Source organism: Takifugu flavidus, chromosome 3 (genome assembly GCF_003711565.1).
Source record: "Takifugu flavidus isolate HTHZ2018 chromosome 3, ASM371156v2, whole genome shotgun sequence".
NCBI classification, from domain to species: domain Eukaryota; kingdom Metazoa; phylum Chordata; class Actinopteri; order Tetraodontiformes; family Tetraodontidae; genus Takifugu; species Takifugu flavidus.
This window is the reverse complement of record NC_079522.1, coordinates 9,384,893-9,663,191: the sequence shown is the minus strand read 5'-3', so window position 1 is coordinate 9,663,191 and position 278,299 is coordinate 9,384,893. Positions and strand designations below refer to the sequence as shown.

At 47.4% G+C, this 278,299-nt stretch overlaps 19 protein-coding genes and 7 long non-coding RNA genes across 57 annotated transcripts in view; 11 read left to right on the top strand and 15 right to left on the bottom strand.

Moving 5' to 3' along the window:
• Positions 1 to 3,309, bottom strand: part of mrps9 (mitochondrial ribosomal protein S9) — a 3,895-nt gene extending 586 nt beyond the window's left edge. Inside the window, exons 1-9 of the mRNA XM_057026455.1 lie at positions 3,157 to 3,309; positions 2,710 to 2,892; positions 1,699 to 1,761; positions 1,602 to 1,632; positions 1,451 to 1,530; positions 1,150 to 1,235; positions 707 to 782; positions 458 to 626; positions 1 to 93 (exon numbers count right to left, since the gene is read on the bottom strand). The exon at positions 1 to 93 is cut by the window's left edge and continues 16 nt beyond it. Of these exons, the coding sequence (XP_056882435.1) occupies positions 1 to 93; positions 458 to 626; positions 707 to 782; positions 1,150 to 1,235; positions 1,451 to 1,530; positions 1,602 to 1,632; positions 1,699 to 1,761; positions 2,710 to 2,892; positions 3,157 to 3,243 (868 nt within the window). The 5' untranslated portion in view covers positions 3,244 to 3,309. The remainder of the gene's footprint in view (positions 94 to 457; positions 627 to 706; positions 783 to 1,149; positions 1,236 to 1,450; positions 1,531 to 1,601; positions 1,633 to 1,698; positions 1,762 to 2,709; positions 2,893 to 3,156) is intronic.
• Positions 3,310 to 9,135: 5,826 nt separating this feature from the next.
• Positions 9,136 to 11,900, bottom strand: pou3f3b (POU class 3 homeobox 3b). Its single transcript, XM_057027791.1, has 2 exons — positions 10,217 to 11,900; positions 9,136 to 9,946 (listed from the first exon to the last, which is right to left on the bottom strand). The coding sequence occupies exons 1-2, from the start codon at positions 11,429 to 11,431 to the stop codon at positions 9,848 to 9,850; spliced, it is 1,314 nt and encodes a 437-aa protein (XP_056883771.1). The 5' UTR covers positions 11,432 to 11,900; the 3' UTR covers positions 9,136 to 9,847.
• An 846-nt stretch (positions 11,901 to 12,746) lies between these two features.
• LOC130522911 (uncharacterized) lies at positions 12,747 to 19,023 on the top strand. 3 transcript variants are annotated; one of them, XR_008949732.1, is made up of 3 exons: positions 12,747 to 13,263; positions 15,801 to 16,461; positions 18,826 to 19,023. It is a non-coding gene; the product is annotated as an uncharacterized LOC130522911 (long non-coding RNA). The 3 variants fall into 3 exon arrangements; XR_008949734.1 differs by having other exon boundaries at positions 12,752 to 13,263; positions 15,801 to 16,354; XR_008949733.1 differs by having other exon boundaries at positions 12,785 to 13,263; positions 15,801 to 15,967; positions 18,826 to 18,999.
• A 60,522-nt stretch (positions 19,024 to 79,545) lies between these two features.
• LOC130523205 (uncharacterized) lies at positions 79,546 to 93,146 on the bottom strand. Its single transcript, XR_008949827.1, has 4 exons — positions 93,016 to 93,146; positions 92,596 to 92,807; positions 84,762 to 84,919; positions 79,546 to 80,122 (listed from the first exon to the last, which is right to left on the bottom strand). It is a non-coding gene; the product is annotated as an uncharacterized LOC130523205 (long non-coding RNA).
• Positions 93,147 to 94,403: 1,257 nt separating this feature from the next.
• LOC130523173 (uncharacterized) lies at positions 94,404 to 99,045 on the bottom strand. The gene is made up of 2 exons (XR_008949814.1): positions 98,293 to 99,045; positions 94,404 to 98,152 (listed from the first exon to the last, which is right to left on the bottom strand). It is a non-coding gene; the product is annotated as an uncharacterized LOC130523173 (long non-coding RNA).
• A 5,802-nt stretch (positions 99,046 to 104,847) lies between these two features.
• LOC130523154 (uncharacterized) lies at positions 104,848 to 105,774 on the top strand. The gene is made up of 2 exons (XR_008949810.1): positions 104,848 to 105,072; positions 105,241 to 105,774. It is a non-coding gene; the product is annotated as an uncharacterized LOC130523154 (long non-coding RNA).
• A 9,888-nt stretch (positions 105,775 to 115,662) lies between these two features.
• On the bottom strand, positions 115,663 to 125,293 carry LOC130523176 (uncharacterized). 2 transcript variants are annotated; one of them, XR_008949816.1, is made up of 5 exons: positions 123,057 to 125,293; positions 119,847 to 122,921; positions 118,776 to 119,050; positions 116,176 to 116,589; positions 115,663 to 115,852 (listed from the first exon to the last, which is right to left on the bottom strand). It is a non-coding gene; the product is annotated as an uncharacterized LOC130523176 (long non-coding RNA). The 2 variants fall into 2 exon arrangements; XR_008949815.1 differs by lacking the exon at positions 115,663 to 115,852 and having other exon boundaries at positions 115,904 to 116,589.
• A 960-nt stretch (positions 125,294 to 126,253) lies between these two features.
• On the bottom strand, positions 126,254 to 128,746 carry tmem182b (transmembrane protein 182b). The gene is made up of 5 exons (XM_057027796.1): positions 128,285 to 128,746; positions 127,878 to 127,974; positions 127,681 to 127,800; positions 127,472 to 127,609; positions 126,254 to 126,949 (listed from the first exon to the last, which is right to left on the bottom strand). Exons 1-5 carry the CDS (start codon positions 128,558 to 128,560, stop codon positions 126,696 to 126,698), a joined length of 885 nt encoding a protein of 294 aa, XP_056883776.1. The 5' UTR covers positions 128,561 to 128,746; the 3' UTR covers positions 126,254 to 126,695.
• A 241-nt stretch (positions 128,747 to 128,987) lies between these two features.
• On the bottom strand, positions 128,988 to 132,742 carry LOC130522914 (actin-related protein 3). The gene is made up of 12 exons (XM_057027795.1): positions 132,540 to 132,742; positions 132,119 to 132,174; positions 131,655 to 131,779; positions 131,472 to 131,582; positions 131,288 to 131,383; positions 131,100 to 131,207; positions 130,880 to 131,023; positions 130,369 to 130,542; positions 130,184 to 130,276; positions 129,973 to 130,098; positions 129,669 to 129,752; positions 128,988 to 129,503 (listed from the first exon to the last, which is right to left on the bottom strand). The coding sequence occupies exons 1-12, from the start codon at positions 132,581 to 132,583 to the stop codon at positions 129,408 to 129,410; spliced, it is 1,257 nt and encodes a 418-aa protein (XP_056883775.1). The 5' UTR covers positions 132,584 to 132,742; the 3' UTR covers positions 128,988 to 129,407.
• Positions 132,743 to 132,852: 110 nt separating this feature from the next.
• LOC130522279 (ly6/PLAUR domain-containing protein 1-like) lies at positions 132,853 to 135,924 on the bottom strand. Of its 2 annotated transcripts, XM_057026440.1 has the most exons (4): positions 135,760 to 135,924; positions 134,952 to 135,083; positions 134,368 to 134,615; positions 132,853 to 134,194 (listed from the first exon to the last, which is right to left on the bottom strand). In XM_057026440.1, exons 1-3 carry the CDS (start codon positions 135,809 to 135,811, stop codon positions 134,371 to 134,373), a joined length of 429 nt encoding a protein of 142 aa, XP_056882420.1. In that variant the 5' UTR covers positions 135,812 to 135,924; the 3' UTR covers positions 132,853 to 134,194; positions 134,368 to 134,370. The 2 variants fall into 2 exon arrangements, with proteins under 2 accessions (XP_056882420.1, XP_056882419.1); XM_057026439.1 differs by having other exon boundaries at positions 132,853 to 134,615; positions 135,760 to 135,918.
• A 332-nt stretch (positions 135,925 to 136,256) lies between these two features.
• LOC130522274 (nck-associated protein 5-like) lies at positions 136,257 to 191,108 on the bottom strand. Of its 5 annotated transcripts, XM_057026431.1 has the most exons (22): positions 188,870 to 189,460; positions 186,021 to 186,176; positions 176,850 to 177,104; positions 175,112 to 175,228; positions 173,805 to 173,878; positions 159,440 to 159,503; positions 156,334 to 156,467; positions 152,707 to 152,788; positions 151,676 to 151,807; positions 150,596 to 150,664; positions 149,828 to 149,866; positions 149,618 to 149,737; positions 147,782 to 147,886; positions 147,052 to 147,234; positions 143,350 to 146,789; positions 143,177 to 143,261; positions 142,523 to 142,610; positions 141,238 to 141,549; positions 140,437 to 140,549; positions 140,255 to 140,354; positions 140,045 to 140,184; positions 136,257 to 137,797 (listed from the first exon to the last, which is right to left on the bottom strand). In XM_057026431.1, the coding sequence occupies exons 5-22, from the start codon at positions 173,870 to 173,872 to the stop codon at positions 137,567 to 137,569; spliced, it is 5,505 nt and encodes a 1,834-aa protein (XP_056882411.1). In that variant the 5' UTR covers positions 173,873 to 173,878; positions 175,112 to 175,228; positions 176,850 to 177,104; positions 186,021 to 186,176; positions 188,870 to 189,460; the 3' UTR covers positions 136,257 to 137,566. The 5 variants fall into 5 exon arrangements, with proteins under 5 accessions (XP_056882411.1, XP_056882412.1, XP_056882410.1 ...); XM_057026432.1 differs by lacking the exons at positions 176,850 to 177,104; positions 188,870 to 189,460 and adding an exon at positions 190,768 to 191,108; XM_057026430.1 differs by lacking the exon at positions 176,850 to 177,104.
• Positions 150,680 to 153,830, top strand: LOC130522281 (uncharacterized). Its single transcript, XR_008949586.1, has 2 exons — positions 150,680 to 152,806; positions 153,272 to 153,830. It is a non-coding gene; the product is annotated as an uncharacterized LOC130522281 (long non-coding RNA).
• A 137-nt stretch (positions 191,109 to 191,245) lies between the features above and the next one.
• Positions 191,246 to 195,122, top strand: LOC130522277 (glycerol-3-phosphate dehydrogenase 1-like protein). The gene is made up of 8 exons (XM_057026437.1): positions 191,246 to 191,554; positions 192,013 to 192,190; positions 192,390 to 192,530; positions 192,602 to 192,740; positions 192,818 to 192,930; positions 193,002 to 193,235; positions 193,422 to 193,528; positions 194,459 to 195,122. The coding sequence occupies exons 1-8, from the start codon at positions 191,337 to 191,339 to the stop codon at positions 194,508 to 194,510; spliced, it is 1,182 nt and encodes a 393-aa protein (XP_056882417.1). The 5' UTR covers positions 191,246 to 191,336; the 3' UTR covers positions 194,511 to 195,122.
• Positions 195,123 to 195,226: 104 nt separating this feature from the next.
• Positions 195,227 to 196,411, top strand: dph3 (diphthamide biosynthesis 3). The gene is made up of 3 exons (XM_057026441.1): positions 195,227 to 195,441; positions 195,937 to 196,011; positions 196,098 to 196,411. The coding sequence occupies exons 1-3, from the start codon at positions 195,334 to 195,336 to the stop codon at positions 196,173 to 196,175; spliced, it is 261 nt and encodes an 86-aa protein (XP_056882421.1). The 5' UTR covers positions 195,227 to 195,333; the 3' UTR covers positions 196,176 to 196,411.
• A 1,323-nt stretch (positions 196,412 to 197,734) lies between these two features.
• LOC130522278 (putative claudin-24) lies at positions 197,735 to 198,719 on the top strand. The gene has a single exon (XM_057026438.1). The coding sequence runs from the start codon at positions 197,783 to 197,785 to the stop codon at positions 198,428 to 198,430; it is 648 nt and encodes a 215-aa protein (XP_056882418.1). The 5' UTR covers positions 197,735 to 197,782; the 3' UTR covers positions 198,431 to 198,719.
• A 799-nt stretch (positions 198,720 to 199,518) lies between these two features.
• Positions 199,519 to 205,337, top strand: cdk15 (cyclin-dependent kinase 15). Its single transcript, XM_057026435.1, has 13 exons — positions 199,519 to 199,766; positions 199,976 to 200,104; positions 200,179 to 200,273; positions 201,071 to 201,150; positions 201,253 to 201,347; positions 201,511 to 201,573; positions 201,652 to 201,775; positions 203,485 to 203,605; positions 203,707 to 203,800; positions 203,867 to 203,930; positions 204,129 to 204,177; positions 204,299 to 204,441; positions 204,669 to 205,337. Exons 1-13 carry the CDS (start codon positions 199,611 to 199,613, stop codon positions 204,779 to 204,781), a joined length of 1,326 nt encoding a protein of 441 aa, XP_056882415.1. The 5' UTR covers positions 199,519 to 199,610; the 3' UTR covers positions 204,782 to 205,337.
• A 2,485-nt stretch (positions 205,338 to 207,822) lies between these two features.
• Positions 207,823 to 209,751, top strand: LOC130523290 (frizzled-7-A-like). Its single transcript, XM_057028419.1, has one exon. It carries the CDS (start codon positions 208,010 to 208,012, stop codon positions 209,714 to 209,716), a length of 1,707 nt encoding a protein of 568 aa, XP_056884399.1. The 5' UTR covers positions 207,823 to 208,009; the 3' UTR covers positions 209,717 to 209,751.
• A 238-nt stretch (positions 209,752 to 209,989) lies between these two features.
• zgc:113142 (uncharacterized protein LOC503524 homolog) lies at positions 209,990 to 215,998 on the bottom strand. 2 transcript variants are annotated; one of them, XM_057028423.1, is made up of 5 exons: positions 214,345 to 215,998; positions 214,098 to 214,250; positions 213,887 to 214,020; positions 213,478 to 213,602; positions 209,990 to 210,812 (listed from the first exon to the last, which is right to left on the bottom strand). In XM_057028423.1, the coding sequence occupies exons 1-5, from the start codon at positions 214,697 to 214,699 to the stop codon at positions 210,644 to 210,646; spliced, it is 936 nt and encodes a 311-aa protein (XP_056884403.1). In that variant the 5' UTR covers positions 214,700 to 215,998; the 3' UTR covers positions 209,990 to 210,643. The 2 variants fall into 2 exon arrangements, with proteins under 2 accessions (XP_056884403.1, XP_056884402.1); XM_057028422.1 differs by lacking the exon at positions 209,990 to 210,812 and having other exon boundaries at positions 211,798 to 213,602.
• A 142-nt stretch (positions 215,999 to 216,140) lies between these two features.
• Positions 216,141 to 233,245, bottom strand: inpp4ab (inositol polyphosphate-4-phosphatase type I Ab). 9 transcript variants are annotated; one of them, XM_057028409.1, is made up of 26 exons: positions 233,096 to 233,244; positions 228,304 to 228,517; positions 227,381 to 227,425; positions 227,183 to 227,301; positions 226,878 to 226,994; positions 226,727 to 226,806; positions 226,397 to 226,508; positions 226,221 to 226,311; positions 225,976 to 226,123; positions 225,687 to 225,817; positions 225,514 to 225,618; positions 225,333 to 225,441; positions 225,233 to 225,250; positions 224,594 to 224,777; positions 224,304 to 224,516; positions 224,094 to 224,235; positions 223,776 to 223,916; positions 223,512 to 223,544; positions 223,133 to 223,305; positions 222,538 to 222,661; positions 222,381 to 222,448; positions 221,921 to 222,120; positions 221,538 to 221,635; positions 221,320 to 221,432; positions 220,771 to 220,925; positions 216,141 to 216,431 (listed from the first exon to the last, which is right to left on the bottom strand). In XM_057028409.1, exons 2-26 carry the CDS (start codon positions 228,407 to 228,409, stop codon positions 216,299 to 216,301), a joined length of 2,958 nt encoding a protein of 985 aa, XP_056884389.1. In that variant the 5' UTR covers positions 228,410 to 228,517; positions 233,096 to 233,244; the 3' UTR covers positions 216,141 to 216,298. The 9 variants fall into 9 exon arrangements, with proteins under 9 accessions (XP_056884389.1, XP_056884392.1, XP_056884393.1 ...); XM_057028405.1 differs by lacking the exon at positions 216,141 to 216,431 and adding an exon at positions 216,906 to 219,965 and having other exon boundaries at positions 233,096 to 233,245; XM_057028408.1 differs by lacking the exons at positions 216,141 to 216,431; positions 223,512 to 223,544 and adding an exon at positions 216,906 to 219,965 and having other exon boundaries at positions 233,096 to 233,245.
• A 1,337-nt stretch (positions 233,246 to 234,582) lies between these two features.
• On the bottom strand, positions 234,583 to 235,620 carry LOC130523295 (tubulin alpha chain-like). Its single transcript, XM_057028429.1, is given in 2 exon segments — positions 234,583 to 234,907; positions 234,910 to 235,620. Coding segments are annotated over 2 exon segments (408 nt in total). The 5' UTR covers positions 235,196 to 235,620; the 3' UTR covers positions 234,583 to 234,785.
• A 1,139-nt stretch (positions 235,621 to 236,759) lies between these two features.
• LOC130523291 (tubulin alpha chain-like) lies at positions 236,760 to 240,262 on the top strand. Its single transcript, XM_057028421.1, has 4 exons — positions 236,760 to 236,941; positions 238,653 to 238,875; positions 238,966 to 239,114; positions 239,204 to 240,262. The coding sequence occupies exons 1-4, from the start codon at positions 236,939 to 236,941 to the stop codon at positions 240,176 to 240,178; spliced, it is 1,350 nt and encodes a 449-aa protein (XP_056884401.1). The 5' UTR covers positions 236,760 to 236,938; the 3' UTR covers positions 240,179 to 240,262.
• A 1,940-nt stretch (positions 240,263 to 242,202) lies between these two features.
• gpd2 (glycerol-3-phosphate dehydrogenase 2 (mitochondrial)) lies at positions 242,203 to 253,621 on the top strand. Of its 4 annotated transcripts, XM_057028417.1 has the most exons (19): positions 242,203 to 242,358; positions 243,541 to 243,650; positions 246,016 to 246,024; positions 247,533 to 247,704; positions 247,884 to 248,008; positions 248,087 to 248,184; positions 248,253 to 248,416; positions 248,899 to 249,063; positions 249,151 to 249,295; positions 249,440 to 249,633; positions 249,725 to 249,859; positions 249,943 to 250,118; positions 250,372 to 250,503; positions 250,566 to 250,724; positions 251,173 to 251,285; positions 251,395 to 251,473; positions 251,550 to 251,648; positions 252,060 to 252,072; positions 252,724 to 253,621. In XM_057028417.1, the coding sequence occupies exons 2-19, from the start codon at positions 243,549 to 243,551 to the stop codon at positions 252,804 to 252,806; spliced, it is 2,163 nt and encodes a 720-aa protein (XP_056884397.1). In that variant the 5' UTR covers positions 242,203 to 242,358; positions 243,541 to 243,548; the 3' UTR covers positions 252,807 to 253,621. The 4 variants fall into 4 exon arrangements, with proteins under 4 accessions (XP_056884397.1, XP_056884398.1, XP_056884395.1 ...); XM_057028415.1 differs by lacking the exon at positions 252,060 to 252,072 and having other exon boundaries at positions 242,204 to 242,358; XM_057028416.1 differs by lacking the exons at positions 246,016 to 246,024; positions 252,060 to 252,072 and having other exon boundaries at positions 242,204 to 242,358.
• LOC130523296 (uncharacterized) lies at positions 246,072 to 247,939 on the bottom strand. Its single transcript, XR_008949863.1, has 2 exons — positions 247,801 to 247,939; positions 246,072 to 247,722 (listed from the first exon to the last, which is right to left on the bottom strand). It is a non-coding gene; the product is annotated as an uncharacterized LOC130523296 (long non-coding RNA).
• Positions 253,622 to 254,281: 660 nt separating the features above from the next.
• LOC130523293 (fibronectin type III domain-containing protein 4-like) lies at positions 254,282 to 258,885 on the bottom strand. Of its 5 annotated transcripts, XM_057028428.1 has the most exons (7): positions 257,068 to 257,846; positions 256,091 to 256,206; positions 255,773 to 255,874; positions 255,481 to 255,580; positions 255,322 to 255,405; positions 255,060 to 255,229; positions 254,282 to 254,751 (listed from the first exon to the last, which is right to left on the bottom strand). In XM_057028428.1, the coding sequence occupies exons 1-7, from the start codon at positions 257,144 to 257,146 to the stop codon at positions 254,707 to 254,709; spliced, it is 696 nt and encodes a 231-aa protein (XP_056884408.1). In that variant the 5' UTR covers positions 257,147 to 257,846; the 3' UTR covers positions 254,282 to 254,706. The 5 variants fall into 5 exon arrangements, with proteins under 5 accessions (XP_056884408.1, XP_056884406.1, XP_056884407.1 ...); XM_057028426.1 differs by having other exon boundaries at positions 255,322 to 255,580; positions 257,068 to 257,888; XM_057028427.1 differs by having other exon boundaries at positions 254,282 to 255,229; positions 257,068 to 257,858.
• Positions 258,886 to 261,204: 2,319 nt separating this feature from the next.
• Positions 261,205 to 273,663, top strand: LOC130522474 (poly(rC)-binding protein 3-like). 7 transcript variants are annotated; one of them, XM_057026894.1, is made up of 13 exons: positions 261,208 to 261,570; positions 265,506 to 265,653; positions 265,731 to 265,754; positions 265,831 to 265,863; positions 265,949 to 266,065; positions 266,164 to 266,295; positions 266,394 to 266,522; positions 267,189 to 267,332; positions 268,200 to 268,241; positions 268,845 to 268,920; positions 270,548 to 270,603; positions 270,744 to 270,913; positions 271,181 to 273,663. In XM_057026894.1, exons 2-13 carry the CDS (start codon positions 265,579 to 265,581, stop codon positions 271,233 to 271,235), a joined length of 1,053 nt encoding a protein of 350 aa, XP_056882874.1. In that variant the 5' UTR covers positions 261,208 to 261,570; positions 265,506 to 265,578; the 3' UTR covers positions 271,236 to 273,663. The 7 variants fall into 7 exon arrangements, with proteins under 7 accessions (XP_056882878.1, XP_056882874.1, XP_056882873.1 ...); XM_057026893.1 differs by having other exon boundaries at positions 268,842 to 268,920; XM_057026892.1 differs by having other exon boundaries at positions 261,211 to 261,570; positions 270,545 to 270,603.
• A 1,019-nt stretch (positions 273,664 to 274,682) lies between these two features.
• The window catches only part of atp7b (ATPase copper transporting beta), an 11,586-nt gene continuing 7,969 nt past the window's right edge, over positions 274,683 to 278,299 (bottom strand). The window contains exons 16-21 of one of the 2 annotated variants that reach the window (XM_057026887.1): positions 277,998 to 278,138; positions 277,789 to 277,931; positions 277,513 to 277,716; positions 277,323 to 277,440; positions 277,149 to 277,251; positions 274,683 to 277,057 (exon numbers count right to left, since the gene is read on the bottom strand). In XM_057026887.1, the coding sequence (XP_056882867.1) occupies positions 276,808 to 277,057; positions 277,149 to 277,251; positions 277,323 to 277,440; positions 277,513 to 277,716; positions 277,789 to 277,931; positions 277,998 to 278,138 (959 nt within the window). In that variant the 3' untranslated portion in view covers positions 274,683 to 276,807. The remainder of the gene's footprint in view (positions 277,058 to 277,148; positions 277,252 to 277,322; positions 277,441 to 277,512; positions 277,717 to 277,788; positions 277,932 to 277,997; positions 278,139 to 278,299) is intronic. The other variant, XM_057026888.1, reaches the window with a different exon arrangement.

The following is a 278,299-nucleotide window of genomic DNA, read 5'->3' as shown; positions in this document are numbered from 1 at the left end:
GGAAATAGTGCAGGTAGTCCTGACCATTGATGATAACACGTCCGGAGCCACAGTCTTTGAGAGTCACAGACGACGTGGATGACTTCCTGCGACCTGACAGCAAAAGAAACAATCAAACACTCTGATTTATTAGTGTAGGACAGACAATCAGACATTAACAGAATTTCCAATCACCTGTTCTAATGTCATTTTACCTCCACACAACAGCCTGAATTCCTCCTTCACAGTGAGGACAGTGAGGGCCACCAACCGTGTTAATCACTACCCTCAATAAGCTCATACACTCACAGGTGGAGATATTTTCAAGAGCAGAAGCATATCTAACACCAGACCAACAGCTTTTCTTGGATCTTTTAATCATCAGGTTAGTCCTGAGGAGCAAACTGTGGGCACTACCAGCCACCTTCAGAGGAGTCGTGTTTGAATGGGGGCTGCGAGCAGCAGGAAGTGTGTGTACCTTCAGCTGTGGTGAAGGCCACGCCCCTGTCGTCCTGTTGCAGCGGTGGTACTGTCTGTTTCTTGGACTGAACCTCCAGCTGGCGGCGGTACTGCAGAACAAACTCCTCCTCGTTGGAGCTGTACGGTAGCGAGACCAGACGCTCCATCAGCTGCAGGAAGTGGGTGTACTGATCCGGAAGGACAGCGTTGTCAGGTTACTGCCTGGCTGACAGGTGAGGAGGAGGAGTGTGAAAGAGAGAGGTCTTACGTCATTGGGTGACATGGTCTCCACCAGCTGCAACTCCAGCTCCTCTTTCGTGAGCCACCGGCTGGTTCCCAGAGATCTGCAGAAACACGGGAGAGCCTGGGCTGAGCTCGGAGCGGCGCTTCAGTGTTAGCATGTAGCTAATCTTAAGTGAATATTTCTGTCACATTGTCTGTTCTTCCTGGACTATCACCATGGTAACAGAAGCTGTTGACGAAAATCATTTCAATACCAGCGGGACTCCGTGAATAGCTAGACATGTTATTACAGACCCATTTTAACAATATTTAATACGTGCGCATGGGGAAAACTCCGGAAGACTATTTCCATTTTAAAACTCGGAATTCACTTTCGGCAAAACATTTAAACCACGGCACTGTTGTCAGTACTGTGACATATTCCCCCTGACGGTGACGCCAACATTTCTGTTCCGCTTTCATACTCACAGGTTCTTTCCATGAGGGCTGAACAGTCCCTTCGCTCTCAGACGATCCTGAACTTTCTCCACATTCAGGATTTTACTGTAAATTTCCTACAAACAAGAACTGATCAAAACTGAGAGATTCACCCTGAAAGCGTCAATACTGGCTTTCTCATGTCCCTGCTTCATTTTGTCCAAAACTAAACATCTAAAGAAACTAAATTAATTTAAAATAAACTAAAACTCCCATTATTGTTAGAATTATTAAGCCAGAGATGCAGAAAACTTCTAATGGACTGATTATGTATGACTGCTCAGGGACTCACATGCATCAGCGAATAGTAGGACTGCTTCCCCGTATAAAACAGGAAATGGAACGGCCGCCTGTCCTCGCCCCACTGGACGGCTGCAGAAAACAAGCGTCAGATGGGAGCTTCACAAGAAGCACAACAGAGGATAAACAGGGGGGACACATACCTCGCTGCTTCGGAAAGATCTCATCTGGATGCTGAGAACAGGAAGAGACCGGTTATCTTCTTATCCTGTCTGAATGCAAAAAGGTTTATGGTCGTACCTTCATGACAGGACGGGCCTTCTTCTCAAACAGGCTAGAGGGAAACAGGTAGGCGATGCTGCGCTGTCGACCACAGAAGAAGACACCATTAGAAAGTCCAGTAAATAACATGACAGTGGCGCGTTGGTGGCTCCTGATAAAACGTCCAATCAAACTAGTTTCTCCTGCAGGAAACATGTCCGGGAGGAGCAGCAGCCCACATGATGCTGACATCATCACATCACTCAGGTAACATTACGCAATCTGATGTTGACAAAGATGATGACCAGAGTCTCCAAAGGTGACGTTTAAACAGGTGTAGCTCCTCACAGAGATCGGTTCTACGCCACAAGTCCTCAGTTCTTGCCGCTGGACGTCACATTGGTTTCACCGTCCGCTCTGATGTCTCTGTTTATTATGCGGGAGGGACACTTTGGGACGGACTACAGCCTCCCTAGAATTGAGGCTGATGTGTTGGAATTGGTTCAAGAGCGTGACGAATGTGGCAGCTGCAGCATATTGGGCCCAGGTGGTCACACCTGTCCGCTCATATGCTGCAGCTGACAGGTGACGCTAATGCTAACACCAATGCTAACACTGGAGCAAATCAGAGCTGCATCACAGAGCCAATTTAATTCATTTCATTTCTGATATAATTTGCTTCAGTATTCATTATTTCAGACATGTTCATTTGCTTTATTTTCAAATGATGACCATAATGATTGATTTATTGAGGCGACAGAGTCGATCCATCACAGGAGCGTCTAAGTTTGTGTTGTGTAAGGTGTGGGACTTTGGGGGCCCTGTCATTTAGACACCCACTTCAGCTTAAATTAATTTAGGACTAATTTTCACTGATCCGGCTCTTCAATCAGAATCAATGAGAATCACAACTAAAAATGCACAATGAAATTAAATGTTACTGAAACCCGTGAAACTTACACGATGAAGTCTGAATTAATGCACCTTCTAAATAATGGAAATAATCCATCTGTTTTAGTTTCGTGGAAGAAAATGAACGTGGGTTCTTACGTCTATGTCCTCCTGACTAAAGTTCTCCGGGTCTTCGTCCATCATGTTGGCCAGGTGTCGTTTCCCGATGTTAAATTCCTCCACCTGCTTCTGGATGAACTCCTGGCTGAACTTCTCTCGTCCCGGAGCCGGGATGTTCTTCCTGCGGGCGGCGGAGCTCAAACATATCCGCCTGTGGAGAACCTGGAGGGCATAAACCGGACCGTGAGCAGCACTGACCCAGAGCCGAACCAACCACGGGTTCTTGCGTTCAGTGACACTATAACAAATTTTGAACAACAGTACGTTTAGCGAAACAAACACGCTTCCTTTAACTTTAAAATAATGCACATGAGTTCGTAAACAGCAGCATTGACACTGAAGGACGTCAGTGTCTCCAGTTTGATAAACATTTCCAATTTCAACCTGTTCGAGAAAGTCGAATTAATAGTTTATCTGCAGACCAACCTGTGACACAACTATAGTCGAATTCGAGCTGCATTTTCCACATTTTAACAAAAATGAGCCAACAGATCGTGCACAGGGGGCCGCCATTTTGTCTGTCAGCAGTGACGTCAGAGCGGAAGTAGTTTTGATAACCGGAAGTTAATAGTATTTTGTTATTTTAGAATAGAGAAAAAATGTAAAATGATGGTCGAAGGACATTCAATTATCTAAATTTGCCATTGTTGTATACGTGAAAAAGTAACGGAAATTTGCAATAAAAAAAGAAAGGCAAAAGTTTCTGACTCATCTCATGAAGACATGACAAAGTAAATTGAAGCCAATAGTCAAAAGCTCATGACATCGAAACTCTGCTCTATTTAACAAGACAACAAAATAAAAAATAAAAATTGAATTCCAAATAAATAAAGATGCCGTTAAAGCTCAAATTGTCTGGAGGGAAACATTGAGAATTCAAGTATTTTGGAGAGTGAAAATTCAGTTAAAAGCGTAATGGAAGCCTAATTTTGTGACCCAAATCTGAAAAAATTTAAATATAACAATTGAATTGAATTAAAGTACGATGTTATTTCATAACCTGTGGCGCGTGTGCTGGTGTCATCATTGTGATGTCTGAGGAGCAGGAATGCTGGGCGATTAATAACATGACGCCCCTGGCTAGTAGCAGTCGATGTGTCTGTGCGCTTCATTTGTTGTCCACGTTGTGATTAACAGTAGTTGCTATGTGTTTTTTTTAGCCACAAGCGCTCTCCTGCTCACCAAGAAAAATCGTTTCGACTGTGCTATTTAATTTACAGTGGGCGGTGAGGGGCGGGAGATAAATCATTCACCTGACAGCCTAGACATCCAGCAGGGAGCGGGAGTTGGGTAAGTTCCCTGCTGACTTTCACTTCTGAAGAACATTGTGCTTGATGACTTCCACTATTTTGGCGCTAAAAATAAATAATAACTGATAACAAAATGTAAGATCAGTGAGCAACAAGAGTGCTGCGCTAACAGAAGGATTCCTGCTGGTGCGGATCCACTGGAGCGGTCAGTAACCATTAGGTCAAACAGGAAGTGGAGGAAATGACATCATCGAGGTGAACCAGCCTCCTGGTTCTGATCATCATCTACTCAGCTCCATCGTGGCAGTGTCTGAATCGGCCACGGAGGTGGCGTCACAGCAGGGGGACGTGATGACGAGTAAACAAGCTCAGCTGGGTTCAGAAGTTTGACCTCCTCTTTACAAATCTCACTGGTGTCTCATTTCACCACTCTGTCTCATCAAACACCTGAGTCTGTCTCTTCATTTTCCTCAGGTTTTCGCTCCTGTGTCCATATATCCCTGTCTGCCTCTGCTTCCGAAAGTTATTTTTACATTTCTCATTTCATTTTTTAACATTTTGCTGTTTCAAATTACACCAATGATTCATTTCAGTCGTGTTCAACATCCCCGTGTCCTCTCGGTCCCACACACCCTTGTACTGCTATCTTTGTGAGGATGTTCCTAGACTTAAAGCATTATCCACCTCCCTGCCTCAGAACCCTTGGTATCCCAACTAACCCCCTACCTCAAACAGTCCTTTGAAGTTGTGAGGGCACATTCAAAATGTCCTCACTTCCAAAAAATGTCCTCTCTTTACTGGAAAAATGAAGATACAAGAACACACACACACACACACACACACACACACACACACACACACACACACACACACACACACACACAATGCTGTGTTGATGTAAGCAAGTGGGTTAATTTAAAGTGTTCACAGATTAAAAATGAAAGCATGGACACAAAGACGGAAGAGGTAGAGGTAGGTGGAGGTGCTGATGGCGTGCACACTGGATCAAGTTCTGCTCTTCTTCCGTACTTTTACATTCAGTGGTTGAAGTGGTCAAAGCTAACAGCCTTAGCTTCCATGTGGCTTGTTTATTGTGAAGCTGATCTGGTAGCAAGAACGCAGCATTTAAAAAGCTTCTGTGGCTGCTGCTGCCTCTAACGCCGCCACTGCCGCTGCTGCTTCTGCGGCCTAAGAGCTTGATGAAATAAAAGTAATTAATTGGTGTTATACACAGAGGACATAATTATCTTTTCCAGTAACTGGCACATATTTAATTATCGGTAATTGTTGCCGAAGCCTCGTTGGAAAGTGTTGCACCCCAGACAATGCTGATGTTTTAAACGCTAATCCTGCACTTGATACCGAGTCAATTAGGAAATGTGTGTCAGAGAGCAACCACACACACACAAACATGCACACACTTCCTGGGGATAGTAATCCTGACCTATCCCCTCCCTCCGTGAGGTGTTAATGGCTGCCAGATTGGAGAAAAGTAATTTGAGATGATTTGCAACAAAAGGCTGCAGATACTGATTAACACGGCGGCTACTTTCTGGCCCTGCTCAAACAGCATCGGGAGGTAAATTTACGCCAGTGTGGCCCCGGGGCTGCAGGGGGCCCGAGGCTGCAGGGCCCTTCAACATGAGAACAGGGTTTAATAAGTAAACAGGGGAGCAGAGCACAGAGCTTCTGATCAGTCCTTGGATGCAATGCTAGCTGATTAGCTCTGCCGATTGTACCTTGTAATTGCGGTGTCTTGACCCCCTCCAGGCAAATATTAGATTCTAGTCGTTTAACCTTTCCAGGCAGCGCAGTCGAAGGAATCAGCCAGATGTTAGAAATCCAGCGGGAAGTCTTCTGATCAGGAGGGAAAAGTACTTTTCTGTCTCAGTTTCCTCCTGAAGCTTCATGATCTTCATCTGCCAGGAGGAATAAGCGCTAATCGGACTTATCCTGATCTGATCTAATCAAGGAAATCTGACTCAATAATGACGGAGTACATTCAAGTCTGATCGAGATGTGAAACAGCAAAGACTGGGACAAAAGAGACAAAGAAGAAGAAGAGACAAAACAACACGTTTAGAGTTTCAAGTTACTGTCGTCAGCTCAATATGCTAACAGCTGTTTACAGGTTGCTGCATCTGTGACGTCATAGTTCAACCACGAAAACATGCCACTTCTTATCAGGCGGAGCCAGAGACACCTCAGGAAATAAATCTGACAGTTTGAGGATCTGAGGATCTTGGACTGTGAGAAGTTTTGAGGAGCTCACACCTGGAAATTTTGGCTTTCTGCACATATTTCTGACACCACTAGAGCCGATGAGGATGTCACTTTTTCTTGGGTCATTCCCAACAGTTTCCAGGGGTATTATGTTTATGCGTGTCCATCGCCGGATCAGATCCTCTTTCTCTATTACAGGCCGGGCAGGACGGGCGGTTTCACCCCTGGGTAATAGTTTCCTTCCTCTCTGAGCCTCTCACCTGAAAAAAGAGTGGTAGGAGGAAAAGAGTCGTCGTTTTCTTTACAGAGGTGGACTGAAGTAACCTTCAGATGGAGGAGAAACCTAAAACCTGCCTCCAGCTCGCCATCGGGGGAAGGGGGGGCGGGGGGGGGGGGGGGGGGGGGGGCAAAGTGGTTCCATGTGAGGGGTGGAAGTCAAGCCTGGGAACGATGGGATTAGACCGCTGTTCTCTTCCCTCAGATCTAGACCAGTCTGGCGATCTGCTCATCTTAATTCTTCAGGGTTTTTTCCTGCAGGAATCAAAAGTTTAGATTTACGCTCCAAACATGTGTTTTTTTCTTAACATGTGAAGCTTTTGTTTAGGAGCAGATGAATGGCTGAATGGTGTCGGCATAGGCCTGTTAGCATGAATCGCAATAGGAGCCAGTTGGTTCCAGAGTAAAAGATAAGTTGCTAGAACTTCTTAGCAAGTTCTTGCTAAAAGTTCTCTAAAAGTTCTTAGTGTATGTGTATGTGTGTGTGTGTGTGTGTGTGTGTGTGTGTGTGTGTGTGTGCATGTTATGAGCCCAATTACCCGATCTAAACACAGCTGACAGGCCTATCAGTCAGTGATTTGTTGTTCATACACCTCGCTCCCCTTGTCCCCTCTGTGGCGTTCACATTCTGTCTCCTTGGTAACCGTTGTCAGGCTGACCAAGCTGACGATCAAACCGCAGAAGAAGATGTCACAGGACCCCAACCAGCAGACCACTGTTTCAATCTACTGCCAACACACACACACACACACACACACACACACACACACACACACACACGCCAATCCGACTGCAGGAAAGGGCTCTCATCCTGTATCCTAAAGAAGTTAACTTGCTAAACAGGAATTAGAATTTTAGGACTCGCTCTGAAAAGGTCACACATTTAAGATAAAATAAGATCGTAAACTCAGTGGTGTGTGACTGGTTGACTCTGAGTTTGGATTAGAGATTATTTGATTGATCAGCAGGTGGGAACCCTCATCTGACCTTGTAAAAGGAAATTAAATATGATTCCACTCCTGGACAGTCGCCTTTGCTGGAGTGGAATCAAGACTATCAATAATCAATAATGATATCGAAAATGACAAAAACAAATGGGGACGCGGAAACGATCCTCGGCGTGTGTAAATCGATCACATCACAGCTGACTGGGAGCTAGCGGAGGGTGAGTCGGCTGTCCATGAGGGGGCGCAAAAGGGTTGCAGAAATGACGTGCATGTGCGCGCACTTTGCAATTCTCACTTTTTTTGTTTAAAAACCCCCTATAACCTTTCACTTACATTATCTCTATTGAAACAAACTGATAAATCAGATAAAAAGTTCTATGATCTGATCGATTTTTACGTTTGTTAAGATGAATTTGATTCGTATTTCACCCTATTAAAAGATTCAAACATCGGGAGCTATAAATTAATTTACTCTGTAGATTATGTGCAGGTTAATGGACTAGCAGACTGACGTAATAACAATGAACATATAAATGTTGAATTAGATTGAAGATTTTTGTATGTCTTTATTTTGTCCACATTGTTCCCGTTATCTTAATTTTCCTCAAATATGAAGCAAGAAAGAGGTTAATATAATAATAATTAACACAATAATAATAATTATAATAATAATAAATGACATTAATTATATTAATGATAATAATGATAATAATTATAATAATAATAATCGATTATTGTTTTTCGGTCATCCAAACCTGATGGAAACGTTACATTTAAATTGGGCCAAACACACACGTTTTATAATCTAACAATATTGACATAATTTTTTGTTAACAAAGACAACAACAACAGCAATAATAATATTAGTAATATTAATCATTCTCTAATATATGTGCAATAAAATATTCTCATTAATAAAATTCTCTGAATTCCTCAACTAACGCAAATAAATACAATCAATTTAATCAAACCCGAATTTAATGTTTTATAACCTTCTGTTTAATGTTACCATGGTCCTGTTGTGGCGCCCTTCTTCAAGAACAAATAACTGAACAATATTGTTTTGCTCCATGTATAATTACTGTGACGTCTCTCTCTCTTTGTAATGAAGTTTAAACGAATTTGATGAGATTTTTGAAGATACTTTCTACAGAACACAAACAATTGTTCATTCAAAACTTTATTCCGCGCAGGTCAGAGGTGAAAAGAGGTTTTTAGGACTCCACATCCAAAAGCTGCCGCTCAACAATTGAACTTAATCGGAAGTTTTGAGGCGCGCGACAGGAGACTAACAAGAACAGATCACTCAATTCCGTTGCCTAGCAACCAACGTGTTAAACCATCCGCCAAGTTAGAATCTCTCAGTCACAGGACGTTAAGGTGAGGTGTTGAATAGTTAAAAAGTTTAAAATACGGAACCACGCGAGTGCACACACGCACACACCAAGTCCAACAACAACAACAACAACCGTTTCCACCTTCGAGCATCATCATCTTCATCATCATCATCATTAAATCGATTATAGCTCAGCAGGCCTCCACGATGGCGCGAGCCTGGACCTAAACAGTGTTGAGCGCGCGCAAAAGACGTGACGGATCTACACAGTCACGAGACCAGCGACGTTCAACCGTTTTTATTTTGCGCCCTAAAAGTTTAAATGTCACACGCACACGCACGCACGCACACACAGAAACACAAGGTAGCCGTGTTTCAGTCTAACAATTTATTGTGTGTCAATCATCTGGAATCACTACTGAAATTAAATTACAATCAAATGTTCACATCAAAATAAGCCAACAGCTGCTGGTTGGTTTGTGCTCCAGAAAATACAAAAAAAGACAGAAAAAAAACCCAAAAATGTAGAAACAAAACAATTCCTGCAGCAGGAGCGGGGAATAAATTATATGTATTCCGAATAAAATATTAAAAGAGGTCATTCTGATGAAAAATATAAGCAAAGATCAGGCTCTGATCTGGTGATCTATATGACAGTTTGTTTATTAAAATCTACCAAAGGTTGCAGCCGAGAAAAGCAGCGCTGACAGAACCTCCATCACAAAACTCACTGCTTTTCTCCAAATAAGTGCAGTCTGACTTCAAATGTCTCTGTTTGTAGAAGAAAGGCAGGAAAAATCCACAAAGTCCCTTAAATAATTACAATAATGCCAAACACAGAAGCCGGTAATTATCACCACCCGCACGAGTACTGTTGGCATTATTATTGGGGGGGAAAAAGATCTTTGAGATCACGTTCATGAAAAATAAAAATGAAACAAAATCCTCCGTGTAAGAAAGTGAAAAATTTGCTTCAGTCTCTGTCTTTGTTTCTTCATCCGGGAGGACGAGGAGGGTGGCGATAAAGAGTGAGGGAACGAAAAAAACAAACAAAAAAGCAACATGGATTTGTCCTCTGGTGTGTTTCAATGCGCCAAAATTACCTGGTGGAATGAACCTGTGGTTGTCACCCTCTGGTCTCCCACGTCACTCGCATCTTTTAAGTAATCTACTAAAAAATGGCCCTGAAAGAAAAAAGCAGAAGGAACCTTTTAGGTTAAAGACATTTGCGGGCCGGAAGTGCGTGTGTCTGCGGGAGGAAAAATGGGAGCAAAAGTTTGGTCTCGGTGGTGAAAAACAGATCAACACAATTTTTTTGCAGTCTCATTCCTCACACTCACAGTGGAAAACGTCTGCGTTGTTTAATTATCTCTATCAAAAAATTGTGCTGTTTTCTACGTTTCACTGAACATTCTTTTGCAGTCCATGGAGGGGGGCGGTGTTTCTGCACTCACATTGCCGACCTGAGAGTACACATCCTCCGGCGTCTGCGCCACTCCAGGCGGCGTCATCCGCTTCTCTTTCTGCCTCCTATTGCAAAACCAGACTCGCACCACCTCCTTCTCCAGCTGCAGATTGTCCGCCAGCGAGCTGATCTCCTGTGCCGACGGTTTGGGACACTTCAGGAAGTGACTTTCCAGGGCCCCCTTCACGCTCACCTCGATGGACGTGCGCTTCTTTCGCTTCCGGCCCTGCGCCGCGATTTTGTCGATGCTGGTGGGGCTGCCGGTGGACGAGTCGGCCTCCTCCAGCCACTTGTTCAGCAGCGGCTTCAGCTTGCACATGTTCTTAAAGCTGAGCTGCAGAGCCTCGAACCTGCAGATGGTGGTCTGGGAGAACACGTTCCCGTACAGGGTGCCCAGAGCCAGGCCCACGTCCGCCTGCGTGAAGCCCAGTTTGATCCGCCGCTGCTTGAACTGCTTGGCGAACTGTTCCAGGTCATCCGACGTCGGGGTGTCGTCGTCCGAATGCGGGTCGTGGCTCGCGACGCCTCCGTGGTGCTGGTGATGGGGGTGCTGGTGATGCTGGTGGTGGTGATGGTGGCTGCCGTGGTCCAGATCTGGGGTGCCCCCCCTCACCAAGCTGGGGTGCACCAGGCTCTGGCTGCCGGGACTCAGCATCCCGTTCACAGTGAAGCCGCCTGGCTGGGAGTATAGAAGCGACTGCTGCTGCTGCTGTCCCCCCGATATGGAGTTAATGTGAGCGGCAGTCGTGCTCCCCCAAGCCGCGGCGTGACTTTGGTGGGCGGTTATGTGGGGCGGCCTGTGGTGCAGCGCGGTGCCCGTGTGCAGGTCGTCTCTGGCGGAGTTTTTCACGTCTTGCTGCTGCGGGCTGCCCGTCATCCCGACGGGACTGGAGGACCAGGGCGAGCCGGCCTCCGCGGCGGCGACCGCGGCTGCCGCTGCGGCGGCTGCGGCGTGCGGCAGAGACGTCACCCACTGGTGCGCGTGGCTCAGCATGTGCCCCCCGTTGCTCGCCGCCATCGCACCTTGCATAAAGTCACTTTGCACCATCTTGACCGAAGGGTCGCCTCTATAGCCCCCGGACCCCGAGGTCACCGCAGCGCTTCCCGGCTGCATGCCGCCACCTGCGGAGTCAGAGTGCACGATGGAGCCGGACGATAAGATGCTATTGCTGGGCAGATAAGGATTGGAAGCCGCGGTGGCCATTCCGACAACCCTTATGAATATGCTCGTGGAAAGCCCCCCTCCCTTTACAGTCACTTCTGTGGAAAACTGTCTCTCATGAATTATTCAAACTTTACAAGCACACCAAGGTTTTCGGAAAACACCATCGAGGAAAAAAAAAAAACTTAAAAATGAGACGAAAATCCTCAGAATTCACCACATTCTACAAAAGTAAAGATCCAGCAGCTTTGGAGCAAGTCCAGTCCGCAAAACCTTCAAATTCACTTTAGTCCCAAAGTTGTGCTGGTGGCTGAAAACAAACCGCGCCAGGAAATAGTCCCGCGCAACGTCCTCACGCGCGGATGTCGTCGCCTCTTTTGTAATTTGTGCTCTTTATAGCGCGTGCAGACGCTCTTTGTTCTGTTTTGATGTGTATAAACGTGCCAAACCGCGAACTCCCGTTCAAGTACAATCCACGGGAAGAGTGCGCGGCGCGCGGAGACACACTCGCCTCTCATTCGCTTGTTCTCTCTCACCCTCTCTCTCTCTCTCTCCGCCGTGGACGCCTGGCCACGCCCACCCCGCGAGACACCTCACCCCCTCCTCACAAGGCGACGCGCGGTATCTTACCCCCGCGAGTTCACGCCGATTGGCTACCCGTAGTGTGATTGACAGGTCTGCTCCGCGAGCGCACGAGCCCTCCTTCCGGTTGTTTCCAATTGGATGATTATTAATTAGAGTCCAAACAAAAACTGAGCGCGCGAGAGCTTTCGTAAACAGAGGTTGGGCGCGTGCATACACGGAGAAATATTAATTTAAGTGTTGTCAAATGTATCGATCAATCCTGATCGCATATGTTGTTCATACATTTGTTATTTGTTGTTTATATTTTTTTACTTTCAGAAAAATAGATTTGATAATTTTGTAGCTGACGTCGAACTTCCCTGTGAATACATTTTAAATTTGGGGATTAAATGTTGACAAAACAAGAACGAAACATTTGAATCGATGGTGTCATATAAATTTATTGATTTTAATGTTGTCAGTGTTTACAAACTGTAACCAAATTAAGTTAAATTACATACATTTGACCTGTTATATCTGACTTTAGATGTCGATACTCAATTTATTTTAAATTTTAAACTTAATAATCATATAATATAGCAGAAGCAACGTAGTCCACGTTTATTCTTTCACTAGTCAATCAATTAATGTTCTACCTAATATAAAGGCTTCCAACAATACATGATCCTTGTAACTAAAAATTACACTAGTTGATTTATAAAAAAATAATTGATACCAGATATAACTGTGAACTGATTAAATCTGAAAACGCGCGTGCATCATGGCCATTTATGAGTTTTGCTCACACAGCACCGCTCCAGTTTTAGGCCCAACTGCTGTCACGCGCGGTTCCGAGCAGCAAGTGAAAAACGCAGAACCCTCTTTGATCCTAGTTGGTTTATTTTGGACCAGCTGTACAAATCCAGACCCATCGCCAAATCCAAAAACCAGAACGAGGCGAGTTAAATTCACCAGGCTGAGAATATTCTTTGATTCCCGTTTTATTTGATATTTGAACTTTTCTTTGGGGGAGTTCAGGAGGGAGGAAGGAAAGCAGGAAGGAAGGAGGAGAGGGAAAAAAATCATCCCCAACTCTAACAGAGACCAACAGTTAGTGCTGATTTTCATTTGCATAAATTTTCATATATTTTAGTGAAAATAATAGCGGAGAGGAGCAGAGCTGCGGCTCAGTCAGGACAGAAAAGCTGCAGCAGCAGCAGCAGCGAGGAGCAGCGAGGAGCAGGGGAGGAGAAGGAGAAGAAGAAGAGAAGAGACACAACCTGTGAGGACGACGGTTCCTGGGACACCAGGTGAGTCAACCGCATTTTCTCACCGCAAACAGCACAGCCCCGCAACGCTGACTCGCTTAACGAATGATTATTTACCGTTTTCAACCAGTCAGCAACAGGCGGACACACGCGCCCACAGAACATGCATGAAAGCTGAGGAGAAAGAGGGAGAGAGATAGAAAGAGAGAGAGAGAGAGAGGCAAAATGTGCTGGTTTATTTATTTTATTGGTGAGACGTTTACGGAACGACCACAAACGCAGCTCATAGACTCTGATCTGAAACTGAACCGACCACAGCTGTCCCTTAGAAGGTCTGTTTCGCCTCTTCGTCGCTCACACATTTCTGAGCTGGCGGCACCGTCTCCATGGTGACCCCGTGAAAAGGCGTGAACAGGGGCCACATTCAGGGTGTTTGTGCGCAGGCAGCTACAGCTACGTTTACGGCAACAAGAGGACGCGCGAGCGCAGGTTGAAGACAGTGGTGATGCGATTAGATGTCCAGCTCGCAAGCTTCCTGCTGCAGCTCTCACTGTTACCTGCACAGGTGTGCACAGATGCACGTTAATGACTATTAAGTCCGCCAGCAGGGGTCGCGCGCTCCCAGCATGCGAAAAGAAACCCTGAAAAAAATCAGACGCCACATTTTTTCCATTGGTTATTGCATATTTATTTTATAAGCAGTCTGGATTCATGTGTTTATTTACAGTTTCAAAACGTGGACAAACGCTTTAAACAAACGCCTATCTATCTATCTATCTATCTATCTATCTATCTATCTATCTATCTATCTATCTATCTATCTATCTATCTATCTATCTATCTATCTATCTATCTATCTATCTATCTATCTATCTATCTATCTATCTATCTATCTATCTATCTATCTTTTCTTAAATTAAAATAATCAATAATCGCACACATAATAAAAATAGGATTAAAATAACCAAATAAAACGTTTTTTTACGTCTTGAACAGCTTTAGCGTCGTTTAATGCGGTTTGATCACGTGACGGCTGCTCTCTAATTTAGTCCACGCAGAACCTCCACGCGCGGCCTTCAGCTTCACACGTGGTGCGATTATTAAACTGATAATTCGTCCTTGGATAATTGGAGTCTCTCGACATGCTGTCGCATTCGTGCCCATTTACATTAGAAACCGTTGCGACGTCTTTCACGCACCATGTTAAATAGATGTAGTTGTACATTTACGGAGGTTTCCGGATATTCAAATTTATCTAATGGAATTCATTTGATTTTGAGCTCAACTTCAACAATTTTTCAAAATCAAAATACTTGAGCGATATGACGCGCGCACGCACATACATGCAAGTGTAGAAGTTTTTGTTGGTTGTTTGTAGAAGACTGGCGCTCCCCAAGGACCCGGGGGGGGGGGGGGGGGGTGGAGGAGGAGGTGGCACCTCCAGGATTACATTAATCAAAAAGTATTTATTTCCCTCGGGGAGCCTCGCGCAAATCACTCCAAATCCCAGTAAAATTGGATAACAGGAATCGAGGGTAACCCTCTCTCACGGTGCTTTCTCTGCTTATTTCACCAAGTAAACGGATCGGGCTCTATTTATCTTCGTGCGTGTGTGTGTGTGTGTGTGTGTGTGTGTGTGTGTGTGTGTGTGTGGTGAGGGGTTAGTCCAGGTGGACCAACCGCGCGGGCATCCCAGCATGTCCGGGGTCTGGTCCGACCTCTGCAACACCGGAACCCGACGCAAACCCCTCAAATTAGTCAAAACGGCACGAGTTCTGGTCAGCCACGCGCCCCTAATACGGCAATAAATAACCAGAGTGACTCTCACCTGGTCCAGGCCCCCCGCTGAGGTGCTGCGTGTCTGATGCGCGCGTGTGTGTGTGTGTGTGTGTGGGGGGGGGGGGGGGGGGGGGGCTGTAGGGAGTTACTGATGAGGACGTGAAAGCAAAGTTTGATGTATGCTCTCTGTTTAACATCTATCAAGTTTCATTTAAAACACTAGGTAAAGTCTTTTTGCAGCTACATTCTATACATGAAAATATTAAAAAAGTTATATAAAAAAAACACAGTTGGAGTTGGAAAAGACTTCAGAATCTGAAAATACAATCATGTTAAAAGTTCAATATTTTCACCAAGAGTTAATTGAAATTTTAAAAAGTGCAAGATGTTGATTTCCATAATCTATATTTTTACCAGGTGATGTGTGTGTTGGTGTGTGTGTGTGTGTGTGGTGTGTGTGTGTGTGTGTGTGTGTGTGTGAGTGAAAGTCTTGGGTTCTCTGAACATTACGAACATTGGACACTGAAGATGAGTCATTTTATTGAAAACTGTTTTATTTTTTGTCTTCCCTGCAAATAATACACACACACACACACTCACACTCACACACACACACACACATACACACACACACACACACACACACACACGCAAGCGAATAATAACATAAAATAGACTTTAGGCAGCCCTAGGCAGCAATTTTGGATTACAAACATCAGATGGTCAGTCAAAATTCCAAAATTTGAATGAACTTGAACAACGATTTTAAAGTAAAGTCTCTAAAAATTTTGTGCACACAGATCTTTGGTTGTGGATGTGTTGAGGGGCAGCTGCTTCAGAAGACTTTCACACAACTTTTTGGCAAGTTTTTGTTCGAGCTTTTTCCTGGAGGCCTCACATGTGCCCCATGATGATGGTCTGTGAGACACCAATGCTGCTTCAAATAACAGGATCAGGCGATCAAAGGGTAGAACCAAAAATCTTGTTTTAGTTCATGCGATGCACCGACATCTATTTTAGTTTCATGACAGCAAAAAATGCCAAAAAAATCCGGGAACCCTGCAGAAACTTCCAGGCCGTGTCAGCAGATCCAGGAACAGTGATTATAAACCTTCACACATTGATTTGGTTCATTTTCACAACGCACTTCTAGAAGTGGACCAAATGAAGTGGACCAAATGAAGTGGACCAAATGAAGTGGACCAAATGAAGTGGACCAATGGAATATTTGGACCAGAGTTTTGCTGTTTGGTCACACATGCCGAGTGGAAGAGGACTATCTGAGGACTGTCTGCTTAATGAACTGGGAGGCAAACACACACACACACCATGAATGTCCCCTATCCTCCTCCTGGTGTGTATGTGTGTGTGTGTGTGTGTGTGTGTGTGTGTGTGATGTGATTTTCCTGCACACTGCTGCTGGAGTATTCATGCTTCAGGCTGTTTTCCTTGAGAGAGCAAGTACGTATAAAAATATGCAAATGCTATTGTTGAAGCGTGTGTGTGTGTGTGCGTGTGAGTGAGTGTGGTGGTGGTGGTGGTGGTGGTGGTGGTGGGGGGGGGTACCATAGCTACTGTCATCCGTGCATTTGGGGGGGTTCATGTCTGAGCGCTGGCAGCAGGGCAGGATATTAAAAATATATTGAAAGGCCACACACACATGCACGCACGCACACACACAAACAGTAGACAGTGAGCTCTAGTACCGTCACTAACCAACAGCATCTGTTCTTTACAGTAATTCCATTAAACCATCGTTGTCACAGCGGTTCTGTTCTCACATCACAGATCACTCTGATCACTGTCATTATCCTTAAACAGGAAATATCAGCGTGTAAATGAATGTGTTATCTTTAAGTACCAGCACAGAAATGAGCGAATGATGAACATACGGCTGAACAGATATTTTTGGTTTTGAGGCATTAAACACTGAGCATTTGGTCTGAACTAGCGAGGCTACAATGAGCATCTGGGAGGCTTTGTTCTTATCAACTGGACATGGTACAACTGTGTTGAAAACCAGTATAGATCAGAAAGAAAAGTCCAATTTGTAAAACTCGGGAACCTTTTCCCACATTCTGCTCAAGTGTTTTTTTCCATGGTGGGAATTTCACCACAGGCTACAAAAGGCCTCAAAGTCTCCAGGTGTCATCCTGCGTCCAGAGCGTTAATACTTTCCCCTGGACAGACTGGGACCAGTGGAATGGAGCGATAACCCTGATAAAACTGTTGCTCCCCTAAACTTTTTTTTTTTTTACATTTCCTGCCATCGCATCTGTCCAGACGTCACATTTGAGACAGGTTCCTGTCATGACTGTAAATAACCATCGTCCGAACGCCGCGTTCTTACAGACAACAGACAAAAGTGGGTTCGTGACAGCGTCGCTCCCAGACTAAGAACGTGTCCTGGTGCTGGCAGGAAGCCTGTCTGTAAGCCGCCGCGCTCTCACCAACACTCCTTCAAGTGATTATGAAGATGGTTCAGATCAAAGGATTTGAGGAGTCGGAAAGAAATGTGAGTCTGGGTAATCACACTCGGCGCACGGATCCACAGCGGTCCCCCCAGCTGCTCCACAAATGTGATGTGACACTTACGGATAAACAGATTATCAGGGAATGGGGGGGAGGAGGGGCTAAGGAAGGGAATGAAAGAGGGAATCACCAGAAATGAGATGTTCATTAAGCTATCAGAAGAAGTCTGCGGTGCGGATGCAGGTCTGAAGATCATTCGATGACCAGGAGATGATGAGGGTGTGTTTCCAGAGTAGACTTCAGGCATTTTCCGTCCTTTTTCTCTTCTTCACTGGTTATTATAGATTAATCCATAATCCTCAGCACCTAAAGTCATTTTTGTCAGTGCAGCTCAGGGATAGAGCTGCTGGAATTTCTTCTTCCTCCTCTTTAAATACATCGCTGCTCGTGCTCATTTCCCTCAGCTCCATGTCACATTGTCATGTCTGAAAATACTTAGCTGCTCTCACAGATTCAGTTTCAGAGGTATAGCTGAGGTGGGATTTATCATTTATGTAGCTGAAAACGTTCCTCATCCTTGATTTAACCTCACGTCATCTGAAAGGCTGATGCTCCGCCCTGGTAACGGGAGGATTGTGGCAGAAGGAGCGGGCGGATGATGTGCAGCAGCACACTTTTGTGCAGCTTTTTCATTGATTTTTCTCAGCAAAGGCTCCTTCTGACCTGTGATCAGGAACATGAATAACTGGACTCTTTCACGTGATGTGGCAGATTCAGCTGTTGTTCAAACAGACTCTGGCAGGACAAACGTCCCTTTCAGTGGACAGACGGACTTTCAGGAGCACTCAGTGACAGACACCGAGGACTGAGGCACCACTGTGGCCTCTCCACACGGCCTCAAAGGCCTTTCACCAGCTTCACTTCCTGTCCCTCTTTCCTCCCGTGGAACCACCTCCAGCACCATCGTTTCTGCTTCATTTAAGAGGGAAAAAAAGCCAAAAGCTGACAGCGGCAGAGAGACGGGAAGACAGAAGGCCTACAAAGACGATAAAAATATCTCACCCCAAACCCAAAAAGATGGAAGATTACCAAATGAGGAGTTTGGAGCCTGTCACACTGTTCGCTTCAGCATCGATATTAAGCATAAAATATCTCACACATATCTCATCAGTTCAGCATTGTGTTTGTCAATAAACTGTGCATGTTGCTGCCCTGATGTGATTGGTTAAGAGTGAGACAATTATGGACTGTTGGGTCATGATTGCCGCGGTCAGTGTGTGTATTTATGTGTGTGTGTCTGTGTGTTAAAAATGCATTTATTTATTTCACCTTTTTTCTTTGCTGTTCTTGCAGAGTGAAAGGGGCGGAGCTACAGTGAAACAGGAAGTCTACCAATCAGGACGCAGCGACGTTTGGAGTTGGAGGCATGTTAAGGGATGTTGTAATACATTATAGGTCTGCATTATTCTGTAATAAGACTGAAATAACCTGAATCATTGACACACAAATAAACAAATCCAAAACCAATGTCTCTGTTGGACTTGAAGAAAAGTGTTGTCCATGTTTTTGTTTGTGTGTGTGTTAAGCTGATGATGTCATACTCATTTAACATGACCAGGACGGGTCAGGGGAAGGTGATCGCCATCCCAGTGGCTGTAGATGTAGCATCACTGATTATTCTGACCTATGACCATGATTTTAAGCACGGACAGCAACACGACAGCTAGCTAACCTGTTAGCGTCAGTAGCTCAGCAGCACAGAAGACGGCGTTCTGTGTGCTGCCGCTCTTAATTCACACAGAAAAACGTGACGTCATCATGTCACTGGCAAAGACAGGAGCAAAAACACTGATATCGTGTAGGATGTCTTCAGAGCAGATGAAAAACACCTTCAAAACCAAACATCCAACAGTCAAAACCAAACATGAGTCAGCAGATTTGAAAAAAGCAGGAAAAGGTTGCTGACATTGACCATTTTTAAAGCTTTGAGTGGACAAAGACTGGAAATCAGCAGCAAAACCCTCAAACAACGCGATCATTCTATCTTCTGAGCCGAGTGTCTGTCCCCTCATCCCTCGCTGCCAGGAGCGCCGTCGCTTCATTAGACTTTCATCCCAGAAAAAAATGGCAGGCTGAGCCTTTAATTAAAGACAAGTGTGTCCATCAGACAGAGCGCTAACTTTCATCCTCCTCCTTCAAACGTTCCACTGAAAATGGCATTTTTAGGAGCTCCGGCTGGGGGACGGCCCACGGCGAGTGACGACTCCCCCCCGTGACGACTCGCCCCCTGCAGTGCCGGCGGGGAGTCAAAGAGAAGATGATCAGGAAGTGAGCTGCCGAGGAAGCTCCTGGAGAATCTTGCCACCTTTCATGTTCCAGCTCCACACATTTAAAGACGCTGTTACAGATGCGCCGCAATCAGACTCTGCAGCCGGCAAAGTCCTTCCTGTGTCGCAATCATCTACTTCCTGCTCCTCACAGCTCTCGGACAATCCGCCGAGCACCGGCTCCGACAGTTCCCTTCATAATTCTATCGTGATTTTCACACAGACAAAGAGTTGTCACTTCTAGAGGAGACATTTTAGGAGTCGTCAGCAAGTGGCAGTGAGGTAATCAATCCCCCAGTCCCCCGTGTACGAGCAGCGTTTACTCTACCTCACCACATCAATCACACGCTGGGGGGAGGGGTGGCGAGGGTGGGCGGTGAAGATGAAGATGAAGAAAGAGTCACGTAGAGTGAGAACAGTGGAGGTAGGAGAGAAGGAGAAGCTCATGCTTAAAACAAACTTCATCAGTATAGAAAGGAAACGGTGTCGCGCCACTGCCTACAGCAAAGATGGCGGTCCTCGACATCAGCAGGATGCTGAGTGACTCGACATGTGACCTGTCATACGACCTCTCTTCAAGTCCACTAAAGAAGCAAAGGCGGTTGTTGTAGCTGGAACAAAAACGTGGAACAGGTTCTCTGAGGAGTGCTACCCATGTGTCATAGGAAAAGAGGAAGGCCGCTGTTATTAAGCCATTTATTAAAACAAAATGAACATTTCCTGTTGGCAATGCTGAAATAATAAAGCTCCTGTCAGAGCACCCAGCAGGAATGGTGGGATCTGTGGTTTGGGATGAACAGCGAGCTCCACTGATGCAAAGCACGGCGACTGATCATCAGGACGGTGGCCTCATCCATTCTGGATAATTATGTGATGGAAAAACAGCTAATTAGAATGTGATTTATTGCTGTTTGAACACGCTACATATGGTACCGTTAATAAACACAAGAAGAGCGGAATAAAACCATCCTTCATCGTCAACAACGAGTGAACAGGACGAGAGTCAGCAGCTGTGTGTCCATCCTCCAAAAACAAGATCAACATCATGGGGAAGACTGAGACGCGGGGGCTGGGGGTCTCCACCTAACACTGAAAGTTACCTCTTATTTCCCTGGACTGTCCTCTGAACTGGAACTTCATCTTCACAGTCTCCGTACTCCACGTCAACTTGTACTACCGAGTAAACTGAATGTGTACCAGCCACAAACTCAATGAACATGTTCATTCATCACCGAGTGTCGCCATGGTGATGCTGAGCCTGCTTGCTTTTCTGTCACTCTTCCTCTCCCAGCAGTGTCTGCGGCATCCTCCGATGGCGAAGAGCAGCAAGAAAAAAAGGGAGAAGTTATTTTTCCTCTGCTGTGACGGTGGGTTGACTGCCTGAGGAGAGGGGCATTGTGGGACGCCGGTGCTCTGATGTTGTGTGGCCGCGCTGGCAGTGCTCAGATGCCCCAGAACTGATGGAATTACTAAAGATTACTGCAACACGCTTGGCAACAGTGTTGGTGCTTTCACGTTCTGTGTGTGTGTGTGTGTGTGTGTGTGCGTGTGTGTGTGTGTGTGTGTGTGTGTGTGTGTGTGTGTGTGTGTGTGTGTGTCCTCTGGACAGCTGGTGTGCCAAAGCCTGTTGAGCTGTTTGTCACACTTCTCACACTCAAGAGAGCTCAAACAACATGTAGAGACCTTTCACAGCTAATGTGGTACAGACTTTACACACACACACACACACACACACACACACACACACGCCAATATTAACTGATGCGCTTGATTTGCTGTTTGACTTAGAGGAACTAAAAACACTGGAGGAGAAATTGTTTTCCTCTTTAATTAAACTGTCAGCAGACCGGTGAGGAGAGTCACCATCATCAGAATACGTGGACCATCTCATCCTCTGAATTTGTTGGTACTCATTTTTAGATCCAGCCTCACATTTTGGAAACTCCTGAAGCCTGTAGTCAAACAAACAGGATTTTATACCAACCTGAACAAACTGACTCCTCGGAGTCTTAAACGTCCCCCAAATGCATGAGAATTCTGAGGTCAAAGACATGACAAAGAAACATCCATGAGAATAAAAGGCATGGAAGATGAGAAGATGAAGAGGAGATGGACAGATGAGAGGACGACAGGAAGGTGGAGGATTGAAATCAAGGGCAGCTGACAGGAAGGGGGGGTGACAGCAGAGACGAGCTCACAGCCGTAAATTTGCTGCCATTTCATGGTCATAAAATGCTGAGAAAAAAGACCCCGGGGGGCCGAGGTGAGCCTGAAGGACGAGCTGTCCCTCACACACACTTGCTCTTTTTCACCACACACTCTCTCCGTCTGTTCTCTTTGTCAGTCACTCTCTCTTTCGCTCTCTCACTCACCCCCACACACATATCTTGCTGTCCCAGTCACTTTCCATCCTCACTTCTTCTCTTTTGCTCTTTTACTTTCTTATATGCCACAATGAAGGGAGACCCCCCCCCCCCCCCCCGTGTTTTTTAGTCTGGAGGTGCCTACATATCCCAGAGAGCTTTGCTGCTGGGACTGTGGAAGGTCTTGGCCTTAGAGCCCAAAGTCCCATCATTCATTTTGTCTAATTTCAATCAGGAGAAGTTGAAAACTCTGAGGGAAAAGAGAAATGGATCACAGAAATGTGCAGTTGGCGTGTGTGCATGTGTGTGTGCGTGTGTTTGTATAAAGAGGAGATAAGTGTATTAAGGGTGTTTGAGAAGAAGGGTCTGACCTCTGAGGCAGTGTGGGCTTTCCTCAGGCTGGATTCATGAAGAAGCGTCCCAGTTTAGCTAACGCACACCGCAACCGTCCTGCTGTCGCCCTGATGACCAGTCAGTCAACACACATCGTGTGTTAAAATGTGGCACGTGCACGTTTGATAAATTGGGACAAAGAGTGTGACACCATTATGAGCAGAGCAGTTTGGACTGGTTTTACTGGTGGCTCGCGTAGACTGGCTCGCCGTCCGCATGCTGCTGCCAATCGACCCACACCTGGGTAATCTGGGGTTGGTAGTCCGACTACATTCAGACTACCCTGTGCCGATTCTGGTCGAACTATGGCAGGTCCCGCCTGGTGTAAAGACTACGGCCATCAAAATGACCCCGTATTTCAGAAGAATTCATTTCATTAAAAGCTGCAACGCACATTCACACCAAATTACACCTACGTTTTGGATTATTGTTGCTGTGATCTGGCTCAAGACAGAAATAATTTCCTTTTTCGTTCATTGTTTTATTTTGACAGTTGACTGGGGAAAAAAAACATTCCAGAGAGCAACACACATGCCCCCCCCCCCACAGACACGCACACACACATAGAGCATCCATCACATTTACATTTCAAACTGGTCCTGCTTTCACCAACACATCCATTATTTAACAGCCTCTGGCCAAAGAGAGGACAACTGTATTCACAGGTGTGAATGTGTGTGTGTGTGTGTGTGTGTGTGGTGTGTGTGTGTGTGTGTGTGTGTGTGTGTGTGTGTGTGGCTGATGAATGTTTTCGTCTAAAAATCTCCAGGCTCTCTGAGATTAGTTGTTTCTCTGGTCTTGAAAACAGTGATTTGTGGCATTATTATTTTTTTTTTTTACAGAACAGGAAGTTCATGCTAGGACGCTCTTTGTGTCGTTTCTGCCCTTTTTAATTTGTGGTGTATTGTTTCTGTTATTGGATCTAAAGGGTCTAAAAGAACACGATAGAACCCTTTGAAGACTCATGTGCTTATGTTTGTGTGTGTTGGGGGGGGGGGTAGTAACGGACTGTGGGAAACAATTGCTACTGTAATAACTGATCAGAAATTGCTAAAAATTGATGTAAATGAAAGAGTTGCCACCTAGTGGATAATCCAGTGGTCAGAATATCCTTTGATTGGCTGGTATTTCTACTCAGTGAGAGACACTGAGGCAAAATTAAAGCGATATATTTAAAGGGTGTTTTAATCTTCCTAATTCTTGAGAAAACAGGTCTTGAGAGAACCCGCGAGAAAAAAGATGGATGTTCACACCCTGTTACGTGCTGCTACGGTTGTATTTACATTAACAATGGTTGCCTTGACAAAATTAGACAAAAGAAGCCAACGGATGGGAGTTCATGATGCTGCGAGACAAAACCAAGAACAGAGTAAACAGAAGCATTCGTCTGTTTGTCGTATTAAACGCTAACCCTAATAAAATATTTGTCTCATACATAATTGCATACACCAAGTCCTGTGTCACATAAAGGCAAACACACTGGAGCTACAGCTACAAACATAGAGAGAGAAGAAGGAGAAAGAGTGAGAGAGAGAGAATCAGCAGATTTACAAACATCTAAAAATCTGAATTATTGCAATAGTACGACTGACGCTGGTGAATGTGAACACGTTAGCTTGACGAAAACCCACATACACACTGGGTTTCCATCATCCTAAGAAATGCACAAAACCTAAATATCGCAATAAAAATATAATAATACAAACACCAGAATTAAAAAAAAAAAACCTCCCAAATATCACTAAAAGGTTTCTAAACTTTGATGAGGAAGAATTTCAAACATTACAATATAACATAATAGTAACAATATAATAGTGCACAGGACTTGATGTCCACAGCCACATAACCAGTTATCTACAAGAAGAGAAGATTGAATATTTTACGAGCAATAACACAAATTAACACTGTCAATGTAACTACAACTACACCAACGCAAAACAGGTTTCAAACATCTATCTTTCCTCCAGCAAAGATTTCACAGGAATTATGAAGCTTGTGCCCAAAACACTCTTCAATGGAAACAGGTAAAAAAAAAAGCAAATTCACTTGGTAATGTTGCTTTTATTTTGCAGAAAACTGGAACGTAAACTCACTACAGACCATGTGACTGTACTCCTGCATGAATACGGACCAGTCAGGCTGGAACAGGACCAGATGTTCTGAGACAAATCCTGCCTCGAAGGTCAAACGGAGGCAAAAAGAGGAGTGTGAGCAGCGGACGCAGGGTGGACACGGAGAAGATAACAGACACCTGCTGGCTCAGTACTGACAACTGTTGTGGTTTGTGAGGTCGGAGGTCAACTGGAAATGGTCCAGTAGTGCCAAGCAGAAGGACCCCAAATGGCCACCTGTCATGGTGGAGGGGACCTGATTTCAACCATGAATGGATTCCATGTGCGTGCACGTGCACTGGGACCAGGCCCAGACACCAGTTAACTTTAAACTGACAGTGGATTAAAGCTGAACTGGTCATCAGATAGCTCCGATTTATTTGATAAAATCAAATGATCTCTCACCGGGATAACAGATTCAGATGGTTCCGTCATCACTGACACATAACAAAGGATTATGGGATTGCTGGCAAGTGTCCTGGCACGGGCTGGCCGGTTGGCTGCTGCCACGGCGATGAGGCGGTGTGATGTTCTCTCCAGCAGACACCACGATCACCGAGCCGGTAGACCACAAGCACACGCTCTGGCTGGCATTCCTGGCATTCCTCCTGCTGACATTCCTCTTTTCTACCTCCATCTCTCCATCCTTCCTCCTCTCGTTTCCGTCACTTTTTCTCACCTAGACAGATGAGTGAGAACTGAAGCGGCGTGTATTTAAACCAACACAGTGGCGCTGACGGCGAGCGTCAGACACCCGAAGAGCGTCTGGGTCCTCCAGCAGGCTGCTCGTTCACACCTCCGGAGGTGACAAACTGTCCTGCTGGTCATTTTACCTGTTAGCGTCCTCCTGACAGGTGGTGTTGCGTCACACACAGAAAACATCTCCTCACTGTTCAACAACTTCATCTTGAGTGGTTGTCCTCCATCACTTCCACATTCAGGAGGGTGGAAGCGTGCTGCGGCGGCGGGCGCACGCCTGGATCTCACTCGGGACAGCTCCAGACAGAGGTGTGCAAACACCAGGGCTCTGACAGGTTAGCACATTTAAATGTTCACCTCTACCGCTGTCCTACCGAACAATGATCAACAGGTTCATGGACAGAAGAAAGCTCTGGAGACAAATTAGTTATGACTGAAAGGACGCGAAGGAGTTCCGCATTTCGAATTCTGAGTGATTCCGGAGAGGAGTCAGGCCGGTCACACGAACAAAGTCGGCCTCCTCTGAACTCTGCGGATGAAAACGAACGTTTAGGATGCAGGAAATGGAGCCGGGAGTTTGCGCCGGAGGCCGGATCACAAACTTTCCCCAGTTCTGCTTGTAAACCGAGAAGTCTGCAGGTGTGATCTCATCTTTGCACCAGTTTAATCCCATTTCCCCAAATCTGGATGCGTGCCTCCCAGTCGCACAGCATTTGTCACATTAGTCAACAAGGCCCCCGCGACTAACAACACTGTTTACAGAGCTGAGTCGCCGCGCCGCAACCCGAGGGGGGAGCGCGCAATCAAAGCTAGCCAAGCAACACGTCACCCTTTCAGGGGGTCTTTGAAATCCGCCCCCCGTCCTCCTGCAGCAGCACATCACGCAGACAGTTTTTGGAATAAATATTTGACGGCCGGCAGACTCAGAGAGAAAGTGGGAGCTGGCAGCTGTTCTCCCGCTCTCCCCCGTCTCCCCCCTCAGCCCCGCCTGTCTGCTGCAGATGCCGAGCCGGTTTAAAGCTCAATTGTGCATTTTGCAGATAAAGCGGCAAAAACTACTAGAGGCGGCGTTGGGAGCACCCGTTGCCATCGCAACCCTGGTGCTGCGACCTGCTTCTCCATTACTACTTAATTTAGACGCTCTAATTGCATTCCACACAATCTGTGGCCACAATGTGTGTGTGTGTGTGTGTGGTGTGTGTGTGTGTGTGTGGGGGGGGGGGGTAAACCTTTGCCTGGAAGCTAATGCGAAGACTGAGCTTTGAAATACTCCCAATGCTGTTTGTGGCGTTAAAATCTTCTCCTTCAACTGTGGCGGATTCCCAGGAATCATCTTTGATTCTGATTCCCGTCAACGGTCGCTAGGGGCGTGGCCACCAGAGGCTCTCCAAACTCGTCCTGGGCCCTTCTGAAATGACCGGCAACTGTCGAGCTGCTGTGGACCTCCAGTATTGTCACAGGATGCGAGACAGCACCGGTTATCCTGGACCCGGCTCATCCCGAGCTGAAGGAGGCCCGTCCCAAACGGATGGCGAGCACATGGACATGCAGTCCCGCAGGTGAACATTACGCCAAAATGTGAAACCTTAAAGGTAAAAGAAGAAAACAGCAGTGAATCTGTGTTTGACTGTCACAAGAGGACGTGGGGACGTCCGCTGGGACGTTTTAAGGCGTTGACGGTTGAAAAGGGAGAGCAGAACCACCTTGTTGGGGTGGCTGAAGTGGGCGTGCCACTGAACCTTGGTGAAGGATGGTTCTAGTTTGACCCCTGCCACTCTCTTTGACCTGTCCTTTGTCCCAGCTCACACCCCCCCACACACACCTCCACCCACTATCCCTTCTGTCCCACCAACAAAAGCAGCTCTTGGACGATCATGGGGGGGTTCCCTCTTTTATGACTTCTTTGCCCCCCCCCATTGGTTTTCAGGCCCATTCGTTCCTGCCTCGTCCTCTCGAGTTGGTGAGGGGGGGGCGCCATTTATATCGTTGCCTGGGAATTAAGGCTCCGTGGCCCCTTTTGTTGAGAGGTGGGCTGGGTCAGCCGTGGCTGTGCAGGGGGTGAGGGGCCGGGGAGGGCTGCCCTTTGTTGCAGCTAGCAGAGTGGGATTCAGTTCCCACAGATTGGGGCACGGACAGGGGCCCCCCAAAGCACGACAGTGATGAGGTAATGTTTACAAGGGTCCTCACACATTGGGGCAGGGGGGTAATTCATACACAGGTGTGAAAGGTGATGGATCAAACTCAGTTTTGACGGGATGGTTTTGATGCTGCTGTTGATCTTTTGACAGATAATTTAGAATTCTTGTTTTTAAAATAATAGAACGCAGCCCAGGATTTTTGTTTCAGGAGAGGAACACCATGTGACCTTCATCTGAGGCTGGTGCCCCCCCCCATGTGAGGGGGTTGCCATCACTGCCCCTCAATTAACTGACAGCCAAAATATTTTTTGAAAAACATCACGTTTTAGCTGTAAAACAATCTTAAGCTAAAACTTGATGTTGTGTTCTTGTTTTTTTTAGTTTTTTTTTAGTTTTGAACTGATCTTTCATGAACTCATCATTGTTCCACAGTGGTCTGGGGTTCTAAACCTTGGGGGAAAAGTACATAAAACAATCAGAATGGAATGTTCCTCCTGATCATGATAATTTTTAGTTTTTTTTTCATTTTTAGGTTGATTCAGATTGATTTCTGAATTTTACAGAAAAGAACTAAACCGAACTCTTAGTCTGTATTGTGTGTGTGTGTGTGTGTGTGTGTGGTGTGTGTGTGTGTGTGTGTGTGTGTGTGTGTGTGAGAGAGTGAAATTAACATGCTAAACAAGTAGCTACCTGTCCTGTCTTTAACAAGCTATTTGATGCTACGCGACGATTTGTTGCGCGGTCATATTGGAATGATATGCTCTCATTCTCAACCCTAATTCAGAAGTAAGTTGATTGAGTCATGGGGTTGTTGAAGATCATTTGAAAGTGGGGACCACTGATACATCAGCTCGTGTTTTGTCTCACAGGTCAGTGAAGTGTGTCCTCACTGAACACCATAAAAACACCTGCCAGCAGCTTATTAGCAGCCTGACATGCTCACACTCACAAAAGGACAATTGTGGTAATTTCCCATTTGCCTTAATCATCTCTTGTTTCATGATAAGGATGAAACAAAGCACCGAGGTGACGTTCCGTTCTAATAAAGTCAGCTGGCTCATAGCGTAATCTTAAATGAGGCTGTAATTACGGCCTGTTAGTCACTGGGGGATGCTGGGTAATTCAATCACGGGCCTCCCTGATACTGTACAACAGGAGAGAAGGAGGAATGAACACTGCAGCTGGAATGACAGTGAGAACATATGTGACCTTCAGGGTATCCTAATGGAGAAACACGCAGAAGACGAGCGGGAATCACTCTTCCTCCCTTTCTTCTGCCTGTGGGCTCCATCATCAGGTGGCAGCAGTTTTTTCCCCAGGTTTCAGCCTGTAGACTCTGTGACTATCGCCTGCAGCTGGAGCTTGGCCCCCTGTGACAGGTTGTCAACCCAAACCATCATGCCAAAGTCCGATGAGAGAGATGTAGGTGGTGCTGTGGAGCCCGACAGAAACAGACCCGGCATAGGGACATACTGTATTTAGCCCATTTTAACCACCATCTGCTTTGAAAATGTGAGAGTTTGATGGTGAAGCGCACCAATCCCGACTGCACTCTGATGGTCCACAGACCACCTGCTGGCCGATGGTGGCAGCAACGGCCAGGACGCGCTCAGAGAACACAAATCAACCTTATTCTGTGCACGTTTTTGACCCCGACTACATTCACACCAATGGTGGGCGAGAAGCGGGAGGAGACAGAGGTAAAATAAAAATAAAAAGCTTTCTGTTTATGTATGTGTAACTGAGCACGTGCGTGTGTTGGCGGCAATTAGTCACCACCGTCCAGATTGAGGCGGCCGTCCCATCTAAACGCTTCGGCTTTATGAGCCATTAATCTTCAACTTAGGTCGTTTTCATTACCGCCAAAGCTCGCCAGCTGCACGAGACTGCATACTGGAAATTAATAACTCACCCATCCGACACAGGCCCCTCCCCCATCCGCCGCGCACACCACACAAGTTCGCACCTCTTTTCTGAAGTGGCGCCTGACAAATTCATCCCGAACATTTAAGATTCTTGTGAACCGCGAGAGAAGAATAAGAAAGGAGGAGGAAAAGGGAGAACTCCCAGAGATGGGGGGGGGGGAGGCAGGCTCGATTAATTCTTCCAGAGTGAAGTGACAGAGAGTGTGCACGAAGTGACCCCCTGGGAGCTCTAGGTGCTGCTCATGTGGCTGGTAAAAGCGTCTGAACATTTTAAACAGCGTACCTGATTCTCCACCCTGCAGGGAGGGAGATGACGGGGAGGAAGCCCCTCCAGCAGTGAGGACGGCCCTTCCATTACAACAAACAACAAAGTAGCAGCCTGGGCCACAACAGGAAGTGGAGGGAATCCACAGTTGGACTGAAGGACTCGGGAGCCACAAACAGAAAGTCAGAATTGTAATTTTTTTCAATTTAGGCTTTGGAGGTGACTTTTCTCATTTCCTGCTGCTTTCTGGTAGAAATATCTGCACCATGGTGTGGCTGTGCACTAGTCATCCATCACTGTACAGGACTGAGGAAAGTCAAGGCGTGTCCTCTGGAATGACCAAAGCTCTTCCGAAGCAATTTCTGTCTTTGAAACTCCACTGCTGCATCTATTTCCTCTCAGCAAACTCAGAGGCAGAAGAGCCGCTCGTCATTCCAGGGTGACGACCAGGCAAGGAGACATGGAGGGTGTTGGTCTGGGTACCGAAGGTCCGCTGTCCCCTCAGGCCAGCGACTGTTGGAGTTGAACCAACGACCTGAAGGGTGCTGTTCAGGGGCGTGTCCTGAGGATCCCGAGTCCTGCCCGGTTGGCTAAGCGAGGTACGGCTCTTGAGCCCAGTGGGTTTAAGGAAACTGTTCTTCCATCACAACTGGGCTGCCCGCCTTAGGGGGCGTTGCAAATGCTGACTCAGGGTCAGGCAGCCGCTGGCCCAGTATGGAGAAGATCTCTATGAAAAGTCATGTGAGCAAATTTAACTGCCATGCGTGTTTGTTTGTTTTGTTTGTTTTTTTAATCTTTGCTAGATCTTTGCTGGTGATCAGCGAGCAACAGGAAGAGAGAGAGAGAAACCCTGTAACATTGCATTAGCACACACGTGTCAAACTCAGTCCTCGAGGGCCACGATCCTGCCGGGTTTTCTGTCCTACCAGGCTGAAAATGCATTCAGTGGGTTTGACATGCCTGCATTAGCAGGTGAACGAAAGTTTTCTTTCTCCTGGGATCATTTATTTGCCAATGTTCACTTTACAAGCAACCAGGTTTTTCTATAGCAAACGATGGGCTGGGTCGTGTCCGACAAGAATGATCAAAATGGTGGATAATGCCCTGTTCACACGATTTAGCTCAATTGGCCAGTCGCTGACTGGTTTTTGGGATGATGCATTCATCTGCTCTGTGAGCCTAGGTCATTTACAGCTAAATTCCACTGGATGCGCAGCTCCAGAAACGTTTATATTCTAGCCAATGTCAGCCCACATCTGAACTACAGACGCAAACTGAGTATCTAACATGTTAACATCCAGTCGGGTCAGGAAACCGTAAAAAGAGCTACAGCCAATGAGACCAGACACTGAGGTTGCTGCGAAAGGCTAAAGTGACCAGCAGCGGGGGCAGAGCAGCACAACAACCACAATAACTTTGGTTCATGCACTTCCTGTGTCGCTTCTCGCATGAGTTTGAAGCACAAAATGTTTGGAGACCAGGTAGAGCAGTCGGCCACGCCCGTTGATGGAGAGTTGTGCAGTGTGGACAGCATGGCGACGTATGATGTGGCACCTTAAAAACGGGAACATTTGGTGGTATTGAAATGAAAAGATAAAATACAATAAATAAGAACTGTGGCCAGATTGTGACCTTCAATATGTCGTCCTCCCAATGCTTCGAATCCCAAAATGCAAATTCAACAAGGGTAGCAGGTTCCAGACCATTCAATAACCTCTACACATCTTTGAGCGTTCAGATATTCTCTGAGCAGGCGTCTCTCCCGACTAGCGAATCTTTACAGTATTAGAAGGTCAAAGGTTAACCTGACTCTTTTCAGACTCTTTCCTCAGCTGAATCCTCCAGCTTTCTTGTGTGCTTTGGAGATATTGTAATGTTTTTCCCTGCAGACCCACTCAGGGTCTCTGAGGTCTCTCCCACTTCTCCCTGGGAACCCTCAGAGGAGCAAATGTGTTTTGCTGGACTTCTCCAGATGTCTCAGAGCTTTGGAAGAAGTTCCCCTTACTTTGTGGTTCATTTTCAAGTATAGAAACATCTCAAATAAAGAGATGGAAGAGGGCTGAAGTTCAATTTGAATGCTGGTGTCAATGTAACATTTTAGGTTAATAATTGTTTGAGAGTTGTCTGTTAGAGACTCCTGCAGATGCTCAATGATGTTAGTGTAATGAAGCTGTTAATGCATCACTGCAGGGTTTCCACAGCTGCACCTGAGAATCTGAGGGACCTGGAGTCAAAGTTTCCCACGCAGATGTTTGTGAGGAAAACAGAGGTGGAGACACATTAATGGAGCTCCTGACTGAATGTTTCATTGGCGATGGTACAGCTGTGATGATCCTCCATGGCCTCAGCAGCACTTTCACCAATATCAGTATCATTCTGCACAAGCTCCATTGCATGAATCCCCATCACAACTTAGATGTCAGGTTCATCATCCCCAATCTGAAGCCAGTGTATATGTGTGTGTGTGTGTGTGTGTGTGTGAGAGAGAGAGAGAGGGTGGGGGGAAGGGCCCGAGACAGTACTGATTAAGTTCACTCTGTGAAGAGCAGGCCCCTTGGCTGAGAACATTGCACTTGTGTTTATTTAGCTCAAATTTTAGATCAATTTTATAAATTGAATAAGTTGAATGAGGAGGTAGTAGTTCAGTCTGTTGGGGACTGGGCTGGGAAGAGGAGGGTTCTTGATTCTAGCCCTGGTGCCAGAACACCTTCAGAACACCACCGATGTGCCGCTGAGCTCACATACGGCCCCGTGATGAGCTGGCGACTCATTCTCGGGTGTACCCTGCCTTCCCCATGCAGCCAGGATAAGACCCAGCACCCTCCCCGAGACCCCGACAGGGATAAAGCGGTCAAGAAAAAGAGGAAAAAGAAGCTGAATGAGAGGGACATTCTTTGTCCTGATGCCACACTCCAAACTCTGATTGTGACACATTGTGTGATTGTGCAGCAGCAACAAGCTGTTTCCTGGCAGTGAAAGAAAGACAGACCTGTTCCAAAGTCAGGCGGTATTTCCAACAACGGGAAGAGGGATAATCATACTGCTTTGTTCCTCTCCTACGTAATGCACTTTCTTGAATGTTTTTGTTCCGGGGTCATACGCCAGCGTGGGGGTTGCAAAGCATTTGCACATTATTTGTCTAGTTTAAGGGCATACATGCCAGAGAAAGTCGATTTCCAATCCCATTATCTTGTCTCAGATGGATAAGGAAAACTCCAATATTAGTTAGACCAACGCATTTACGTGCACTTCAGTTGTCCAGTTACAGTCAGATTGAGGCAATAATTTGTTTTTTACAAGTGTCATGTAAATATACTTCCAGAAGCAGAGCCCTCCCCACTCTTTCCCCCCCTTCCACTCATCTAACTCACACCCCCAGTAAAAGTGCAGGCTTCTACCCAAAACCCCTGCTGCTTGTTTAGAACAAGCCCAGTAGGATGACAGAGGAGGAGGATGGAGAGACAGTGGGAGAGAGAAGAGCAGTGTTTTAATGAGAAGGTCCAGGAAAATTAGCTCCAGGGTGGCCGAATCTTTGTGGACCAGCATAAGTGGATCCTTTGAAGGTCCGAGGGCGGCCCCGTGCCGGCAGCGGTGATTAATGCGTCACTGGTGCTTTCCCAGTCCAGTCATACACCTTCACCGAACCATTTTTCCCATTTTAGAGCGGCTTCTTTCCTTCGTTACAAGGTTTGATGAGAACGGTGAATTTCTCAAGTCAAGGTCAAGTTTGAATTTACTGTCCATGGTGGGTCATAGATTCCTCAGGGAGGCAGTTCAACAGCACCTCAAACCAGATGTTCCCAACCAAAACAGATGGTGGTGCTAATACAAACTACTGAAGCATCAACCACCTACCAGCCACAATTACAGAAGAAGAAGCAGCTGTGTTTCTTACGAGGACAGGTGAGAACGGATCCAATTTTGTTCATGCTAACAGAACTGCAAATGAAAACAAAGGTAGAGCGATGGGGGTTGAGAGTGTGTGAGTGTGTTGGGGGTCTTTGTGGTCACACATTCTCTGAGCAGCCAGACCAACAACTAAACAGGTGTTTGTGGTTCAGCCGACACAGGAAGTTAGGCTTTAAATGAGATTGTGGCTAAAATTAGGAATCTGTGGCAGATTAACTGATCCAAAAAATGAAGACGACTTCAACTTTTACCCAAGCTGAGTGTGTATGTGTGTGTGTGTGTGTGGGTGGGTGTGTGTGTGTGTGTGTGTGTGTGTGTGTGTGTGTGTGCTGACAGGCTGAAGCTGGGTGTGATTGGTAGCTGAAGCTCTTTGTTGGGGTGAAAGTGTGAGCAGGTGTGCAGCGGCTCACGAGTGTTTTTTCACCACTTCACCTACACCTGCGGTTAAAAACGAAGCGCTTCCTGTCTGGAGACAGTGAGGAGTGTTGAGTCCCTGAATTAATCATCTCTGCTATGAAGGAAGCTCTGACAGGAAAGTGTGCTTTTAGCCTCAGAGCGCGACCACGAGGAAGTGTCTCCAGACACTTCAGCAGGAGTGTGGAGTAGCCAGGCGTGCAGGAATCCACCAGAGGAGCTTGGCTAATGAAGGGCCTGGTACTTCACAGACTCACCACAGTGCGTCTTTATTTGACTTCCAGAGCAAACGCCATCTTTCCAGGCCACTCCCCTTTCAGACAGCAGTGCGGCCATTCTAAACCTGCTGCACTGTCGCTGTCACACGGTTCAGATGAAACATAAATGAGGCATTGGAGCTGAATTAACATTGGAAGAAGATGATGATGATAATCTGCTAAAGAGTGTCAGACATCAGTCTACCATTACACCATGACCTCCATTCTGCATGACTGTGTTTTATCTGTGGGAAATTAGGAATGCACTGATTCATCGGCTAAATATCGGTAGCGGCCAACGTTCGCCGTGTGGGCTGGCATTGCCATAGCGTAGCAGTATAAAAGTTGTTCAAGTTTACTCCAGGAATTTGTAGAGATTTTCACTGTGTTTCAAAGGTAATGTGGACTGAATAAGATATTTTTCAACAATGATTTCTTTGTCTCCCTGTGGGAGACAATCACAAAACAATGCAGTTATTAAAACACAATTGTAGCTATGGGCTATCGGCCAATTCCCCATTTTAAAAAGCAGCATCGTATTGACCCAGAAATTCACAATGGCCGCATCTCTGCTTGAAGTAGAGCTCATGTTAACTGTAACCTTTGACCCATGTGGAGGTCCCAGAGGGAAAACCACTACTGATTCTTAACATGACCATGATGTCAGTAAACTTGTGTTCGGCTCTGTCCTTCAGTGGTTTGTTTAGCCAGTCTGTTTTGGCCACAGGGAAGGAAACTGAATTTCCCGGCAGACCATGAAGGCAGCCATAAACGTCCTGCTGACCTGCTGATAGCATCTCTGTGGCTAATCATTACACCCCCTTTCCCCATCTTCACATCACATCTGGGTGTTTGGGACAACCTTACTTGACCTCTGGTGTCATGTGACCACTGGACAAACTATCACGGGGACGACATCCAAAGCTGAGTTACAGCGTCACCACCAGGCAGCTCACAGAGTCACACCATTACACGTTTGCTCGTTATTACGTTTGTTCCACAAACTAAAGATCTTCATGCTAAACTTTCTATAGTTTCAGTCACCTTCAAGTAACATGCCAACTTGACCTTAAAAAATACTAATAGAATAGCTTTGAAATCGCTAATTACAGTCAATAATTTCATTGTTGCTGCTCAATATAATTTACAATGTAATATTAATAATCTACTGTGAGCAGGTGTCAAGCTTAAGTAAATACATGTTTAGATTAGATTAGATTAGATTCAACTTTATTGTTATTGCACATGTACAGGTACAGAGCAACAAAATGCAGTTTAGCATCTAACCAGAAGTGCAAAAGAAGCAGCAAGTGAGGATAATAACTTAATAAATACAGTATGTGCGGTTATTTTTACAGTCGTTTACCAGATTGTGCTATAAACATATTTTACAGATGGTGTTTACATTAAATGCCTTAGACTATAAGTGCAGGAGCTATTTAGCTCCTATTTAGCTTGTATATACACATTTGCGCTCACACACACATGCACAAACATTTCTTTCATCAATCTTTGTAATAATTCATAAACATAATACATTCTAGTCTAACCTAGTTTAAACCCACAAACGCGCTGGACTGCAGCTGGCAGAGATGACACGTTTAGGACGTGTTAATTCACTTTCTTTATCATGTCTGCCGTTTGTTCATTAATAGTCCAGTTTTAATTAGCCATTACTGAAAACACTTCCCACATGTGTATGGGTGTGTGTGTATATGTGTGTGTGTGTGTGTGTGTGTGTGATGGGCCTCTGTCATCAAGCTGTTGCTCATTTGTGAGTCGCATCATTGTACTCATTGTTACATAGACACCCCCCTCCCCCCACCCCTCCTGGCCTGACATGATACTCACCCACGCCGTGGCTTCCTCCGCCCCAGCACCCAGCAGTAACGCTGTTTGTGATTGGCCAATCCAGGTCAAGAAAACTGGGGGATTAAGACTAATTAGCATGGAGGATAAAAACAAAGCAGCGAGGCGAGGTCAGATGTTCAATCCCGCCGTCTCTCTTCATTAGTGTTGTTTACTCAGTCACTTCTGGTTTCAGCTACATTTCTGTTTGTCTGGATGTCACTTTTTGTCAAAGATGATTAATTATTGACTGAAAATTCCTTTTGATCAAACACGGAACAACTGTTGCTGCAACACAACGATCCACCACTGTAAAAAATCTTTCCTGAACTGTCTGAAGTCAGTGGGACTTTGACAATTCTGCTGTGAATTTAACTGGTTCCCCATGCAGCAAAGCTAAGAGAACATAATGTTTTATCACGTTTTGTTGAACAAAACAAGCGTCCTTCCATCGCTTCTAAAGCTGACACTGATGTTTGCTTTTACATTAATTCAATTTGGTTCATTAGTTTCAAAGTGAATGAAGTTAAAGGTGCAACATCCAGGTTCTGGTCTCCTCACAGTCGTGGAGTACATTCATCTGAGCTCTGACCGTGTTGGACTTTGACTACCGGCAGTAATTTAAGTGGTGACATGATGTCGGTTGAGCAGATACTGGTGAACAACCACCAGGTAATGTCCTGTTCACATGACATGATTTTAGCCCAGTGGTTTTTGCTCTAATGGAGAGTCGTGTGGTGTGAATGGGGGATGAACATCAGTGATCAGATGATTGATGACAACGTTTCTAACTGTCTTTGGTGCAGGAGGAAAATTACATTTGTGCCTGTCGGTGATGCTGAAGGATCTCCTCTGGGGAGCCTGAAGCTGCCGTGGAGGTCAGTGAAAACCAGCCGATCAAAGCAATTAAGCGTCTGAAATCAATAAAGTCTTGATGTCAAGATTTACCTTCGGAGAGTCAGCAGAAACATAGAGGAAATATCACCAGATCCAACTGCTGAACACCACAGCATAGATCAGATCAGGTCTCCAAGGTCTGAGGAAGCCATCGTCTCTACCTTGATTCACCTGTGTCAAAGCTCCTGTGATTGGTCGTCAGTCCCCTCAGCAGCGAAGAACATGCATAGCATCCCAACAGGAGGAACCCTGTCAATGCTTCACAAATACACTCTTTCTGCTTTCTGGTGACAATTAGCCGAGGTCCTCTTGAAATGAATGTCTGCCCCCTCGTCTCCATGGTAACCACCCCCTCAGCTTGTGTTTGTCTCGGAGTAAATCTAAATTGGCGAGTGCAGTTAACCTCTCACCTCCTCCTCAACCGGCTCCCGAGTCTCCAGGACCTCAGGAGCAGACGACGACACGGAGTGACAACTGACGTGAGGAAAAAACAGGAGGGGAGAGGGAGAGCTGGATGGAGGGGAGGGGGTGTCAGGGTCAGAGGGAAGAAAGTAAAAGCTAAAAAATGTTCCCATCTTTTCAGGTTTGAGGAAGGGGATTTTTCTTTGATGTAATCTGTGACAGAAGCATTCTGAGGGAACCTTCAATCTGTTTACACCTCTGATTGGAATTACACAATCAATTACTGCCCCCCCGCCGCGGCCCAAATGAGTCGGCCCAAAAGACAGGGGAATTGGTTAAATGTTATTGTTGAAAGGCCATTATCCAACAATCGGGGTGGTTAATGCAAGAAAATGACATTCATTAAAAGCCTCAACGGGAGGCTCCCGGAGGCCAGGCTGCAGCTGACCCTCATTCACCACCAAGCCTTTGTGCGCCCCCGTCCTCCGTGGGGAGGGGGCATCACGTCAAAGACATCTCTTTTGTCGCCGTCTCTGAGCAGGCGTGCCAGGAGAAAATACCTGCAAATGATTTTGTGCTGGAGAGACTGAGTGTAAGGTGTCAGGAGAGAAGGAAAAAAAGGATAATTACATCACTCCGTTGAGTGGAGTGATTGAGCCCCCCCTTCCCCGTCGATGGAGGCACAAGTAATCCAGCAGTAATGAGGCAGCACCACAATCATACTCCACACACACTTACAGGCATAATGTACACCATCATCGCTGAAACTTCAGACAAAAACTGCGTTGATGACATCAGCTGTCAGAAGTCAGAAGAGCCGAGAGAAACAAGAATGATTATTTTTACAGCGGGATTCTTGCCTGAGGTTTGCCGATCCAAAGGACTCTCTGTGTTTGTGCGGTTCTATTTCAAGCGTTGGAGCTGGGATGGTAGGTCAGCGGGGGAAGAGAAGTGCGCTCTTCAAGTAGACCACCGCCACTGTCTGTAAACTGGCCAACTTCACTCTGCTGACATCTGGACGTCCCGGACCAGTCAGGCCTGTAAACATTAAACTGGACGTGCTGGAGAGTGCCCAGCCAATTAACCTCATTTAAATGGGTCAACCTTACCCTCACCTATGGTCATGAGCTTTGGGTAATGACCGAAAGAACATGATCACGGGTACAAGCGACTGAAATGAGCTTCCTCCGTAGGGTGGCTGGGCTCTCCCTTAGAGATAGGGTGAGAAGCTCTGCCATCAGGGAGGAGCTCGGAGTAGAGCCGCTGCTCCTCCGCGTTGAGAGGAGCCAGATGAGGTGGCTTGGGCATCTAGTTAGGATGCCCCCTGGGGGCCTCCCTGGTGAGGTGTTCAGGGAATGTCCCTCTGGTAGGAGACCCCCGGGAAGACCCAGGACACGTTGGAGAGACTATGTCTCTCGACTGGTCTGGGAACGCCTGGGGATCCCCCCGGACGAGCTAGAGGAAGTAGCTGGGGAGAGGGAAGTCTGGGCTTCTCTCCTTAGGCTGCTGCCCCCGCGACCCGACCCCGGATAAGCGGTAGAGAATGGATGGATGGAACCTTATAATCAAAAATGATGAACCTACACGTCCAGGACTGAAGAGGAGTTGCTGGATGTCCCATAGACCATAATCTGGATAAAAGGCCTCCTGAACATCTCAGGAGTTCCTTATATCACTGCTGTGGATCTCACCCTCATTGGTCTAGAAGACCATGTGACTGAGACTGTGCATCTTAAGCCACAGGGGCATAAGGCCGTCTGCTGAAGACTGCATCAATTATGCGCTGCTCTGACTTACAGAAGACCCAGACTGAGCCCTCTAATGTCAGCCGTTACCTCAGGTCCAAGCAGTGACCTCTGACACATCACCATCTGGGGAGGAGAGCTCTGATCCCGTGAAACTGCAAATATCCTCCCACAACAAGCATGTTTGTGCCGATGGAAGGATGGGAGCAGGGTCTGCTGTGACTAGGAGGCCAAGGTTGAAGGAAACCTTGTGATTGTGCCGTCAGAGAGCAGCAGCGTCACTATCACAGGTTTGGGCAGAAAAGGTGGAGGTGCAGCCGTGTTCACCCTCAGAGCCACAAGTGTGGACACACAGATCTCATCTTCGCGTGCGGTGCCACACGTGTGATTGAGAAACAAGCCGCAGTAGCAACAAGCTCGCCATTTCTCCCAGCATCTGTGGCGGGGGGCAAGAAGGAGGCGCCTCATCTTCTCGCTCTCCGGTTCTCTCTATGATGGGTGTGAGTCAGCAGGTCATCGGCTCAGCTGCAGCTCTGACCAGACCGGAGTCATTCATCTGTGATGTGTCATTGTTCAGCTCCCAGTCAGTCCAGTTCCACACACTCACTGGGATCTGAGGGATGCTGGGTGTCTGAGGGTAACCCATTACTGCTGGTCCGTCCATCCGTCTGTCCAGCCATCAACCAATGGAAACACAACCACGTAAGGCTATCAGCACCATGGAATCATGGGAGAATTCAGGGGGATGATCAGTTTTCGGGCCTTCATTACCTTCATCCTCATCCAGCTGGGATGCATCCCAACGGTAGACGCGTATGAATGTTGTAAAAGCACAAACCGTTGGATTCTGATTCTTTGATTCTTGTCTCAGACGTACCTGCTAACAAACTTGCTGCCAAACTGGAGAAGAATGTGTGAATTTGAAGGTCGTGGCCTCCTAAAGAAAGTTTTTCTGGCTGAGGAGTTGAGAGTGGTCAGAACGAACGTGCTTCACCCCGGGCTGAGGCTGGTGCTGCTGCGGCCGCTTTGGGACGCGGTTCAGCATCTCTTTGACACGACGGCTGCTGCTTCAGTATCTGATGCAAATTCATGTTTCTACTGTCAGAAAACAGAATTCTAATGTTTACTTGATACCCCTCTGCCCTCTGCAAAGCTGCCCCCCAAGGAGGGGGCTGAACCAGAGTCCATTACGCTCCTGTTAAATTACTGCGCAGAACTCCGCAGCATCACAGAACGAGCTGTCAGGCCAACGCTCGCCGGGCACGCGCACCACCGAGACCCTGAGCAGCACAGCCTCGGATTCGGTTTCGCTGAGTAACGTAAACGAATGCGAAAGTGTCGGCAGAAGGGTCAAGAGGTTCGTATGAGAGGGAGCGGAGTCCACGCCGGCGCCCGGGATGCACGCCACGGTTTGGATGCATACGATTAGCAGCAGAGCAGGAGCTGGAACAGCCAATCAGCAGCTGATCCCTCCGCTATCAACTGTGACATTTACACCAAAACGAGCAGCCCTCCCCCTCACTGCAGCGCCGGCCCAGTCAAAGCAGCACTAAAACAGCGAGTGTGGCGTTTCCGCAGAAGTCATCTGCGTCATGATCTTTTGGAGCGCCCCCCCCCCCCCCCCCCCCCTCCCCACAGGCCCTCATTAGCAGCAGTGTTAGAAGATAGTTTGATTAAAGTGGTCGAATCCAGCTGCAGCCCGTTCACAGCTGCCTCATCTCGCCAAAACCAAATACGAGCAAGACAATGGGCAACAAATGACAACGAACGGGAGGGGGCGGGAGCAAAGCCGACGCAAAACAAAAAGGGAAACCGGGGGTGAGAGGGAGGGGCAGATTACAGATCCGGAGAACGCTGCGTTTTGTGAAATGAGAGCTGGCGAGGTTGGTGAAGGTTGGGTGCAGGGGTGGCGGACGGAGACGTCCCCGTTCGCCACGACTACAAAGAGGACGATGATGGAGCCGCCGCAATCATCAGGAGAAGAGGAAGAATGAAACCACTCCTCAACGGTACAAATCATGGCGAGGAGCTCAGCGGGCCCACGCCAATCACAGTAATGACAACATGGCGAGACCTGATTGTTAACGCACTCCAGGAAAATCACCAGATGGATGGACGGATAGACTGTGTCTCAGCTTATCCAGAACAACCTGCTGCAGGATAAGATGCTGATGTGTCCACAAGCTGGTCCAGAACACCAAGATTGAACCAGCAGCAGAAGAACTGCTGTTCTGGAGCTGGTACAAGTCCTGCTGAGTCCAAAACAGCATTCTTGTTTTTGCTAGAACCAGTCTGAGGTCTTCTTCTCGTCCCTGATGTTCGACAGTAGAAACACACCGCTATCAGGGACGTTCATGACATGAAGAAGAACAACCCACCAGCATCACCTGCTGAAGAACGTCTGCGGTGCCCCAGCCTGACTTGGGGTCTCCACCTCGCTCTGCATCCTATGCAATCTTCTAAATTAGCTGCTATCAGAGCCGGGGCCGCCACACCGCTCTCAGGTCCTCTACATAATAACAGCTCATCACCCAAAATGCTCCCTTTGTTTGTCCAATCAGAGCAAAGCACCAGCTGCACTGGTCAACGTGGAGAAGTGTGGCGAGGAAAGGTGGGGGGAGACAAAGACGTGCAAACAGAAAGCAGTCATGGACGGTCGGGTCAGTCCGACCAGCTCATCATATGAGGTCACGGTATTTCCAGAGAAGATGACGACAGCAGAGGAGCAACACGTTCCTCCGTGAACTCCAAATCATGCACGCCTCACATGCATGCCCACAATGCTCCGTGTTCATCAGGACCAGTCTAGAACCAGCCACAAATGACAGCAAGACAAAAAAATGGGTAAAGAGTACATTATATACGAGCTGAACAAAGCTGTATGGTTCTTTATCTTCCGGTTATATCGCCACCTAGTGTTATATCGCCATTTAAACTGGGACAAGGAAGAAATTCCGAGGAGACGCAGCTGTCTAATTTTGAGCATAGCTCATTTAAGCTGTGCACCTAAACATACTGACTGAAGCTCCACTTGGCCTCTGGGCAGACGATCCAGCCTTTCTTGTGCTCCCGCTGTGTCACAGCGGCGCTCGTCTGAAGCGGCGTGCAGACAAACACACACTTTTCTTCACACCTTCTAGTTGGGCGTTATGGGAAGTCAGCGGCAGCCACTCAGCCTCATCTCTTTCCTCCTCACGAGGCCTCTCAGCATCCAGTGTCTGGCACAGACCTGCTCCTCTCTGGCTCCGCCTCCAGCCTCTCACATCATTTGACATCAAAGAATCCGCGACGCCTCTCGCTGTTTCCCCTCGCTGGCAGTCGCTCGTTACAAAAACATCTGAATAAGCTGTGCAGAGAGGCAGCCCGATTAATGATGCCCTCAGAATGGCACCACGCCATTTGACAGCGAACGAAGGTGCCGCAGATGTGGGGAGCTGCAGTAACTCCACGCGCCCCAGCCGCCGTGCCAGCGCCGCTAACCATCGTTCCATTAGTGTCAATTAGGCAGTCGTTGTGAGAGCCACGCTGTGACCATTAGAGAGGAGGACGAGGACCGCGGGCCAGGACCCCCCTCAGCTGACCATACGGCTGAACACGCGCCGGCTCGCCGCACCACATGGTTCCTCCTGCGTGTCATGTGTGGTTCTTATGTGGAAATTAATTCCTAATCTAATCTTTACAGCCTATTAATAACTGTTGTACAGCTCGGCCCAGTCACCCATTAATGAGGGACCAGCAATTAGTGGAAAACTTAAACCAGCATGGAGACTCTGGAACCAGGCGGAGCTGCCAAACCACCACCACACTAATTAGTTTGCAATTATGTTTAATAGGTTGTGCGAAGCGGATCATCTTACAGTCGGAGAGCCCAGTTCTCTGCACACACGTCTGCTGACGCATGCATCTTTACGTCCATCTGAGAGCTCTCTGAATTCCCGCAGCAACCAGCAGACAGCTGGGAAAGACAGAACTGGATATCTGCTGGATTTAATCAAGTTAATGCTGATGCTAACATTAGCTGCATGGAACATTTGATTCAGTAGTGGATTTATACATATTCTGTTTACTTCTGGTCATATTTGCTGCCTCCTTTAGCAACAAGCGCAATCTTAGTGAGGCCCCGCTCACATAAGCGGCTCCGCCCATCGAAGAGGCTCCGCCCATCGAAGAGGCTCCGCCCATCGAAGCATTTACAGGAAACACTCACAGGAAGTAAAAACATCCCTGTTATTGCTGATGACTCTTGATAAATCTGCTTTAGTTTAATTTATTTGTCCAAGCATTGTGGGCATAGTTCCTAATAAATAATCAAACCAATATAGTATCAATAAAGTATTTTATTACATTATTAATAATATCAAAATACATAGAGGGAAACATAATTTTTTAGCCAGCTCTTTGGATTTGTTAACAGAGTCGAAGACGTATTACAGTCCCCGATCGTACAGGGAGAAATATTCCACATGAAAGCACTCCTTGCCCACATGAGATACAAATTAACGGGATTATACAGTCCCCTCTTGTGGTGGTCCTGGTCGTTCAGCTGATGTTTTCTCTCTGCATAACATAACCCGACACTGGGCGGGGCTAAACCTAGAATTTTGTATATTGTGCAGACAAACTTGAAATTTGCAAACTTATCAAAATGAAGATGGCTGTATTCCTGGAGTGTGTGGCACTGGTCAGCTGATTCTGTTTCCTTTGTCTAATATTTTATATAGCTGTAGTAGTGAACGACCAGTGAGCAAAACCATATTCAGTGTGTGAGAAGATCATTGCAAGCAGACACACCCTGGCTGCCTGTTATGATAGAAAGAGGCTGTTTGATTTGAAATTAGAGAGATTAAATTTAATTGTTTGTGTGATCTTTTTAATATGCTTCTTGAAGGTGAGGGTTGAATCTAGGGTGACCCCCCTGGATACTTGAACTCATTTATGAGTTCAAGCTCCTCTCCTCCCAGGAAGGTGAAAGTTCCTTTGTGTTTTTGGGAAAACGCATGCAAACCGATTTTTTTTCTGCATTTAAAATTAAACCTGATTATTTTGAGCCATTCATGAATGTATGTGGGCAGCCTCTTCAGTAGTTTTTTTTAGTATAACTGTGTTATCTGCGTACATTTGTATGTGGTTATTTTTGCATACAAGTAGTGTATCATGAATGTAAAGCAAAAAAATAAAAAATAAAGAAATGGCCTGAGAATAGAACCTTGCAGGACTCCCACTGAACACATGGGATGAGAGGATTTAACCCCTTGACCACAACACACTGTTTCCCATCAATGAGATATGATTTGATCCACATGGTCGCTTGTTCTGAGAAGTCTAAAAGAGTTGTTTGTTTAACAGCGCTGCATGATCAACCGTATCAAGATCCCTCTTCAGAAAACGGCATCAACACATGCTGACTGTGTCGGGCGTCTCCTTTCTTTTCTCAAATTCGATTAATGTCTGCGTCTCTCAAGTGGTGCGCTAGGATTTATTTATTTTATTATCGGCGGGGGGGGGCAAGGTTAACATGCCCAGAAAGCTGTATTGGTACCCATCTCAGTTATTCTGGAAGTGACTTGGAGGAGATTAATTGGCATGTAGTGTTCATGTCTTTCCCGCCATTAAGGGCCTCAGAAACATGGCTGCTGTTAGCATGACTGCCACCTGCCACCACGCCGTGGACAGTCGCAGACTCACACCCAGTTCCAGAGGTCCTTTGATACTGGGACAGTCCACCTACTGTGGAAACATCATCACCAAGATCATCCACAGCCCCGTTTATACAGAAATAATCAGCATCGTGGGCGAAGGTGCCTCATTGATTAGCCCTTCTTTATTAGCCGTGTCAACAACACCAACACAAACGCGCAATCAGAGATGACGCGCAACATTACAAACGTAACAGTGACACAATTATTTAAGTGGCAGATGTTGGCAAGCTCTCACAGATGTTCACGCGTGGAAAGTTGTGGCACACCGTGGCAGGCTGTGGAAGGTGGCAGCCAGTTGTGGCAGCTAGTGCTCTGGCGGTGTCTGGCAGATGTTACCTAGTTGTTTGTGCGGTAATTTCAAGATGTAACCGCTCACTGAAATTATGTTGTCAGCTGGCAGCTGTACATTTTTGTGCGCCCAACATTTTGCATCCTCATCGCTCTCCGCGACGATGGAACACACACTTTGTGGTGGTTTCAGCAGGACAGCGGTGACTGAGAAGTGTGATTTCAGGGGCGGATCGATCAAAGGTGTCTGATTAAGAGGAACGAGGCCATTTACCTGAGAAGCGAGGACCGTCCCGCCTCATGTAGATTGTGTGTCATTCAGGCGGCACACGCGGACAAACACATTAATGTAATGACAGTAATATGGCCGGCGTGATGACAGAGCAGAGCAGAGAAGTGTGACAGAGCAGTAAAAGGCTTTTCTTTGAGGTGCTCATTTGCAGAGGTGACACCACCACAGAGGCCATAATTTTCTCCATCAACTGTGGATTTGATGTTTTCTATCAGCACACAGGAAAGCTACAATCCAGGTTAACAACTGAGCTCAGATCCAGCCGGGGAGCCCGAAAGTTTCCTCATCCGAGGTCAGAACTCACCCGCACAAAGGCGGCCGCTAGTTTACAAGCTGTCACATTCCTGCTGTGTTTCAGAAATTCAAACCTGCAAACTGCGGAGTTCAGCTTTGATGCGTTTCCATGGCCTCTATGCCGTTACACACAAATTATGTGGGAGATAATACACAAAGAAAACAACTGAAATGATTTCACGGATGTAATACAGACACACACTGCATCGCAGCTCAGATGACCTTGCATCAGATCTGTGTCCATCACGTCGGCTGGACACACTTTCTCAGCTAAGCAGATGCTTTTAAAACAAGCAAATCACCGTGATCTGCTGGCATTACTGATTTTTAGATGGAGCGCAGTGCTGTAGTTCTACTCAACAGTCTGAAACTGATTGATAGATGGAAAGATCAGAAAAACGTGTTTCAAATAGCTCTGCTTCTCAGGGGTCTCAGTGAATCCTCCTCCTCCATTTCCTTTGCACCCTCTTCTGTCACATCAGCTAGCATCCTTTCTAACTACATGGCATATTTCTCCTCTCAGGTCTTCCTCTGGACCTCTTGCCTGGCAGCTCCATCCTCAGCATCCTTCTCCCAAAATATTCAAAGTCCCTTCACTGGACATGTCCAACCCATCTCGGTCTTCCTTTACCACCAGTAATCTAACAAGTTCTATCCTTCTGGTGTTCTCTCTCTTATCTTCTCCTTCTTTGTTCCCCCCAAAAAGACCGTCTGTCTCACCTCCCTGCCTGCTGTCTTCTCATGGTAAATTTCCCTGCTTTCATTTAAATGGCAATTGTCATATCGCAGATACATGAGCTCCCGATTTCGATGTTACATCTAGAAGCAGCCTTCAGACTTAAATGGCAAAAACTGAAATTTTGCTAATGCAAACAGTTGTTACAGAATTTGTGCATGAATAGATGAGCTAACTAAATCTGTGTGTGTGTGTGTGTGTGTGTGTGTGTGTGTGTGTGTGTGTGTGTGTGTGCGTGTGGAGGTCAGCACTAGTGTCGGTGGACTCTAATTTGTTCCACCCTGGCAGAAGTCGGCTAATGCAGTGCAGCTGCTGGTGTTAGCATCATTAGCTGGCACACAACAGCGAAAAGGTCAAACAGAAATGGAGAACTGGCAGTGAGCGAGAGACAGAACTGCAGAGAGGTCGGGGTTAATGCGTGGATGATGAGTGGGCAGAGGCCGCTCAGGCGCGGAGTGATGCATGATGGGAACACTTCACACACCTCAGGTGGATGCCTCTGATCTTAGTAATCACGTAGGTGCAGCAACTGCGGCAGCACACCTGTACCTGCACAAACACATGCTGGTTTATGGGACTCTTGACACCAAACTCATCCCTTCATCAGTCTGCAACTTCCCATCTGAATGAAAAAAACTTTCACCGAGTTCTAAACGTTATTGACGCTGCCACACAACACACACGCACACACAGGCAGCGGTGTGCAGGCCTTTGGGTACGGTAGTTTATAAAGGATTACAAAGGATTTCAAGTTCAGATAAGTCATCCACCAGCTCGTATTATCTGATGCCACAAGTATTGAAAAGTTTGGCCGTTTCCTAGATTTTATACACAATGAGGTTAAACATGGCCCAGTTATAAGGGTTATCAGTAGGCTTACATTTAAACACAAAAATACAGAAGCAGACACGACAATCAGAGGATTTTGAGTCTGACTGAATATGATGGACAACATCTTGTCTACGTAGCATCACTGTGTTGTGGTGGTCAGCGTTGTCACCTCTCAAACTGGAGAGGTGGTATTTTGTGCAACTTTGGTGTCCCACTCAATTTTGGAACAAGATGTCCGCCCCGAGATAGGCTACCCCCATCGCATGCGTGCTGTATGCGATGGAGGGAACGTTAATATGGTCAGATCCGTATTACCGTATCTTACCTGGACACAGCCGTGCTATTTTCTGATTGGCTGATGGGTAGCTGATCATATTGAATGGGGCGTGGCAAGCTCCCATTGAGATCAATGACGTCTTTCTATACGTTCCACTGTGTATATCTGTATATATATATATAATGGTGGAATTCAGTGGATGTTTAATAATAAATTTTCATGCCTGGGAAATACCAGGTGTGGTGGGTGAGAGTGTAAAAAGGTTAAAATGCATGTGTCACACTCACCGAATGAGTGAGACTTGAGAGCCCCCTTGTACCCCCATGTAGCATCTGCTAACGTATGTTACACTGCAGCAGCAACGGTGGTAAGCTTGGACTTCGAAATACCGATGTTCAAGTATGAACACAAGTTCACAAGACTGCCTGCATCCAGATTTTGGCTATTTTGTTAATTCAACAGGACAAATCAACAATTCGAGTTTATAAGTTTGATTGGTCTTGTGTAGCTTTAAATCAACATAAATGACGACAGATCCAAGGTAGTTTTCTATGTCAACTGGACAGGGTTACTTCTCTTGAAGACATTTCGCCTTCAAGGCAGAAAGAAGGAACAGGACCACATTAAGACAGCTCTCAAAACATGCGGCTACCCAGACTGGGCCTTCACCAAAACCTCAAGAAAGCGAGACCCCAGCAAAGGAGAGGAGGAGAGAAACAAACGCCGCAGCGTTTCCATCCCCTACCTGTCCGGAGTCTCGGAGAAGTTTAGGAGGATCCTCAGAAACACGACATACCGGTTCATTTCAAACCCAGCAACACTCTCAGACAGAGGTTAGTACACCCAAAGGACAAGACACCAAGACCCAAACAAAGTAATGTTGTTTATGCTGTACAGTGCCAGGAGGAATGCAAGGAACTGTACATTGGGGAAACCAAACGACCTCTCCACAGAAGAATGGCACAACACAGACACGCCACCTCTTCGGGTCAGGATTCAGCAGTCCACATCATTAGCATGCAGATGGTCCACAGGGGCTATATTTTCAAGCTCTCTCCCCAGCGATTTCAGAACTGAAGAAGCCTTCTGGATAGAAGGCGAAACGTCTTCAAGAGAAGAAACCCAGTCCAGTTGACAGAGAAAACTACCTTGGATACAATGACCTGGATGACTGAGAATCTACACAGACAAATAACGACAGAGTTTTAATCACAAATTCTGATGACTAAAAAAATATTTCTGCTTTTTTATTGAATAAGCACAAGTGGATGAGCTGTCCCACTTTACACCCCTGTCTGAACACAGAGTGGTCCAGTCCGCTGGTCTGCGCTGACCTGTTGTCCACTTACTGAAATGGAGGGGAAGGTCGCCAGGTCCTTCATGAAGAAGCAACACTCCAAAAATCAACAGTTGCTCTCGTCAACACTGAAACCAGAACAAGTGGCTGGTTGACAAGTACAGACGAACGCATTAACGCCGACATGACAGAAGCATTTCAACGTGATCGACATCTGTCGCCGCTCGAGTGCAGACAACTTTACCAGCAACTGGACGAGTCAGGAAACAATGATGCAACACGGACAGCAGCAGGACAAAGACGAGCACAACACAAAAGACCAACCGGTTCCAGCAGACCAGTGTCCCATAGACCAGTGTCCCATAGACCAGTGTCCAACAGACCAGCATCCAACAGACCAGCGTCCCACAGACCAGCGTCCAACAGACCAGCATCCAACAGACCAGTGTCCCATAGACCAGCGTCCCATAGACCAGCGTCCCATAGACCAGCGTCCAACAGACCAGCATCCAACAGACCAGCATCCAACAGACCAGCGTCTCACAGACCAACGTCCCATAGACCAGCGTCCAACAGACCAGCATCCAACAGACCAGCGTCTCACAGACCAACGTCCCATAGACCAGCGTCCAACAGACCAGCATCCAACAGACCAGCGTCCCATAGACCAGTGTCCCATAGACCAGCGTCCAACAGACCAGCGTCCAACAGACCAGCGTCCCTGAGTTGGATGGAGGAACATCGTCATGACGTGACACATATTAAGCTTTTTAGCCTTAGTGGGAACCATTCAGCTCTAAACCAATCAAAAGGTACTATGTTTCTTCAGAGAACACACACACACACACACACACAGAAAGTCAGGCTGAAAGTCAGGTGTTTCTCACAGTGAAATCAGGTTGTGATAAATTGGCTCCGATTTTACAGATCAACGCTCCTCAGCTGATCCATCCCTCCTGTTTGAAATGTACACGATCCAGGTGGTGGAAACAGCGGGAACAGCCTCACTCACAGGTGAAAGTAGGGTGAACTGGACACGATGAACTGGGATAGGACCTGCAGGAGTGGGATTGTTTTCTGTCCCGTTTCCAGAAATTTCTCTGGAGGATCAAATGATAAAGAAGTTGAGGGTTAAATACCTGAAGAGTTGGTCCCAACCTCAGATAGGGGGCGGAGCCTGTTAAAGCTGAGATGGGGGTTTCTGAGGGTTTGAGGGGGACAAGAGTTTCCTGCCAATAACCCCACTATTTACTACCGGGAACACCATCCGGCCCCCCCTGCTGGCGAACCGCTGTCGTCATTAAGCAGCCAATCCCATCAGAGTACTGTCAGCTACACCTTTTTCTTCGCTCTGCATCTCATCAGCAGGAAGAAATGGAACGGCTGACAGATTAGTCTAATGCCGGCTCCTTTAATCCCCAGATTCTGTAATCTGAGAGCAGCAGATGGATGTCAGCAGACTGGGAACGATGCTCAGACACATCAGAATTTAGGCTCAGCCCTTTGACCTTTGACCCGGGTGTCACAGTTCTGACCTCTTATAAAGAGTTCCGACAATCCCAGAATCCCAATTTCCCAATATTCCAGAAATGTTCAGCGCTTCATTAGCGCTGCAGAAAGTGAGTCAGCAGATTTTTGTGAAACCCGATTGATCAGTGAAGGTGCACACACACACACACACACACACACACACGCTGTGATTGGACGCTGAGAGAAGTCTGCTGCAGGACGAAGGCTGATGCCGAGGAAGCAGGAGGCCGAGGGTAGGAAGTAACGGTGACGATGGTGGCGGCAGGCACAGAGGCGTCACCAGAGACGGGGCTGACAGGAAGTGCCTGTATGAAATCCTGGCACAATAAGGCGGACACGTGTTAATGTTCTGGGGTCATTAGAGTGACTGGAGAACCTTCATCACAGGAACATTAAAGATGTAGCTCATCCAGAGCTCGAAATGAGAAATCCTCATTAATCTGAAGATTCAAGATCATCTCTAATAATCAACATTTTTGTCATCAACAATTGACAAAGTTAATCTATGCAGAAAACAGAAGTTACGATTCTTTAAAAATGCAACTGCAGCACTTCCATTTCAGCCCAGTTCCAGTCCGGTACTGGAGGAGCTCAAGACTAGATCATCCTGTGTTCCATCCCTGATCCTGACTGGAGGAGCTCCCTGCATCGATCAAACTGATGATTTTGTTCAGAGGATTTATATTGTTTGATCTTAAATATTGTTGAAATTAAACTATAATCGGTACTTTGCTAACATGCGGGAAGGATGGGACCATGTCGCTTGTCAACCAGTACCTCGGCACCAGGGGGAGGGGCTTGAGTTAGCGTCACGGTGGCGAGGAAGAGACGAAGCAGCGGGATGATAAAAAAAAAACTAAAGATGGAAGAGGAATGCTGGATAGCCGGCGGCTGACGGTGTCCCATCCATCAATGAAAAACAGACCACCCCCCAAACACACACACACACACACACAAACACACACACACTTTGGGGGAGGGGCATGTATACCGGGGGGAAGCGGGAGGAGGAAAATGAGAGGTTAGGAGAAGAAGGCAGACAGGAAAGAGAAGAGCAGATGAGAAGAATGTCAGATGGAGAAAACATCTGGTTTGATCTTGAGAGACCCTGAGAGGAAATTAGAGATCGACTCAAGTCTTCTGTTTTGATTTATTTTAATATCTGATGTATCTCCTCCCCTGGCTGGACCTGCTGGTCCACATTAGCCTCAGCTGAGACAGACCAGGACATTGAGGAAGGTTATCAAACAGTGACCTCTTCTTCCTCTTCTCTTCTACATCAGGAACCACAACATGTGAGCTGGGGCCAGTTCTCCATGACAGATCCATGTCGGAAACAAACACATACCTGAGCCTGACCTTTGACCCCTGTCATAAACCCAAGTCTAACCTCAATGTCAGCCACCCCTTTGGATTGTGAGGTTCAGACAAAATGTCAGCACTATGATGGCTAAATGTGTTCCGTATTAGAAGACACGCATCAGGTCAGCTGTGCACGTGCATGTGCATGTTTGCTGCTCTTGATGCATCAGTGCTGGATGACCTCTGAACTGGTTAAAAGCACAGGTAGGTGGAAGTTGGACACCTGCTTCTTTACCACCTCCCAGCAACCATCATGGTGATTCTGCTTCCCTGGAGCGTCAACATCAGCACCAGCCACACTTTCACAAGAAGAAATGACCACTGGTTTATCTGGTTCGATCCCAGTCATCACTTTGAAGCTCACAGATGTTGGGATGTCTGTCATCCAACCGGAAATTCAGCTGAAACACGTGAACAAGCGTGACACTTGTCTTAGCGTGGCTAAAGCAAAGCTTGTGAGTGTTAACCAGGAACTGATGGACAGTTGTATTTCTTTGATTAACTGGGAGCAGAGTCAAAATCTAGCCTGAACCTTCAAGTAGGCCAGAACATTCATGAGCCAGGAAGAGGAAGAACAACAAGACAGACCAATTCCAAACGTCAGCGCCGGTGTAACACGAGTGTTAGCATCTTTATCAGAATCAGAAGAATCAGAAGAAGGTTTATTGCCATTGTACATGTAATACACAGTATTACACAAACTAGGAATTTGTCGTGGTGTGCCGCTGCGACATTCAACATAACATTAGACATCAACACCACACTAGAATAAGATAAATAAAATAAAATAAGACTTATATACAGTATTTACATAAATAGTGAGTGGTGAGAAATAGCGCAGGTCCATGAGGAGTAGTGTATTGTTCGTGAGTCCGGCTGGCTGCTGTTCATGGTGCTTAAGTGATAAGTCACTTGGTGTTCAGCAGCCTGATGGCAGAGGGGAAGAAGCTGTTAGTGTAGCGGGAGGTTCTGGTCCGAATGGACCGTAGTCTCCTGCCTGAGGGGAGGGGGGAAAACAGTCCGTGACCAGGGTGGGAAGGGTCGGCCGTGATCCGACCTGCACACCTCCGGGTCCTGGAGATATACAGGTCCTGGATGGATGGGCATGACTTAGCATGACTTTTCCTCTCGCTCCTGTCACACCAGCATTTTCACTCCTCATACGCCTGCCCTTGAAGCTCCAGACTGCACCTCTTCCTCTGGAGTCGTTCTCGGGATCAGGCTGGTTGTAGGCTGATGTCGCAACAGCTTCAGCAGTTTGTTACCTCAGAGAAGTTGATTATCTTTCCGCTGCTTCCTGCACACCAGTGCCTGGTTTAAACATGAGAGAGCAGAACGTCTAATCCATTAAACATGACGCTCACCAAGGTTGACTTTCTGGTTGACCTCCTCAGACAGTTCCCACTGGAGAATCCAGACCAGCAGGTCGTTTTGTGTCTCCATCTTTAATCTTTATTTTGGCCTTATCTCTGGCTCCTCCCATAAACGGGGCGACAGGCTGTCAGTGAGCATTCATGAGGACAGAGAAGATGGAGAGAAGTGCGACGATTCACAGCTCTGTGCAGCGCCACCTTCAGGAAATGTACCCTCCTACACTAGTGCAGGAAACCGGAGCAGCGCGATGCAACAGTGAGTTCAGCTGACAGATGGCGCCATAAAAAGACTGAGCTGAACAAAGGCGTGTTTGTGTGAACCGTCTGTGCAGTCACAATCAGACAGATCTCACTCATGACACCACCGCCGCCGTCCAACAAACTTTGACGTGTCTGAGCCTCACAGTTCGCCGACGTGCCACACAGACCATCGCGGCTGTCACACGTGCGTGGTCCGGCTGGCGAGAGGATTTGTGAGCTCACAGATTATCTTCCGTTTTCTAATTTTATAAAAGTCAGACCCAGGCGCTTCCCTCCCATGTAAATGGCTACACGTGGCCTTTTATTAAACTCTAAATTGCCATCAAAATCAAAATTCCTCTTGGAATCATTGATTTAAGAAACTTTCGCCCTCTCACATGTCGCTGTTGTCAACTGCAGACAGGAAGTGATACAGGATTACTTCCTGTCCAGAACTGCCAGTAAATATTGGTCACTCATGACCTTTCATTCCAGTTGCTGCTCAAGCAGGGGAAGATGAGCGTGATGCTGTGACCGGCCACCAGGGGCAGCACAGATGTGTCTCATTTACATCTAAAAGGACTTTTTTAGTTATCAGTAACAACAAAAACTCGAGTGAACACAAAAATCCTCTTAAGTTATTTCTGGTTTCAGCGGCTGCAGCAGCTTCTCCTCACCTCCATCCAGCTTTACAGCAGCACCGTGATCCCTGTCTAATGTGGCTGATCCTCCTCCCCCTCCTCACCCCTTCCTCCCCCCTGAGAAGGTGAGGAGGTGTCTTTAGCTGAGCTGGAGCTTAACTCGTACTGCTCAGATAGGACTTGTGCTCTTCTTTGTTAGCAATAACCTGCTTGTTTGGGCTGAGTTCTGTGTGTGTCTGTATTTGTGTGTGTGTGTGTGTGTCTGAGAGAGAGAGCGAGAGAGAGCGAGAGAGAGAGAGAGAAATGAGAAATCCCATTATGGAGCCAAGTTGGCTTCCACGGATTCTCCATAGACACTGAACTCGCTGTAATCTACTCTCTCTCTATCACACACACACACACACACACACACACACACCACACACACACACACACACACAACACACACACACACACACACACCTTTAAAGAACCCTATATCATTAAATGTCATGTTTCTCTGCAGGCAACACAACAGCAGATACACCACTCACTACTGAGGCTACACTATGTGTGGTGCGTGTGCGTGTGCATGTGCATGTGTACGTGCATTAGGCTCAAAAGGAAGTCGTGGAGTCACACAACGGGTTTAGTTTTGTGCTCAATGTGTTGGACTTCGTAGACTCTGAGCTGAAAGTGTTATATAAAGCTAATGTGGCGGTGAGATGAGCTTTTGGAGACCAGGTGTGCTACTCTGTGGTGCACCTCTGGACACGTGTTTATTTGTGTGCCAGCCATCTTTGATCAGCTGATCAGCAAACAAACATCCAGTCGCATTGTTTCCCTTTTGTTTTTGCGATGAGAAGAATTTCTATAAAATAGCATGTTGGAATCATGGAGTTCCGCTGTGCTGTAATTAGCGATAAAAGGAGGAAATAATTAACTCATTGAGTCACGTGAAAATGGGACTGATTGAGACCCTCAGGCCAAAGACATTTGTGTGGAGGAGATACAGAAACGGAGATTCCCTTTAATTAAAAAGTTATCCCTTCAGTATCAGTATCAGACCACTGGGAGAGTTCAGCCCAGCTAGAGATTTTCCATCAGACTTCCCTCCGAAAATCTGAAGGACTCACAGACTCCAGGTTCCATCTCTGGGATCTGCTGACTTTTCAGATTCATCTCCTTCTATTCTCCCTCTTTGCCTTTCGGAGGGAACGTTAGCGAGCTCGGCAGCGATGGAACAGTGTTGTGCTGTCTGCGAGAGCGAAGCAGCCAAATTAAACAGCAGGAAAAGCTAAGTCAAACATGCCGGATCACGAATGCAGCGTTTCCTCCTGCAGCCGCTCCTGCAGGACTACTGAGGTCTGTTTGTGCTGCTCCCACTTTGCTCCACGTCGACTCACTCTAATTCCATCGCTCACACGGAACCGGAGCTGATCCGTGTTCCGACTCGGCATCATCCTCATACACACGCGTGTTTTGTGCTGCCCCGACTGCAGAAACCATCAGGTTCACGTTCCCGGAGCTTCGCTTTGCCAAAGAGTCACGAAGCAGCAAACAGCAAACAGGAAGTCCGCATGGTGGTCGTGCCCACGTCTCAGTGGGGTCACAAAGAGGGGTCCTCTGTCCAGGGGGAGCCTTCTTCACAAACGACTGCAGCAGAAGGCAGCCAAAGGTTCCAGGGGCCACCTGATCCACCTCTTCCAGTCTCCAACGAGAAACATTACAGAAAACAATGTGCTGGTATCATGTTTTATCTCAGGGATATAAGGGCCTGGATCAGGACCGAGACCGGGACCAGGAACGAGACCAGGACCAGGTATCAGCCAAGTTAAGCCTATGAGTGGCGGGAAGTGGCTGGTGCATTCGTCAAGGGAATTATGGGATGGCGGCTGGATGGCAGGATTAGATAAGGTTATTATGGGCGCGATAGCGGCATCAGACAGAAGCATTAGCCTGGATTATTCCACTGAGCAGGTACAGATGAGATGCAGATACTCAGAACCAAACCTGACGGTAAATCTGTGGATTACGAGTCCTCACGTTTCGTCTTCCAGAAACAGGTATTTAACCTGAACAGCAGACGAGAGCAAACCACGCGGAGAAAACCTGGTTACAGACATTATTCCAGCCTTTGGCCTCCATCACAAGCACCTCCGACCGTCATTCCTATCCTCCCAGCCCTGTGCTCCAAGTGTTAGCAACCTTTGAAAACTGTGTGTGGGTTTGACTGCTAGTTCTGGATTCAGAACTGGGTCCTGGGTTTTCCCAGTTTGTCTCAGCTGTCTGCGCTAACTGCGACTGAACTAGAATGTGATCGAGGAGCCGCAGAAATGTCCTTCAGGCAAAATTCCTCTTTTTGGAGCGTGCTGGACTGGGAGGTCTCTGCATTCGGGGCTGTGGTGGAACTATTTTGTCTTTACATATTTAGCTGCTGCGTATTTTGATGTAAATGAAGGCGGCGGGAGCTGGCGCAGGCTGCATTCTTGTTGAGTGGAATTAGCGTGAGACGGAGCATCTCCATTCTCTCCCTCTTCTTCTCTTGTCTAAATTACAGCTATTAAGATGAGGCTGGTGCGAGCCAAACAAGGCGCCCCACTTAATGTGATTTCCCATCCGAGGGAGGAGTAAGACAGGAAGACGTCCACCTCTGAAAACATGTCTGGATCGTTGAGGAACGAGCTTAAAATGGGAATCATGACATAACGTGCATCCAACAGGAGCAGGGATGGCACCGTCCTCCACATCCTCAGCCTTCCACATGTCCTGCTGGCAACATTTGAGAGTTTCTACTGAGGCCTGATGATTGGTGGCATCATCCAGAGAGAGAATGGAAATGAGATGTTTGCAGATGTTGCAGGAGTGAGGTGTAGCACAGTCCATCCGGAGGGGGTCCAGTGGTGCAGGTTCAGGCAGAACTGGGTCATGATGTTTCTCTACACAGCTGACCTTTGCTTTGCATCATATCTCCAAGATCTTTTCTTCTCTCTGAACTTGAACTTTATCTGGTTTTGTTATCTCAGAGCCGATCCCTCGATGCTCCTCACGCTGCCCTGCAGCAAGGACCCACGCTGCCGCTGAACACCAGTGTCTGTCATCCATTTGTAGGACGCTGCAATTTGTGAGGAAAACTGTGCCTATTCATTCTTGTCACACACACACACCTACACACACACACACCTACACACACACACACCTGCCCCGCAGCTGCTCGCCGCAGTCCGACGCAGGAGCAGAGAGGAACATTCAGGATGCGGTTTGGGATTTTTCTGGAAGAAAGCAGCTGGATTACTGGCAGCTTTTGGAGTCTGTGTTGGACTTGAACCCGGGCCTAATGATTGGTAATGCTGCTAAACACGGCAGCGCTGTCAAAGGCCCTGCATTCTGCAGGGACGTGGCCGTAAAGCTCCCATCACGTGTCCCTTTGTTGATTTTTGTGAGACAACAAGACGGTAAAGCTTATCTCAATTACAGAGCAGCGCCGCAGGGAGCTTTCCCAAAGCTCTTTCACCCCCGCCTGCCTCGTCCTCCAGCTGAGAGCGTTATCCCGCTTCCTCCACGAACGCACCACCGGGTGCTGGACGGCCTCGTGTCTGCTGAATCACACTTATTTATAAGCTCTTCATTTCAGCGACTGTAAGAGGATGAGCTCCTTTTGTGCTCGCCTGTATTGTAGAAACAAAAATGGGATAATTCCGTCCATGTTACTGACTCCGATAAACCGTCTGCCTCCCGCTGCAGGAGAACAATCTGCTTTTTCAGGGCTCCTCCCCCAGCTGCTCCCCAGTGTTTGTTTATGTGTTTCTCTGGAGTCCTGGGATTAATTATCATAGTCATGTGCTCATACGTCTCTCTACGAGCTAAACCGTCGGCAGCCCGCTTCGCCACAGCTTTAATTATAGCCAACACGCTTAGCCTGGTTTGCTCTTTGGACAGTTTTTTCATCCCGATTTCAGAAACGATTGGCTGCAGAGTTTCGCAGCAGCGGCCAGAACAACTGCTCAATGTTTTGCTGCTGTTGAATGCAAAAGTGGATCTTTGACTTCCGACGTGCCAATCAGCTCTTGCGGAGTTGCTTTCGTTTCAGAAAACATCTCAACAAAGTCCATTTTATTCCACAAATAAAATAAAGACCCAAAAAATCCATGAAATCCTGAAGTGTGTAGAAGCTCCGCCTCCCCCTGTGGGCAGGCTCACACGCACAGTGGTTTTCCAGACGGGGAGACAAATCTCAGTCCGAAAGCACCAACAGCACATCATAAATATGAGCAGAGAAGAGTCCACATGGCTGCAAGTTTAAACCCAACTCATGCCGCACATGAACACAACATACATGCTAACGCATGCTTGTGGCTCTCCAGAGTGTCCCAGTGTTTACTGTGTTAAACATCAAAACCTTCAAACTCAAACATCTTCACATAATTCATTTGTCCATAGAACACGAGCTCAATACAAATTCAGCCCTTATTTTGCCCCTAGCTTCCTCCAGCCTCCCCTTCACAGATCAGTGGCGCCCCGCTGATTCTCACTTCAAGGACAGACTTGGTGAAGAAAGAAGTGGCCAGGCGGGGAAGGAGCACAAATGTGAGGAATGTGGGCACGTTCAAAGATTTCATCCTCTCCAGTAAACATTCGGAGGGGACTGAAGGGTATGAGAGAGAGTTTTACACTGAAATGGTTCTCCGACGTTCTCTTAAGACCTTTTCCCACATTCTCCTGGCTCAACACGGGTCTCTTCGGCTCCGTGAAAGGATCGTCAAGGCATTTTGTCCCGGGTTGAATGACCCTGGAAGTGATCTGGAAAATTAGCGGCTTGGGTCACTTGGCCTGCAACACGAAAGGCGTGAATTGCCCACTGACGGTGATGCCCCTGCCCGGCGCGGGCTGATTTGGTGGCCGGGCAGCCTGTCAACAGAGACTGATTTCTGAAGGGCAGAAATTTTTCTCCCCCATTTTCTTCAATCAAACAAATCAAAGGTGTAGCTACACGATGAACGTGCAATGGTCACGCTCGGCAAATCCTACCGATTGGGGACGTTTCTATACAGTTGGTGTGGTGATAGGGGACGGCTTTTTTATTGAGCATGGCAGCGAACTGGCAAGATCACAACATCCGCGAGCTACTCAGCTTCTGCAGGGAAGCGATTCAGGAGCAGATTTTGGGTTCTCTGTGGGACACAGTTATTTTTGGCAATATGGTCAGCCAGGGATGCACCGAATGGCCCGTTACTAACTTAGCAAATTAACAGCTATGCAGCCCCTAAGTACCGGCAAAACTCCCCGAGTATTTCCAGTTTGCTAGCTGGGCCATCAGTTCCCTTCGCGTCCTCCGCTGTGTTGTCAAGCCCTGCTGATGAGGTCTCAGTTTATTTAGTCGGGAGGAACACAAAGCTGATATCCTGGAAGGAATTCAGGATGCAGAGACACATTATTTTAAAAAAAAAAATGTTTTCTTAAAAGGACGGCTTTTTCAGGAGTTACTCCTTTTCCTCCCTGTATTTAGACAAAATCGTCAAATGTCGTCCATTGCAATGTTTCCAGATTAGCCACAAATTCCATCCGCCTTCGCTAAATTAATACTCCGACATTTTTCAATCCACACTGAGGTTTGAAACTTTGCAAATTGGACAAAATTGAAAAGTAGAATGCTGACCATCGACTCGCTAACGTCCATGCTGTCCAGGGCACAAAGGTGAAATAAGGACATATGAGAGGGAGTTAAAAACACACCCACAGCCCTCTCAGCAGGAGGTCAGACTGCTGGCAACAGGAAAATGCCCAAATGCCAATCAAAGGTCAGTCGACCCGTGCTAGAAAATCCTGCATGAGTGTGCTAATTTCTGTTTAAAAGCAGTATTAGTGAACATTCTGCTCTAAGATTCCCTCGAAACGTGAACGCGGAGCGCAGCGCTGAGGAAAGACCACAGCCTGTTGACCCTCATTCTTCTACTGCTTCTCAAAGAGCACGAAGCACTGATTCAGACCTGGGCCCATGAGGAGGTTCTGCCTGCAGAGGTCGGATGGAGGTTGAAGGTTCTCCTGTGAGGTTCTGCCATTGTCACACACACTAAAACTAGCAGGTGTGGCTACTAATGGTCCAAAAGTCGATGCTCAAAAAGAGTCAGGACTCTCCCAACAAGGAGAGGCACCAGAGTCCAGCTCAGCCTGTCGCCTGACATCCATCAGCAAAGAAACCGACTAATGATGATGGTGTCTTTAAACGCACAAACACTAGTCCAGCGAGGCTTTGACAGAGACGTCTGACTGCATTACACTTCAGCGGCGTCAAGATGTAATCATTCTCCCTTGAAAAGTGGGGCTTGGCGCTCGCTGCCTAATGATGGAGTCTTTTGATGTTTAAATTAGGATATCACATGCGTGGAGCGATCCTCTCAGGGCCGCACCTTCTTCTGACAGGATTAGCAGCAAAGTGAAACCATTACTGTGCTTTAGCGGTGGCCCAGCTGGCTCCAGGACTTCCAGAGAGAGGAGGAAGATGGTGTAGGATCAGGGTGCACACTCTGCATGGCTTATTTATAGATCACATAGAAACCTGACGTCCCCGTCGGCCCGTCAGAGCCAGCCATGTCAACTCCAACGTACTCTGCTGTCAACGCACTGCAGGGCTATAGGAATTAATCACGCTGTGATGCTGAGAAGGACTGGAAGAGGCGTTTACTGGCTTGGTTGAGCTTCCCAGGAGAGCCTGGACAGCCTGTTTATGGGACAGGAAAGATTTGACTGATCTCCTTTTAGTAAAAACAGAAAGAACCTTCTTGAGGCGGCGCTAACGGGCCCGACGGCAGCTGTTGGACCAAAGGCCACATTCCAATTTACAACATTCCAATAGTCTACACTTGGAATCCAAACAGAGGCAAGTTTGCATTTGAAAAATTCAGAAAACACTTCTGATGAGGTGTTTATTCTTATTTGAGATCAATTCCGCATGGAGATCACGGGGCTCCAGTTGGAGCAGATATTAGCAGATTCCACCACATTGGCTGTCTGGAGCTTTAGCCTGTTTCTAATCAAAGCCGTGGTTGAAAGCGTGGAGGCCACACAGGCGCTGGCTCTTCATATTTAATTCACAAACATGAACCAGCGACACCACAAGATCCTGGATTATCTGAGTCATGACCTTCTCATCTCTTAAAAACCTGACGTTGGATGGTCCAGAGGGACATCAGCCTCTGAAATCAACTCAGATGGAGACGGGGGAGCATCAACCGTCACCTGGTTCTCCTGCTTCAGTGAGCCGCTGTGGCCAGTCGAACTGGACTGATCCAGTCTGCTTTGGTACCAAGCCCTGTTGTCTTACGCAACAAGTTTTATCCGTAGGAACCGTGCAATTTATTCTGCAGCAGAGGGAGACCAAGCTGGACTGCAAAAACAGGGCGTTGGAGGAAAGATGGCCACTGGGGATGATTCACCCTCTTCTACGTAATTTCACAGTGACGGCCTCACACTCTTTACCTCCATGAACATTACCTGAGCTTTCATCACGGACCAGAGTGGCTGCTGGGATGTGGAGCACTGAGAGCTCTCCACCTCCCGGAGAGGGGCCAGTGATGGTGGGTCTCATCTGAGTCCCCGTTTCAGGCTCTTAGGCTGAGGCACAAGAGCCCACTTCATCACCGTTATTCAGGGAAGAGAAATACATCGCTTCTCTTTAAACTCTCTGACCCGGCCTTTTACCCCGGAGCACTGAGACCAATTATCATCACTCACCCTTTTAAAAGAAGTCATACGGCCGCACGTTGGAGAGTTCTGCACACACAGGGAGAAGTAGGTGGCCTTCAGAGGCCCGAGAGATCAGGGAATCACATCGTACGGCTCCTCTCGCTCCTTAGAAGACTGCGGAGTAGGCCCATCTGTGGCCGCCAGGCAGAGATCATGGCTGCAACACGAGGACCGAAGATTCAAGACGGAAACCTGCTCAAAAGATGATAACGAGGGAAACGGACGTCGACAAAGGCAAGAATCAGCAAAGGCAGGTTGTAGTTCTCAGCAGGGATCTTCTGTGATCCAAAACCTGACCAAGCAGGGGAACTCGGAAATCTGAGTTGGACTTTGAACATGTTGATGTGCAGTTTGTGGATTAGATCACATTATTTATGTTAACAAAGCAAATGGAAATCAGATTATAATCCCGGATTATCCGAAGCAAACGTGTCACATCAAAGCGCAATTCAGGAATAATGTCCAACCTGGACGGTTTTGAAATTCTTTTTCCAGTCCATGAAAAAACCCTGGACTTGAACAAGTTAGCATGTGTCAAGACAAAGTCTGCGGGCCTGCGAGGCAGCAGGCTGGCGCTGCCGGGCTGACTCACGCTCTCATCAGGAAGTCCGCTGCAGTGCCAAGCGCTTGCACACAATCCTCCTGTTGTTTGGGTGCGTGGTGCTAGGTAGCGTTAGCCTCGGCAGGGATAAAGCGTGTGTTTCTGGTGGAGGAACGCCAGAATCCCTGTTGTTTTTCTCTCGATGCGGCATCTCCAGCATCTAATCCACGAGCACAGACATCCCCCTCATTACCGCCAAATTACATGCAAATTTCCCCAAATAAATGAGTTTTAAGTACTTGACAACCTGTCAGCCTTGGAATATTGAAACGTCCTGACGGCGAGATAAACAATCAACAATAATCACTCTATGCAAATTTGATATTTCCTGCACAATTACAAGAGCAGAGAAAACAGCCTCTATAAATAACTGGACACACAAAAGGCTTCTGGCATTTGTTCAGGTTCTGAACAGATACGGATGCAAATGAAAGATTCTTTAGGATGTAATTGATTCAAACGCCGCTGCGCCTCTTCTCTGCCTCCTTTCATTGTCCTCTTTTCTTCGTGGCACTTGTTTTTTCTTCTGTCTCTCCCTCTTTATCTGAGCTCTTTCAATCTCCACAGATAATGGCTGATGTAAATGAGTGAATGAGCAACTGGGGATGAAAAGGAGGATGAGGAGCAGCCTTTCCATCTACCTCTTGTTTTGTCTTTTCGAGTCGTTGCTGTGCGCGATAAGGAGCCGTGATGGAGCGGCTCGGCTGTTGGTTCTCGAAGCAGATTATTGCTCCTCCTCCCTCCTCACAACACCTGCAGATTAACACTGACCAGACCAGACTTAACCAGTCCGTCACGTCTCCCTCACCTGGAATGTTCTCAAACACCTTCAAGTCTGAGCCCTGCCCACAACCCCAACAGCCTCTGGAACCAGGAGGCTCATCCAGCTGCCAAAGAGTCATGGAACAAAAGAAGGAAGAGTAATTGTTGCTGCTGAGTGAAGGTCACCGCACATGAGCGAGCTGGTGACACCACAGCCCATTGGTTCATGTGTTCATTCATGGCTGCGCACCAGTTGATGCGACAGCCCATCAGCTGCGTTTACACACCGTCGGCGTCTGCAAAGATCCTCCGCCCGCTTGGGCAACGTCTTAATCCATTCAGGAGTCTGTTTGGGGACAGCAGTTTTCTGGAGCTAGCGCATCTTCAAGAGGAAAAGCAGCAGTCTGAGCTAGTTTCATGCCAGAGAGTCAGTGTTTTGTTTAAGAAGTTCAAACACTGTGATGCGGTTTCAACCTTTCAACCATCAGCAGTCAAACTGGAGGATGTTCTGCATGTTCTAGCTCAGCCATCCTGATGGACAGGCGGGAAGGACATGTCCTTCACAATGTTTTTGGGACGAACTGATGGAGGAAGTTCGAAGAGGACAATCCTATTCAGCCCCTCAGTACCCAGTAACCCTACTGAAGTCAGGTGGCCTAACAGCAACATTAGAAGGTATCAGATCACAGACAAATCCACAGCAGATAATCCAGTTGAGGTTACCGTGGCAACACAGATTATTTTCCATCATGTCCCACTGGAGTGCAGAAGAGGATCATTTAAACCAGGGGCGACTGTGGCAGACATGGAGGTTCACCGCGGCGGCGTGATCAATCACAGGGTTCTCCATTAATTTCATGGCGCTGCGGCGCCTGCCAGCATTAGAGCGGCACGGCGGCGGGTCCAATGGCATCCCTGAGGTGGCAACACAACCGGCCGCCGCTTTTGAAATGCAAATCAGGCTTTAACCTTAAACAGAGCCGCCCAGCTAAAATGATCTCTGTGCTGTCGTGTAGGGTGCAGCACTCCTCCTCCCCTTCCCCTCCCACCCCCAGTTCTTCACGGGAGTTGACCCTTGGGTACCAGAGATGGAGCGGATTCAGACGCTGCGACAGAAAAAGGCAAAGGTGGAGGAGGTTGTAGGTGTGTGTGTGGGGAGGGGGCAGTGCTGACACCAGCATTCTGTCCCGATGATGGGCCAGCCAGAGGAACGTCGCTGCTGCCACACCAGGAAAGACGTCCCAAGGACACCCTGGGACGGCTACCAGAGGAAGCCTGTTTTCTCAGGAAGCCCCCTCCTCAATAAAAGTGAGGTAACATCTGTTCAGACATGCTGTGGGCTCACTGGAAGCACTGGGAGGAACCAGTTGGAGTGGCGGTGGGAGGGGCAGGTGGGAGCTTTACAGTGGAAGGTTGTTCTTTATTGTTCTTCATGAATGATTCGACTTCACTGAACTGAAGCGCTGAAGTCTCCCAGTACAAAACAACAACAACAACAACTGGACATCATTGGTTTGGTGTCATGGAAGATACATTTAAAAAAAAAGATGACTTGGTGTAAAATGGCCACAAAAATAAATAGAACTGAAATTTCTATATCAGCACAAACATGCAACAGGAATAAGGAGCAGAGGGTGTGAAATGCAAAGGTGAGGAGGGACACCTGGTTAGAACATCAAGGGGTTCCACAAGTACCATCAAACTCCATTAAACAGATGGAGGGAAGAAAGGGGGCGTGGTCCCGCTTACGACCAGAAAATAAGCGAGGATGGGGACGGAGGTGAAGATGGACATCAGTCACATAATGGACACGTCCTCTGAATAAACCAGCGTGGAAAAAACAAAACACTCTTTTCATACGACCCCCCCCTCAGAAGAAAACCCCAAAGGGTCTGATTACCAGGACCTCCATCTTCAGATTTCTGAGACGAGTCTGCGGAGGCCCCCACTGATTACCACACACAAATACCAGGCTAATACCCCCCATTCTACCCCAACAACAGGATGTGTGCACCGCAATCTGCGGCGCGGCTCCGTCCCGCTGCATCTCGGAAAATGTGTGTTTTGATTGCAGAGTAACTGCTAGAGCGCCTCTTTAGGACACGCCCCCTCCTCCACGAATGGTTATTATTATCATCATCAGCGCAGAAATCAGCGCCCGACAAGCAATCTGCTCTAACCGCGGCTCCGTCCCAACACTGTAAGAAATGTGGGAGCGGTGGCGGTGACGCTTCAGGCAGGAGAGCTGAGCGCCTGAACCCAACGTTAGCGCCAGAGGAACTGACGGATGGAGATGGAGACGACATTTTTTTGCAGTGTATCTGCCACGCGCAAGTCAAGTGTTCTCCCGGACATCTGATTGGATCTTCTGAAGTGGGAAGCACAAGAATCAGCGGGTCTGACTAAATCTATGATGTTGATGATCCACTACTGTCCAGAGAACTTCACACGACCCCCGGGGGGGGGGGGGGGGGTACAATACCAGCAATAGGGCGATATGGGGGGTGTGGCCTGGGTGTGGTGTCAGGTGGACCCCCAGAACATTCAGCTGCAGTTTCATAACAATTATCAGATCCTTCAGTTCTCTGGTTCTGACGCTGGAGTGGAGAAAGCCGTTGGTTTCTGAAGCCCCGCCCCCATCTGCTCCTTCACTGAGTATCACGGGCTAAATTCCACTTCCTGTCTCACGGCCTGGTGACTCATGAGCGTTGCCATGGTAACCAGGCTAAGTAGGGAAATTATGTTTTGCTTTTATCAGTGTGGGTCTTTGGTTTGGCTGAATGGCCAACGCGAACATCACCTGATTTTAACGTGCGCAATTATGGTCAGTTAGCGGTTAACAGGTGGTAGGTTACTAGCTGAGGGACGGGACAGCAGGATGGACAAAGCACACTCAGACACCTGAACGTATAAAAATATTTAAAACACGCTCGAGCTTAGAGGAGGCTAAACCCAGGGACAGAAATCCTGCGGTGACGGTATTCCCAGGAGGATCCGAACACGTTCTAAGCTGGAGGAAGGAGCAGGTCTGTGTCTGCTGATGATCTTTAATGGTGGTTTTTAATGGTTTTAACCTTTAACATGACTTCGCTGCAGCGTGCTGGAGGTTGAGCATGTTGGTCGAGAGTGCCACAGTGAAGCTAGCGCCACCCAACAGTACTCTTTACTTATTTACTCTCCATCGTGATCATGTTGATTTTGAGAGATTGACAAGAACGCCATATGCTAATGTGCTAACGTGGAGCATGCACACATGCGCTGTCTGGTTCAGCTGCAATCAGGGTGAACACATGCTGGAGCAAAACGATCTCCAGTGGCATTATCTGATGTTCCTGCCAGGCCTCACAAATGAAATCAGGAAGTGATGATAGAACACACTCATGTTTCTCTGGTGAAGAGGCTTCAGCTGACAGAAACAAATTTATTTGACCTTTGACTTCCATCCTTCAGTGTGTGTGTGAGACAGAGAGACACAGAGAGAGAGGGAGGGAGAGAGGGAGGGAGGGGGAGGGAGATACAGAGAGAGGGAGGGAGAAAGGGAGGAGAGAGGGAGGGAGACACAGAGAGAGAGGGAGGAGAAAGGAGGGAGAAAGGAGGGAGAGAGGGAGGGAGACCAGAGAGAGAGGGCGGGAGAAGTGAGGGAGAGAGGGAGGGAGAGGGAGGAAGAGAGGGAGGAGAGAGAGGGAGGGAGATACAGAGAGAGAGGGAGGGAGTGAGAGACAGAGAGAGGGAGGGAGAGAGGGAGGAAGAGAGGGAGGGAGAGGGACACAGAGAGAGAGGGAGAAAGAGACGAGAGAGGGAGGAGAGATGGAGGAAGAGATGGAGGGAAGGAGGGAGAAGGACACAGAGAGAGAGGGAGGAAGAGAGGAGGAAGAGGGGAAGGGAGGGAGGGAGGGAGACCACAAGAGGAAGGGAGAGAGACAGAGAGAGAGAGAGAGAGCAAGATGGAGGAAAAAGTCTCAGCGTGGGAATGAGTGAGTGAGTGTCAGTGTGTGCGTGTGTGTGCGTGTGTGTGTGTGTGTGTGTGTGTGTGTGCAGGTTCAGCGGGCAGCAGAGGTAAACACGAGGAAAGTCTGCTTGTTTTGGTTAATTTGCAGGGAACGCTGCTCGGTGGACGCGGGGACGTCTCTGCTTTAACCGGGACACGTCTCAAATGAGGCGAGACGTGGAAGCGTCGGCGCCACCGTCTGAGCGTCATCACCATAAAACCACAGATGCGTTCGCTGAAGAACTTTTGGAAAAAGAGAAGAGAGAACCTGCGTCCTCATCCAGTTTGGCTGTATTTCTGTTATTATTGTTGGTGTTTTCTGGACCACTTCATCTCTCCAGGGTCACGGGGACGGTGCTGAAGCATCTCATCGCCAGGCACACCCTTGCTCAAGGGCACTTTGGGAGCACTATGAAGGTATCTCCTACTACCAGAAACCTTCTATGGCTTGTCCAGACCGAGTCTCAGCCCCGTCCCCTACAGGCTAAGCTAACACTGCCCAATTATTATTATGGTCGTTATTATGGTCATTATTATGGTCATTATTGTTATACTTGAATGTAGTAAGAAATACTCGTAAGAAATAGATCTAAATCATGTGCTTCTGTCACATTCCTTTAGATACTAACATCTAATGATGCATTTTATGGAGTGTTTCAAGTTTCATTTCCTGCAAGGCTGATAAATTCATACTGGCGATAACAGCCGAGCAAAGTTCAGGCTCTCAAAAAGGTTTTCTTTGCTTGTACTGGACCACAAACCTTCGTTAAGAATAAACAAGTCATCTTGCAAAGTTTTAAGAACAACAATGAAATGTTAATAAGATCCACAGTAAATATGTCGTCCGTACAGCTTTATAACATTTCGTTAAGGCCCGTGGTCACTTCACGTTCTTTCACCACAGCTTGGTGACGACTTTTCAGGTGAACGAGAAGATTTGCTGCGTTAAATCACGAAAGGCTCAGAATCGTTGCTGAACACATTTTATATTCTGTTGACACAGGAGCTGTTAGCACGCTAATCTTCAATCAGGCACAGTCGCAGGCAGACTTGGGGGCTTGAGGCCTCATTATGCTTCAGCCTAGCCTAGCGACAACGCGCTTCCTATGCAGATTGGGTTCATCATTTATGCTTCAATGTTGTCTGGTTCGCTGTGCAACTTCCCCAATTTAGATCTAAACGAGCCAAGAGGGGCAACATTCATTACTTATATTTACAGCCAGTCGCTTAATTTGATTTAATTAGAAATTCTTTGGCACCCCTGACACAACACTCACACAAAGAAACGCCAGAAAAGAAACACAATGAACACGGACACGTTGAACAATAAGAAAAACTGTCGTAATTTGTTGTTTCGCCCAAATGGGTCCATGTGACACATTATGAGCAGCTTCTTTGTTTACGCTAAACCTATAGCAAACTAATTTAGATCACCTTGGCAAAAACAATAAAAGTTATGATATAATACAGTTAGTTTGGCTAATCAAGCTGTTTCCCCCCATTGTGATTCATTTATCAGTTCTATTTATCGGCTGAAAGGTTTTTATCAGGCCGATGAAAATGATGACATTTTACCCCAATTTGGCCGATATTTTATTGGCCAATATAAATACAGCGCATTCCTACTTTAATCCACAGTTAGAAACTCTGCTGAAACTATTCGGAGCAGACTTTGGGTGACCTGAGCTGAAACATGATTCAGGCCCGTTTCAGACCTGTTCCAGACCCGTTTCCACCAACATGTTTCAGACCAGCTTCCCTCAGCTGAATCCACACAGGTCCATCACACCGCAGCGAACATCTTTGGCTCTTTAAGGTAGCGTTTGTCAGCTGCGCCGAGCGACGCCGTGATTCCGACACTAATTGCCACTGGTGCTAAATTTAGCCGAGGAGCTACGAGTCCTTTTGATCACCAGCTCAGAATCTAAAAAAAAAATATAAAAAAAGTGGCACTGAGCCTCGCAGGCAAATTTACCCGCCTCTCCCAGCGTTCTCCCCGTCTGCCTGTCACTGGGGAATAGGTGAACTATTCCATATGTCAGCCTTGTCAATCAGCAGCAGCAACGTGGGAAGAGCCGAAGACCCGGGTAGATCTGGGTGGATGCTGATCGTCTCTCTGAGAATTCTTCCAGTGCCGTGCTGCCTGTTTATTTATTTCCATGTCATCGTGGGTGGTTTGGAACCTCTAGACAAGCGGGAATATTAATCACAACAATCCCGACTTGGAATTTTAATTGTGGCATTAATCAATCATTGTAAATGAGAGTTGGTGTAAAGTTAGACTTTCAAATTTCATCCCACTCGCTCACAATGACCCGATTATCATCATCGTCACGTTTATGGAGCATCACCTGCTGGCCGGTACTGGCTCTAACATTCTAAGCTGTTTTTGTTGCTTGTTCGGTATTAGCCTGGGTCTGGCTAATGCAGTTAGCTAACAGCTGGACGTCATCTGTCAGACATTTGGCATCTGCTAGGTAGCGAACAAATGTCACAGCTAGCATGTGTCACATTTCTGACTTGGCTCAAAGATTTGCGACATTAATCTGCCACGGTGATGCTAAGCTAACAGGAGCCTGAATGAACTGTGGGGAGAGTTGGTCTCTCTGGCATCATGTCGCCTTTATAAACGTCGACGTCTGACGTTTCAATGCCACATTTGTGGAACTGAATTGGGATACAAATTAAAACAGCTGGATTTTTAAAAAAAACTTCTACAGAACACCTGTGTGTGTGTGTATGTGTGTGTGTGTTGTCAGTGTGAAAGGAACTCTGCATTAACCTTGCTGCTGGCTGTGACCCCAGCACTTCCTCACGTACACACACACACACACACACACACACACACAGTTAGAGGAACTCTGCGTTCTGCTCTCAGGGTGAGTTTTGTCTTCTGGACAGAGCAAAAAAGTTCTTCAAAAGCAGCACGCAGAGCAAACGTGGAGTACAGATGCTCTCCGTGTTTCTGGAATCCAGGCGACTCTCTGGGCTTCTTTAGCAGAAGATCAAAGGTTGCTTTGACAACAGTTTTCCAGCCTTGAGATCTCCTGATGTTCTTCTCGGTAGATCAACACAGGTTCTCTCAGGTCTGTCCTGCTTCTCTCCGGGAAAACTCGGAGCAGCCGACACATTTCTGTGGCCTTCTCCAGATGTCTCTGAGCTCTGGGGGAAATTCTTCTGACCTCTCTGACCTCGTGGAAGCTAAAGTTCAAGTGCCACACTAAAATTCTGTTTTCACTTTGTCATTCAGGAGTTGTGGGTGTAGACTGATCAGGATGTTGTCCATGTAGGTTCTCATTCATCCGGGTCATTTTAATCCAGAAAGGTCTCACGAAGAGTCAACAGGACTGTTGAAAGCATTCTGGACAACGTTTCGCCTCTCGTGTGAAAAAGGTTCCTCAGTTCTGACCGGCTTTGCTACAACTTCAATGACATCACCCGACACTCAGCACAGCTAACCCAGCACAGCTAACCCAGCACAGCTAACCCAGCACAGCTAACAAGCTGCAAACATCAACAAATTACTAATTTAAATATTCACCTACCTGTTTTAAGCTGGTTAGTCACACTGCCCAGTGAAACCAGTCAGAACTACAGGAAAATGATGTCATTCCAATTTCCACACGCGCTCAAGTTAACAGAGTAAACGAGGAGCGAGGGGGCGGGGCCCAGGTAAGCTATCCGATACCTGGAATCGCTATGCCGCCCTCTTGTGGCAAAGGCTTTGAGATAAACATAAAAGAAGGGCAAATAAAAGGTTCAGGATATTAGAAAACAAGTCAACTCGTGAGAAACGTTCTTGCTGTTTTTTTTAATTGCTGTTGTTTTAACAGGAAACAGCGCTCAGCAGGAGCAAGTGTTGGTCCCTCTCATCAATATAGCTCCACCAGACAGGACAAATTATCCCTGAGTGTGACCCCTCCTCATGTTACTGAACTAGGGTCTGCGTGCACCCCAGAGGGTCCCCCGTTAGCTGCTACCTATTTGGTTTTTGTGGTTCAAACAGACACCTTTCAGTTCACGGCCAGATAAACCTTGTCGTCACGGCAATGCGGAATTGCGTGCAAAATTAATACTTACAAAGTAAAAAGGCTGAGCTTTTACACAAAATGGCTAATCTGTTTCCTTTCATTTATTTTTAATTGCTAACAGCATTAGCCAACCTCACTGACTCCACCCAACAAAACTGGATGTAGCTAATGGCCTCTACAGTTTTAGCTAAGCCAGTAGCGACGGTAGATCACACAGCATCACTGTTAGCAACGTTAGCATTACATAGAGGGTTAGCAGTCTTCCTAAATTAGCCAGAAAGGACGCTCTCAGAGCTTTTTCATCACATTCCTCATTTTACATGATCATAAAAAAAACGTTCTTTTGTCGTTCTAATGTTTCATTCCTGCAGTCAATTATGGTCTGTGGTCCAAATTTGTCCTTAATTGTAAATGCGAGTGATAAAGTAGGACAAACAAGGCCTGTTTTCTTGGTGACTTGTTTTTCTTTTGCATCAATCAGATGCTTAAAAATATGTGTGATTGAAAGAAAAACTGTTTTTGTCCTTTTAAAAGATGAATAAAGAGTTTTTAAAATGGATAATCAGCAGAAAAGATGGTTATTTTGCTTTGAAAAGAGCAGAAAACAAAGAGGATATTTCAAAGTGCTGCTTTGGCGTCGGTTCATTTGCAGTTAATTACATTTTCACCCGATGATTCTGATACACTAACTGTTTTCCTACAAACACTCTCTCATCTGCAGCTTTTTGATGCTGTTAAAAATACATTCCCGCTCCAGCAAACACGTCCAAGCGTCCGTCCAAACAGAGGCGGCGCTAACCCCCAACTGAAGGGGACAGATGCTGGTTCTTTAAACGCACCACTCCAATCTGTACCTGCAACAACCGGGACTGACCAGAACTTTGTCATGGATACCAAACTGCTGGTGATTGAGGGCTCCACATCTGCACAACGATGTGCAGCATTTCAGGCAACATCAGCCCACAACAACAGGCAGCAACTATTTTCACCACTGTAGCTGCAGTGCATGCTGGGAGAACACGTTAGCGGTGGTGCGGCCCAAAGGTCAGTGAAGACACGGTGTCCGACCCAGCGAGCACTTCCTGTCAGGTGGTTTACTGAAGTGTTGCCGCTGAGTAAAAGGTCTCAGACACGGCCGCGGCGTTACCAACGGGATCCGGATAAATCCTGACGAGGCGTTAAAAGGACGCCCGGTGTTAATTACCAGAAAACGCGTCGGTTAAATATCAGGTTCCCCGGACCGGCGGGCAGTTCTCCCTCGTCCGTCACAGTAAATGTCACCACTTCATCCTGTCAGCGGCGGCGGTGACAGCGCCTCTCTGAGCCGTCTTTATCTCCTGCGCCTCCATTCTTCCTCCCAGCGCTCGCTGCTGGATCCGTTTTCCACACGTGGCGGCTGATTGCCAGGGTGAAGGTATTTTCTGCTTCAGTCTTTCCCAGGGGAGCACAAAGAGGTGGGGGTGGCCGGCCCTCTGCAGCTGGTTTCACTGAGAAAATTGCTCAGAATTGCCTCATTCCAGAGCAGATTAGCGACTGCACACAATCCCGAGCTAAGTGCTATTGTGCGCTACAATTTGGCCATTATACTTTGTCTTTTCCATTTAGAGACTCCCACCCAATTAAAGAGTACAGCCCCCCAGTACCTGCTCCAATTAAATCTGGGCGGTATTACCTGCCCCGATGGCGCCGCCGCCGCTCCTCCGCCTCGCTCACATTCATTAGCTCTATTCAGTGCCCCCCCTCCCCCCACACTCACCCCTCTTTTTTGGAGGTCAGGCTCTCACTTTCTTGTTTTGTGTCTGTGTCACCCGTCTCAAAGATAGACCTGGCTCCCAGCGCTGCCCCCGCCCTCCCCCGACCGCCACTCTTTTCCTCTCGCCTTCCTCTGGTTTTGTTCCCAGGTTTCCAGTTTTCCTTCCTTTTCTCAGCTCATTGTACCGCTTTCAAACCCTCCGTCCGTCCAAGCTCCTCCGGAGGCGAGGGGAGCGCCTGTCCAGACCAGTGACTCCATTCACAAATCCAGAGCATTCAAACTTGCGGTGGGGGAGGGGGGGGTGGGGGTCCTGCCGTCCTCCCCCGTAAACACCAACCAATGTTTGTGTCCCTTCTGATTGTGCCCAGAAGGAAAATAACTTGCTGCACTCTCACCGGGGGCCGCTTGTCCGCCTTCAAATCCAAACATTTGGGGATTTTCCAAATCTTTAAGTGTTTTCCCAAAACCGTGGCGATAACACGCACCTGACCTTTGATGTGCCGAAACAACGCTGAAGGCCGGTTTGTTGCTCGGCGGCGAAGTGGTTGGTGACTTTCCGTCAGCGCTCACGGAGCGGCGGAAGATCAGCGGGTGTCACCTTGGGGGGAGATTTTACAGCGAACGCCGTGAGGATGGATGATGCTGTCAGTGAATAATGAGGCAGCGGGAAAAAGAAAATATCCTTCCATCCAACCTTTTTCCCCCTTTGCATGTATGCAACCACTTAAGGAAACCAGAGCGAAGAGAGGAAGTCGGATGGGAGGGAGATAACGGATGGATAAACTCAGACCACATGAGTCACCAGAGGCCACTTCCCTGATAGATTCAGCAGCAGCTTCAGAGAATTCCTCTTCTTTTGGAATGTCGGCCGTTCGCCGCGCTGGTGGAAAACCTCGGACGTCGTTTACTGGGGACACAAACGCCACCTTATCAGAACCAACAACATCAAACGCCCCGGGGGCATTTATTGACCCTGCGCTGGCATTGGCTGGCTCGCAGCCATGGGAACCTCCCACTATACATGACCAGGAAGTGGGGAAAAATAGGGGGACATGAATTAGTTCCTCCAACCAAATGGTGATTCTGTTTTTAGAAGAGAAAACCTGATTAGTTAAATGACTAACAAATAAGCCCCGCCCATCTTTACACAATGCCGTGTCTGTTTTCTTAGTGAATAGAATACAACCCCACATTTACAGGCCTTCCCGGTCACGGCCGCAGAATTACTGCCAACCACGCCATCAACGCGACCTGCTCCGGGAGCGGAACCATTGCGCTTTGTCGGGGGTCGATCACATGTCCTGCGCGCGGCCGCTCGAGCGGACAGACGGACCGATGAAAGAACTTCAGTGTCTCTCCGCTCCACTGTGACTAAGAAGCTGCGGTAACGTTGTAAGTTTCTGCTACATTAACTGGAGATTTGAGGCTACTGCTGCCCCCCCCACCCCCCCACCCCCCCACTCTTTATCAGGCTTCTCTTCAGCCGTATCTGCCGTCCCTCCGCGGTGTCGCCTTTCCCGGCTCCTGAACTTGGCGGAATAATTAATCGGCTAACAGGTAAAGAGATACGGAGTCGTGGCATGAGAGCAGCTTTCAGAGCTTTTGTCTGGGCCGGCGCTCCCCCCTGAACCGGATCCGTTTCAGCTGTGAGGGGACCTGAGGATGGCGGCCTCCTTCAGCGCTGCCTGGCCCTCTCCAGCCTCCTCGTCATTTATGCTCCCCGCTCACAGACAAGCTGGAGAACTCTTCGCACGTGTTTGCAGGAACGCCACCACACACAGGCGGTTCAGTCCCCCCCCCCCCCCCGTGGGTGTCGGCTGAACGTAAGCTAATACGAGTGCAACAGCGCGTCAGCAGAAAATGGAGAGAAAATGGAAACTTGGTCCTATTTTCCTGGGACAGAAGTGAAACCCCCCCCCCCCCCCCCCCCCAACAATTTCTCAGCTGAATTCACGTCAACTGTTGCTCTTCCAAAAGTTTTCAGTGATACATTCTCTTGATGAAACGAGACAGAAATAACATGGAGAAAGTGATGGGGATTTTGGTCTCCATGGTGACCTGCGTGCATGGGTTCCTTCTTTAGAACTCTAAACCAGACATCCAGCAATGCCAGAGCGCCGCCAACTCCGTGCTAAAGGGGGAGGTCCTGCCACGCCGCCGCTCAACAGGGGCTCCGTGTACAACCAATCGGATCAATAAGAGGCCAAGTGGCCTGTTTCTACCCTGTTTTCCTTTTGTCGTGCCTCCCCCTGCTGGCTGCCTCCCTCCCTCCCTCCCTCCCTCCCTCCTTTCAGCTGCAGACGTTTTAACAGGAAGTTGAAAAAGGGCCGACGCTCAAACGCAAATGAGCATTTTCTGAAAGATGCTGCATCAGCAGAGTTTGCAGAAATCCCTCAGCGCCGCTGCCGTTTCCATTATTTTCCATTTCACACAGCAGGGGCCGCCTCCGGGGGGGTGGGGGGGGAGGCCCCGCCCACCGTAATCTCAGCAGTCATGGCTGCTGCCAAAAGCCACATCACAGTCAGTCAGTACTGAGCCCAACATCACAGATCCAGTCTCTGGTCACCAAGCATGAGGGAGGAGACTGACTCCATCAGCTTTATCAGTGACGATCGATAACCGAGTGTCACCGACCAGACTGATCAGTTATAGATCCACACTGATCAGCTGAGGGGTGTTAAATACACATGCAGATAAAGTTGGGATTTTCACTTCAGAACAAAGGAGGTCTTAAAAACCTGATTATGGATCGTGTCCCTCAAAAAACTGCTAAAAACATGATGATAAAAGGAGGAAAAGAAAAAGAAGAAGAGTTTATTCTTTTTGAACTGGAAGAACAGATGGAGGAAACGGCCGCTTTTTCTGCATTTCACCCAAAACAAACTGTTTTTATCCCTTGCAGGTGGGGGAGGGGCGGGGGTGCATCTGCAGCCCAGAGAGTCGGGGGGTGAAGTGGGGTGGAACAAGTGCTATACAGGGGACGCGGATTGTGTCTTTCCCATGGTCCACTACCCCTTCACCCACAGCCCCCACCCAAACCCCGAGAACCCCCCCCCCCCCTTTGCCCTGACAAGAAAGGACAGGGTCAGGCTCAGTTTCAGTCCACAGGGCCGCGGCGTTCTCACTGAATTGATACAGATGAAGAAGTTCAACACAATAGATGGATTACCTCCACCAAAATAGACCCATTCCCCCCTGCATAACCACGCCCCCAGCCCCGCCCCTTCACACAGCCCTTGGCTGCTCAATATTCCGGGGGTTGCTCCACATCGACCCCTGAGGTAAAGACCAGCGGAGACGGGATGTTTACGGTCAGAATCCAGAGGAGCATTAGTGAAAACACAACCTGGAGTGTTTGAGAGGAAAGAACAAGGTGCTGGTCGACGACAAACCAGTCAGATCATCAATTGGTGCATCACCATCACCGTGTCCCCACCTGAGCCTAAGAAAAGCTCTGTTAAACGACCCCTGGTGGCAACCTAGTGAACTGCAGCGTGTCCTCTGGCGTGACGAAAACATGCGACAGCAGAATGACTGGAAATAAAATAATGTTTGCGTTCTCTAAGCTATTTTGGTGGAGAGTTTGATTGACAGACATCTGAGAACAACATCAGTGTATCTCCGCCTCATTATTACAGCTGCTAATGTGATGTAGGACATGTCCCCTACTTGTGAGACTGAGAAAGGGTCCTTGGCTGTCTGGGCTGATGGACAATAACGCTGACTCCGCCTAATAAATCCTGAGCTATCATTTACTTGCTAACAGCCGTTTAGCCCAACAGCAGCACAGACACACACTCGTTAGAGGAGAATGTTTCCTCCAATACCCACACAGATGAGCTTTTCAGGACAACGGCGTTCGCTAATGCTAATGCTAATCAAACCAGTGCCTGTACGATTGACATGCTCTTATCTCCTGCCGTCAGCGGCGGAGTGTTTCGGGCGACACGAACCTGCATCTTTTCATCAGGTTTCCAGCAAGCAGCTATTAAATTAGGTCACACTTCAACAATAATGCCGTTTTAATAGGGTGACCAGGTTTGGGTTTGGGTATGGGGTGTAATGCATGTTCAAAGTCAACATGTTTTGGGCTCTAATAGAATAAAATTTCACACTATTTTGAATTTTTTTCCAGACAAAAGTTTAGCTTTCAAAAACAGGACATGTTCTTGCAAAGGAGGACGTCTGGACACCCTAATTTTAGTGGTGTGGACTGATGGACTCATTCAGAACCCAGGGTCACTTGAAGGCAGCGTGAGTACGAGTATGTGAGGTAGCGGAGCAGCGACAGGAAATAAAACCTGAGAATCACTTTCAGATGCAGCTCAGGTCAGTCCTGAAGACACAACAGGGAGAAAATGGGTTCCTGCAGAAGAATATGAGCACTTCCTTGTCGAATCTTTGATCAGTTTTGTTTTTATCTCGCTCCTCCTCTTCCTCCCTCTTCTTATCTATGCAGCAGGTGCGGCAGCGTGCGTCGACCTGCTCGCGGCTGATTAGAACAGTGATAGATGGGGGGGCGGATGACCTTAGCTTGTGACTAAACACAAGGTTGGACATTTGTCTCCTCGCTGCATTTGCATGCTCTCTGCACGTTTATGGCAATTTGTCACCACACTTGCAGCGCCGCCGAGAAGGCGCAGATTCGCGGGAGGAAGAGGACGGATCCCTGGAATGAGAATTCAAAGCAGGTTATGATGAAGCGCTTTCCTTCCAATAATTCCACGAAACCTCAGCAGCACTTTGCGCGCTCTCCTGGAGCACAATTAAGGAACACTGGTGCAGAAATTCCTCTGAGCAGCCAAAGAGAAAGAAAGAACCTGCGGGGCACTTGCGTGTAGAGGCGTGTAGAGGCCTCCGCAGACCGCCCCCCCCCCCCCCCCCCCCCCCCCCACCTGACACGTGCCATGCAACACCCTGACGGATGGCCTGTCACACTGTTTGTTGATGAGTCTGTTATTTACATTCATGTGTGTTTAATAATTCAGACCTAACAAACGACCCCCCTCCCAAACCAACGGCAAACGGCACTGCCCGGCCTCGGCTACGCCCTCCAAATGTGAGGCTGACACAGATTCAATCATTCTGATTGAAGCCAGACGTGTGTCAGCAAATCAGAGTTGGAGAGGAGCGGCGGGGTTGAGGGGGGACTCGGGGTCGAGGCCCAGACGACAAATGAACACGTTTGTCAGCAGGAAAAGAATCTGATTACATTTTATCCTTTAGAAGAGTTGCTGCACAGCAACACCGGGATTTAGCATCAGCATCCCACTGCTAACCAGCGGTCATGTGACCTAAACTGGACAGAAGACTGAAGCGTTGTGGTCATGAGATACCATAGCGACGCCTGAAACAACCCGAAATGGACCAACGCATTGAGGACCCAACCCAGCAGGGTCAATATCTCACAGGCTAATCTGGTCATGTATGCACACAATGAGAGATTAGGTCCTTCCCTGCCTACACACACACACACACACACACACACACACACACATTCGGAGGTCCCAGCAGACGCTTCCAGGTCCCTAACGAGGTCGCTAATTAACTCTCCCACTTGCGCTCGCCTCGTTTTCATTTGAGTTGCACGTTGCTTTTTTGACAGGAGAAAATTGCTGGGCAATTAAATCATCTGAAGATGAACACTGCAGCAGCTGTTATTAACAGCTAAATGTTACATCCATTTTCTGAAACGCCACTTTGGAGAAGCGACTGGCTGCAGCTAAAGCTGCAGCATTGTATCCTCCAAAAAATTGGATGCGTCCGCTCAGGTCAGGTTCCTGGAATTGTTGCAGCATTTTATCGTTAGTATTTCAACATTATAATAAACAGAGACACAGGAAGAAGTCCAGCTAGTTTAGCTTTCCAAGCAGGGAAAGGTGGCAATAGTAGCATCTATGATGCTAACATGTCATCAGCCACTCCAATGAACAAATACTATTCTAAATAAAGATGATTAACGATTCCATCATTTTCCATATTCTAAGCGATAGAAATAAATTGTTCATAAAGACGATTTTTTGTAGAAATCACTAATGAAGCATGAACTCAACACGGGTGAAGGCAGTAGCTAGGAGCTAGCTGTAAATGGTGAATAAACAACAACCATGACAGCTGGTATCAGTTCTTGAAAATGGCAACATTACTGAAAGTGAAGTTATTGTTTTCTGTTCTGCTGCCCCCCTGTGTTTTAAACTCTCGCTGGCATTTTGTACTGTAAATTATTTTTATGAACATTGATATTATGTTAAAATAAACAAGTGGACCGTTTTACAGGATATTCCTGAACCACTTTATCCTGGTTGCCATGCCTCCTGTGAAAAAAAAGGGGAGCTCATGTAACTTGTTTACTTAACCTCTTCTACAATTAACCCCACCCTGTGTCACATGACATGAAGGTGTGAGAAAGTGGAAGGGGTAAAAATAAGAGAGGGAGGGAAACAAAAGAGGTAGGGGAGAGAGAGTGATGAAAGAAGAGAGGGAAGAAGAGAGGGGGACAGAGACAGAGACAGGCAGAGAGGGTAAGGAGACAGGGAGAGAGGAAGAAGGGACAGGGAGGGAGAGAGCAGAGAAAGAGAGAGATAGTGGGGGGAAGGGAGGAGGAAGGGGAGGGAGAGAGGGAAGAAGGAGACAGGGAGGGAGAGAGGCAGAGAAAGAGAGAGATAGTGGGGGAGAAAGGGAGGAGGAAGGGGAGGGAGAGAGGAGAAAAGAGACAGAGGGCGATACACAACGAGAGGGGTTCTGGTGTTGAGACGGCGTGGTTGACACTGCCCCCGGTGGAGGGTCATCGTATGTGCTGAATCAGCAGGATTACAGGCCACGCCCCCCCATCACCATCTCTGATGTGCACAAAAGAGCCGATCACAGCACATTCTGGAGCTCATGTGCATCATCTCACATTTGTTCTTTCACTCCTGTCAATCCAAAAAGAGCAGCGGACCAACAGGAAACCCAAAGTTGGCCAAGTTTTCAAAAGAGTCGGTGCAGCCTCCAGGGGGCGCTGCAGCCATGAGCTAGCAACAAAAGCTACCGCTGACATTAGCTGCTAGTTCAGTGCTAACTTACCAATGCGCTTCGTAGACACGCAGGCCTTTCAATGCTTCCAACAGTTAGCATTTGTCTTTCTCGTCAGATTGGATAATGAACCAACGTGATGACTTCCAGCACTCCTGGGTGGCACCTCTGGAATTCCAGGACAAGGTCAGGAGCGTCATGAGGGATGATTGACAGGAGCAGCTTTCTGAAACAATATCTGAAAATGTCAAATTCTGACCTTCTGTTTACCGACATGGTTTCGTCCTTTCTAATGATCAAATATCTACTCATACTAATAACGAGATTATGACAGTCCGAACTGTAATCAAACAGGGTTTTTCTTCATCATGTGTGAGTAAAAATCAGTGTCGTTTTCCCCTCTGGAATAATCGTTTGCTGGGAAGTGAAATCCGTGGTTATGGGCTTGAATCTGTGAGTCACTTTGTCTCATCTGCACTAAAATGAAATGGTTCGGACTGTGTTTGCGAGAGGGGCATAATACAATATTCACGTTGTTCATCCTCCTCGGGAGTTCCAATTTATCGGAGTAACCGAGCAGAAAATGCACTGACAGCTGTAGCACTTTACAGGGAATTAGGCTGTACGGCGGCGAGGACGCGCAGCTTCACCGCATTTCTGAAATTGCTGGCAAATGAAAACGCAGCAACAAGTCGAGCAATTACAAGTTGCATGTGACAGGATATACTTCTGAAGATAACGGCATCCTCGCAGGAGGTCACGGGCGGCGTGTTTAAACCGGCCATCCGATACTCCGATCGCAGGTTTTACTGACGGTCGAGAGGAATTCCGGTTTTTTTCCCGGGCTGTGGCCCCGGAACTGCTGATGTTCACAAAGGCTGCTGATGCCTTCAGGGCAGCGGCGCTCTCAGCCTGCCTTTGACGGACTGAGGTGATGTTTTGGCGTGCGGAGCGGCACCCTGTGGTGCTGCTGCTGGGCGAAGCATCTGGCGCGCAGGTGAACTGCCAGAGGCCGCGGCGACGGACCGCCCGGACCGTCGTGTCAACTTCAGCGGGCGTTCAGACGTGTTCCGCTGCAGTCGAGGCATCTCTGAACTCCCAGACTGATCCTCAAACTGGAACACACACACACACACACACACACACACACACACACACGAGCAGAGCACTCTTCAGCAGGAGATGCGTTCAGGGACCCTCTCCTCAGCTGGAAGCTAACAAACAGACGGCAGTACTCCTGATGGAACGGAGCTGCTGCATGAACACTCGTCCTCCTTCAGATTTGATTTTCCATCATCTCCACCGCCGCTCCTTCTGGTGAGCATCTCGCACGTCAGTGTTTCAATTTGCAACGCCGCCGTTCAGCCGCACGTCTTCATTTGCTGTTATTACTTTGTCATGTCGGATGAATTGATGGCGTGACATTACTTGTTGGCTGTGTCTGCCGTCTGATTAGGAGGTCAAGTGTGTTAACAGGCGACAACTGTGGCAGACGTTTGCCGTCTTCTCCTATGGAAACCTGATTCTTCTTCGCCTGTTTCCACTGGCTCCTCCTCTCTGGGAACACCATGTGACCTAAAATCTTCTTGTTTTGGACGTTGGGTTCGTGGGTATCCGGAAAGAATCGTTTGCGAAACGAGTTCACATCCATTTCTGCGTCTCCTTGTTGTGTTTGTGTGGGTTCCTCTGGTTCCTCTCACAATTCAAACCTATTTAAGTGGATTGGAGCCCCCAGATGGACCACAGGCCCATCTAATCAGGAGCAAGTCAACAGCAAAAGGATCTGTGCCACTGTGGTATTAGCAAGCGATTCAGGCCAAGAGGAACGTGCAGTAACAGGAAACATAGCGTGGTACCCCAAATATCTCCATGCTGTTTAGGACCGAGTCCGGGACACCACATTCTACACAGGGTAGTGTCCAACAAAGCTGAGAACATTATCTACTGTTTCATTATCATCCTGTGATGGGCTCAGAAAGAGCTGAGATGAACGCCGGCTGGATGGGGAGGGGCCCCGTTAAACCGCTTGGATGACCCATGCCTGCCGCCTCCTTCCCGTGTCCACGTGTCCCTCACCCTACTGCACGGAGATGATGGGGGGACTTTTATTTCGGTTTTGTCATGACTATTGCAGACGCATGGACTGGCTCCTTCTCAGACATGATCAAGAATGCTGTTTCTGGCGACTCGTGGACGCCACCCAACAACCAGCTGGTGTCGGCCTGAGGGACTCGTGATTGATGCTGCGTTGGATAATAAAATACAGTTGTTCTAACAGGTGTAAGTGTCCCCCAGCGCCCCCTCTGTCTGCATGATTAATGCTACTTTACCGAAGCAACCTGCTAATTAAGATGTACCTAATGAGGAGGAGAGCAGGGCCGGTGAGGTCGGACCCTCGCAGAAACTACCCAATCGGACGGGAGCTTGGGGCGACACATCCGGCAGCCATTTTGGACCCGTCCTCTCAAATGGAATAGTTCTGTTTGATCAATTCCAGATTTTCGGTGCTTTAAAGATCAGGCAGCATAAATTATACATCCATTGGTATATCTCAGACAAAACGCCACCCTGGACACGTCCTGTGGTGACATTAATTATCTTTCTGATCTTCCAAACTTCCAAACAACACTCCTCTGGGTCAGCACCAGCAGCTCCTCCACCATTTCCCGCTCATCTGCTCAGACATTCCTCGTGTCGGCATACACACTCCCCAAGTGTGTATAAGACGAGGGTTATTTACCCTGATTAATGGTCCCATAGTGCCGGCGCCGTGTAAGCTGCTCATGTCCAGACGGGACCGACAAATAAATCTATCAATCATCTGAGACAGTTTCTAATCCCGTAGCCATCAGCCAGGGATGCAGCCTAAACACTTTATCACACCCATGGACACAGACACAGAGGCATTTTCCAGAAGTCCACCATAGAGACCTGGAGGTTCTTCTTGATGTGTGAGGCAAACAAACATCTCCTGGATGACTGACTCTGGTTTGAATGTTGTTATTGTTCGTATCTGCAGGATCATCACGAGGTTTGAGGTTCTACATCCAGGAGTCCTACAAACGCTTCAATGAAGGGCGGACCCAGAAATCTTCTCAAGCCTCTGGGACTGAACATCCAGACTGCAGAAGTCTCGCTCTATGAATGTAAATGAAGAGTTGTGATGTCGTGGTGGGGACGGTGTTCTGTCCCATGTGGAAGGGAGAGGAAGTGACCTGATAAGACGGGACAGAGGAGAAACGATGATTATCTTTAATCACTAATCTGCCTCTGGTGGCTCCAGCAGCTTCAGTCCTTATGAACAGAGCTATCACAAAACACTGCAGCCATGGAAAGAAGCGGCAGCAGTGTCAGGACTGGAATACCAATGACCTCATTACTGGTCACAGCACATTCTAACTGGAAATTGCTTCTTTCAGGTTTTGTTTGCTCAGGCAATTACAATAAACTCCCAGCGTGACAACTTTGCACAGATGTAGGACGTTAATAAACATGAGCAGGAATCTGAATTATTCAACCACTGACCAAATTCTGACAGGACACCTGAAAGCCCCTCCCACTGAAGGGAACTAATCTAAAACTCCTCCCACTGAAGGGAACTCACCTAAAACTCCTCCCACTGAAGGAACTCATCTAAAACTCCTCCCACGGTAGGAAACACACCTGAAAGCCCCTCCCACTCAGAGGAACTCATCTAAAACTCCTCCCACTGAAGGAACTCATCTAAAACTCCTCCCACTGAAGGGAACTCACCTAAAACTCCTCCCACTGAAAGGAACTCATCTAAAACTCCTCCCACTGAAGGGAACTAATCTAAAACTCCTCCCACTGAAAGGAACTCATCTAAAACTCCTCCCACTGAAGGGAACTCACCTAAAACTCCTCCCACTGAAGGGAACTTACCTAAAACTCCTCCCACAGTAGGAAACACGCCTGAAAGCCCCTCCCACTTGGGGGAACACACCTGAAACTCCTTCCACTGAAGGGAACTAACCTAAAACTCCTCCCACTGAAAGGAACTCATCCAAAACTCCTCCCACTGAAGGGAACTCACCTAAAACTCCTCCCACTTGTTAGGGAGAATATACAGATTTATAAAGGACTTTCTCAACTCATTTAGCTCAGCTTTTCCTGAAACTCTTCAAGGATTCAGTGGAAATCTGGTGCAGGAACAGCAACTCTGGTGGAGAATTTGAATTTTCTAAACAAAAACAAGCTTTTTTGGAAATTCCGTGATCACATGTGTCTCGTTCCATGTTGATTTATCAAACCCTTGTGTTTTGCAGGGGTCATTCTGGCACCAAATTAAATCTTTTGCCATTAAAATATGTTTCTCATTCTTCAAATGGTTTGAAAATAAGTGGGGTTCAATTAAAAAGAAATTTGTTGTGATAAGTTGGACTGAAGTAAGACTGAAGTTCTAACACAGAATTGATTGACAATTTAGACTAAATGTTCCCAGAGGACTCGAGGTGTACGGCAATCTGGAAGGAATTATGAGGGTTACATTTAATGCACCGGGGTCGCTGGTTTTACGCTGTGAGACAGCACTCTTTGGTACGTTTACTGTTACTTTTTCTTTCTTTTTCTTTAACAGCTTCATCAATAGTAATTATTTATTTCAGCAGCAGACAAAACTGTTTGCAACGTATGAATAAGCAGTGAAAAAGTGTGATGGAGGAAGGCAACATGAAGTGGAACGAGGTCTTAAGCCTCCACGGCTATGTAGGAATGCGAGTTTGTGCCTATGTGTGTTAGCATGTGGCATTAGCCTATCCTGTGGAGTTAGCATGTTCTTCTTCGGCATGGTGAATAAGACGCCGAGTGACTTCATGCTAACGCTAATGAACTGCTTCATTGTTCACCTTCAACACGCTCCGCCTCACATCTCAAGCATCTTTGCTCTGAACACCCTCCACTTCCAGCTGATGGATCGCCCATCAAACACTCCACTCTTGCTGCCAGCGGCCCATCATTCTTATGGCGGCGGTGGAAACAATCCTGATTCCACCACAGCGGCCACCTTTGAAAACAGAGTCAGGTGATATCAGTGAACCAATTAGAGTGAAGAAACTGATTTTACATTCACAATGAAGTCAAAATGTTAAAATGAATTTAATTTTGACTACTGTGTGGCAACCTGTGCTGCTGGTCTGCAATGATTGACTGGAACTATTGGATGTTCTGGCAGATTATATGCTGCCCTGAATTAGCTCAGTGGTTCATGCTATTAGCTCGTCATTAGCCTTCGCGAATAACGCTCATCAACCAATCAGAATGTCAGGAATCAAGTAAAAACGTAAAACCCAAGAAGGCAAATAGTGAAGCTGCTGCATCAAAACGAACAATGTGATGTCACAAAGTCAGCTGGGGTCGCACAAACTGAATTGAGGCCCAGTTCTTCAGTTGATTCTGGTCACCTGACTGGCCGCAGGTTTACCCCGGGGCTCTTGGGGTTCCAAGTTGCCAAGATTTTAATCAATATTCACCATCTGAAGAGGACCACCCCCACACGCACACAGGCCCCTCCCTCACCACCAGTTATGAATCAGCATCCTCGTCCTCTGGAGACTGGAAAACGCAGGGTCTGATCTCTGACCCCTGACCTTTCAACCCTGACCCATCTGTCTGACGGCCTATCGATTCCGTCTGGCCTGTCTGGGTAATTACTTCACATGATTTGGGCTTCAATTTGCAGGTCCAATTCTGGAGGCGAGATCACCGGCCTCCTGGGTAACTACGGCAACATGTTCTGGGTGTGACTGGGATGTCACTCGACCTGTTGCATCACAACTGAACGACAGGTCCTCTGTTGTCGACACATCCCTGGAAGATTTCACAAATCTCCCGGAAAATTGGGTTTGTTGTGCGTACGAACAGCTGCCAGATGTGATATGGAACGGATGATCCAAGATGGATCTTTGATCCGGGGAAAATGAGGCGAGATGTCGGGAACAGAGAAATAAAAGAAAACACAAACTGGAGAGGAGAGAAGAAAAAAATCCATAACCCTCTCAAGCTAAAATCCTGCTCCCGGCTGCTGAATACATTATTCTCTCCCTCCGTCTCTCTTCATACCACTTGTTTTCATGTACAGAAAAACCTATAGGCTTGACCTGGCGCCACTTCGCCTCAGGCGATCCGCACAATGTGAGATTTCAATGCCTGATCCCCGGGGAGAAACACGAGTCAAAGCCCATAAATATTTCAAGAGGGTTTCTGCTGCCTTGCCAAGTCGATCCTCGCTCTCAGCGCTCACTCTGTGTCACTTCGGAAGCGGCTTTGCAATGGCGGCTTACGGACGGCGGCCAAGGCGACCGAACCGTCACGTGAAAAGTTTTACCAACAATCAGACCATCACTGTTCTAACCACCAAAGTGTGACGGTCTCACAGGAAGAAGGACTGGGAGTGTTTAGAGAAGCAGCTCCACATCTGGGCTCCATCTGAGGAGGACCAAGAAGGAGGAGGAGGAGGAGGAGGAGGAGGAGGAAGAAGAAACAGAAACTTCACGACGGAGGGGTCCAGAAAAACATCCCGATGAGATGACTCGGGAATCTGCCGACCCGCTCAGAACTCAAAAACCCAACCATGACACGGTAAAGAGCAGCGCCACACAGAGCGCCACGCTGCAGGAACATTACCACCACCGCAAGATCAACCCAGCACCTGCTGAGGAGAACTAGAGGAACCAGTTGAGGAAGTTCAACAGTCCAGTTCTGAAACTTCAGCACCTCCTCGGGCTCCTGAATGAGCGGTGACATAGTCTAACATGACAATGAGGGCCTGAGAAAACACACGCGCATATTTTTGGTGTCACCCAATCAGAAAAGAGCTCTTGCAAATGTCTGCGGGCGCGATCGAAAGCAATTACCATTAGACGGGGAAGATCTTGAGGAGAACGTGCATCATCACCTCCTCCTCCTCCTCCTCAATGCTCAGGCAATTTAACCCATAGATCAATGGATAATGGCGGTGAGGGTCCTCTGCTCTGGCGTCCACGGCGAGAACAACAGGAACGTGGTTAAAGTGTCTAACCTGCGATGCAATGCAAGTATGTTTATTTGTATTGATTTATGTTCAATGATAAACAGCTGTTGATGATCAGCTCAGGGGTCTCACACTCATGCACACTTATCCTTTTACTTCTATCTTTGGGAGGACATTCAGAGACACAATGCAACCCCCAGCCCCTGACCCTAACCCTGACCATCACAACTAACCCCCTGACCCTACCCGTTACCCAATTATCACCCCTCAACAGCTCTTTGAAGTTGTGAGGGCCAGCCAAAACGTCCTCACTTCCCAAAAATGTCCTCACTTTGCTAGTTGAATGACTACATATGGGTCCTCAATATGCAGCAAGCACAAAAACAAGACTCTGGAAATAAGTGAAAGGCTGCCGCCATTGTTGTCTCCTTCTTCTGAGGTGTGATGACAGGTTTGAAACTGGCTCCACCCACTGCAGATTACATAAATACAGAACAGCAGATGATCAGTAGGCAATACAAGTTCAGATCCGATTGATTCACTGATCGGTCAAAGGTCAAAGACTGGCCCGGGGTCAAGGTGACAGCAGAATATCTGCAGGAGGTTCGTCTGCAGGGGGATCAATACCATCCATCACTGCTGCACCTCCTCCTCCTAACCTCACCTCCTCATCCTACCCCCCCATCTTCTCCCTCCTCCCTCCTCACCTCCCCTCTCCCTGCTGATAGAACATCTCCCATTTTCCCAGTTTCCCTGCTCTCAGCCGTTTTCTGATTGGTTTCACCGGTTGTCGCCTTCGTTCTCTCGCTCTATCTTGACCTCCGTCTCCGCCGTCCAAACCTCTCGACTGTGCTGAGAAGCTGGACGTGTGCTGATAAACGCCGCCCTGTATTGTTTGAACAGCGTTTTATTAAGCCGGGCCGTCCTCTTTAATATTTACATTGGTGCATCGGAGGCTTCAGGAACGCTTTAGGCAATTACACACATGACCAGGCCGATAGCCACGGAAACAGCAGAAAAGTCTTTATCACGCCGCCAAGACACTATTGCCAATTCCGCCGCCCCGCCGCTGATGTCGTTTGCATTTCAATTAAAAAAACACTGCAATACTGTTGCTTTATTCAGAGGCGGTGTCAGAGGAAGAAGCCGCTCCCGTGTGGCGGGGACAAAGACACGGGCGCCGCCGCACGAACGATTCTTTAACCACACCGAAGCTTTTCTGAGGAATCCGTGACTGTGAGTTGATCCAGTGGTCAGTGGGGTTCAGTCTACTCGTTATACTGGGACCGACGTTTCATGCTGGTAATGCCACGTCGGTGGCAGCTGACTAACTGTGACATCAGCGGTACTGCCCAGTTGGTGGGAACCAATCAAACCCCCCCTCCTGTAGCACCATGGGGTCGTGCTCAGAGGAAACATCGGGGTCTCTGATAATCAGTCCAGACTTCTCAAACAAATGCAATTACTCTGTTAATTGTGTTGAGGATGAGGAACAGTCAGCAGTCAGGGGCCTGCTGACGGTGCAGCCGGCGAGCAAAACAGTGGAAGTGTGGGGGTGTGTGGGGGGGAGGGGGGGTGATTGAGTAAAAAGCAGCGAGCACGGTTTGATGAGCACGGGTGACACGGCGCTGAGGGATGCGGCGGCGAGCGCTGCCTTGCCTGACCTGCCATTTATCAGAGGATAAACAGCTGACCGCCATAGCAGCATTCTGATTGGCTGAGGCCGCTACTCAGTATGCGCGGACCATCAGCGCCTTCCAACGTCCATCACAATGAATTATCGGTCAGAGGGATGATCGATTCGGGATTGGAGGAAGGAGGAGGGTACGTGAGGAGGAAGACGAGGATCAGACGGAAACTCCAGGGTTCCTCACAGATGGAGGGGGGCAGCTGTGCAACCCCCAACACTGGAGCGTAGCATGTAGCCTGTAGCCTAAGGTGCTAACAGTCAATATTACAACAGCGACAAGATGCTGAGTGCAAACTGCGTCTCTGCCTCTGCCAGTCACAGTATCCCCTGCTGAGAGAGTGTCTGTTGTGTCTCAGAGAGTAAGCAAGTGTGTAAGAGAGTTTGTGTGAGTGTGTGTCGTCCGTTCATGACATCTCATACAGCAAGGTTTTGTCAACCCGCTGTCAACCCGTTGGCAAGAAGGACGAAATAAGAGAAAATCCAAACTAAAGAGCTGGGACCCAACAGGCCCCACACACATACCCGTCTTTCTGAAACTGATCATTTTGAGAGGGTGATTTAATCCGTATTTAATGGGAGTCCGACTGCTGATTTGAAATTTTACCATGGACTAGGCAGGGAAACGTATTGTCCCTTCCAGAATGATTTTTACCAGCCGCCACTGGTAAAAAAAAGTTGTTTCCTTCTTTGCTCCTTCAGAATTTGGGATCTCAGAGAAACAATAATCTTCTGCGAGCACAGAAAAGGACAGACAAATTAGCTGCTAATGGATCGCAGTCCCTGCTCTCCGGTCATTGGGTTTCTGCGGAGACCCTCCCAACTGTTCTTTTCATCCTTTTTAGATCAATGAGGAAGGACGCGGTAAACAGAAGAGTGGTGCTCTCTTTTGAGGATCCCGCTGGAATCCCCCTGACATCAGGAGATCTGCTGCCACAGAGCTCCGTTTGAAACAGCTGTTATTGACATTAGCTTCATTTTTACATGAACAGTCACACAAACAAACAGGGCGCAACATTTTCTGTAGGTTTTAGGACGTTTCACCCAAATGACGATCAGTCAGGTGGGGTTTTTTCAACATTGAGGCAAGAACTGAAATGGAAGTGAAAGTAACATTATTAAAATAAAATATGCTACCGACCAGTGCCAACAGTAAAAAAACAGAAGCAGGAAAATACAATATTTGAATATGGGAGTTGCTGATTCAGTCTTTATGCGTTAAACTTCAGGACAAATTCAGGTGGGACAGCTGAATTTTCTGGTACTGGATAATTTATGAGAAGCTAAAGAGCTAATTTGCGGAGGAAATCAAAGTAATCTGAGTAATCTCAGTAAAAAGAAAGAATACAGCAGGAAAAAACTTACAAAAACGGGAGAACTTGTCTTTCTCACTTGCAAAAAGTGCTTTCTTAGCAATCTTGCTGTGAGAAGAGCACCGTCATGACTGCAGACAGCAGGAAGTGTATGTAAATAATGCATTAATAACCATCCTGCAGGCGGCGCCGGCACACGGGGACTTTAAATATCTCTGAGGGATACCTTCATCTGAAAAGTGCTCAGCTCACTGCTCAAACAATGAACTAAACCAGGCTAATGTGAGAAGTTCAGCGGCAGTTCACGTTGCCTCAGGACGCCATCTGCATCGCCTCATCAATGGCAATACAAGATGGCCGCAGCGTCTGTCTGCGAGCTTATTTCCCCCTTGAAGACTACAAGAAGGGAAATAGGAAATATACCGATAACTGAAAAGACACAGTGATTCTTAAACACAAGCTAGCATGCTAGCCATGCTCAGATAATGGCTAACATTTCTGGAGGTTATTCACATTTCCCAAAAATGTATCGGTGATAAACACAAACACTAGTAATTATGGTCATTTGGGTTTGATTTGGCAGAATGACCAAAGAAAATGACAAAATGGAGAAAAAGGAACAAGAAAGCTGAACGGGGCAGAAGAGCTGCTCTCGGCACAGCTGGTGGAGGAGAACAACAGAGTTTTAACAGGGAAATTCAGTCCTGGATCATTGGAGGAGGCAGAGTTGCCATCCAAATAATCAGTGTGTCATTCGCTCCCCCTTTAACAAAAAGGCAGAGAACCAAAGAGATAACAAGCACAAACAATCCAGCACGATCTGCGGAGTCTAATTAAATCACCGTCAGTCAAATTTACAGAAATTATCTCGACTTCCTCTCTGCCATCCTCTCTGGTTAGGACTCTCTTAAAAACCTTAAAGGTCCTCCTCCCTCCTCTTAAGGGTTTTTCACCTTTGGAGCTCTCTTAAGGCTAAAGATGCTTTGAGAATAACTTATCATACCAAGGGAAAATTCTAAGAAATTCTAAGGCCCATATTCACAAGGAACCTCAGGGTTCTGTGCGGCTTCAAACTACATCACAGTGTTGCGTAATAAATGCGTAGCAGATTGATTTAAGCTCTGGCAATTTTATATCTTTCTACTGACAAATCTAAAACACAGACTGATCATTTTTTTTGTTGAACTTGAACTGTTTACTTTAGTCTCGTCTTCTTAACCACTTTATCCCTACAGGGTTAATGGCGTGGACGAGTCGCCAGCTCATGGCAGGGCCCTATGTGAGCATTTGGGGGTTTGGTGCCTTGCTCAAGTGTTCCTTGGCATTGCCCTGAAGGTGTTCTGGTAGTGGGGGACGGTGCCAGAACACCTAATATTCCTACTTCCCCTCCTACCAGAACTGCGACTGGAACCAAGAACCCTCTGCTTCCCGGTCCCCAACACAGTGAGCTTGTTCAAACTTTCATTATTATTAGCATCATGCCTAGCTTCTCGCACAGAACTGCCGAGGATGATGGGATATTTTGCTTGGTTAGGGATCTTTAGTTGTCCACTGCTTTTCGCAGTGTATTATGGGATACACTGAGTGCACTACAGAGGGCGCAGAGGTGGTTTCAGACACAGCGTTGGTGTTGATCATTCATTCCTGGAACCCAAAGGACCTTCGCTTTAGGTCTTCCTGAAAGGTCTTCGATGGTTCCTGATTGGCCGGCGTCTCTCCTGCTGAGGTGATGAAACTCTGGGCCATCATGTCTGCCATCACACTCTTTCCACGACGTGGCTGCGCGCTGAAGCGTGAACGGGCAGATTTTACGGTAACACAAGCCTGAGATGGGCTTCAGCAGCTGGCTGAGCCTCCTGCAGAGTCCCCCTTTAACCAGCAGACTCCTCAGCCCCAGGACACGATCGCCACGGGGGCGGGAAAGAGATGCATGATGGGAATGGAGGGAATAATGAGAGGTGGAGAAGATGAAGGGACGGAGATGAGAAAGAAGGCGAGAGGTAAACAGAAAGCAGGGAGGAGGTGACACACGCCGTGACTGATTGCTCGCGGCTCATTTCTCCACACATGAGCCCATCTGCACGCCGCCCGGGGTGGGACGCCGCTGCCGCTCCGGCTGAAATGAGCGAGTGAGCCGAAGACACCCCAGCACCACAGGAAGCCAGACTCAATCCCATGATTCCCAGCAGCCCCCCATCATGGCGCAGAAAAGCCTGTGAAGTGGCATTCCTCCACCCTGACCCCCATTAGGACCGAATATGTGTGTGTGCGTGTGTCTGTGTGTGTGTACTTGCGACATACTGAGTAGCAAAATACCCATTCTACTAGCAAAGCGAGGACATTTTTGGGCGAGTGAGTTGTGCGAGTGAATTTCGGCTGGGCCTTGAAATTTCAAAGGACTTGAAGGGTTACGACAGGAGTTTAGGGTTAATGTTAGTTCAGGGCGACGGCGAGGGGGTTGTGATGGTTATGATTAGGTTTCGGCGCTGGGGGATGCACGTCTGTGTGCACACATGCATCTGTCCACCTACATCTGTCTTTCCTGATCTCACTCACTTATCAACGCTGAAAATATTTCTTCAGTTGCGACTCAAATGATCCCATTATATCCTCTCCTGTGTGTAAAGGTCATCTCTCTCTACGGATTGTCCCTCAGAGGGAACCCGTTAGCATCCGAGTGTGTGAAGGGATGAAAAGATGGACAAACTCACAGTCCGGTATGTCCAGCAAACACTGGGAGGACTGGGAAACAACACGCCATTCAGTTGCAGTGATCCTCGGTTAGAGGTTAGCGGCTAGCAGGACGTGTCTGTTTGTTGAGCGGCTATTGTTCCCCTCTGGCGGCGGACCAAAGCTCGCCACTTCATCTGCATGCCTTTGTTGACCGGTGGTGGGCGGAGCCTCGCCATCTGGCCCAGTGTTCCTGCAAATTAAAAGTCAGACCTTTGCAGCGAGCAGCGATGGGCGGAAAATAGAACTGTCAAAATGCAACAATGCTCGTAATCTAGCGCCGCCGTCAGAGGCGTCATTAGACGCCGCAGCAGAGGAAACAATGGCGGCGAGGCCTCTGAAGGCTGCTTTCAAACGCCTAACCCAAGTCTGTCTATCAGAGGAGGCGACCTGACGCTCACCTGCTGCAGGTACACGCTCCACACATGCGACGCCTGGCAGTAGCCCTGGGGGAGGGGCCTCTCTCCTCACCACTTTAATGGCATTTATGTTTCCAGCCAGGTCACCTTTTTTTTTTTACCTGCTTAAATAAAGATTGTAAATAAATAGAACATCCAAGCAATCATCTAATGCTAACAACCGACACGGAAACTGCTCAGCATCAGTACTCCTGCCGCCTCCCTCACCAGGACGCTGGCGTTCTGAGGTGTTCACCTTCAGGGAGCGTGGAATGCTCCACGGAGGAATTCCTTGTCCATCGGCGAACGGCAGCGTGGTCGCCTCCTCGCCGACCCGTCCGAGAGAGAGGCGTCAGGACCCTCTGTCATCCTGCCAGAGGGATAAAAATGGATTCCACCTGATGGAAACACATCTCCGCTGTGTTGGGGCGGCGTGCAGGTACATGAGGGAGGAGCTACACAGTGATGTCATGGCGTGATGGGCGCGTTTCCCATGTGCGAGCTTCTATGGAGTCTTTACTGGGACAGGCTGATGTGGCCTTTTGGCGCTTGCAGTATTTCTGTGTGTCACGTGTCTTCGGTTCGGACATCGTGGTGGCGGTGACACTCGGAGATCATGTATGTAAATCACATGTTCCTGCGCTCATCCTGTAGTTTTGGGACGTGACGTGGAAGATGAGCTGATCTCAGCAGAGTTGGGGGGGGCTGCTCGCCAAATTGGCGGCGGCGTTGCTGCGCTGTTTCTTCTTCTTCCTCTTTACTCTCTTTTGTTAGTTTTAGCTGAAAATGGTGGCCTCTAGCTGGCTGCGTTTCCCATGAGGCCACAGGGCCCAGCGTGCACTGAGTGCTGCCTCGTGTTTCGAGCTGCGGGGGATCAGGCCACGCCGCCCGCTCACGCTGTGACATCACTCAGGCTAACCTTGAGACTCAGAACAGCGATGACCTCAACATTTAAAACTGTTTAGTGCGATATTGAAGGTCCCTTCATCCATGTTTCATCCATCCTTTTAAAGACGCACATGCACACGGGACTGGTCACCAATTAGCTAAGCAGATAATCAAACATGGAGGACAAACGACGTCAACAGAGGAGAATGTGTGACAGAAAATGTAGCAATAGCACGTGAACATCCTTCAAATAGATCAATTAGGTCACCTGACTGCAGTAACATCCTGGTTGCACCTCTGCTAGAGGAGACGTGAGCCAATCAGAGAGCATCGTGTCAGGTTCGCTCCTTTTCCTACCAAACAGGAAGTTGAGGTTGGTGATCGGCGGCAGCTCTCAGCCAGGTTAGCTGATTTTTATACTTCCTGTTTTTGTCTCTCGTGTTTTTCTATTGGTGGACTAAGACCCATGAACAGGAAGTGATGGAGTCACCTGACCAAAAAAGTTTGGAAACATCAGGAGAATTCTTTAATAAACCTTCCGATCGTGAACAGTGATTAATTTTATTGATACAAATATAAAGTGAAAATACACACACACACACACACACACGCACACATCAGTTTAATTTCTATGTATTCTGGTACAGAAGTTTACTCATAAATTGATGACATTTTATCTGATGTGCGTTTCAGGTTCAGGGTAGAGTTTTGGGGCAAAGTGGTGGGGGTGGGTTATGTCAGCAGAAGCCCTCATAAAGATAGAAGAATGTGTGTGTGTGTGTGGTGTGTGTGTGTGTGCTAATCCTTCACAGTGGGTCAGCACCATTTTCAGCTTCACTTTATTAAAGTCACTGTGTCCCTGTTGTGCACTAATGGGCTAATTTGTAGCGCCGCCGAGCTAAATGCTACAGTCATGGATACGGTTTCATGCGGAGGCTTAATCAGATAACGAGCTGCTGCTGGACGCTAATGAGAAGCAGGAGGAAAGCGGGCGGAGCCTGGACCACAGGTCAGAGGTCAGCTTCAAAATTAGTTAAGCTTGACGGGTTCTCTGACCTGCACAGGTGCTCCCACTTCCTCCCTGTGAGGGGAAGGGGGGGGGGGCAGTCTGGAAACATTAGCAGAACCGGGACAGAGCCGGGTCCTGCTGAGACCAGGGACCACCCCCCAGCTTGCTCTTATTGGCGGTGGACAGAAACTAGCTCGGCTGTTGTTTCTGAAGCCCGCCATGGTGTGTGCCCCCACCCGCTGAGGTGCGCCCCCCCACTGCTCGGCCTGCCATGTGTAATTAAACATTTGGCCTCCGCAGTTTCTCAGCGGCGAACACGCGGCAGCGCCAGGCCTCAACAATATGCATTTCAAAGAACGCCAATTCCCTGACAGCGGCGGGGGGAACCACAGGGGAGGGGCAGCAGAGAAAGTAAAGTAAAACTTACAAGTAGACCGGGGAGGTGGGGGGGGGGGGGGTCACGAGGACAGACGCAGAGAAGAACCACAGAGTTTAAAAATGGACAAAAAAAACTGTGATCGGCGGAATTATTTTGAGATTAAAGTTGAAAAAGTCAACATCATAAAAATAAACAGGTTTAAAAAGTGCTGAGGAGCAACAACTGGAACCCCGGCGGCAGGAAAATCCCGCCTGTTCCTCCGGACGTGCACGTTCAACCCAGAAAAACGTCAGAAAAACATCTGAACGTGGCAGATATTCGGCCGGAGAGCTGACGGCTAACGTTCCCGCTCACCTGGCGTTCCCGTACCTGCAGGACCTCACTAATATTTCAGAAATATTCAAACAACCTGCGCTGCTCGTCGTCATGACAACATCGGCGTCTTTCTTTGTGGCATGTACCACAGGCACTTACTATTGTGAACCTCGTCAATAGGGCCGCCTTCGGCGTGCCAGCTGGCTGGGCGTGAGTGGCGAGGGGCGGGCAGAAGAGAGCAGAGAGGAAAGGTGGAATTGCTTCTCTATGTCGTCTTCGGCAACAACGAGCAGCTCGTTAGCGCGGCGAGCTGGAAGGTCTCAACTCCTGAGGCTGCGGCAGGAAGTCAAAGATCTGGCTTGCAGTCTGGAAACCATCTGAGAGCGAGAACCATGGCGCTCCACAGTGGCCTCCGACACCCGCGCCATGTGGTCCCGCGGCCCTGCCAGCCAGGCATGTCAGCGCTCATCACAGTTGCGGATGAATATTCATGGGGGGGCGCCTGCGCCTAAAACATTACGCTGTCACAAAATGTGTGCGTGTTGGTCAGGAACGTGGCTCCCGGCGGCATGTTGGCCACTACACCACCCGCAGATGTCCTGGCTGTGCTCGCGCCTGAGTGCGACTGTGATGTCACATGACACCTCCGTGCCACCTGATTGGACCCCCGAGATCTCAGAAAAGGTCCCGTTTCCCACCTTGAAAATCGATCGGCGAGACTACGAACTTTCGCCAAAGTCAAGTCGTGACATCACGACTTGGACTGTGTGATTAGTGATTGGATTAGCATTGTGGGTAATCTCAAGAGTGGCGCCACGGGGAAAGTGGCGCCGAGCGTCATGACTTCAGCGTGTCAGTTTGCGCTGAATGTGGTGATGAGAAAATGTTTGTCTCAATTCTGTTCGCCAAAAGTGAGACAAACTTCAAAGTTGTCCGATTAGTTTCTGTTTCGGACCTGAAGAACGGAGCCGACCCGGATCACACCGGAACAGGAGGTTAAAAGGAAAAACTCAATGTCAGCGTAAATATCTGCTGCAACTAGTTAGCCTCCACCACCATCAAAAATATATCTAGATTTAGTTTCTAGTTTAATGTGATCAAACTTTAACTGTAGGGGGGAGGGGGGGCACAAACTGAACTGCTAAAAGAAACAAACATCACCAGGCTTCAGCGGTGCTAATGAATTAGCCTGCAGCATGCTAACACTCTGTAGACTGGCATTGTTAGAAAGGTGACAAACCAATAAACACTTGAATCTGGAGGCTGCAGCCCAACTGATGTCACGGATGATAAAAGACTGAACCAGAACAGCTGGACTCACCTGAACCAGGTTGAACTTCAGGCCCCTCGTCTCCTCCCCGAGGGAGAATCGGAAGGGTTCAAGTTTGGCTTCGACCCTGCAACTAAAACAACAGCAAACACGCGGTTCCATCAGGCACAAACACAGTCAGTCGTATCTGTTTTATGCGTTTCTGTAAGAAGACTCGGCCAGACTGGCGCTCGCTAGGTGCTCCAACATGGGACGGCGAACTTTTCAGACGACGACGTTAGCAAACGCTACTCAAGGTTTGTGTTCCGCTGAGCTCCACCAGAGCTAGCTAACCTCTGCTGCAACTTCACGCAGCAACAACGTCGATGAAATGACGTAGAAGTTGTTATTTTTACTGAAGCGAAAGGATAATATTAGTTTGACACTAACATGAAACGTGTATGTACCGACACAGGCCGTCTCCATGGCGACGCTGCTCCCTCAGCGCCACAGACTTCAGTCACAACAGTGGGGTTTGCTCATGACTCGGCATAATTGATCTCTTCTTCAGGATACGGACAATATTTTAGTGGTTCACTGAACCCCGTTGTTCTTCCCACCACTAGATGTCAGTAGACGGCACAGACTGGAGCACTAAAATACCACAGAAGCAGGGGTGCGTCTGCTCCAGCTAGCATTAGCGCTGGTTCTCAACAGGCGAACCGAGGAACCCCAAAGCTCGAATGGCCTCGCCGCTGGCGCAGTTCCTCCGTGGCTCCGCCCTTCCTTCGCTCGCCTTTTATCTTCACTCCCTCGCCGTCAGAAGGAGGAGCTCCTATTTCCTCCGAGACAGAAGGTTCAAAACATCCAAAAGGAAGCTGGAGCACACCGCTGGGCCCTGCCCCCCTCCCCCCGTTGCCCTTTAAAGGGGCAGTTTTGTGGCACCGTGAATATTTTGGTGCAGGTAAAGATTAGCTGGACAAAAGTGTTCAATCACATTCCAGTATAAAATGAAACGCTCCTCCACTTGTGTGAGCTGCTTTTCTTCTCTTTCTCCTCCCTCTTCTTGGCTTGTTGAAGCCTTTGAATCTGCCCCCCCCTCCCCTTCCCTTCATCTCTTGTCAATCTGAGACAGCCAGGAAGTGAACGGTGGGATTCATTATGAGCGGGAGCTGGTCAGCTGATGGAGGAGGGAGGAAAACGTTTGCATCACAGCTTTTTTCCCAGAATTCTTTGAAGTGAAGAGCTGAGGATTAAAGCGAGTGGAGCAGTGGAGGAGGAGGAGGCTGAGCTTTGAAGTCTATTGAAGAAGAAGGGGAAGAGAAAGAGGAAGAGGACAAATAACAGAGAAGAAAAAGGAAAGGAAGACAAAGATGAGGAAGAAAAATGAGTCAGATGGTGTAATTCTGTCTGCCAACATCAAAGGATGTGGTCGCCCACCTTCACCTGTTGATGCTCCTCTTCCTCCTCACCCTCCTCTTCCTCTCAGATGCTGATGCTGGTGGTTCCGATGCTGGCGTCTTGTCTTCTGGCTCTCTTCCAAAGGAACCGCTCAGCTTCTCCCCCTGAACTCGGGTCAAAGCTGGTTTGATGGAGCTTCTTCACCATCTACTTCATGGTTTTCCTCCCACACAGAGAACAGAGCAGATCAGCTCAGGTCATCAGAGAATCTTCACTTTCATCCTTTGAAACTTAGAAAAACTCTTTTTATTTCTCCGACACAAAAATGCGCTTTTTGGAGCCTTCAGACTTTAATAAATGAAGCTGCTGTCAGGACAAACGTTCACTGGACATCAGAGACTGGAAGGAAGGACTGAAGTGGTGCGGACTGGACCAGACTGGACTGGACCAGACTGGGCTGGACCAGACTGGACTGGACTGAGTGGTGCGGACTGGACCAGACTGGACTGGACTGGACTGAAGTGGTGCGGACTGGACCAGACTGGACTGGACCAGACTGGGCTGGACTGGAGTGGTGCGGACTGGACCAGACTGGGCTGGACTGGAGTGGTGTGGTGTGGACTGGACCAGACTGGACTGGACCAGACTGGGCTGGACTGGAGTGGTGTGGACTGGACCTGACTGGACTGGACTGAAGTGGTGTGGACTGGACCAGACTGGACTGGACTGGACTGAAGTGGTGTGGACTGGACCAGACTGGACTGGACTGGACTAAAGTGGTGTGGACTGGACCAGACTGGACTGGACTGGACTGAAGTGGTGCGGACTGGACCAGACTGGACTGGACCAGACTGGACCGGTCCACTATGTTTTAAAGGTGTGTTTGGAGGCTCAGGTCAGAAACCCTAAACATCACCACTAACCCTCAGGGGGTTAGTGGTGATGTTTAGGGTCGAGGAAGGAGGTGGGGTGTGCACGTGTGGGGTGTGCACGTGTGGGGTGTGCACGTGTCTGTGCGCTGGTACCCATCAGAACTGACACCATGGTCCCCACAGATATAGCCCGTCCACACACACGGACCTCTTTATCAGCAACTGTCCAAATATCCTGTTCTGTCGGACGCCTGGTTGCTATGACGCAGCCCGACACCAGGGGGCGACGTCGATGACTGCAGCTATACCTGAGGGTGACCAGGACGCCAGGGACACGAGGCACGCTAGGATGGACAATGACTGCAGGTCCGCGTCCCCGGCCCACCCGGAGGGGTTGTAATCCCTTGGTCAGGTTGGGGGGGCGAGGTGTGTCGCCTAATCCGCGCTCCCTCGGCCGTTATTGTTCGTCCTTGCCTCCGTCTCGCAGCTCCTCTCCCGACCAGTTAAAGAGCGACGGGGGCCCCGGACGACTGACAGGACCCATTCAGCGGCGCTGTGAGGCCGACAGCTGGTGAGAGGCCTGAGTGAAAGAGCCCCACCATCCTGATGGGCCCCCCCACCCTCCTGATGCCCCCCCCCCCCCCCCCCCCACCCCCTCCTGTCACTGGAGCGGCGGGCTGGGCAGCAGCTGCCTCGGCCCGGGACCACTAGAAGACAGTGTGGGCGGGGCCAGAGCGTCCTCGCTCAGTGATGGACAGGTAGATCTTACCTGTCCAATCTCACCACACTTTGATCTGGCTGCATTGCAGAGCGCGCACGTAGCACCAGCGTTAGAAGAAGAAGAAGGAGAAGAAGAGAAGAAGAACATAGGTTAATAAAGGGGGCGTCGCCTCTCGGGTTTTGATGGCCTGTTGACCAATCGATGGGCCACCCTGGCTCAGCCCACGTCCTACCAGAGGACAGTCAGACAACAGGACAGAGAGCTTCGAACTTCTGACAGCAGAGGCTGTGTGTGTGTGTGTGTGTGTGTGTGTGTGTGTGTGTGTGTGTGTGTGTAACCAGGGTCTCTGGTCCATATGTGACTTCCTCATTAACAGAGCCACATGACAGGGACAGAGGCGCTGGCCGCTGGCCCAGAGTTGGGCTGAATCTGCCCGACCCCAGACGGTGTGTGTGTGTGTGTGTGTTCACAGATGCCGTGACCATGTGGCCCCCTGTTCTCTGTTCCAGTCAGGACACTAATTACAGGTTTTCCCTCTCTCTCCCTGTCTGTCTCTGTCGCTCCCCTCAGTGGAAAAAACACCAAGTTTCTCCAGGCCGACTGGATTAGCATCAGTTAGCATCATTTAGCATCGTTTAGCATGAGAGGCCAACGGGCCTGGAAAAAGTCAAACCTTTGAGATAAAAACCTGAATTCAACCGCGTCAACACTGAACCAATCGAGGTTTTTTAGAAAGAAAGAAAAATTACTTTAATATCATTCTCAAGTCGTCCAAAAGTCCTTTTGCTGACTTTTCCCTCAGATTTACAATTAAAATATTAAACTAATTATTTATAATAGAATATTTATATGTTTTGGTTGACAAATCTGTCTGAAAACATAAAGGGCTGATTCTTCATCTAGAGGTTATAATGAGCAGAAGGTCCAATGTGGCAGAACTACGACACCTTGAGGTAGAAACCGTAATTACAACTACTGTTAAGACGCGAACAGTAACAAACATCCTCGACTCCACATCTACAAACATGTGCAACAGGAAGTGTTGTGTTTGCGGATCATCGCCCGGCAGAAGGAGGGGGAGGACCGGCATGGTCACATGACCGTCCAGTCCTGATTAATGAGGAAGAGACGAGTCAGACAAGTTGAAGTTTAAGGAAACAAGTTTCTGGATCAGCCAGGTCAGACTTTTTTAGAAGGTTCCTTAGCTTGGATGAGAACCCTGAAGAAGGGATGAGCTCCTCAGAAGAGTCAGCCTTTTCTGAAGGACCAGAGAAGCAGAACCTCACAGATGTTCCTGGTGCCGCGCCGCAGGGACCAGCAATCAATGCTAACCTGCCAACGTTAGCATGACCTCAATAAACCAAATTGACTTCCAGACGGCAGCTGGCCAACAGGGTCAGGAGGGAACCTGCAGATGACGTTTATTCATGGCAGAGGACATGAGAGGGATCTGGGATTCAGCCAGAATCATGCACCTGCTGAGAGGAGAGGTCAGAGGTCACGAGCTCACCTGCCGGGAGGACAGGTCACAGGCTCAGTGGCCCTCAAACATTAATGGAGAACATGGAAGCTCACAGCAGCATCCAAACACACCAACAGAGCTCCCATTAGCTTAGCTTGGCTGCTCAAACCACACAGCTCCACGCTAACAGAGAAAACTACACAGAACCATGCTAACATAGAGACCCACACAGAACCACGCTAACAGAGAAAACTACACAGAACCATGCTAACAGAGAGAACCACACAGAACCATGCTAACAGAGAGAACCACACAGAACCATGCTAACAGAGAGAACCACACAGAACCATGCTAACAGAGAGAACCACACAGAACCATGCTAACAGAGAGAACCACACAGAACCATGCTAACAGATGGAACCAGGGGAAATAATAGATAAATAAACAAACTCTCCATCTTGTGTCCATCAAGTGCTGAGGGCGACAGGAAGTCTATGGTGTTGAAAGGGGCGGGGCCTCAGCGTGCTCCTGGATCTAATCAGACGTCATCAAGAGTGGCGCTAATGAAAAGGAAATCAGTCTCACGTGGATTCCTTCGTTAAGAGAAACTAATTAAGGCGACCCTGAATCAGGCAGACGCATCAGAAGTGTGACGGCGCTCCTGCGGCGCCGCGGCCGTCCTCTCTGTCACCGGGAGTCTGCGTGGCATTAATCAGAGCGTCTTCTTATTGTGAGCTGGAAATGACGTTGAGCTCTTTAATCAAGGTTAGAGCCGCGTGAGCTGATTAGAACCTGCCATCAGCTCCATCCGAACGGCGCTAGCTAGGCGCTCGCCGTCCGCACGCACGCACACGCGCGCCCACGCTCCCGATGCTTCAGAAGGGATCTGGGATGTCGGGGAGGAAACGTTTGTCTTTCTTCTGACTGATTTCCTCTGAAGTGGCGGCCGGTCAACGCCGCAGTCATTAAACGGGAGAGTCGTCCAAACATCGGCGGCGGGCTGAGTCGCTTCCTGTCGGCACAAACGGAGACGGCGCCTCTCGGGTGGAGCAGAACTTCCCTCTCATCTGCTTTCATGTGCGCTCACCTCTCGCCGCCCTCGCCGCGCTCGTTACCTCGGCTGCTTTCAGCACAACCAAATTATAGCGGCGGCGGCGACAGCACTCGTTAGCAGGCCTGTCAATCATGAGAGGCGGGGGGAGGGGGGGTGGAGGGGTCAGCGATGGAGATGTTCATTGTCTATTCATCCATCACGTCTTCGGGAAAAATCAATTTCCAGCACGTGAGCGCGTTCATGGTGAAAGGAGAGAAGTGGATTCTGGGAAATTCGCTCAGGCCCCATCTAATAAATGTCACTCACTCGCCCCTCTCTCTCTCTCTCCGCCGTCACCTGACGTTACCTGAACCACCCTTTGGGGGAATTAGCATGTGCTAATAACGCTTATTTACATTCTCGCCTCTGTAGCTCGCCGCCAGGTCGAGACGCTGAAGATTCCCCGCTTTCGTTCGCTGTTCTCTCAGATGCGGACGCCGTCCCCGCACGGGCGTCAGAATCTCGCTTCGTTAGCGCGTTTGTTTGAGAGAGAAGCTCCTCGGATAAAAGACGAGCAGTGACGGGAAGGCGGGGAAGTAATTGGACACGAGGGAGTGAAGAGAAGCCGCCGCGTCGAACCGACCGCGTGCGCTCGAGCCGGGGAGGAAAGTGGCGTCACGCCTGCACCTCTCAGGTGTGACGACTTCCTGATTGTGGCTAACGTAGGCTAACGTGATCCATAGCAGTGCTAGCGTTGGTGACCGTAACTATCAAACGGAATACTTCCACGCGTGTTTGTTGCTGGAAGTTTCTGTCGTCGTGGATACAGCGAGCCCCGACATCGCCTGAAGTCTGCAGAGAAGCAGGAAGTGCCAGGAAGTGGCAGGAAGTGCGTTTCCTTCCAGGACACGTGAGTGTGCCGGCCCTCCGCCACCCTGCTGTACCGGCCAGCCTGGCGCCAGTGCCCCTGTCTTCCTGCCCCATCGCTCCCCCCCCCACCCCCCCCACCCTAGCAGAGCAGATGTCATTCCGCTGCCCTCCACCTCCTCAGAAAAACCACCACCACCCCGATGAGCCAAGCAGGCGAATCCCGACGTGTGAAGGCGACGGGTCGACGTGTTCACACTCCCCCTCCATCACCTCCAAACGCCCACCGCGCCACATGCACTCGCACCAGCCCCCCCGCCCCCCCCCCCCCCATCTCGCTGCCAAGAGACACACGTTCTCCTGAGATGACACCCCTCGCAGGCCTTTGGAATTCTTTCACTCCGCTTCCTTGTTGTGTGCGACGGATTCGCGTGTGTTCAGGGAGGGAAAAAAATTAGCATCATCTTCGTCGATATCAAAGATCACGACGACTCCTGCAAACGTCCCTTTCGGCTCCGGAGGAAAAAGAAGCGCTCACAAGTAAACGTCTGAATTCCGAGGAATGAAAACGGGCTTTGATCTCTTCAATTAAAAACGACTTCAAAGAAAAGATAAGAATGGCGATTAGAAGGTGCTGGAGCCCGGCTCCTTCTGGTGGTCTGATGATCCACACCCTCTCTTCTTGCTTGATTATCGGTACCCCCCGCCCCCCCCCCCCCCACCCCGGCGGCGTTGAAAATGACCACATGGAGGCGGTGCTTAAGTCTCAGTGATCCACAGCAGCTCAAGTATTTGCCAACTGGGATCCCACTGGAGGCACCAATCAAAGCTAATGCTACCCTGGGCTCTGAGTTAGCATACGAATTGTCTGCCTTCATCTCTCTCTTGGGGGGGTCCAGAAGAGTCGACGGGATCCACGTCCTTCCATTGAGGCTTCATTAGGCCAAACAATGGACCTCGCTGCCATCTAATTAGACGAGGTTAATGAGCAGCGGGACCCCCCGCTGTGCACGCTGTGGTCAATGGCCCGGGGGGCGCCAGGGAGGGTCACCTCCACGGTGTTCTAGCCCGTCACGTGACCTGATACCTAAACTGCAGCCGAATCACGGTGATCGATCCCGTCAGAGATGAATTCAGAGGCAGCAGAAACGTTTAATCACCTTCAGCCGAGCAGAACGGAGAAGGACAAAAGAAATTAAACAAAACGCTGACATCAAAGCGGGAAACATCAGCTGATCCGAGGGAGTCCAAAAGTTTCCAAGGCTAAAGCTAACGAGTAAAACAAGCAAAAAGACAGACGGACGGACGGACGGACGGACGGACGACGGACGGACGGACGGACAGACAGACAGACAGACAGACAGACAGACAGACAGACAGACAGACAGACAGACAGACAGACAGACAGACAGACAGAGATATTTAACATAAATTCAGCTGATCTGTAGATCCCATTTAAACGGATGTTATCTGCAGCTTTTACATCAGAGCTAATGTTAGCGGCTACGGCAAAGATTTTAGCTCAAAAATTGGCGAAAGCGCCGTCTTTTCACATCCATCAGTGCAGGGGTAGTTAGATAATGAGCGAATTTCCATTTCAGGGTGAACTGTTGCTTTGACATCGGACAATTTCCCATTTTCCAGCGTGAAATTATCCTGCATTATAAGAGATTGGAGGTAACGGCGGCCTCAGCTGCAAGCTAGCTGCACGCCAGCCCAAATGGGACACTACAGAAGGCTGCACGGAGGTGTGATGTGACTTCTGTGAACTGGGGAAGCAAAAACAATGTTCTCAGAGCACATTTGTGAAACCAAGAGATATCCCTGGCTGCGGTTTGGGACACGGCGCCACTCACACACGCAGGTAATTTCTGATAATGCGTGGGTCAGCGTGTGCAGTAATGACCATAATCACGGTTGCTGTTAGGCTAATTTCAGATTTTATGCAGCCATTGTAACCAGGAGCCATTTGATTTGACTGGTGCTGGAAGTGTTCTGAGGCTCAAACAACCGACTCTTTTCACTCCTGCAGGGAAAAAAACCCCTCGCAGCTGAAGCGCACGCACGTGAGCTAAATGCTAATCAAACAAGCCCATTTCTTCTGGGGATCCGGGCCAAACAAGCGGGCCTCAACTTTCCCCATTCAAGGCGGAATGACAGCGCAACACGGCGGCGCCGAGCGCCGCGATTCTGTCGAGGACGTTCAGACGTCGAGGGGAGGAAGAGAGAAGACGAGCGTTTTGTCTGCCTCTGTGGGCTCGGCTTGATATGCCGCACCAGCCTTTCAACACATTTGTTGGACTCAATTTCTTCCTCTGTTACATCTGCAGATTACGTTCCAGGCAAACAACCGGCGACATGAAGGCAGCGGCGCTATTATTCCGAGAGGATGACAACGTGCAGAAGTAGAAGAATACAAGAGGGGGATGAAAAAAGGAGTGAGGCAACCACGGCGGGCGAGATTGGAAAGAAGTGATGAGATCCCGCGGTGATTGGATGTCTGCGTGTTTGTGTTGTGAATGTTAGCATGCAGGCTATGCAAATAAAAGAGATCCTCACACCTCAAGCGTGGCTCTTCTGCTCTTTCCTCTCCTCCTTTTCCTTCATCAGCCTCTTCGTGACCTTTAGAAATGAGGCAGATGGAACACGAACACCTGCAGAAGAAATCAGCATCAACCTCATTAGCTTGAGCCATTAGCCAGCATTAGCCCAGTTAGCAACAGCAGGACTTAGCCTGGTATGTAGCCGACGTGAACACACATATGTGACCCACGTGGGTGGGAAAGCCTCATTTTTCTGTCAGCTGTATCGTTGTTGACATAAAATTAAAAAAACCCAAAAACATCACATTTCTGGCATTTTCCTTTTTATTTCATTACATTTCAATTTTCATTAATGGAAAAATTCGACATGCAAAAAGAAAATTTGCCCATTTTTCCGTGAAACGTGCAGTACTTCGCTCCTTGGCGGGAACCAGTAGTCCGAGGCGCCGCTTTACACCGGAGGACTTGTTGGCAGTAAGGATGGGCGGATCGATCCCGTGGTATCAATATATCGATACTCACAAGCTACTCATTTGGTATCGATTTTCTTTTATAAATATCGATACTAACTAAAAAAAATAAAATTGGGGGTGTATGCATCACTTTCTGCCGTTTTAGATTAGTTACTTAAATTAAAATGTGCCGGGACACCCCTATACCTGGCGGCGTATTGAGCTGGCCCGTGTCACGTGACAGGAGATAGCGTTTAAACGATTTTAAACGCTATCTCCTGGTTTAAAGGATAAGGAAATCCTAGTAATCAATTGACCATAATAAATTGTATATAAATGGTCTGTATTTGTCTTGTGATTTGTCTTAAATGTAATAATATTTTGACTGACAAAAATTGCCAGTAAGAAATTAACGGTATCGGTATCGATGAAAATACAAGAAAAAGTATCGGTATCGAATCGAATCCCAAAAGTGTGGTATCGCCCATCCTTAGTTGGCAGGTGATGAGGCAGCTGCCACTTGTGCCCAAACTCCACCTCTTTTGCTCTGCCGACATCATTTCCCGAGTCTGCCGACCCTGAAGGAGGCCCGAAGCTCCATGTCGCGCATGTTCAACCGTTTTATCGAGTCAAAGGATCCCGTTTATGTGGCTTCGCTTAGACAACGTCGCACCAACGTCACGCGCTCCATCTGCAGAGTTGGAGTTTCCAACAGTGGCCCTTCAATAAGTGTGTTAAATAAGTGTGTTAAATAAGTGTAAATAAGTGTGTTCGATTTTTTTTTTCCATTGTGCACTTAACTTCGACCTGGTGAGATATAAATGAAGGTGAGACGGTTGTTTTACGTGTTGAATTTTTCAATACTGATCATTTTTGACAGAATTTTTTTTGATTGGACTTCGATTAAAAAAAAATTCACTCGTAAAAAACTCAAGCTGTCGGCCCTGATGAGCTTCCACAGTTAACCCTCAAACTGTCCTATGAACCTGTGAGGAGCAGCCAAAATGTCCCCCAAAAGATGGATTATGGCACTTAAAATGCATGAAAAAAGTACACACACACACACACACACACACACACACACACACTGATTGCTGCCATTGTTGTTGTTCGTTTATTATTTTCCTCTTCAAAAACAAAAAGAAAGCAATTGTTTGTGCGGCATGAATGAGCAACCGCTCGTGTGTGTGTGTGTGTGTGTGTGTGTGTGTGTGTGTGTGTGTGTGTGTGTGTGTGTTTGGCTCACAGTACCAGGCAGGGTCAGAGCAGCTTATTTCCGATCTGTTGGGTGACCTGCCTGGACCTCGTCGTTCTCACTCACCCGCATGATTTCATTATAGAGAGGTGAGACACACACGTGCACGCACGTGCACGCACGCGCTCAAGCACACACTCACGTTCTGAAGATAAAAGGTTAAAGAGAGAAAAGATAAAAGGTTATATTTTTAGGAAAAATGACAGAGAAAACATTTAATCGTTTTCTATTTAATTTTTAAAAGCCCTAAAAATCTAAATCGATAAAGAGCTTGTTCATGTTTCCCTGTCAGATATTTGCTGTATATTATATATATTTATCCATAAATATTTAAACTTCACTATCTGAGGATGACAATTGTTCCTCAGAAAATAACCCCAAAAATTTAAATTTATTCCTTTTAAAAACAGCGTTCGAAATGAAAATATTTCACAGCATAAATGAGGAAAACATAAACATAAAAAGAAACATAAACAATCACAACATTTTCAGGTTCAAAACGTCTCCAATTAGATCAGATTAAACACAAGATTGATCAGTCAATCAGTGATCAATATTAGAAAGACTGAGTAGAAAGTAGAAATAGAAAGAAACTACACAGAGGTGTGTGTGTGTGTGTGTGTGCGTGTGCATGTGTGTGTGTGTGTGTGTGTGCTGATGCCCTAATCCCAGGGTCGTTAGCATTAGCAGCATTAGCAGCGCCAGGACGCCTGCCCTCCACCTGTGACTAGATGTGCCATCAGGGGTCAGAGGTCGGCGGCCAGGAGGAACGTGCGCTCTGGAAGCGGCCACGTTCTGCAACAGCGATCATCAATTATCAGGAGCGTTATCCCCGGCGTGGCGTCGCCCCGCGTCGTCGCTCCGTCACATCACAAATGTGAAAGGAGCTCAGCGCCGTTAACCAGCTAATTAAGCAGCACGCGTGGGCGGGGCGGAGCCGAGGACTTCCTGCGAGGCACGAAGACGGGACGCAGAGACGACCGGCGTCTATTATTCAGGCCTGGCTGCTGAAGCACGGCGAGCACGGCTAACTGGCCCTGACACGTGTTGGAGATCATGTTTATGTATCCACACAAACACGCAGCGCCCAGAGCGCCGCTGGCAGGTGTCACCTCTCACACGCACGCTCCTCCAGAACGAACTTCAGCACCACGCAGACACCACTGAGGAGCTCTGAGAAGGTCTGAGGTCGGAGATGAGAAGTGGTCTGAGAAGGTCTGAGGAGGACGTCAGAGGTGGTTCAAGGAGGAGGTCTGAGGAGAGCTGAGGAGATCTGAGATGAGAGGAGGTCTGAGGAGAGCTGAGGAGATCTGAGGAGATCTGAGGAGAGCTGAGATGAAAGGAGATCTGAGGAGAGCTGAGGAGATCTGAGGAGATCTGAGGAGAGCTGAGGAGAGCTGAGGAGCTGTGAGATGAGAGGAGGTCTGAGGAGAGCTGAGGAGAACTGAGATGAGAGGAGGTCTGAGGAGAGCTGAGGAGATCTGATGAGATCTGAGGAGAGCTGAGATGAGAGGAGTGCTGAGGTCGGAGATGAGAAGTGGTCTGAGAAGGTCTGAGGAGGACGTCAGAGGTGGTCCAAGGAGGAGATCTGAGGAGATCTGAGGAGAGCTGAGGAGAGCTGAGGAGATCTGAGGAGAGCTGAGGAGAGCTGAGGAGATCTGAGGAGAGCTGAGGAGATCGGAGGTCTGAGGAGCTCTGAGGTTTGAGGAGATCTGAGGAGAGCTGAGGAGGTATAAAGCTTTTATTGGAGCATCTTTGAACCCTCCTGCAGTCAGCTGAAGGTCCTCAGGTGACCCAGCTGCCATCAGCACCTGGTCAGGCAGCTTCTCAACCTTTTCAGTGTTGTGTGATAAGAGACTGTGAACCACCTGATCAAGCTCAAACTGACCCATAAAAACACACAGACAAACACACAGGCATGGGCTGAGGTGTGTGTGTGTGTGTGTGGGGGGGGGGGGGGGGGGGGGGGGGCTGGAGGACAACGTGGGGGGGGCAAAAACACAACTGGAGCACTTTAGTTACCAGCTCCAACAACCTGTGGGGATGTTCAGTGGCAGCTTATGATGGATGTCCGAGCAGCACTTGTGAGAGGAGGGTGTGTGTGTGGTGTGTGTGTGTGGAAGGGGGGGTGGGGGAGCTAATGCATCAAAAAAAAAAAAATCAGAAAGAATTAAGTGTGAATTCTGATGGAATATTCATGGGCGGCAGCATGTGTGTGAAGAGCCGTCACGCCACCTCCAGTCCGGTCTGTGAACACTCGTCTCGGCGTCACACACACACACACACACACACGCGCGCGCACACGTTGCTGCCACTTAAATCAAATTAGTCATTAGCAAATTGAATCAACAATTAGAGCAAAAGGAGCTGCGCTGCATTAGCATCAGTGTTTGTCAGCCTATCAGAGTTCTGTCCTGCGGTCCAACTCGTCTGCGCTGCGTTTAAGGTCCAGCTCGTCGCTCAGGGCGACGCCGCCTCCGTCCTTTTCCTGCCAGGGTCACCTAGCATCAGCGGCGCCACTTTCAGAACGTTGGCCGGCTTTCTGACGGGATCTGCTGATCGGGACGCCCTTTTCCACATTATTCCTATTGACGGCTCTCAGTCCCGTCTGCGTTCTCCACGCCGCCCCTAACATGGCCGCCAGAAATGGACATGTCCTCATTATGCAAATTCCCGCCTCCCCGCCGGCGCGTTCACCACCAGAACCTCGTCAGAAGTCAAAGTGTCTTTGAACAACTTCAGTAAAAATGTCACGGGCTCTCAGCGCGGCGTTCCAACGCCAACACGGATTTTGTCCGGTGATGTCATGGCGAGCACCGCCCACGTCACGATGGGTCAACATGATTGTTGAGGTGAAGACTGTGGAGATGACTTTTCCTCTGAGGGTCATATTCCTGTTTGTTATTCAGCGGTTATATACTGTTGTCATGGTAACTAAACTGTGCGGATATTTCAAACAGCAGGTTCAAACTGGAATCACTGACTTTATTGTCTTGTGTTTACCTTTGATCTCTTATTGTTATTATTCTATTTGGGATCCAGTCCAACAGCAAACTCCAACATCTGAGATCCGTTTTGATTCTTATTCCAGCCTTTTATCCACATCTGGTTTTTAATGTTTGGAATAAAGTTTACTGGCAAAAAAACAAAGTCTCAGACACACACACACACACACACACACACACACACACACACATACTGGGATAACTGAACCCTCCATCTGAACTAACTGGACTAACTGAATTAATTGGACTCTCTGAACCAATGAGGCTCTCTGGACTAACTGGACTATCTGAACTATCTGGACTAACTGGACTATCTGGACTAACTGGACTATTTGAACTATCTGAACTAACTGGACTATTTGAATTAACTGGACTATCTGAACTATCTGGACTAACTGGACTATCTGGACTATCTGGACTAACTGGACTATTTGAACTAACTGGACTAACTGAATTAATTGGACTCTCTGAACCAATGAGGCTCTCTGGACTAACTGGACTATTTGAACTATCTGAACTATCTGAACTAACTGGACTATTTGAATTAACTGGACTATCTGAACTATCTGGACTAACTGGACTATCTGGACTATCTGGACTAACTGGACTATTTGAACTAACTGGACTATTTGAAATAACTGGACTATTTGAACTATCCGGACTAACTGGACTATCTGAACTATCTGGACTAACTGGACTATCTGACTAACTGGACTATCTGAACTAACTGGACTATTTGAACTAACTGGACTATCTGAATTAATTGGACTCTCTGAACCAATGAGGCTCTCTGGACTAACTGGACTCTCTGAACCAATGAGGCTCTCTGGACTAACCGGGGTTTCCTGCAGCTTCGGCTACCACACAGCTAAAGTGTCAGAGTTGGTTTTAATATTCATGAATCAGTTTCCATTCAGGATTAATTAGGAGCCGGAGGGGAAGCGAACAAACACAGAGCTGAATGAGTAATGAAGGTGCAGATGTGGCCATCGGTGGCTCTGGGCAGCGGCGCCGGTGCTGTGGGCAGAGACACCTCCGCCCACAGCGAAGTGGAGGAGAGAGAAAAGAACCATATCAAGAGGAGCTCCAACGGTTCTAGAACCTGCTGCAGACACCAGCAGAACAAATCAATCAACCAATGAAAGTGATCAGGAAAGTTTAGCTCTGGCTGCAGGTTTCATACGCGTGTTCAACATGAACGGTCTCATCCCAGAATGGTCGGGACTCCCCAGGTCAAAGGTCACATGGATCAGCAGATGAAACAGAAAGACAGAAAGAACCGACATTCACTTCAGTACTTGGATCGGACCTCACACATCAAAGGGTTCTCCTCTTTGGTCATGGAGCCAACATTCTCTCTGCTGTGTGTGTGTGTGTGTGTGTGTGTGTGTGAGGGTGTGTGTGTGTGTGTGTATATTTAACAAGTTTTAGTGACATAATCACTGGGATCATCCTGATGGAAACTGTGATATATTTTAATACAGTAGTATTACGATATTGAATTATTATTATATTATATTATATAATAATAACAACAACAATAATAATAATAATTATTGTTATTGATAATGCTATTGATTGTAATATTACATACTCGTTATTATGTATTATTTTTGCTATTGTTACTATTATTATTGTTGGTGTTACTATTATTATTATCATCCGTATTATTGTTATTATCAACATCATCATTATGTATCATTATTTTTGTTATTGTGGTTGTTACTATTATTATTGTTGTTGTTGTTGTTACTATTATTATTATCATCTGCATTATTGTTATTATTAACATCATTATTATGTATCATTATTATTATTGTTGTTATTATTGTTATCATCCTCACCATCATCATTATTACATCTACTATAGTATTAGGGCTGTTTTATTGTATATTGTTGTTGTCGTTACTGGTGTTTTTATTTACATTTTCAGACATTTTGGCGTCATTCTTATTTGAAATGAAAGGTTGTAAATTTTTGCAGAAGGGAAAAATAATTCATACTTTGTAAACAAAATGAATGAATTCCTACAAATTGTTTTCTTTTTTTATTTGGAAACTCAGCTAAATTAAATTCAGCTTTTAGTCTCCAAACTTTAAAAAATCCTGAAAGTTCTGCTTTTTTTTTTTTTTGCTTTTTTTCAAATTTCTCAATAAAATATGTCACGTTTACCAAAGCTGCTGCTAACATACGTGTGGAGGGACTGAAGCGTCCACTTACAGGAGCTGGCTGGGCTGGGTGAAACTCCTGCTGGAGGAGCAGGGACAGGAGGAGTAAAGGAGGAGGAGGAGGAGTAGAGGAGCAGGAGGAGGAGAGGAGGAGGAGGAGGAGGAGCAGGAGGAGGAAGAGGAGCAGGAGGAGTAGAGGAGTAGGAGGAGGAGGAGGAGTAGAGGAGCAGGAGGAGGAGCAGGAGGAGGAAGAGGAGGAAGAGGAGGAAGAGGAGAGGAGCAGGAGGAGTAGAGGAGCAGGAGGAGGAGAAGGAGGAGGAAGAGGAGCAGGAGGAGTAGAGGGAGGATTTGTGCTAATGATGCAGCATTTTATGAAACATATTTTCGTTAAATAAGACAAGAAGAGACAGATAAAATGACTAAATGGATCTTTCACATCTTTATGAAACATTCTTTCATTTCTGGTCAAAAGAATTTGATTTTTCTTCAGCTTTAAATTTGTGAAACATTTCTATGAATCAAATGTTTGTTTTTAGTTAAAAAAAAAAGATTTTTACTTCTAAGATGTGAGTCAGCAGGTGAAACACCACAAAACACTAAAGTTGAAATATTATAATTTGTTTTTGTCAATTGTCAAGAAAAATTCACCTAAAACTTAAACTTAAAAACCTAAAAAACAGAATAAAACAGAAATATTAATGTGTCTGAAAATGTAATGACAATAAAAACAACAACAATAAGACAATGAAAAAAGGATCTATACTTTTATACAAAATTATTATTATTGATATTTTTGTTATTATTATTATTATCACTATTATTATTGCTGATGTTGTTATTATTATTATCATCATTATTGTTATTATTATTGTTATTAGCGGGCTAATGCTAACACACACGGTCTTCAGATTTTCTTAATACACATAAACATTTTATTTTCCTGATACTAGAAGAAACATTTCGTGTGATCATTTCACATAAATAAGCGCCACCTTTTTTTGTCTTTTGTTTTTTTAAAGGGTGGTAAATGTGTTACTTCTGTATTTTAGGAAATAAAAATGTTTGGAGGTGTTAAATTGGGACTTTATCAACCACGTACCCAGTTAAACAGAGTTTCCGAAGCATGCTAACAGGAACTTTTCCCTGGCGACTTTATCTGAGGCGGCGTGTGCGCTGAGTCGGCTTTGGCCGCCGTTTCTGACATTCAGCTGCTCTGCTGAACCCGTCAGCTCCGGCTGCGATCGTTCTCTCTCGTGGCTGTTTGTGCCCTTCATCCTCCTCCTCCTCCCCCTGCAGGGGTCGTGTGAACCGGCCGGTCCGGTCACCTCGCATCAGTGTCGGGCAGGAATGCGGTGCGGCCTTGGCCCCGGCCAGGGACACCACCACCAGGGCTGGAGGCGGCGGGGAGGAGGGGGTCGCAGTGGCGGGCGAGCAGGTGCTCGGTGAGGAAATAATGTTGATGTCACATCCCCTCCGTGTTTTGTGGTCGGGGGGTTGGACAGCGGGGGGCCCACGGCTTCGCCTCTGAGGAGGTCAACAGATCTTAATCACTGAGTAAGTGGGATCTCTCTTCACCGGCCCACAGTAACCACACACCAGCTCGCCACGCTCGCCACCGAGGCTAACTACACCCAGATCTGGGTTGCTATGACAATCGCTAGAATATGAGCTGTTTTCAACGTTGCGTTTGTTGAAAAAAATAAAAAAAAATTTGCCGAGACGAGGATCATGTGATGTGCTTTAGAAGAAGTCAGATTAACAAACAGTAGAAAAACGAAACCGGCAGAAAGTCGCCCGAGAGCGTCTGAGGTCAGTGTTTGCCAAATCCAGACTGTACGTGCATGTAAACACGTCAGACACGATGATCACACGAGCTGATTATTTCCAGTTAAAGGATTACTATGGTGGTGTAAACGGGCTGGAGTCATGGCCGCAGACACAGCGAACAGAAACTGGTGCTGTCTGAAGCAAGGTTAAGTTAGCATGTTAAGTTAGCATGTTAATGAGCAAGTGACGACAGAAGTGTCCATATTTAGCTGTTTTTCCGCACGCCGTCTTATCCGGGATAAAAAAAGAGGCTCCTGAAATACCTGTAGGGGTCAGAGGTCACCTGGTACTCAGTCATTAAGGCCTGGGGTTCCCTTTGGTCGGGGTTAGGGTTAGCTAACGTATGCTAATGTGAGTGAAACCAGCTCTGGACGTCTCTGCTGGGGTGTCCATTAGTCAAAGCGGGGGCCTGACCCCTACGGCTGTGATCGGATCGCCCTCCAACCCAAACATCCCTCGAACCACCGCTTGTTTCACCGCTGCTTCATTTGCTCCAAACATCAGGTCAGAAAGATGAATATTGGAAATATGACCCATTTGCAGGTTGATTGCTGCTCAGGTGGATTTCTCTCAATCAGCGTTGGTGGTTTATGCATTTTAGCTGCGATACTGTAATAAAATGGCTGCTCTGCGGCTCTGTCAGAGGTGAACCAGGTTAAACCCTGACGGCGAACATCCTTCCAGCGGCCACGTTGCACTTTTTAGTCTTTCATGAAGGAATTTGATGAAAAACACACGTGAAATTCAAGATAAAAGGTGTTTTTAGCTGCGCTGAAAAGGCTCATAAGTCATGAAGAGCGGCGCCATGAGGAGAAGAGGAAGTGACAGAAGACAGTCGCCGCGCTCTCTGTCGGGCTGGCAATGTCACACCTGGCAGCTGTCAATCACGCCGCTCCCTGCTAGCGCCGCGGCTGCTGCCAAACACGCCACGAGTGGTGTCATCCATCCACACATGAGCGCTGGCTCAGTCTGACGACACTCATCCTGTCACCGCAAGTCAGAGAGCGAGCGGCGAGCGGCAGGGACGCACCCGACCATTTACATACGGAAAGGTCACAAATAGCCTGCAGGCACGCCGCTAATTAGAGAATGTGGTTAAAAAAAAAAAAAGAAAGAAAGAGAAGCAAACTCCAACGATCAATTAGAAGACAAACACCAAGTTATCTGAGAGAGAGGTGAGTTAAAGGAGACAGGAAGTGGCCGAAGCTTTCAGAACAAAAGACTCGGCCATCAGGAATCACCAAAAACGTGAAAACCGCAGGGGAAAAAGGACTTTTGCATCAAAACTTACTGTTGAAGTCAGATGGTAGAAAGAGGAGCGATGGACCCTGCAGAGGTCTAATCCGTCCTCCCGATCAAACGCCACATTTATGGTGTTTTTGGAAAGATTCAACCTGAAAGGACCAAATTAAAATCAGGCAAAAACAAACAAAAGAATCTTATTCGGGGTCCAAGTAAGATTTTATTCAAAATTAAATGCTTATTTTAGAAAAATGAGCCTCAAAGAAATGATCAATAATTACATTAAATGTGAAAAATTTGAAAGTCTTAATCTAAATCTAATCCATAAACACGTTACACACAGCAACTGTGTGAATATCAGGTGAAATCTACCTTAATTATGAGAAACTTGGGTCAGAAGGAAATTCAAAAGGATTTTTGTTTTTAAAAACCTTCCAGGACGCTCCCTGAATAAACTCCTAAGTTATTTTCTCACACTTGTGCGCGACGTGGAGCAGGAGGCGGACCTGCGGCGGGTCAGCCTGGCGAGTTAGCGCAGGCCTTCACCGGCAGACGTCCACCATATGAGGGCGTTGGGCCGAGCGGCGGCGCCGTCTCCCTCAGCCAGATAAGCAAATCAACCTTTATAATTCAATGTGACAAGCTGACAGAGAAAATGACTGTAAAATTTTATACTTACGTGAATTTTTGTGTCACGTAGCCGTCTGTGCACATGTTTTGCTGCCCCAGCCATAGCCGAGGGCTTCTTTCTCTGCGGGCGCTACACGGACGCCGTTTCCAGGCCTTCGGACACATCGCCCTTCGCCCTAGTGAGTCCGCTGATTAATTTTGGATGCTTAATTAACACCCCAAAGGACAAAAGTGTAGGTTTCTGGGCCCGCCTTTCACTCTGGAACAAACAAAACGAGAGAGCGTGTAGAAGGACCACCCCGGGGAGACAGACGTGCCGATGCCCAAAATGACATTACAGGAGCGATGTGAAGGCGGCGTGATGCCGGGCCAGGACCCGGACCTGGGCCATGCCTCAGGAGCTCCCAGGCCTTTAATCAGCGGCTGGAAACGAGCTGCCCATTAGTCTCATTTCATTTGCTTTAGTGTCGGAGGAGACGCGGGCCTCGCATGATGCCACCCGGCGCCTCAAACGTGCCGATCCAGTGCCAAAGCTGGTGCCGCCTCCGGCCCCCCGGCCTTAATTGGTGCCACTCTCTTATTTCCAGCAAAATTGGCAGCTGACAGACAGGGGCTGAACTAAAAATGTGATTCCTCTCTCCCTGACCCCCCCATCACGCCACATTTCTCTAATTGGGATGAACGGCGCCGGACTCATCGTGTGACAGCGCGCAGGAGAAGCTGCGGGCGGCTCGGAGAGCTCTCGCCCTGCCGTGCCAGCTGAGAGGAGGCTTGAGGGGGGGGGCAGAGAAGAGAGCACTTTTCAGGGACCTCTAAAGCGCGAGTTGCACTTTTGCTGCTGAAGGACGACGGTTGAGCAGGAAGCATGAACGCGGCGTTCGTGTTTCCCCTCCCGCCGCCGCCGCCCCACGCGGGGCGAGCGCGGCCTTTTCCGACAAAGACCGCCAGAGAGGATTCTGGTCCGTCCACGGACCATGCTAACGTTAGCATGCTGTCCAATCGTCCATGGCTGTGATGTCATCAGACAGCATGTGTGGACCACCTGCGCTGCCCCATCGTCCCCACTACGGGAGGCCGATAACATAACTGCCAGCACTAAACGCTCCGGTTCCGACCGGGCCCTGGTCTGAATGAGGTCACCCGGAGGTGCGGCCCACCAGGGTCCAATCAGCGCCAATAAAATCTGATCGGATGTTTGAGCAGCTTGTCTCCGCCGAGCGTCGCACAATCGTCCACTTTGTGCTGGCTGAGATTCAGGCGGGGGACGAGGACAACAAGTGCAGGTGTAATGGGGGGGGGGGGGGGGGGGGGTTGAGAGGGGGGGTTGGTTTCAGGCAGAGGCAGTTAAATGAAACTCTGCCCCGTCTTTTACTGCCCCGTCCTCTCCTTCTGCACCCAGACAAAACATGACAACGACCTGCCCCCCACCCCCCCCAGGCCCCCGCCCCAGCAGGAACGATGGCTGGTTGATCGGGCAGCTCCAGGTAACAAATGAGATCAATTAACGTGTCCGGAGGGGCACCTCGCCCAGGGTCCGGTTGCATGAAACCATCTCCTCGTCTTTTGTGTCCCTGTGCAGGATTCCATTTGCGACCTCATCACTTTCCCCCCCTGAACAACGGCGGCCATTGTCGTCCTAATGGACGAGGCTGAAGACGTCTCTCGTCTTACCTCGGCGGCCTATCTCTGCTATCAGGACGGGGGTCCCAGGGACGCGGCCCCGGCGGACTCGCTGCTCCCTGTGCCTCCGCAGCGGTTGCCTGTCTGAAGGAGCCGGATCAGCACCTGGGCCCGGAGCGGCTCTGACGAGGACGCAGGAAGTGAGGGCGTCAAATCAGACGTTTTCACAGCCAACGACGCTTTCGCTCGTTTTCCAAACAAACTGGGTTGGGGGGGGGAAATAAGCGAGGGTCTGGGCAACTCAAGGAGCAATTATCATGAGGGGGTGATGGCGCCCATCAGAGTTCGCTCTGTCCGCCGCCGTTAGACGGGATTGTTTACTTGAACCTGGTAATCAAGCCAGCCTGGTTGACAGCTCACCATTACCCCTGATAACAGCTCTGAGGCAATTTGTCCCACGACAGAAAACGGAGATATATATATTTTTTAAAATGGGAGGGGAGGGGGGGTCCTCATTGACAGAGCAGCGGGCCTGTTATCTTTGTACCTAATTTGTTTTCAAGAACGCTGATTTACATTTCTGTGGGATTACACCTTTTAATGCTGGGGGGGGGGGGGGTTCAAACGATGCATTTCCAAGTCCTCAAGTGGAGAGGATTAAAATTACAATTAAAAATCTAAAGGCCCGCGTGTTCATTAAAAGGCTGCCTGTTCCCAGAGTGGAGGGTGGGCAGATGCTCAGTTGGGCCTAAATGTTGGTTATCACGATGGCGTTCCCGCCGTTATCATATACCTTAATAATCATATACCTTAATAATTATATACCTTAATAAAGGTGATTTCAGAAGAGGATCCTGGATCGGGATCACCTGCCTCTCTGAGACTACAGGTGAAACACGAGTCCTCAGTCCTCCCCAACAGGCTCACCTCTGGATTCACTGCTTTCACTTCTTCAGGGATGGACACATTTATATTTCTGTTATTTTGGGGGGACTAGCTCCGCCCCTTGGCTTCGCCAGAGGTCATAACCACACAGGATGGTTTCCAGATGGGACGTCAGATCTGCTCCATGCCGATGTTGGAGCAGCAGTTCGATCCATCTGCGAGGACACGAGTGTGTGAGGAGAACACGTCAAACACATGGATGTTTCTCCGAAGGTTAACCTGCATAAATAATACATAACGTAAATAACCACATGTTGAAGAGACAAGCGTGCATCTACGGCTGAAGGCCTGGAAAATCTGGGATTCAAACTGTGACGTTAGAATGTTGAAAGAATATTTTCATCAAAACTCACCTTGAAATGACATTAATGCTCAGTTTTACACATTAACCAACACAAACGGTAAACCTGAAACTACAACTGAATGTAGAAATATAAATTGTCAGTATATATTTATATAAAACCAAAATCTTGTTCAGTTTAAGTCAACAAATCATCTTTTTTCTCCATCATCCCTTCTGTAGATGAACAAATGAAAAATGAATATTTTACTCTTTCATCACACAAATGCATGTTTCTCGAAAATAAATGGCCAATTGACGCCAACTTTTATGTTTCTGTCGTGTTATTCTTGTTTTTAACAGATTTATGGAGCAAACGCGAGAGCATCTTTTCTCTCGTCTTCGAGTGACATCTAGCGGCCGCGGGTGGGATGACAGCAGAGCGCACACCCCTTCGCGTCTTCGTGACATTTGTGACACGTTTCTTTTGTCTCTTTTCAGCAGAAATTATTTTAAAAGTGGATCTTTGGTTCATTTTCTGGTCACTGATCACTAACCATCTGAATGCTCACTGACTGCAGGACAGAACTTCAAACTTTAGGAGACGTTCTTCTCTGATCTGATGGTCAATGTTTACATTTGTGGTTTAAAAAAAAAAAAAGAAGACTAACGTGTGTTGATCTTCCCGGAAGGAGAACGGATGAAGATCCCAGCCTGAGGAGTGTCGACCAGAGCTGAGCCGTGTCTGGGGTGAAGATGCAGGATGATGGATGGTCCAGGCGCCTCCGGCCATAACTCGTCCTTCTCTTCACAGAGGGTTCCTTTGTTCTACGACATGAAAGGAGAGAACTGGACACGGAGCGGCTGAATCAATGAAGACCACCTTGCTGAGAGATAATGTGGCGCTCACAAGGAGAGGAGGGTCACGCGCCAGCTCGTCCCCATTCCTGCCGGTTTGGCCTCTGATGAGCAAGGCACTGTGATGCCAAAACAACAGAGCAAACCTTTTATTTGACGGGGTTCAGAGGTCAAGCAGGAACTCCCCCTCCAGCAGCCTGTAATTAGAACGTTGGGGGTTTGACAGCTGAACATGCAACAGTTTTATTTGAGGATTTTTATCCAGGTTCTTTCTAATTGTACGAAAGCAGCTGAAAGGTTCCTCAGTTTTTGCTCTGGGTGTGAGATTCCTCCGATATAAATAGCATCAAATGCAGTAAACGGAAGCTTTTATCTTCACCAGCAAAGAGAACCGGCAGAACCAGGCGCGACCTCGTCCTGAAACCACCACATCATCCCGCTGCCGCGTGTGTCGCCACCTTATTCCCTCCTTCTGTAATCACACACCCCAATTAACCAGCTCGGCTCCTGATTTGCCGGCGAGCTCCGCCCCGGGTGTCTTGCCACCCCGCGTAATTACCTTCCGTCTGAAAATGAGAAGAGGGGAGCACCTCAGCGCGTCAACAGCCGTCTCTCCCAAACACTCCAGCTCTCGTCTCACAAAGGCCTGCAATTTCAATCAGATGCGTTTTTATCGCACGCACGCAGGGGAACCGCCTGGTCTTTGCCGCCGCCACCCGCTAGCCCACGTGATCTACAGGGAAGTAGAGCAGGTCACGGCTGTACTGCACCCCGCCAGCAGGGGGGCTCTCACAGCCGTCCTGATCGTTCTCATTACTGCAGCCGATTTTAAATGCAGTTGGCGGCTGAGTTTGCACTAAAGTTGAGAGGCGGAACTTTTGTGTTTCACTGAGGGTTTAAACACAAAATGAACTTTGTTAAATGAGATGCAAATGATCTGACGCCTTCGCGACTTTAAATCAAGTTTGACACGTTAGCTGGAGCTGCTCACAGGTACGGCTCTAACGTGACAGGAGCGGCGGCAGGACACCTCCGCCCGCGTCGGCCGCCGCTCGCTCGGCAGCGTGTTGACGACGTCGCCCCGACGGTTATCGTTTCCACATCGGATCCCTTTCTCCTCCACAGGAGCAGGCCTCGCCATCGCTCTGCACTCAGCACGTCTCTTCTCTTGTCTCCGCTGCTCCTAAACGGATCGATGAGGCGCTCGTTAGCGCCGCGCTGTTCATCTGGGAGGCGTGCAGAAAAGACGGAACTGTGACGAATAGGTGTGAAGATAAAAACTCCTCAAGGTGTCGACGAGCTCAAAATGAATCGCTGCTCGTTCCAGCTACATAACAAGATATTAGCAAGATAAACAGCCGATAACTCTGCTGTTGTACATGCACTCACTACATGAGCTAAGTGCTAACAGTCAGGCTAATGTGAGCGGTGTTGCACCTCTCTCTCAGATTTGCAGCCTTGTTTTTTTAACGTTCTCCATGTTGGAATTTACTGAAGATCACAATCCTCCTCCTCGACTCTGCCTCTGTGGTTCGTGTTGGATCACCACCCCTGGGCAGCCTGGAGGTGGCGCTCTTCCAACACGCCCACCTCTTTGGGGACTTCTGACACCAAGAAGAACAAGTTCAGGCGTCCCAGAACTTTCGGATAGTTTCAACACTGGTTGTGGATGATTCTGGGGCTGGACCCTCACCACGATGGTACCTGGGTTCACAATGATTCTACGAACAACGATTTACTGATCACAAGACTCCCGTACCTGGACAAAGAGCTGGTTCCACTCATTGTACCTTTAAAGCTGGAGACCACAAGTAAACCAGCATCCCGAGAGCGGAGCAGACTATTTGGATGATAAGGTGCTAGTAGCTCCTCCAGCCAGGATGGAGTTTGGCCTCTGAAGACCTTGTAGGTCCGAAGATGAATTTTAAAAACTATTCTTGGGTTCAAAGACAGCCAATGAAGAGAAGCCAGCAGAGGAGTCATGTGCTTGTCACGTGAGGCAGATGTATGCAAACCTCCAGAGGAGTCAGAGAGCCTTATGTTCTTTATTTTCTACAGCCCAATTTTCCAGGATTTATGAATAATCTTGCTGAGCCCTGATATCAAAAGGAAGTTGGGCCCTAAACTAAGCTAAAGGTCCAACATTAAGCGTTCTGACCTCACGCATCAGCTGACGGAACCATGTTTAGACCCTAGACATGGGTGTGTGTCACACCAGCCTGGCACCAACAACCACGTCATGCCCACTTAGATCCGCTCTGTTGAGTTGTAGCCATGTGATTGGCTGATTACCGTCGATGTTTGTGGTAATTGAGCAGGTACCTAATAAAGTGGCCAGGGAGTGAACCTTGGAATGTTGGGCCACTCCTCTTCAATGGCTCTGCAAAGTAACCGGATATTGGCAGGAAATGGAACGTGCTGTCATCCATGGCGATCCGGAGCCCCCCAAACATGCTCAGTGGGGGGGGGGGGCAGGTCTGGCGAATCTGCTGGCCATGCAAGAACTGGGATGTTTTCAGCCTCCGCATCGTGAGGTGATGCTCATGGATGAATGTTCCAGCAAGGGGCCCGAGGCTCCCGCCCCGCTGCCTCTCTGCATTCAACATGCCATCAATAAAACGCACCTGTGTTCCTTGTTCATGCCATAACCCCACCGCCACCGTGGGACACTCCATCCACAACGCTGACATCAGCAAACTGCTCACCCACACCGCGCCATTCCCACTGTCGGCCAACAGTGGCAAAACCGGGATTCACCCGCGAGGAGAAGACCGCTCCAACGTGCCAGGCGGATGTGAGCATTTGTCCGCTCGAGTCGCTTAAGACGACCAAGTGCAGTCAGGTCGAGACCCCCGATGAGGACAAACTGACGGCAGCTGTCCAGGCGGCTGGTCTCAGACGACAGATTTGGGAACAACATTGGGGAGAAATGGGCCTTTTGTGTAAATAAAAGTCAGAAAAGAGAGTGTGTGTGTGTGTGTGTGTGTGTGTGTGTGTGTGTGTGTGTGTGTGCAGTCTCTCACCTCCAGATCGTGGTCACGCCTGCTGATAAACCCTTGTTGCCGTTGACGCTCTGAAGGTGCAGAAATGAGCTCCAACTGTCCCGACTGAGACGGTCACGTGCAGGTTCTTACTTTGTCATCCGTGCGTTCACTTTGCGGAGGAATCCGGTAACCTGCAGATGGGCGAGCGGGCCTGTTTCTACGGCGACGCAGGTGTTTATGTTTGGGTCTCCTGTTTTGAGGCGTGTCCCTGTCAGTCGTTAGGCTGAAGGGGGTTAATGGTTCCTGTTTCAGGCAGGTGGGATCGATAAGGGCATTGATCAGTCTGAGCACTTGGAGCTGCTGCCTCTGGGGGCGGGGCAAGTGGATGGGGGGGCTGTTTGTTTGGAATGTGGCCTCTGGAATTGTGTTCCACGGAGCATGCTCACTATCAACACACAATTATCTGGCTTAATCATGTGGAACTGTGGCAAATTCACCTGAGGCTCAGGAGCTAATGACATTCACGTCTGCCCCGGCACCTGCAGCACCACCCCCCCACCCCCCCCACTCCCACTTTCCCATCTCTCAGTCTCCGTTTTCATTTCCTGTTCGCCGCCTGATTTCTAAATCTGACAAGTTTTTTCTATTTTCATTCCCGCCGACTGTCCCGACCTGACTTCTCTCGCCTCCAGGACGATCCCCACCTGTGAAACACCTGAACACCGGCGCGAGGAGAGCGAGGAGGTGACGGCGAAGACGATGGGAGCGTGCCGCCGTGGTTGCGGACGGACGCAGTTCTCACTGTATAATTAAGGAGGTGATGGAGCGCTGATGCTCTTTCTCCTCCATTTTTTTTGCCCTTTGTCTCTTCGGGAAGTCGACAAACAGGCTGCCAGTAATTATCTGGGATACAGACGTGTGTTTCCTCATCACGGACACCATCCATGTGTGAAATGGGAGGTTTCAGGACTGTTGCCACCACCCAGACCAGCCACCGGTGTTCCCGGGGCTGGTTTCTGCTCACTGCAGCTTCTATTTCCCACAATTCTCATCTGAGGGAGGTATGGACACCCCCCACCCCAACCCCCACCCTTTAGGAACAGGTACAGATGTACGATTCCAGGGATGAGCTGAGCTTCCAGCTTTGTTTGAGGTCCTTCACCCTGCTGAGCCTGAGAAGCGGAAACGTCTCTGGTTCATCTCAGAGCAGCGACAGCGATGGAGAGGAACCGGAAGGCCGGGATCCACTGATCCGGCAGCTCCGGCCTCAGCTCTGGAAATCAGCGTTCCTCGTCGGAATCCACGCACGTGTTTGTTTGGACAGGAACTCGTCTGCTCGCTGGTTAATTGAAAAATGCTCATCACAATAATCAAATTTCAGGCTTAAAAAGCGTGGGAGCACGGAGACGAGCCAGTCTGGGTGACGAGCTTTAACCGTCTCTCAGGAGCCTTAAAACGGCCCCGGAGGCCTCCTGTAATCTCTCCTTTTTCCTCCCTTAATAGGAGATAATGGAAGCGCGCAGCCTGATGAATCAATCTGCAACAGCAGCTTTAGTTTGATCATTAATACCAGAAATAGATTTGTGATTTGGCGGCCGGCTCTGATGTGACTCCACAGTTCCACATCCCACAGAACTAATCTCATTTTTGCTCTCAGTGCTGCTAATTCTTTGACTAAATCCTGTTATCTCATTAAAGAGCAAGCGATGGGATTCGATGGCATCCTGACATCTGTATTCATTCCCCTGGAAATTAGTCCTGACGCAAATTTAATGAAAAAACACAGAACGGCGGAGATTAGACGAGGCAGGCAGAGGTGGGGAGCGCGGCCTGTTTGGAGGGGGGAAGGATTAGCCCTCCTCCTCCGCTAGCGCTGCTAAGTTTGGCCGACCTCGTGCTCGTTTCAAGTGGGATTGAGAGAGCGGGGAGTGTTTCGCCATCAAATTCTCTCACAGTAAGACGTGGTAGGGGAGACGGAGAGAGATAAAACCCAGAAACCTGAGGTCGCTCAGGATTCCCTCCCCACCACCTGACTCTCTGCCCCTCCCCTCGCTCACTCCACTAAAATGTCACTCCACCTTCTTTCGGCTCCATCACCCCATAATTCCCCAGAAGAAGAGACAGAAGACTGTGGAGGGGGAAGGGGGCGTCTTTAAAGAAGACCACGCATCTCCTCAGTCACAACCAGCTCAGGACCAACAAGTGATGTCTTGACTTTTCACACCCCCCCACAGCGGGGAGCCGGTCTGGTGTTTGGGGTTCAACTCATGCAGATGTTGACACCACAGCTGGATCAGCACGGAAGCTTTGGGACGACCGCACCACTGGATCAATGCCAGATCTTCTTACTGCTAACAAACACTGGATCGGGTGTGAGGGGGGCTCACCTGAGGGGGCTCCAGCTCAGGCTCATATGGAGAGGAGTGACACAGCAACCCAGAGTCCGGGCTCAGATTAGGAGGTCTTAGGAGGCTCAGCTGAGAAGGTCCAGTTTCAGGTGAGGAGGTCCTGCTTCGGGTATGGAGACCCTGACTAAGGTGAGGAGGTCCTGTTTCAGGCTAAGAGGATCTGGTAAAGGACAAAGGTCTGGGTTCAGGATGAGACTCATTTTGTCTTCTCAGTTGAGGAGTTGGCGCAGGTTTGCTCCTCACATCTGGAGGGAGGAGCCTGTCCGGTTCCTTCTGTTCAGCTTTAGGTTCCAAATGAAGGATTAATGTTCAGAGCATCTCGTTTTTTCATCGTGCACTAGTTGGCACGAACCTGTAAGGTGAAGGTGACACGTACAAGTGTAATTACTCACCTCGTTCACAGGATAGGTGAGGAGGATGAAGAGGCGTCACTCCCTCCTGTCCCGCTCCTGTCAGGGTTGGCGCGAGCTCGAACTTCCTGTTTTGCCTTTTCCAATTATCAGCTGTGACCAAGCTTCTTCTTCCCCTTTCAAAAACTACTTCTGTGTGAGAAATCATTTTAATTATCACATTCAGCCTTCTTCTGGTTTAATGCGCGTCTCGGCTGCGGCCTTTACGCAATACTGCCCCCCGATGGCCGCAGAAGGAATCGGACAAGCCGCGATGATTTCGTCGATCGTGAGTCTAATTAATTCTTCAGATGACGTCATGACTGGCAAGCTGTCCTCTCCGGTTCCGACTCTGATCCGTCTGTTTTATTACCCAGCGAAATCACAGCAGAGTCCATTACAAAACCTTCAAGGACCAACGCTTGGTGGCTGAACCCGCTTTGAGTTTGAATTCCCACCGGACACAAAGCTTTTTAATAACCCTTTAACGCAATTTCAGAATTACAGGAACTTCGACTCAAAGTTTTCTCAGCAGCTGCCTGTTAATGAGCTGCAGTCAGGTGACCCCGGCCGACCAATCAGAGTTCAGAGTGAGTTTACAAACTATTCATACAAAACTATTCCCATTGAAACGTCAGTTTGTTTGTTTTTTAACCTGTAATCGGATTCCAGGCTTATAGCATAACTTTTTTTTTCAGAATTATTACACATGTTTCAAGAGTTTTAAAAATATTCTTATAAAATGAAATATTAGAAAAGAATTTTCTAATTTTTTAAAGGAATATGATTTTTCTTTAAATTATTTCCAGGCTTGGAAATTTAGAAAAACAACTTTCTTTAAAATAAAGGTATGTTGCCCTGGTGACATTTATAAACTAAGGTCAGACGCTGGACGATGACGAAGTCTTTTGGATCCGTTCTGTCCTCAGAACATTCTGGCTGACGATGAGGAGGAGTCCAGATGTCAGGAGGAAGAAGACGGCGGCAGGAGCGAGCAGGAAGGACGGACCGTGCATGACACTCAGCTGGAACTCTGGGCAGGACGAGCGACGGCGATACTGGACCACGTCCTCTAGCGTGTCCAGAAAGTCGACCCAGACCACGTAGAGGAGTAGAACCATCAGCAAACTGAGGCCTGATGGGAGATGTAGTCAGAACTGTGAGGCAAGGATGACTGACGTGAAATAATCCCCCAAACTGACGCTGAAAAAACTGGACTCCCCCTGGTGGCTGGCTGCAGTCAAAGTGAACCGATTTTAAATAATACATCAATAGGGAAAATAAAATCACTCTGGATTCCACCAGACCATCGCAGTAAAAAAGCATAATGAATGAACCATCTTTGCTAAGATTAGCTCATTTCAGCTAATATATGTGATGCACATGTCTGAGCTAAACCCAGACATAATCTTATGTCACCTCCCATTATTAACAAAGTTTTATGCCAATAAATAAATTCTAGAAGCAGATCATTTTAGCAGCTAGTCGAGGTGACTCTAATACGCTTTAAACCAGCACATATTTGCTGAAATCAACTAGTGGAGCTGCTTGAGTAATGAGAGCAAAAAATGTAGAATTGGTAAAGCTAGTTCCTTTTTTTTTTTTTTCAGAAAAAAGATTTAAACAGAATTATGGGATACTAGAAAATGCGCTTTACCGCCACAAAGCTGAAAGGCTCCGCCAACTTTAAAGAGAGTGGGCTTGGACAGCGGGCACGCACAGATGGCAACTAAAGACCCCGTGGGGATCGAAGTCAGAGCTGTGACCAGGAAGATGCTCCAGAAAGTCCTAAAAACTAGGAGGTTATGAAGATCACAGTGAAGATTAGGGAACACTAAACTGCTAACTGTGGGAAACGATACCAACCAATGGCAGAGCGGGGTTCAAACGGCTCTGGAGCTGATCTCCGAGACTCCGGCCTACATCCCAGTGGCTCGTTGACAGGAAATGGAAAAAGAAAAGAAAAATTGCAGAGCTCCTGATTGGCTGGAGGGACAGAAACGCTCAGTTAATTCAGTAAAAACAACAACAAAATGCTAACACACGATGGGAAGGTTCCTTACTGTTCCATAAGTCCAGGACAGAGAACTCATCTGACTGAGCCTGGAACCAACAGTGCCAGAACAAACCTTGATGAAAGACCCTCGCACCGATTTGCACCTCATTGATAAAAGAAAAAGTAAAATCCTAAAGCTCTGAATTTTTATGACCCAAAGCAACTTTTTTTTATTGTTTCATCTTATCTCATCAGTTCAGAGAAATATTTCATGCCAAAGGTGACATTTTAATAAGATTAGCAGTCATGTTAGCTCAGGTGTCAGTTAACTAAAATTAGCACGTTGGCAAAGTTCTGCATGTGCCGATTTTTGAACATCCAGTCCCGCTGGTCCAGACTGATGGTCTAATCAATCATCCCAAAACCAATCAGAATCCGAAGGGGGGTGGGCCGGACCGACCCAGCTCATCCTACCTCAACGTCAGGCTGGAACAGAGTCTTGGTTCCGGAGGCAGGCTCGGTTCGGCCGCAGGACTGTGAGGCCAGGAGCCAATACTCGGTTCCACAAGAAAAGACCGAAATCAGAAAACCGACGGTTCCGAAAAAAAGTGCGAAGAAGAGCCGAAGCCTCTGCCGGTCAGCTCGAGACATATCGGACATGACGTGAGCCACGGAAATAAAGTCCCCGCTCGCGGACACGGGGGCGGGGCTCTGACCAGAATAACGCCATATATAAACATATAACATCATATTCTAAAACCATCAGTCACATAAAGTCAACGTAATAACTAATTTACAGACGTTCCTTAAACGTCTCCGAGCGTCTCACCCGAGCTCGAAAGAACACGTGACAAATAGAATTAAGATAAAAATTAAACCCTAAATGAACTTTTTATAAACCCTAAATGAACTTTTTAAACATTCAGTCATAAAGATTTTCAACGCCAACTTTTAGCCGTTTATTATTTTTGTTGCATGATGTACCACAAAAATGTTCAAGGTTCTTTCCTATAAACGTTTTCTAATATTGGTGAAATTAAATTGAGGGGCTTCCTGCCGTGATCGCAAACCACGCCCCCACGTGATAATTGCCCCGCCCCCAAATAATTACTTTTACAGAGATGAAGACAAACAGAACTCAAAACATTTATCTTTTTGACGTAAAAAGAGAAATATGTCGAAACATTTCATTTATTTTTACCCCAGCATTGAAGGTATGTACAGTACAACTGAGATCCAGCGTCACAGAGTCACACAAACAGGAAGTGAAACCTGCAGGAAATTAGTTTCATTGATTTGGACATATTTGCGAGGTGTCGACCCATTAACGCCTGTCAGAGCTGTATGACAACAAGTATGAGGCACGCAGAGCACATTTATGACCTATAATTAACCTACTGCAGGAAACATTGGAATCCAGATCGTGTGGGCGGAGCTTCCCTCGGCTTCTCCGAGGACCTCTCCGCTTAGTTTTGGTCCACTGTCGCTCGATCCGAATTATTTGCGGGAGCATCTGTGCAAAGGCTCATGGGACTCACAGCGTGAGGTCTCGTGTCACCTCCTCCCACCTCCTCCTCAGCCCCTCCTTCTCTGACGTCTAAGACATGACGCCAAAGACGGGGTTGTGGCGGCAGATGCTGGGCCCAATCTCCTCGTAGTCTTTCTTGGTGTGACACACCTGGTAAAACTCAGGCTGCCAAAACAAATAATAGGAATCAGATGGCTGGGGAGGACGACACTTAGAGCCACAAAAATATCATTAAACAACACAAAAAAACACTTTCCTGAGTTTCAGGTCAAATATTTGACAATAAAAATGAGCACAAAAACAGAGACGAAGCATGTTGTCATTACTCACGGTGGACGCCAGCATGGATCCTCCAAACCAGACAGCGTACCGCTGCATGTGGTGCGTGATGACCTGCACGTCGATGGGTTTGGGCTGCAACACAAAGACGTTGAAACGTGACTACACTCCAAAACCGCAGGTTCGCATTAAACTACCAGGCACGATGGCGGGCGACGCCCTGACAAATCCTCACAGTTCACCACACATTTCCTGCTGCTCATTATGGGCAGAACCCCACAACCACCTGGAGCAGCAGCAGAGAGAGTCCAAATAGTTTCTACCCCAGATGTGATTCCACAATCTTTAGGCTGACCTTCAGTTTGCCGCCGCTCAACTCTTCGCTCATCTTCAGGCGGGCGTCCACTGTCCTCTTCAGGTCCCTCTGCAGGCGTCGACCAAAGTCCCTGAACATGGTGGACCCTCCAGACAGCACGATGTTCTACCAAACAGGAAGGAGGCGGAGGGATGCGGTGACACACAGACCAGAGCTACCAGAGACCTGAACGCTGGTTTTAGAATAGAACCTTATAAAGTGGACGTCTGACGTCGATGGGACAGTTCTGGATGACTTCGTCTACAACCTCTGAAATGGGCTGAGTAAAGTCCGGGTTGGCGAACTAAACAAGACAATCAAAACGGCTCAGAGACAACAAGATTTACGGACACGGGGGAAAAGGGAGTGAATGTGTCATGGGGTAGCATGATGTACCTCAGGGTGGAAGAAGATCTCAGGCCCCAGGAAGCGCTCATAGCCAACATCGATCGTGAACTCCTTTTTGCTGATGGCGTTGATGCCTGTGTACTGTTTGATCCACTTGGAACCGTCTGTGTCGTACTTATTAAACTCCTTTACGAGATCGGGACACACGTAGCTAAAGCGCTCCTGAACCAGAAAAACAACAATAAATTAGTGAAAACTGACAAATGACAGGGGCAGTTACTGTACTGGACGAATCCAAGTCAGAAAGACAGAAAACTAAATCACAAAAATTGATGGGTTTTGTTTTTTTTTTCCACCTCAGGCCTTTGAGGTTTTTCGTCCTGCTAGGAAATCATCACATCACCAACACATGTATGAATGCATAAGTTGGTGTCGTTGGTTAAATTTGCAATTTGGGTGAAAATCGAGCAGAATAAATGCGGCTCGGCACTGACCTCTAGTGGTCAGAGCGAAAACAGCAGATCTATTTTTTGGAAAGCCGAGATTGTGAAGTATCAACCTTGACAGCTTTAGCGGTCTCGAGTGACTGCTCTGGTGGGATCCCGACCTCCCGCTCCCTCAGCAGCTGCTGCGTGAAGTATGTGATGTCACGGCCGGCGATGGGGATATGTTTAATACAGCTGCCGATGACGTAACCTTCAGCCTGGAAACACATATCGTATCAGGGAAAGAAGGGCGGTGGGCGGTGGTGACAGATGGTTTAGAATGGCCACACTTACCACTGGGATGACGTGCGTGACACCGTCTCCACTGTCAATTACAGTTCCAGTCAGTGTCCGCTCACCGACTTGTCTGGACGTCCACGAGGCAGCCAGCGCCAGGACAGCCTGAATCAAAACAAGGTTACACTGTTGAGGCAAAACCAAAAGACTCGATCTTTTAATATCGTGTTGTTTAAGAATCGCACCTGAACGGCGATGTAGAGACCCGGGACGTTGAAGGACTCAAACATGATCTCAGCTGTGTACTCACGGTTCTCTGGCGTGTTCAGAGGAGGCTCCGTCTGGACAGAGGTGCACATGTTTAAATCGTAAGAACGCCCGTTTTCATCAGAAACACCGGTAGAACAGGTGGGCGAGTTGTGTCCTCACCAACAGGAAGTAGTGGTCTTCAGGCTCTGCCCGCAGGTACTTGAAGATGATCTGCTCCATGAACCTCTCCATCAGGTCCCAGTCCTCAACGATGCCGTGGCGGATCGGCCACTAGACAGGAACGCCAAGAAGAGGTCAGCACCTTTAAAATGAGGAAGGACAACATCACATGCAATTCTCTACCTTTGTTGCGTACGACGGTTTGTCGATGGCTTCGTCCCCGATGAAGAAGTCCAGGTCATCGACACCCCTCATCATCCTGCGTTGAGCCTGATCGCCAACCTTTGCTGATTCTTTGATGGCGATACCTGCAGAAGATGCAAACACGTGACACAATGGTTCAAAAAGTGTCTCATCCAAAAGAAGGTGAATGTTTTAGAAACTAACAATTAAGTTTTACAATGTTTGAAAACATAAAACTGCACATTTTAACTAAACTATTTGTAAATGAGTCATATTTTAGTTTTGACCTGAACATTTTCATAATTAATATGTAAATATTCACAATTGGTTACTCTATCGTTTTCATAATTATGATTATGTATTAAAATTAATGTTTTACAGGTGCTAATCTATGTCTGCAAATAAGGCAAATAAAGACGAATACAGGAAGTACTAATGAAGTATTCTTGGTTTTAGGAACTTACATGACGGCATGATAAACTGTGGTTCTGTATTTCCTGCATAGCCGAGCTTGGTATAACTGGAAGTAGAACAAATTCACAATTAAAGGTTTTACTAATTCCACTTTGAAAAGCAACAGTAGTGTTTCATCAGAAATATGGAGCTGTCCAGGAAGTAGCATTAGCTTTAGCAGCTACCAGCAGCTAACTAAAGACCAAAGAGATTTAAGATCCAAATTATATAAAATAAATCTTTCCTGTGATATTTCGTGGGAGTGTAGAATAGAGGAGAACATAACAATCGTTAATGAAGCAGATGCGTCTAAATGGCATTTCCAACCTGCTGCTAAACAAGCAGACGGGGCGTTGACTGGAAGTTTGACAGCCGCTTATGTGTTCACTGTAGCAGGCTAATGCTAACGAGCTTCTCCGTTTTTTGACTCACCCTGTGCCGCAGTCAACAACACACGCCGGTAGACGGCCCGCCATGTGTGGTAGCTTTTAATCTCCCGCAAAGAGACGTTGTAGAATACAAATATGAAGTGATCTTTCACGGCACTTATTTGGAAATCACTGCAGCCTGAATGAGAAGCAGCCGCGGCTGACTGACGGGGCGCTTCCGGGTTCCGTCCGAAGCTTCTTCATGTGAGCAGCTGCGTCACAGCGCGCAACACTGCCGCCATGTGGACGATCGACGCAAATGTTCACATTTTTACACTTTCACGGCAGATCAATCAACGAGATAATATAACCAAATCGTGAGTTGTTGCTTTTTTTTATTGTGATGTAATATTGAGCATTTGCACCAACATGAACTTCAGCAGTCCATTGATTATTTCTGTAATTTCAGTAGTTCCCCTCGCATATCCGTTGGTAAAACACCAAAAAGTCCCTTATTTATTGTACTTGAGCTCTAAGGGCTGCTGACGGTTACAGTTGTGACTCTAAAGGGTGATAAATCCCAAACAATATGTTTTTCTCCGAAATATATAAAATTGTCCCTGCATTTGTGATCAGAGTAACGTAGATCATAATTATTGATTCAAGATGAGCTGTCTGTCCTCTTCCGGACAACAGGTGGCAGTATTAACCTTAGATATACACCACAGGCATGTTCACGTCACTTCACGTTCAGTAATACTGCTGTTATTGCGTTGGCACAAGTATATTACTTTAAAACAGCACGGTGACCTTGAGCCAGAAGGACAAAAATCCTAGAAGACATGATGTCACAGAGACAGTTTTATCTGGGGCACTTAACTAAAAATGAACTTGGAACTTTAGGTCTCGCAGCTTTCAGAAAAAAAGGTGTTTGTTTCATTTGACTTATTTGTTTACTCAGAGACATCAATTTAAGGAAAAAAGCTTCACAGGTGCAACATTTACAGCGATCAATAACATGGTATTTGTCATTAATAGCATTCGATCAATGAAGCAAACATTGATTTAACATTGTATAATCCTGACTGCCATGAAAAGGTCATGACCTTTGGCATGTCCAATTGAGTTTTGATATTTACATCAGAAAAATCCGATCTGGCTGATCAGGTCACAGGAAACACCAAAGCGAGTCTCTGAACTGCCACATTTCTACAGATTACTTTGACTGTAATTTATGATTTTTATGTCAGACAATAGCAGAAACAGGCTTTAGGCGGATGAAAATGGTGTCGTGTCACTGCTGCGTATTAAATCATAGCACAACGAGCCGAGAAACTACCACCACTCGCTGGTTGTCCTTTGACCTCCACAGGCCACGCCCCCTGTCATCGCTGTCGGATCACCAGTCAACCGCTGGGCTGGATTAGCTCACATGCTGTTTATATTTGTTACCTTCAGAAATTTGAGCATGAACCTGCGACTCAGGAAGGGTAATAGCCATTAACCTTAACGAAGAGGCAACGCCGCCCCACATCATCCAATTTGTGGATGAAGAGCAAAGAAAACAATTAAATTCATTTCATTAAATTCATTTTTTTAAAAGGCAAATTAAGTTTATCAGAAACTGAAAAACTAAAAAAAGGAACAATGGATGATCCGGGGGGGTGTTGTTAGTCCTTCTCGAGCCAAGCGGGTTTCTTCACTCCATGAAACGCTTGACTGGGAAAATGATGAATTCAGGTTTCATATAAGACATTTAAGTTTGACGTTAACTGTTTCGGTCTGTTAACTTGTGCTAAGCCGCTCCGCTATTGCGACTGTGTTCTGTCAAAATTATGGATTTCGCTAACGACATTTGAGCTAATCTGGGGCAACAGCCTGGTGATTTATACCGTTCAGGCCTCGTGGTGGCGGGGCATCACGTAAAACGCCAGGAGGAGGAGCATCTGTATCGTTAGCTGCAAGTTGGATGTTGCTGCTGCGGATGAGATGGGACGCCTTCTTCTGGGCCCGTTGCAGAGCGGCGTGTTGCAGCAATAGATGCAAACGGAGTTCAGCCTGCCGGTACAGAACTGCTGGTAACCAGAGGAGGCAATAAGACACGCCCCCGACGACGCGCACGACTTCCGATAATGGATGCCTGCATGAAAACACAGAAGCATGTGTTGATCGAGACAGAAGTTGCAACAAATATTGGGTTTTGTGCAACGACGGTTCTTCTGCTGTGATGGAATTGCTCAGATTTAAGCTTTATAGGAGCGGCGTGCTGGGCCGGGGCGCCACTGACTTCCTGTCTGTTGGAAGATTCAGCCTCAGAATCACAAACGTCTTCCGTGATTGGAATAAATGTACGATGACACTCATCTGACTTCAGCACAGCCAGGCCCAAGGTCAGCATCGCCTCGGCAACACGACACACGAGGCGAGTCGCCGATGGACCCTGGACCAGAAGTGAACAAACCAAGGTTGGACTGACCGTCAGCTCTGACCAGGACCTCCTTCTGGCACATGTCCTGGACGTTGACGGTGCAGTTAACTACGTATTCTGGTGCCGAGCAGTCTTGCTTCATCTCCTCGCACTGGTAACACTGGATTTGAAGGGCGTCAACTAAGCCAACACAAAAATAAGAAAAGGAAATGAGACATCATCGACCCCCACAGGCCATCTCAATGAGGAATGAGAGAAGTCTGAGGAACACGAGCAGGCTAATGGGCCCACATCAGCTGTGTGGTCCTCCGGGCATCAGATCCAGATCTTCTGGTCCTGGAAGGTCCTGACCGTCCAGCTGCACCAAACTGGGGTCAACCCAGGCCTTCCTTTGTTCCGACGGTGTGAAAAACTGGCAAACACCACAAATCATCATTATGGTCTGATAGTTCTCCATCTAGTTCCAAAGTAAAGGGCCAAGCGTTGACGCAAACAGCACAGGAGGAAAAAAGGAGCGCCACCAGACTCCTGCTGGGAATCTCGCCACAATCAGCTGGCTGCAGGCGCAACAACGGGAAAAGATCTTAAAATGTGAATCCAAAACAAAGCTGTTTGGGATAATCCTGTTTATTAATGATTAGGGTGACGTCAGCGGACCTGAACCTCATCCGTCACCAGAGGAAAACCAACTTTATTTAAACAAAAAATCTCCAAAACTCTGAAACTAAAACCAGAGACCAATAACCAGATCCTGCAGCTCCTGCTCACTTTTCCAAAGATTCACAGAAAACATCCATCAGATCTGCACGTGCGCGTGACAACAATCCGAAATAAAGGTGGCGCGCGCGTGTCTTACCTGTGCCCACGAGGACTCCGGCCAGCGCGGCGAACAGCACGAGACGACGCATCTTCTCCCCCGCGCGCGCATCCGCACCGGCTCCGCATCAGGACCCGATCATGGCCCCTGGACCCTGCACTGTGCGGTGCAGCTCTGCAAAGTGAGGCGCGAGAGTCCGGAGCGCGTGGATCATAGCGCGAAACCAACCACGTGACGGCTGGAGTCACGCAATGACGAGTTTAATGTCCCGCCTCCAGAAAAGTATCGAAGATGAAGTATCGATACAGTGACATTTCCTTTCCTCGCCGGCCCCGCCCACTTTAGTTCGACGCAAACAGAGCTGAAGAAAATCATGTTATCATTTTCTGTCTTTGATATATTTATAAAAAAAATAATATGAATTCAAATAAGAAAAACAGGAGCAGCTCAGATGACAAATTACTGAAAAAAATGTTGATTTCTGTGTTTTGTGGTTGTTTTGGCAAAAACAAATAAAAAAGATAAACAGGCGTGGCTCTGTGTTAATTAGGAAATATTTATTTAGGAATTAGATAAAATATAGCATTAAAGTCTGTACCAGACACAATTGCACACAGTAATAAACATGGTAATAACATGAAAGTAACACTGCTGGTAAGTCTTTACAACACAAGAGCCATGTGACCATCACAGTACAAAATATGGGTACAAATACTGCACAGCTAGAAAAATACAGGCGTCATCTTCACGTACAACATGATTTCAAACAGTCGGATCTGCTAGCACCAGTGGCTCCCATCATCACCTGACACCAATAAGAGTTTTCTTTTTTACTTTCATCTGATCAAAGATGAAAGAACCAAAAGCAGGTGGCAGCCATCTTGTTTGCATATTTAAGCTAGAAATGCCCACGGTGCTATTAGCATGGAGCAGCTGCAGACAATTGGAGAAGTTGGGTGCTGCATCACAGTAAAGTCGCGGTGGTGGTCAACAGTCTGACTTTGTTCCCTGAGCTACCAACAGTGACGCTGATCCAACCACAGGCAGAGGAGCTCCTGGTTGTGGCTCTGCTACCCGCGGCATCTTTGATGATCAGCTGCGAAACTTCGTTTTCACATCACAGTGTTTGTTTGCTCTCAATGAGCGGCCTGGTTGATAAAAGTCTGCTTTCTGTACGATTTTAACCGTTTGAGTGACGTCACACCTTCCACACAATCAGACCGTTGGCGTCATTGATCGATCTCTGATGAAGCTGTTACCGGTCCAGTGGAACTAAACTGGATTCAAGACGGATTCTCAGGTTTGAAGCTAACGCCCGCAACAGACAGAATCTTAACCCGAACAGGTCAGCGCTGGTAACAGGGAGCGTGTGAAGTAACACATGAACACTTTTCCGACTGATTCTCTGCCGCCTGTTAAAGTGTTACAAACCCCAATCAAAGGTGAACCAGCTGTCTAACCCGTAGCAGCAACTCTGACCAACGCCGTAGCTTTTAATGTTGTTTCCTGTTCGGAGCCAACAGGAGCGGGATGGCGGTGGCGAGGCGTTACTGCTCATCCACACCGCTGGAATCATTTACAAAAGTTTGGAACAGGTTTGTTACAGTGCAAAGATAAGATGTTCTTTAGCAGCAGGAACGGCAGGAACACTTCCTGTCACTCCCACTGTAACCCGGCAAACACATCCGCAGCTTTCTGTGCCAGTCTCTAAGTGCTTCCTGCTGAAAGTAGCGAGGACGGCGCTCCGTATCAGTTCTGTGGCATCAAATCCAAACACCACAGGAGACTCCACAGAGGAGGCGCTGTAGGGAAGATGTAAGGCGGCCCCATCTTCTCACTCCTGCCCTCACACGTTGTTGGAGCCCTGACTGGTGCAGGAGGAGAAACTGTCATAGAGTGAGCCCTCGGGCTCCGGACCCGGCCCGTTTGACAACCTGGAGAAGGACGAGGGTTCGTCACTGGCCTTCCCTCCCAGATACAGACCGCTTCCTCGTCTAGAACTGCCGTGGTTCAGCTTATTCAGGGTATCCAATGAGAAGGTGGCAGAACCTGACAAGCTCCTGTCCTCACTCGCCTCCTGCACCAAGAAACACAAAAGACGTCAGATTACAGACAGGTGGCTCTTGACAACACAACCGTCCCACTCATTGAACAAAGTGGCACAATGGCGTCTCTGTTTTTTGACAGAGCAGGACAACATCAGCGTTCCTTTCATACAGCCACAGTAACAGTTAGCTACAGAAAAGCTAATCTAACATTTTTATAAGCTGACGGCTTTAATTGTATAACCTCAATTAAGATGGCTGCCACGTTTCCACTTCCTGTAAGCTAGAAGACTTTGGATAATGGAGTCTACAGAGGAGGGGGAGCTATATCATTGGTTTCCAACGCTAGCTGACTGTTGCTGCTTGCAATAGATTTTGTCTTGTAACAGACACTTATAAATAAAATTGAACTCAATTGAATGACCTCAGCTGTAGGTTGGACTATTATTGTTTCTAACGTAGGCTTTAGCTATCTTATAATGGGTCAGAGGGGACAAGAATACTCCACAGAGAGGAGGTGTTGAAGATGTTAGAAGAAAAGCTTAATACTGAGAAACAATTGTCTCAACAGTTCTTCTTCATTCTCCTGCTACTAATATAAGACTTTAAGGAGGTTTTTCTGGCTGAGGTGGAATCTGCTTCTGTAGTTTCTGTTTCCCTCTGCAGAGAACATGTATCTCCAGAGCAGCAGTGAGTCCACAGCCTGCAGGTCCAGGAGACCTGTGGGACCCTCCACTTCTCGACTGCTGCAGGTGGTATCTCCCTTCAGACCGCAGCTCGGTGCGACTTCGCATGAGAAGAAACAAAACAAACTAAAGTAGCAGAAATCCACAGCTCACAACATGACCGAAGTCATAACTGATTTAGAGAAGCTCAGCGTTCTTTCTCTTCATCAGAAACCTAATTACGAATGTTTTTATGTTTTGGTGAGCGTTAATGTGTCATCTGCATAAAGTTTACATCCTAGTGGCGAAACACAGTTGGCTTCTTTTAACATCCTTTTCAGTGTTAATTCTATGAAAAATTCAGAAAAATCAAGTCTTTCAATAACCTTTCAGTCGAATCATCTTCAAAGATGTATAAGAGTTTCTGTTGCCGAGACGACGGAGAGCGCCCCCCCCCCCCCCGAACAGTCCTAATCTGTTTACCTGTTGAGCATGTTGCTATGGCAGCAGCTTATTGCGCTATAAGATTATGATTGATGCCTAATTAATTTTGTGTTACGTCTCGGTCTGTTTCACACTGCGGTCGTCCACCTGTGAGTCCGACCTGAGCTGAAAAACTCATTGGATCGCGGATAAATTTTAATTTCTGTTGAAGTTCTGTGTTAGGAATTGAAACAGCCTTGGGGGATCCGGATAACGACCTCTGACTTATTCTAATCTCGGGCTGTTACCATGGCAACAGGCCTGTCAGCCAGAACCAAAACTTCTGGGAAAACTAAAACTAATCCCTCAACATGTTGTCGTGTGCTGGATGTGACACAGTTGGAGGAGCTCAGTAAACCATCATCATCTGTGTTAATAACAACATTTGTTTGTGTTGACAGAAATGGAGCCGTCCTTTGAGGGGAGCAGAAGATGCGACGGTGGCTCCAGCAGAGAGTGACTGAATAGAAGTTTAACGATGGAGACACCAGACGGAGGTGAGGAGAAGCCACGTGGGACAAAATGAAGGGGGCGTTCGCTGTTAGCGGGGCTGTCGGGTGCTGTCAGGATGATGAATGAGGGGCGAGCGCGGCTTCACATCACTCTCCTGAGTGTTTGGGAAAGGTTATTAAAGGTGCCTAAATCAGCTGGACAATGCAGCACAATGCAACCAAGACCAACACCAGGGGTGGAGAGGAGATGAGGAGTGGTGAAAAGGGGTGAGGAGGAGTTAGGAGGAGAGGAGGTGACGCCTCTGCTGCTGATGGTGGTTGGACACGTTCACATGCGCTCGTCGATCAATACAGGTGCAGAAACATGCTAACATCTTGACGCAGCAACAGTTTCTGTCTAAACAGCCTGAATCCTGTTCCAGACGCACAACAAAGACTCCAAAAACTTTCAGTTTTGGTTGATTCCTGCAACAAAGTGGATTTTATGGGCTGCATCACAAAAAATGTCCCCGTCAAATTTGTTGTCATTCTCTACAAGCAAATAATAAACAGGATTCCACATGGTTCTTCAAATGTGCCAGTATATTTAGTTGATATTCCAGGTCAAGTACTCAGACAAATGACTGTTATCAGACCTAAAAGTTTGTTCTGCAACCATCAGAATATTGTTTTTACTCACGCTGAGTCTGTTTGCCGCTTCATCATCTCTGTGTAGCAAAGCATGCTGGGAAATCCTCCTGCCATCCTTCTCCAGGTGACAGTAGTCCATGATGGACGGCGTCTTCTCCGGGTTTTTCCTGCTCTCGCAGCTCTGTTCCACTGTATTAGAGAAGTTTGTTAAAGCGGGAACAGAATGATTAAAAGTGCTGATGAGATCTTTTGAGCGGACCTGAGTCGTTCCTCCTGGTTCTGTAGACCAGAGTCCTCTGAGATGAACTGATTCCATCAGGTTCAGCGTCGGTATTGCTGCTGACCTGCAGGGCCCTTTCCTGTTCAGTCAGACATAATGAGAAACATTGCTGTGAAGGGAAATCAGCGGGGGGCTCGTCCATGTTCATGTGAACTACCTACAGCGGCCACGTCCTGCTCAGTTGTCCTGCTCCTCTGAGTTTCCTTCCCTTTGTCCTCCATAGACACACTGCTGCGAAGAACAACCAGACTCGACCTCTTTGTCTTGATGGCATCTGCATGTGGACACGGGAAGAGAGGAACAAGCCCAAACACATGAGTATGGGAGCAACTTTCTGAAAATAGAGCTCAGATCCCAGGAAGCCATTGTCTTCCACAGTGTCCACAGCGTCTCCAATGTGATGGAATGAACTCTACTGTCTATCTGATGACTCGCCCACTTCCTCTCTATACCAATGAAACTTCATCAAGTCAGCCAACAACAACATCTGAGACAGAAACCCGGGGGACTTCATCCCCAGGGTTAGCCTAGCGGATAACTGGGATTCATGTTTTCATCAACATGCAGGTTTTTTCTCTAGTGACTGAGGAGCTCATCCTGTCAGCTGAAGTAAGCAGCAGTCATACAGCTCTGAACAGTCAGTAACAGGACGCCCCTGCCACCTCCCTGGGGGATCAGTGGAGGATGGATGGGGGAGCGGATGGATGGATGGACGGATGGATGATAGGTGGATGGATGGATGGATGATGGAGTAATGATGGATGGATGGATGATGGATTAATGGATGGATGGATGGATGGATTAATGGATGGATGGATGGATGGATGATGGATTTTTAAATGGACACAGACGGACGGACGGACGGACGGACGGACGGACAGACAGACAGACAGACAGACAGACAGACAGACAGACAGACAGACAGACAGACAGACAGACAGACAGACAGGCTGTGGACTCACCTGAGTTTGCTAGCTTGGGTAGGTGGGTCCGACGTTCTCCTGCGTGGCTGCTGCTGGTCACACTGTGGTCGGACTGGGAGTGTCCCATGCTGCTGGGGGCATGCGTGATGGTTTTTGGAGGGGGAGACACTTTTACATCAGGTGACAGGGGGCTAAGGTGAGAGTGGGGGGGCTCCTCAGTGAGACTGCTGGTCACCGACTCTGGGCTGGATTCAGATTTGGGAATGCTGCGAGCGCTGATGCGGGTGACAGAGTCGGGGAGGGGGAAGGTGCCGATGCCGCTGTCCAGAGTTCTCATCTGACAGCTGGAGCCTGGAGTGGGAGGAAGAGGAGTGTGATGAAGGAGGGAAAAGAGAGGAGGGCTTAGCTCACATGCAGGGGAAGGGTCTGTGAGTGAGGAAGACATCTGCGGGCGGGTCAGCCGGCGAGGAAAGATACAACAGAAGCAGATTCATTTTAGAATACTTCAGCCAAGGAAACATCTAATCACAGTCAGCTACAAGGGTGCGACTCCTGGATCGACTGGATCAGCTCCGGTGAGGACACCTCCACCTGATCACTCTTAATATTCGGACTTTAATCTCCTTTGAGTCATTTTTCAGCGTTTCATAATGAGGGCATTTAAACTGGGGGTGGGGAGGTGTCTGCGTTGCTCCACCATTTCTGTCAGCAGCCCTTCAGCTGTTCTGAAAGTTCACGCTGCATGAGAAGCGAATGGAGTCCTCAAAGCTATGAATGCTAGATTTAATCTGCACACCGGCGGAAAATGCACATCTGCTTTTCTTTATTAACCACGCCCACTCAAAATTCCCGAACAATCACACGGACTGTTCTTCAACATCAAACAAGATGCGTCCAAAGCAAGCTGTGAGAACAGACGTCGTTTCTTCTTGTGGCTTTTTAATAACGTCAGCAGTTTCTGACTGTAAAATGGAGTCAACCTCAGTCCTGTCTAATCAAAAACAACTGGGATTTCTCATGCAAAAATAGTTTCATTAATAATATTTAATCTTTCTCTGTCTGCTCTCCAACAATGATGAAGAGAACCCCTCCACCACAGCCGTGGAGTCCTCCAGGGCTCCAGCTTTGGACCTGTGCTAAGACCTGAGACGTAAATCTAATCACGTCTAATTGGTCCCGGACCAGTAAACAACAAATCCTGCACTTCTCAGGATGGCCAGGAGTAAAATCTTTACACATTAAATTACTTACGGATTAAATTACAGAAGACATTAAAAAAAAAATCAGCTTTTTTCCAACACTTATATGCAACAAAGGTCCGTACCGATCATGTGATCTTGACAGGCGGTGTCTGGGATGAGTTCCTCCTCGATTTCAGCTGCCAGGTTGATCTTCTGTGTCATTAAAAGGGTCTAGAACAAACACGGTGTGTGTGAGGTGTTAATAAGTAGCTAAAGCTGAAAAGAAACAGATTCATTCATGTTTGAGCTGATCTGAGGGTTGAATAAAAAAATCCGGTGGTGCAGGCTTTTGCTAATTGGCTCGCTTTTCTTCAAAAACATGGTTTGAAGAGCTCTTCGGCTGCAAATCATCTGCCCTCTGTTAGAACTCGACAGGGGGAAGACCAAAGCTCTGAGGACATATTAAATGACGTCTTTGTGATAAGGCGTCCCTCTGTGTTATCAAAGACTCCATCAACAGGGCTCAGTTTCCTTTGAGGCTGATTCAGCGGCCTCTTTCCTTTCTATGCTCTTTTAAACGACTGATAATGAAGAATATATCCCCAGGGCTCCAATGATCCCACCTGTTTGTCCACACACAGGCAATTAATTTAAGCTGCACCGACCACCTCAATCTAAGAAGCTGTGCTGTGGCTGAAAGAATGATGGCGTGAGCGGCGACAGGGGATGCGGAGGTGATTTTGGTGGTGTGAGGATGTGTTTGTGGACTGATGTGACTGGTGTAAAAACCTCCTTACAGCAGAGCTGGGGCAGATCTCCGCATGCTTCTTGACACCAGGTACCCCAGGAGGAGATGCGCTCACACAGTTGCACTTGGAGGCCCTGTAAGAACACGTAATGATGCCGATCAGGAGCTGCCTTCAGCGAAAAATATGTGAGCATCTGAAAAACGGATTTTTTTCTGACGCACCTGCCAAACAGCTCTCTGACGAACTGGTCTTTGCCGATGAAGGCTGTGGTACACTGGATCTGATTGGCTATTTGACCCATCTGATTGTTGCAGTGGTCGATGATGGAGCTCAGTTTGTTGTTCATCTCAGACAGATTCTGCCCTTCCTGACCATCCGTCTGCTGGTTCTCCCCTTTCTTCCTCTCTTTCTTTTTATCAGACTTGCCGCCCAGCACTGATGCCATCTTCAGCTCTTTTTTCTCATCTTTTGCCTTGCTAGAGTCTGCCTTCTTTCCGCTCAGAGATGGGAGTTTGCTCTTCCGGAGGCCAAACCAGTTGGCCAGAGACGGACCCGTCTTCTGTTTGGACTCACTGGCAGCAATCTTCTCCTGTTCTTGACACTTCTGGGCATTTTCCTTGATTCCCAGCATGACCTTCTCTTCAATAGTGCAGGCTGTTGTACTAGTCCTTTTCTCCTCCAACTCTGAACCTTGGTCTGGTGAGCCTTTTTGGGGTTTGACCTCTTTGTCATGAGGGACGTCTCCTTGGTTCTGTGAAGAGTTGACACTAAAGGGTGGGGGCTTAAACTGTGCATGAGATGACACCTTTGCTGCCTTCCCTGGTAAATTACGCAGCTCTACAAAGGAAGGAGAGGTGACTGTTCCCATCGGAGAGGCCTCCGTCCCGTCAACATTGGAAATGGATTCAATTCTCTCTGGAATATTTGAGCCAGTCATGCCTCCATAGTGAGTGACTCTGCTCCTCGGGGAGAGGACAGGAGTCTCACTCAATGCTGCACTTTGGACTTCCAAGGAATTCTGTCTGGACAAAGAGCTCCCTCGTTCCCCTGAGCTAGTGATGAACTGGGTCCGGATCTTTGCTGGTCCATCATGGGTGTTGATATTGGGTTTCTCGATGTTGTTGGAGCTAAAACTCTGGCTACGAGCTTTGGCACCGTTCATCCCCAAAGCCGGTTTTAGGTGAGGTTTGGTAGTGACAGATATGGACCGTGAGAAAAGAAGACTGCTTCTTTTTGTTTTGTCTAAAACAGCTCCTTCTGGTATTGGGGCATCCTGGGCTTCCTGCTCAACGAACCTGCTCTGGACTTCACCTTTCCTGTCTGGAATGGAGAGTTTTGAATCGGTGCGCTGTGGCTCGATGTTCTGAGTAGAAACATTTGAAGTGACTGTTTCCTTGGACATGGAGTTGATATGATCTTTCTCCTGCTTGCCTGGCATAGAGGGAGGATTTTTCTCACCAGGGGGGGATTTTAAAAAAGCTTTGAAGCCCATAGGGATGCGTGTCTTTGCGTTGGGTGAACTTAGGACCAAGTTAGGCGGACTGATGACACTTTTGCCGTTCTGTTGTTGAGGTTTACCTTGTGTGCCATCCTGCAGCTCGAGTGGTAAACTGACAGAAGCCTTCTGCACTGTGAAATGGGCACTTTCATGGTTGGATCTACCTGCAAAATTGTTTGAAATAGAGGAACAGTGGAGAGCACTGTAAGGAGGAGGGACACTCTTAGAACCTTTAGATGTCATTTCAGTTTCTGGAGGACAGCCTGAGTTTGCAGAGGGGAGGTAGTCTTTTGTAGTTATCCTCTTGAGAGTGCCTTGAGTGGGGGTCTGAGTTATTACAGGTGACTTTGGAAGCTGCTGACTGTTTTTCTCAGCCAGTTTGTGAGGTGTTGCTGCAGTCCCATAGCCTGATGATGCTAAAGAATCTTTATGCCTGATAGGAAGGGTACCTTGCATATTTGGTAAAAGTGCAGTGTGGTAGCTGGGGGGAGGGCCCCTCACAGTGGCTGGTGTGGATGGCGGGGCCACCCATGGTTTCTGTGCTTGTGTCGACACATCATAATTTGGTTTTATCAGTAAAGAGGTGGTGCGGCCTGGGGGAGGGGGTGGTGAAGGGGACCTGAGTTTATTTTTACTGGCTTCACAGTGTTTGTCTCTGGTCGGAGGTTCACGGTTGTTAATGTAATTCAAGTGCCTCCTGGAGAGGTGTGGAGAACAGGAAGAGGAACTTTTAAATTCAGCCCTGCCGGAGGGTCGCGAACTCACAGCATTTGGACCCTGGGAGCAGCTACCCGGAGTCTTGACAAATCTGGATACTCTTGCTGATGAAGATGACTTCGGCTGAGCAGTTGATCCTGAGTTGCAACTATGAACTGATTCAGTGCTGCAGCCTTTAGATCTGAGGGGAGAAGCCACGGGTTTGTTAGAGCCTGAGATCTTGGAGCCATCTGACTTGGCACTAGCAGAATGATTGATGGGAGGGATGCAAAGGCCTTTGTTAGCTCTGATGCTGAGAGCTTTGACAGGTTTCCTCTGTGGAGTCAGGGGCGTAGATGACTTATCTGTGCTGCTGTTTTGTTTGCTTGTCCTAAATTGATGTTCAGATTGTTTCTCTGAAGGTTCCAGAACATTGATATTTCTTGAAATTCTTGACTTTTGCCTTGTTGGTCTTACTTGAGATACAAGTTCTGTGTAATCAGAAACCACTTTGCTACTCTGAATATCATTTTGAGGCTCAGCAACCTTCTGAGAACTCTCCCTATCTGCAGACTCCCTATCTGCATTAAATATTGCTATAATGCTCTCCTCTGACTGGGTGCATTTGGCCCCTCTGGGCTCCTTCACAAGACTGAAAGGTTTCACCCTTCCATCTGCAGATTGGGTACGTGTCTGGCTTCTTTGAATCCATTGTTGTGTGAGCAGCTTGCCAGCATCACATGACAGTCTCCTGGAGTCCCTTTCAGCCTGTTCTGATTGTATGTCTGCAGCTTCAGTGGGGAGCTCCTCAGGATCCTCCACATCAGAGATGTGTTCATGATCCTGGAGGTCAAGAGGTCTGGAATGCAGCTTGGATGGTTTAGTAAAAGCTGATGTCCTCCCTCCCTCGGGGAGAAAACTGTTGATGAAGCTCATGAGTTCCTCAGGACGCTCCTTTGAGTCAGATCCAGGAGGGGGCTTCATGGCCCCACCACCAGATGAACTGCTGCCGGATTCAGCTTCCTGTATCCTCTCCCAGCTACACAAACTGTCTGAGGTGCTGTGGGAGAGACGCTTCCAGTATAACCAGCTGTCCTTGGTTGGGATGCTGTCTCCATGACTAAAATGTGCCAGTTCATCATCTGCATCATCCGAGTCATAAGAGCTCTTCTTTCCCAGGACAGCTGCAGTTCTCCCTGTGTGGCTAGATTTAGTCACCCCTTTACTGCTGCTCTTGATCCCAAGCGAGTAGATTCCTTCATTGGAGTTCATGCAGTCCTTGTAGCCAGACCTGGAGACCTTGGATGAAGCAGAAGAGCTCCTGTGTTTTCTCCTCTGGAGTTTCCTCAGGCCCTCGAGGATGTGGCTCTCTTTGCACCTTGTAGGCATCTGCTCCTCCAGGGCGGCACAGATGTTAGCCGGGACAGATGAGCCCAGACTCAGCCTCTTCTCCCAGGTCAGGGATGACTACCAAAACAGAGAGGTGACTGTTAGCAGTGCCATTTAAATGTTATTCAGGTTTTCGAACAAAAGTTGTGACGATGGAAACAAGACATGCTGATTAGATTTGTGGGTCTGTATTGTGTCGTTCTGAGCATTTTAGTGCATCGATACGCTGATCAGCTGTGGAGAAGTTCTGTTTTTTAGGACTAGACGTTTGTAGACTGCAAAAATATCCTGCTTGGATCATTTTCCAGGTGTTGGGAGGGGAAGAGGACAGAGGTCTAACCTTTTTTCCGCAAGAGCGTCCGTCATTCCATGTGTACGATCCGCTGGAGAGTTCGCTGCATGCACTCGACAGCGACAGCTCGCTGCTGCTACAGCTGCTGCGCGGGTACATGGGAGGAGGAACCGCGATCTGGCTCAGACACGTTCCCACTGGGAGGCCGGCCTTCCTGTTTAACTGGAGCTCCTGGTGGGGCAACAAGGTGAAATACTGGGTAAGCGCAATGAAGATGCAACACATTTTCAGCCCAGTGATGATTAATTCTCCAACTCTTTATATCAAAACAATCAATGATAATGGATTGAAACTGTATCTGAATACGCTTCAGTCTGACATGGAATCACTTAATAAAAGCTGGCCTTTGTATCACTGATGCAGAGTCTGTCATGTGGTTTTGTAACCGCCGTCCTGACTGTGGCTGTCTTGCATTCTTGGAGGGGAAAACAGAGAACTTTCAAGGATTACTGCATAATACATAAGATGACTAATGTAGCAGCGAGTCCCATGGAGTCATTTTTGCAGATGGCGGCTCTCAATCGATGATTTTCTGGTAATATGACAAGGATTCCATCTTAGAGACGGGTGAAACCAACAGCTCTTCCTGCCCAGCCAGAGGTGGGGTCACGCTTCAGATGGAGGGGTCAGTATTTTAATATCTTTTAATGATTTCTTCAGGGGTTTGGTAACGTTACCTGGACACATTATGCCCAGAATAAAAATAAAGAAAGCTCACGTTAGAGGATGAGTCGAAGTTTCTGGAAAGCAGGAATGTCTTGCTTCTCTCCAGCTCCAGAAGTAAATCTGCTGAGGACAGATCCATGATCCGAGAGTGCAGCTTCTGAAAGCCAGAGGACATGCTACGGTCAGAGGTCATGTCAGAGTCAGGAACAGGCAGGGAACCCGGAAACAGTCATGAGACTTTTAGATTATTAACATAAAGAAATTAAATGATTGAGATGAGACAACAGAGATAGAAAACAGCATTTATGAAGGTTCTTATTGAGGTCTCACAGAGGTCTTGACAAAAGAGCGACAGATTTTCCTCCTCATCAATCCCCACAATCTGATCATGATGAGTTTCCCGTGCTGAGATTGAGTCAAAAGAATGAACATCGACGCTTCCTCAGAGGGTGTACATGAAAATGAAGATCTAGCTGATGGATTTTAGCTTCTGCCTAGTTAATTTCACACTCCTGAAGGAACCAGCAGAAGAAAAAGAAGAAAGGGCACCTTCAACAAATGGAGCATCAAAAGTTTCAACTTCCGCACATGTGAATCTCTCACGTCCTGACGGGGTGAATCGATTCCTCTTCCAGTGAAAAGAGAAAAACAGTTTGTAGCAATGGTGAAAGCTTATCAGCTGTTTCAGTCAACAACCTGCATCGAGTCGCCTGAGGCCATAACAAACGTCTCGCTGACTCTCGTCCTCCACTCACAGAGAACAGCAGCTGCAGGAGGTGATGGTGGACCCAGACGGGACCTCTGAGACGTTCTTCAACTTATGAAGAAGAGGAACGACCTTCAGGATTGATGGAACTCCAATTAAAAAAATGGGCATCGTTTTCGTTTTACTGCTCTGGTTCTTCTTCTAAAAAAAGATGTGAGCAGTCGAGGTTCTCGCAGGAGCTCTGATCTTATCAGGAGCGTGCTGGATTTCACCTCCTCAGCACCTCATCAAGGATTCAGTCGATAGTGTCGCAGGGTCGCAAACAGGGAATCTCACTGGAGGGAACTGGAGATGACGAGGTTCAAGGACGAGTTCAAGGTCAAAAATGTCTTAAAACATTATGAAAGACGTTTGGAATCAACAAACCATCACCACACATGAGCCGCTGCCACGAGGGATCCATGTTCACCCGACCGCCCAGTCGAGAATTTATCATTATATTAGTGTTATTGTTATTTTCATCATTATTATGGTTGTTTTAGTATTAATATTGATATTGTTCAAGGGAAAATGAAGATTTCTTCTGGGAAAAACTCCAGAATCAGAATCATATAAACTCTAAAAAGGACCAGCAACAACAGTTTCACGCACGGATCAGCATTCGGCGTTAACAGGCAGCCGACACGCCGCTGAGGTAACATCTGATCCTTCGGCGGTTCCATCCTTTTTTAATAACACAGTCGTAAAGGTGCTCAGCTGCCTTCACGGTTCACATCTATTCACCGTTCTGTGAGCAATGCCGCAGAAACCCCGCCGGGAACCAAAGAACCATTAATCACTGATAAGGAAACACGACTCTCGTCGTTTTGCTGGAGTCTCCGACAGCCAGAAAAAGAGAGGAAATTTCAGTTCTGCTGTTACAGACGGGATATTAATGATAAAAAAATCATCTTAATATTTAATGTATGTGTGAGTGTGCAAGTGTGTGTGGTGGGGTCCTCCATCTAACTGTGAGATTATTTGTTAAAAATATTAAATGAAATCATTATCATATATTCAAAGGGAAGATTGATGAAAGTCTTAATACTTAAAAAAGTGTGTGGTTTTTATTCCTGCCCGTTTGAATGAAAGTGGTGTCCGCCACTCGTTAATAGCTGAGCTGTCTGCCTGTAGGTGACGCACCTGGAGGAGCAGGTCTGAGGCGGGCCGTATCCGCTGCTGGAACAGGATGCTCATGGCCCGGTTCTGCTGCTCCAGGTCAAAAACTCGAGTTCGCAACTTCAGACACTCTTCTCTTAGATCCTGCGAGTGAATCACACAGGTTCGCGATGAAAGACACCAAAAGTCTGAGATTCAATGACAATGTCACGTTTGACTGAAGAACACACCAACCTTCTGGGTGAGGAGCGCCTGAACCACCTGATTGGCCACCTGGAAGAGAAGAACAAGGCGTTTTGGTACAGAGGTGACCCTCAGGGCTGGTGTCTCACTTCATATATTTATCTTCTCTCTCAGCCATCTGATGGCGGCGCCCCGACACCTCCACCATCAACTACAGACGCAGCGCCAGCAAAGGACTGGATCTGATTACCGCTCATCGACTGTTCATTAATACGGCGTGAGGCTCTCCGGCTCACATTCATCTGTTCAATGATGCGAGCAGAGCGGAAGCGCGGCCAAATGAAACCCGATCGAACCACCAACACCCCAGTTTGATTTGTTGGTACCAGTCTGACACGAGCAATTAAACAGTGAGGAGCTGGAGCAGCGCCGCGGGGTCACGTGACACAAAGAGTTGCTCAAGATGCTAACAACATGACGTTATTCTCAGACGGACTGAGGCATAACGGTGAAATGGGCGCCTTTTCCCAAGTCGTGGTATTTTTATTCCATATTTATTCCATCTTTAATAACCCGGCTGCAGGCTTTGGTGTGATTTAGTTGCTGCAGCTGTAGAAATAATCATCTGTCTGCTTCCTCTAAACGCCACCGCTGAGGTAAACAGTCGAGTCGTGAGGGTCCGACTAATGAGGACTCGGAGGTGACCACGGTGGGGAGGCAAGGGAGCCGGATTTCACGCATTTTTGGGGTCATTTGTGTATTGTGCATTCGTCTGTTCGTAAAGACAAATCAAAGGTTTTGTTTCGGCTGACGACTCACCTCATCCAGACAGCGTTCGTACTGCTCCCTCTGGCTGTTGTTCTCCAAGGCCAAGGCTGAGTTCTGCTCCTGCAGGAATCACACAATCACACAGCCAGGTTACCTTCACATCCAGCTCCGCGCGGCAGCCGCCGCGCCTCGCAAAGGTCAGATGTCAGCGTGGAGCCGAGAAGACCAATAAGGAGCGGGCTGAGCGGCGGGCTGAGAAAGGTCAGCGGAATGAGAGTTATGAATGCTGAACTTTGGGCCGCTGCAGGCCTCTGGGACTTTGGAAAGCTAATAAGAAGATCTCCTCCACTTGGTGAGCCTGGAGGCCCATTGATCTCTGGGAGTTCCTAATTTGTCAGCGGCGAGCGGTGCATTAGGAGCTGTCAGGCGGCCTCGCTCCTGTGCCCTTCAGGAGAAAGAACCATTCCCTGGACGCAAACACAATTACAACCTACATCCTTCCAATTAACACGCCTGGCTAATGTCCTCCAAGCCGATGATGAACAAATTAAGGTCCAGTTTTCCTATGGTGGCAGTCAGAAAAAATTAGAATGGCAATTGGACATCTGAGTAATTTGGACACTTGCAGAGTTGTGTTTTGTCTGCTCTGGGCTGCCGTAGAGACACGGTGCGCTCACACCCACATGGAGGGGGACCCGCATCCATCTAATCTCTTACTGCTACAAAAACAAAGGTATTAGCACCTGCTCGTGCTCAATTTCTGGGATGATCCAAAGAAAAATCTACTCTGGACAAATGATGAAGTCACATGACACAGCAAGAGATTTATCGTTCTTCAAATCGGACTTCATGTAAATATTTTGATCGCAGCAGAGCAATGAAAAAGTTCCCAATCTGAAACTGCTGCACCATGGCAACAGGCAGCGGAGCTCTTTATATGGACGAGACGGCTCCAGAGGTCTGTGTCGAGAAGCTGTGAGAGGAAATGACACCACGCAGCAGGAGTTCAGCATGGCAGCAGCAGAACCCGCAGCACTTTCAGAACATTTAAACACAAGTTCTCAGACGAGTGAGGATGGAGGGAAGAACCAAGTGGTACCGAAACATCGCAGGACGCTAGGACGACTTTACCTCCAGAGCTTTGAGGCGCTCCAGAAGAGGCTTGGTCATGTTGTCTTCTTCTGCTTGGTTGTTGTCAACATCAACTTCTGGCTCATTCCCAGCAGCAGGGTGGTCCTTAGACACCTCCTCCGAGAGCTTCTCCTACAATAGAGAGGACACATGAGGTTAGAGGAAGAAGAGGAAGAGGAAGGAGGAGGAGAAGAAGAAGAATAAATTAAAGGCGAATCAAAAACCTGAGCAGATGGGAAAAGTGTGACACGACTGTTTCGGAGGAAAGACAAGAAGAGAGATGGCAGACAGGATGTCAGCCTTCATTCCTGTGGTCAAGTTGTCTGAAGAGCGTCAGTGACCTTGAGGCTTTGCTTCTCGCCATCTGTCCTCATTCTGTCTGCGCTTGATTTGTCTCTTCCCCTTTCTTTCTGTCGACTTCCCGAGGACCGAGATAACGAACTACGACTGATGATTCGCGTCTGGCTCGGCTGGCTGCTCGTGATGATGTCGGATGTTTTTGCTTTATAATAATGCTGCTGCAGGAGTGTGTGAAGCGTTTAGGTCCATTAAGGATCACCTGCATGGACAGGCAGGACGGCATGGACGAGGGGGAAACCTCAGCCCTCCTGCGGCCATTTCAGAAGATTGACGTTGTCTGCTGTACCAACAGTTACATGAAATTCACCAGTCATCATCTTTATCCACATTTTAGCTTTGATTTTTGTGAGATTACACGCTACATTGATTGAGCAGAACATTGTTTCTGCTAATCAGTACTTCCCAGAGCTAACAATGCTAACCAGAGTTACCCAATGTTACCCAGTGCTTCCCAGAGCTAACAATGCTAACCAGAGCTAACCAATGTTACCCAGTGCTTCCCAGAGCTAACATGCTAACCAGAGCTAACCAATGTTACCCAGTGCTGAGCAGAGCTCAATGGTATAAAGGAAAAGTTCAGCAGATTTAAAGATGTTGACTTCAACCTCATTTCTAACTTTTGTCACATGAGGAACTCTATTTGACAGGATCTTGGGCAGAGAGCAGCTTACCTTGTAGGCCTTCATGATGTCCACAGCCGTCTGCTCCAGGATTCCTGGATTCTGTAGCAAGGACCGTACTGTCTCTTCCATCCTGCACACAGAACTTCAGGTTAGCTGAAGAAAAGAACTGCTCATTCAGTCATAAATCCTGGAATTCATCCTCAGGAGACAATTTATATGCACAGAGCTGACATTATCGCTGGATTAGACCTTTTTATCCAAAAAGATAATAGGGCTGAATGAAGCATACTCAATGATCTTGACTCTAGTGTCAGGCTCTGGACTGGTTCTGGCTCTGGACTGGTTCTGGTTGAGCCATCAGCAGATGCTACAATCACATGTTGGTCCAAAGTGAGTCAGTCTGATCCACATCAGACCACAGAACTACCTGGATCATCTGTTCAGAATTATTAATAACTCCACTCTTTAAGGGGTGCACTTCCGCCCCCTACTGGTTGGGATTTGGTAATTACAGTTGCAATTTAAAAAAATCATTTAAATCCTGAAGTGACTAAAACCTGTCAAATGTTGTTTTTATTGAGTCAATTGACCTGAGCCTGTCTGTGTGTTACAGAATGTGATCTTCCTGTTCCTGCATGTCAGTGGGTTACAACAAGAAAAGCGGCGTGTGTCGGCCTCGCCATCTGTCCAGGATGAGACATCAAACCATCTGTAATCATGTCGCTTGCTGCTGGTTGAGCTGTCAGTGGCGCAGCTGCTCCACTTCCTGCTCTGGCCTTAATCAGCCGACAGGGAGAAGGTGACAGCAGCAGTTCTGGAGTCACAAATCAGCTGTTGGCCTGAGTGAGTGAGCCACCCTCACACCTTTTTATGGAACCAAAACATCTGCACCTTCTGACTGAGTCTGGTCAAAGTTTTATGATCTTCACATTTGTGCCAAAAGCAGGTGATCGGAAAAAGACATTTTTTGAACTTTCAAAGCATCTTGCTGTCCGCGCTCGTCTTCTTCTGAGAGGTTAGTGCTGTTGAGTGACCCGGAGGGCCTGGGCACGTTTGAAACCCAGAGCAAAACATGCAAATTTAAGACCTTAATTTCTCATGTCACAACAGTTACAAGTTTGCTTTCTTCACATTTTCCTCAAGAAAATAAAGAATCTTTACCTGCCACTAAAGTCTGTTGGTGGTCTGTTGATAAAGTCACGTCTCAAAACACACCGAGATCTTGGTCAACACGCAACAAGACGCCCCCTAGTGGTCTTTCCGAGCAAGTCAACTCTCAGATGCGTGATTAAACTTGAGAAAGTCCATCTCCCCGCCCCCACCCGAACTCCTTCCCATGAACACAGATCTATAAGTGTGTGTGGAGCCCCCTCACTCAACGTCAGACAGACTAAGTCCATCCTGTGAAATCAGGAAGCGAATGCATCAACAGTGTGAATTCAGCCTGTTGGTATGTGAGAGTGAGTCTGCTGAGCACCGAAGATGGATGGAGTTTAGCAGAGAGGTGACAAAGCCCGAGGCAGGAAAGACGAGTGTTCGAACTCCATCATCGTTAAGGTCCTAATCAATCTCCAGCGGTTGACGTGCACTTTATATGAGCCATCTCTGGCGAGCAGCGGTGAAGACGGCGATTCATCAAAAGCGACTTTATTAAAAGCGTTCCATCATCGGAGAATCACACTGAGACAGCATGGACACTTAGCGTTAGCATTTAGCACCCGTCTGCCATCCACATGTGTCAGTTATCGCACTCACAGCCTGCGCGTATCATCTGCTACGGCCACTCGGAAACGTACCCCCTCTTGACTTTTGCTCCATCATTCAAGGTCTTTTTCTGGACAACAGCCAGACAGGCGGTGCAGACGTCCCTGACATCCATACGGAGGCTCGCTCCACACTGACCCTGATGTGGACGATGTAATGTGGGTGTCTGGCTGAAAATAGGCCACCCGGTCATCGACCGCTCGTGGCCCTGGGGCCGGCAGCCCAGCAGCCAGGCCTCCAGCGCGGGTGCTGCTCTCATTTTACACTTCCTGTGTCTCCGGCGTGTAATTATCCGACACCCTTCGCGTGTAAATGCAGCGATCTGGCAGGCAAAGACTTTCCCATATGTCCCATGTTAAGCCCTCTCCAGAGGAGGAGCCCCCCCCCTGCTGGGAGACAAGCCGGCCACTGGTCTGGGATCAGTTGAGGAATGTAAGGACTGAGGACGGGGACAGCTTCTCTTCTGTGCTGTCATGTGATCAACAGGATTTGGCTCCACAATAAATAAACACCTTTTTTGTTGCTGAACGCCGGGACGCGACCCTCCTCTCCGTGGTAACGATCAGTCACGCCCTGCAAAATACACACTTCCAACAGCCAGAACAAGAGTCCGACATTTCTTCCGCAGCATGTTCTGGTTTTTATGTCCCCTCTGACCGTCAGAGTGAGCATCGACAGGCAGCACAACCCGCCGATTCACTGCATAGATAATTGGCAAATGTCTCAAGGGTCTCCATTCGCACCGCTGACCGCTGACCTCTGACCCCGTCAACAAGGTCCACATGTCAGAGAAAACAGAGCGTGCAGCCTTTGACCTCTGTGACCCCTCCGGACTTGTTTCATACTGTTGGATGTCAAAGAAAAAAGTCCCAACCAGAGGAGAGTCTCCTGGATTTAAAGCCACTGGGGCTGATTCAGGTTCCACGCGGTCTCCCTCTAACAACGAAGCACTTCATTAAACAGGAAGCGGCGTGTATTCGTCTGCACGTGCGCACCAGAGCAGCAGGGTTTAAATTAGACGTCTGGCTTCAGGCAACAAGACTTCATTCACTCTGAGGAGAAATGAGCCAGTAAAACCTGGGGTGGGGCTGCTCCTAAAACTGCCCCGGGATCTGCACTTCAGGCAGGAATGAGGAAGGAACTTCAAAGGGCCGGAGCCACGCCCACGTCGCCCGCATGTGCCGCCTCGAACAAGCTCCCGATTCATCCGACCAAATCCTGCGGCAGGAATTGAAAAGTGTTTCCTGGCAGGATGATTAGAGGACTGATCTGCAGACGAGCGCAATCAGCCCGTCCAAACAGCAGGAAGCGCTCGGCCGTGCCTGCACGGTTGCCAGGCGATGGCGTCTACCTCTCCAGCTCGCCCTGGAGGCGGTCTCTGTCCATAGTAACAGCACCAGTTGGACCAGTCCTGTTGGTTTGGGACGCTTCTGTGAGACAGCAGTCTTCCAGTTGGTTAATGACGACAGACGGGGCGGCGCACACGCGCAAGTGCGAGCAGCTAAAAGAAGAACCTAAGCCTCGGTGAGCACATGGAGGAGGCGTGTCCTGTCCAATAGGGGCCAAAGGTCAGGGAGACGTGTTTCAGCAGCTCTGTGACCGACTTCTGCTCCTCTCGTTTGTTTTTTCTATTTCTGCTCCATCTGGCGCCGTGGCTCAGAGCCAGGGAGCCGTGGCTCATTCAGGTCCACATGCTGAAGACAGGCAGACGGAGGGGCAGGCACGTTTGGACCCTAAGAGTCCCCCCCCCCCCCCCCCCGCAAAGTCCAGACAACGGTGACGATGAGGAAAAGAAACACACACCACTCCTCACTACACAGCCTTGATGAAGTTCCGAAGGGAACCTTTAGAGCCGTTCATCACGTGACCCAGGCGTTGTACCATCAACGAGCAGCGTTGGATGGGACCTACCTGGAAAACTGCTGCTGGAGTGAAACCATCTGAGCTCGGCCCAGCTCGGAATCGTGTGTCACTTCCCGGAGACGCTTCTCGCTCTCCAGACGCAAACGTCGCTCTTCCTCGAGCTCCAGGATCAGCTTTTCTCGCTGTGGACACACAAAAAGGAGCTCCGGTCACTTAGGAACCTTTGAGCTCTTCCAGCTCTCCCAGGGTCGAGGTTTTGGTGTGCAGAGGTCATCACCATAGATCTCCACAGATCACACACACACACACACACACACACACACACACACACACACACACACACACACAACACACACACACACACACACGCACACACACACACTCTAGAGTGAGTGAGTCGGCCTCTCTTATTTTGTGCACTCACTGTATCCCATAATGCATTGTGGGAAAACAACTGATGCCAAGCAATGGATCAATCACATGACCTGTTAGTGAACGAGGGAGTCATTTCAGATCCAGCTCAGACCGACTGTTGCAGAGTCTCCCTGCCAGGTTTACTAGCATGACAACAGAAATGCCAGTTTATGTTAATTGTTAACAGGCTAAATGTTGCACCTGTTGGCTAAAATGAAAATCACCTGTTTGGCTTTCAGAACATTTGTCATGGCGACACCTAGTGGTTTAAAGGACGTCCTCCATCCATCCATCCCCACATCCCTCTATCCATCCATCTTCTTCCACCTTTTGTGGGGGTCTCTGTTTGGACCCGGACCAAACTCACACAGAGAAACCCTCTGCACCCCACCAACCCCCCACCAAAAATAAATTACTATCATCATCACACATGCAATAAAGTTAATTTAAAATGAATTATAAAGTCCTGTTGAATTTTTGATCGAGGTGAAAATCTGTTCCTGCCAAAAAGCGTATTTTTAAATGTTAAATATTGTTTGAAAATGGCCGATAGATCGTTTTTTGGTTGCATTTGTCACCTGCGCCACATTTATCTTTATTACACAAAGTGAAAATATAATCTAGTTTCATCCATCTGGTCTGCGACGTAATAACGGCACTTGGACTCTTCGGGTCAGGAGATTTTTATGTTTGTTTGTTTTTTTTCTCAAACGTAGTAAATTGAACGTCTCCCTGCTTCCACTCTTGATACTGTCTGGTTTTCTCCTCCAGGGGGCGACATTCTCCCGTGAAAACAGCCAATCACAGCCCGAGAAGAGAGAAAAACCAGCTGCTGGGATTTAATCTGTCGTCGACTGGTTTGATCTTTCATAAAAACGGTATCTGGAGGGTGAAGAGAAATTATTTCTAATTTATTCACAATATCTAATTTAAAAATATATACATACATACAGGATCTCAGAGAGTCTTTGTCATCGCTGACTCAGTGCTTAATTAGAAGGAGAATAAATTAAAGAAGAAGCTGTGGTCTTCAACCGTATGTTCGTGCATTAACGTGCGTGTGTGGGCGGATGCTATAATCCCTGCATTAGACACACACACAGACACACACACACACACACACACACATACACGCATGCACACATGCACACACAATTCAAAAAGCAGACCTTCATGTAGCTAACACGAAAACCAGACACAAAAGCAACACAGCTTCTTTTATAAATAATATATATTGCTTTGTGTGTGTGTGTGTGTGTGTGTTTTATTCCCTTGGGAGACCATCAAATCCATTATCATGGAGAGTCACTGTATTAGAGCACGGCACCTCTGGCAGTACACACACCCGTCAGGAACACGTTCGGTCATTAATCAAGAGCCTGGCAGCCCTGAGCCGCTCAGACTGTGGTGAGTGTGTGATGGCGACGGCATGAAAAGGAGGCTGTCAGCACTCATCACTAGAAGACGGACCCCGTCTCAGCCTCAGGGCCGTGTCCATGCCTGATAAGGGCCATACGCAGCACCTGAGTCTCCTCCATGCTGCCCCTCGTCATCCCACAGCTGTCAAAAAGCTCCTTCAGTGCTCAGAAAATGGACCGGAAGGACTGCTTTATCTGGTGAAAGCAGGCCGTTTAAAAAGTCATTGATCAAACTGATGACTTTGGCTTCATTTAATCAGCCAGACTCAATGAGTGCTCTTGACTTTTTGTGCTTCAAAGACAGACAAAAGCATCATGAGAACAGTGGAACGGGATGGTATGGAAATACGGACAAAGCCGATCCAGGATAGAACAGTACGGATCGGGATGGTACGATACAGGACGGTAGCTTTTGTATTGCCTGGATGTGGGTTTATGGGTGCGGGGGTTTGAGGGACACGTTATCTGCTCGCTGCAGTGTTGAAAAACTGAGCCCTGAAGCCTCCAGGAACACCAGAAAGATGGAGCGAGCGAGGGGACTGGACTGGGATAATCCCAATTTCAAATGGAGCTTAGTGCCATCCTCCCCTCCCCCCTCTGGTGCTCTCCTGCTGTCTGGCACGGATAGTTCTCTCTTTCTCTGTCTCTTTCTCTGTCTCCGTCTGGGTCTGTCTGCTGTCTTTCTCACTCTGTCTCATCTTTCTCTCTCTCTGTCTGTCTGTCTGTCTGCCTGTTTCCCTGTCCGTCCACCCGTCTGTCCGTCCGTCCTTTGCTCAGGGACCCAGCAGCATCACAGTCCCATCGCTGATGTGGTTTTGTGTCACTTTAAACTCGCTGTTTCAGTGTGGGAATGTTTACAAGATGAGATGCCGGCACTGACTTCCTGTTGCTGGAGTCACATGACGCAGCAGCAGGAATTCTGAGCATGACTGTGGACGGTAAAGGCTCTTATGGTGGTAGCACGAGCGCTAAAGGTCAAAGGAGATAAAGTTTGCATGACCTCTGACCTCTTTCTGAGCAGTAACAGGTGCTCACGCTCATCTTTTGATCAGAGGGCGAGGTCATGTGACTCCAGGAGCAGCTTCATTTTCAAAGAACCGGAAACATCAAGAGCTTCAAAGTGCTGAAAGATGCTCCACAGGCTACAGGCGTGAAGCTGGAAGTGAAACTCTCTTCAACTTGGGAACATCAGTGTTCTGGTTTCAGGGGCAACCATCAACGCAGGCGGAACCCTCAACCTTCTGTCAGCAGCTCCGCTGATCCCGGATCGGTTTTAGATCTGACCTCAAGCTCACATTCAAACGATAAAACCGAGCACTCACCATCGCTCCTTCGCTTTGGCAGCGAGAAACTTCCCTCTGCAGGCGGGCCATGGCGAGCTTCTCCCTGGAAAACAGAGAAGAAGGGTGATTTTTGGGGGGTCACAGGTCGTTTCATCAGAGAGAACCCCCGTTGGACGAACCACAGCCAGCCAGCTGAAAACACAGCTGGAGCGTTCGCTAACCACAAAACACAGACGGCTCACAAGACAAAACACGAGGAAACAAGAAGACAGTGTCCTCACACAAGAAACCCTGTGTGTGTGTGTGTGTGTGTGTGTGTGTGTGTGTTGTGTGTGTGTGTGTGTGTGTGTGTGTGTGCGTCCACAGCTGGTGTGATCCACCAGCTGAGACTTTAACAGGGAAATTCTTGGCAGATAACATCCAGCAGTTTCCTGGCAGCTCCATGTTCTCGGGCTGTGTGACGACACAAGAACCAGCCTAAACACACGCGTCGCTTGTGACACGGAGGTCAAAGGTCACAGAAACAGGACAATAACCCCAGGGACCTTCTGGATCGTACTGAACTCGGAGACAGCTTTTTGGTTCTTCCAGGACGAAGAAGACGAGATGGCGTGCTGCTGCGGCGCCCTCTGTTGGCCGCACAGATGCGGCGCAACAGGTATTACAGGTGAGATTCTGAAACACGACCTCGTCTCTCACGTCTCACAGCCGTCCACAGCCTGAAAATGCCCAAACTCCCCCCTGACTCACGTCTCAGCCGGGACCTGACCCATCCCACCGGTTAAGACGGAACCGAATATCGGGCCGAGGTAACACACCTGGCGAACCGTCCAGCAGCAGCAGCAGTGCGAGGCGCTCCACGCCCAATGACACATGGCTGCTCCTGCCGTGTCCACGAAGGCAGCGTCTCTGGAAGCCGTCAGAGCTGCTGCTGTTTGGTTAAACTGAGCCGTCCTGGCATTCCTGCCGTCTGTGTTATGGCTGACTGTCACACCAGGAAGGGTTAACGTCTGCTCGGGGGTGTTCCAGGAGAGCCACGGCGAGGAACCAACGGCAGCTCCAAATACAGAGCGCGCTGATAATTACAGTCATTCAGGAGGCAGCTAAAGGTGTCTGGAGAAGAAGGCCAGCACAGACACGCCACCTCTCCTGTCTGAACCGAGATCTCGTGGCTCCTGAGGACACGGGTGGGTTTCACGCTCTATTTCACCAACCTCAGGAAACTGAGTGAAACCAGAAAAGGGGCCTTTTTTTAATGATGGCTAAAAAGAGGCCAGGGACACGGCTGCTATCTGAGACCCCCCGTGAACCCTAATCCAACTTTTTGCTCATATTTAGATCCAGAAAGGAGTTATTTTGAGATAAATCAGGCCATGTGCTCTATCCTGCCTTGTGGTTAACTTGTCGTGACACATTTGAGCGTCTTTTCACAGTTATTCATAAAATGATACATCATAAGTGCCTGAAGGCAACATGATTTCAGAAGCCAGAGGAGGAAAATCCTTCAGCGTGGCAGGAAACAAATCTGTTTAGTGAATTCAGTCCTCACCGGGACTAAAAACAAATGACTTTTTAAACATTTTCAGCTTGGGATGGAATCACGAATGTGATTTACAACGTCCCCGCTTCTCTGCAATGAATTTCCTTCTTCGTTCAGAACAAAGTGGGATAATTATGTTTGGTCCTCAAGAAGCGATCAGCTGATCTCATCGTGACTCTGGAGGATCATTTCTTTAGCCTCTAGTTTGGCCGAGCCTTCAGTTATCAGGATCCTGGCTGTAGACCCAGCTTCCTGTCCAGCTACAGGATGATGACTGTCTGTCTACTTTAAGATGAAGCTGAAATATTTCCTCTGTGAGAGTGTTTACAGTCATTCTGCCATGGTCAGTACACTCGCTAAGCTAATGTTCATAGTTGGAACATGAGCAGCTAACAGTTAGCCTCATCTAAACTCTGCTGGTAGGCCGAGGCTGCCGGGCTACAGAGACACGTATGCCAGAAACAGATCAGGGTTTGAGTTTCACCTGTTGAGCTGAGCCAAAGTCTGTGGTTCACCTGTTCCTATGATGGTTTTACTGGTGTGGGCTGTCTGTGATGTGTTCTGTTTCGGCGCAGAGCTCCTGAAATGTGACTCTGACATTCTGGAGCTTTCTTCAGCCACACGCCTCAAGGCTCGCCAGCTTTCTTCGCCTGTGGCGCAGCAGCAGCTCGGCCCAGTTTCCCGCCACAGTTTTTCCTCCAGGCTCAGACAACGCGGCGACAGTTAGCTTCAGATGGCGCGCACGCGAAAGCAGGGTCTGTCATTACAAGGCTTGTGGTTGAGGAGGCTCCAGCGTAGCTGCTATAAACAACACAAAGCATCAATGTGAACTTTTTTGTCGAATCAAATTACGGCCAGTTTGACGGCTGCAGGAGGAGCGCTGCTATGCATTTATGTATTAGCGCCTGCTCTCCTGCTGTGTTTCCAGCTCCGATGGCACGCAAACCCCGCGGCACTCAGGCCACTCTGGACACATTTGGCTCCCACCCTGGACGGGTCATCCCCGTCTTTAATCCGCCTGTGGCTCCTGTTATGTAAGCTTCTGTAGCCATCCTCATGCTTTGCAGCAGGACAACGGGCTCGTTGAGGCGTTTGATAAGTTATTACATCCAACCCAGACCGGATGGGAACACAGATCAATCAGCAGGTCAAATCCCTCAGCAGGACCCCCTCCCCCCAACACCCCCTAACCCATCTAGGCGTTCCCACAGTTGGTTCCTGACCCTCACGGCTACAGAGGAAAAGCAGCCGCCACCCAGGCGGCAGCCTTACCTCACCGCTGCAGACCATCAATTATTGAGGAGGTGAAACACGATGAGCTTCTGCTGCTGCATGCCAAGAGCACCTTTGTCCTGCAGCCTTGTGGCCCTGACTCGGAGGCAGACGTGTCAACAGAGGACCTTTCTGCCGACACCCTGACCATGAAAACAACCAAACTGCCGTGGATCTAACCAGCTGTTACCAGTGGAGATGCGGTCATGGTCTCGTGCTTCACAAGCGGCTGAATTAGAGCCGTGACAGTCAGTGTTGTCATGGTTTCAACGGGAGTCACAAGACGCAGAGCAAAACCACATGAGCACATCTGCTCAGAGCACTGGTTCAGGTCAAGAGGTGAGCAGCGGCATCAGGTGACCCCCCCGAGTGTCCGTCTGAAGTCCAGATTCGGTCGCCGGTTTGGACTCGTCCCTGCGTCACAAACAAACACGCGCCTCGCTCCTCAGACGCTCCTCCACCGCAGACACGTCCGCTCGTCCCCTGTTTGGTTTTGGTCAGACTGGAATGTGTCTGTGGGCTTGGAAACAATTGAGGTCAGAATAAGAAAACACAGAAGCAGCCGGTCAGGCTGATCCAGGCTGGGCCGGGGCATTCCTCACAGCAGCCTCGCGGAATTCCTCCTGTCACATTTTTGCTGCTTCAGGAGTTTGGAGGTGAAGTGTGTGTCTTTAAAACATCTGTCTGAGTCTGAGGCTCTCGAGCTTCTTTCCCAAAAACCTGTTCAAACTCGCGTGCTATCGGCATTTGAGGACAGTGTGAACGTATGAATCGGTATTCAGACCCGGGTCGTTTCACCCTGCGGTCAACGTGGGTTTTTTTCGGCTCGGCTCTCGTTGGCCTGCTGTGAATTTCCACTGGCCCGACGTCATTGAATCGCACTGGAAGCTGATCGACATGCTGCTGTCATGGACTCAGCATCTCATTGGGAGTTTTTTTCATCAGCACTGAAATTTTTCCCTTTTTAAGATGCAACAAAGGTGACATTTCGAGGTCAGAGAGCTTCCTCAACGCCATTTTGCTCGCTCTTGTAATTTTGTTATTATTAGATCACGAACTTTACGATGTCCAACAGGAGGCGGCCCCACCTCTGGTGAGGAAAACCCCAGGTCTGCTTGTGGTGTAAATATCGGCAGGTGAAGCATCACTGAGTCCAGTGATGCGAGAGGGGAAATAAAGACAGGAAACCTCTGCTGTCGTCACCTGGACTCCAAACACAACCACACGCGTTTACTGTCGTCGCCTTTTTCTGTGAAACCCCCACACTTCTGTTAGCCTGCAGTCCAGAGCAGCTAACATCTTACTATTGAGCGGTGGTCCTCCTCCTCCTCCTCCTCTCCTCCTCCTCCTCCTCCTTTGCAGACACACGTGTCCAACTGACTGAGGGAAGATCCTGTAGATGTATGGAAACAGCACGGGAGCAACACTGACATGACACCTGAAGACCAGCACACGTTTCAGAGACGTGTCCAATCAAATCAGGCTATGACGGGCAAACAGACTCTTCTGCAAATTCTCTAGTCTCAAAAGCAGCAGGCCGACGTGTCAGGAACACAGCCACGTAGGGTTAAAGGTCAGGGACACAAGTGCTCACAGATGCACCCTCCACCCCTCCCCCCCCCAGCTCCAGGGCTGACTGCTGAGTCTTCCTTGTGTCTTTGGAGCATTTTTACTGAGTCACAAGACAATTTTAAAGTTTTGAACTCTGCTACAGTTTCGCCACCATGTTTCGGATGTTTCAGACGTTGGCGTGATGCCGTCTGTCTGGCCACCAGATCAGATGCTGCTCGGTGATTTACGAGCACGGGGGGCAGGAGGTGAGGCTCGCCAGCGTCCTTCAGCCACTTTAACGGCGGCTCTGTTAAACTCGTCACGCCAGACAAAGCCTGAAACAGGAAAAAGCCTCTGATCTGAAAAGTGTGTCAGCAAGAAAACAAGGACAACATATTATCTCGTGAACTGTTGGCTCGCACGTCTGACCTAAAAAACAAATCCAGTTTGGGGATTTATTTTTTCTCCCCAAGAAGAATTTTCACTGGGAGAAAAGCAAACAAAGGTTTGTGCCAGCAAATCAGCTGAAGCAGCCTGGATGGAAAACAGAGCGTGACTACAAAAAACAGCCCACAAGCTCTCGCACCTCTGCACCCAGTTGGACCACTCAGAAAACCACAGGAATATTTTGTCTCATGACATCACCCTGCAGCCGGGGGGGCGTCTGGCCCAAAAACAGAACGTCTGAGGGGGTTAAAATGGGAACCGACGCTTTTCTGACCGACTTTGCCTGATTCAGCACTCTCCAAGCACATGATTAAACACATGCAGCGGCTGCACGGGCAGGTTTGTACGGGCCTGGCAGACCCGCCACACAGTTTCCTATGTGCTGTTTGGGGGGGGGGGGGGGGGGGTTGTAATTGAGCTGGAAGGCCTGCAGCCCCAGAACAGGAGCACTGGGAGATACGCAATGGTGGGAAAGGCAACGATCGGGAAGTGCTCACATGCTGAGGCCCCACAAACGGGGAAACATTCCTCAGTAATTCAGTTTGACCTGCAGCCAAAACGTCAGCTGAGGGTCACCAAATCCGTGAGGGGGGGCGAGTCAGAAGAACGAGAAGAAGGAAGAGTTGAGATGAAGTCACGCTATCATGAGCCTTTTAAACCGACTTAGAGACACAAGTAAATTCATTGAGTCTGTTTTTTTTTCCCGTTCTGGTACGATTGCAGCAGCGCTGACCACACGAAGCCGCAGCACACACACACGGCGTTCCTGTCTGTGCTTAAAAGTGGGACACGTGAGGGAACAAGGGGGGGGGGGGGGTTGTAATTGAGCTGGAAGGCCTGCAGCCCCAGAACAGGAGCACTGGGAGATACGCAATGGTGGGAAAGGCAACGATCGGGAAGTGCTCACATGCTGAGGCCCCACGAACGGGGAAACATTCCTCAGTAATTCAGTTTGACCTGCAGCCAAAACGTCAGCTGAGGGTCACCAAATCCGTGAGGGGGGGCGAGTCAGAAGAACGAGAAGAAGGAAGAGTTGAGATGAAGTCACGCTGTCATGAGCATTTTAAACCGACTTAGAGACACAAGTAAATTCATTGAGTCTGTTTTTTTTTTCCGTTCTGGTACGATTGCAGCAGCGCTGACCACACGAAGCCGCAGGCACACACACACGCCGTTCCTGTCTGTGCTTAAAAGTGGGACACGTGAGGGAACAAGGGGGGGGTAATGGTGAGCAGAAATGGTTGCTGCGGTGATGAGGATGGACAGAGTAACAGTTTTAATTCTATGAAATCAAATCCCACCACTTGACAATCCTCTTATGCTCTAATCCCCAGGTAGGTTTCAGAGCTCAAACTGCCCGCGGCTGAACACATCTGCTGAACATCGCTATGACGACAACCAATAACTCTCCAGGACGGTTTGACTGATGGAAATTGTTTGAAATAAGCAAAAACATTGGCAGGGAGGTGTTTTCACCGGTGCACGTCACCAGGCTAATTTCCGCTGTCTTCAAAATTCTTGGAGTAGCAAAAACAAAAAAGGCATTTCTCCGGCTCCCGTCCTCTCCCATGCTCTCATTTTACACTCTGTTCTTAGAGTCACCGAAATTTGGCTAAAAATATACAATCCCACATTGGCCTTGCTGCTACAACCATGCAACGGATACCGTGGAGGCTGAGCGGAGTGACCTTTGCCCTGCTGTGACCTGCACATGGGACCCGTGCTGCACCAAGACTATCATAACAGGGACAGACTACAGAACATCCCATAATCCATGATTTCAAACATTCATCTGTGAGCACACGCTGTCAGAGTGGGATTAACAGCCTGGCCGGAGACACAGCAGGTAGGAGGTTTCGATGGGACAAAAGGCACTTTTCCACCTCAAAACTGTGATCAGCGGCAGCACAACAACAACAACAACAACAACAACAACAACAACAGGGGAGACAGAGACGGCTGCGTCCGCCTGGACCACAGAACAGAACATTTCATCACTTTATAGATCATGTTCTGGGTCCTGGACGGAACTACCTGGTTTCAGTAGAACGTTTGGAAGGCAGAACGCGCTCAGGAAGGCTCCAGCAACAAACTGGAGCAGAACCTGCAACAACCATGTCAGTGTGTCTCAGAGCTCGCTCTCTCTGTCACACACACACACACACACACACACACACGCGCGCGCGCACACACGCACACACACACACACACCATCACAGCCCCAGTGATGAAGAAAGGTTCGAAAATCCCTGACAATGAAGGATCCAAAGAAGAAGAGTCCATCATCCAGGAGGTCATGCAGGGGAACTTTAAACCACCCCAACATCAAACTGGTCCATGCTTTTCACTAAACGGGGGACGAGTGCTGCACCGGGGCTGCAGCCGCCGCTCAGTGAGGGGGAAGCCAGCAGCTGGTCCTGAGCGCTGCCGCGCGGCTGATTCTTACCCTGCAGGAGATGCAACATCCTGGCGCAGTCAGAGGACACGCATGGTAATCCACCTCCAGCCTGCAGAACTTTCCATCCGCAGCGCCGCGCTCCGTCCACGACTCCTCCTCTTCTGCCGCGGCTCCTCTGTGTTGTCTCTCTTTCAGCCTGCCGACATGCCCCGCTCCTGCTCCGACACCGCTTCCCTCTCCAGGCTCCAGACGCTCTGCGGTGCTGCCTCCTCTGGCTCACTGAGTCCGTCCGCCTCCACCCCACCTCCAGGCTTTATCGTTCCTCTCTCACTGCGTCCACCTCCTCCTCCTCCTGCTTGGGACGTTTAACATGTGTCGAGGGAGACGGCTGTTCCACTGCTGCTGAAGGTGGCTCCTCGGGGGAGGAGCTGGGGTAGGGTGGGGGGTTTAAAGATAAGTAGGAGGAGTCTGAGAGGGGGTGAACAAAGTGGGGAGGGGGCTGTTTAAGTCTACCCAGACAGGAAGAGACAACTGGGTCTTTACCAACGGAGCGGCACTTCATTCTTCTGCTCCAGGCAACTTCCCACCACACCATGGAGGCATCCATCGGAGTCAGCTGACATTCTGCGTGCACGTGAAACAGCTTCCTGGTCCTGTTGGCCAGTGGACCACGGTGCCTTCCAATCATCTACCTGTTCTTTCTGCAGTTCTGTTCCTTTTTCTGTGAATCGGCTCAAGCACGCCGACACCGATCATTCATCAGACTGACCTCATATGTACAGATGATTCAAAACCCTTCATCTTCGGCGCCTTTTGCACGAGAATAGTGATATAGTGGTACAGCGATAGTGACAGAGTTCCTTTTGTGCAGCGGGAGAAACAGCCCAATATCCCGGTTTATGTCAGGTGCAAGAAGTTCTTTCTTCCACACCATCAAAGTGTTCTGGGACCAGTTTCCAGGGGGCCAGGTTGCGAAGTAAAGATCTAGTTGCAGAATGACTCTGATCACTCAGCTTCTGTGTAAACTGACCTCCTGAGAAACAGCAGTGAGACAGAGACACTGAGGACTGGGTTGGACAGAATCTGGGCCCAGGCTGAGCGATGGACCGGACTAGCGTGGCTCAGACCCATCATCTCAGCTGAATGGGCAACCGGACCAAGCAGGACGCCACTGAGGACACAGAGAGAGGAGAGGGGGATGAAGAGGCCACCATTGTCTGCTCCCCATCAGACCGCTGTGAAAGGGGTGCTGGTTCCGTGGGGCGAAAGGGAGAATTAAAAGGGCCTAAGTGACAGGAGCTCAGTGAAAGAGGGGCAAGAAGGGGCCAGGGCTGACTTTGAGTGGGGGCCATTTCTGCTATTTTACTCCAATTCACTGCCACTAATGTCCTAAAGGAACAATACAACTAAACAAGGGACAGGCAGAGGGGACGGGGCCCCAAGAAACAGGCAGACTCTGAATGATCATCAGGCGGGCCCGTAAAGCTTCCTGCCGTCAGCTCAGGAACACTCGGGTCGGACGATTCACTCGATTACTGCCACCGCACATTTATTATAAACACAGCGGCTCAAATCTGAATACAGGATTCAATTCTGTGAGCAGGTGTCCGACAAATTACACACTATTGTCCGCGTCAAATGGAGGGTCTAACGGAGACGTGTGTGAGCTAATCAAGAAATATCAGAGGCAGCGTTTCCTTCTAATGTGATCAGGACCCACAGGCCAGTCATCAGATGGACCTGTCACAAAAGAAACTGTCCCAGCTCCGTCTTCTCCAGCCCTGTGAGTGTGTGTGTGTGTGTGTGTGTGTGCATGGGGGGGGGGGGCTGACAGAGCTTCAGAGCTCATTAAGGGCTTGATTATTGCTCTGCCAGGGGTGTCGGTGACAGATTCCACTGTTTGGAAACACTCAGCCGCCCACACAGCCAGCCTGGCTCCAGCACTGTCCACCCCCCCCCCCCCCCCACCCCCCCATAGGGGCGGGGAAGTCAGAGCTGGGACAGTCACTGGAGGGTCGAGATGGATCTATAATAGTTTGCAGGGTGGTCTGAGGTTGGGTGGGTGGTGAGAGCTCGTGGTCATGGTGTGTGTGTGTGTGTGTGTGTACTGTTCACTTCAGTTGGGTTAACGCGATGATACTGTGAGAAACAAATCCTGTTAGTTCTGTGTTTTGTCATAATTCAGGGGTGCTCCAGGTAAGTGAGAGAACAGGAAGTGAGAAGGGTCCACAGGACCTGAGTCCTTCAGACGCACGCGTCCATCTCTGATGTCTCCAGGACACCACAAACGATCAGCATGTATCCTAACAAATGTGGAAGGGCTCTGTCAACATGGCGTTGAAAGGAGTGGGTGGGGCAGGAGAAAAGGAAATGGCAGCCAGTGAGTCTGTTTACCCAACACAAAGTCACTCAGGGGTTCCACGCCCTGCTGACATCGCCCTCCGCAGACTGCTGAGATGATGGGGGGAAGACCGAAAAAGCCAAAATGGATGTCTGTTACGTCTCATTGGGCTGAGCGGGACGGGGGGTCATGGTCATGGTGGTGGTCTGTGAGGCCTTTCAGTCATGGAGACTGAAACAAGCAGGATTTATTGGAGATTATCTTTAATAAATCTGCTGCAAATCTTTAGGAATGACCTCAACATTCCATGTGTGATTATGGGAAAGCGAGTGGAGCCGTCCCACTGCAGCTAATTTCTCTGGCTCAGAAACTCTGCAGGTTTTTATGGTGACCGGGCTGCTCGGTTCCTGATTTAACAGCTCTACAGAATTTCACCGCTGACAGAAGAAACAACCTCCTGTGTGCCAGGGCTGAATTTTACTGATGTTTTAAATGCCATAACTGTAATCAGAGAGCCATAAAAGCCTCCTGCTGCGTGAACACGACCATTTACAAGCCTGGAAAATTGACTTCCCAGTAAACGTGCTTACAATAGCTCCAGTGTCTCTTCAGCCCAACGGCACAGGAAAATCCACATGACGACTCCAGGCTGACATCAGTCTGAAGTTCATAAATGTTATTTCTTTAATGGTGCAACCTGCAGCCAGCAGGGGCAGTATTTCACCCCCAACAGTGACACTTTCCTCCTCACGATGACAAAGTTTTTGCAAAAGAACCACGCAGCTCTGGGTTTCCATGGTGAAATTACATTGTAATGTAAAGATTTTACATCGGCTGAAACTTGAAAAAGATCCAATCGGACTGAACCTCCTCCTGCAGATGTTTTCAAAGTCAGTCAGGGGGATCACACAGGGTCCGCGGTTCTTATTTCGGTGTGGGCGGGACTTCTGCTCAACCTGCTCAGGTAGAGTCAAAACAACTTCACACCTTCATGAGCGTGAAGGGAGTCCTTCAATCCACTTGAAGCTCATCTCGAAATCTGCCCAGCTGAAGCGGAACTCCGCTGCAGTTGCAGAGACAGCAAGCACGGACACTCAGCTAAAGAGACGCGAGATAAGAATCGGATAAAAACCTACAGTGCGTTTCCCTCAGCTGAAAGTGGCCAACTGCCAGGAGGACAACAGCTAATTCGGCATTAGGCAAGACTCAGCTCTTAAACACAGCTAATTGGCTGCAGGAATGCAGATAATTCCAGAGGGACTAAGACACAATATCCACATTGTGAAACCACTTTATCCCTGCAGGCAGCACCATGTTTACAGCGGAGTATCTGCAGGCTCAATGTCCTCCTGTGTTTGGTTTGCAGCAGCTGTTGATGTGTGGAATTACAGTGAGCGGCGTGTAAAGGAGGAAGGTGGCACGTGTGCGAGTGCAGCACTGTGACCCCCCATCGATGAAAGGCCTTATTAATACATACAAACCCGCGAGGAAGACGAGCTTCCTGTGACTTCCTGGACCCTCAGGGGTGTCCTGACTCACACTTCTCCACTGCTGACATGGTGACCTGCAGTATGAGCCCAGGAAGGTTGTCACATATAAAGTGCAAATATGACCATTTAAAGTCCAGTTTTAGCTGGAATGGCCCAGACTGGTGGCTACTCAACATCGTGGAAATCGGACTATCCTGGAAATGAATAATAATACTATTTATTTTAAAGCTTGTTTACTTGTTAACTTTAGGGTTGTCGGAATCAAGGTGTTAATGCGTATTAATCCATCGTCATGATGAACCTGATTTCAGATTTTCAAGAACTTAACCCATCTGCAGCGAAGAAAGACTCTGAACGTCCAATTTCTGGCAATTTTTCCAAGTACAGTTGTCGTCAGGAAGTTGATCTGGCCATGACCGGCAGCAGAAGCAACGGACAACGATGGAAGATGCTTAACAGGATGTTGGTTCTCTGTGTCCAAACAAGTCCAGGAAAATATTAAAAACTCTGCAGGAGAGAGTTTTCTTTTTACCAAAACGCATCCGTCTTAAAATGCCACATTACGGCGAAGCATTTGTTAGCTAGCAATTCAATTAAGGTGTCGCCCAGCTTGCACCAAATCACGCTTCGTTCTTTTGTGAGTCTGTGAATGAAACGTGATTACTATCAATTAAAAATAAATGTAAATAAATAATCGGGATTGACTGATTACATTTTTTTTAATCTTTCGACAGCGCTACCAAATTTAATTATCCCCCAAAAATCAGACAAAAGCCTTCAGGGACTTTTTTAGTCTCCAAATGAGCGGTTGTAGATTCTGGAGCTCAGTTTTCACTCATGTGACCTTGACGGGGACAAAAGGACATTTCTGCTGAGCTGAGCTGGTGCGTCTAAAGAGCTTATTCACTCAGTGAAGTCTTTTTATGATTTAATTTTTATCAGTCATTGAAGTTGAGAATGAACGGACTCACGTCAAACAGAAGGATCATATAATTGCTGCTGGCAGCAAACCACCAAACAAAAACTAAACATTTTTTTTGGATTTGCTCGTCCAATTACCCCAAATCCCTCAAGCAAAGACCTTTACCATCCATCTGTGAACGAACAGGACAACCTGGGCATTGATCAGCAGATGTTGCTGTTAATGTTTGACCACACAGTCTGTTCAGGGTCCAGGGACCTCCAGCTGAGACCTTCCCCCTCCTCACCAGGGCCCCCCCGCCTGCCTCCTCATCCCTGCCTGTCTCACCCATCCTCAAAGGTTTGGAAGGGGTCACAGATGAACACCAGCTGCTCTGGTCGGCAGAAAATAGCAGCTGAGGCCTGCTTCAAGTCATGTGACCTGGCACTGGTCTCCACCTGAAGAAACCTCCAACTCTACATGTAGAGAAAACGGACGGAGGAAGAAAAGAAGATAATCTACCTTATTTAAATCCAAAATGAAGGTTACAGCTTTAACATCCCCCCACACACACATTTGTCACTCAGACCTAAATAAACTCTTTTTTCAGGCATTCGGGAGAAGAGCGATGAAATCTCTTCATGAAAATAGATTTGACCATAATTACTGAATGAGTAGAAACATCCATCTGATGCTGACATTGCAATGTGGCTCCTCTTTCCACCAAAGACAAGGAGAGTGGAGAGAACTGGAGAGGCCAGAGGAGCATTACATCAGCCCTCAGAGAAGGGGCTGTGCTTCCCCTACTTCTGAAGGCGCCACTAAACCATCACTGTGCACATGTCACGTGCCATGCTGGGATGAAATTTTGCCTTTTAAATTAGGGGATTTTCCCAATTGGTACTGGCGAATGCTATTTTGTCATTCTTCAATGTGCGCTAAGCATGTCAGGAACGGCAGATGCGCGTTGTTTTTTTGTGTCCTGAAGGACAAAAGTGACGTGTGAAAAGAATCCAGAAGAATTTCATCAGAAACACCCCCCAAGTGGGGAATGTATTTAGAAGTTTGCATGAACACAATCCTAAGTGTTCGGGCTGTGTACTTCAGCGGTGTGAAACCAGCCAATAAAAAGATTAATGAGAGTCGTGAACGTCAGGGGTCATCGGGTCAGGAAGAGGGGACACAGCCAACATGAGGAATAGGATGACGCCTAAAGACGCTGCTAAAGTTTTAGCCTCTACCCTTCATCACTGTCAGTGTTCCGAATGGTCCCAGATGAATCCAAGAGAGCGCAGCCTAACCCTGACCCCTGACCCTACCCTTCACAGGACGCGCTGCCTCCAATGACAACGCTGTCGGCCGATGCCGTTTTATTGCTTTTACTCCTGCTAGTGTGTCGGGATTTTTTGTTTTTTTCTTTTCTTAACCGCTTTTTCCCTTTCGGGGTCACGGGGAGGGTGCACAAACGGGCGAAGGTAGGGTCCATCCAGGGGTGGAGCTCATAGCACGGCCCTATGTGAGCATTTTGTGGCTCCGGTACCTTGCTCAAGGGTACCACGGCATTGCTCTGAAGATGTTCTGGCACCTCCCACAACCAGAAGACCTTCCATGCTTTTGTTCACAGTGGAGCTTGAACTCAGGAACCTTCCATTGCTCGGCTGAGCCACCACTGCTAGAGTGTGTGTGTGTGTGTGTGTGTGTGTGTGTGTGTGTGTGTGTGTGTGTGTGTGTGCGCGTGTGTGTGTTTAATGTGAGTTCAACAACACAAAACTTGAACCTCTTCAATGTGTGTGTGTGACGATGCAGCCTCTGAGTACCACACACAAAGAGGCTCATGCGAAGTTATTAAGACTGGGTCAATATCAAGTATCAAATGTTAGGCATCGGTGTGGCGTGGACCACGCAGGATGTCCGCTCTGATTTGTCACTGGTCCCCCACAGGGACATTTGGCTTGTTCCCAAGAGGGGACTGTCTTTGTAAAAGTTGTGGTAACATTGACAAGAGGGTCATTCCTTTACTCACCACTTCCTTTGTTGAGGGGCTGTGCTGCTCTAGTAATGGGGCTGGTCAGTGGTCGCCCCCCCCCGACACCCCAACCCCCCCTGCGTCCAACCCCCTACCCCTCTCTGCTCACTCAGGGGGAAAATTACTTTGAGGTGGGAAATCCAGCGGCACTGACTGGGAGAAAGGATCTCTCAAAAGAGAGTTACGTTTAAGAAATGGTGTCTCTTTCTGCAGGGGCGGTGCATCTCTGGACAAGAGGAGCACAGGGGGGACAAGGCATCTGCCCAAGCTCTTCATCTCCATTGTCTGCACAAATCCAATCTCCAGCATACCGAGAACTCACCTTCCGCTCGATCCTCCGCTGAAAGCTTGTCTCACATTCTAAACTAACAGTGTGCTGCATCTGCAGCCAGCTGCAGAGGACGGTCAGTTCAACATCTGTCTCTAGAAGCTCCTTACCTTTGGACTCTCTGGCGTTCCTCCTCAAGTTGTTTGAGAAGATCGTCTATGCATCTGTTGGTGTCCATGTGTTCCTACCAAGAAGAGAGGCAGAAAGTCAAAAGCAGCAAAGAGTCTCCAAGCCCAACCTAATTCTAGGCCTACACCTCCAGTCCCAAGACCGCTCTGCTCAGAAGACCTCAGATCAGGATGTCCTGAGTGGAAACAGTTAAACTCTGGCTTCTGTCTGTTTCCTCCAGTCACCAGCAGAAGCGCAGGACTCTCTGCTTCAGCCTCTCCTCCGTGTAATTCCAGAAGCTAAGTCCTCGCACTGTCTCAGAAGCCCGTCAAGCTGTGAAGAGTCAGCTGGGAGGAACTCTCCAAGCCGAGTTACAGCCATGGCCAAATGAGCTCAGAGTTGGAGCGGAATTGAAAGAGCAGATGTTGGGATTTCTTGGCTGCAGCTGAGAAAGTTTCGCTGAACTACACACATGCGCGCACGCACACACACATACACGTACACACACACACTTTGCACTGGACGTGTTTGCACACACAGCGTGACTGTCAGATCAGTTTAAGACTAATTCCTTGTGTTGTGGCCTGACGGCTCCTCTCCTGGGAAAAGGTTATCTAAGCGTCACAGATGCTCCTCATTGATTTCTCAGCTGTCTGGTCACGTGCTGTTGAGCGACGGGGATCTCAGAGAAGAGGTTACTGGGCCAAGAATGGAGAAAAGAAAAGTGCAGCAGCATTTATTGATTCACTGCCTCGGTCTTTACATCTTTTTGGCATTAACATATAAAGGCCACGCAGGGCTGAGGCTTTTTCTGCAAAGGTTGCATGATTCCAGACACTGTCTCTGCTGTCTATTTAGCATCTCAGCACGCAGGATGGAATGTAGAATTTGTGATTAATAACAGTAGAACAAAGAACAAAAATGTGTGTATGATTTTTATTAACAACACCAGGTCGATAACAGCGCGACATCAGAGAAAAGGACTATAAGCAGCATCACTCATTGACACACAAAACTGAACAGAATGCTCAGGTTCTGAGAGAGAAGTGACCTCAGGACATTTGTCTCCTCAATGGAGTTGAATATTTTACATGTTCACAAGCATACCTGCGACCAGGCCACCAGCTCAATCTGATGCCAGAGAGGCCTGGCCAAGGCCCAGGCTTCCTGCCGAGGTACCAGTCAAGGGCACTGTCATTTGCCGGGAGGCAATTGAGGTTACGTCTAAAGTGTGAGAGGATGGTTCCACTTCCTGTCACACTAAACCTTCCAAAAGAAAACCACCGACGTGCTTTAATCCATTCCTCACCTCAGTGCTCCATATCAGCCATGATGGACAGAAGGCAGTGGCAGCAACGCTGAAGCTCCTACAGTTCCCGTTGGTCCCACAGCTCCACAATAATCAACTCCTCATCAGCATCATCTTCTGCAGGAAAGAGAGAACAATCCGGAATGACAACGTGTTTTCTTTCACATTCGCAACTTTATTAATTGAGAACAATTTCTGATTTCTCATCATCGGGCAATTCAACAGGTTTGTGCACGACCTCCGAGAGAATTAACGGTTTTATCTCCAAAAAATGGTCACACAGAAACCTTTGTGGAGTCAAGAGTCTGTCTCTGGAGGACCATTAGCAATGTGATCCGATAATCACCAAGGAAGGGGGGGGGGGCGTTCCTTTTAAAAGCCCCCGTGTCAGGAAAAATATTTATGGGCCCCATCAAAGATGAACTAAAGTCTGTGTTGTCATCGCTCAGATGTTTGCTAATGACACGCCACTCCACTAATCCAGCACACATGGAGGAATGCTCAGAATGTGGCTCGTTGTCGGGTGAAATATGACCGGGGGTGGGGAGGGGTGTGGTGGTGGGGGGTTGCAGCAGCATCTTTCATCTTAAACTGCACATTATTTCTGACATTTTTACTGCTCAGCTGAAAGCTGCAGAGTTCCTGTGAGGCCCAGCTGATCGCATGAAGACAAAAGTGAGCCAAACTCCAGTTTTCCCCGTCCTGAACCAGGAAAAGCACAGAAAACCAAAGATGAGCCACACAGTTGTGATGCTGCTGCTGCTTCAAAAATAAAAATCTTCTTTGCCTGTGTGGAGCAGAACGGAAACCCCAGGCCAGACAAAACTGTGACTCCATCACCGAGGCCAAGGTCACTTCTCTCCCCCGCCAGCATGCGTTCACGGATCAGGGGGCACAGAGGTAAGACGCCTTCTGCAGAAGGTCACAACCTCCACACAGCAGGTCCGAGCAGGACCAGCACACCTGAACTAGGTCAAAGGTGATCCCCAACAATGTTCGCTGAAGTACCACTCTCAAAGTATCTGATACAGAATCACAGTTGATCACTGTTGACGTTTACTGGCTCCAACCTTTTTTTTCCAAGGTTTTTTTTTAGGTTAGGCTAAATATATGGTTGCTGGCCATCAAGTTACTTATCATTTTAGGAACTACCTAATGTGGTTGAATTGCATGACCTTGTGGGAGTCATCATAGGTGTCGGGTGGTTTTGTGATCCAGCTCCACGGAATTCCAGTGGGCCCTCCAGTGGGTGAAGGTATGAGCCGTCGTTTGCTCCAGATTCAGTTGTTTGTGTTGGATTTCATTTTGTGTGTGCTGATTGGTCAGTAAAGTAAGATGACCAGAACAACTCTTTAGTGATGTGTTGACTTCAAGGTTATTTCTCTTCTCTGATTTGTCGCACAAAGGCACAGAAGAAATTTAGCTGACAGAGCTAAAGCCACTAGGTGGAGACAGCTGTTAGTTATTCTTGCTGGATTTTCCCGAGCGTCAACCTTCTTTTCCTCACATGAATCAATGGGCCAAACAACATCCCAGAAGAAGAAAAGCTAAACACAAACCCTGTTAAACCTGGCTGGCGCTGTGGTGAGATTCAAACCACAGCTCGTCTGTGTTCGATCAAATCCACCATTTTACTTTTTAACCTAAATAATCCGATGCTAAAGAGTCTAAGACATCTACCACAGTGGCCTGATTGAGTGGAGGGTGTGGGTCAGCGGGATCTTCCTCTAAAGGTTACCTGAGCTGTAAAAGAGCCTGTTCATCGTCGTCCACGGTCGTCTGTCTGATGTTCCTCCTCTGGCAGCACCTACAAGCTCCACCCAGCCCAAACATCAACACCTCTGTGCCAACAGGAATCCAAATCCCAGAAGATTGTCTTTCCAAACAGTCCGGCAGGCCTGCGTGAGCCTCCTGCTCCTGGGTGGGTCACACACAGACGTCCATTCATGCCGGTGGAGAACACCGTCAGAGCTCTTTAAGAGACAGACCTCAGCTGAAAAACAGAGGAGTGAAATCCATCAGACCTCTATGCCCAGACAGGATGAAGGCCCGAAACCTGAGCAGGTCTTCCACCAAAGCTACAAACACAAACGACAATCACCATGACAATGAAGACCCTATTTCCTAAGACTGAGACAGCACAGCAGAGAAGATTAGAATCTCAACCCTTGTGAACGGAGCCAGGATATCTCCAGAGCGATGGAGAAAAGGGTGTTACAGTAGGAGGGTGAAGAGTTCTGACAGGTTCTGGGCTAACCTGCGAACAGACAGGACATGCAGAGGAGGACTGTGGGCAACTCAATGTCTGAGCGAGTTGACAGTGACGACACGATTGACAGCTGAGCTCTGGTACCAAAGGATGCCGTGATGTTTGGCAGATTCAGCTCCAGTCAGATGCACATTTCCTTCAGGAAGCTCACACATCTGGAGCTGTTATGAAGCCATGGTGTCACTTTCTGTGTCCACATTCAGGCTGATGGACACAGATTTCCCTTGGAGGTGTGAACCTGAGGTCTTGGTCATCTATAAACCCAGCTGGGGGCTGACCACAGCGGCTAACATCCAATTCAACAGTCCCGGACTAGATACAGCAGATGGGAGGGTTTTGGTTTAAAAAGGGATGGGTGTGCAGACCTTTGACCTCTCCAGCCCCGATTATTCCAAGCCATTATTATGTCTGTGATACTGCCAGAGGGAACTGGGGGGCCTCCATGATTGGGTGGGGGCAAGGCCAAAAGGTTTCCTGTTTGGTTATGGTCCCTCTCTAGAATATCCTCACGGATGCAGGACACCCACCTCCAACGTACCTTTGCTATAGCTACAACATTGACGACAGAATTGCTGTTCAAAATCTCGAAGTCATGATTGATGATCAACTGACTTTTTCTGATCATGTGGCCTCAAGTCCAGTTGTGGTGCTCTGCCTTATTCATCATCAGAAACAGCAGGCTGTTCCTATCCCAGCATGCCACCCAGCTGCCAGTACAAACCAGGGTGATCTCCCACGACCTACAAAGCACTGCCATCGCAAGGGCGACCCTCTCTTCCGTTGAAAAGCTCTCAGGGACACAGTTCTTCCGAGAGGACCTGCCCCTCCTCTCACCTTTCCTCCTGTTGATAGCCCTCTTCACTCTCTCTCCAAGCCCTGCACTGTTAGTTGATAGTAGCACTTGTACTAGACAGTTTAAGACTGTAAGATAGGATTTTATTCACATAGGATCCCTTCAAAATAAGTATGTGATGTTAGAACTCAGAGTCAAAAAGTCCTCCAAATGTATGTTTATGCAAAAAACAAATGAATAAAAATGACTTTAAACAAAGCAGGGGCAGGTGATTCAACGTTTTAAAAGGTCTCGCATTTTGATACTGTCATTTGATACTGTTTGATACTGTCATTTGATACTGTTTGATACTGTCATTGTTAAATGATTATTCCATCTGCTGATGAGATGGCAAACAAGTTTCTGAACCTGTTCTACCAGGTCTTAGTTTCAGTACCTGTTACAACAGAGAAAATCTCCAACACCGATGAAAAGCATTGTGGGATCAGCTTCTACGAGGCGGCAGGAGGTATTATTAATGTTTATTATGGCGGGACAAACGCATTATTTCATATAAATACAATGCAGATGTCATGCATACAGGTATCAAGCCAAAGCTAATTTGTCACCCTTGTCACTGACTCGGCCCGTGACATGCGGCTCCGTCGTGAAGGCAGGTGATCTTTTGTTTGACAGAAACTAAAGATAGACTTGCTGCAGGCTCTTCATTCAGGAGCTGCGTGACGCCGCCATCATCAAAGGAAAGTTCCATCCAATGACACACTTCATACTTCACCGTGATTGTTCTGGGTGCTGTATGAAGCTGCTTCTTCTGGGCAGCACAGAAGGTCTGCAGCATCATTTGGGGTGGGGTGGTAACACACCATCGAAACCAGGCCACAGTTAATTAATCATCCCAGCTCCCCATTTCACAGCCCCCCCAAAAGTGTCCCGAGGGCTCACCAGTCCTGTGTGTGTGTGTGTGTGTGTGTGTGTGTGTGTGGATGGCGGAGTAAGTCGGTGTCTGACTGTGCGGATGTGGGGGTGTGTGCACATGGGTGTGTGTAGGGTTAGATGCATGCATGTGTGGGTGGTGGTGTGTGTGGGTTAGCATGTGTGTGGGTGGGTGGGTGGTGTGTGTATGTGGTGGGGGCTGCAGCTGGGGGGTATTTGCTAAAGCACTTTTGAGCCAAAAGACTTCTGTGCTCCTATAAATCTGCAGCAAACAAAATAAACACCACCGAAGAAGAGGCAGAGCGCAGTTATTCCAATCAATAATAATCAGTGTTTGATCGTTTTCCGTGGTCACACGGGGTGATGGTGGTGACGCACACTGTCCACGTTTACGTGATGTCACATCGGTTAAGCTTCGTGCTCTCATGCAGGTTGGAGATGAAGCGGTGACCCACACCAGTGTTGTTAATGGAGCTCTCAATGTGCGCCTACTACTGCCTCCTTCTGGAAACAGTTTCAATATTTTGGACAGTTTTCCACCCTTCCCTCTCTGGTGACCCAAACAGCTCCCTGTTAGAGCAGCAGCCAGGCTGTTCCATGACAGGACCATGACCACGATGATGACAGCAGAGACAGCACAGGTCGCTCAGACGTCTGGGCACGAGGGAGCGAATCAAGAACTATCAGAGGCAACATTTCCTTGTAATGTGATCAGGAGCCACAGACCAGTGGAAGACATCTTTCTAGATCTGTTACAAACACACAGCATCTGTCTCCATCCAAAGATGCTTTGGAGATCCAGGATAAGCTTGAATTTTGCTGTGACCTAAATCTGCACCATGCTGAGATCACGGGCGATGATTCCAACACGCAAACTGCAACAGACCTCCAGCAACAATCAATCAACAATCAAGCAACGCATGCACACAAAAACACGACTCGTTTCCTGATACAGTTGATCTGAACCACCCCCTGCCCCACCACCTCGCACCCCAGGCAATGGCTGCCCCTGTTCTAGAGCACCAGCCATATCTGTGGGTCAAATTTTGGGCTGGACCACAGGGCAGGGCATTAGCATACTTCCTGCCCCTGTCAGCCTGTTCTCCTGCCCCACATAGTGACTGGTGTTCAGAGTGCTGGAGGACATGAATGGGGGGGTGCATGAAGTGATACTCACTGCCAGCAGTTCCAGGAAGTGGAACGATCCAGATCCTCCTCCATCCTCTCACAGCACCGTGCTCCACAAAATGGCTCATCTCCTGACTCCTGTTTGCCTTTTCTCTGCTCTGCTTCCGCTTCAGTCCACACTTCTGCCCTGACTGAGCCTCAGCTGCTGCCTGCCCCTCACTGTGCGTGCGTGCGTTTGTGTGTGTGTGTGTGTTGTGTGTGTGTGTGTGTTCTTGCACATGCAATAGATTCAGAATCAAAATATGCATTTTACTGTCAACCTGAGGACATTTTTGCCAGTTGAGGACATTTTGAAAGATACACCCAATTGTCAGTGTGATGATGATGATGACGATGATGATGATGATGATGATGATGATGATGATGATGAGATGATGATGATGATGATGATGATGATGACGATGATGATGATGATGCAGGGTTTCTTCAGAGACAACATATCAGTTCATTGTCAGTTTTTAACCAAATTGAGCTCAATCACCTGGGTCAGGACCCGTCAGAGCTGGGACAGTCACTGGAGGGTTGAGATGGATCTATAATAGTTTGCAGGGTGGTCTGAGGTTGGGTGGGTGGTGAGAGCTCGTGGTCATGGTGTGTGTGTGTGTGTGTGTGTGTGTGTGTGGTGTGTGTGTGTGTGTGTGTGCGTGCGTGCGTTTGTGTGTGTGTGTGTGTGTTGGGGGGGTGTCTTGTGGGCCATGTAGGCTGGGGGGCGTGTATGTGTCTTGTGTATAGCTGAATTTTGACACCAAAGTTGAGAGTTCAATACTCTTTTCAGGTTAAACATTGCTCTCTTTTCTGTGAGAATTCTTGTAATCACTCATCCTTTAGTGCTGCTGCTGCTCTGAAAGTGGCCAGATTTGTGTGATCTGAGCATATAAAAAGTGTTGGACAAGATACTATGTAATATGATTAAGAGTGGGTGGCGGCAAAGGTGGAGTCTAATGAAGTCTGTGTAGCATCTCCAAGTGGTAGTAACCATGAATATTAGAATTACAGTACAATATTCTAATGCTATACAACAATGTACCTTTATGACAAGACACACACTTTTTTCCCAACCTATTTAACTTGCAGTGGCAGCTTATACTATTTTGAGATTAAAAAAATAAGAATAAAAGTGTACTTGAAGAAGAAGATCCAACACAGTAAACAACCAAATTGTGAGTAGAACCATACCCATGTCATCTGGTTATTCTGTTAGTCTTAACAGTAGAATTATTATTCAAGTCCTATTATTATTAAACATTATTATCACCACGCCTTTTAGTCAGCTCCACTCAGCCCATTGACGTTTTATTCTTCTTTGCACCAGCTCTTGGATAACTGCTGGCTTTGCAGATGATCTACAGACCTAAATGGCAGCTGCTCAGACACAGCTGAGACATGGCAGGTGTGAAAACCTTCACCCCACCCAGGAAGCATCCCCACAAATGCCTGCTGGCTTCTCTGGAGGCAACATTTAAGAGAACAGGAAATGACTTAATTGCTAATAATTGATGTTTGTCGATCATCAAAGCAGCGGGAAACAGTGTGAACTTCACTAGAACACTTAATCCTTTATGTAAGTAAAACTGAGGCATGGAAACCAAAATCAACTCAAACCAAGTGAAAATCACCTAAACAGCTGACATGTCTCAGAACCCTGGACATTCCTGGTTTAACCTTTAACCCTTCTACAGCAAAGAGGTTACCAGGTGTGCCAACATCTGAAGACAGCTCTCTGTTCCTGCCTCACCTGCAGCTTCAGTACGGTGATGAAGAGGAATTCTGTGACGATTCTGTCACCAACAAACAGCGTGGTGCAGTTGGACATCACATGTTGCTTTGAACATGGTTTCTGTGTGGTTTAACCCTGTATGTTTTATGCCCAGCTACAGCAGAGGACTACATACATAACCTACACCAACAACAGAGGACTACATATGTAACCTACACCAACAACAGAGGACTACATGTGTAACCTACACCAACAACAGAGGACTACATATGTAACCTACACCAACAACAGAGGACTACATATGCAACCTACACCAACAACAGAGGACTACATGTGTAACCTACACCAACAGCAGAGGACTACATACGTAACCTACACCAACAACAGAGGACTACATGTGTAACCTACACCAACAACAGAGGACTACATACGTAACCTACACCAACAGCAGAGGACTACATGTGTAACCTACACCAACAACAGAGGACTACATGTGTAACCTACACCAACAGCAGAGGACTACATGTGTAACCTACACCAACAGCAGAGGACTACATACGTAACCTACACCAACAGCAGAGGACTACATGTGTAACCTACACCAACAGCAGAGGACTACATGTGTACCTACACCAACAGCAGAGGACTACATACGTAACCTACACCAACAGCAGAGGACTACATGTGTAACCTACACCAACAGCAGAGGACTACATGTGTAACCTACACCAACAGCAGAGGACTACATGTGTAACCTACACCAACAGCAGAGGACTACATGTGTAACCTACACACCAACAGCAGAGGACTACATACGTAACCTACACCAACAGCAGAGGACTACATGTGTAACCTACACCAGCAACAGAGGACTACATGTGTAACCTACACAACAACAGAGGACTACATGTTTACCCTACACCAGCAACAGAGGACTACATACGTAACCTACACCAACAACAGAGGACTACATGTGTAACCTACACCAACAACAGAGGACTACATGTGTAACCTACACCAACAACAGAGGACTAAATGTGTAACCTACACCACAACAGAGGACTAATGTGTAACCTACACCAACAACAGAGGACTACATGTGTACCTACACCAACAGCAGAGGACTACATGTGTAACCTACACCAACAACAGAGGACTACATGTGTAACCTACACAACAACAGAGGACTACATGTGTAACCTACACCAGCAACAGAGGACTACATGTGTAACCTACACAACAACAGAGGACTAATGTGTAACCTACACCAACAACAGAGGACTACATACGTAACCTACACCAACAACAGAGGACTACATGTGTAACCTACACCAACAACAGAGGACTACATGTGTAACCTACACCAGCAACAGAGGACTAAATGTGTAACCTACACCAACAGCAGAGGATTAAATGTGTAACCTACACAACAACAGAGGACTAATGTGTAACCTACACCAACAGCAGAGGACTACATGTGTAACCTACACCAACAACAGAGGACTACATGTGTAACCTACACCAGCAACAGAGGACTAAATGTGTAACCTACACCAACAACAGAGGACTACATACGTAACCTACACCAACAACAGAGGACTACATGTGTAACCTACACCAACAACAGAGGACTACATGTGTAACCTACACCAACAACAGAGGACTACATGTGTAACCTACATGTGTGTTTTCTTGGCCTATAGAAGAGCTGTGTGGGATCCTGGAAAGCAAGAAGGGGGGGTGTCATTCTACTGTGGTTGCATCTGAACAATGTTTTATCTTTTGTCAGTAAACCATTTGCAGCCCATTGAAGCATTTGTGCTGATTAAATATCAGCTACCCTCTAGCTTGACCCCCCCCGACTCACAGACCAGGTTAAACATCAAGCTCTGGGTCTCTCTGAGAACAGCTTCCTCTATGTTTGTCTACGTTAACAGTTTTTAACTAGAACCTCTGAGGAGATGAGTGACTGAGATACTGAGAGCTGAGTCCTGACCTGATTGGCTTCTGACGCAGAGAGGTTTGATATCAATAGTTGCTGATCCATACTGGGAAGTACTGGTGTAATTCCAGGGTGGAAGTCCGGTTCTCAGAGCAGAGAGTTCACTCAGAGTCACTGAGGTAAACCTGACATCAGCAGTCAGTCAAACAAGGCCTTCCTCCTCTTCCTCTTTGTCTAACTGTCCAGAAAACCCTTCACCCTCAGAGTTTAAATAAAGTTTCTCAGTGGGAGGGCGACCAACGTCCAGCTCCCTCGCGGTGCAGGTGACATACCACAAATGCTTTGGCTTTCGTGCGCGTAACCATGGCGCTGTGGGAGTCTGTGGGAACCATCAAACTGCAGGAGGGACCTGCCTGATGAGGCTTCGCTCCTGTGGGTTGATCTTCGCTATGCTAACAGGCGTTCAGGATGCTTTGGGGGGGTCACTTCCAAGTGGATGTGCTGTTATTTGCAGTGACAGTGATGTGTGGGATTGTCCCAGCTCTCATAACGATATGATGGGACGCCATCTTCCTGCACCGACGAGGACATCATTTGTGCTCCATTCGAATCACAGGAGCCAACTTTCTCCCTTCAGTTGTGGCAAGAATCAGTCAAAGTCCTCTGCCAGAGAGGGTTAATTAAAGGGACGGCCATCCAACAGCGGTCTGACCGTCCAACAACATTCCTGCACGACTCATTTAGCCTCCGAACATGGACCAAACACGGCCCGACATCTATTACTGAGGTCAAATCTGGACAAACAGCCAAATTATCCCACTGACCCTCCGACTGGCCTCCTCCTCCTCCAGAACAATCTTATTTGATTGGTTTGGGAGTTTGGGGTCTGGCCCCTATTGGAGCCTCCGCAGAGAAGAGACCCCCAGCAGACTCTCTGCCATCATGACCTACTTCAAACTGGCCAGCAGCGGATCATCCCGGGCCGCCAGGCTGAGCACGCGTCCCTGCATGACGAAGAGACTCTTGATGCGCAGGCAGCGTCAACTGATAAAAATAAATAGAGCCACAGAATCAACCCAGCAACACAGCTGTTATGTAATGCAGCGGTGCCCCAGTTACACACCAGTGCTGCCATTTCTGCTGCAGAAGCTCAGTGAGACGGACCAGATAATTTCCTGTTTCACACACAAACAGCTGCAAACACTGACCAATGAAGGGCGAGCAACATCCTGACGATCCGCGCCACGCAGGCAACAAACAGGAACGACCGACGCACGACTGACGCACGCGGGACGCTGCCGACGCCGCCGCAGCTGAGGGAACAGCTGTGTGGAGACTGCGCGAGAGCCTTTCCAAGTTTTCACTTGGGAAAAGGACAAGAAATAAAGTTTTCACTGAAGGTGTCCCTGTGACGCCAGAAAACAGACCCACGCTGGACATTTCCCAAAATGCCGCCAGCTTGCTCGTGTCTGTGATGAAAGAGAGGAGCCCGTGCCAGTCAGCTGCCGTCGCCCCGAGTAACAACAGTTCCCACAGAAGCAGATTCACATCCGACCTACATTCACTCGTGCCGACCGGCGTTTCCATTCTGCATCGCAGGAAGTATCACACCACTGCGTCTCACATGACAGTGAAAGGAAGGCAAAGCATGATGATGACATGTTTTTTAGTTCTGGCCTTTCTCAGTAACCATGGTGACTTGTCCCAACAATAATGGAAACATCATCGGACTGAACATGGCTTTGTGGGAGGTGCTAGATGTTTATGCTGCTAACGCTAACAGTAGCAAGAGCCAATTCGAAAGCAGATGATACTTTTCTGCAGGATCTTGTGAACCCCAACTTGGTTCCTGATGGATCAGACAATTTGCTGACTGGGAGAAAATGTCCGACCGCTGCTGCACGGATCAACAGGAAAACAGCAGGAACGGTGAGCTCGCGTGTCATCCACCGTCTGCCACAGTCAGCTGCATTGATAATCTGACATTTTTGCTATTATTTTTAAATATCTTTTGTTGCTTGCAATGATTTACCAAAGAATGTTTCAATAACCATAAGAGCCCCAAACCTCTTTGAGTCACGCTGAGTTCACGGATGGTGTCAAGTCGGTTTCCCCGGAGAGAAGACAGAGGAGGACTCACTGGGAGAGACAGTCTCTTCAGCTGCAGCTGCCTCTTCTCTTCATTGTACGTTTGCCCTGCAGAGACTCACACACCTGGAAAACCTGTAGGGAGGAGAAAGGGGAGGGGCTTAAAAAAGATCACCTGATAACCAGTCGATCAGCCAGTCACACCTCTGTTATCACAGTCTGCCTCCACTTTTCACACAGATGTCTTTTTCTGATCTAAACTGAGTTACTACAGCCCGGATCACTGAGGGATCACTGCAGGATCACCGCAGGATCACAGCTCTCAGCGCCACCCCGCCCTCCAACACTCTCTGTTTTTACAGGCCTCTCCAAACAGATGTGGGAAACGGCCCGGGCCAAAGATAAACACTTCACGCATGCTACTCCTTCACAAAGAGCTGTCCAACACAGTCAACACGCCACTTCCTGTCTGCCTGTGCAGGGTCAAAGGGCAGCGGATGGACACCATAGGGGTCAAAGATCCTGTCTGCACGACAGAACCAACCCCAGAGGGCCGTGGATGAAGCCATTTAAATGTTTAAATTTGGCGCTTTATGGTGGGGGACTTTGACGATGGCGTCCTACTCCGGCCCAGCAGCGTCATCAAGGAGCGCCCGTGACACGTGATGCTACCACAGTTACATCGCTCCAGTCCTGGAGCTCAGTTCCAACTCAGACTTTGTTACTTTAATGATTTCCATAGTGATTTTAAACCATTTTTGACACATTTCGTACAGTTATTTAGAAGCCTGGAAAGCTGTTTACTGTCTTTCTGCTCTATAGTCGAGGGTCCTGCCTCCAGCTGAAGCTGCAGTCTTGGTAAAGTTAGGTCCCCCCCCCTTCAATTTACACCAAATCCAATGAGCGTTTTGTGAGTGACACGAGTTGACGCCTGTAATCCACACAGCCCCCAGTGGCTCAGCTCACCAGTCAGGGGGCTGTTCAGTGTGCTGGGGGGACAATCAAAGGGGGCCAGGAGGACGCCGACATCTGGACTCTTTGTGCTGAAGAACTAATTAGCTCTTGGGAGTGGGGGGGCTCCCAGCTGAGGTCGCACAGCTCCAAATTTCAGCTGGGATAATGTGAAGGATATGAGCTCGATGTTACGCTACAGCTGAGGAGGGGGGCTCCAGGATAAACGACCTTTAGAGGCCCAAATTGGCCATGACTACAGATGGTTCTGGTTCAGAGTTGATACTGTTCCTTTGTCCATGAGCAGATTTAGACTGCAGAGCCTTTTGATGGTCTTTTTCTGCAGTGATCCAGCACACGTATTCAAGATCTGCTGCAAAAACACTCTCCACCCGGTTGGAGGGTTTTGGACTCGGCCATGTTCGGCACACAAACTGGCCTTTGTACCCAGAACAGCGGCGCCTTCACCCACACGCTCACAGACGCCACTCTGACTGAACACCACGGGAATGTTACTCATCCTCCCCATGAAGCAAACCTTTAGTGAACATGTTTATTTCGCAATAAAAATAATTCATCATCCTTAATAGACAATCTTACGAAAATTCCAACTATACAGGGACACCATATCTCCATGGTAACATAGGTGTTGTCTTGTGACTTTGAGTCACTACTGACTCAATAGCATGCATGAAATGAAGATCATGTGTTAGCCTCAAATCTAACTTTGTTCTATCTGAAACCATTCAATCTTCCCTAAAATAGGAACATCATTGGACGTGTGATTTTAAAATGACTCCCTGTCCATCCCACAGATTGAAAAAAGACCTCTTTGACAAACAATCAGCACGGATCAGGGTCTGTAATCTGAAAACAGCAGGAAGTGGCAGCGGACCAAAACAGATGGTGGTGGTGGTGGTGATGGTTGGTGGTGTGTGTGTGTGTGTGTGTGTGGAGGGGGTGGGATGGGATGGGGTGGGGGTTGATTGGTGCGCTCTTTCTGCCCTAGGACAGGGCCCGGGTCCGTACACACCCCCACGTCCTCTTCATTGCTGTGAAGAACGGTCAGATTATGTACGCTGTGTTGGCTCCCCCTGCTGGCCGCACCACCAGTCGCTGTTCCTGCTGTGGACCAACCGTCTGACAGATCAGCACATCGGACTGCACCCATGTTAGTGCGGCATTTCTTCAGAGAAAAGCTGCTGTTTCACTTCCTGAAGTAACTTTCCTGCTGCCAGTGGTCATGAGAGATGCGGACTGTGATGATTTGGACTCTCACGTTACTGCACGTTGATGCTGTTTCCGTTCACTGGATCATCATCCATGGAGCAGCTCAGGGTGCCCGCAGATGAAAAGAACGATGTCATGATTTCTGATTTTTAGCGTCAGTAACTATGGGATAGCAAGCGTCAGCACTCAGGTGGGCGTTTTCGGTGTCAGGCCATGTGAGCGTTCATGTGAGTGATGAGTTTCGGAGGTGCGGAGCCGCACTTTTGATAGTTGCAGCATCGGTGACCTCAGAGGCTGCAACATCAGCACGCCATGAATTCCTGTTTCTTTAAGAGCGTCCAGAAACTGGACCGATTTCTATTTTTTTATATGACAAAATCCCTGTTTGTTGTAAAATAAATAAATAAAAATAAATCATTCATACATGAAATTTCTCTTTCAAAACTGTGAGCAGGATATTTTAAATGCTTGTCGAATGGAACCAAAAGCACAACAAAGCCGGAATGATTTGTCTGCTTTGAAAAGAAATAGCAGCGATTTCATTGTTTGATTTATTAAGCAGTGAAATAGCTGCTATTGCCCTTCATCGGGCTCAAGCCGACGAGTTCCCAAAAAACACAAAGTCACGCGAACAGACAGGAACCTACTGTTTCAGCCACTTCCTCCGTCATCAGCTGCTCCAGTCTGAAGGTCCAGGACTCCTGGAGCTGCTCAGGTTTGGGGGACTTCCTGCCATGGCAGCTGAGCGCATGTTGTTGTAAATTCCTCCTTCACACTCAGGAAACACACTTTTTTCGTAGGTCTGGTAAACAAAAGGGAGGTGGGTGGTAGAGCTGGGGGTGTTCCACATGACATCACAGCCTGGTGTTTATTGTCTAACCACCAGGGCTGGAAGAGTCACATTCCTTCTTTCCGCAACACAACTGCTCTGATCTGCCAGCACATGACTGCAACTCTGTATGAACAGGTCCATCGGGTGCAGTGTGACGGCCTCTCTGATGCTAACCCTGGCGCTGACACCCACCGGACCCCCGTCCTGATGCAGGGAGTGAGAGCCCTGCAGAATTTTTTTTTTTTTTTGCCAGTTTTTATCTCCAGGATTCAGAAAAGTGAATCAGCAAAGTCAGCGTCTGGCTCTCCTGAACTTGTTGCAGTGTCAAAAGCAACAATTTATCCTGGTTCCTGTCGGATTTCTGTTTGTGTGTCTCCACATTCTTCCCAGCTCAAGTCATAGATGTGCACCAGAGAGGCGAGGGGGCGGCAACATGGCAGGGAAAGCCTTTAACAACCGCTCCCCCTTCCTGTCGGACCTTGTAGGTCAGCAGAAGTATTTTTAATTGAGGCCGATCACAGTGGAACCATCACAGCTGGAAAACGGGTCCAGTTTGAGCTCCAGGAGAGCAGAGAAGACAAATGTCCGTGAAAAGGGTCATCCTGGAGTTTTTCGCTGTCGGCTCAGGGTCCGACAGTTCCTTTTCCTCTGCTTTTCCATGACAGCCAGCATTCTTCAGTTTATACTTATACTCACAGGATTCAGTTGGAGCAGAACCAGAGTGGTCCTTCCCCTAAACTGGTCAAACGGACAGTTACAGAATCTTGGACACATGAGGTTAGCAGCCCGTTTTCATACAGGCTCATCATTTTAGGAGGAAATATTGATGATCAGATGGGTCAGAGGTCAGAAGGTCAGACCTGGAGCTGATCCCTCTCTGGTTCTTCACCCGAAGTTCTGGTTTTAGTGATTCACAGTCAACAAGTCTGGACTGAGCTCCACTCAGTTGATATCTCCTACCCATCCTGAGCGAATGATGGGAGGCAAAGAAGAAGCTGGACTTTCCGCCTCCTCAGAGTCCTTCAGCGTCTCATTTTCACTGTATCAGCGAGGGAAGAGAGTCGGATCCATGAGCTTTGATTGGCTGAGAAATCTACTTCGAAACCGAGCAGGGGAACATGAGCACATGCTGCCTGAAGAACCTGTAGATTCTCAGGGATGTTTGTGACTGATCTCCTCACCTGAAAGAAATTTCCCCATTTCAATGTGACGGTTCACGGCTCTGATCTTCAGGCAGGCACGTTGCCATGGTGATTAATTCCCTCATTCAAACTCATCTGACGATGGACCGTTGTGGGGGACAGGGGACGCTTGTGTGGAGGGCCTCAAAAATCCCACTGATGACATGTTCATCCCGTGGGAACTTCCCCTCCCAGGACCCCTGACACAGATTCTACATCTATCATCTAAAGCCCTGCTGTCAGGTTGCTGTGTGCACGTGTGCGTGCGTGCGTGTGTGTGTGTGTGTGTGTGGTGTGTGTGTGTGTGTGTGTGTGTGTGTGTGTGTGTGTGTGTGTGTTGGAGAAGGGGGGAACTTAAATACGTGCAGGCCAGAGTGAAATTCACCCTATATGAAGCTAACCAACATGTTCAGTCCAACCAGCCTTCATAGAAAAGTGAAGACCATCAGCAGACTGTGTTTCTTCAAAAAAAACAAAAAAAACCTTGTGAATTCATGGTAAATATAATTTAAAATATGAGAAATTCACTTACATTTAGTTAGAGATTGAATATGTTTTACAGCCCGTTGCTCGTCACTCATTTTGGATTTTACAGCTTTTCTGCCGTTTTGGTGCTTTGGTGTCCATCTGAGATCTCCTTGGAGGTGAGAGGCTGACTCAAGGGAGATCCGAGACAGTTCAGAGAAGTCGGACCTGGAGAAGCTGAAGGTGTGGATGACTTTCTCCAGTCAGTCTGAGACAGGAATGGGTTTAGTCTGACCCAGAGTTTCATTCTGCTTCTTCTTTTTTTCAATAATTGTGTAGTTTCATTGATGCTGATGTTGGTACGGTCTAATTTTAACCAACACAAGAGGAGAATTTATAAATACAAATTTAGATGCAACATCCGCTATGTATTTATCCAAGGGACGGAGCGCAGTTTATTTTGAAAACCAAGATAACCGGAAGTTCTTAGCAGCAAAAAGGAAGTGTTGGTCAGGAGACCAACTTCCGGGTTTGGATAATTACTCAGAAATAAATGAAAATAATCCAAATATATGAGCAGTAAACGCTCGCGTTCATAGAGACGTGACGTTAATCATACAATTCGACCTCGGCGTGATGTTCCGGAGTGTTTGGAGCCTCCTCGGACGTGCTGGTCCCTGTTGTGGCCATAGTCCCGCCGTGGTTCCTGTCTGCGGGGGGAGGGCGCTCATCTGCAGGGCGGAGGAGGAAGTTTTCACCCAGCAGAAGCAGCAGTTTCACTCCAGAGCAACAGTCGCACCGAACTCTTCCAGAATGCCCGGAAAGAAGGTTTGCATCGTTGGCTCAGGAAACTGGTAACTCTTGTTTGTGTTTCCGGCAAGTTTCGAACGAATCCGTGTGGTATTCTTTATTTATCATAAAACCGCCCATAGATGCATTTATATCGGAGAATCCGTGTGGTATTCTTTATTTATCATAAAACCCGCCCACAGATGCATTTATATCGGGTCTTCCGGGCTGGTTGTAGTTCATATTTTATTTACATCACTCATTGAATCGTTCGACAAAAACAAATAAGGAATCTTGATTAAAGTTCAAATGAGTCCATTTCACTCTCACCTGGGATCACACACCTTTCTGACGTTACATCCTGTTTACATTCTTCCCCAGCTGCAGATTCAGATTCATTTACAGTGATGAGTTTTCCAGAAAATGAAGTGATAAAGGAATGATAAAGGGAAAGCTGCTGATTCTGATTATGCGACAGCTGCAAATCAGAAATAGGAAATGTCCCATCTCTCCTCTCCTTCAGGGGTTCTTCCATCGCCAAAATCATCGGGAACAACGTCAAAGCGTCCAACCGCTTCGACCCGATGGTCAACATGTGGGTTTATGAAGAGATGATTAAGGGGCGTAAGCTGACAGAGATCATAAACACAGAACATGAGAACGTCAAATATCTGCCGGGCCACAAACTGCCCAAGAACGTGGTGAGTGTTCGGGATTTTCCTGCTCCAGCCGACTTGGTTCTGTTTCTGTTAAAACCTGTTAAAAGGTTCCCTTGTTTTAAATGATATTTACGCCAATAAAAACTAGATTTGCTTTGCTTCTGAGCCACGAGCTTTGGTCGTTACGGAACGAGTCGTGTCTTCCACCTGTTTAAAGCAGTTTTCACTCTGTTGCCACCAGCTCGCGGTCCCAGACATCGTCGAGGCCGTCAGAGGAGCGAAGGTCATCGTTTTCGTCATCCCTCACCAGTTCATCGCCGACCTGTGCGACCAGATCAAACCACACCTGACAGAAGGGGCCATCGGAATCTCGCTCATCAAAGTGAGGTCATTGCGATTCTTGGGCCGGGTCAGAAGATTTGGCTGATTCTTTTCACCGTTTCACCTGTCCAGGGTCTCAGCGAGGGTCCAGATGGAATCCAGCTCATATCGGACATCATCCGAGAGAAACTGCACGTGGACGTCAGCGTCCTGATGGGCGCCAACATCGCCAGCGAGGTTGCGGATGACAAGTTTTGCGAAACCACCATCGGTTCGATTGTCCTTCTGTTCCAAGGAATTCTTGTAGGAATATTTCACTGTTATCTAAATTCGGGATATTTCCTTCAGGAGCCAAAAATGTGGCCAACGGCCTGATCTTTAAAGAGCTGCTGCAAACCGCCAACTTTCGCATCAACGTGGTGGAGGAGAGCGACACGGTGGAGCTGTGTGGAGCTCTGAAGGTAGGAAAACACACAGCAGGTTAGTCCTCCGTCATCAACCCACAGAAGATAACTAAGGAGTCCATCCTCAGAACATCGTGGCAGTAGGTGCCGGATTCTGTGACGGTCTCGGTTTTGGGGACAACACCAAGGCCGCGGTGATCAGACTGGGCCTCATGGAGATGGTGGCCTTCGCAAAGATGTTCTGCAAAGGTCAAGTGAGTTCGGACACCTTCCTGGAAAGCTGCGGCGTGGCGGACCTCGTCACCACCTGCTATGGAGGACGGAACCGCAAAGTGGCGGAGGCGTTTGTCAAAACCTCAAAGGTGCGTTCAGGAAAAACATGCGATCCACTGACGTTAGCGTGCTAGCCCTGACCAGTAGTAGCTGCAGAAGCCAACGTCTGATGACGTGTTGATGAGAACCCACTAAAGCACCTCATGAAGTCACTAGGAAGCTCGTGTATTTCCATTGTTGGTTTGTCAGAAGTGTCTGATTGTTGCTTACTGCAGTCCATCACGATGCTGGAGGAGGAAATGCTCAACGGCCAAAAACTTCAGGGACCACAGACCTCAGCTGAGATCTACAAGCTGCTCCAGAAGAAGAACCTGGTCAACGAGTGAGTCCGCTGACAGAAGTGTTCATTTAAGTGTTCAGTTCAGTTCTGGGTGATGCCAAAAGGGTTTTACAGCAGCTGCGTTCACAGCGATACGCCAGAGAAAACCAGGAAGCACTTCACAAAGGTGGTGACACTGACTTCCTGTCTGTGACGGTGCACGCTGTGAAAATAAGCAAGGATCGCCGCTGTCAGGTTATTGCACGTGATGGTGCTCTGTCAACCAACCAGTGGGCGTCATCATGTTTAGCTACATCCACTGTCAGAGCACAGCTCCATCATTCTGAACTGTTGTGCAAAGACAGTTTTAAACACCAGGTTGCACACAGGGCGGCACGGTGCTGTGGTGGTCAGCCTCCCAGCCAGAAGGCCCCGGGTTCGATCCCCGGTTGGGATTGAGGCTGGGGAGTTTGCATGTTCTCCCTGTGCCTGCGTGGGTTCTCTCCGGGTTCTCCGGCTTCCTCCCACAGTCCAAAGACATGCATGATTGGGGATTAGGCTAATTGGAAACTCTTGCCCGTAGGTGTGAGTGTGAGAGAGAATGGTTGTTTGTCTATGTGTTAGCCCTGCGACTGACTGGCGTCCAGTCCAGGGTGTACCCTGCCTCCGCCCATTGTGCTGGGATAGGCTCCAGCCCCCCCGCGACCCTCAGTGGAGGAACAAGCAGTAGAAAGTGAGTGAGTGAGTGAGTGAGGTTGCACACAGGTTGTAATGAGGTCACTGCAGTTTAGCGTTTATCGACTCCAGTCACCCTGAGCACATCTGTCCCGTCAACACATTGTTAAAATGTGCTTTTTTAAAATGTAATCACTGACATCAACAGAAGGTAGAGTGGAGGATGTGATTACAGTTGTCATTATGCACAAATGTCATCCACATCACGGAGTATGTTGATGGGATTTTGGTGCTAACTTGCCACTTTGGTTTTTGCAGCTTTCCTCTGTTCTCTGCCATCTACCAGATCTGCTTCGAGGGCAAGACGTGAAAGAGTTCATCACTTGTCTGCAGAATCACCCAGAACACATGTGATGGAACCTTTCTGTCAACACCCATTCAAGTGTGTGCCTTTGCTCACACTTCTGGAACCCTCGAGCATACTGGCCATGCTGGGAGCACAGGAAGCGGCCACACACTTCAGTTGTCTTGAGGACATTAGACTTATCTTTACTTATTCTTTTTATTTGTTAAAAAGTTCGGTTTTTCAGCGTAATTTTTCTGTTTAGAACTTGAGGATGTTAAACTTTAAAAACATTTCAAAGGGAGTCTTAAATCTCCTTCTTTGTCCTGTTAGGATTACAGTGAAGTTTGAGAGAATTTAAAACATTTCAAAATCACTTTGCATCAAAACACTTTTATTACTCTAAAGCATGAAAGACTCAAATGAGAACTACAAAACACTGTGCCGTTAAATGAATGAAAATACAACACTTTATTTTCTCCTTTTCATTGTTTACTATTGCATTTGTAATCAAGTCTACCAAAAAACCTCAGTGCTTTCAATACAGAATCAGTTTGAAAACTGATAGACGTGTACTTTAATTCAGTTTTTTTTGTGTTTACATATTCAGATTATCAATAAATGACTTCAGTAAAACAACCATTGCTGTGAGGACTTTTTAGTTTTAACACACTACCTCCATCTGGTGGACGCAGCAAAGAACTGCAGAATGTTCCACAACATACTGTTACGTCATATGACTGCGACAAAGGTAGCTCGTGACGTCACCGTCACTCGCCACATACATGAAACCGGTGTGCTGTTGGAAATGTTCGTCTAGAATTCTCTCTTTCCACGCACTTTGTACATAATGTCGGTGTTTCATGACGAAATAGAGATAGAAGACTTCGAGTATGACGAGGACACGGAAACCTATTACTTCCCGTGTCCCTGCGGAGACAAATTCGCCATTACAAAAGTAAGTGAAGGCTCACTGAGATCATTTGATGTGCGTATTTTCGTGTCTGCCAGATCTGGTCCATTTTAGGCACTTTTGTCACCTTTCCTCATATAACCGTGAAATAAACGCATATCATCTATTCATAATGTCTAGTTTATGTCAAAGACATACATTTATAAATTAATAGTAAATTTAATAATAAATTGAGTTGATTTTCCAGATGAAATTCGGTTTGATACGCGTTGTTGAAACTTGTGACAAAGTTGGTCCGTTTTTTCGTCTCTTACATTGAAAAATTATTATTTTGGTAGTTAAGTGTGATTAACATGACTTGGGAAACCTGTTCTAATAATTGAATAGTGATCACATCAACATCTCTTTTAGTGTTTAGACAATGACTCCTGTTTATGTAAGAAGTGTCAAATCAGCACTAATACAAGCTCAGAACTGGAATTCTGCTATAGTGATGGAGAAGAGACAGAAGTTGACATGTGTGGGTGTCTTTTCTTAAAGGACGATCTTGAGAACGGCGAGGAAGTGGCCACCTGTCCGAGCTGCTCTCTCATCGTCAGAGTCATCTACGACAAGGTCAGGAAACCAAAGTTTGGCCATTTGGCTTTGTTGTCCTTCCATGTTTCCCTATCTGATCTGATGCTGTTTGCTCTTATTTTCAGGAGGCGTTTACGTGCGGAGAGCTTATAGAAGCTCCACCTTCTGCACCTGAAAGGAAACTGGAGCTTCTCCAGTCCTGAAACCTTCTCTTCCCCTCTGGTTGTTTGGGGGGAGACGTTTGTCCCCAGATATTTGACACGTCTTGACGAGACAAATGAACTGATGAGTTTGTAAATATGTTCCAAAAGATGTTTTATTCCCTCGTATGAAAGTTTCTTATTTTATTTAACAAAATAAATCATTTTATCACATTAAGATTAGGAATTTTTACTGAGTTCAATCTTATATCATAATAAATATTTTCCAGAAACAGAAATTAGCCTCAAGGTGGCGCTATTTGAACGATATTCACCAGGGTTGGTTAAAAATATGTTTTCTGCACAAGAACCAGACAAGCCTCACAATGAAGACACTAGTTTATTAGGCTTCGCTGGCTCTGACGTCCTGCCCCAGGTCTTGATGTCACTTGTGGTCAAAGTTCCTGGAAACTTGTCTTGGAACATCAACGATAGTTTGGATTCTCTGGTTTCCTCTTTGAAGTGTTGTAAACATCATTATGGAAGTGGGTCCAGGTCCAGTTGGTGCATCTCCGTGAGCTGTGATTGGCTTCTGAAGTTTCTCTGGACTGGACTGTGGTCCTTCAGGCCACCGTGACTCCTGGGCTCTGCTGACTCCACAGGGAGCAAATGAGCTCTCTCCGGTGTCGGTGAAATTTCTCTGGTTCCTTCTCGAGTTCCTTCTTCTGATCCTCCAGAGTTCCTCAGTTTTGAGAGAGTTCCTCAGGTTCCATGTGTGAGAGATAACAGGTTTGTCTGTGATAGGTAGGGTGTATTCTCTTTGACTTGATTACATCATTTCCACGTTTTAAGCAAAAGTTCTCAGCCATTTAAAGTCCAAGCTCACACCAGATGAACAAATGAAGGGTTGATCTCCTGCAATCATCTAGTCCTGTCGTCACGGGTGTGAGAACAGCGTTGTCATGAGTTTGTTCTCAGAACAAGCAGGAAAAGCTGAAAACAGCCTCCAGCAGGTGGCGCTGTCTCCGCAGCCTCTGATAAAACTCCCAGGTTGGAATTTTCACATAAACTGTTTGAAACTGAACCAGGTTACTTGTAGTTATCATGAGAGGTTAGAATCTTACAACTGAGAAGATCATGAGCTTGTGTAAGAATTTATCATTTAATGCTGAAGTATTATTTGGTGTTAAAGCAGAAATTTATAGTTCACATCGACGGATCTTTTAAACGGAATTATTTAAAACTAAGAAACAGGAAATCCTGATAATACTGTTATGAACTAGAAGTTTTAGATCTTAACACATTTTTATTGTGAGATAAAGTCAACACTCAAATCTTCTCAGGCGACTGATCAGATATAGCAGCTATTATTTTGTCTTATTTATGAACATGTTAATCTCGATGGGCGTGGAGCCCTCAGAAACACTCCATTATTGAGCCTCAGCGCTGATGAATCAAAGCTCAGAGGAAGCTCTTCACTGGCAGACCAATGGGTACCGTTTCCGGGGAAACAGTGGGAGCATCCTCATGCTTCCTCAAGATCAATGACACCGTTGTTTCTCCCGCCGCCCAATCCCTGACCAACCCTGGGGTGGGCGGGGCCACAGCCTGACACGGACTCTGGTCCCATCATCTTTCCCTGGAGGGAGTGCTGTGGTACCGGAGCCACCATGGTTCTTACCCTTCACGCTCTGGAAGCATCTGGGGTGGTGCTGTCAGGAGGTGCCTGGCTCTGCTCACTGGCCACCACCCTAATGTCCACATGGTTGACCTCCTCTACCGAGCTGCTGCCAACTGAAAGCTATGAACTGGGTTTGTGGGGGACCTGTGTGGTCCAGGAGCAGGGAGCGCTGCAATGCCGGGCCTACGGTGGCATCCTGGGCCTGCCGCTGGACATAAAACTGGGCCGGATCCTCATGTGTCTGATGCTGGCAGTGGGACTGTGTGGCTTCCTGTTGGCCGTCTCCAGCACGCAGCTCGTCAGCTGCCGCCATGGTCCACTGGGACGCCACTGCCACCAAAAGGCCATGAAGACTGCGGGGGCGGCGCTGTGTGTGGCGGCCGGGATCCTGGGGATGGTTCCTGTATCACGCATCGCTCACCTCGCCGTTATTCGATACCACGACAAGTCTGTGCCGGAGGTGGTGCCACGCTGGGAGTTTGGGGACGCTCTGTTCTGTGGGTGGACAGCAGGGGTCCTTCACCTGCTGGCTGGAACGCTGCTGCTCACTTCCTGTTTGTGTGCTCAGACAGGAAGTCCAGACACAGGGACGCCCATGGTCCCTCTTGGGAGGCTGCACAGCATGCAAACGGTGTGAGCTCCCACGTGGACTCGTCCCGGGACCAGAACAGCAGCTCCGCGTTTGTTCCTGAGCAGAACTCCATCTGAAGCTGAGCCACTTGTTTTCTGAAGCGTGCGCTCTCTGCAGAACTATTCAGAAGTCGGGTTCTGACGGTTGAAAATGTCGTAAAAAGTTATGATTAAAGAAAAAACGATTGTGACATGAAGGAGCTGCCAGTCAATAGATATTCGTGATATTTGTTGTCTAAAAATGATTTAAAATGTATTGTAATGGAACCTAAATAAAGACATGAAGTTTTTTTTAACTGTCTGGAGCAAACACTCCTTTTTTGTTTTTTCTATGTTTGACCCAGATTTATCAACACTTCTGTTTTAATGAAATATCAGTCAGAACTTCTCCCCCAATCAGGTGAAGATCCTCATACGGTTGCATCAGAATCTCTGTGTGTGTGTGTGTGTGTGTGTGTGTGTGGTCTTTGTTCTCTTTGTTCTCAGCATTGTAACAGTTGGTACAAAAGCAGCTGTTTTAATATGATTCCAAGAGCAGCAAGACAAGAAGTCATTGACTGGATCACATGATGTTGTGTGTGTGTGTGTGTGTGTGTGTGTGTGTGTGTGTGGTGTGTGTGTGTGTGTGTGTGTGTGTGTGTGTGTTGTACATACTGAGTACCAAAATCTGCATTTTATGGGCAAATTGAGGGCATTTTTTGGAAGTGAGAAAGTTTTGCTGGTCCTCACAACTTCAAAGGACTTTTTGAGGGTGAAGATGTGGCTTTAAGCTTGAGGTTAGAATTGGGTTTAGGTCAAGGTCAGGGGGTATCAGGGTAGTTGGGGTCATTACTTAGGAACTTAGGAACTGGGTGATGTATTATTCCAATGAAATTCCTCACAAAGATAGAAGCACAAGGGCGTCTGGGGGTCCAGTTAGTCGTGTCAGTTTCAGAACAATTCACACTTTCTTGTGACGTCAGAGTCACTTTTATTTTTTAAGGTGTTTCTGGTTGAATTTTTACACGTTGTACTTAGTAACAATGGCCAGCGGGGGGCAGCACACACGCACACACGCACGCACAGAACACACAACAGTGACTGTTTTCGTGAAGCCAGTCAGTCAGAGGGTCATGGGACTCTGCTCCTGAAGCACGCGGGTCATAAGACAGGACCAGAGCAGAAGAACACTGAGGAAACTAAAAAAGATGGAGGAGGCATCCCGCTGGGTTAGGAGATGCTGCTGCTGTTATAAGGAGGAAGAGGAGAATGAGGAAAACAGGGGAGAGCCTGAGGAGGAGGTGAAGACTGAAGAGGTCTGCTTGAGGAAGAGCCGGAGCTCATTGTCTCTTCCGTCTGCTCAGGTTGGTGCTCTGACTGTGACCCCTCCTACCTACAGAGTCAATGTTTTCAGGATTTCAGTCCAAGTTAATAAAAAAGTTCTCAAACTCAAGTTGGAGATGAAAAGAAATATAAAGGATTTGAGTAAATCAGAGTAAATAGTACTTAAATACCGCTTTAAGGAGCCTTTATAGAAGTCTGATAGTGAAAGATATGTTTCCGTGTGCCTCAGCTGGAAGAGTCCAACACTCCCCAGCCTCACTGGTTCCACACGCTGCAGGTCCGACGGCACCGTGGGAGGCGTGGACGCAGCAACAGTGACCCGCTCAGGGAAAATAACTGCCAGGACCCCTTCTCCTGGGTCTGTAAACATCACCAGCCCTCGTCTGGAACAGCTCCATGTGACCTGACATGTTAACATGTTCTCTGAAACAGAAACCAGCTCTCCAGTTCGGGGCTGCTCATTCCTACGTGAGTCTGGAGAAACTGGGTGAAGGAGCTTATGCTTCTGTCTACAAAGGCATCAGCAGGTACAGCTGAGGAACACCTCACTCCAACAACAAAACTGCAGTGTAAATGTTCCCTGCTATGCTGATGACACCCAGCTGTTTACCTATGAAGCCAGAGAGAACAGAACAGTCAAACTTTGGGCTCATCTTAAAAGCAGAAAGTCTGATGACCTCAAGCTTCCTTCTGGACTCAGACCAAACTGAGGTGATTGTTTGGTCCTGAACTACGCAGGAACCAGTCAGCGGATTATGATCTCTGGAGGATCATCTCTTCAGCCTCTAGTTTGTATCCTGGGGTGACCTTTGACATGGATATGTCCTTTAATTCTTATAGAAAAGGTCTCTAGTTTCAACCTTGGTCATGAGTGCAACACTACAAAGATCAGATCAGACTGACTCTGAAGAAGCTCCTCCAGCATTTGTCCTTCTAGCTCTTCGAATTCAGGAGGTCTACATACATTCTGTTCCAAAATGGACCAGCCAGAGAGATCACATGACTCTTGTGCTGGTTGCTCTTCATTGGCTGCCCATAAAATCCAGAATAGCCCTATAGACCATCTCCTGACCTATAAGGTTCTCAGAGGCCAAGAACCGTCATATCCGGATGATCACCAGATCATCCCAGTAGAATGCTCCACTCTCAGTACTGGTTACTGCAAGTTCCAGAGCCTTTAGCTATCAGGCCCCCCGCCCTGGAACCAGCTCCCTGTCCAAGAAGATTTAATGCCAGTCAAATGAACTAATCAACAGACAGGAACCAGAGCTCATTAGTACCTTCAGGCATGAAAATAATATATGTTTCTTTCTGTGTCGTTGAGGATAAATGGACAGCTGGTGGCGCTGAAGGTGATCCGTATGAAGACAGAGGAAGGCATCCCCTTCACCGCCATCAGAGAAGGTGAAGGGGTTTCCACTGACTGCAGTCGGGGAAAAGAATTTGAAACGGTCGATTTAAGGGTTTAAAGATGTTTTGACTCTGTGATTGTAATTTTGCGCTCAGCTTCTCTTCTCAAACGTTTGAAACACGCCAACATCGTCATCCTTCACGACATCATCCACACCAGTGAGTCTCTGACCTTTGTCTTCGAATACGTGGTGAGCATCATATTTGTTAATGTGATGAAGAAGCTCTTTTTACGTATTTTAATTCATTTTTTAGACATTATTGTTCCGTTTTAATTCTGTGTTGCATTCATGTACTGCCAGTAAGTAGGTTTTTTTAGGAACTGATCTGGTTCTTCTTTATGTGTTGCATCAGCAAACAGACCTAGCCCAGTATATGAGCCAGCATCCTGGCGGACTGCACTCGCACAACGTTCGGGTTCGTTCAGTATTTGTTAACACACGTGATCATACCTGATCATCCTGATTCTACCCAGCTCATCCATTGTTCCTCTAGATCTTCCTATTTCAGCTGGTCCGAGCTCTTAGCTACATCCACAGCCGGAGGATCCTCCACCGAGACCTAAAACCTCAGAACCTGCTCATCAGCTACCTTGGAGAACTCAAGCTGGCTGATTTTGGTAAGGAAGCCACACCCACTGACATCACGAAGCCCCGCCCACCGCAGACACTCTCCAGAACTTCTCTCTCATCGAACTCACCTCCAACCTGTGGAACAAAACTACTAACTGAATCTTTTCTTCTTCAGAACATTCCTAACAAACTCCTCCTTCATTTGCCCTCTAATCTAAACAATGACAGAAGCTTGATAGAAGCCAGCTCTGACAGAATTCAGGAGGTTGTTTCGTCATTCAAGAAACAAGGTATGAGAATAATCTACATTGCTCTGCCTGTGCAGCTGATTTTTCCAGGTGACGATCATGTGCAGAACACAGTCGAGGGGTGGCATGGGGTCTTATGAGATTATTCAATTAAGAGGGAGCAGATCCAGGCGGTAGTCTTTAGGTTAGCATAAGTGATGTGGGCAGCTACAGGTGGCCAGTGGAGCTCCATCAGCAGTGAGATGGCGTGAGCCTTCTTCGGTTGGTTGAAGTCCAGATGCGCCATCGCATTCCAGACTATCTGAAGCAGTTTCACCACACACATCTGTGCAGCCGGTTGAAGGTCATTGCGGTAGTCAAGGTGAGAAATCACCTTTGTACCAGCATCTGGGTGGCATGCTGGTTTAGGAACAGCCTGATGTTTCTGATCTTAAGACAAAGTGGCACAACCACAAGACTGAGGCTACATGATCAGAAGGTCAATCAAGACCCCAAGAATTCGAACAGCCTTGGTAGGACCAAGAGAAAGGGTGTCAATTTTGATGTCACTGTTGTATTGAATGGGTTGGTTGGCTGGGAAATCCAGGAACTCAGTTTTAACAAGGCTTAGTTGGAAGTGGTGGTGTTCCTTCATCCATGCGAGTATGTACGAGAGACAGTTTTGTCCAAGACTAAGGGGTCATCTGGGGGAAAAGACAGGTACAGCTGGGTGTCATCTGCATAGCACTGGTATGAAAAACCACACCAGGATCAGGAAACCTCCCCCTTGGACAGGAGAAGGGGACAGTCCCAACATTCAGAGTTTCTACTGTCAGGTCTAGAGTTTTCTCTCTTTCTCTGCCAATGAACACTCCCTTCTCTTTTCCTTCTTTTACTGTATGTGGTGAGTTTCATGGGTGGTCAGAGTCAGATTTACAAACACATAAACCCAAGACAGGACCATATTCACCATGTAATCACAGCATTAACATTGACAACAGGTTACGCGTCTTATTTCAGAATTCTATACAAACACACAGGACATTTAGCCAAAGAAATTTAAATGACTTTCATAGAGACGGTGCATCAAGCTGAACTCAAGAAACGTTTTTCTTTTAAGGTCAAAATATTTTAAAGGCTCCCTTTGACCCCCCTTTTAAGAGAAAAATAATAAACCTTGTTATGGTCTTACCTTTACCTGTAGATGAAGTCGGTGTTCCCATTCTTCTTCATCTAAGGTAGAAGAAGAGCAGCAATAAGAACCTGTGCGTGCACGGCGCCCCCTGTCTGCGAGACAGAGCACTGTCAGTCTCACCTTTTTACCTTTAATAATGACACGTGCAATAAACGTATTAACCAGACAGTCAGGGGGTATAATTAAAGTTACAGACATGACAACATACAGTAGCTGCACCGCACACCTCTAAATCTACTCTATGTCTTTGACAAAAAAATCAAGATTTTGCTATTTTGACCGTGAAAAATTAAATAAATTTGCATCCGGGACCTTTGTTGGGTTCTTGATTCAGGTCTGGCCAGATCTAAATCCATCCCCAGTCACACCTTCTCATCAGAGGTGGTAACGCTGTGGTACCGACCCCCTGACGTCCTGCTGGGATCCACAGATTACTCCACAGCTCTGGACATTTGGTCAGTCAAGACAAACTCACCTGGTTGTCATTTTTAAAGCAGCTTGAAGATATCAGAAGCTCTTAAATAAAGTTGCTGTTGTTTTTATTAAATTGCATCAGGGGAGCTGGCTGTATCTTTATTGAAATGCTGCAGGGGGCGCCAGCGTTTCCAGGGGAAGCTGCTGAACTGGAACAACTACAGACCATTTGGGAGGTGAGAAAAAGGAGAAATTTGATACTGAGTGAAAACGTGACTAATTGCAGTCATGTGACCTTGTAGGTGCTGGGCATGCCGTCGGAGGACAGCTGGCCTGGAATCAGCCAACTACCCAATTATAAACCAGGTCAGTCCCTCCGAATCTTCCCATCTCAACCGGAGGACAATGTCCATAGATTCTCGAGATATCAATTATTTTCACTGATAGTATTTAATATTCCTCTATATTATATTAAGATTTTATTGAATGTATAAAATAAAATATTCAGTACATTTTAATATATCATATGGAGGGAATTTCATTTTATTTTATTTCCTTCCGCAGAGTGGTTTGTTCACTCAGAGCAGAAGCCATTCAAGACTGTCTGGAAAAGGTTGGAAAAATGAGAAATGTTTTCCATTTTAATCTTAGAAGGAACATTAAACCGGTGTTTGAGACAGGTGGCAGGTCTAATGGTAATCTCGGGTCTATTATTGTTGTTCTGTGTCAATCAGGTTAAATCAGCTGCCCAACAGGACTGAAGACCTGGCCCAAAAGATGTTAAAGATGGTTCCTGGAGAGAGGATCTCAGCACACGATGCTCTCCAACACCCATATTTCAGTATATTACCTCCTCCCATCATGCATCTCAGAGACAGTAAGTCAAACGCAGAGGCGTATCTACCACCACAAAGTTAACCGTAGCTACAGTTAAAGCTCGATCATTCCGCTGTCCTTGTTCTAGTTTAAAAGTCCAGGAGAATAAAGCATCTTATCATGGTGCTACCTGCTGCTAGCTGCTTAAAATTGTCTTTGACCTTTGACTTCAGCTAATTTAGTTTATGCGTCCTCTAATGCCTGTGCATCTGTCTGTTTGATTTCCAGCGGTATCCATTTTTAAAGTGCCTGGGGTTTATATGGAGACGGAGGTCAGAGACATTTTTAACCCGGGACGGAGGGTCAAACGGATGCTGCTGCCTGCTTCCAAATTCTGGTGATCCTCCCTCAAGTTCTGTAAAAACTCAACTAACTGCTAACTTGATCAGAAGCAGCGAGAAAACCCACAGCGATGCACCGAACAGGCAAAGAGATTCATGTATATCAGATGTAATCATCATTTTTCTTGATCTTAACAGAAAATATTCCCTTCGTGAAGCTGTCTCCAGACAGATCTCCCGTTAGCATTAGCTAGCGTTTGTTGGCGTTCATGCATTTATTCATGTGTTTGGACGGATAAAAGTCTTCATGAATATTGAAAGACTTTATTCTTTTGGCAAATTAATGCTGAACTTCACTCATCAGATGAAGATTGTTTCCAGATTATTCATCAACTGGGACAGATTATTACTAACATCAGCTCAGGAACCAATGAAGCGATGCCATGAAGTCGATGAAGGAAATGTTTCAACAAACTTAAGAGCTCAAGTTTTTGGCAACTTTCTTCTGCTTCATGTCTGGAACAATGAACAATTAACATCATTCCCCTTTAGTGCAACAGGAGAAACTTTACTTTTAATTCTACACGGCAAACATGCAGGTGATCTGAAAAGTGTCCCAGCACTTCTGCTGCTGGTTTCCGATGAGCAGCCCAGTCTCTGACCGTGAGAGACACAACGTGCTGTTGGGTCCAGTAAAACCAGTCGACAGATGGTTTCTTGACCCCAGTTTGAGCCGCAGCCAGTCGAGCTTTTCACCCATCACAGAAATAACTTTTTTTTGTTTGTTTATACTCAAAAACTTCAAATAAAAATGACACAATATTTCAATGGAACGTGAAGTTGCCGATAATTAATTCCATGAATAAATATATTAACATGTGTCAAATGTAATTTGATTGACAGAAGGCTTTTATTGTGAAAATCTGACAGCCTGACAAACAAAAGTTGTTTGTGAATAATAACTGTTTGTCTTTGATCTGAAAAAAAAACCAAAAAAACATTCACAACACAAATATTCATCATAAATTAATTCACAGCCTTTGATTTCTGCCTGAAACTTGTTTTAATGTAAAGTTTGTTCAAACCCGTTACTGAAGCCGTTTCCTCATTTCTGTGGCGGAGTCAGCCAGTCAGTCAGTCAGTCAGTCAGTCAGTCAGTCAGTCAGCCAGTCAGTCAGTCAGTCAGTCAGTCAGTCAGTCAGTCATCAGTCAGTCAGTCAGCCAGTCAGTCAGTCAGTCAGTCAGTCAGTCAGTCAGTCAGAACCTGACAGTTTATTTTCTGGATTCATAATTACTGAAATCAGTCCGACAGAGAAACTGATGAAACTCACTAGAACATACAGGTGAAACACAGAGCTGTAACACACATGCACACACACACACACACACACCACACACACACACACACACACACACACACTCTGCTACCTGTGATAAAACTCTCACAAAACATCGTTCACATCTGTTATTGATGGCTCTCCTCTAAATGTTCCGTTCCTGGAGAAAATAGTGGTGATTTAACTCAGACGAACACTAAACCAGCGCTAGATGTATGTACATAGGAACATTCACTTCTGAGTGTTTATATATGAACATCATCCTTGTGACTCTGTTCCTCATGATGTTATATAAACAATCTTATTAAATGCAGATATTTGTAATACAAGCAGCAGGAACTCTATATTGCTGTTATTTGATTTACTTATCATCATTATTATTGTTGTTATATTTCTGTCCTCTTTCACGAGAGAACTTGAGAGGATCAATCAGCTTCTTTGATGGATCTGGTGCTCCTTAACAAGGATGAAAAAGCCTCTTGGGATTTCTGGAAGCTTAATTCTATGATCCTGGAAACGTCCTGGATAAACATCAGATGAGGTCCTTGGACTTCAGACTCCACCGCTCCAGTTTCATCTGGCTCATATATTGATCTGTAAACCAAGCTCAGAAGGCACCTCACACACATTCACATTTGACAAAGTGTTACCAAGCCTTTACATTTCTGATCGTGTTTCCAAAGGGAACTGTGGAGGTTCTGGGAGAACCTCACCATCATCAGTGGAACCACTGAAGCTGCCCGGTGCCGCACATCCAACGGTCATGTGACAGAATGTTCAATGGACTTTGAAACACGCTCTCAGAAGAACTATTAGATCTATAGTCAGTCAGTCAGTCAGTCAGTCAGTCAGTCAGCCAGCCAGCCAGCCAGCCAGCAGCCAGCCAGCCAGCCAGCCAGCCAGCCAGCCAGCCAGCCAGCCAGCCAGCCAGCCAGCCAGCCAGCCAGTCAGTCAGTCAGTCAGTCAGTCAGAACCTGACAGTTTATTTTCTGGATTCATAATTACTGAAATCAGTCCGACAGAGAAACTGATGAAACTCACTAGAACATACAGGTGAAACACAGAGCTGTAACACACACGCACACACGTACACACATACACATTCACACACACACACACACACATATTGACACACACCCACATATTCACACACATATTCACACACACATTCACACACACACACACACACACATATTCACACACACACACACACACACACACACACATTCACACACACACACACACACACACACACACACAACACACACACACACACTCTGCTACCTGTGATAAAACTCTCACAAAACATCGTTTACATCTGTTATTGATGGCTCTCCTCTAAATGTTCAGTTCCTGGAGAAAATAGTGGTGATTTAACTCAGACGAACACTAAACCAGCGCTAGATGTATGTACATATGAACATTCACTTCTGAGTGTTTATATATGAACATCATCCTTGTGACTCTGTTCCTCATGATGTTATATAAACAATCTTATTAAATGCAGATATTTGTAATACAAGCAGCAGGAACTCTATATTGCTGTTATTTGATTTACTTATCATCATTATTATTGTTGTTATATTTCTGTCCTCTTTCACGAGAGAACTTGGATTTTCTTTTTGTGACTCAAACTTTTGTGAGACAAAAATGTAAAACAGGACGATCAAAGACTCTGAGGCCTGAGGGCCAAGAACCCGCCTACACGCTCTCCATCCACCAATCAGAGACGCAGGAGAGAAATCAGCTGATTGGATTGGAGGAGGGAGGCAGCAGAGCAGAGGTTATAAGGCACCCCGCGGTGCTGGATGGAGCCACTCGCTCGCTCACTCACTCACTCGCTCGCTCACTCACTCACTCGCTCGCTCGCTCACTCACTCGCTCTCTCACTCACTCACTCACTCACTCGACAAAACTTCTGTTTGTCTACCCTGAAGTTCCCCCGTCTGTGATGGTAACTGAGAGAACCTGGTGGTGGGTTTGGGCAATGGTGGCCATCACCATCCACATGCAGCCCTCTGCCCAGGATGAGAGGAGGATTTCCACACCAGAACATGGCCTCTGTCAGCTCATCTCCATCCCCATGTGCAGCGATATCCCCTACAACGAGACCATCATGCCCAACTTGCTGGGGCACACCAACCAGGAAGATGCCGGGCTGGAGATCCACCAGTTTTACCCTTTGGTAAAAATCCAGTGTTCCCCAGACTTGAAGTTCTTCCTGTGTTCCCTCTACGCGCCTGTCTGCACGGTTCTAGAACAGGCCATCCCACCCTGCAGGAACCTGTGTGAGCGCGCCCGTCAGGGATGCGAGGCGCTCATGAACAAGTTTGGCTTCCAGTGGCCGGAGAGGTTGAGCTGTGAGAGCTTCCCGGTCCACGGAGGAGGGGAGGTTTGCGTTGGTCCACTTAAAACTGATGCAGCCAGTCCCACCGGTCCGGCTCTTGGTCTTGGTGAGACTGCAACCTTGCCACCACACATACAAACTAAACCGTCCTTTCTCTGTCCAGCACGGCTCAGGGTGCCCCCATACCTAAACTACCACTTCCTAGGTGCACAGGACTGCGGAGCCCCCTGTGAAGTCTCCCTGCCTGATGGACTGATGTATTTCGATGAGGAAGAACTAAAGTTTGGTCGCCTCTGGGTCGGCACCTGGTCGATTCTGTGCTGCGTGAGCACTCTCTTTACCTTGCTCACCTATCTTGTGGACAAGAAGCGGTTTGCATACCCAGAACGTCCGATGATCTTCCTGTCAGGATGCTACTTCATGGTGGGGGCCACGTACTTCACTGGCTTCCTTTTGGAGGACAACGTGCCGTGTGTTGACAAGTTTAATGAAGCTACCTACAGGATTGTGGCTCAGGGGACCAAAAAGGAGGACTGCACCATCCTCTTCATGGTCCTCTACTTCTTCAGCATGGCCAGCTCCATCTGGTGGGTGGTCCTGTCCCTCGCCTGGTTCCTGTCAGCTGGTATGAAGTGGGGGGCTGAGGCCATCGAGGAGTACTCACCGTATTTTCACCTGGTGGCCTGGGCAGTGCCCGCACTAAAAACCATTGCCGTTGTGGCCACGGGACAGGTCGAGGGCGACGTGCTCACTGGCGTCTGCTACGTGGGGATTTACAGCGTGGAGGCCTTGTGGGCTTTTGTCCTGGCTCCTTTGATCGTCTATCTCTTCACTGGGGCTTCCTTCCTGCTGGCGGGGTTTGTGTCGCTCCTCCGTATTCGCGCCATCATGAAGCACGTTGGCGCCGAGACGAAGAAGCTGGAGAAGCTAATGGTGCGGATCGGCGTGTTCGGCGTGCTGTACACGGTGCCCGCCACCATTGTCATTGCCTGCTGGTTCTACGAGCAGAGGTTCCGGCCTCAGTGGGACAGAACCTGGCACATGCGCACATGCCGGCGTTTTGCCGTGCCGTGCCCAGCTGGGAATGTTGCCCCGGTGACACCTGACTTCACCATCTTCATGCTCAAATACCTGATGATCTTGATGGGAGGGATCACGTTGGGGTTCTTGGTCTGGTCAGAGAAGACGCTGCAGTCCTGGCAGAGCTTCTTTAGGAGGCTGTGCAGCAGAAACTACGGGAGCCGAGCGTGTAGAGCAGGGGTCACCAACACAGTGCCCATGGACACCAAGTCGCCCGCAAGCCTGTTCTAAAAATAGCAAAACTCGCAAGTGAGGTGCGTCTAAGATGCGCTATTTCTTTAAAATCACACCTGCATTTACATAGATTTCAAAATGACAATGTCTTAAAAATAAATAAAAATCTAAATAAAGTGAAGGTGAACTCTGGCCTAGTTCAGTATTGTGCGCATAAAAGAACCTTTGCGCTTGTGAGAATAAACTAGCGGGCAGTGAAGATGGTGAGTGGAGGGCAATTTTCTACCCCAAAAACATGGCAAAAAGAAAAATTATCATTTTCAAAGTGAATGGGAGGAAGAGTCATTTTTTACTACTGTGAAAGGAAGGTGTGTGTGTTGCATCTGTGGGGCGACTGTGATGACGGCGAAGCAGCACAATGTGGAGCGACGCTTTCACTACGCGTCATGAAAGCTACAATGCTAATGCTAACTACCCACCGGGAAGCATTCTACAGTCAGAGAAGCCCAGGAGCTAAAAAGTGTGTTTATAAAATGTAACAGATTTTGAGCAGAATTGCAGTCGATTTGTTCAGTTAAGATTTATTCAAAATGAACGTTAAATTTTTTTAAATGTTGCATAACTTTTTGGTTTAACATAGTTTATGAATGGTTAAAATGGTTTAGTTTCTTATGGTTGAAAGGGTCTGGTGAAAACTCGACATTTTTTTTCTGATCAAATGTAGAAGTGATCATCTGAACAATTGCTGAGATTAACAGTAATAAAGTGTTGAATATTGATCTTTTCTGTTACACACACACACAATTTGTTATTTTAGAGGAGTGTGTCAAGCGGTAGCCCTTCACACGACTCGGTACCCATGACGTAGCTCTTGGTTTCAAAAAGGTTGGTGAGCCCTGGTGTAGAGGCTCCCCTGACCTGATCTGAGCATCAGGGGTGGGGGGTCCTGTCAGGACCTCAGAAAGACCCACAAGTTTGAGAGGCTCAATCACCTTCTTTGATGGATCTGGTGCTCCTTAACAAGGATGAAAAAGCCTCTTGGGGTTTCTGGAAGCTTAATTCTATGATCCTGGAAACGTCCTGGATAAACATCAGATGAGGTCCTTGGACTTCAGACTCCACCGCTCCAGTTTCATCTGGCTCATATATTGATCTGTAAACCAAGCTCAGAAGGCACCTCACACACATTCACATTTGACAAAGTGTTACCAAGCCTTTACATTTCTGATCGTGTTTCCAAAGGGAACTGTGGAGGTTCTGGGAGAACCTCACCATCATCAGTGGAACCACTGAAGCTGCCCGGTGCCACACATCCAACGGTCATGTGACAGAATGTTCAATGGACTTTGAAACACGAGTTGTAGACTTGTTTTGTCGGTGTAAAATAAAATTTTAAAGACTAAATACAAAAGTTACCATTTTCATGTGCATGTGTGTGTGTTTGCTACATATTGAGTTGCAAAATCAGCTGGGCTGTTTAAGGGTGAGGACAAGGGTTAAGGATGAGGTTTGGTCCATCCCTGTCCTCCAGCCTCCTGTCCTCCAGCCTCCTGTCCTCCAGCCTCCTGTCCTCCAGCCTCCTGTTCTCTAGCCTCCTGTCCTCTAGCCTCCTGTCCTCCAGCCTCCTGTCCTCCAGCCTCCTGTCCTCTAGCCTCCTGTCCTCTAGCCTCCTGTCCTCCAGCCTCCTGTCCTCCAGCCTCCTGTCCTCTAGCTTCCTGTCCTCCAGCCTCCTGTCCTCTAGCTTCCTGTCCTCCAGCCTCCTGTCCTCCAGCCTCCTGTCCTCCAGCCTCCTGTCCTCCAGCCTCCTGTACCAGCCATAACTAAGCGTGGTTCAGTCCCCCTGATTCTCAAAGAAATCCTTTTTAAACTGGTGTTGTGACTCATTGCCCTTTCAAATAGATTGTTCCACAAAATTCAATTAGTCAAATTACAAACAAAAGTAGAAGCTTCTAGACATCATTGCAAATTACAAGACAGGCTGGAGGCAAGAGTGATGACACGCTTCTGTGTTCAAATGATTCTTCGCCATTTTCTACTTCTGTTTCAACTTCCAAAGATCTAAAACACTGTCATGTCCACAGGCCACATCCACATAAAGAACATATTTAAAGTAAAGAAAACATCTGAAACAGTAAAAATTGATAATTAGTCCCAGTTTATCTGCTCATCTTCTCAGATCTGGAATGAGAGATGATGGTGATGAATCCTGTAAAGGTTTGAGGGTTTTATTTTACTTCTCATCTCTGTAAATCCAGAGTTAAATGAAGCGGTGTGGAGGAGGAGATGCTTGATTGTTTGCTATTATCAGCAAAAGCAAATAAGAATTTAGAAATAAAAAAAACAATAAAGACACAGTTGGAGCTCCTTTTCTACACAACAAAATGATCAGATCAGCAGGTGATTTTTCTCATTTGTATTAAAAATCAGGCAGATTTTTCTCACCTGCTGTTATTTACTCCTGAATCAAATTATGAGCCAGAGATGGGGTTAAAAAAGGATTTTTCTGTTTTTTTGTCCAGCATTTAATAACTGTATTCGGTGCCTAGCTTCTGCAGGGTCCATTCGATCATCTGACCAGACCACAAACCCATCATCTGATTCATTCGGGCAGCTGCTGGGGACGCCATGTCACCTGATTACCTCCACACCAATGTAAGACCTCGGCGGGCGGCCTCCCGTGGCTGCGTTGGTGCTGTCATCACGCCCACAGGGCCACTCTCAGAACCCTCCAACAAAGAGAGTTTATGCTGGCTCCACTCAGCCATGAACGCGCTCAACTGTCAGAGGCCTTTCAGCAGTTTGGGTGTAAACAAAATATGTCATATTTCAATTATTTATTCATTTATGTCAGGTAAGGAAGATGGTCAGAGTGTTGCGAGGCCTCCACGTGGACACCAGGGGCAGTGTCCTGTGGAGGGGCAAGACCCAAAGGGACCAGAGGGTGTGTTCCAACTACCGAGGGATCCCACTCATCAGCCTTCCAGGGCAGGTCAATTCCTGGGTACCAGAGAGGAGAGTCTGACTGGTTTCCATCCAGGTTCTGGAACAGTGGACAGGCCCTTTAATCTTGCCAGACTGCTGCAGAGGACATGGGAGCTTCACCCAACCAGTGAATGTTGGTTTTAAAGATCTGGAAAAGGATTACGACCGCGTACCCAGAGGCCCCCTATGGAGGGCACTCCAGGTGTATGGACCTTTAATAGTCAGTATTTTTAGGAGCAGCCAGGTTGGGGGGGGGGGGGGGGTTAATTACAAACGGCCAATGTTTAGATGTGAGCCACCACTCACATCTGGGAGCTGACATGTTGCTTGTAGGAAACACTTCAGGTCTTTCTGATCGTTTGTGTCACCTTCCTGCATTAAGTCACCTCTTCCACATCTTCATAAGCTTTTATTTTCATTGATGCATTTGTAGAAAAGAAGTTCTATTGTGCTCTTTTCCCAAGCTGATAAGAACAAACAGCAAGTGTCTTCTCCGTCACGCCGCTTCATTTTGTAAGTTTAGAAATCTGGATTCACAATCAGGCAGTGCAGAGAAATATAACACAACAATAATTCCTTGGATTTATTAAATAACTGTTCAGTTGTAAAGCATCTCTTTTCTTTTAGCGTAAATGTTGCTAAAGGAGAAGATGCCATCAGTGAGGACGGTGGGGAGGAACGGCAAAAGCTTAAAGAAAAAGCTCTCTGTGGTGGACACCAGCAGGTATCTGTGCTTGGGTTGAGATGACGTGATGGCGTGGAGCATCGCATCGGTCACCATGTTGGTGGTTTTGAATCCAGAACTGCACGCGGATGCAAAGTACTTGCTGGCTAACCTGATGTATTGGCGGTTAAAGATCAGCTTCTTTTCTTTGTCCAGTTTGTCCCAAATATCAGCGGAGTTCATCATCTTCAGGATGTCAGTGGCTCGGCTGAAGTTTCCGGGCTGGATGATGCTGACCTGAAAGGAGGAGGCAAAAGTTAGTCCGGAATACAAATGTTGCCTCTATTTAAAGAACCAGGAGAATGAGGAGCAAGGAGGACAAGGGGTAGGCGGAGACCCGGGAGGACAAGAGTGAAGGTTAGCTCAAAATAGCAAAAGAAAAAAACAACAGAAATTAAAATGCATGAACATTTATTACTACTCTTGTCTTCCAAATGAAAGCTTCAACATCTCATCATGTGCTGTTCGTGACCCGAAGCCATCTGCGGAACCAGAACCTGAACAGGATCACCAGCGCGTACCTTCACTCCAAAACTCGCCATCTCCACCCTCAGACAGTCTGCAAAAGCCTCCAGGCCTCTCTTGGACACACTGTAGGCCCCCATGTTCAGGCAGGTGAAGAAGGAGAAGATGCTGGAGGTGTAAACCATCCGACCTGCAGCGAAGCACAAGCCCAGTTGAGAACACACCAAGCAAGAAACTCCAACCTGAACCCTAACAATCTGGACCCACCTTTGCTGGCTCGGACTAGTGGCAGAAACGCGATGGTGGTTCTGATGGAACCAAACAGGTTGATGTCCACCATGTTGGAGAAGTCCCTGATGGTGCTCCATTCGATCTCGGCCCACTGCGTTATTCCAGCATTGTTCACGACTGCCCACAGGCCTGACCCATGATTGACAGGGTACAGAACATCACATGACCTGACCAAGTAGGAGCCTTAAAACTGCCTTGTTTCGAATCTTTTTTGGAAACGTACCTTTCTCCGGAAGGTTCTCCAGGACCGCCTTTCTCGCCTGCTCCACGTCGGCGTCGCTGGTCACGTCCAGTTTGAGCACCTTCAGGTTGCAGGTGCTGTGCTTGGTGAGGGTCTGGGCACCGTTGCCATCTGGAAACAAACAGCCAGCAAAGACCACAAATCCTTTCTGGTCCAGACATCGGGCCAGCTGGTGTCCGAAGCCGCTGTCACAGCCGGTAATGAGCACGCCGTAACCGCGGCCGTCCGGCAGGCGGCTGCGCTGCTGACAGGACACCAGTTTGGTGACCATGAAGATCAACAAAGCCACGGTAGACAGGCAGCCAATGACCTGGACGATGAGGAAGGTGCCGCTCATGCTGCTGCAGCACTGCTGGCGTCTGAGATCAGTCTGCTCGCTGCTCGCCCGCCGCCTCCATTTAAAGCCGTCAGCGGCCCAATTTGTTCAGCTTTTCATAGAAACGCACACAAGATCAGTTGTGCCATGTGTTTATTGGGACAGTTTGGTTTCAAGTTCCTGAAAATGACTTGGTTTTATAGTGAATAAAGCAACGCGAACACGTCACTGACTATTTTCAAAGAAATTCGGACCCATTTTTCTAATCGATTACAGATAAGATCTGCCCAGCACAACATCCCTGGGAAAAAACATCTCACACTTACGCAACAGCGAGTCAACAATACAAACCAAACCTCACTGATATCACAGGTCTGGCAGCCAGAACCATCAGGGCCCATTTCGGTTCTGGGGTGTGGCTTGTTGCTGCTGCAGTTAGTTTGGGTGTTTGGCTCACTTCCTGTTTCCTGCATCATCGGGGAGGCCTCGTTTCTGTGGAAACTCTGCTGTATCCTTGTTTCCTGCTGCAGAAGCAGCTCTGGGCACTGTTGTCATGGTGACGGTGTCACGATTCACTGCTGTTTATTATGATTCAATCAGAGGACACCTCATAATGTCGCACTAGTTGTTTCCCACACTTTTCAGTTGCGACCCATCCAACTAGTCGCACATTTGGCAACGTCACAGTTCCACATTCTAAAACTGGGCTGTTACACTCGAGCATTAGCCACAATCTTTGGCATGTATTGGCTTATTGAGCTTTGTTCGTCCTGCCTGAAAGGACGTTTTTCATGCCAACAGTGGCGTGTTCCATCAGCTCCATCTCACCAGATTAAGAAGAACCGAAGGCCAAGAGGATGCTGTCAGGTCAAACCAACCAGAGGAAATTGCCTCTTTCAATATTTCGGTGTCGAGCTGCAATATTTGGGATTGGTTCCCTTCACGCAAATAAAGGTTTAATTTTGGTGAACACGCACACCGGTCATACCCGGATCGCTCCCCGCCTCCGCCTCACCACACATCACATCAGAAAGGCTTAATGTTTGCTTCAGGCTCCGACAGGAAGTTCTTCATTATCAGATGTACGGCGGCGATAATGCGCCATTTATGCTAATCTAAAATCATGCTTTGTGTTTGTTACACAAGTAAAAACAGTGCATAAACACATAATTAATGTGTGCAAACAGGAACATTTTGGCATTTTCTGGATTTCCTCTAAACTCCAATTCAAATCTGGCTTTCTGAAAACTGTTGGACAGCACTGCTTTGTTCTTTCAAAGATCCCTTTCACCCCCCCTGAACTCTACCAGCTCTGCGTGCTCTGAACTCGGATGAGACCCTTTTGACACTCGCGTGCTAATGATATTGATCTGATCCATGAAGAATCCAGATGAATGTGGCAGCGAAGAGGTCACAGCAGGTCTTCACACAAACAGCAGATGCAGACTCCGACCCTGTGAGCTGCTGATGGACAAATGCCTCTTTTATTTCACGTCTGAATCAGTTCACTAGTGCTGATGACACGGACACACACACAACTTGTTTGCTAACACTAACACTCCTAAATGGTCCCATCTGACTGGACAACAACGTCTCTCCACAAGAAGGGCTCCACTCCAATCAGGTTTCAGTCTTGCCGTAGGTGCCGTCAGGTGGTCGGTAGTATCTGGGGAACGCTCTGAGCTGCAGGGAGTGGAAGGCGTACTTCCGACATCCGACATTCTTCACTGTGTTCTCTCTGCGGCAGCCCTCGCTGAGGAGAAAGGACAGGGGGGAAGTCATGGAGACATGTAATGACTGGTCGGTTGATGATTGGAACAAATGTGTTAAGCATGAAGGCAGAACACACACTTTTATTTACCAAGCTGCTATTCTGGGTTTGCAAAGGGGGAAAAAAACAACTTTTTAGTTTGTTTCTGCTGCTGACCTAAACTGCACCAGAACTGTTGCTGCACAGGTTAATGTTAACAGAACCATTCAGAGGTTCTCCTGGAACTGAAACTCTAACCCTCCTCAAATGTTTAGGGCTTTGTAGCTTCACGGGAGAATTACTGTTTGAATCTTTGCTAACATCTAACAGGAATTCTGTGTAGAGAGCTGGTGAAAAGCAGATAAAGTGACCAAGAAGCCAGTAAAAGAGGAGAATGGAGAACTGAGCTTGGCTCAGAGATGGAATCATCCTCGCATGAACCCGGAACTTCAAGCAAAACACAGACTGAAACCAACAGACAGTTTCCATTCTGCAACGATGCTGCAAACTTTTATTGGAAGACCAGAGAGCTTCAAACATCCCACAGATGAAGCTGCAGCCAGGTGGCGCTCCACCAAACTGCCTCTTCTCTGTCCGCGCTACATGTGAGGGTCAACAGCACTGACGGCATATATAAATACTGAAATCAAACATAATCAAAGTCAATCAAAACAATCCGACTGACGATCCAAGAGATAGAAAAAAGAGTATGTTGTGTTTACTGGAATATTTGAGATTAGAAACCAAAATACTCCATCTTAAAATAACAGAATTAGATTAACGTGATGAGGATAAGCTTTCTTGTCGAGGTTCCTTTATCACTAACAATAAACCTTTACATTCAGTTGTGATAATACTAATATATTCTCTGTATAGATTAGCTCTTACTGCGATACACTGATGGAGCCCATCAACATTTAAGGATCCAGGCCTACATATCAGACATTTACCATGGAGTCATTTAATGGACACAAATCTAACACTTTCAGAGCCATCAAACGGCCTTTAGCATCTGAATCATCTTATTCAAGCTTATCACACTTGTCTAAAAGTAAATTCAAAACCGGCGAAGACTAAATGTGACAAACTGGATGCAAATTTTCCACAAAGTTCTCACGAAGAGGCAACTGGATGGTGGTAACAGAGTGGATTCAAACGGGAATTCATGAATGTACCAGCGGGTAAAGACGGCCGACTGAACGTTTTCCACGCGGTCACTTTAACAGGAAGAAGGAGCTGCAGAGGAGAAGCTGGGACATCACAGAATCACAGCAGGGAGGCCCAGCTGGTGACAAAGAATTCACTGGCTAGTAGAGGGTGTGTAGCAGACAGAGGAGCCCCCCCCCCCATCCTGTCCTCCAGCAGGAAACACGTCACAGTGATGTCTGCACATGGATCATTTGGAATATCAAACCCTGCACAAAGGGGACACAGAGCAACCAAGGACAGACGTCTCTGATTAGAGCTTATGGGTCGGTGTGGACACGGGAATTAACGCCAATGAGTCTCCAGCTTGAAGCGCCCCCTTATTGTGGTGGACGTTTTGGACCCTAGAAGCTCTGCTGTCTGGGGAAATTTGCCCCACCTGAAGCAGAGAGACGGTTTCTCGAGCCAGAGCTTGAGGATGACGGAATGATTCCAACTAGACATGGTCGGCCTCCCCTCAACACAGAGGTGAGGCTCCGGACCCAAAGTGCTCCTGAGGGGTAGGACCCTCCTGGAGTTGTCCCAGGTGAGAGGCAGAGAGCTGGTGTGGGCATATTAATAGCCCCCCAACTATCTGCCAGGGTGTTGGGGCTCACCCTGGTGCAAAGAAAAGGGCTTGCAACCTGACTCTGTACCCAGGGGCACCTTATGAGGGGCAGCCCAAGGATATGGGTCAACACTAGGGGTCATCCAATCCCTGTATTACAGTGTCAGCTTGGCTGGCGTCACTGGCTGTCAGTAGAACCTGTTCCAGGTGAGGGTTGGAGGACTTTAACTCTCTCATAATCTTGTTCGTGAGTGAGGGGGAAATGGAGCAGGAGGTTGAGCGAGGGCTTGGAAACCCTTGCGGTGATACTGGGCTCGGATCGGAGCCACATCGAGAGGCGCCGGTTGAGGGGGTTCAGGTCAGATGCCTCCCTGGGGAGACGTCTTGAACGTGTCAGTCCTCAGGGGTGCACAGAGACATTTTTGAGAGACCAACAGCATGAATAAGACATGTCTTCCATTGTCATTTAGCACAGAAATCACTGCAAGTGTTTGTTTACGTAGCCTAAAGTAAACCTGCACAGTGCTAAATACTCAGCTGAGGTGTCCTGATACCCAAACATGGACCAGTGATAAATTCTACTGGCGCTGGTGGTGTGGTGGCTATTATTATATCCAATATTGACTTTAGCTAGCTTCTCTCTTCTTAGATAGCTGGATCGCTGGCTTTTAAGTGATGATCATATCAGCGTGGGCCAGATACGCTGAAACAACAACAAAAAACCTCTAAACGTTCAAAAAGGTTCTCCTCGGAAGTATATATTCGACCAGAAAAACGTGACTGGAGAATCCACTTCATTATTTCCCGAACTGCTAAAGTGTCAATCAAACCCGATCTGGATTTATGAGGAAATTTATTTTTTTATGACCTGATGAAAGCCTCTTCTTGTTCTTGTTCTTCCTTGACCTTCCTTGACCTCTGTGAAGCCCTCTGGCAACAGCAGACAGAGCAGTGGGGGGGGGGGGGGGTAATAATATGATGGCAGTAACATGCCTCAGGCCTCGCCGTGTCCCCATCACACCACTGGACTTCCTATGTCCCCATCCGTCCTCAAGATGTCCTGTGTCCCCCTCACGCCTCAGGATTTGTCTGTGTCCCACTCACCCTCCGGCCGTCCTGTTGCTACTATGAGCGCAGTTCTTTCAGAGCAGCAGGTGAACCTGTCGACCTGTATCTCCTGAACCCTAGAACATGGTTCTGTGACATCTCTACCACCAGCACCTCTGTTATTCAGTAACGGTCTGGATTTGTTGATGAGCTGAACTGGGTCGGTACTGGGAGTCAGACTACCTCCAAACAATGATTTCACGTCCAGAAACAAAGTTACCCCTGTTCTGGATGAATACTCAATCAAGTGAGGTTATTCTAACAATCAGTGAACAGAGAATAAATACATTTTGTTCTTATCGTATTGGTGTTGAATTCTACCCCAGAACCAATTTTCAGGTTCAGTGGTTACGGATGAAAATGCAGAAGCTTCAGACTATATTGGTAATGCAACGGCGAGGACAAAGCTTGTCCTTGATGAACGGCGTGCTGACGCGTGGCGCCGTGGCCCGGCAGATGAGTACAGCACGAACGATCCCCGGATTCGCTGGCAGCCTCAGCTGCAGCGCAGTTTGGCCAGGAAGACGGCCACACTGAGGAACATCCAGACCAACAGCAGGCTGGGGCTCAGGGCCAACAGGGGCAGCGAGTACAGGAGGCTGGGGTCCAGGCGCAAATCTCGTATCGGCAACAAACCACTCAGGTTCTTCTGGAGCACCCCCTCCCTCGTCCCATTGCTGCCAGAGGAAGGAGCCAGTGACCAGGAGCAAAGGGGTGACGGAGAGGGAAGGAAGAGAACAGAGGAGAAAATTAAAGGAAAAAGAGAGTGGCAGAAAAGTAAGAGAGTGAGAAGTAAGAAATCTTTCAAGACATACAGATGGATCGATTCAGTTGACGGAATAACCGAAAATCACAAGGAATGGAGATGACGCGTGAAGGTGGGAAACAGAGAGAAAAACAACGCAGAACTCTGAGAATGAGGAAGAAAGAAATCACTCGGACAAATCCACACAAAGGAGAGCAAAGCAAGCATCAAAGCAACGGGACCGCTGGCACATTAAGAAGAGCCGAGGAAGAGCACGTGTGGAGACAGAGAGGAGATGAAGATGAGGAATCTTCACAAAGAAACAAATGTGTGTGCGCATCAATTCGTGACTTTTAAAGGATCAAACAAGGACAAAGAAATATTTCTAAGGTTAATAAACAGGAACATCAGTGTTGTTCATTTTTGTCTTGCCAGATTGTGTGTGGCTGAGGCGAACGGTGGGAATCAATTGCCACCACCCACTGAAAGCACTGTTTAAAACTGTTTAAGATTTTAAAGACGTGAACTCACTGAGCCGTGTGTGATCTTAACCCTGACGCCGTCGCCCCCTAGTGGCGACAATGATGCAGCTCACCTACAACACGAAGCGAACCTCGCTGACCTCATGGAGGCTGCGAGGAATTTTACAGCAGCTGAAATGTGTCCTCTGTTAAAGTACAGCAGTGTGGATGCAATGTGGAGCCGTGCTCAAGGTCTTTGTCTTGAGTGTAGCCTACCTGCGCATGCAGTCCAAGGCCTGCGTGAAGACCTGCGGCGCCATGCCATGCTCGTGCTGCAGGATCAGGCACTGCTCCAGGGTCACAGACATGGCTGTACGGTCTTTGGCGCTTTTACAGCTGGTGAAACGAACCCCATTCAGTCGCCGGCAGATCTGATAAAAAGAAAAACAAGAAAATAAAAAAAAAACCTTTTAGTGCCTGGTGCTCTTATGAGAAGGTTTGATCAAATGTGAAATTGTATCAGACCTGTGCACAAATACACAGCTTCATGTGAGATCTAAAGGAGCGTCCGATGTACGACATCATGTCATTAAAGGAAGAATGTGTGTTCCAGCAGAATCTTTAGTGAAATGGCTGCTTTGACATCTACTGACGGGACTAATGATGTAAATCATCATCTGAACCCAAAAGCCTGGAAATTCCTGCTGAGCAGTTCTGATTCTGTCATTGATTATAATCCCCTCAGTTATGGCTACTGTGCCACAGGTGATCATCTTATCTTATCAATCACTCTAAAGAAATGAGAGATTTAAGTAGATGTGGAACCTCAGCTGCCTGCCACAAAATGTCCACGTTCTTGTTCTTCCTGGCTTGGACGTTTTGGCCCAGAAACCTGAGCAGCTCTGGAAGGCACGTCTGAGAACGAGACCTCGGGAGGCCTGAAAAGAGACAACAGAAGGTCAATTGCATCCAAATGACGGATCAACCCGAAAAACAGGAGACTTCAGAAATATGAGAGAAGTCCTTTTCTTGGCTGAACTTACAGTCCTCTGGCAGAACTTCCTGAAACTGCTGAAAATATGAGTTCAGTCTGGACAAACTCTCCAGATTAATCACCTCTTGTAGGGACGTATCTCCGAACCTGAAGACACAAAGACACAGGTTAGTACAACTATTTTTGTGAGGACTTTCTTCGAAATAATCCCTGACCCTGACCCAACCCTGGACCTTTCAACCAAGTGTGACCCCTCACAAACACCTCTGAAGATGTGAGGACCAGACAAAATGTTTGAGATTAGAAGGAGGACTTTAATGTCTCACTTCACGGAGAAAATTAGTATTATGGGCCTGACTGTGTAGCAAATACAGGAACACACAACCATGCATGCGCACGGGTCAGAGTCAGAACTGTTCACAGCGGTCTCACTTCTCGGCCAGTGTCTGCTGCTCATTGATTCCTACGTTGAAGAGCACCGGCTGGACTCTCAGCAGCATCCCGCTCTGGATCTCTCGAGGCAGAGCGTCGAACATGGTTCCCGGCAGGGGCACCAGAACGTTAATCCCATCCCGATTGCCTGTGATGGTGGGCAGCATGTCAGGGGCAGAGCGTCCAGAGGCCTGAGTAACCTTGGAGTCAGACAAGATTTTGGATTGGTTAACACTATGAATGAATGTTATGACCTTTATCACTGATCAATTATAAAAACAAAAGCAGAATTCTTGCAGTTGGAATTAATATACAATTATTTTCATTAGTAGCACAATAAGATTGATGAGTACAGATAATGATTGAGGAGAAATCCCTCACAGCTGTGATAAAAACACTGATGACAGATGTGAGAACTTACTGATGACCATAAAGGGCAATCAGACACAGGAGAACCAACCTTAAAGGTGACTTTACGAAGGTCCATAATTCCAACGCTCATGTCCTCTAACATGAACAACTCCTCACCTAAAACACACCACACACAAGGTCATTCCTGAAGAGTTTGTGTGTGTGTGTGTGTGTGTGTGTGTGTGTGTGTGTGTGTGTGTGTGTACCGTAGGTACTCAGCAGGGACTCAAACTGAGCCAGCAGTCCGATGGTGGAGAGCTGCCGCAGAAATCCGGCATCTTGCAGACAGTTCCTCAGTTTGATGATGAAGCCACAGATCAAAGAGGTCAGCTTCAAAAGCAGAATCCATTTTCATTATTCATGCTGTTACGTCTGTGTGTTTTCATTAATGAAATGAACCTTCAAATCAGTTCGTAAGGGTTAGATGTGGCGTCAAGTGATCACTGTTATTAGTGTTATTCAACAATGTAATATTTTAACAATTAAAATAATTGCATAAAAACTGACATTCACTTAAAGATGGCGATGAAACAGCTGAATCTCACAAACATAAATGACTAATTTCATTTCCCTTCATTGTCTTCTTCCTCTTTTTTTTCTGTAACATGTTACAGTTTGATTTCTCCATTATATTCTGTGCCAATCACGAGTGTTTCATGAGTTATTCTTTATATTTACATTGTTAATCTGTGCAGAAACACATTATAGCAACCATGTGATCGTGTAAAGCGTAGGAGTGTTACAAGGACCTGGCAGTCAGACAGCTAAAGATTAAAATGTTTGCGTGCTGGTGCCACCCACCGCCTGACAGAAGACGACATCGCGGCGATATTGCAGCGACAGCTCCATGGCGATGGTGGGGGCAGTGTCCTGCATCAGCAGGAAGACCATCGCGCGTTTGCCGGTGTCGCTCATCATAGTGACACACTCGTTGAGCGTAGTAAGGAGGGGGTACAAGGCTTCACTCCACTCACCTAACAGACACACCAACTTCACGTCACACCACAGGTGAAATCCCCGTCAGAGAATTTAAAATAAACGGAACAGAGGCGATGTTCAGGTGATAATGTCTTTAGTGTTCATCAAACAGCATCAGAATACCCGAAAACAAGAGGTCAAATGAAATAACGCTGATGCAAAGATGGAGGCACAAGCGTGTGGGGGGTGTCGCAGCTCTTACCTGGATACGCCTCCTCAGCAGTGGGGTTTTCACCTGGAAGATGGGATGGAGGAGCGACATGCACAATCAGCAGCAGCAGCAGCAGCAGAGGCAAACACAAACAACTGAACCAGGAACCATGACAAACCCAACATCGGTTACAAAGGTAGGTGGACCTCCGCTCAGACATCATGCACTTTTCAGAGAGGATTTAATATTTTGCGGATCCATTTCAACAGCAAAGGACACGGGTGAGATGTCACCGTTTAGAAGAAACACACATACAGGAATGTTGCTGAGGACAGGGACACGCAGGCAGAGCGGGAGAGGATGGCTGAGGTAACGATGAAGAGGATGAAGATGCTGCTGGGGGATCCTCTGATAAACTTCCTGGGTTGATCCAAAAAGCTCGACTTTTCCCCTCACCTTCACACAGTCAAGAACAGAATCTCAGCGTTTTGTTCTAATTCATTCCAAAAAGTTGTTCTATTTATGTCTTTCGTGATTATTGGGATCTGTTATTATGTGTGAAACTGCTGGAGTCAGTCCAGTCAAACACATGGTTTCTCCCACCAGTAAGAACCAGTAAAGGTAAAGTGCTACCCTTCTTGGCGGCCTTGTCTTGCAGGTCACACTGGAGAATGTCCTGACTGCTGCTGCTGGACCGTCTGCTCTTCTGAAGCAGTTTGTCAACAAGCTGGATGAGACACTCCAGAGATTTCTCCACATTCATCCACACCTTCTCCTGAAAGGTCAACACAGCACCATTAAGGAGTTCAATCTGAGAGCACAAGAGCCTTCTGTGTGACGTACCCACTCCTCTTCGTGCCAGTCAGCATCGGCTAAGGACCGGCGGTGTCCGCTCCACTTAGCCAGCAGCGTGTCCTGGTCGTTCCGTAGAACTACTTGATCCGACTCTGCGGAGGGAGACGCTTTGGAGGCGATGAAGTCTGGCCTGGCTGCATCCAGGGCCTGGATGGCAGAAGCCATCAACTTGCAGTCACAAACTGTGACCAGCTGTCGTGTCTGAGCGGCAGGGGAGGAGTTTTGAGTTTCAGAAAGAAGAGGAAGTGCCTGCAGCAACGGGTCCAGGTGTGGAATACCTTATCAGCCAGGATGGCGAGAGTGCTTTCCAGCCCGCTGGCGGAGCGGTCTTTGGCAGCACGGGACAGCCGCTCCGTGTAGTAGCCCACCTGCGTCTTCAGCGTATTGATGTGAGCAATGATCTCTTTGGCTCGACCAATGTCGTCGGACACGTAGACGATGGACTGAGAGCTGCTGAGAGCGCTGCTGCAGAGAGAGAAAGAAGCCGCGTCTCAAATCTGCACCCGTCTGAGGCCACCTCACGCATCATTCCCGTGCTCATGCCCGCTTCTACTCACTTTTCTACCTGGACCCAGTTTGTCAGGAGAAAAAAATTAATAAAATCTTAGTTCTCTACAGAGTCACACAGATTCCAGCAGCTTTCCAATGATGAAAATTTGTTGGGATCGGATGCACGTCTGGAACAGCCTCATTATTGTTTGGTCTACGTTAGAAACAGGAGGAGAAGGTGGATCCAGGCAGAAACATTCGATGTGAAAAGGGTGAGAGAGAAGCTTTCGCTTCACACGCTGACGTGTTTTATTACTGTGCTGGTTTTAAACATTGATATTCGACGATCTCTTCACAGTGGACACGGTCACGACGGAGTCATGCCTGAAAATGATCAAAGTGAGCCAGGAACTGAGGAGAGAACTCACCTATCTTCTTTACCAATGCTGACCAGAAATAAACATAAGATAGAAATAAACAAGGATGAAAACTGTAATAAAAACAACCACCACTGCTTCTTCCACTTACTGCTTCTTGGCCTCCTCAAACTTCTGCAGGAGTTTCCTCAAGCCGCTGTTCTTGAAGCCCAGACAGTGAGCTGCAGGCGCCCCCACAGTGATCACATCATAGGTGTGTTCTGCACACAAAAAAAACCTGGTTCACATAGATCATGGTGCTGGACGCGTGCATGTTCTGGTTCTGATCTCACCAAGGCCCAGTTCATCGTGGACCCTCATCCTCTGCACATGCAGGTTGGTGGGCATGAACTCCAGCTTCCTGTCTCCTTTTAAATGGCTGGCTTTGAAAGACGGCCCTAACGGGGAGGAGATCACGCCTGAGCACCACGCGACAGAGTCCGCGGCTCAACCAGAAGAATCTCACCTCTGTAGTCTCCGAGGTCCGCCAGGGTCTCCTGGTAGCTCACTAGAACTGTCTGGAACTGAGTGATGATCTGACGTCGGAGGTTCTCCCAGCAGGGTGACAACTGGCCAAGCTGCTGCAGCTCGGACACCCTGATCACAACAAGAACCCAGAAGAACCGTTCACCTGAAGGCCTACACCCAGATTTTGCCTAAATTTTCTACATTTTCTTATTGGACGTGTTTTTTACACATCAGATATGAAAAATTGTTGAGCACATAAATGTCCTCAGTGGTTCTATGTTCTCTACCTGGAACTGTCCTCCTGTAGCAACAGCTTGACAAACTGCTGGGGAACATTTAGAGACAGAAGACTCTCAGCCATTTGCTCCAGGACTCGCAGGTGGTTCCCATTAGTGGTGGGGAACCGGTACATCCTGGAAAGGGTTCCTCCAAAAACTGACAATAAAGAATAACTTCACACATTGCTGATTTTTGTGGAGTCAGACCAATCTGACCCCTGGTTTTAAAGCAATCGTGTTTTTTCCTGCTGTACCTGAATGCAGCAGCGTGTCTCTGCAGAGCGATGCAAATTTCATTCGAACTGTCATCGACTCAGTCAAGCTCGCGTCAACAGGCAGCATCGTCTGCACAAACAGGAAACATCACATCGACTTTTACTCTCCCGGGCCGCCAGGGTGCCCCCCCCTCTCCCCCTCCGTCGGCTCTTACCCGTCCACCGACGCTCTCAGGGATGTGGCTGAGGGACATCCTCTGCTCTGCTCTGTCCTCCAAATGCCAGGCAGAAATGCTGATGTTGCCCACCCTATGGCTCTCCGCTGACCTGTCAGCCATGTTCCGGGTCAGTCTGATGTCACTTTTTTCACTCAACAGTGTTGGACCTAACTGAACCATTGTAACTGTAGAATTTAACCTTTTCATGGACATTTTTCTCGTCCTGATTTTAGGAAGGGAACAATGTCTGGCGCTAAACCTATATCCGTTGTGTTGTCTGCATGACAATTAGGTCTAATCTAAATATCTTGAACGCTCCCTGCTGACCTCAGTTCCAGCTGCAGTTGATGGTTCTGGTCTTGCAACAGCTCTTTCACAGGAAACAGAGCCGAGCCCAGTACGTACATCTGCAGAGACACAACACGTTTCAGGGACAGTGGCCGTGGCTTGAGGACAGACTTCAAATGGCGGGACTCACTGTGCCAACTGAACGGTCCTTCACGTCGTACACTGTGAGCTTCACCTGTGTGTGCTGGCTGATACAGGAATCCTGGAAAAAGGCAACGCTGCTGAGGTAGGCGGGGTCAGTGCAGCCCTGCGGACCAATCGGAACACGTCAGGATTTCTAATGAGCAATCTCATTTACACACATCAGGTCTGCAGCCACAAGTCTGACCCCGATCATCAGTGGTGACACGACAGGAATGTTACCTGCGCTCCCATTAATATTCCATTCTCAAATAATTAGTGAAAACAGCGGGGGGGTTGTGGTGACCAAGGTACCTCAATGACTTCTGTCTGGGCATGTTTGGTCCAGAATGCCTGGGGCGGTGTCGTGCAACTCACTGACACAAAGCTGTTGGGTTTGCGGTCCAAAGTGGGAGTCACAAGGTTGGTGCAAGCTGTAAGCAGCGTTTCAGAGGTCACATGACTGGTGAAATCATCAACAAATTGATGCGCTGCAACAACAGCGTTACTCACATAGACTGAACTCCAGCACGGGCTCATCTGGGTCCTGACTATTTCCTGGAAAACATCACAGAAAGTTGTGATGTGTTGATAGAAATTAAACTTTAATTCAAAAGCTACGTCACCATTTTTTCATCACCACTATATTTCTAAAGTTGCTGTAGACCTGAAAGTATCTGCACATGTTAGTAACAACTCAGGCAATTCATGAATGGCAAACAAAAGCAGTTAATAAATAAAGTTATTTACATAAAAATGGAATATACATATTAAATATATATTCCATATACGTAATATCCAGAATAAACCTCAAAATCCTTCTCCTGACCTGTAGAACCCTTCATTGTGTTTGTGTTTGTTTACTGCTGGTTCCCAGAACCTTTAACAGTAGAATGGGGGGGGGGCAGAGGCTTTATCCTTCAGGCCCCCTGCTGCGGAACCAGCTCCCTGTTCCAGGAGGATGACTCCCTCTCTACTTTAAGATGAAGATGAAAGCCTTACTCTGAGAGAACATTTAGAACCATAGCTACATTCATAATGCAAGTTAAGCTATTGCTCATTGTTAGAACGGGAGCCGCTAACTTTTAGCATTATCTTATAGGCTATAGGCTGTGGCTGCCAGGGTTACAGAAGTATGATCACCCCTCCCCTTCCCTTTTCTCCCCCTTGAGGAGCCCCTAGTTAAGACAGTGCTGAGATGTGTAACTGTCCCATGAGTAGGTTTCATAACAACAGGACCTCAAAGGTTTTTAGAACACTCTTGGTTTTGACCCATCAGGAAATCATTACCTACATTCCTTGTGTGACATGCCGGTAAGGAGACACTGAGGCGGCTGATGTTAGCTGATATTAAGTGTTGGACAAATAAAGAGAGGAAGATGCGATCTATCTGATAGCACCAACTATCTCTCATACATGTGACTCCGCCTCCCTACCTGTCAGAACCATGGTAATCATCTCATCAGACAGGTCGAAAGTGTTAGCGCGGTACACCGACCACGGCCTTCGGAGGCGTGAGCCCTGCTGTCTGCCGCCCGCCATGGTTGTTTGGGCCGGACAGGGTGTTGGCGGGAGGCCTGAGCATAGGACCCCTCACCCACTCCCATGTGACGCACTCCTGTAAGGATCCACGGTGACCAGCTCCACTCTCTAACACACAGAAAAACACATGAGAAATACAGGAAATTAACCATTTCAGATTTATGACTGATTTAGAGGGAAATTATTCACCAGTTTTTGCATATGAGTATATATTTATAAGTATTTTGCTAAGGTTATCCAAATTATTTTCACTCTGAAAGATATAAAGAGCGGTTTATTCTCAGTCGTCGTCTTATTTATGCTACCTATTCAGAGAATCTTCCATCTGTCCTGATGCACATCACCTCCGTTTTTCAGTTGGAAAAGAGAATCCATTATATTTGTTGTTTTAACATGTTTGCAGCAGCTTTTTTGTCAGATGAATTCCAAAATATGCTGTCTATTATGACCGCTTCAGCTCAAATTTTCGCACTATGAGTTGCAATCAAACTACAGACAAGTAAAGTCATAAGGAGAAGAACATCAAGAAAAAGGAAGTGTGACGGCCCACTAGGTGGCCTCACGTCTGGGTTAAAATTTGGACATGGTGTCTTTGGCTGCGCCTGGTCTGGTGTTGTGGTGTTGAAGTCATTTAAGGTAATATATAGATGATTTATCAAAACTAATATCAATAATTAGTATAAAAAATAAAATGTATTTCCTTTTCCCTCCACTTGATGGTGCTAAGAAAATGTTAACCAGGCTGAAAGTGCAGAGGAGGAAATATGGGACATAAAGATGTTTCTGTCATCAAAACCATTTACATCTTGTTCCTCATCTAAGAATTAAAAACCAGATGTAAATCTACACGGTAAAATGTCCGTCAATCTGCTGTGGTTCATCCATCACAGGTCCAGAGGGACCCAGTTTAAATGTGGTTCTGGTGTCCTACTTCCTGATATGTAGCCCAGTTTGATCAGCTATGACACGTGTGTCCTACATGTTTTACATCAAGACAAAGTCAGGTTCAAGCTTCACCACTGAAACTAAGGATGTAACCCACACATGCACGCACACGTGCGTTGCCGTGAGTTCTCCGAAGAGCAAAAACTCAAGTGAGGAAGAAAAGCCACCATATAAGGAGATGGGGACCGACTGTGTGAAGGTTGGGATTAGGTCTGTCTCCGTCTCCTCACTCAGGTTCATAGAAAATGTCCCAGACAAGATCAGAAACTTCCCTCACACTCCAGGTTCTCTAAAGCTCTTCTGTCTCCGAGGAGGAAGTGGAGAAAATCTTCTGATCTTCTAAATGCACCAGACCACAGTCTTTTCATGACAATAAATCATCAATAAAATGCTTGTTACTGTTCACTAACACTAATCTGCTCATTAATATAATGAGCACTGCTCATTATGATGAAGGTGATGCGCATATAAATATGATTAGTTAGTTAATGAAGCAAATATTAGCAGAGAAAGTAAACTGCATCATTACCATCATGATGTGTACCCTGACATTTACTGACACAAACGTGTCACACATCCATGCACGCAACCACAGAGCTGTTTCCTGTTAAGCAACCTCACTTCCTGTCCTGCTTCCAGAAAGTGGCCATTATTACGCGGCCATTATTAAGCGGCCATTTTTAAGCGCTAAACTGAAAAGGATTTACCAGTTGGCATAAACCATGAACCTGAACAAATGTGTAGACTGATTCAGACAATATCGACTTTTCTTATCATATATGTTGAAGCTTCAGGAGAGAATCATGCTCTTTGCCACATTCATTTATCAAAGAAATGGTTAGGGTAGATCACATGATTCACCACTGAAAGCAGAAGCGTGTGCATCCCAAAGTAAACCACAAGGAGAAACAATGAAGTGCACGTCTTAATATTTTTTTTAAATAATAATAGATGAGAGACTTGGGCCTGTTTTGTGTTGGTTTGATTTACAAGAAAATATTTACTCAATTACTTAGGTTCGTGCTTAATTGCTTAATTACTATATTACTTTATTTTGCTTGCACATTGGGTGAGTGTTGGACCCCGTCCCTGTGTAGTTTCCCACATATCTGTCACACCTAAATGTTCAGTCAATTCCACATTAGTCCCACTTGTTAAATCGTGAAATATTTGTGATTAAAAGCATTTTTCAGTCTGAAAAGCTTTGAAACTCGTGAACCACAGGCAAACAGACCCATTATCCATAAATGGAGGAAACTAGGAATAGTAGTGAACCAAAATTACTCCAAGAGTACAATGACAAGTCATTAAAGATGTCACAAAGGACCCAGAACAACATGTGAAGACCTGCAGGCCTCCGTTAAAGTCAGGGTTCAGGGCCAAAGCCAGTGGTGACGGCAAATAACAAAGATATTTGGAAATATATCCTGTGGTCTGACGCGACAAAGCTGAAATTTGTGAGAGGGGCATGTCCTGTTGACATGGTGGTGGTGGTGCGATGGCCTGCGGCTGCTCTGCTGCCGTGAATTCTGATTTTGACCAGAAAATCTGGGGGGAAGTGGCATCACTCTGTGACCTCGAGCCTATGAGTGTTTAGGTAATGCAGAGAACATCAAGATCATCACCCCTGCTGGTTTGGACATCAGTCCAACAAAAGATAGAAGAGGACGTGGTCAAACACTCATATCAGGATGCTATAGTGGACTTCGGTTCAAGCTGATCCTGAAGCTCCAGGACCTGGAGCAGGAGTTCCTCACCGAAAGGGCCCAGGTGGTGAGAATAGGGGACACCACACCCTCCACACTGGTCCTGAACACAGGTAGCTCACAGAGCTGCATGCTCAGTCCAGCCTTCTTCACTCTCTTCGCCATAAACGGGCTCCACAAACCACCGATCTTTATCTGAACACCAGCAGGACCAAGGGGGTCATGGTGGACTACAGGGGGCCCAGGAAGAGAGACCAGGCTCCCCTCTTTCTCCAGTGAGAAGCCTTTTGACAACATCAAGTTGCTGGGCATCCACATCACACCTGAGATGACCGGGTCCCTCAACACACCTCACCTGACGAAGAGCGACAACAGAGAACCGAGCTGCACAGGACAGAGAGAACAAAAGACCACCACACATTTGTTCCCAGAGCTGTGCAACTAATTTCCCCTCTGCACACACACACAGACTCACACACACACCCACACACACGAAATGTGCGATAAAGGCTAAGATACGCACTGAACTACACTTTATAATCTTGCTCATACACGTTCTTTCTCTGTTACTAATGTCTCACTGTAATTTGCTACTATAATCTTGCTTTTTTTAATTTATTTTTTTACATATGTATACATTTTGATATATGCGTATGCCCTTTGGCTCCATCTTGCTACATCAGAGTGCATTTTCTTATTTTTACAAACAAGAGGAGTTTAACTGTGTGAAATCATAATCACAATAGAATTTTTACAATAATAATAATAAAAATAATAAACAGACTGCGCTCAAAAACTGTCCAGCTGAGTTATAGTGATCGTGTGAGCAAGAGTGAACCGAAGCTCCTGCACAGCCGTGTCAAATACAGCCACACAAGGGGGGCCAACCAGTTATTACTGGCTATTACTCTTTCACATAAAGCCAGTAGGTTTGGAATGCTTTTAAAATAAAATTTAAAACTCCAGTTTGTATTTACTCCAGCTGCCTGTATGATTTTATACATTGTTGGATAATCTGAAACATTTCAGGGTGAAAAATCTATCTATCTATCTAATGGCAAAGACGTGGAGTTTTTTTAGACTTTACTATTTATTCTGCGAATGTGATGTTGCAAAAGTGAAGATTGTGCTTCCCTAGGGGCGTGCACGTGTGGATGCGGATGAGTGCGAGCCATATTGGGGATCGAGAGGAGAGTGAGCTGAAACGGTGTCATCTTCATCTGAGAGCAGCTCTGTTCCATCTGCAGCGGGAATCTTCTCCCTGCTAATACTGTGTTAGCATTTAGCATGAATGTGCATTTCCAGCCAGATTCAACTGCCAGACTGTTATCATATATATATATATATTTATATATATATTTATAAGACTCTCTCTTACACACACATATATATAACTCTATATCTTTATAGAGGGGGAGATGCTGTGATGAGAGGTTCAGAGGAGCAATTATATTTCCTGTGATAGTAATCACAGTACTTTTGTGGGGGCTGTCAGGGGGGTTTGGGTACCTCATTACTTCAGAGGACTTCCTGCTGGGTTTTTCGGTTCGGTTTTGCAAAGTGTCAAACCACTTTGCAGCGAAACTACCGAGACCTGATGACATCGATGACTTTTGGAACACTGTGATGCGCAACATGAGGAGCTCAGTGCAGACGTAGGGGTCCTACATGAGCTGACCTTCACACGCGCACGCGCACACGCCCATCCACGTCAAACCTCCAGATTGTGTACATCGAAGCCGGAATTCTTTGCGTTCAGGCCGCGTGCACAGTTGCATAATTTCCCAAAGAGTCACGCCATTTGAACACACATTTAACCCGCTTTGGCGTGTTTACTGTCCTGCTGTGACGTCATCACGTCATTTCCCCTGTCAGACATGCTGTTATCTGTTTCCATAAACACGCAATATGAAACCGAAGCGTCCGTTTGACAACTTTAAGGCGTTCAGAGTAGCAGCCTCTCGGCTAAAGCTGTTAGCCGACAGAAAACGTCAGTTTGCTTAAAAAGCGCTGAATAAAGCGTCATGAGACTCACCGCTTCTGGTTCGTCAGGCCATTAAAAAGTTGGTTTTGTCGTCTCAAAGTCCGCAGCGGTGATGAAGACTCTTCTGCCTCCTGCCGATGAAGACGAGTGATGACCACGCCCCCTGCGGGAGACGCTGCCGCGTCATCACGCAGAATCTTACGTATCGCGTAGTGACGTACCTACTGATGGGACGTCAAGTCAGAATGAGAGATGTATACATGTAAACAGCAGGTTGTGTCCTGTAAAGTTAATAAAATACCCAGGCTTCTGTGTGTGTGTGTGTGTGTGTGTGTGTGTGTTATGATGAATTTACCAAGCTTACCTAAACTCAACTCAACAATAAACATTAAAGAAAGTAAGAAAAACGAAAGAAAGGTACCTGAATCATGTGGAGAACCTATCTTCTATAAAGAATATTTTTACTGCACAGGCTTTCAGACGTGTATGGCTGTGTACATTTTGTTTGTGTTTATGTTCCTATGATGCAGATGAGAGGCATATAAATGAGAGGTATATAAACAGTAAATGTTAAATCTCTTTTTCACTGTTCACGTCTGCTTGTTTGCACCCTCTTGTGGCCATACTGTGGTACTGCACCAGCATCTGGCCCTTCATTCATCAGACGTCAGTCAGAAAAGGTGATTCTTGCTGTTTACAGACTCTTGCCATATAGGACACACCATAGGCAGGCCTATTCAGGGCAGGTGGAACCAGGGTACAGGCCAGATCCTGTTCAGGCCTTAGTGAAAGAGGATGTGATTTACAGACCTAAATAAGTGTTTTTCTCCTGAAACTGAGACTCATTGGAGCTGAAATGCTGATCTTCACTGAAATAACTTGGCTCTGTTGTCTGTTTGGACAATCATGCGGCAGACAGGGCCAGAACTCTCTTCCCATTCTTTATTCTCTGCTAGGTTGTAGGAAAATCTTAGCCCAAGAGTGAGTCAAATTAGGATAGCCAGAGAACCACTCTGAAGTTGGGCTGGCTTGGAAAGGTGGGGGGGCTCTATCTTACCTGCTTGTGTATATATCTGTATAAACCTCTCCAAGACAAACCAACGTTAGAGTGGTCCAGGTTTTTTCCAGCCTGAAGGACAGCACAGCAACTATTCCAGTACCCAAGACTGGTCAGAACATTCTGAGTAAAAAAGACAAGTTTGACCCGTGGAGTCGTGAATGGTGGGTACCAGATAGTCCAGACCCCAATCTTCTTTAATTGAATAGCTTTACCCTCTATAGCACGACTAAATCCAACTATCTGGTCAGATTGTTAAGTTTTAAAAATCTCTAATGTGATGTTCTACATTTGAGAAGATGGTCTTTGGCCTCAGTCTGCTAGCGTCTTAACATGACCTGTTTCATCTTTATCGCTCACATCAGATGGGCAATTTAAGGCCTACAACAGAATTAGAACATTATATAAAATAAAGATGGTACACAGTTAGACTTCCTGATGACATCGTAATAAAAATAAATAGAAAATGATAATGCAGCAATAAAAGCAGCTCAGAGCAAGATTTATTAATGTCATTCTTAGAGAACCGGTGTGGTTTGAATATGTCATCAAATCAGTTTATCGGTTCATCTTTTCAAGAGCTGTGATCAAAGTTGTTTTTTAATTCATTTAAGTTCCTGGTAAATGTTAAAGTTCCCACATTCTGTTCAAAACTACAACTAGCTCAAAACTACAACAGATCCCTTAAAATTCTTCTCCAACTTCTATTCCTTCGTCTTCCTCTAAGGTGCCTGTTGCCACCTCTTCGTAGTCCTTCTCCAGGGCAGCCATGTCCTCTCTGGCCTCGGAGAACTCTCCCTCCTCATCAGGTCGAACTTGTGGTCCAGTCGAGCCCAGGCCTCAGCGATGGCGGTGGTGTTGCTCAGCATGCACACGGCCCTCTGGACCTTGGCCAGGTCTCCTCCAGGGACCACGGTCGGGGGCTGGTAGTTGATGCCCACCTTGAAACCGGTTGGACACCAGTCCACAAACTGGATGCTTCGCTTGGTCTTGATGTTGCTGATGGCCACGTTGACGTCTTTGGGCACCACGTCACCACGGTACAGGAGGCAGCAGGCCATGTACTTACCGTGCCGCGGGTCACACTTGACCATCTGATTGTCTCACTGAAGAAGGTGGTGAAGGAGTCGTCGTAGGCTCCAGAGGGCTTGGTGCTGGACATGTGTCCATCTGGCTGGATGTCATGCTCCAGGCAGTAGAGCTCCCAGCAGGTGTTTCCCATCTGGACTCCAGCCTGGCCAACGTGGATGGAGATACACTCGCGCTGCAGACAGACAACATATCTCACATTTGATCTTTCAGGTGTGTCGCTTCGCTTCAGCTGCTGAAATCAGTGACGCTCACAAACATTCCTGAGTTCAGGTCTTTATGTCGATGGTTCAAATCTACATTTGAAGTCTGCCAAAGACATCAAAACAAGGAGTCCTAATGGTTTAAATGCTTCCTGTCCATCAATTAAAGTTTATGGGGGTTACAGCAGTGGCTGATGGGAAATGCTGTCAGTCTGCAGCAGGCATATTGCCTCCACACCCAACCTGCAGGAGGCAGCCATTGGCTGCAGGGCTCCTGAGACTGGAACAAGTTGGGTCTCATCTGGAACTTAGTCCTGAGGGAGTTTGTGATGTGGTCAACCTGGTTTGGTTCTCCATACCTACAGGAGGTGCTAAAATTTACATCTCCTAAGTTTTTTTAGAAGATGTAAATGTTTGCATGGAGCCACGCCCATGTCAACACGAGGGCAGTTGGATTTGGTTTGCATGGAGCAAACAGCAGACCCCACCCAGAGGCTGTCCTTGGAAACTCCTTTGTTTCCTGGACAGGGTTGACACCTGCGTTAAAACATTTGTCTGCAATTTTCAGTTTACGCCAGGTTTACCTAAACAAAATGTCATCAGTCCAAATTGCACATAAGTGCATAAAAGAAAACCCATCAAGTTTTGACCTCTGATCTGCCAGAAAATGTTTGTTTTCACCAGCCAACAAACATGTTGAGAGTCTTAACGTGAAAGCTGGTTGGCAGAGTCCTACCGGTAGCTCAGATCTATACTAAAGAGAAGTGTCACCACATTTTGGCCTTTGTGACAGCAGTTTCTGAGCTCATATTAAGAGCATCTGATGTTTATGGCTCTGATCATCACCACACTAGTTCAGTCAGTAAAACCTTTAAACCACTACACTAGTTCTTGTTAAGTCAGTAAAAATGAGAGGACTAACCATAATATTGTTAAGTGCCTTTGTTGTCACAGTTTAGACCCGTCTCATTGACACCGAAGGTCACGGGAGGACTGTGGGAGCCTCCAGAGAAGATAGTCCTGTAGTCCAGAAGCCCCACCTCCACACACACATTCCACCACCCAACACATTCACACCTCCATACAGATTCAAACTGAACCCCCCAGGAGCAACTCCACCCTTGAATAACCAGAAAATGTAGTTCCTCAAATCAGCTTTCTATCCAGCTTTTTGTCTTTAACATTAAACTCTGTTTTAGCTGGTTTGAACCAGCATTTGGAGGGGCCATACTGGTGTTTCCCTGTTTTCAATCTGACTGCTCAGCTTCCAGTCAACACTTAACTTGCAACCCACTTTCCAGCCTTACGGTGGCGCTCAATGTGAGTAATCTGACGGGAAGTGAAGGAAGTTTGAAAGAAGTCAAAGTTTGATAATGCGAGTCATGCTTGTTTTTCCGCTTCCTGCTCTTACTCCCCTTGCTCCTCCTCCTCTGCTTATAAGCTCAGCTTCTGTCTGAGGTCCACACTCACAAAGATCCCATTAAAGGTGACTGTGAGCCTGCAGAAAAGTGTTGAAGAAAACAACAAGCAATCATCATCATCATCATGGTGAGTTTATTCCTCATTTCACACTTTTAATCCTTTTTCTCTGGAAAATATGTGAAGAGTGAAGAACACACACATACACGCCAGGCTGTTTTTCTTTTATTAGCTGACTTTGACCATTTCTCCAGTGTGTCTCTTTAGACATTTGTCTGTGTCTTGAAGTTTACTTTCAGTTTTGAAATGGTCATGTGAAGATCAGTTCAGTCTGTCAAACCTTTGAATTCCTCCCTTCCTGACTGGACTGGACAACTATAATGTCTCCTTATTGCGAAACACATTTCTGCATGTAGAAAACAACACGCCTTCAGTTCATACGTGTAATTCTCGTTCTGCCGGATGTTCGGTATCTGTGCTGGCAGGGTGGCCAACAGGAAGCTGCCTCCACTCAGGCTGAAGCTGAGTTGTGTCATGTGATGTGGACTGTTGTAATTTCACGATTTCGCAGCTGTCTGATGTCAATGTGAGAATCTTGTAGTTCGTAAGCTGGATCAAACTTCACTTAAAATAGCTTTCGCCGCCATCCCAGTGCCCCTCTCCCCACGTTGGATCCATGGGGGAGGGGAATCACACTGCCAGGTTTTTCTCTACTCTATCTAAAGTTGTCTTCTTTAATGCAGTTTTTCTGTGGGTGTTTATTTATGGTATTTCAACTAGGTTTGTGTTAATAACTATCTTATAATTCAAAAATTAAAATCAGTACTTTTTCTTGAAGCAAAATATTTAAGATTTTTATCAAATCACAATAATTACAGCAGCAATTACGGGCAATTAAATTCTCATGTCAAGACAGCAAGAATGATGGCGAAAGACTGTGTGAAGGAAAAGGTATCGCGCAACCATTGGATTCCGAGGATTCTGCTGCGCACATACGATTGTGAAAGTGTTTGTTTGTATTTGACCACAAAGTAGGTCACGTAATCATGTTTGGACTTGTTATAGTGGCCACACCAAAACAAGTTTGATAAGAGAGGATAAATGTGGCGCTTCGAAGATAATAAATTCTGATGAATTGCAGCCACGTTCAGAAATAGGAATTTCCTCAACAACTCAAAACACGTGTGACCTTTGGCCTCAGACTTAAAAGAAACTTGAACGGGTGTCTTTTTCAGACATTTATTTGGAATAGAACAGCAGAGCAGCTAATGCAGTAATGCTAGGGTAATGTGAATGGATTATTCATCTATAAATATTGGATACACCTACAGGAAGAGTGAACATGAGCTTTGAGCTCTTTGTCGACACAAGAGTTACATTCCTATTACTCTCAGCACCTCCTGAAGGTATGGAGCAGTAAACCAGATTGGTCACATCACATCACAAACTCCCTCAGGACTGAGTTCCAGATGAGACCCAACTTGTTCCAGTCTCAGCAGCCCTGCAGCCAATGGCTGCCTCCTGCAGGTTCCACCCCTCCGCTTTAACAAGCAGCTCTAAATATTTTAGCTGGGTGTGGAGGCAATATGCCCGCTGCAGACTGACAGCATTTCCCATCAGCCACTGCTGTAACCCCCATAAACTTTAATTGATGGACAGGAAACCATTTAAACCATTAGGACTCCTTGTTTTGGTGTCTTTGGCAGACTTCAAATGTAGATTTGAACCATCAACATAAAGACCTGAACTCAGGAATGTTTGTGAGCGTCACTGATTTCAGCAGGTGAAGCAAAGCGACACACCTGAAAGATCAAATGTGAGATATGTTGTCTGTCTGCAGCGCGAGTGTATCTCCATCCACGTTGGCCAGGCTGGAGTCCAGATGGGAAACACCTGCTGGGAGCTCTACTGCCTGGAGCATAACATCCAGCCCGATGGACACATGTCCAGCACCAAGCCCTCTGGAGGCCACGACGACTCCTTCACCACCTTCTTCAGTGAGACTGGCACTGGGAAGTATGTCCCCAGGGCCATCTTTGTGGACCTGGAGCCCACTGTAATTGGTGAGTCCGCCAGATCTACATGGTTCAACTGTGTAGATGAGGTTCTGTAAAAAATTTGAATAAAAACGAAACGTCATCTTTGTATTTCAGATGAAGTTCGTACAGGAACATACCGCCAACTTTTTCATCCTGAACAGCTGATCTCAGGAAAGGAGGATGCTGCAAACAACTACGCCCGTGGTCACTACACTGTTGGGAGGGAACATATTGACTCAGTGCTGGACCGTGTACGGAAACTGGTAAGAACGGACTTGTTTTACTTCTGTGACATCAAATTAAAATGGTTCAAAATGTTATGGTCTACTGAAATCTGGTCTTTGTCTCTCAGTCTGACCAGTGCACCGGACTACAGGGTTTCCTGGTCTTCCACTCATTTGGAGGAGGAACTGGATCTGGTTTTACTTCTCTACTGATGGAGCGCCTGTCGGTTGATTTCGGCAAGAAATCCAAACTGGAGTTTGCGATTTACCCAGCTCCTCAGGTGTCCACGGCTGTAGTGGAGCCCTACAACTCCATCCTGACCACCCATACCACTCTGGAGCACTCAGACTGTGCTTTTATGGTGGACAATGAGGCCATCTACGACATCTGCCGCAGGAATCTGGACATTGAGCGTCCGTCTTACACCAACCTGAACCGCCTCATCAGCCAGATTGTGTCCTCCATCACCGCCTCTCTACGCTTTGATGGTGCCTTGAATGTGGACCTGACAGAGTTCCAGACCAACCTGGTCCCCTACCCTCGCATCCACTTCCCCCTGGCCACATATGCTCCAGTGATCTCAGCAGAGAAGGCCTATCACGAGCAGCTGACGGTGGCTGAAATCACCAACTCCTGCTTCGAGCCCTCCAATCAGATGGTCAAGTGTGACCCGCGGCACGGCAAGTACATGGCCTGCTGCCTCCTGTACCGTGGTGACGTGGTGCCCAAAGACGTCAATGTGGCCATCAGCAACATCAAGACCAAGCGAAGCATCCAGTTTGTGGACTGGTGTCCTACTGGCTTCAAGGTGGGCATCAACTACCAGCCCCCGACCGTGGTCCCTGGAGGAGACCTGGCCAAGGTCCAGAGGGCCGTGTGCATGCTGAGCAACACCACCGCCATCGCTGAGGCCTGGGCTCGACTGGACCACAAGTTTGACCTGATGTACGCCAAGAGAGCCTTTGTCCACTGGTACGTCGGAGAGGGGATGGAGGAGGGAGAGTTCTCCGAGGCCAGAGAGGACATGGCTGCCCTGGAGAAGGACTACGAAGAGGTTGGCCTTGATTCGATAGAAGATGAAGAGGATGGGGAAGAATATTAAAAGCTCAGAGCTGGTGCTCAAGTCATTGCTGTTGCTTCTCTTTCATAAATTGCAGTCACACCAATAAAGATTACAACTGTTCAAGCTGTGTTCTTTGAAGCTCTGTTGAAAACCACATCATAGATTTAAAGCAGGGGTGGGGAACCTCCGGCCTCCGGGCCGTATACGGCCTACGAGACCATTTCTACCGGCCCGCAACGCAATAAGATTTTTATATTTTATATGTACACTTATACATTGTTCGCTAAACTCCGCGAGCTGCGAGTAGCAGCGGTAGCGTATTTTTGCCTTTCGTATCCTGAAATTTCTTTCGTAACGAGGAAATATTTTCCCGTTTTCTGAGATAAAACAGACGGTTATGTTATGTCCGAGTCAGGGTCAGTGAACACAGCATGTGATGTACGTAGTGGGCTGGACTGATTGACACGGACGAAAAATGCTTAGCGAAACACGCTAAACTCGACGAGTTAAAAGGACAGATGAGTTTGGATAAAATTAACGCTCTTCGCCGGAGTTTGGAGGCTCAACAAGCAGCTTTCACACGACCATGTGCCGACAGAGAGAATATTACGCGTGCAAGTTTTGTGGTGAGTGAATTAATAGCCACGAAGCTGAAACCTCACGCCGAAGGAGAGTTCGTGAACGCGCCTCGTAGCCGCCGCTGAGGCGCTCGCGCCGTACAAAGTAAAATTGTTTCAAAGCGTTAAATTTTTTTCGTGAATAACTATTGAACTAAGACATATATTGTTATGATTCCAGTGGCTAACGGTATGTTTTTATGGTCAAGTATATGTGGGACTAATATTTATGGTGGAAATCACAATATGCCAGGAATTGTTGCGCTTGGCGGAGGTCTGCGCTCTCCGAGTGCTTTCTAGTTGTTGTTGTTGTTATTGTCTTTATCTTTCTTTCTTTTTCATTTATTTTCTTGATTATCTTGTTGTATTGCAGTTTTTGTGAGTAGGGGCCTCGAACAGGCCCTTACGGGTCTCTTGCCTCAACTCTGCACCTCTTTTTATTGTTTTGTATGATCATGAAAACATATTTTACTTGTCATTTTATTCTATTTTTTTGGTGATTTTTATATGCATGTGTGCTAAATAAATAATTCAAACTCAAATGCAGCAATCATGAGACTTAGTAACACAGTGGTTATAGACTTTTTTTTTTGTCTTTTTTTTGCATCCCTAGGTATGTGTTCATAATAGTATGGCCCTCGGAGGACTTTATAAAAATTAAAATGGCCCTCAATATGAAAAGGGTTCCCCACCCCTGATTTAAAGCTTTTAACAATCAGTGGTGTCTGTGTCATTACAAATACACTGTACTTTTTATATATGTATATTTTTTTATTATAAGACAATGCCTCTTTTCCTCTAACATCCTGTAATGTCATATATTTTATTATTTCTGAGTTTTAGTCTAACTTCATCAATTACCAATTTTGAAAACAGAAAAGGTTTGCATCTTCTTCCTGTGGGTTTTTTTCAGCCCAATAAAAGCTTTTTTCCCTGTTGCTTTTAGTAGCTTTAAGTCAGGGAATGTCTTATTTCCTGCTCCAACTGCATATGACATTCATACATTAACATCATAATATGTAACTGAACTCTATAACTGGTTCCTACATGTTACTTATTCAGAGTTAAACTTTGGACTTCTGTTGTTCTGTAATGAGATGGGAAAACAGAAATACTTATTATTATGCTGATTAATATTCATGAATTTTGTTGCTTATACCATCCAAAAAAAATCTGTGTTGTTGTGACTAAAGCCTTAACAATATGACTAAATTTCCAAACTTCAATCATGGCTGTGTATTTGAAGTGTATCGGTGGCTGGATCATGTTACGGTGAAAATAAGAATCTATTTTTCCCCCTGAGAAGAGACAGCTGCTGCCTCCTTCCTTTTGTCAGTCTTATTCTGGAGGACTGTTGTGCAACTCCAGAAACGTCTTACATCAACAACCTGGCTCCGCCCCCGCTGCACCACCATTGGATAATCACAGGAGCGCCGTCCTCGGATTGGCTGCTTCCTGCCTTTCTGTTTCCGGGTTGTATCGGGTAGTAACCGCCCTTGTCCGAAAGTGTCGCCGCCCGTCTTCGGAGCCCACTGTCCGTCAGCCCGAAACAGCCAGTCCCCTCAGTGTGGAGGTGTAGGGCGTCAGGGGTGCGCCCGGACGGTGGGTTCAGTGTGTGTGTGTGTGTGTGTGTGTGTGTGGTGTGTGTGTGTGTGTGTGTGTGTGGTGTGTGTGTGTGTGTGTGTGTGTGTGTGCGTGTGTGCGTGTGTGTGTATGAATGTGTGCGTGTGTCATTGTGGGTGAGGATAGATGAGGAAGTAGTAACCTCAGCTAGTCCAGTTCGGAACATAATTAAGCATTTGTATACTTGTTTAGTTAACCCATTCGCTTGTTTATTTATTATTCGTGACAGTTCTCAGTTGGCTTTTCTGTTTACGTTATTTACGTCAGGGAGGCGTCTCCCTGCCTTTAGTGATAACACCTTTATTAGCCATAGACGCAGCTACCGTGCTAATTTCAGGGAACCCCGATGACGTCATGAAGGAACTGATTGTTTTGAGTTATTCAGGGGGTTTGTGGTCAGTGAGAATTTTCCCCTATTTTAGATGTGATTGGCAGGACTATACAGTCCGAATATCACAGCTCTCCCTGGGGAAAAGCGTACTTGCATAGATTTAAACAGACTGCGCCTAGATCGAGCTCACTTTTTGGAATATAGCTGCATTAAGTGATTCGTCGATAAGATTTATTTGAGTAAAAACAGCATAAATCAGGCTTTCAGAGTTCCAATGTGGGACCAGTTAACCGGGGGACAGTCTAGTCTGGAACGGCCCAGATTGTCTGGAAATAGCTTAACATGAACTATTTACTGACAACCTTGACATTTCTATGTGTGATGTCAACAGGGAGACGTCAGACTGTCACTCTGTCCAAAACATCAGTCACCAAGTTTCGTCCTGTCCTTTTATGGCGTCTTTCACCTGTTTTCAGCTGTTCTGCAGGTCCGCTCTGAAATATAGAACTAGTGATCCCAGACACCATCAGTGCTGTGTGGAGTTGGCTGACATGAGAGAGGTCTTCAGAGTGAAGCGTGTGTGTGTGTGTGTGTGTTTGTTTGTGTTTCTCAGCTCCTATGAGGTCATCGGTCAAGTTTATCAGTTCTGTTGTGCTCATTCTGTGTTTAAAGCTAACTCAATAATAAATATTTTAGCCATTAGATTGTAAATGAAATCATCATGGCCCTTCTTGCCACACCCCCAGTTCTCTTTAAGCCTCGCCCTAAATGTCTTACTGGTCCGGTGTTTCTGCTCCTCTCTGCTGTTCCTCTCCACTCCTCCTGCGCAGAGCTCACGATGGCGTTCAGGAAGGCGTTGAAGCGGACGGTGATGGTCGGTGGTGGGGCCATCGCCACTGTGTTCGGCCTGTCCCAGGTGATTGAGTACAGGAAGAAGCAGGTGAGTTGACAGATTTATTAGCTGCAGACTGATGTTTATCTGCTGTAAACATCCAGCTGTGCAGAATTTCACAATAGTTTACGAGGTTTTTCCCTGAGTTTGGACTGTCAGGCAGGGAGGGAGCTCGTCTGATCTCTGTTTCAGTGAACTAACTGAGCTGCAGGTTAACATAAGAAAATAGACTGTAACAAGGTTCACTTCCTGTTTCATAACGTGTGTTGTGAACAGAGAGACCGGGGGACATGTTGTTTTTCTCTGGCTCTTTATACCAAATTGCCAGTCTTGTACTTGGAAAATATTGTACTTTTCCGCTCCCTGAAGGTTAAATAAAGAGGTAGGCTCCATGTTGGAATGCTAATTATGAAGCTGGGTTCATAAAGCGGGCTCAGCTCTCAGGATGTTTCTGTCTCCGTTGAGTATTTTTGTGCCACCTCGTCCAGGACTTGATTTGTTCAGTTGTCATAGTTACGAAATGAAGAGCTGGGTTTTTCGAGCTGGGGTTTTCATGCTGTAGCCTGCAGACTGACAGACTAACAGGTTTTCCTCCTCTCTTCAGGAGCATTGTTTCAAACATGAATGTCTCTGCCGGCGGGATATGTGACTGGAAAAGAATTTGTGTTATTTTGCTTACGCAGGTATAATTTTTCACACTCCTGGTTAGGATGTTCTCCACGTGCTGTTTGGTGTGATGTTTCGGTCACATTCCCGGGGAGTTCTTGACAAGGTTTGACCACATTGTCGCTGGTCTGTCCAGATGTTTGAGGTGAACGATGGTCAACAGGACCTCTTAAAGTGGTGCAGTTCAGTGTGGTTCTTCACACTTCATTGATGTACAATCCCGGTAATTCCTGAACTCTGCTTCCTTATTATGCCGTGTTCAGGTGGAAAATGGGTCCCTTTTTTAAGTTGGCAACCCTAGTTACAAACCACCATATGTCGGTGAGAATGAGGTAAAGGAGGCCAGAACTGGGAAGTGTGGGGGGTGCAGCATGGTAGCTGAGCCTCAGCATTAACATCTAGAACATCTGGGCTGCTGTGAAAGGTAAAACTGACCTGGACATAGTGTGTTTCTGTTGGACCAAATTATAATTCTTCAATTTTGAAAATTACAACTCCCCTGCAAATATGTGAAGATAGGAGTTACAAAAGTGATACGTAGAGCCGTTGTGACATTTCAATAGGAGTTTTCAAAGCATTTTTCTGAATTTTTAAGCAGGATAATGTCAGAGAGCCTGTCCACATATTGATGGTGTTTGTTCCTTTTTAAAATAAAAGTTTTATGGCATAAAAAAGAAACAGCTGCTGTTTGTTTACAGTGATGGTCTAAAAAAGGCAGAAAAAGAGAGCAAGCAATACACATAATCCAAGAAACAAACATTTACATACAGACATTTAAAGTTAGAGAATCGCTGTTCTAACTGCAGAAAAGGAGTCAACATGAGCAGCTTGGATCTGCTGCTCAAACATGTAAAAGGAACTGAAACAGGAATTCCAGTTGTAAAGTGGAAGAAAATTGGACCAAAGGCAGAGTGGACCCTGAGAAAAGGGAGTGAAACCAGATCACTGGACCTCAACAGGTCAGCACCAAGGAAGAGTAGACTGGAGAGATACTCGGGTGCATCACCGATATGTTCTTAAAGATCAATCGATGAGCGATGGAAAACGTCGAGCCTTTTATACGCACAGGTGACATTAGGCCGTTGTATAGATGACATCACTATAGGTAACATGCAGGAAGGTCATTTATGCTGAAGGAATGTAATATTGATTACGAATAATTAAAGAGTGCAGACAGAGAGCAATGGTTTTGTAGGCGCTGTCAAACTCTAGATCTGATTCATGGGCGAAGAAGACCTATAGGTGACTACATTTAGTTACTATGTCGCAGAAAGACTGATAAAAGTGAGGCTGAGGGGAGGGATAGATGTGGCTGAGTGAAGCAAAGGTTCACCTGAGTCTATAACAGCATCATCAGCATAGAGGTGTATCCAGGAGGTTCAGCTACATCAGTCATGCAGCGAGTAACAAGGAGCCAACAAACAGGCCAGTGTAGGACGCCTCTGCACGAGGCCTTGGACAGACAGAGATGATGCTAGAGGTGGAGGTCTCTCTTTGATAGTATTGTGCTACGGCTGCTCTAACTACATTTACATGACACCCTGAAATTCATACCTGACTCAGCTATTCAGGTAATCACATACACACACATTTAGGAGATTTTTCCCCCCTCAGTTTTTATGCTCAATCGTCAAAAAAGTGTTAACCTCCAAGAGTAAGTTTTCATATTTTGCTTTTCTTTTGTGGTTGACATGACGACACTAACATGAAATGTATTATTTGTCTTCCCTTCATGTCCTGTCACCAGCCTGCAGGGGTAAGCAGAATTTGACCTGATAAAACAATAGTTAGTAATCATGCATGCTTCTAATCCCAGTGATTACTGATGACATGGCTGTCCATCCTGTCTCCATTAGTGGAGGCATATGGCTTTAGCAGCCAACTGGCTATTAGCCTGACTTAACATGATTACATTTTGCTTTGCGCGTTCACCACAAATAGACGTGATTTTATCTTTGTCTCATTTGTGGCTGCAAATTATAAATGCTGCTTTTATGTTATGGCTTCAGAGCTTAATGCAATCATGTAGCTTGAAGCTGCTGCGTGGAACATTCATGAATACTTGATCCTCCCATCAGAGACGATGCCCTGTGATCATTTCTTTTAATCCTAATCAGCATTTATAGGAGTGAAAGTAAATATGATTTGAATTTGTTGGGTTTTGTGACGCTTCAGCAGCATGTGGCAGCAGAGCGGCGCTTGCAGCACTTAATTAACGTGTTCTTTGATTTTAGTATGTGGAAATATGCTCCATGCTCCTAAATCAATAACTGCACCAGACTAATCTATCTATGAAGTGTAAATTCTGAAAGCAACCTGGATTCCAACAAGCTGTGACGCTGAAAGGCAATGTAGAACGTTAGCACTGTGCCACAGACACAATGCTAACAGATGCAAATGCTAATCAGGAGATTTCAGTGTCCCATCTTTAACCTGGAATCAGGGTTGTAAAAGTGGTCACATCACATTTCTGTGAATAAGTAAATACCTGCATTCATTCTAAATGCAGTGTTGTTTGATGTTTTTCAGCGATGATTGCAGATTTCTTTGATACAGTTGCAGAGAGGAACGCAGTATTAGTTTGTACTCTGGATAATTGAATACAGAGGACTCATCTGAGCCAAAATAGTCCAACGTAATATTAGTAGAATAGAAATAATCAATAGTAACCTAGAACATGATTAAAAACATCACTTTATTGGTTAAATATTTTTAATATATGTCTATTTCCAATTTATTCACATCACATTTTCAGTCTTTTTTTTATTTTTAAATGTAAATTTTGGCAACGTGGGTCCTTCATATTCAAATATTCACTGATGTGATGAAGACATCAGCTCATCACCGTATCATCACTCCGGTTTGTGTGTCAGCTGTTTTAGATTTTTCTACAGAAATTCACATTTCTGTAACCTTCACTGAAGAATCCAAAATCCATCAACATTCTCAACATTTTCCATTGATAGTGAACACTTATGTGTGTTATATCGAGAGTTGCTTCCTTCAGAGGTAGGATGTCGAGTCAGACTTGTGTGGACGGGGGAAAGCTAGGTATCCAATGATGCATTTCCATTCAGCTAGCAGCAGCGATGGTGGAAATGACGAACTTCATAGTAAAGACGTCCAAATATGAAGTGCAGAAGATCACAAGAGCGTGGCTGCGTACTGTAGTCTTGAGAGACAGCATGACACAAACCTGGACTGGAAGAAGTGATCTCCTCACCATCTCACCTTGTCACCATGGCTCTTCTTGTTCCCCATCAGGCTCGGTTAGCCCTTGTGGCAGCAGAATCCGAGCTGAAGGTTCCGTTTGCCGATGAGCTTCCCGCTCGACAGGAGCAGCTCGCTGCTCTGCAGAACACAGAGGAGTTTGATGTCCTGGTTGTTGGGGGTGGGGCCACCGGGGTAGGATGTGCCTTGGACGCCGTCACTCGCAGTGAGTTTCCTGTAAACACTGAAGAGAGACATGAGAAACATCGGTGTAAAGATGGACTCATCAGTAGATGATGTGATCACATTTAAACGTGGTCACCTTTTAACCAGGATCTTTTCTCAGGCTCCAGCATGTTTGCTCCTCTAGGTCATGTGACCCTGTGCTGTTTCCCTCTTCTTTAGACCTGAAAACAGCTCTGGTGGAGCGCAGCGACTTTTCCTCAGGGACGAGCAGCCGCAGCACCAAACTGATCCACGGAGGTGTCCGATATTTGCAGAAGGCCATCATGCAGTTAGATTATGAACAGGTTCCTAGTCCTCCTCATCATGTCTTTTCTCTATCGCTCCTCCAAGCTTATCTTTCCCTTCTGTCTCCATGGCAACAGTACAAGATGGTGAAAGAAGCCCTTCTTGAGCGGGCTAACCTGCTGGAGATTGCCCCTCATCTGTCTGCTCCGTTACCCATCATGCTCCCTGTTTATAAGTGAGTGTTCATTAGCCTGATAGATTTTATGCGAACAAACTCAACCTCCTCATGTGGTTATTCCTAAGATGGTGGCAGCTTCCGTACTATTGGGCAGGTATTAAGATGTATGACGTGGTAGCTGGGATCCACTGCCTGAAGAGCAGCTACGTCCTGAGTAAGAGCAAAGCTCTGGAGCTCTTCCCGATGCTCAAGAAGGACAAGCTGGTCGGTGCCATCGTCTACTATGATGGTGAGCCCTCTGTTCCTTCCTGCTCTCACAATCCTAACATGAAGTGAGTAAGCATTTTGATAGGAGAGACATTTTGCACTGAGATGTCAAAAAACAGGGAGCTGATAAAACAATTTGGTTGGTTGACGTTGGAATAGCCAGCAAAGTTAATGAATAAATTAGTCCTATAGTACTGATCGTCTGGATTATAGAGTACATTTCCTTTGAGAAAGTGAGAGCTCAGGTTAAATCGGAGCCTTAAAGGTTACTCTATGAAGGGTGAGCAGGATGTTTGTTTTTTAGATGCGTGCTGATAAAGTGGCCAGACTGGCTGCTGCAGCCTTTTCTTCTCCTTGTTAATACAGCGTGAAAAACACGTCTCATTCTGCTGTTTTTGCATCAGTGAAACAGAAAAAGGCCTTAGAGGAAACGTTCTGAGCCATGTTGGTAGCAGCACAGCTCACAGCCAGTAAGCATCAGCTCGTCTCTTCTTCTCTCTTCAGGGCAGCATAACGATGCTCGTATGAATCTTGCTATTGGCCTCACCGCCGCCCGCTACGGGGCCGCTGTTGCCAACTACACCGAGGTGGTCCACCTGCTGAAGTCCACCGACCCACAGACCGGCAAGCAGAAGGTTTGTGGCGCCCACTGCAGAGACGTCATCACAGGTGAGTGACCAGTGTCGCTGCGTCTGATCAGATTCTTGTCATTGATGAAACGGAAACTCAGCAGGCATCTCTCATCTCTTCCCACAGGAAAAGAGTTTGACGTGAAGGCCAAGTGTGTGATCAACGCCACAGGACCTTTTACTGACTCTCTGAGGAAGATGGACAACCAGGAGAGCCAGAACATCTGTCAGCCCAGTGCTGGAGTCCACATCGTCATCCCTGGATACTACAGGTGCACATTAACGGTGTCATAAATAAGCACCAATGCCCTCTGCACTGACACGCCTCTTCCTTCTCCTCCTGTGACCTTTCTGTGTTTTTTAACATCTGGATATCCATTTTCCCGTCATCTTCTTCTCATCCTGATCCACTCCAGTCCTGACAACATGGGTCTGCTTGATCCAGCGACCAGCGACGGTCGTGTCATTTTCTTCCTGCCCTGGGAGAACATGACCATTGCTGGGACGACAGACACACCAACCAGTGTGACAGCTCATCCAATTCCAGGAGAGGATGACATCAACTTCATCCTTAGGGAAGTTCGCAACTACCTGAGCGCTGATGTTGAAGGTACGCTGGAGCCATCCCGTTCCTGTCTTTTAGTTTCGACTCAAAAATATCAAAGCTTCAGCCTGCCGATTGTGGTTTGTGCCATCTGCAGTGCGGCGAGGAGACGTCCTTGCGGCTTGGAGTGGAATCCGCCCCCTGGTCACAGACCCGAACTCCAAAGATACTCAGTCGATTTGCAGGAACCACGTGGTCAGCATCAGTGACAGCGGATTGGTCACCATTGCTGGTTCGTTGGCTTCTTTATTACAACACAGCATATTTGAGAGAGTCTGTGTTCCGTCATTAAAGGTGTGTGCATGCGTGTTTGAGGTGGTAAGTGGACCACCTACAGGTCCATGGCCGAGGAGACCCTGGACGCAGCTGTGGAAAGACTGGCTCTGTCAGCAGGACCGTGTAAGACTGTCGGTCTGATGCTGGATGGGGCGAAGGGCTGGACCCCGACCTTCTACATCCGCCTGGTACAGGACTACGGCCTGGAGAAAGAGGTCAGAACCAGAATGCTGAGGTCATCACTGTCACGTTGAGAAGCTGAAAGCGTCCATGATGACATGATGTCCGCGCCCAGATGAATGCGTTGGTATTTTAGGTATTGAGGTTCCAACAGCTGATTGGCTCTTCCTGCTGATCGTTGTCCACAGGGTTAAAACCTGTTCAATTCAACCTCTTTATACCGGTTCAACAGGATGATGAGTGGCATCGATCAGACTTTGGACATTTGGACAATTTTTTCGTGTTCAGGTGGCTCAGCACCTGGCCTCCACGTACGGAGCAAAGGCGTACGATGTGGCCAAGATAGCTCAAGTCACGGGACAAAGATGGCCGATCGTGGGCAAGAGGCTGGTGTCAGAGTTCCCATACATTGAGGCTGAGGTACACCAAAGCAAACAGATCCTGCCGGTCGAAGACTCTTCCTCACGAGTGCTCTTCCTCAGGTTCTGTACGCCATAAAAGAGTACGCCTGCACCGCCATCGATATTATCGCTCGCCGGACCCGCCTCGGCTTCTTGAACGTGCAGGCGGCAGATGAAGCGCTGCCACGTATTGTGGAGATCATGGGCAAAGAACTCGACTGGAGCCAAGAGAAAAGGACGGTACGTGATCCCAATCAATAAGTGGTTGATTGACAGACACAGTCTAGATCCAGTCAGCTGCAGCAGAATTTCTGTGTTATGTTCAGTGGTTCCAGAGCAGATCAGGGATGCCGGGCACCTCCGAGATCCCACATATTTGAGATGTGATTGGAATCTCAATTCTAATTTAGAGCCATCTGGAACAACTGGAAGAAGCGTTATCTCCAGATCAGGTCCAAAATAACTGATCCTGTTCAACCTCATGACCAGAACTAAAGTCCACATTCAAATTGACAACCCAGTTACTGCAGGACATCAGCGTGATGATGATGATCGTCATGAAGAACAACTGCAGTCTTTGTTTCGAGAGTTTAGCCATTTTGCTTCCATTGTGTAATGAGAGAATAATCCAGTGAAGCCTTAAAGGTGCTGAACCCGTTACCGTGGTAACACCTGCTCTGTGATCCAGGCCGAACTCGACGCCGCCAGGAAGTTTCTGTACCATGAGATGGGTTACAGATCGCGCTCGGAACAGCTGACCAAGACCTCCGAGATCAACCTGGACTATCAGGAAGTGGTCAGGTGAGCATCCTGCTGGTCACGTGACCCTTGCATCGTTGATGATCGGATTCTGACCTCCAAAAGAAAAGAAAAAGATGATGGTGATGATGACTGTGTGCGTGTGTGACAGGTATAAGAAACGTTTCCACAAGTTTGATAAAGACCGCAAAGGGTTCATCACGACTGTGGACGTTCAGCAAGTCCTGGAGGTGAGTTCACATCTGGATATGAATGTTTGGACCCGTTCACTGCTTATTGACTTCACTGCTGTCCGTTTCTTTTCAGAACATCAACGTTCACATTGATGAAAATTCGTTGCATGAGATCCTGAATGAGGTGGACCTCAACAAGAATGGCCAGGTTGAGATCGACGAGTTCTTGCAGGTGCGTAACTCCATCATGGGAACTGATGTCTTCACTTTTCTGAAGGCAACAACCTCCTTTTTCAGGTGTGGAGTCATTTGGGGGATAATTAGGAACATCCATCGTCAACACTTCCAGTAACAAGACTTGAATTGTCCGTGCGCGTGCGTGCGTGTTTCTTTCACGATACAATATCAAAGTTTGGTCCTCACGATATCAAAGGTTCAGACTTGGTTTGAAGGTTCAGGTTCATGTTGTGTTCAGGTCAGGTCAGGGGTTTATGCTGAGGAGCTGGGCGACGAGTTATGGCAGTAAAAGTCCTCAACGACAGAAGTACAAATGTGTCTATGTATGTGTCGATGTTCATGATGATGTTGCACTTGTGTTTCTGCTACGTGTGTGTGTGCTCGCTGATCTACGGGAGCTCTGCAGGGTCAACACTCAGGTACAGTATCGTACTGACGGTCACTAACCCGCGCCAGCAGGTTTCAGTCGTAACATGAAAACGTTATTGTTCTGGTGAAGATGGAGCTGGAGTGTTAAAGCTGAACCTTAAAGGTGTGGACAGAAAGAGTCAGCTGAGCTCTGCGCCAATACCTGATTTTCCTGTTGCTCGTGAACGTCTCCCCCTGAAAGCCGATTCCTCCCTTATTAAAGCTGCACTGATCGTTCTGAGAAAGAGACAAACAAAGGAACGGACAGTATTATCTTATCTTCATTAATGTGGTTAAAGGTTACTGTGCCTCAATATATGTCACGTTGTTGTCGAACAGTAATCCTATCAATAAGCGGATGTGGGAAATAAAATTGTCCTCAGAACAAAACAAGGGTTGACGTCTAACAACAAGCTGAGCCGCTGTTCCTCCAGAAGTCCAGGGTGGGTTTGGAAGGTGCATCAGAGGTCGCAGGGTCACAGTTCTGTCGTGCATGCTCGCCGGTTCCTCCACTCAGTTCCCTACATTAAAAAGTGGCAAACAGTTCAGCTTTAACACGTATAAAACAGGGATGGTGGTTTGGTGTCTCGGTGGTTGGACGGGTCGGTTGTCAAAGTCTCTGTGGCTCTTCCTAAAGACTTTACTTCCTGTTTCCTGTCCAGCTGATGAGCGCGGTGAAAAAGGGTCAGGTGTCCGACAGCCGACTGGCCATCCTGATGAAAACAGTGGAGGAATCTCTGGATAAGAGGGGGCCAGTGACAGTGGACCGCAGTGGGGGTGGAGTCTAAGACTGGGACCAGACTGTGATGTCATCAGAGGAGACAGAGCTGAAGCAGCTGTGATGCCATAAGCACACCTACAACTCCTTTTTTATACAAATATTCATATTTAATCACTTTTCTATTGTCTGTTTCATATCTAGACTGAATCGACTGAAGAGGGAACACTTTATTTCACACAGTTCTCTTCTTCAGCTTCAGTTAAAAATGCCTTTACTCCTTTCCAGCCACTTCTGCATTTTACATTTTGATTTTAATTGATATTTAAAAGCTGTTTAACACCATAGATTTAACAATTCTTTTAAATTTGTTTACCTTCTAAAAGAAAGTTTAGAAAAGTTGAACTTAGATTATGTTTTTAATCACATAAATAACTACAAATAACTTTAGAACATCTTCATTCTAATACGTTAGACTCCTTTAGAAAACTGAAATTAAATGCATTTTTATTGGTTAAAGTGTCACATTTTGCAAAATATAGTTGAGGAGATAAAAACTCGACTCCTTGTTGTGAAATAAAGTGTTCCGGACAGTTTTCTGCATCTCAGGTTTTTACTGCTGACAGTTTCCATGACAATGTTCTCACAATCATCTAATCTGTACTTTTATCACTGTTTTTTAAATTTTCCTGCTGTATTAACGCACATGTTTAATCTTTATGCTGGTTAGGTATTGTGATCAAGAGATTATTTAACCCCCGTGGAATGTGCATGTTTGATCGTCATGATGTGCCTTTGAGACATTTTCAGTGTCACACTACAAATAAACCAAACCAAAAAGACTCTGACAAGTGTTCTAATTGTGTGGAAGTGGCACAACCGCCTACCATCATCTGGCGAGTCCAGCAGCACAGACGAAGCCTCTCGGTCTTCAGTGGAGACGGAGGATAAAACTCCATCTGAAGTGTCTGTTGACTCACTTAATTAACAACTGACTCGCTACCGCCCCACTCCGGCGGTTGTGTTATTGTCGGCAGCGCGTTCCACGCGTTCTTCTTCTGCCCTAAATGAACACGCACAGCGGCTCGCTGCTGCCCCCAGTGGCCTGGAGGTGAATAACGCCGCCGCTCTCGCTCAGTTAAACTGCTGTTTCACCAGGCACCGTGAACTCAGGAAAGGAGCGTTTCAAACCGACTTGAAACACCGTTTTAAATGCTGGGATGCATTTAAAACAACTGTAAAATTCTGTCATTTACAAAAAACGCGTGAAAGAAATTGTAGTCATAATAATAGCATATATTACATATTAAAGATAATTGCAGATTCTGCTATAATCACAAGTTTGAGTGGAATTTTGTTAGCATTGTAGTCAGTTTTCAAAAGGATCAGCTTCCAAATCTGCATCCAAATAAGGATCAAGGATTATAAAACCTTGTGGATTTAGTTTAGAACTTACCAACCATAGAGTTAAACCAAGGGATTTAACACCACCTCTAGAAAGCTTAACATTTAAAGGAGAGATTTTTATTTATTTACAGGAATGAAAAATAAAATTTGCTCCAGAGGAGACGGACGGTGAATGATCAGTCTGAGCCCTCTGCGTTGTTAACCAGCAGATTTCTTCAGATTTATTCTTCACCATGTTTCCCTCTCACCACAGTCCCTGTCATCCCCCACGAGTCTGGGCTCACAGAAGCCGACAGCACACCTGAGGAACCCCTCAGGTGAGACTGGTCCCCTGCAGAGACCGTTAGTGGGCCAACCAATGACAACAGACGCCACCATCGCCTGAGGAGCAGCGGCAACAACGTCCAGGGTCCTGAAGTCAACAGTTCACTAAAGTCTTTCAGTAGCACCTCCTGTTAGCAACATGCAACTGAGGCAAGGCAACAGAACCAGGAGAGGTGACCATCGGGGGGGCGGAGCTTCAGCAGCCGGGCATGATGCTGATGGTCGATGAAGGTCTGTAAAGCTACACACACACACATTCACTTGTGTTAAACACCTACACAGTCATGTGACTTAATGGATTGATATTTTGTTGGGGCTAGGATCACATGACTCCTGATCTTCAGACACAAACAGGAAATAAGGTGTGTGTGTGTGTGTATTGTGTGTGTGTAACTGTCCTTGAAGAGAAAACTAAATAAAGAGCCTGAACAATTTCACGGTCTGGACCTAAAGCACTTGTTCACCACGTGAGCAGCTCTTAAATGCAGCTGAGCTGTGATAACAAGCGTTTCCAGGCGACTGATGAAACGTCTGAGTGGACTGAGTCACCCTGCTGCCGGGAACGGCTCCATTCTGGAACACGGGCGAGCCGCTGGCTGAGGTGTGGTAGAAGGAGGCGGCGGGTGTGTGGCCAAGCGGCCTTTTGGTCTTCTCCTTCGTGCTGGTGGATTCGCTGTCTTTGATGATGTCATACTGTCGACAGAAGAGCGCGATGACGGCTGGAGGTTCAGAAGGAAGACAGAGGTGAATAACAGTGAGCGACAGACACACACACTCCCACACACACACACACACACACACGGACACACACCTGCCCACAGGAGCAGCACCGTGGTGATGATGAGCAGCTCTCCTGTCTGGAGGTGAGGACTCAGACCTTCCATCGCTGGTTCATCTACACAAACATCCATGAATGTGGTCGCCTGGACGCCATCATGTGTACAAGTCATGTTAACAGGTAGCATATTACGGTGCTCCAGGACTCCGGCTGGGTAGTCGGTCTTCTCCAGGGTTCTGAAGTGGACCGCGGCGCTCGGCTGACTGTCCCCGTGAGGACCTATGGACTGGACCTGAAGAGCAGAGGTCAAAGGTTAGATTGATGGTGACATCACTGAAGCGGAGGCAGAAATCTGACAGCTGGAACCATATTAACAACACAGGAAGGCTGACTTTGTCTGTGTGTGTGTGTGTGTGTGTGTGTGTGTGTGGTGTGTGTGTGTGTGTGTGTGTGTGTGTGTGTGTGTGTGTGTGTGTGAGTTCACCTGCACACTGTAGTGTGTGTCTTCATCCAGATCCCAAAGAGCACACCGATGGCTCGACGTGTTCACCTCTCTGATGGAACGTTGCATCAGACCATCCTGCCTCTACACACACGCACGCGCGCACACACACACACACACACACACACACACACACACACACATATCATCATTATCTTTCATCTTGACACTTGAATTAATTCGTTTTGTTTCACAGATGATCATTATAGATTAATATACGATCATATTAAACAGATCCACGAATCACACGCACGCATGCACGTGCACACACACGCACACACACACACACTCTGGCAGTACCTGTTGGGAGATGGAGTATCCGATGACGGTGTCTCCTTGAGGAACATTCCAAGTCACTAAGGCTGACTTTGATCTCAGCTGGGTCACGGAAACATTAACAGGAGCGGCTGGAACTGCTGATCTCACACACACACACACACACACACACACACACACACACACACACACACACACACAGAAAAAGAGAGAGGCAGAGGGAGGTTCATTAGACACGTTTGCAGAGGTAACGGGTTGTTCTGGAAGATTCCACGTTCAGCTGTTCCCAGACCTGAGGAGCATCAAAGTAATTAGATTACTCTGTCAGACGAAGATTTATCTTCCCAGGAGCTGGAATTGATGATGACAGAGAAGCTTTTTAAAAAATTAAACACGATCGTTCCCTCGGTAAAGCCGTGGCTTTCAGCTTTATTAGCTGATCAATACTTTCCATCCTGATATGAAGGAACACACACACACACACACACGCACGCACGCACGCACGCACACACACACACTCACACTCTCTCTCTCTCTCTCTCAAGGTGTGTTCTGACTGTATTGATGAATATTTGGGTTCAAAAAAGCTGCACCAGGAGCAGAAATGAAACTATTTTTACTATATTTAATGTGTGGACTTTGTAAATCTCAAATCGTGTCCTTACATTTGTTTCTGTTCAGGCTTTGATTTCCATGGTTTCACTGATTCTGTCTGCAGTCAATCCTTTCAGTTCCAATTCCGACGGATTGAGTGGGGAAAAGATGAATAAATGAATGATTGAGCAGTTTCTTCTCCAAAGTTAATGTTTGGTGAGATGATTGATGCAGGTGTTGATCCGCCCTGGCTGGACTGATCCCAGATCTGTGACTGGTGCTGCTCAAAATCAACGCAGAGACGGCAGCATTTTCCCTGTGACGATGACGACTGAATGAATGGGAATAATGACATGAATGAATGGGAATAATGACATGAATGAATGGGAATAATGACACGGACTTACTGGCGCCGACCGTCCAGCAGCTGAGCGGCAGCAGCAGCAGCAGCAGCAGCCCGGGCTCCAGCAGAGCAGAGGCGCTCATAGCCGCTGTCTGTGTCCGCCTCCTCCGCTGCTCCCTCCGCACGGTTCGCCTCTGTCTTCACGGCTTCCGCTGCGCAGGTTCTCCGGGCATCGTCACCAATATTCGGTCTTCATCCTCGCCGAGCCCGCTGCCACACTGGCGGCTGGTCCGGTCTGTTTAGCTGTTTAAACCGGGAGGTGGGGGGCAGAGACCTGCCTTATCAATCCATCCATCCATCCATCCATCCATCCGTTCGCCTGTCTCTCTTCTGCACCGCCGCCTTTCTCCCAGCAGAGGTCGCCATAGCACCGCCGCGCTGTTGCTGTCACGTGATCGAGCGCCGACGTGTGCCGATTAGAGAAAGTGAGGCCGCACACTGGTCATTTCTGGTGCCTTTGTCCAATTAGGACTCTCAGATTAACAGCACTAGCATATAAAAACTTTGATAATTAACAAGTAAGTTTGCACCGTCCCACACGTTAATGGAAATGGATGAAATCCCTCGTAAACATCAGTTAATGAAAACCCAAACGTCGACGCACAAATGTCTGGTTGACAGCTGGAGAGCAGAAGGCGCCTCCCTGCGGCGATGCTGGAGATCAGGTTTGATGCAATCGGAGATCAACTCTGTGTGGACATTTTCCTGTAGAACATTTTTTCCGATCCTCCTAATTCAAAGGTGTGTTTGAGTTTCCAGACTTAGTTGGAATGTTAGAGTTGGGTCCTGTCAGGGTCAGGGCTTTAGTTCTGATGGTGTGTGTGTGTGTGAGTGTGTGTGTGTGTGTGTGTGTGTGTGTGTGCGTGTGTGTGCGTGTGTGTACGCGTGCAATCGTCAACAGCATCGGACTTTGTAGAAGGATCAATATTCTGGGTTGATGGTTCAGATTATTGATGTGCATCAAAGGCAGCAACACTGCCGGGGATTGTGGGTAATGGCGGGCGGCCTTGACGGCTGGAGGGAAGATGCTGAAGTTGGGACGACTCCTGAGATGAGTCGTGTCTCTCAATTTAAGCAGGCTAAATTATTACAAACCAGATTATCAAAGATAATAAAGCCTGATTTCACTCTGCTGTTGTTAATCTGGTAAAATATCAAAAACAGATTAACACCGTTTGTAAACTTTACAATCACAATTCTGAGCTGAGAGGAGAACAATCAGATTATTAAAGGGATGAAAACAAAAGGCAACGGGAGACGAGTGAATCAATCAGATTAAACAATCTGGTTTCAGTAAGTGATCAAGGTAGTTTTGGAAGGTCCTGATTTTTAAACACGAACCTGATGTTGATCATTCTTGGATCATCGGAATATTTTTGTGTGGCGTCTGCAGCTCCGCTGCAGAGTAAACAATCGGAGGTCACACAAACAGGAGCGTTAGCCGCGGGCAGCGTGGCCCCATTACTGCTGCATCCACTGCGTCATGGGCTCAGGCCATATTTTCCATTAACGCCGCGCACCCAAAGCTTTCAGAGCTGTTCCAGGCCGCCACCGTGGCTCCGCCCAGCAGCCCAGAACATCAGCTGCATTTTAAAAGCCTTTTCACCTCATTCATGTTTAAAGAGCCTCCGACATGCTAACGTCGCTAACATAGCCCCACAGGATTACTGCAGTACTGTTAGAGGATTACTGTAGTACTGTTAGAGGATTACTGCAGTACTGTTAGAGGATTACTGCAGTACTGTTACAGGATTACTGCAGTACTGTTAGAGGATTACTGCAGTACTGTTAGAGGATTACTGCAGTACTGTTACAGGATTACTGCAGTACTGATAGAGGATTACTGCAGTACTGTTAGAGGATTACTGTAGTACTGTAAAAGGATTACTGCAGTACTGTTAGAAGATTACTGCAGTGCAGTACTATTAGAAGATTACTGTAGTACTATTAGAGGATTACTGCAGTACTGATAGAGGATTACTGCAATACTGTTAGAGGATTACTGCAATACTGTTAGAGGATTACTGCAATACTGTTAGAAAATTACTGCAGTGCAGTACTATTAGAAGATTACTTTAGTACTATTAAAAGATTACTGCAGTACTGTTAGAGGATTACTGCAGTTCTGATACTGGACTGCTGCAGTACTGATAAAGGATTACTGTAGTACTATTAGAAGATTACTGCAGTACTGTTAGAGGATTACTGCAGTTCTGTAACTGGACTGCTGCAGTACTGATAAAGGATTACTGTAGTACTATTAAAAGATTACTGCAGTACTATTAGAAGATTACTGTAGTACCATTAGAAGATTACTGCAGTACTATTAGAAGATTAATGCAGTACTGTTAGAGGATTACTGTAGTACTGTTCCAAGATTACTGCAGTACTATTAGAAGATTAATGCAGTACTGTTAGAGAATTACTGTAGTACTGTTCCAAGATTACTGCAGTACTATAGAAGATTAATGCAGTACTGTTAAAGGATTACTGTAGTACTGTTCCAAGATTACTGCAGTACTGATAGAGGATTACTGCAGTACTGTTGGAGGATTACTGCAGTACTGATAGAGGATTACTGCAGTACTGATAGAGGATTACTGCAGTACTGTTAGAGGATTACTGTACTACTGTTCCAAGATTACTGCAGTACTGATGGAGGATTACTACAGTACTGTTGGAGGATTACTGCAGTACTGTTGGAGGATTACTGCAGTACTGTTAGAGGATTACTGTACTACTGTTCCAAGATTACTGCAGTACTGATGGAGGATTACTGCAGTACTGTTGGAGGATTACTGCAGTACTGTTAGAGAATTACTGTAGTACTGTTAGAGGATTACTGTACTACTGTTCCAAGATTACTGCAGTACTATTAGAACCCGATATCCGTAGATTTTTCTTCGATAAACAGATTTTTAAATTGCCAAAAATGCGACAAAAGTTTCCTCCTGTTACGTTTCTGATGACATCAATTCTGGAGGAGGCCATTATTTTGAGTCCCAAAGGGGCTGAAGGTTCAGGATGAGCTGGACCTCCAGATGTGACCTTCCTGTTCTTTTGGATCGGGTTGGATCAAAACAGCTGATTGATCAACTCTCCTTCACGCCCGTCTGCCTCATCAGGAAACAACCAGCTTGATGGAAACACACGCCTGAGCGAGGACACAATCCAGTCATGTGCTGGAGCCTCTTGGGGGCGTGGCCAATGTGTCACCTTGCTGGCGGCCACGGCCGAGGGAACGGGTGCTGCGTTCTGTCATCTTGGTGCTGAGCAGCACCAATGCACCCCTCGCTTCCTCCCTCTGAGCCTGGTCGTGTCTTCGAACCCTCGACCTCATCCAGGAACCATCGACGTTCTAGAAACACCAGGAAGTGGTTCAAAGTCCAGCCGCCTCCCCTAACCTTAACCATCCCTGACCTGAACCTAAACCCAAGTCTAACCTCAAAACCTCCAATAAGTCAGAACCCACAAGCAGCTGTTTAATGTTGTGTTGACCAGGAAAAAATATCCTGACATTCCCAAAATGTCCTCACTTTACTGGTAAAATGAGTATGTTATCATTAAATATGTAGCATGTACAAGAACACACATCCACTCGGAGACCTATCACACACAGACACACAGACGCCCCCACCGCACACACAGACATACCCCCCCGGCCCACACAACACACACAACACACACACGCGCGCGCACACACACGCACACACACTTGTCCTTAATTGAATGTGGAGCAGATTTGATGCTCTACTTGTGTTTTTAATCCCTGGGGTTAATTTACACTCGGACGGGCAGCTGAATTTCGCTCGTTTTTGACTCGTTTCGGTGTAAAATGGAAAAGCGGGACAATCCCGTTGATGCCACAGCGAAACAGATGAGAGGCAACTTTATTGTCAGTGTTGCCCCTAATCCACGCTGCCTTCTGCGTCATAATAATGCCAGATTATCAAGTATCCATCAGACACGAGGCCTGGATTTGTGCTGGATTGAAAATCAGGCTGGGATGCTGCAAATCTCTGGAATTCCGCACAAACGGAGGCAGATTAAACATCCGCGAGGTCGGCCAGATGTGGGCGGCCCACGTGTTTGGTTGCAGGAGGGCGAGTGTGAACGGGAACTTAAAGATGAGAGTTTGGTGGACGGGGACGGTCAAGTGCCCCCTGAGGCGACCACCCAGTCAGGCTGCAGCATCCCCTCTGCCCGGGTGGGGGGGGGCGGGCAGATTATGCCTCATCATATGGCGTATTTCAGCTTTCACTCAGCAGCGCAGGCTAACAACAGCGTAAGGAAACGCTTTGGTTTTGTCGTCTGAGCGCAGAATGGTCACGTGGTCGCCAGTGTGACCCGTAGTTGTGGACCAATAAGGTGGCTCGGATTTTCCTGGGCAGAGCGAAGGGAAGAGGTAAAAAAAAAAAAAGAAAAAGAAAAATCCCTCTGCCTTCTGCGATTTTTAATCTTCAGTGTCGAAAGTAGTCGTCATCAGTGGATTCTGCGCGGCGAAAAGGTAAAACCCAACATTTGTTTTGATTTCTCAATTAAACGCCGAATGTGGCCAAATACTTCAGATTGTGTCTGAAAGCATTTGTGGAGTTTTAAAAGCGACAAAGTTGAAACGTGGTCACCGCTGGTTGTGTAACATCGTTGGTTAACTCCAGCTGCTGGACGATGGGCGCTTTAACCCGACGACGGCGCGACACACGGACCCATAATCTAATTTGTCTGTTTTTGTGGCCAATCGTGTTCGGCGGTTCCAACAGAAAAAGTTCGTTTTCTGCTCGGTCGATTCGGCGCCCGGCGCTCCGATGACCCTATTGTTTTGTGTTTGTTGTCTCAGCGGTCTCATCATTGAAATTGCGAATGTTGTCGTTATTCCAATTATCGTCATAATGACGTTAGCAGCCCGCTGCTGTTTGCTAGCAGAAGAAATTAAAACAAAAAAAAGATATGAGTGTATTTCAGCTATTTGTGCTACTACAGGACATTTAGCAAGTGCCCCTTCGGGGGGGGGAAGCCATGACTTTGTGACAAACAGTGATCTCACGTTACAAACTGTGGCAAATCTAAAATGGCCGACGCGATCCTGGGCTGTTAGCGCCGCGATGGCAGCGCAGCACGGCGACAGTGAGCAGTGAAGCGAGCGCTCGTTTGGCTTCTTTGGGCTGGAAGAAGATCTGGGCCGAGGGATCAGGACACTGCGCTGCTGATGCGGGCTGACAGCTCTGGAGTGGGCTGTCATAACGATGCATACGAAGGCCGATGGGGTACTGCGCACCCCCCCTCCAACCCACCGCAACACGTCCACCCAGACAGCAAAGTGAGCGTCCGCTTGAATGTTCTGAAAGCAAAGTCAATCACATTAAAACCAACCCCGTTTGCCCCGGTTCTGGACACTGGCTCTGGCCCCCACCCCTGGCTCTGGCCCCCGGCCCCCCTGTTCTCCTGGTTCCCCTTTAGTTCAGTTTTAATTGCCGCACAAATGTTGAGCAAAAGGACCATTTGGCTGGACTGAAGAGAAAATCAATTTCCATTAAAAAAAAAAAAAGAAGAGATGAATTAAGAAAGTGGTTGGTTTCCATGGAAACCAGAAAACCCTGGTTCCGATGAGTTCTAACTTTTCGGATCCTAAACGTGGATCATGACAGATGCCGGCAGCTCTGGCCTGGATTAAGCTGCTGCTGCTGCGGCTCTTCTGTCTTGATTTTGGCTTCATTCTGATTTATTTCTTCTCTTAAATGAGAAAAAAAAAGAAAAAGAAAAAAGATTTTGGACATTTTGCCCAGAGTTTTGACTCTGAAGTGTCCACATTCAAGGGCGGACGCTAAATTTAAACGCTTCAGGCTTCTTCAGCCTCTTCTTCATGTCTTTCTCATGAAACACTTTTCAAACTCTGTCTGAACTCCATCATTTCCACCTCTCTGACTCTTCTGTCCAGAGACGATGGGAAGGGGGGGGGCGCCATTTTGTGCTCTGTGTTCTTCATCAGAGCATAAAGCACGATTAATTCAATAGCTGCCATAGAGGAGGAGGAGGAGGAGGAGGAGGCTAGCTGCTCCTCCTCACTGCGCATGACCCACTTTCCCCTCAGATGTCATGAGAAATGGCCCCGCGTTGCCGTCTGCAGGGTCTCCTCTGACTTCCTGTCTGAAGAACGTGGTAAATGAATGCAGATTGGAGGCTCGGGAGACGATGGTGCGGAGCAGGACGCTGTGAAACGGACTCTGAGCTGGGAGATAAAGCAGCTGTGGCTGTTTGCTGGAAGCTCTTATGATTCAGAGAGCCTTGACCTAATTCTGCTCTGTTCCAGGACGTTTATTCAGACTGACCTGAATCTACAGCCTCTTTACATCTAACAAACAAGCCCAGCACCTTCTGCCTTTGACCACTTTTAAAACATATATTTTAAACTCTCGTGCCGATACCCTGGGCACAGCTCTGGTGAATCCCATCATCAGCCCCCTGCGCTGCTGCGCTGGCTTTAGTCTTAAAGCCAGATTAAGGCTTTTTATGTAATCTGGTCTCCTCTGGGAGATTGCAGAGACAGCTGGCAGCAGCATCCAGAATCCATGTCCTCAGCTCTGAAACCAGCATCTGCCCACCCAACATCCCACCCACCACAGATTAGAACCCTCCCTGAGAGGTCAACCCAAATCATAACCAGGGTTAGGATCCCCCGGTCCAAGGGTGGGTTCAAAGTAAACTGGATCAGCTCCGACCAGAAGAACTTCCTATATCATGGTTGGTGGCCCGAAAGCCTCCCGCAGCGACGGTGTTCCGCAGGGTTGTGTTCAGTCTGCGGGGTAGGGGTCAGTGCCCGCTGAACAAATTCAACATGTGCAGACAGCACATACAAAACATGTTAACATACATGTAAACATATACAAAGTATGTTAACATGCATGTAAACATATACAGGCAACACATGCAAATGACACAACACTCGGAGAGCGGACACCTCTGCCGAGCAGGTCGTTGTGAGTTACACCCCTAGTTACATAACAGGTGGTTCTATGGTCAATGCCCTTGGCTTTGATCTTTGGAAGATCAAGGGAGGAAAGTCCCTCCTGGATTCCGGGACATCACGGTAAATTTTGTGAGGTGTTCTTTCAATTTTCTGAAAAATTCAGGAAAATCTGTTCATTTCTTTTTCAGTTATTTTGCTTAAAGTCAGACAAATGGACACAAAAACACATAACCTTCTCGGCAGAGGTAACACCACATACATGAACATGAACAAACAGCAGGTACAAACAACACATGTGCAAAATAACTGTACAGACACACAGTGTAACATCACTGATAATGCTCTTTTTGCTGAACCAAACTCCACCTTACTACAACAGCAATTTCTGTGTTGACAAACCAACTTTATACCTGCCATTAAAATACAGCGGCAGCTATAACCTGCCACTGCTAACATCCACCACAGCTATAACCTGCCACAGCTAACATTCACCACAGCTATAACCTGCCACAGCTAACATCCACCACAGCTATAACCTGCCACCGCTAACATCCACCACAGCTATAACCTGCCACAGCTATCACCACAGCTATAACCTGCCACAGCTAAAACCTGCCACAGCTAACATGCAGTGCTGCTAAATAATATAGTGAAAAAGTGCTAACATTTAGCACAGAAAGGAACATGTGCCATAATGTTTTTTTTCTTTAGGCAGAAGCAAATGTTTTACTGGATCACGGTTGTGGTGTCAATTATGAGATTTATAATTCACCATAGCAACAGGTCACGTGATTGCTCTCAGCTGCTGTCCATACCGTCTTTATGATAATATTGATAGAAGAGATGATGAAGTTAGAATCCGGCTGCCGACTGCTGCTCCCCCAGAATAAAAAAAAAGTATTTCTGTTGACTGGCAACTTTGCTGTCTCATATTTGATCATTTTCAGGTTCCATCCGAATCTGAGTCACTAATTGTTTCTGATTGTGTCCGATTGTTTCCAACAGCCAGTAAACCAAACATTCACTAGAGTGCTGCACTGCCCCCAGCTGGCTGTATTTGGAACTACCACCTGGCAGATTCCACCCCCCACCCCCCCAGGGAGAAATGCACGTAGACGCACGTCTGAACTCAGAAAATTACTTCCAGGATTTAAAAAAAAAAGGAGACTAATGTGAAGGAACTCAGTCAATGAGAATCTCATTTTTGGTGGCTCAGTCATCCATAAATATTAAAAGGTCACTTTTGCAGCCTCTTTCATTGCGTTTATTGAATTTATTTTGTGTATGTGAATCTTCTTTGATACTATTGGAACTGGTACAGACTGGTTTTGTTGGCTGAAATAGGTCAGGGCTCGTAAATGACAGGGTCTCGCAGCGAACACGCAGTGGGTGGAGCTTATAGGTGCTATACTAGAGCCAGCCTGCAGGGGGAGGCCTGGCGCCTGCTTTTCTAACGCACTGCCATCTGGTGTGGGCAGGTCACCCGTCAGCTGACTCCAGCGCCACTCTCTTGCACTGACCACACCCCCCATCCTCATAACCAGGCCAGAGATGGAGCCCATCAAGGTCCAGTCAGAAGGTGGACTCAACGTGACGCTCACCATCAGACTCCTGATGCACGGGAAGGTACGACCGGCCGAGCGCCAGGTTCAGTCTTTGCTGTCCTGAAACTTGGGTTTAACTGTGTTTTCCTGTCTCTGCAGGAAGTCGGCAGCATCATCGGAAAGGTAAAAACATCCCCGACGCTGCTGCTTCAGCGTGGCTAGTTTCACGTTCTCACTCGTGTTCTTGTCTGGCTTCCAGAAAGGAGAAACTGTGAAGAAAATGCGGGAAGATGTATGTGGGAGCATTAGCATGTTGTTGTCAGCGCATCGCCCTTTTTCTGACGGTCGTCTTCTTCTCTTGTTTTAATGGCTGACAGAGTGGCGCCCGCATCAATATCTCAGAGGGGAACTGTCCCGAACGCATCGTCACCATCACTGGGCCGACCGACGCCATCTTCAAAGCCTTCGCCATGATCGCCTACAAGTTCGAGGAGGTGGACTCGCACGGGCAGACACAGGCGCTCCTCGTGTCATGTGTTCACCGCAGTTTGGAATGACTTCCTGGTGTAATTGAACTCTTTTGTGTCCTCAGGATATAATCAATTCCATGAGCAACAGTCCAGCCACCAGTAAGCCTCCAGTGACCCTGAGGTTGGTGGTCCCGGCCAGCCAGTGTGGATCCCTCATCGGAAAAGGAGGTTCCAAAATCAAGGAAATGAGAGAGGTACCGGAGCGAAGATGGGCGCCGCCTTCACTGAAAACAAACTAATCAAGTTATCAAAATGGAACGCAGGTGACCTGTTTTGCTTCTCCTGCGTTCAGTCCACAGGTGCTCAGGTCCAGGTGGCAGGAGACATGCTGCCAAACTCCACAGAGAGGGCCGTGACCATCTCTGGGACCCCCGAGGCCATCATCCAGTGTGTCAAACAGATCTGTGTGGTGATGCTGGAGGTACAAGCTAACCTGGATACTTCAATCACAGCACCACATCCACCAATGTTCTCCATGCTAACTGATGCTAACTAACTGTAGCAGGCTCAGGCGCCAGCACAGGGCCAGGCTGAGGTCCAGCCGAGAATAACTCAGTCCAGATGGGGGTTCTGCTTATTTACAAGAACATGTCTGGAACCTGCGCTAGTTCTGATAGCCAGTCAGCTAATGCTAGAAGAGGAACTTGCCTGGTTCTGTATTCTGTGTGCTGGAACTGGACTGGTGTTGTTGGATGTGGATGAGGCTGCGCTTGTCACTGTCATTCCTGTTTGGATAATAATGATAACCGATGATCTTATTGATAACTGATTATCCGCACAGCCAGACGATCCTTCGCGATGGCACCGGCCACGGATGCTAGCAGCCGTGTGACTCGACTGTAAGTGTTGGTGCGGAGCTCCGTTACCGCTGTTGTAGCTCATCATTATCCAGTTGAAAGCGTTGCAGGTACATCAGGTGACGTCTCAGGTGTTTCCTGTCAGCATGAACACGTTGAAGAGCACTAGTCACGAGTCGTCCTCCCTCAGGCACCGCCCCCCTTCCTGGTCTCACTTGATGCAACTGTTTTCTCTTAACACTCTCTCCACACCCCCTCCTCCCCACTCTCTCCCCCTCTGCCCTCCTCAGTCCCCACCGAAAGGTGCCACCATCCCGTACCGCCCCAAGCCTGCCTCCACCCCTGTCATTTTTTCAGGTGGCCAGGTAAGAGCAGACCCCCTGGGGGCGACCACAGCCAACCTCAGCCTCTTACTGCAGCACCAGCCACTGCCTGTTAGTGTCACACCAGGTTTTACTCACTTGTCCCCCCTCCCACTCCGAACACCACCTACCCTGACTAGCATGATCCATCACAGTCGTCTAGCGTGTCCAGTCCGACCAGACCACGCATCACTTGGACCAGAACTTTACGTTTGATGTGTTCCAGGGTTTTGGGCAGAGCAAAGGCCTGCTGACATCAGGAGCTGGGGGGCGGGGCTAAACTCACCTGACTGAAAATCTACAAATTTCGTCAGGAAGCCAATGATCCACCTTTTTTATTAATATGGGTCGTCTTTTGTGTGGGTGTGCGTTTGTGTGTGCCGGGCAGGATAGTACTTGCATTAACGGCAACAGTGATGACGTTGCCACTTTTGTTCGTTTTAGCAAGACGTCTGTGAACAATCGTGATGTTAGCAAAGTGAGCAGCGCTCCTTAAAACCCGATATTATTGTTGTTTTGATTTATTTATTCTTGTGTTAATGCTCAACTTCACTCTTTTATCCTTTAAACTCTGGCGACAGCTTGTCTCTGCGCTTGGAGTCACAAATTTCCCTTCGGGGGCAATAAAGTATCTCGTAAAATATATGTCTAGCATATAGCGTTTTTGTACATAGCGACGACAGCGTTTTGCTTTCTTGGCGGATGGAACAAACTTTAGCTGGGTTCTGCCCTCGGCGGCTCCGTGAACTGTCTGTATCTTATGGGTCACATGTCAGGGATGCTCCTCCCACCCCCTGCCCCTCCCGTCTGTCTGTCTGCCCCCTTGTGTTGAAGTTCAACTGGATCTGAGTGATGAAAAGTTGTGTTACACTCGTATTAACTATTGTTTCCTTAGCGATGACCTCATGCCGTAACACTGGGCTCTTGTCCCCCTCGCAGGCTTACACCATTCAGGGACAGTACGCCATCCCTCATCCAGATGTGAGTGACCTTTCCTGGTCCCCCCCCCCCCCCACACACACACACTCTCTCTCTCTCTCTCTCTCTTTCTGCTCATATTAATATTCTTTGTTAATATGAAAATGCGTCTTTTTGGATTTACGCTCTTCCCGCCTCACAGGACTGCATTTGAACATGTGACCGTGCAGGACGGACAGAAAAACTGGCTCGGACCAGCCACTGATCACTCGACATTATTAGCGACGATTACGTTATTATCTGATCATTCGTGCTCAAATTCAGCACGATTTTAATCGAGCCCTCCGAGTGATTCCTGACTTACTGGGACGTGGAACTCATGAGCGAATTAATTTTCCGATTATTGATTATCTGCGAGCCGGTCACACGTGGTCACATGACTCAGGCCAGGTCCTGCATGAGCGTCTGTTCATTCACCTGTCCTCAGATCAGATCTGGACTGGTGGTGTGGGGGTGCGAATGAGTGTGGGTGTGAGTGGGCCGGCGTGGGTATGCCAGTGAGTGTGTATCTTCGTGCGCGCGTGTGTGTGTCCAAGAGCTCTCGTGTGTGTGTGTTTTAACGATGACATCATAGCTCTGCTGTCCTCCTCCTCCCCCCCTCAGCAGTTGAGCAAGCTCCACCAGTTGGCTATGCAGCAAACCCCCTTTACCCCCCTCGGACAGACCACCCCTGCCTTCCCTGGTACGTACCCACCTACACGACGCCCCCGTTCACCACAGCTCCTTCTCTCGTTTTTACCTGTAGACACAAACGCGTTCTCTTCCTCCTCTTCTTCTGTCAGTGACATGGCCTGCTGGTGGTCTGCTCTGGTTAATGTTGAGGTTTCTCTTCTTCTTCAGTTTTTATTCTACTTTCATCCAACCGTCCAATCAGAGTAGAATTCCACATTTGGCGCTGAGCCAGGCTCTGTCACGTGGCGGCCATCTTGGCGTAAAGGATGTCGTACTTTCAATGACAAAAGATAATAAATGTGGACAGCTTGTCACAATTCAGCACATCTTCTACTGAACAGCGAATGTTAGCATTTGGGTGCCTTGCTCACTAACATTACCATTGAAGAGTGCTGTAGAAATCCTGCTTTAAAAAACCTTTAACAGAAAGGGACCGTTGGTCTGATTTTGAACAGGTTTTAACAATAACGGCTCCTGATCTGGATCTGGATCCACCAGGGTTTCATGGATCATACTAACTGGAACATTGTAACTAGTCCAACACATGTCAGCTAACAGGATGAAGGCTCTTTATCAGAACACTTTGTTCCTTGTCTCTTTTCCATTGGCTGTGTCTGAAATCAGGGGACTGGGCTGAGAAATGGAGGGGATCAAACCCTGGTGTGGGCAAGATGTGGGATGTGTTCTTTTAGCAGGGGGAGGTGCCAAGGAACCTTTAGAACAACACCATGGTACCCTTCAGCAAGGTACCAAACCCTGAAATGCTCACATACGGCCCTGCGATGAGCTGTCGACCCAGCCCTCGTGCATATGTAGCTGGGATCGGATCCAGCGTCCTCCCCTGGAACCCCGAAAGGGATAAGAAAAAATAAAAAAAAAAAAAAATTCCCCATTCACTACTCACTACATACCAAGCTAACTCAACTATGGCACTTTACACTGTGTCATAGCAATACATATTAAATCCGTACAAGGGCAACATCAACGCCGGGCAAGTAATCTTAATTTTAATGATCAATTATCAAGGAATTTTTAGTGGCTAGCTAATAGCTTATCTCTATATCTAACTTCTCACGTGCGACTGGGAGAAAGTTTCCAACTACTTCTTGAAATGCATTATGGGATACACTGAGTGCACTAAGTAGGGTAATTGCTCAACATCCGGACACCCTTCCAAAATATTGCTAGTGCACTATATAGGGAATAGCGGGTAATTACAGACACAGACATTGGGTTAAAAATTGTGCTAAACACATTTTCAGGACATTTAGATTGTTTAATATTGTCAACCACTGGGTGGTAGCACTAACCACGACCCTTCACCACAGGGGTGAGCTTAAATGATGTTTCCTAAAACAGCAATGGTAATGTTAGCGGTGTGGCAGAATGTTAGCCGCTGTCTCACAACAGCAGAAAACATGGCCTGCGTTCTCACCATTACGTTTTTGGTGAACCAATGAAGAGTCAGATTGATGACATACCAGGAAGATGGCCGCTGTGTGAAGGCGGCTCTCCTACACGTACAAACTGTGTTCAAAAGAGACGGTGCAAAGATAAGCTCTGATAAATGCTTCTATGTGCCCAACTGGAGTTTTCTGTGATTCTCCTGGTGTGTGTCTACTTCCTATCTTCAGCAGCAGGTCTGGATGCCAGTAACCAGGCCAGTACTCATGAACTCACCATTCCCAATGATGTGAGTGCTTTAATCCAACACATGACTTTGATCCATCGGAATGCAAGATTAGCTATCTCTGAGTTCTGGTTCCTAACTACAGAAATCCAGACAGAACTGACATTCTACCATCCTTCCTCTTCTCCTCGTCTTCTTCCCAGCTAATAGGCTGCATAATCGGACGCCAGGGAACCAAAATCAACGAGATCCGTCAGATGTCTGGGGCGCAGATCAAAATTGCTAATGCCATGGAAGGGTCATCGGAGCGTCAGATCACCATCACCGGGACCCCTGCAAACATCAGCCTGGCTCAGTACCTCATCAATGCAAGGTGAGGTCACGTGTCGTGTTTGCCAGAGGAAAGCGTGAAAAAACACCAGGCTACTTGCCATGATTGTCATTTTGGGCCTGAATGTCGACCTTATTTTGACCATCAAAATATCTCCATCACCCAGCAGGAGCAGTCGCAGTTTCTCTATTTTTGAATGCTGCATATAACTGATTTTAGCTTTTGGCTACATGTGTTGCTAACAGTGTTTAACGTGTTTGGGAACTTGGCGCACAGATTTTGAATGAAGTTGTTTTATGTGTCCTGCAGGTTCCGAGACGTGGCGGCCATGTGGAACGATCCATCTTCCATGACCACATCCTAAGATCTGTGACTGGCTCCTCCGTTTGACCCTTTCTATACGACCAGTGACTGCAGACACCCAAGAAGCTCCTCCGACTCTGACGCTGCTCTCTGAAACAAAGCGTGACCACCTTTCCTCGCCCTGGTTAACCCCTGTTTGTAGGTCCGGCGGTCAATTTTATTTCAGAGAGCCGTTTGAATAAAAGAGAAATTCTGTTAAGTTTTTTTTAGAGAAGCATGTTGAATGTTTATTAGAAACTTGTGTTCATATTTCTTACTCTCTGTCAGTGCAGCGTCATCGAACATCATTTAAAAGAATATTAGTGGATTGTTTTCTAGAGCATAGTCTTGTATTTCAGCTGCTTGGTGATGCTATTGGCAGAGTGTGGTGGGATGTAGCCAGAATTAGCACATTTTGATAACGTGAAAAGCTTCTTTTTTTCGGAAGTGTTCTGCTTTTGACCTAATTTGCATCTTTGTCTACGTAAAAATCTGATCCGACCACCTGTGAGTCTTTGCTGCATCACATGACCCTTTTTAGCCAATGGTATCACTCCTGGAGCCTCCCGTCCCATGTTAGCTTCCAACGCTGATATTGCATGTGTTTGTGTTGTGTTGTTGCATATCTTTGGTGTTCCGTCCTGATAACATTAGCATAACCCCGGTGCTTTTTCCCAAAACATCTTTGCTTTTTTGGTCCTCTGGCCTTCCCAGATAAAAGCTAAAGAAAACAAACAAACAAAAAAAGAAACCAAATAACTTTGATCAGTTATTAGTAAATAGATGCATGAATGATAATTGGTGGAACTTTAGTGGCTAAAATGCAAACTATATATTTAAATGATTGTTTTCTAGCTTATTATTATGCTGTATTTGTTTTTGTACGAAGGCTATTGTGATTTGGCAAATCAGTCACGCTGGTGGACCTGGACCGTCTCTGCTGTTCTGGGAGGTCTCATTTGGACTTTAATGCCAAACATCACGTCCAAACCTTTTGCCTTCCTTGTTTTGTCCCAAAGCTGATTAGCTCCTCACTGCTAGCCGAGCAAATCTAGGCTGGTTCCAAAATGGTGGGGAGTAAAAATCTGGAGAAAATGTTTGGACGAAGCCAGAAGGTTTTGTGAAAGCCGAGGAGGAATGTTCCTGTTCAGAGAGAATGTTCAGGGGTTGGTTAGGGAAACCTGGGCAGACGTGACCTCTCAGTCTCTTTTTTAAGATTGTTTCATCTTGTCGTGTTTTTCAGTTTGCTCTTTTGATTTTACACAGTAGGCTTGAATGTCTTTTTGGTTTTGCAAATTTGTTTTTGCATTTTTAAAGAAGGAAATTCATATTTGGTTTGGAATGACGCCAGCTCGTACTTCCTGAACACGGGCGGTTGGATTGGTTCAGTCTTGAAAGGGAGAGTTGGGACGATACTGCTGTATTTTTGGTTTCAACCTTCAGCTGAGCTCATGTTCTTTTGGCACACAACAGCTGTTGAATGTTACTGTCCAATCGCATCCTTCATTTTCCGTTCCATTCCACAGTCCACCGAGGACAAACTGGACTTTCTGGGAAGATGTACGATCACCCAGTTTTTCTGGCAGTAGCTGACTCAGCTGAGAAAGACCCCTCTGACTTTCTTCAATCAAAATACTGCTAATTGCTAAGTATATTTCTGTATAGTGCTTTCTTGTTAGCTATGCTAGCATCGTATTTTGCATGTTTAAATGAGGGTTTAAAAAAATCACAATGAGTGAATTCACAAAATCTCTAAATCTGGAAGCACCAAAACATGGAATCAGTATTTGAAATGTCTACCGGCAACAGTATTTTGACGTGTACTTATAGTGTTAGCGTTGAAACCATGACTTTGTGTTACTATTGGTTTTCAGCTGTCGTAGCTTGTATTTTAAAAGAGAATGTTTAATCAGACAAAAAAATATTAGCATTATTTTGCTTATTAATAGCAGTTAGTTGATAGCTAAGAGGATTTTTTTTTTTTTTAGCAAGAACTCCTCAGGCGTTCTGATTCATTTGTGCATGTCTACGTCAAATGAGTAATAAAACAGAAGAATTCCAACAGGGAATAATACAGGATGCTAATGTGAATTAGCTCGGTTTGATAAAGACTTTGTTGTGTTGTATGGATCTGACTGCAGTAAGTGTGTTTTTCAGTACATGTTTGAAACGTTGGTGTAACTAATGCAATAAGAGGGTGCAACGTGCAATTACTGACTCAATTATTCTCTGGTTAGCATAGATGGCAGCGCTGTGTCGATTGTGGGAAGCCGAACTTTTATTTATGTCGGAGCAAATCAAAGACTGAGCTTTGCTGCAGTTTGAAGTTTCATTCTGATTCATTAATTTTGCTCTGTGAAGATGATGTTAGCTGTGAGTCTTTTCTTAGCTTTAATTTCAGAGTGTTGGTAAATAAAAGAAACAATAAAGTTTCGCTCTTTCTTCCGTGATTTTTTTCCCTTTCTGTTGTTCATAAAAATATTATTAGATACCATATTATTTGACATTAGTCATTTCTGTCCTGACAAAACAAAGAAGACACCCTTAAAAAAAAGCCAATACAAATCAGAATCAGGAGAATTTTTGACATAATCTGTTATCTTTCACTATAAACTAAGACAGTATAAGCAAACAGAAAACAGATTTATGACCGAAATATTCAATACTGAAAGAAAATAAAAAAGTCTCTTCCTCTGAGGCCACATGAAAGCAAACAACACAGAGCAGGAACGAGGTCATGTTAAAAAGGGGATGATGAGGAGAAATCGAAATGTCGAAATGAATGTCAGACGTTGACAGATGACCCAAACCTTATCACCGTCACCAGCCATCGAACCAATGAATTTCACGTTGGCGCGCGTCGCGCGAGCTTTTCGATCGAGCTGAACGAGACACAGACGGTAGCAATTAGCTAACATCAAACGTCAATATGGCGATGTTTTTATTTAAGTTTACGAAGGAAACTCCCGCCATTTTAAGTAACGCCATGAGTGACGAGTCCCCTTACGAAGGAAACTCCCGCCATTTTAAGTAACGTCATGAGTGACGAGTCCCCTTACGAAGGAAACTCCCGCCATTTTAAGTAACGTCAAGAGTAACGAGTCCCCTTACGAAGGAAACTCCTGCCATTATAAGTAACGTCATGAGTAACGAGTCCCCTTACGAAGGAAACTCCCGCCATTATAAGTAACGTCATGAGTAACTAGTCCCCTTACGAAGTAAACTCCCGCCATTATAAGTAACGTCATGAGTGACGAGTCCCCGTCCAGTTCGGCCCCACTTTCCCCATGACAGGGGCAGGTAAATTTAGCTTATTTTCTGCTGTTCTCACCGCAGAATAGCGCTAGAACGGTGATATTTTTCTCTTCTCTCATTTGAACTGTCCCATCCAGTTTTCTGGAGGCCCACAATAAAAATCGTCTGAAACAAAAACTCTCAGTTCCAGTTGCTGAACTGGTAATGCAGTAACTTAAATTGATCGATTTATTGATATTATTTCTGTTATGGTTGGAAGGATATAGAAATGTGCAGAAAGACATTTTAATTTTAGAATTATCCTGCAGCTTCCTGTACAACAAACACAGCATTAACGTCACTGCTACAGTTTTCTCTACACAATCATAATTAGAACCAGTGTAAGCGTCTAACTACAAGATGAAGACAAAGTTGACATTATTTGTATACACATACATTTGTCTCTGTTGGAGCCTGCATTGTCCCGGGCAGGAACTGGGGCTTCTCCACAATCACACTCTTCTGCAGTTTGACTTGGACTGTCCTCTAGCATTAGATTTGACCTTTGACCCTTTGGGACTGTCAGAGGACCATCTGCAGTGTTGTTGTGTTTTGGTGCCCTCCCGTGGACAATTACTTTATCTTTGTGTCCAAGTGTGATGACCAGTTGTCTCCTGTCCCCCCACCATGTTCAAACTTAACTATGAACTTGTGGGATTTTCCTTGAGTTGGACTGTGGAATGTTCCATGTTAAGCTTCTTATCTTAATCCAGAATCAGATGTTTCAGTCATTCTTATTTTGTCCAGCTGACCATTTTTTCCCACCCAAATATGATGTTCTTTATTTTCATTTGCTGTCATACCTCATCCTATAAAAACAAAATTTTTCCTGTATTTTCTATACATTTAAAGGGTTCTAAAATAAAAATAGATTTGTATTTAAACTTCCCTTCAGTGTCTGATTGTAACAAGAAACCTTGGATTTAAGTATCCTCCAGTTTTTAATCATTTATTTTAAAAAGTTGTTAAATTCAGTTGAATCTAAGAGAGAGCGTGGAATAACAAGAAATGGTGATTGAAACTTGCAAGAAGTGTGACGGATGCTCCTCTGGTTGCGCAACTTCCCTGGATGGAGGGTAGGACAGGACGCCAGGCCAAGTTGCCCACCGGGAGAAGTGGGTTTAAGGGCTGGCAAACCTGCTTCACTCTCTCGAGGCTTCCACAGTGACACTTGGTTTCAGGCTTTCCCCTTTACCGTGTGGAACTATTATTTCCTCCTGCTTTTAACACTTCATACTGCACTTGACTTTTAACATCCCATTTGAAACGTAAATTTGGGGTCTTTGATCTAAGTTTAGCTTCTATCAGATAACTGTGACCTAATTTTTACTTCAATGATTTAACCATTATTTATTTTCAAGTTCAAATGATTTACTAAAAAATTCATTTTGGTTTTGTCATTTCATATGTGGACTCCCTTTTTTGCCGCTATCTGGGGGCTTGTAGAATTGATCAAGTTAATTTGGTAGATGAGTGAAAGTATTTGTTAAAATTCAGCCTGATTTGTCTGTATTGCTTTTTGATGCTGGAAGTTGGCTTGTGTCCCTGTTAGGAATCGTTTACCTGTAAACTAAACATAAGTAAAATAATATTGAGGTTGGGGCAGCCTTTTACCACTGCTTGGTGCCATGAATCCCTAAGACGGCTGGTTTCCATTAGGTTGACTCCCAAAGTGGGTAGAACAGTCATCTCCAGGGCCATATCCATGATGCAAAAAAGGGTTGTTGGTGACTGTTGCTCTTTCTTCCCAGTTGGCTACAGTGCATAAATGCCCCTATCAGTAACAGCACAAATACTAGGGAGGGAGTTAAGATAGTAATGGGATCGCTGATGTGTTGGTCATGACTGGGAGGTTCCATTTTGGTTTGGGTGTCCCCAGGATGGTTAGTCAGTTGGGGTAGGCAGCGCAAGCATGGAATCCATAGTGGATTTATTTGTTGGTACCATCAGTTGGACGACTGGATCAGTGTCCTGAGCACCAGTTGCTGCTGAATGCTTAGAAATATGAGATTGATTGTTCTGGACCTGCTGAAGAATTCAGCTTCAACTTATTTTTTCTTGACTTTTGGAAACTTAAACATTGGATTTCACCTGTCTGCACAAAAGTATCAAGTTGGTTAAAATCTCATGACGTAAAAGCCTACTGTGTAAACATGATAGATCTCTGCTGCAACCTGTGGAAATATAAAAACCCATGTGACAATGAAAAGGTGTTGAGCAAAGACTTGATCATGAATAGGTGGCGTGTGATTGGTGGGCATCTGTGCAGTCTTTAAACCCTCTCTTGAAGCGCTAGTGTCTTACACCGTGACCTCATCTGCGGTGTAGCACTCCAGCAGCGAGCGGCGGTCCTGCTGGTCGTTGTGCGGTACCCGGCTGGAGGTAGCAGACATGGCATCAGCTGGCTGGTCACGCCGTTGTCCAGGAGGGGTGGGGTATGGCTGGGAGCTGTCCAGACCTCCAAGGTGAGTGCTGATCTGGGAAGAGCGCAGACTCCTCATGTGACTCCGAGCTTGTGCCTCATAAAACTCTGCTGAGGTTTTCCTGTACCTATGGGGACGGTTTAATTAGAACACCAGTGATGCAGAAATGTGGTGGAGGTGTGGCCGGTGTGTGACAGTGCTGGTCATGGCTTGCTCACATTTTCAGCAGTAAAGAGGACAGAACCACAGACACAGATGAGGCAGCCATTGCAGCAGAACCCATCCAGGGCTGTAGGACCAGACCCACAGGCATGAACACACCTGTAGAGACGTTGGACACTGGATCGATCAGAATACGCAGCAAATGCTTTAGAGTCTCGGCCCATCAATACCTGCAGCGATTGGTATTCCCAGGAAGTTGTAGATGAGCGCGAACACAAAGTTGATCCGAATCCTCCGGACCGTCTTCTTTGATAGTTCAATGCTGGCAACCACGTCTAGCAGGTCATTCTGCAGACCAGTAATCAATCAACAACCAATCGCTCCGACTGGTCACTCGGATCAAATGAAGCTGTGACCTACACGGATCAACACGATGTCCGCAGCCTCAATTGCCACATCGGTGCCGGTGCCAATAGCAATGCCAACATCAGCCCGAGCGAGGGCGGGTGAGTCGTTGACCCCATCCCCAACCATGGCTACCCGAAGACCCTCCTCCTGCAGCTCCTGCACTTTAGCCACCTTGTGTGAGGGCAACACCTCTGCAAACACCTTCCTGATTCCCACCTGTTCCCAGAAATAACCTGTTCTGGTTATGTGACATCAGCTCTAAAGTCATCGTGACTCTGTGACTCGTACCTGCGCTGCAATGGCTTTGGCCGTGCGTCGATTGTCTCCAGTGATCATCACCACTTGGATGCCCATGCTGCTGAGTGTTTGGACCGCCAGTGCTGACTCCGCCTTCACTGTGTCGGCGATGGCTAACATGGCACAGAGCATTCCTGCACAGGAAACACGCTTTAAGGGTGGAAGTTCACGGCGTGTCACTCACGTTTGTGTAACGTTACCATCTATGGCAACCAGGACCGCCGTCTGGCCTTTGGCCTCATGACTCGCCATTGCAGCATCCACATCGGCTTCAATGTGGTGGCCGTTCCTCCTCATCCATTCCCTGTTCCCAATCAGAACCGAGTACGATGAAGACTCGACTGAAAGATAAGTCAACATTGTTCTTCTGTGAGTTTGTTTACTTAGTGAGGCCACCCAAACTTCAAAGGGTTGATAGTTCACTGAACTAAAGGTATCAGTAGTGAACCGAGGTTTTCCAATGACACCCAGTAAACAGCAGAGGGCGCTGAGAGGACAACTG

Bases quoted from the DNA above. Each gene is read 5' to 3' on its own strand.
- pou3f3b (XM_057027791.1), bottom strand. From the start codon at position 11,431: ATGGCCACCGCGGCTTCCAATCCTTATCTGCCCAGCAATAGCATCTTA. The intron at 9,947-10,216 runs GTGAGTGCAGAA...TTTTTCTTTCAG, and splicing joins TGTACTCTCAGGTCGGCAAT to GGCCATTTTTTAGTAGATTA.
- tmem182b (XM_057027796.1), bottom strand. From the start codon at position 128,560: ATGATGTTATATGTTTATATATGGCGTTATTCTGGTCAGAGCCCCGCC. The intron at 127,801-127,877 runs GTAAGGAACCTT...CTGTCCCTCCAG, and splicing joins TGTCCTGGACTTATGGAACA to CCAATCAGGAGCTCTGCAAT. The intron at 127,610-127,680 runs GTTGGTATCGTT...ATAACCTCCTAG, and splicing joins TGAACCCCGCTCTGCCATTG to TTTTTAGGACTTTCTGGAGC.
- LOC130522914 (XM_057027795.1), bottom strand. From the start codon at position 132,583: ATGGCGGGCCGTCTACCGGCGTGTGTTGTTGACTGCGGCACAGG. The intron at 131,024-131,099 runs GTAAGTGTGGCC...ATGTGTTTCCAG, and splicing joins TCACGCACGTCATCCCAGTG to GCTGAAGGTTACGTCATCGG. The intron at 129,753-129,972 runs GTCAGCCTAAAG...TTTGTGTTGCAG, and splicing joins TGAGCGGCGGCAAACTGAAG to CCCAAACCCATCGACGTGCA.
- LOC130522279 (XM_057026440.1), bottom strand. From the start codon at position 135,811: ATGCGTCGTCTCGTGCTGTTCGCCGCGCTGGCCGGAGTCCTCGTGGGC. The intron at 135,084-135,759 runs GTAAGACACGCG...GTGTTGGCTTAG, and splicing joins CGGAGTCCTCGTGGGCACAG to TTGACGCCCTTCAAATCCAG. The intron at 134,616-134,951 runs GTCAGTCCAACC...GTTTTCATGCAG, and splicing joins GGTCCTGGTCAGAGCTGACG to GCATCCATTATCGGAAGTCG.
- LOC130522274 (XM_057026432.1), bottom strand. From the start codon at position 173,872: ATGGACACCAACAGATGCATAGACGATCTTCTCAAACAACTTGAGGAG. The intron at 141,550-142,522 runs GTACGGACCTTT...CTCCCACTCCAG, and splicing joins CTGTCAAGATCACATGATCG to GCTCCAGCTGTCAGATGAGA. The intron at 140,185-140,254 runs GTCCGCTCAAAA...TCTCTAATACAG, and splicing joins AACCAGGAGGAACGACTCAG to TGGAACAGAGCTGCGAGAGC.
- LOC130522277 (XM_057026437.1), top strand. From the start codon at position 191,337: ATGTTCCGGAGTGTTTGGAGCCTCCTCGGACGTGCTGGTCCCTGTTGT. The intron at 192,191-192,389 runs GTGAGTGTTCGG...TGTTGCCACCAG, and splicing joins ACAAACTGCCCAAGAACGTG to CTCGCGGTCCCAGACATCGT. The intron at 193,236-193,421 runs GTGCGTTCAGGA...TGCTTACTGCAG, and splicing joins CGTTTGTCAAAACCTCAAAG to TCCATCACGATGCTGGAGGA.
- dph3 (XM_057026441.1), top strand. From the start codon at position 195,334: ATGTCGGTGTTTCATGACGAAATAGAGATAGAAGACTTCGAGTATGAC. The intron at 195,442-195,936 runs GTAAGTGAAGGC...CTTTTCTTAAAG, and splicing joins ACAAATTCGCCATTACAAAA to GACGATCTTGAGAACGGCGA. The intron at 196,012-196,097 runs GTCAGGAAACCA...TCTTATTTTCAG, and splicing joins TCAGAGTCATCTACGACAAG to GAGGCGTTTACGTGCGGAGA.
- LOC130522278 (XM_057026438.1), top strand. From the start codon at position 197,783: ATGGTTCTTACCCTTCACGCTCTGGAAGCATCTGGGGTGGTGCTGTCA.
- cdk15 (XM_057026435.1), top strand. From the start codon at position 199,611: ATGGAGGAGGCATCCCGCTGGGTTAGGAGATGCTGCTGCTGTTATAAG. The intron at 200,274-201,070 runs GTACAGCTGAGG...TGTGTCGTTGAG, and splicing joins GTCTACAAAGGCATCAGCAG to GATAAATGGACAGCTGGTGG. The intron at 201,574-201,651 runs GTTCGTTCAGTA...TTGTTCCTCTAG, and splicing joins TGCACTCGCACAACGTTCGG to ATCTTCCTATTTCAGCTGGT.
- LOC130523290 (XM_057028419.1), top strand. From the start codon at position 208,010: ATGGTAACTGAGAGAACCTGGTGGTGGGTTTGGGCAATGGTGGCCATC.
- zgc:113142 (XM_057028422.1), bottom strand. From the start codon at position 214,699: ATGAGCGGCACCTTCCTCATCGTCCAGGTCATTGGCTGCCTGTCTACC. The intron at 214,251-214,344 runs GTACGTTTCCAA...ATCATGGGTCAG, and splicing joins GGAGAACCTTCCGGAGAAAG to GCCTGTGGGCAGTCGTGAAC. The intron at 213,603-213,886 runs GTACGCGCTGGT...TCCTCCTTTCAG, and splicing joins TGGCGAGTTTTGGAGTGAAG to GTCAGCATCATCCAGCCCGG.
- inpp4ab (XM_057028405.1), bottom strand. From the start codon at position 228,409: ATGGCGGGCGGCAGACAGCAGGGCTCACGCCTCCGAAGGCCGTGGTCG. The intron at 226,995-227,182 runs GTACCTTGGTCA...ATTGGTCCGCAG, and splicing joins CCCAGACAGAAGTCATTGAG to GGCTGCACTGACCCCGCCTA. The intron at 223,917-224,093 runs GTAGCACTTTAC...GACTGTGTGAAG, and splicing joins AGACAAGGCCGCCAAGAAGG to GTGAGGGGAAAAGTCGAGCT.
- LOC130523291 (XM_057028421.1), top strand. The intron at 238,876-238,965 runs GTGAGTCCGCCA...TTTGTATTTCAG, and splicing joins CCTGGAGCCCACTGTAATTG to ATGAAGTTCGTACAGGAACA. The intron at 239,115-239,203 runs GTAAGAACGGAC...TTTGTCTCTCAG, and splicing joins TGGACCGTGTACGGAAACTG to TCTGACCAGTGCACCGGACT.
- gpd2 (XM_057028415.1), top strand. From the start codon at position 243,549: ATGGCGTTCAGGAAGGCGTTGAAGCGGACGGTGATGGTCGGTGGTGGG. The intron at 249,634-249,724 runs GTACGCTGGAGC...TGCCATCTGCAG, and splicing joins CCTGAGCGCTGATGTTGAAG to TGCGGCGAGGAGACGTCCTT. The intron at 250,119-250,371 runs GTCAGAACCAGA...TTTCGTGTTCAG, and splicing joins ACTACGGCCTGGAGAAAGAG to GTGGCTCAGCACCTGGCCTC.
- LOC130523293 (XM_057028424.1), bottom strand. From the start codon at position 257,146: ATGAGCGCCTCTGCTCTGCTGGAGCCCGGGCTGCTGCTGCTGCTGCTG. The intron at 256,207-257,067 runs GTAAGTCCGTGT...GTGTGAGATCAG, and splicing joins CTGCTGGACGGTCGGCGCCA to CAGTTCCAGCCGCTCCTGTT. The intron at 255,875-256,090 runs GTACTGCCAGAG...GCGTGTGTGTAG, and splicing joins GATACTCCATCTCCCAACAG to AGGCAGGATGGTCTGATGCA.
- LOC130522474 (XM_057026891.1), top strand. From the start codon at position 265,579: ATGGAGCCCATCAAGGTCCAGTCAGAAGGTGGACTCAACGTGACGCTC. The intron at 265,864-265,948 runs GTATGTGGGAGC...AATGGCTGACAG, and splicing joins TGAAGAAAATGCGGGAAGAT to AGTGGCGCCCGCATCAATAT. The intron at 270,604-270,743 runs GTGAGTGCTTTA...TCTTCTTCCCAG, and splicing joins AACTCACCATTCCCAATGAT to CTAATAGGCTGCATAATCGG.